Source organism: Echeneis naucrates, chromosome 23, assembly GCF_900963305.1.
Source record: "Echeneis naucrates chromosome 23, fEcheNa1.1, whole genome shotgun sequence".
NCBI lineage: Eukaryota > Metazoa > Chordata > Actinopteri > Carangiformes > Echeneidae > Echeneis > Echeneis naucrates.
The window spans coordinates 9,611,996-9,900,353 of NC_042533.1; the positions used below are offsets into that span (position 1 = coordinate 9,611,996).

A 288,358-nucleotide genomic window follows, 5' to 3' on the forward strand; every position below is an offset into this window, starting at 1 on the left:
AACAGATTCCCCCATGGCAAAAAAAAAAAAAAAAAAAAAAAAAGCAACAACTTCCTCTCTTTTGGATGCCATTCCCCTCCCCTCTAGTCTTCTTTTTCCCAAAAGAAACCCAGAACTCAGCACAAGCAAATTTTTTCCCCTCCTCTCTCCCCAAAGTAGCAGCCGCACAAAAGAGAGGGTAAAAGGGAAAAAACTGTCCAGAAAAACGACGGATCTCACATCACGGAGGATGGCTAGCTTTCTTTGATTTCAATTTGTCTTCATAGCTCATGCAGAATCTAAGGGGGCACACACTGAAACAAATAAAAGGCGGGGAAACGTCCTTAAGCACACCATTTTTTCATGCGTGCATATGTGTGTGTTTTTTTTTTTTTTTTTTAAGTAAACGTCGAGTAGAGCAAGTACGAGCGGCTGAACAGCAAACTAATATGGCCGCTTGGTTAGTTGCAGTGTCTCCTACCTCTCAGTCTTGGATGCTGAAAGAAGAAAGAAAAGGCGTTACACCATGCTGTGTGTGTGTGTGTGTGTGTGTGTGTACGCGTGCACGTCTACCTCAGAGGACGGACTCAGAAAGAGAGAGGGAGAGGGAAAGAGACAGAGTAAGTGCACTTGTCTTGCCCAACTCCTCAGCTTTCCAGTCTCAAATGAAACTCAGGTTCCCTGTGTTCTGTGTCCTGCTGCACCATCCGCATTTGAAAAACACAAAAACGCACAAACGGTTGTAAAAAACGGGTACAAGTTAGTCGGCTATCAGGTGACTACAGTGGTTCAACATGATGCCACTGATATTTTCTGCGCACATTTTTAAGATATAAATTCGCTTGTGTCCCTTGATGAGAGGAATGGATCGAGCACCAGTCATCAGGTTGAACCCTGTGACGTCACATCTGGCCACGTTTCTGAACCAATTGCAATCGCTGCAAGTTTAAAACGCCACAACAACTGCGGGCTGAATATAAATCAAACAATAGTGTAAACAAATGCTTGTTTCATCAGCAATTTGAAGAGTCCCTTAGCCTTCCTCATCTATCTGAGACACTGTTTCTGCTAGTCAGTTGTTTACCATCTAACATGTGGCAGGAATTCAAAAAACTTGGCAGAGCCTGTTGCACCGTACGTCGTGGAGAGTTCATTTGAGGATACGGCTCTGGTTTTGGCTCTGCTGCCAACTTCTGACACTGTAGCCCTCTGCACGGCCTCGCCCCTGCAGGAGCGGCCTGCGTAATGCTGCCATTGATGAAACTCCAATATTAACAACCTCGTTTATGACACCTCCAAGAGTCCACAACTGCAATTTTTTCATCAACACCCTTCAGCTCCTGATTAAAACCAAGCTGCACTCTGCTTCCATTAATTGCTAGTCTAAAAAGTCACATTGCATTGTTTCTATTTCATATGCATGACAGTAAATTTTACAGTCATGCAACTATCAGCTGAAACACAGCAGGTAAAGAAGAGACGCTGAAGCGAGACGATTAGATTCTTACATTTCAAATATGCATATATCAAAAAGATGCAATGAGGCTGACAAGCTGACAATTACATGCAAACAACTATCAAGTCAACCTGTAACAGTACACGTGTCATGGCTGCACGACTAATGGTACACGATGGTTGTGAGTCAAATTCGCACACTTGGTGAGTGAGGACTGGAACAAACAACATATATATATTGTACCGGGGAATCATATGAGCTACAAATCTTCTTGACATGAAGCTTAACTTACAAATATATACTATATACATACATGTATACAGAAAAATCCCCACATCAATTGGATTTCGATAACATGGAATAAAGGTAGGTTTTTATAGGAATCATAGCATATCGGCAAACCTTCCGTTTAAAAAAAAGTGTATAATCCATTCCTGCACCAAAAATTCATTCCTAATACATATTGCTTGTAGCTTTTAGTTAGTAGAGAACAATATGCAGTTAAATAAACAGAAACATTTGAAAATGCCTCTCTGAAGGCACCATTTCTTTGAATACATTACTGCATTTATAATGCCAAAGTTCAAGTCTAACTTGAAAGCTTCGACAGTGTCTTCAATGGTGATAAATCACATACATGAAACCTGTTGTGTTTGAAGCATATAAATTGCAGCTATCTATACATTCACACTCTAGCGGACACACACACCCACACTCCTCTCTTCGGTGACCGCAGCGGCAGGCCGGCTCGCTCCAAGAGGTGGTCTGCGGAGGGGCCCCTCGGCAGCACGCGCCTCAGCAACTTCTCTATTACAGCTGTGACCCCTAGGGTCAGTCTCTGAAGGGTTCTGAACAAAGGCCACGACCCTGGGGTCAGAAGTGTAACGCTGGGGGCAGGCTGGGGCCCCACAGCAAAGGGAGCGTGCTGTTTGCTTTGAAAGGTGAGGATCACTAACACGGAGGCCTAATAAGGATTAAGGGGCCATCCCCTTTAGGATGTCACTCTGGGGCCTCATACATCAGTCTCTATTAACCTCCATGACCCCCAACGGCCATTATGGGGCTACAGGTCACAGTCGCTCACACTGCAGAGCAGTAAAAACTAACATTGCATGCAGTTTCTGCCATGCATGCTGCTGATTACATGTACAAATTGTTTTAAGAAGTAAACTGCCAGTCAAATAAGACATAGTGCACCTTTTGAAGCTCTTTGCTTGTCAAGGCAGCTTTCAACTTGTTGCAATAGTTGGCAGATTTCATTCTCTAAGAAAGGTACTACGAGGTAAAAAGCAGCCATCAGGTTATCTGTTTCAGCAGTAAAAACAAAAAGCCGAACAGGTCTTTAAAAAAAAATTAAATGTATATGTGTAAATCATGTGAAGGCTTAATCTTTTTTTTTTTTCACTTTGATAAAAAGTCAGAGACGAATTGGTAAAACTTTGATAAAAGCAGGTGAGCAAGAAGCAAGAGACTGAATCACAAAATGGAGGACAGGAGGAGACAACATGGCAGCCTAAATGATGTAGTCACTCACACACACTGCTGAGAATTTTCCAAACTGCGACAAAAACGTTGCACAACATCTAACACATCTCTGTGTGTAGATTTTTGTTTTTTATTTTTTTAACAAACAGCAAACAGTCACCTTAGAATGAGTGAACTGTGGGAGATAAAGATATGAATTCCTTCAGTCACTTTGGGACCAGACAGATACAGCCATTAACCCTCTGCAGCCAGTCAGGAACAAGAGATGAAGTCCAGCAGATATACTGTACATTTTCAATTTGGTTTGATTTGTTTATATTACATTTCGTGATTTATTCTTTTTGCACAAAAGAAGTTTGGGGCGAATTTTTTGTTAGTTGTTTCAAAGTTTTGAACGAATGTAAAATCTAATTATTTTGGACCAGAATAACAAAAAAAATAGTCTGAAGTATTTACAACGTCGTTCTCTATTAATACAAACTGACAAATGTTGATTATAAGCAAACTCCTTATTGAAGAACAGATGAAGAGATTTTGAAGAGAAACCAAATGTATGCCTTACATACACACACACAGTCATATATATATATATATATATATATATATATAAATATATATATATATATATTTATATATATATGTATATATATATAAATATTAACCTTCTGTTATAGATAACAAAATTATTAACAAAGAGGAAAAATAAAAGCCACATTGTGACTATTTGGAAATGTTATATGAGCCTACATCATCAACATTCAGTGCAGTAAAAACAAAGGCAAATTCAGTCATGGCTTAAAAACATAATTTTTTTTATGATCAATACACTTTAAAAAAGCAGAATGCCCTCATGACTCGATTTAAAAAGTGACTTGCTTAAAAGAAAAGTTTGGAAAATTTTTATTCTAAATTATAATTATAAAATGAAACAAAATTCAGTCTCTGCCCACCTTTTTCCCTCAAGCATCCCCTGAAAAAGAAAGAACTTTTATTCTGAATATATTCTGTACATCTTAACAAACTGATGCTCTCTTTGTTTTTCCTGCATCTTGCCAGACTGACCTTTTTATTAAATTTTATTTTCACCTTTTTTCATCAGCTACATTCTGAAAAGCAATATGACAAAGTTGCAAATGCAGTGTTCTCCTTTTCTCAAAACTTTAGCGGGTTATTATGAAATACAAATACTAAAAAACACATTATTCATGTTTAAAATTTTGAAAATAGCAATTTTATAAACTACCCAAGCTTCAGATTCTGTTGCAAGCATACATTTCTTTCTGAACCAATGCAGGTGTATTTAGAAGGCTTGTATTGAGGCTTGCCACAAATGCTCTTACAAAACTTTAAATCTCATTGGCTACGAGATGCAATAAATATATATTGCAAATATCAAAAAAATAAGTGACCTATTTGTGCAAAATCATCTAAGTTTCAAACATTTCAGACAATTTAAATGTGTTATCAGAATATCAAATCAAACTGTAATTATTGTAAATTACTTGGAGCTCCTTCCATTTTATGTGAATATTTATTTCATCTTTAAGTGTAAAAAGTGTAAAATACGCACATACATTTTCTTTACTCTGCAAAAACCATTTTTCAAACTTTTATTTCAAAAATATACAGGAGGGTAAATGAGCTTACTGAGAGTCGAAATGAACAGAGTGGTAGAAGACTGCAAGGTCAAAAAATACTCTCAAAAGTTTTCGAACCACAGCTTGCACTGATCAAAGGCAATAACTGAGCACTTTGATTCAAATGTATTTTTTTCTTCTTCTTTTTTTGATAATCATTAAGCCACTCACCTCTGAAAACAGAGCTTCTCTGTGTTTAAGGGAATCTGTTCGACAGCAGAGCAGAGCAGAGCAGAGCAGAGCAGAGCAGAGCAGAGCAGAGCAAAGGTTGAAAATGTGGAAAGGCGAAAAGGACCTGTTCTCGCAACAGACAAGTGTCGAGTTTTTAAAACTGCCAAAAAGACAATAAATCCCAACAAGCAGCACGATGACAACATCACAACTTGTCCTTTTTTCGAGCTCTTCTCTCATTAAAGAAAGGGCAGTGCTTTGGGAGAATTACTGTCCTACTTTCAGCTGAGCACGAGACTCCCCTCTCTAGGTCATTTTGCAATTGCCAGGTTTATTAGAAAAGTTTGGTTTCTAATTTAGCTGGCAAAATATACAGCCCATCTTTGGGACATAAGGAAAATATAATTACAGGAATGTTTGTCCAGAAAGCAAAGGAGCATCATTTTGATCCTTCGTAAAACGGGCTTTTTTCTGTGATTTGTGATAATTTTGTGAAGCATGACAAAATTCAATTTATAGCTAAACTGATGCTGCTATCCTTGATGCCCTGGTCTTTTTCAAGCTTATATGAAATTGATTTTGATTGTGGTATCAAAATCTTCTGCAGTGCTAGATGACACATGCAAAAAAAAAAAACAAAAAACGCCTGAAATATTAAATCAAATGCTTTCAAGGATACACGATGCTTACTAAACTAAACTAAACCCTTACAGCAACAAAAACAAACCTAAAATGAAGGTAAATTACAAAGTAAATTAAACATTAAAAATATATTCTTTGATGCTTTTTTTTTTTTTTTACATTGTGAACTTACCCCTCCTCTCTTCTGCTCCTCACTCACAAACACAAACACACCTCTCCTGTGCTCAGCCTCTAACTGCTTACTTTTTGGGGGTCCATCCTGCATTAATAAATCATTGTCTCTCTGCTCTTATCAAACAGCAGCTTACATACGGGTCTGTGGTACTCTTAGGGCATGGCACCACCTCTTAAAGGGTTCGTACCCGCTGTTGGTTGGAGTCTAATGCCAGGTCACAGACGCTCTGCTGCCTGGATGGGTGTATGTGACCTAACTCAGCCCAGATAGGAACCCTTCGCACCACAGTATCCATTGGGACCGAACACCCACATTTCATACAAGAATGGAGGAAGGTGGTGAAAGGGAGGGGAGATGTGAAGACATGTTTTTATTCAAACTGCAGTTTCCCTGTCCTTCCTGTGATATGTCCTCTGTTCTCTTGTTATTTCCAAATATCAGGCACTTGTCTGACTGAGTGACAGCATGCTCGATTCAGTTGCCCGTATCCAGTTCAGCTGACTAAGGGTTCAGGAACGCTCCAAATAGACTGTTTGTTTGATTTCATATCAAGCACGAGTATGCAGACACATGCTTCCGGCTTCAGACACACACACACATGCACACATATGTCTGGAGATGTCTGGGTTACACCAATTAGCATGAGACACAAGAATATATCTTCGGGAAACCAGTAAGATCTATTTATTTGAGCAGCAAATTCTCAAGTTCAGCTTTTACAGTTAAGAGGATAATTTGTATAATTTCTTATTGCTTGTTCAGTGTGGTTTAATAAGAAAAACATACCCAGACAGAGAATGGGAGGGTCTGTGTCTGTGCGTGTGACTTAATAATCTACTCAAGGACATCCATGTAGCACGCCGAAATTGAAAAATGAAGAGTGCTAATAGGTCAGAGCATCTCCTAACTGCTGCAGCCGCCAAGTCCTGATGGTAGAGATTTATCTTTAATTGGATTTTACAGAGGGGTCTCCCAGTGGGAGGCAGCGGACTCATTTCTGAACTGTCCCTTCAACTTTATGCAAAATGTACAGACAAATAAATAAAGCTGGCCTGGCAGTAAACAGCAGCAAAGTAATTGCAATTAAAGTGGAAATGTGAAAGCCATCCTAAATCTGACCTGCATAATCATTGTTTTGTAAATCCATAAAGGAGCAGAAAATATTTATCTGCATAGATTTAAAAAATACTTCACCTGAATAGTTTTATTTATTTATTTATTTTTTTTTTTTGGGAGGGGGGGTTCTATTGTGTTTTCCTATTCATGTCTGACCTCAATATCAACTACACATCATTGTTAAAATGTCACCTCTCATCCATTTCTTCAAACAGAAAGTTTTGGACAAAGTTTTGATTGGACACTGACACAGAAGCGAATTTACTCTACTGCCCTGTCTACTCTCTAACATGAAACCACAACTACTCTGATATCTACATTATACTTTCTCACTATACTTTCTGGGGAGTTTTTGCTGAGTAAAATTTTCAAAAAATGCCAAACTCATAAATCACTATGAAACCTCTGGCTCTTTTCCTAAAAGTATTAGCTCACTGTGCTGTCTATTGCAGTGCGTAGTCTAGGGAAGAGGGGAAAGGAGACGCTGGCTCTCAGGGGTTAAGATGCTAGCAGTCATGTGCCTGTCGGCTGCAACAAAAGCCTGCCTATGTAGGGTGCATACAGATGGAGCAAGCTCCTTTGTGTGCAGCGTTTCACACGTCGCAGTCTCGAAGCTGCCAGGTCTGGCTCTCTGGGCCTGGCTACAGGCCTAGCTAGCAGCTTGTAGCACCTGACGCTGGGCTCTCACTTTTTTTTTTTTTTTTTCTCCTTCCTTTCTTGTTTTTTTTTTTTTTTTTACTTGAGCCCCCAAGTGCATCAAGTTTTGAAAGACAATGGACCATAAGTCCAAATAGCAGGTCACACAGTTCAACACAAGCAATTCAGCACAGCAGAGCACGGCACTGTGGCCAGTGTTCGGATCAGTACGAACGGGATAACTGTAAGCAGGTCTGCCACAAAATATCCGATTTTTCACCCCTGTCTGTCTGTCAAATACCCCCATTAAATACTTTGCAACATTAAGTACAATGTGCTGATATACATACCATCAGTGCATATTTTAATCATGTGTACAGCTGCACATGATGTGTACATAGTTCTGTAGCCTACTATATACACTGTGTCTGTATATGCTGCTATATTTATGCTATGTGTGCCAAGTCTCTAAGGCAAGTTCCTTATAGTGTACATGTTGGTGTTCACAGTGATGAACTAACTAATGCCCTGAACAAGCTTTAACATTGTATTAAAGACATTCACAATGGATCGCATGGGCTTGAAAATGTCTTCTGCACAGTAATCATTTGTCCGTGACTGTTCCTGTACACATTTATGACATTCATACAGTGTGAACTTCATACTTGTGGCTGAACATCAACTATATGATGTGATAGAAACTGAGAAAAACTTTTAAACTAAAACTTTTCTTTCTTAGGCTTCACATGTCCAATTTAATATTTTCAATCGCATTTTTTTTTTTCTTTTTTTCAGTTTGCATTGCTTGTTGTAAACAGCCCCAGTGGTGTGTTCCAAAAAGAAGAATTTATCTGTAGTGTAAACTATAAGGTAAACAAAATTATACAAAGGCTTGACCTTGAAAAGGACATAAAGTTTACGGACTGGATTGCGTGTGCACAAGAGGACTGTGGTAAGCAGCAGTTCTCTATCTATTGTATCTATCTTGTGTACTCTATTGATTATTGGTTGAAGGTTGTTATATTTTGATAAAATCCTGCTCGCTTAAAAAAATTTATAAAGGGAAAGATGCTGCCAAATATTATCGAAATAGATATACACAATGAGCAGCTGCCAATAATGAATTAACTGCTCTACAACATATTCACTCAGGTGGGTCCTTTCATCCGGTGTGAATGAGTGAGTGAATGGGCGAGTGGAGAGGTGGGGGGGTGGGCTATCTGTCCTACCTGAGGACCCCTCAGCCGCACATCTAACTTACGAGGAGGCAGCCTGTGACATTTTAAATGCAGGACAATCTCTGTGAGCATGACTGCACTTTGAAAAAGTGGATGGAAATACTGCGGTTTACCAGCATTATTCTATTATTTCAAGTGCGTAACCAACAGAGTTAACTTTTGAAGAATATCATTACATGCAGTATGTAGTCAATACAAAAATACTCGTTCTCTCTGCTGTTGGTTTTGGATTTTCAAAGTCTCAAGTGAGCTATGTGAGTGACAGAGGCTACACTCAAAAAAACAGAACCATAAAAAGTCAATTCGGCTACCCCTCCAAAAATCACAATAAATCTTTAATGAGACGATACTTTGTTCTCTCTCAATATTCTCCTCAAATAGGCTTATTGGCACAAAAATGACAATTGCACAACCTCAGGCCCAATACTGGGTGTAATGGAGTCACTAAAAGCACCTCTGTACAAATTAGCAATTTAGTATTTTACGTAGACATGTGAAAACGTTAATGTGACCCATGAAGAGCTTTTCTAGAGCTAATGACATGTATTAGAAACAGAATTACTATCTGCATACTTGCGTATTTAGTAGTTATTAGTAGCTCTGCATACTTAAGCTATTGGCTTCTTTTAGCTTTCCTGAGGAATGATAAAAAGGCACCGTTTTTGGTTGCTTGCAAAACATGAAAATGCGAAATGCCTTCACGTTCTCAGAGAAGTACGAGCCCCTTGAAAAGGTGGCGTTTGTATCTTTTCATAAATGGCACAACCATCATTTATCCAAGTATCATATTTGTGGTGGAGCTGATGAGGGAGAATTCACTCCCACATACCAACACATATTGTTGCACACCATGTTACACATTTAATCAAGAGCATAAATACTCCAGGGTCAGGAAATTCAACTCTGAAGGCTGTAGACTCAAACATGCTGGTGTATGTGTGCCTGTCAAGAGAAGCTGTCTATTTCTTTTACACACATACATACACACGCAACAAACCCCCTCTGTCACTCGCACAAGCTCCTGCTATAAGTTGTATGTTAATTAAACTTTTGTCAGTACAGCCTGGAGAGTATTGTCTCCTATTTTCTGACCCTGACACCCTGCTGTCACCAATCATGTCCTAAAACACACACAAACACACACACACACATGTTCTATATACACACCACATGCTTGAGTTACATACTACCAGGACAAGCCAGTCGGGTGCCTGACAACCACAGCCATGGAGGAGACGTGAGGACGGGAGGGGGAAAAAAGGTACCCTAGCGTGTTAGTTTTCTGCCAGGGAGTTCCTATTGACCTGTTAAACCTTTGTGACTGGAACAAATGCAAATGGCGCTGACTTGTTCACACAAAATACTAAAGGCCCATTCAAATGAGGCCCCGGTCCACAATGCAGCAGTGGCCGAGCACTCTGTGGAGGCAGGGCAGCCCCCAGTCTGAGCGAGCGAGTGAGTGAGAGACAGAGATTCTTTTAGCCATTGCACAGTTCATTCTGGTTGTCTGGTGGAGAGCAACCATCCACTCTCATTACTTCTCCTTCATGAGCGCAGACACACACGCACACAAACACACACATAAGATGAAGTCACCTTACACCTTTGCTGTAATTCAACCTTTTCGAAATCACAAACACTGTCACACTGCGATGAACTTTACCCCATTATTACCTTATATGCAAGAGTTTGTAATTGGATGCCAGGGGACCTGAACTGGACCTGTTATCAAGCATGGCACCAGTCGGGCTTGATAATCAGGCACACTTTAAACCACTTTGGATTTTGCGAGGATACTCAGTGAGTCTCCGTGGCTGATATCATATCCAACTTTTTAATTCTGCCCACAGGTTATTAAATAAAAGAATGAAGAGAGAGACCAAGTACGAAAGATGGGAGAGGAGTAGAAAGTGCCAAATACATAGACGGGAGAAAAGTCGCATAAATACCTACAGCAAAGACAAGCTTCCCTCTTGTTTAATTATTATGTTCACTCCAATACAATAATAGCAATGCTAATTAGGAATAGTTTACCCATAATAGATAAGTTTGGTTGCACAAAATTAGAATGCAAGTAAGGTGTTTACATGCTACAGTAATGGAAGAAAGCCAGACAGCCCAACTGAGGTTTTCCATATTTCAGAGAATGAGCAATTCAAACTAAGATCGGACATTTGAATGAGTCCACCCACAACTGGGTTAACTGGGTTACAAAACCAAAATTCTTCTGCGTGTAAGTGTTGTCTCTGATGCTAAAAATGAATGCAGTCAAGGCACTGTGGGAGGCTTTGGGATGAAATTATCTATTAAAATGCCAACAAACCACCTTTGAATGGAATATGGCATTGTATGTGCAGGACAGATGCTCAGTTCTGCTAGAGCACATTGGCCTATAAATGGGACACAGAAATGATGCATCTCATAAAAACAAATCTGATACTGAAAGAAAATGCTTTTTGACAGCATATAGCACAGTAGGTTGATGGCGGTCATTGAAGGCTGTCTTGTTCCACCTCTTCTCTCCAAATAAGAGATTAGTAGAAGCCTGAGGATGGCTCTCACCAGCACATCTGGACAGCACCTGATGTGGGGGATGCTGCCTACCAGACCTCCAATAAACAGCTTCTATCAAACGAGGGGTTGTTTCCGAAAGAACATATCTGGTGGGAGGTAAATTAACCTCCCTAAGTAACTTTAGTCATCCTCTCAATTCAACACACTGTGAATGAAAAAACGAATTATGGCTTTGCATATAATATCGCAACTTTTTTCAATGTATGCAAATATTTCTATGACAAATTTACCATTTTTTTTAAAAAATACCTGTTTTAATTGATCGCCATAAGAAACACCTGTCTAGTTTCATGTTATTGTACACACAGCATGACTCTAACATTAGTGAAGTGATCAAATCCAAAATATTATGTATTGTAGTCCATGTTAAAATTCAATATAAATGATATGAATGTAAGATAAATGTGAAATATTTGTATTATGTGTAAAAAGTGTAGTTTTTTGATACAACCATATGAAAAGATACCTTTTAAACTGAGTAAAGAGTCATTTGATACTAAATCCTCCTAAAGTACAGTCAGAAGAAAAAAGCTTTCAGTTCTTTGGAATTATCTGTGTCCATAAATTTAAAGTCCAGATGAAATTACAATAATGAACAAATACCTTTTACTTCAACTAGTACCAAACAAATTGTTATGTTTCTCTTGTCTAAACTGAAAACATGCAAATGTCCACCGTGATGGGTAGAAAAAGTATGGGAACCAGTCAACTAATAATATCAACAAAAAGTGGAGCTAAGGGTACCGGCAATCCTCTCAGTGAAACCAGATTTAAGCTAAGGCTCAGAGCAACCACACTCATTTTTTAAAAAGTATGTTTCGGTAAGATTTAGCTACCAAGTAATCTCAAAGGGTTCCTCTATTCGTCATCTTTTCCTAGAAGTGTGTGTCCAGCTAAAATGGGACAACAGAAAGTTCAGTAACGTAAGAGAAGGGCTTGGAGAAATAGCTGTGAGTTGAAAGAAATCATTGGAGCTGTTATCATTGTTAAACATGTGGTCTTGCTGTGGAAAACACAGAAGAAGCCACTGCTATATCAAAATCGCTACACACTTTATGTATTAAAAAAAACAAAACAAAACATGTAGCACTGCATATGACACATGCCAATGTCAAAACACCATCCCAAAGGTGAAGAGCGGCGGAGGGAGCATGATGGTGTGTGTCTGGACAGCTAATCCTATTGAGAAGGAAATTAATTCCCAAGTTTATCAAGGTCTGAAGAAGGTCAGTAGAAGTTTAGTGATGCAGCAGAGCAACTACCATACAAATCAAGATAAACCTATTAAAGAAGGACTTTGACAACAAAAAAAAAAGAAGAGGAAGAAGCAACTGCTGCCCAGACATTAACCTATTAGAGATGTTGTAAAATGACCTCAGGGAGTTGCTCACAGCGGACATCCGAGGAATATAGTCCTAAATTTCCCCTCAACATGATGCAGGTTTGATCTGCAACTTGAGAAAACCTGTGTTTGATATTATTGTTGCCAAAGGAGGATTGACCAATTATTAAATCCAAAGCTTCACTTACTTTTTCCACCAGCACAGTGAATTTTTAATGGGTGTGTTCAATAAAGTGTTATTAAATTAAGCACTTTGTGTTTGTCTATACTTCGTACTTAGGAACATCAGATTACATTTTATGAGTAAAAAAAAAAAAGAAAAAGAAAAAAGATTATACCAAAGAAAGGTAAGATGCTGCTTTTTATTTTATTTTTTCCATTTTCAGTGAGATGCTTTGCAAGAAAGGTAATTTCATCCTATAATGTTTCTGTCGGCCATGCTATATGTGGAGTGACACCTGCAGAGGTCACACATGAGCTATAAGTCTGCAGGGAGAAGCGCAGAGGATTTGAAGAAGCAAGACAACACCAGAGAGAGACAGAGGTGATAGTCAGAAGTGTTTTTTATCAGCATTTGTATTTTCTGCTTTATGTAATAGTTTAAGTTTTACTATTATTAGAGACATATAAAACTGATATTACTCTCAGTACTGCTGTATGACTACTAAAGCTATTTCTGCTTTGCAATAGTAATCTTTTACTCCACCACATTAAGTTTAACTTTTTTGACAGCGATTCAGGTTCACAGGCATGCAACTGATGTAATGCTAAAGAGTGTAAAGGTACATTTTAAACTACCCAAAAATACAAGGAAGTTTTTCCTTGCCACTGTCGCCAAGTGCTTGCTCATCGGGGGATCTGTTGGGTCTCTTTAAATAATTTTAGAAAGAGTTTGGTCTAGACCTGCTCTATATGTAAAGTGCCGTGAAGTAACTTTGTTATGATTTGGCGCTATACAAATAACTCTGATTTGATTTGATTTAGATTTGTATCAGTTGCAATATAAAACCATTGCTTTAGTTGATAATTGAAATGGAGGGAGGCATTTTTCAGAATATGTGCTTAAAATAGATCCATAATAACTTGATGCTTATTCACATTTGGCCCGAGGCAGAACACTGAGGGGTCCCGAATCAAATGTCGACACTGGAAAACAACACACAAAATTTTAAAGAAAGTATTCTATCCCACTCCATCAGTCCAAAGCATGTGCTGCAGCCAATCATTCGAAGCCACAGAATTTTAGTTCATAGTGAAGAACCTACTGGTTCCAAACATACTAAATGTGTCATGCTGAATTATGGGGGAATGGTATGAATTGATGCAAGAGACATGCACAGTTTTTCCATTTGATGTAATGGCGGTGCCATAAAAAGACAGTTTCTTGAGGTGGAATATTTCATTCAAAACAAGAATTAAATTCTGTGGCTTCAGTGAAGCCTCATGTACAAAATACTCTTGTATATGAATGTGTCACGTGTGTGGAAGAAGGGTTTTTTCTCACTTAGGAAACACTTATGATTAAGAGGAACATCAGGTTTCGAGCTGCTTGGATGAACTCGGTGAACTTTTCTGAGCCTGACATTGATCTTGTACTACTGGAATGAGACTGCACGAATAAACTCCACCCATCTGGTATCCCATGTAAGTGAAAACCAACATGATAAAATACTTACAACAAGGATTTCATCCTGTTACGTGCCTAGCTCGTTAAAGGAACCTAATAATAGTGGCATGTACTGTATAGCAGTTACAAGTGCTCTTGTCAAGAATGTTGTTTACATTCATCTTTAGAGATCATGCTCATTAACTCTTAGGAGTGCATGATCACCCTGGCGTGATCAGTTCCCAAGATGTCTACAAAGCGCTGCCAAGAAAAAACTAGGTCACCTAGAGTGCTGCCGTCAACATCACCCAAAAGTGCAGATTTCAAACTCTCTCCTAGTTTTTGTTTGACGTTGATGGACCATGTTAAACCGGATATAGGATGATTTTAATTTAATAGCACGAAATTATTCATCCGAGCATAACAGTGTGATGCGATGAGAGGGGCAAGCATTGCACTTCTTCTATATATTCGTTATTTTTTGTCACTTTTACAAAACGACAAAAAGTGGTTGAATCTGCTGATAATAAACAAACTGTTTGTAGGGGTTCAAATCGGAGTTGATGATTTCTGTGTATTTTGGGGCCCAGTGAGTTTAACAGTAGGTTAAATTGAAAAGTAATTATCAGATCATATAGATGAAGTTGTGCTTTAAAAAAAAAAAAAAAAAAAGACAACAAGCATGGGTATGTTAAGCACTTTTTAAATGGCATATAAAGGCAAATCAAAAGTGTTCAGAAACGGCCAAATAGGCTCAGACCTCTAATTTGACACTATTGTCACAAAACTTCCCTCTGAACACAAGTTCTGAAGTCTTTCTGATAACTTTTATGAAACTATTCTCAAACCAAAGCTATCCTTATTGAATAAATTCACAGCACAATTCAATCTAAATCCAGAGACAGTTTCACAAACTACTTCGCTTTCTCCAGATTAATCTTAAATTTCCATTTTCATCTTTAAAATTTATATATCCGGGAAAGATTAAATGTACATTTTAATAAGACACCTGCCTGAGAGATACAGTATAAACCCAAAATGGGTTATGCACTGTATGTACATACAATTTGCGTTAAAGCCATAGCTCTGACCTCAAGCATTCAGGGAATTTCATTGTAAGTAAGGGTGTGACTAAAACAACTGAAACTGAATTTGTTAGCCACCAAACTTTTTTCCCCGCTCGTGTCTTTTTGCACACAGCCTCACCAAACGTGTGTGTCGATCAGTACTCACCCGCTTCGCTGCATCTGAGGTCTTGTGGTTCCGCACCCTGTTGCCCTGCACGGAAAACACAAAAGGTAGGAAAAAGCTGAAATCACAAATCAAAAGAGTGGAAAGTCACAGCTTTGCTGTCCGATGTGCCATGTGAAATTTGATTGAGAGCTGTGACTGATTATGACATGTGATGTGCAGTTTGGTTACGTGTTGTTCTCCCACATTGCGCCTTTTCATTTCATTTATATGACCTACATAATAAATAACATAATAGATATGAATAAAAAAGTAGCATTAGAGCAGTTTTTTTTTACTTTCAGCCAATGAAAATGTAGATTATGCAAAAAGGAGCGGCCATTTACCATCAAAAAATGTAGAAAATAACAATAAAAATTATTAACTTTGCCAATTCACTTTTCAGGAAGGTTAAGCACAGAGTCATCGATCAGCTCAGACTCGGCTGAATGTCTATGTCAGGTTCAAGTAAACATGGGTAAGCCGGAGACTTAAAATGGACACGTTCTCCGACTCCTTCTTGTTCTTCTGCCACACTGATACAAATCTACGCAACAGCAAATAAAGCCAAAGACAACACCACTGCATTATTCCACCAAAAGTGCACTTGTCTATCTCCACAATTAATTGCTGCATATGTATTCATGAATATTTCTTTTACCGTGCCGCAGCAGCAGTGGTGCATTGTACTTTGTTCCAGTTCAGTCTCATAGATCCACAACTCAAACAGTTAAAGCGAAGAGGCTGAGTAGGTGGCTTCAGAATATCTGGTCTTATTTAATTACTCAATATCCCTGTTTACCGCAAAATGCACATGAAACCTTAAAGGTGAGATTATCTACAATTAGGGCTTAGGTCATGCCGTTTCAACATTTTCTAACATTTGCTTTGGCCTGTATTTGATTCTTGGAACAAGTGTCAACTAACATGAAATGTGACCGAGAACAAATTTAAACTCATTGACCTCAGTGTTAAGTTTATAACAGAAAACATCATTACAGCCTTGGCCTGCAAGGAAGATAAAGTATAAAATCAGCTTTCAATAACGCCTGTTATTTGGTATTTCAGCTGCAAAAGGAAATTCCTCTTAACCATTCATCGCTCACCCAGGAAGGTTTATTTTCTAATTTTAGCTTTTGTTCTTTGCATACTATCACAGCTTTAAAGAATACAAAGGGATTCAGACTCCCTAACAGCCCCCCAACACTGGCTTTAATAAAGCCAGTTTGTGTAGGTGTTTTATGCTCTTCTTTCTCCTCATAAGTATATCAAATCAAATCAAATTTATTTATATAGCGCCAAATCATAACAAAGTTACATAACACAAGCAGCCTCTTTTTGCTGTAGGTATGTTAAAACAGAACCGGAAGAACCTGCAGTGCTCCCTACAGAACCCTGTTTCATTTGCTTTTCATCCACCCCCCCACCCATGTTCTCACAGGACTCGTGAACTCTCCATAAACTCACTGATTCCCACCAGAATGCTGCTGTCTATCTGAGATCAGTAGAAGTGGAAATAAAACAAAAAAGTGAGAAAAAAAAAAAAAAGCTGAAACAGGGAATAAGGTATGGAGAATGAAGAGAGGAAAAGGGAGGGAAAAACAAAAAAGAGAGAGAAGCAGGCCAGATTGCAGAGGGTTGAATCAATGCAGTGGCCTGGTCCCTTTTTTTCTCCCTTTTTTTTTTTCATTTTTTTTCTCTCTCTCTCTCTCTCTCTCGCTCTCTCTCAAATGATTCACAGTGGAAAGAAAAGGCCTTTTCCCTGTCCTCAGATGAACTCCACATCAGCTTCCTGTTAGAAAGGCAAGGAGGAAACACCCAGAGCAGCACGCGCGTGCGCACATACACACACATACAAATACATACAGAGGAAGGCCTTCACTAGTGGATTCTTTGCTGCCAGGGAAATTAGGTCAAGCACTTAAATGCCCTGCACTGAGATACACGGAGATTTAAAACGTGAAGTGTTTGGTGGGGACAGCAAAGACATACCAGACCAACAAACATTCACACACAGACTGCACTGCACTTAGAGATACACACCAGCTACACAATATACTGTCAGCTCATGGCTTGCCACATTATTAAAATTGAAAAAAACAAAAAACAAAAACTGAAATAATCAGTGACAGACGCCCACTGCTTTTACTCTTAATAAACCATCCATCTGTGCAGATTAGAACAAGACAAGGTGGCTCAGGCGCACACAAAAGAATAAACGATTAGTATTTGAAAAAGGAAAACACCTTTTAAGACTCTTCACAGGGAGAAACTAAACCTCTGTGTGCAAATATTCTCAAAACGACCTGATCAGGGAGTGACAGGAGTCTCTTAAAACTCAGCTCAGGACAGGACAGCACAACACACCACACTGCAGTATCAGCCATGTACGCCAAACTACCCTCCTCACCCCCCACCGCCGCCCTGCTCCAACAACCCCGCTGCCTCCCACCCTCTGACCTGAAATGCCCTTAAAGAAACAACACACCACAGCGTCATCACATTCAATCAACTATTCATAGAAAGGCTGGATTGCACTGGGCCTGATCTTGCCGTTTAGGGTTTCAATCAATTGCGTGAGATATGAGAGACTGGGAGGGAGAGTGGGAGGGAGGTGAAGCTGTTCTGAACGCAAATGAGAGAAATTTTGGGTGAATCCAAGCCTGCTCTTCTCTCCATATTGGCCACTGCAGATATGCCCCTCAAAGGCGCACTGAGCTGCAGGGTGGCAGGGTAATTCAGGCAATAATCTCACTAATTTTCACTCTGCGGCCATGTGCTTTCTCCTGTCCCACTGACTCACAGTGGAGAAACGAGCTCCGGCCTATTGTTTGAGAACCACCTGTGTTTCTACTCTATTTTCTCGAAAGCACAATGGCATTTTCCTGTTTATAACGTTGACTTTGCTTTATAAACATCCAATACATGAGCATTAATACATCACATAAAAGTGCTAGTTAGTGACCAGGAACCGTGGCCAGTGACCGACCCGCTTCATTTTCTAGTGTTTGAGAGTTATGTTTCTCTCATCACCGAAAGGGAGAGAAAAAGAGACATGCAACAGGAGACAACGCAGTACTAGCATAACACCATGTTCTGTCAGCCAACACAAGTCTTTTCAAGGGAAAGGCTTCTGTGTGGTAATTTTGAATGCACAGAAACTCACTTAACTGGCCAACTAACCTGTACACGAAGCTTCGAGAGCACGCACAAAAACACACACGCAAAGAGCAAAACACATGACCAGATATATGCAAGATGCCAGAGATGATCTGAAGGGACAAACAACCTCTCAAGGTAAACTGATAACTGTGGCGTGTGTGTGTGTCACTTTCAGCCCTTTGTTGCTCTGGTGTGATATGGGGGAAAGTTATCTCAGTCGAGAACAACATCAATGGTATGAGCTAGGACAGCTAGAATAAAAAAACCAAACAAAACAATGCTGTGTGACTCTCACATGAGATGAAATGTTGAAATGTGCATCAAAACAGAAAATAAAAAACTCATTCTGTATTTTCACGCTGTGTAAATTAAAAATTATTTCTATTGCAAAGCAAAGAGCTCGCTACAATTTTCAGTGCACTACTTCATTTTACTTGAGTTGCGCACCGCAAGATCGTGGCCGAAATTATTATTTGTGACGAAAATGTGTAGTTTTGGTAATTAGTAGTCTATAGTCACAAGAGAAAATTATTTATGCTATTGAATTAACTCTACATAAACCTCTACAACACAGATTTTTCTGCTGTGTAAGGGGAGAATCCGTGTCATACCTGTATAACTCCCCAATGTCATACACACGCACACACACACACACACACACATATATATATATAAATATATATATATATATATATGTCTGAATGTTTGTGTATATATATAAATACCAAATAAATACTACCATACACATTCTCCTTTTATCTCATAAAGCGAATTAAGTTTCTGTCTCTTAAAAAATATAGTTCAAGTCTTTCAAAGAACCTGCGTGTACACATGTGAAATAGCCTGGGAGCCCCACACAGACACTTCAAACATTAAAAATACATTCAGCTACTGCTGAGCTGGCCCCTCTCGGATTTCAATGAATTAATTTCATCAAAAACTTCTCTGAGGGAAACCACAGTGACACATCAGGGGAAACCGCACAGCTCCACCATATGTCTCATGTCTTACATACACTGATCATCTCAGGGCGAACAGCTCTGGAAAAGCCGCTTTTCTAATTAAATGCACATTTTCCTGATATATTACAAATTGCTTACTTGGATAGCGGAGATGGTTTTTTTCCCCCCCGCTGGATAGACGCGATGTGGCCGGCTGCTTATCTCTGCATCGGGGTTAACAAAGGGAAAGATTATGCCTCTCTGCGAAGGGAAACTAGGGCACGTAAAGGCGACCTCTTTTCTTGTATTGCGATGAGAGGGGGGGGGGGGAGAATCTCCAGCCTGGCGACCATTTCATTTTCCCGTGAAGATGACACGATGCCCGGCGCCCATCCTTCAATTTGCCCAAGATTGTGTTCAACGTTAATCGGCGATCCCCCCCCCCCCCCCCCCCCCCCTCCCTTTTTATTTATTTTTTTTTTTTTAGCAGCCTGAAAACTTCCCCCCAAGGACTGCGGATCGTTTCAGTCATAACAGTGTCAACATCCCCTTTGCCCAGTCTGGGGGAAACACACAGCTGCACGATCACGCTCAAAAGAAGTCCGCGATCGTTGTTGTTTTTACGCTATTTACGCAAATGTAAACCATTAAGAAAATCGCCCAACAAAGAGGGAAGGGTAAATGAAACACCACGTACCGATAGGTGTCAAGTTCAAGTTGGACGGTCTCTTCCTCCTTGGGTGTCCAACTCCAAGTCCGCGGGCTTTATATTTCCTTGTCCTCTATTATGTGTCTGGACCCAATAAGAGCAGAGAATCAAAAATAAATAAATGAAATAAATAAAAAATAGAAATCTAAATGAAAAACTCAAAGCGACGGTATTTGTTGAGAGATGCACAAAAGGTCATCATTTTGAATATGTTGGGAGCCGAAAGCGGCTACCAGACCAATGAAAGATCCCCCCCTCCCCCCCTCCTCCCCCCCCCACCACCACCACCACCACCACCACCAACCCCCCCTCCACCTTCGGCTTTCTGTAGCCGGCCGTCCAGCTCGGTTCAATGGGGACACAGGCTGCGTCCTGCGCCGCCGATCAGCCACAAGCGTCAGGTTCAGCTGAGGTGAAGCCCCGTTATACAACCACAGGCTGGGTGTGCGGTGCTTCTTTACCGTCTCCTAAAGCGGAGAGAGAGAAAGAAAGAAAGAAAAGAAAGGACAAACCACATTGAAATATCTGCAAAAAAAAAAAAAAAAAAAAAAAAAGAAATATCTGAAAAAAAAAAAAAAAAACAACAACAACAACAACAACAAAAACCAAGCCTGTGTGGAGACGATTATTAAGGGCTCCTTCCCCCCCCCCCCCCCCCCCTCCTCCTCCTGTCGCCCCCTCCGCGGAGCTGCTCAGCACTGTTGCACTGTTTGCTCTTCGGTGAATTTACCTGATGTCAGCCTTGTGAAAAAGACATTTTCACCATCACGTCCACTTCACTGTGGAGCTAAAAGCTTCCCCTCAGAGCCACCACCAACAAGGACATCCCAATTTGGAGAAATTAAAGAGACTAATGCCACCGTGTTTTCAGGGATTGTTAAATGTAATAAAGTACAATTAGAGGGCACACACCTCAGCTTTAAATAGGATTATATTAAAAATAATACATGTTAGTCTTCAGTGCCCCCCTCCTCTTCTTCTGCGTTTATCTGCTTTGGCTTTGAAGTCTTATTAATATTAAAATATGTATTTCAAACAAGCAAGCACAGTCAGGGTGGACGTTTCTTTTTTTTTTTTCTTTTCAAAAATGGAACAAAAACAAGTAATCCTGAGTATCACATATCTGACTGTGTCTCCAGCCGGCGATGCTAAAGGAGCTTTAATAAATAAAACTCACCTTTACACCAAGCTAAGTTCATTTATCAGGCTAGCTGCAGTGTTAGCTCCACGGCTAATTATTCTAATTATTATTATTATTATTATCGTGTTGTTAATGCCAAATCAGGAAGTCAGGTGTGATTTAAAAGCTGAATTTCTCACAAGTGTTGTCCTCCGGTGATGAGGATAATGAAGGTGCAGGGAGCCGGGAGCAGAGCACAGGTGACTGGGGGAAGACATGCCCAGACATGCGGAGTTCACCGAGTTGTCTCCCGGATAGCTTATTGATCAATCAGCTGTGGAGGAGAGAAGAGGCGAGGCCGAGCTGTTAAAGGACCAGTCCGACATTTCAGAAGCCCGCGGGGGGCCCAAACACACAACACTTGGAAAGGTGAGCCTTCACCTAAAGGGTTGGAAATACTCTGAATACACAGCAAAGGTATTAATTCAAATAAACAAAATGCCATTTGCCTTTGAAGAGAAGAATATTATTAAGTTTGAGAACAGTGGACTGAATTTAAGGCTCAATCTGAGTGACAATTTTATTAAAGAAGACTCAAGTGTATTTTTCATCTGTTTGCTCTCTCTCCCTCTTTAGATAGATAGACAGACAAATAGACAGACAGACAGACAGACAGACAGACAGACAGATGATATCCTCTTTTGAGATTTTAGTAAATACATCAAACCACAGTTGACAACATATAGACAGAAACAGAAATGTCCCAGTCCATATGCTGAGGGTGGACACCTGCAGAGTCGCTGTTTAAAATGCACAAATTTTAATGTGGATGCTAAATAAGAGCATCACTTTTCAGAATATAGATAATATTTTTGAATTTTGAAAGGCTGGGATAATAATTAACTTTTTAACATGGACTCTCTGGAATCTTTATTAACGTTCCCCTTCAGCAGGAAATGTAATGATATGGAAATTGGTGAATGAGTAGTAAAAAGTTAATTATTAAGTTAACTAGTTAATAAAAATCCTTTCAGTGGGGAAATCAGTTCAGCTGATTTACCAACTTTATTATCCTATAAAATAAAATTTGGGGAAAGGTTTTAAATTAAAAACACATTTGTTAAAATAATCTCTTGCAGGATGCTTCACTTCAAACTAATAATATAGTAAAAAGGGAATGTTTTCATGTCCAGCAAGTTGTACAGAGGGCTCATTTATCCAGCTGTGTATGTTTAAATCATTGTTTGTGTATTTGATTTTGTTTAGTTTAGTTTAGTTTAGTTTTAGTTTTGTTTAGTTCTTTGGGAGGGGAGTGGGGCTCTGTGCACATGAGCTGAATATTCAGTCTCACTGCAAACTGGTACTAAGTGTTAGTAAAGCTGTGCTGACAGGTGATATTTCAGCCGCTCTCACTGACTATGCTGTGTGCACAGTGCACCAATATCCATCTGCAAAGATACAACTATAGGATAAAGGGTGTGTGTGTGTGTGTGTGTGTGTGTGCCTGTGCTCCTACAGCTCTATTGCCTATGGGCTGCACAAGTATACTACAGATAACAAGGATTAGAAGGTGACACAAGTTCATATTGATGGATATTCACCTGCCGTGACACAAGACAAGCACACAAGCACGCACGCACACGCACTTCCTAATTTCACAACAACACTTTCTAAGTAATGCTAAGAGTGTTATATTTAAACCTCTGTGGCCACTGCTTATAATGACTGCTTTGAAAATGACAGAAGTGTGTGCACTTTTATTTTAATTCAGAGTTGTCCTGCAAATTCACTTCAATTCACCATTTCTAAGAGGTGCTTAAAAAGAAGAGGAAAATTACAATCAGTATGCAGTTACTCACAGAGGCACAATTTGTAATGACTTTTATATTGGAGAAGCAAATATTTGAAACATTGTTTAACAATAATGGCATCACATAATGAAGCAGAGTTTTTTTTTTGTTTTGTTTTGTTTTGTTTTTGTTTTTTTGTCGGTATTACTTTCATATGTGATATGAAGCCTCTTTGAGCTCCGAATATGCAAGATCCCATTTTCACTAATATCACAAACACACACACACACACGTACACACAAAACATATTACGAATGAGGGTAAAAAAAAGTTTAGAATATGATAGTTGTAATTTAAGCAAGCCCAAAATTGTAGTGAATTTTTTAATCCTCAATTTGATATGAATTCCTTTTTTATTAGATAGATGTTTTTAGCTGCATTTATCACAAACCAATTTGTTATTTTGCCCGAATTTATTTTCTATGACAGAGCTCTTTGAGGTTATTCATATTATTTCTTATTCATTTTAATTAATTTAATTAAGATATAAAAAAATTACAATGAAAGGAAAAATGTTCTTTGTTGCTTTTCTTATTGTTACTTGATGTTGCCAGGCAGAAACCTTAGCAGGAAATCAGTAGAAAATCTAAATGTTGTGGTAAGGTGAAATATCCCTTTAAGTATGATATTAAGAGAGTTTAGTCAGCCTGATGGATATAATGTAGATATGGTATGAGGCACTTATCCAAAACCTTACACTTAAATGGACTTCACCACTCAGTACTCATGAATCTTTCATTTTTTATGATATGTGTGTATCCTCAATCACTTCGTTATATCAATTAAGAAAAAAAGGTATTGATGGGAGAAAAGTATCAGCCCCACTATTAGCCATCTTTGATGAGTTTTTGTTTGCAGAATTTGAACCAGCAACGTGTTTGAGGATATGAGGAGAGGAGAAGATTGTAGAGGTGGCCAAGGGACTCCATTTGGCACTGCTAATTTGCAATCAGACACTCTCTTTGAGCTCTCTCTCTACCGTGTCTCCAGACAGTGTGGATGGCAGCTGAGACAAAGCTAGCCTTTTCTGCCGTCTAAGACCCCTCTCAGTTTTATTTCAGGCCACTGCTCTCAGACACAAACCATTCTGCGTGGAGTACCTAAAGACAGCACCTAGAGCAAGGAGACGAGGAAGGAGCAAGGTCGGAGGAGGAGGAGGAGGAGGAGGAGGAGAGGCAGAGGGGACGTGTGGAAAAAAAATGTGGGAGGAGGCTTTGTAGAGGGCCAAACTGCTGTCTTTCCCCCCACCGCCTTCACCACCAACCCTACCCTGATGGTACCCTGGCCATGTTTCTCTCTAACATGCTGCAGTGCAGTGTGATGCCACGCCCCACCTAGTACCCTGAAAAGACTTCAGTCTTCCTCGCTGACATTGCTCTGTCCTTTTCCTCACTTAGAAAAAATCTGATTCCACAAAAGTTTTTTGTTTTGGTTATTTTAAAGAAAAATTTAAACGTGTCGAGTTTCACAAACTCCTGAGCATCTCATTTTGGCTACTGCACATGCACCAAATAGAGAAAATACTCTGAGGTATAACCTCCAAAAGTGCACCAATGTGATACACCAGATCGGGCCTGATCATTGAAGACGGTTCGTATTTCAGCGCCACCAATGTCACTCATGATAACTAACATAGCCATCTAACCGCGCAGTGTAACACCCAGAGGTACAGGGGTCACCTTGTGGGGGAGGTATGAGAGTCAGTACCGGGAGACAAAAATTTGGACCAGAGCATCCCACCCATCCTCATCCTCCACGCTCCCAAATAGCTTCTTTTTGTCCACCTCCTCCTTACTTTTCACTCAGTACTCTTTCATCAACACACCGTAGGTTGGCTAAGCATGCCTGTTTTTACAGCAACGCCCTGTTAAAGGAAATAATAAAAATGAATAAATGATGATAGCTTTTCCTGTGACTTCCTCAGATCAGAGCATCCTTAGTGTCCCTTGTATCTGGTTTCATCATTTTTCAAATCCGTATGAGCACAAATGCATGCACTACTTTCTGAATGTGTCTGTGCCCCCGCGTTATCGCTTTATTATCAGCAGTCCAGTGGAAGTACAGTATGTTGTGACTTGGTTGCCACAGGTAACAGGTCAATGATTACCCACAGGGCCAAGGGTATCCTCAAGCTCAGGTCAGAGCCACTTCCCCAGGAGAGAGAGGAACAAGAGGGAACAGCAGCTGCCGTCTGTAACTCTAGGCCTGCGTGGTTATCACTGTCTTATCTGCTTGAAAAGCTGCATTGTGTTCACATTGTGTATACGCACTGTGTCGGCGCAGGGGCACGCGTCAGGAGTGGATGTGCTTTTTTTCCTTCTGAGTGGTCATTTTAAACACAGAGATGCGATATTCGTCACATGATTATCTCATTTTGAGTTGTCTGCCACGTGTTCAGTCATGACTGAATCAATGAATCCCTGACTGGACCATTATCCTTCATTACACATCAATAGTGTTTAAAAGCAGACCCGAAAAGTACAGCTAACAAAAATAAAGAGGGGGAAATGACTTCTTTCATACCTCTACTGCTTTGGGCCGATTCCCACAGGTTGTCTCACTTATTAGCTGCTTTCCTGCACTGAAGCAAAGAGCACAATCCCTCTCAGTCTCACTCAAACACATAACAATACCAGAATCGGCTGCATTTGGGAACCCCACCATTATGCAACATCCGACAGACTAATTCGTTAAATTTTTCCTTCTGTCAGGCCAACAAAATTGGCCTGAAAGGTTGCAGGTGGAGGGCACAGGAGACTAGGAAGCTTGTTGCTGAAATGCAAGCAGGCTGAAGTCGGTCACACAGTTCTAACTGTTAGTGGTCTGGATGGGTTAGAGCACGGGACACTGGGCAGACTGTTGGGAAAATCCTTGAGGCGTCCTTGAGGCGATCCTGGCAGGGCTCAGTGGTCACCCTGACCCCTACTCTGAGCTTGACCCCGGCTATATCTTTAGCAGTGAATGGCACAAATTACTGGATCGCATGGCTCTACTCCCCTCTTCAATCCCTCTCTCATTTCTCACTTTCTTTTTCTCCGGATGACCACAAACAGCCATTGTCACTGCAGACCAAGAGAACAATTGGGTTCTTATGCTGTGGCTGGTCAGGGGATGGGAGGGTAAACTTCAGCAATGACTGCACTAAGTAAATTATAGCTCCAATGGCCTGCGTGGTTTGGAGAGGCTGCGCTTTGTGAGAGGTCCTGCAACTAGAACCACCAGTTCAGCACATTTGTTGCCCCTGCAGTGTAAAATAATGATGGCACAGCAAACACATACATCCCCCTCCACACACACACATACACACACACACAACGCAGTTAACTCACAGAATAAGGTTGTGAGAAGCTCGAGTAGCTCTTTTTGGAAAGCGCCCACTATTTAAACTATACTGAGTTACATCTTATGAAAACTGAGTAATTGCGTGACTGCAGGGCAATGAAGGATTGCCACAGTCCTGCTCCCTCTCTCCCTCCCTTCCTCTCTCCCTGTCCCCCCTCTCAGATCGAGGCTCCGCCTGTCAACTGTCCTCCCGCGCTCCACTTGCTCCACCCTCCCGCCCTATCCTCTTTCTACATGACATCATCTGCACATCTGTCATCCCAACAGGGTGCTGGTGACACAGACAGGCCACAAAATTAGTAGAGCTTTCTCCCTCCGCCTTTGTCACCATCTCTTTCTTCCCCACCGGCTCTTACTTTCTCGCTGATGATCTTTTTCTCTCTGTCCCTCTGAACTCCCTCACCCCACCTCCCCTTTCTCTATAGGTGCTTTTCTTTCTTCCCTTGCACACCTTTTTTTTTTCTCCCCCTTTTTCGTCTCTCTATTACATCCTGTAAATAATATGGTAGCACACTACATTACATCTCCCCGTTTCCTACGATGTGGCACATACATTTGAGCAGGCAGGAAGCAGCCATTAAACTAAATGATCCATGGGCCTCACCCCAGCCTTGACCCGTGTGATTGTAAGCAAACTCAATCAGCAAGGTCAGCAGTAACACGATGTGACTCTTAGGAAAGTTTTTCTCTTGACTTTTTCTGATTTGAGCTATTAGAGCCTGCTAAAACCGGTTAAGAGGTCGTGGTTTTATTAATTTGTGTGGTTAGTGTGTGTGTGTGTGTGTGTGTGTGTGTGTGAGAAGGAGGAAGAGAATGAGAGCAGGAGAAATTTTTAGTGTGTTTCGGAAATGCCCAGCCCATTAAAGGCTTAGTATTTTCAAGGGGGATAGAAACTTACAGAAGTGTAACACATGTTTGATTCCCAAAGCCCCAGTGCAATAATTCCTCATATATAACTTACTGACAGCCTAGATCAAGTCATATCGGATCACATCACCTGCAGTTATTATTATAATTTTAGTTGATGTAAATGAGCAAATATTCTAAATTCTATACTTAATTTAAAAAAATGGATACCTGTCATGTATACTTTCTTTATCTGCAAGCATGAAAAGGGCCAATAGAGTTCTTAAACTAGTCCTGAATTTTATTTATGTATTTTTTTTTTTTAAGAAATTCTAAACAAGAGTGTACAGACATTAAAAGCATTATAAAACAAAAGCCACTAACAGGACATTTTTCATTATTTGTTGCAAATGACTATCCACGTTGGGAAGACGAGATGCCTAACTTTTGATTTTCGGGCCTTGATCTGGGTCAGATAGTGTTGTATCTCTCACAAATACCAACACAGAGTACAACAGATGGGATGTGAACTCGGGATTATACAGGGAGATCAGGACCCCTGCGACTCAGACATACTCACACCCACACTCCCAGCTACCAAAATGATAGCTTTTTTTTGTATTTATGACTCTTGATTATCCATTAAGAAAATCTTACTGATTGATATTTCATGTTTTGGGAACAGCATGGTGCCAAAAAGCAAATGTGGTACTGCAGTGTAACTGGATTCGGCATTTAGAAAGCACTTGATGTGATTTAGATCTGTTTTTCTACTTACTATGGACACTTTAGCAGATCTAATGGTTTACAAATCATGTTTTCAATTATAACCGACTGGCTGCTGTTTCTATTAAGTAAAGATGGTTACAAGACTGCAAATTCTAATTTGTTTGTATGTAAGTTAACACAGGACCATATTACTAGCAGCTTTAATTGGATTTTGTATTGTCAAAATGTTCTATGTGTTAAAAAAAAAAACAAAAAACAACAGCTTGTAGAAAAGCAACAACGAACACAATTATAAATACATTTTACGTTCACGTCCAGCTTTGAGATTCTTAGAGAAAAGTGCCACATGTCCTGTGTTTATGGGAATAAACACGACGGTTAAATTTTGAAATTTCGATGGTAGGAACCAAGATGGTGGAACTCCTGAGGGGTGTTGGGAGTGACGGGGCTGTTGGACAGTTTTGCCTCCTGTACTTTGAAATATAGGAGTAAAGAGCCCCCTTGAGGATCCCAAAATTGCTAACCTTACCCATCATAAACAGCAGACATGGTAATATTAAACTCCTAAGTCTCCACACTAAATACATTAGCAAACATATAAATGGGTTCAAAATCAGGACTATTCCCTGGTCAACGTCACAAAATATGTTCTAAAAATGTAATACCTGACTGAATGCTAAAACAACATGATGATAAATTATCTTTATACTGTTGAAAGCACAAGGTTAGTGTCAGTATTAAAAAACAAACAAACAACAAAACATAACGGTTGCTTTTCTAGTGCACTCATGAAGAGATGTTTGACCCAAACCAGAGAGGGCTGCTCATTATTGAGCTTTTCTCTGGTGCTCTGTCTCCATCTGCAGTTATAACTGAATAAAGACAGAAAGAGGAAGGTCATTAAAATCAGTGAGGTACAATTGTTGAAAAGTAGAAAGAGAGAAAAAAGACTGGTACCACAAAGAGTTTCAAATGACTACCATGCTGATAATAAGCAGTTTCCACTGGTTTGTATGAATGTGCTATTTTCTATTAGCATCCCTGATCCCTGCCAGGTCTTATAATTTTTTTTTTTTTTTCTGTTTTGGCCCCATAAACTTTCTCATGGATTTGTTTTCACAACCTTTTTATTTTCTCAACATCTGCAACATGTTTACTACACATATCTGTCTTCCTACACCAAAAACATAAATCCTGTTTGCATAAAAGGAAACTTTTCTGAAGACATTTATGTACCTCGTGGCACTGTTGAAAATATGGCCTTCTCATCATCTGCTTTCAAAAAGATTCAAGATGCTTCAAAGAAAATAATTGCTCCAAAGTGGAATTGTTGTTCTGCAACATGGGAACAATTTCCCTCTGTCATCTTTTTGGGTTTCATGGATACTCAGAGCTGTGTAAATTAGATTTGATCACAAAGTAGTTTCATTTAGTTGTATCATAAATACTCTCTTGCTTGTTAACCCCCGGGGTAGTTTGGTTTTTTATCCACTACACTCTGTGTCCCCTTCACAGTGCGGGGGGGCAATATTCAGCTCACCAACCACACTTAAGATTTCTTGAGAATTCCAGCGTGCGTTTTCCCCCATTACACATACAAGGCCCATGTGTTTGTCTTTCCATATTAAAGTTTAAACAATTCATTTGACATTGCAAAGAAGCTTGTAAGCCATGTGAGGTGCTTATATCTGCAGTGCATCAAGAAAGTATTCAGTCCCCTTCACCTTACTCTGTACTTAGTTGAACCACCTTTGGCAGCACATTACAGTCTCGAGTCTTCTGGGTGTGACAGGATACGCTTTGAAGGCTTAATTTTATTTGTATTTTTGACCATCTGTCCAAGCAGTGCTTCTCCAGCTCTGTCAGGTTGGACGTGGACTGTCAGTGGACAGCCATTTTCAGATATCTCCTGAGAGGCTCTATTGGATTCAAGTCAGGGCTCTGACTCCTTCATTGTGCTGATGGAAGGTGATTTTTTTTGTCCCAGCTTGCGTTCCTAAGCGCTCCGAGCACTCCAACTTTGATTCATTAAGCTCTCCCTCAACCTTGACCACTCTCTCTGTCCTTGCCACTAAAAACACTCCCACAGCGTCATTGGGACAGTGAAGGTGATGAGTGGTACCTGGCTTCCTCCAGATATAATACTGATTCATAGGGCCCCGACAGTTCACTTCTTTTTTTCCCATCAGGCAGAGTTTGTTTCTCACTGTCCTTTAGGTATTTTTTTGTGTGTAGCTTTTTTTTTTTTTTTTTTTTTTAAACAAACTTTCACTGAGGAGAGGCTTCTGTATGGCCATCCAGCCATAAAGCACAGTGGTGTCAACAACTGTCCCCCTGGAAGTCCAGCCAACATGACCACTCCATCCTCGATCACCTTCCCCGTCTCTCCCCACTGCTCAGTTTGGCGGCCTTCCCTGAAAAGAGTCCTAGCTGTTCCAAACCTCTTCCATTTAGGAGTTATGGATAGCACGTTGCTCTTGGGAACTTTCAATGCAGCATCTGGCCTTTCACAGATCGCTGCCTCAGCACAATCAAGTCTATTTAGCTCAGATGCTTTGTCATCTGTTAGGAACATCTTATGGTTAATCAGCTAAATTTCAGGTATTAACAGCAAAGGGTCTGAATACTTCGGTCAATGTGAATTTTAAGTTTTTCCTTTTTCATCAATTTGCAATGTCTAAAGTTCTGTTACCTTTTTTATTATAGGCTATTGAGAGGAGACTGGCGTGGGGAATTCAAATTAAGTTACTAAAAGCATTTTTAATATTGGTACATTATTTTTGCATTTTCTCAGCATAAGTCAAAGTATTTGTGAAATAAAAACAACAACAAGCATTCATATTAATTAATTAGCGACAGTTATGGGATTTATCCTATAACTAATCAAGTTGCAGGACATATGGTCACAATCCCTCCTGTTGTTCCTGAGTAACATGTCTAAGCCACAATGAAGGCCTTTGACTTTTGATCACCCTATTTGAAGTTGAGTCAAGTCCAAGTGGACATTAGTACCAAACAAACTAACAAATATAATATCTCCACAGCTGTCACCAGCACAGGGGCATATAAATAACAAAAGCTCAACACGTAAGGGGCAGGTCTGGGTGGCTGAGGCAGCAACAGCTGCTTGCAATGTTGGCATGAGGTAATCGGCAGAGGACAGGTAAGGACACATAACATTCCTGTCCTCCCTCATGAAAAAAAAAAAAAGGACCTGATCTGTAACATATTTGCTGATAATAATCGGAGTAAATAAAGTAACTAAAATCTGTGCATAGTAGCAAGTGTGTGTGGGGCAGCAAGGCAATGTGACCGTACCTTAGTATCAGGTTATAATGGACATGCTGTACACACTCCTGAATAGATGAGACGTTACCAGTCAGCTTAGCCACAGCTGTGAGAAAGTTATTTTGAAGCATGAATAAGGAGCAGATGCGTATCAACTAACAGAAGCATGATTCCAATGCTCAGCCTGAGCGACAGCGTGCTTTTCTGAATTGTTACTAGTTTTATCATCTGTCTTTTGAAGCAGCAATGTAGCAGAAAATATCACACTACTCTGCTGAATTCGTGGCTGCTATGAAACTAGTTCTCTGTGGAAACAGGATTGGCAGAACTCATACTTATTCACCCATAACTTGTGCTATTTTAAAGAAAAATCCCACTACGGATTAATTATAGGACGTTTACTGTAATGATCAACAATACTTGTTTCCTCAGCAACCACTCAGGCACCCTGTTGAGCATTCAGGGCCCAAGGACAAGATAAGCAGACAAAATCTCATAGAGCCATAAAACGCCATTATTAATCTGGCCTTTTTAGGCTCCCATCCAGCTTGAGGCCCATCTGCGTCACTGCTCCAGTCTCGCCCTGTCTGTCTCCGTGACTGTCATTCATTATTGTTAAGTGGATGATGCTATCAAAACCATCCCTCTCACACTGACAGTCGTTTCAACAGATCAGAAAAAAACAAGTCATGTCAGTTTTACAGCCACTGTTACCAATGAGCTGATGTCATGTGCAGCAGCAAAACAAATTCCTGCGCAGCCCCACACTTCTCATGTCTCCCCGTTCACCTCGTCTTCTGCACAAAAGTATGAAAAGAAACAGATATCAGCGTGTGATTGCCAGGACAGTGAGTGCACACTGCTTAAGTGCTATCTTGGCTTTGGAAATTGTGGTTTAGGAAGATTATTTGGACAGAAAGAGAGAAGGAGAGGGGGTGAGAAATAGACAGAGGAACTGAGAGAAAGTCATGCGGAGCACACATACACAAAGGGTTCTGCCTCTCTTGCCCCTGAGCCAGAGGCATTATCGAAGAGTTGACTACTGGAATGGCTGCAGATTGAGCTCCTATATCAAGGTCTCAATAACCACCAGCAATTTCGTGGCAAAGCTGCTCTCATTCTTTACAAGGTACATCTGACTGCAGCTATAGTTACACAAAGTCTGAGTGGGCATAAGAATCGGGCCAATCTTACAACAGCCAAAAAATGAAAGCTATTTTAGTCTTTTATACTCCAAATCACTGCTATCTCTCAAAATGCTTTGTTGGCAGCTACTGAGAATTTAAATTAAAAGGTTCATGGCCACAATACTATTCTCAATATTTTTCTAAGAGAAGGTCCTACTTTTGTTCAGATGATTTATATCTCATTTTGGAACAAATTTTATTAATATTATCTCTTTGCGGTTATTTGCTCAACTCAAGTAAAACTCAGAATGTCTCAATTTTCAGTCTCCAAAATGTCGAAAATACGTACTTTGTCCTTGGTCCACTGTGAAGTAGACCTATAAAACGCCCCATCCTTTGAAGGTCCTTGGAACTGAACCGGACTGTCCCCTCCCATTGTACTTTTTTTGCTCACTTCAAAGTTCCACTGCAAACAGGGCACAGTTTGAAGGCAACATCTTTAAAAAGGAGGAAACTGCAAAAATCCCTTTCGTGTTGGCCTCGTTGGCCTTCCATCCAATTACGCTTGGGCACCTCAAAGACTTTACCGGTTTAACAAGATTCCCAACATAGCAGAGTGTGACACGTAGGGCAACCTTTCTCGCTTCTTTAAAAGAGAAAACAGGCTTAAAAGCATCTTTTGAAACTCTGCCAAAAATATGCTTTGTTTATTGAAAAAGTTGGCCAACTCCAACCTAAGAATTACTGTTCTTCATGCTATGCAGCGATGTTTAGCCAGATGTCATGACGTTTTCCTTCATGCCACCACATGAGGGCGTATTGTTGATGATCCATGAGCAGAACACAGTATGTGCTGCAGGAACACAGTCTGATCAATTGACTGAAGAACTTCAGCAAGCATCTTCCTTCCAGAGGAGCCAATGAGCAAGGAACTGAAACCCCAGCAGGCAATTCACACTTTTATTTTGGTCTCCTGTAGCCACCTTTAGGACAGAAACTACAAACTATTAATATTATCATCTTAAAATACCCAATTCATTATTTTACCTATAAATTGTAGGAAGGAATTTAAATTGGCCACAGGCTAGTATGACTTGTCAGTCTCCCATGACCAAAATATATTGTTTACTGCCAAATAAGGTAAATGTAAGCAGAGAATTCTCACATTTCAGAAGTTCGAAGCATTATTTTTGCTTAATACTAATTTAAATTATGAATCACTCCTTCAAAGAGTTTGTTCATTGACTTTCGGATGTTTGACTAATAGATAAATAAGCAGAATGTTCCAGATCCAGACGAACTCGCTTTTCATCCAGTACATCTCATAGCTTCACAAACAGCAGCCACACTAATTTTGCTATACAGGCCACTTTAGGGGACGGATTATTTGAATAAGTTGCAATGAAATCACTAAAGAAAACCATCTTTAATAGGTGACTTAATATGGGATATGTATGGAATAATAAATAACCCATGCGCAAATGTTACTCTCTTATTAAAAGGCAAAAAAAAGATGAATTAATTCGAGTTGACAACAGCAAAAGGGAAGTTTAAACGGTATATCAATGTAATTATACACATGAAATCCATAGAAGTTGACTTCTGAGGGGAACTGTGGCAGACCTGGCACAAATTCAATCCCACAGCAGACAGTAATTGATCTTAGTTGGAAGTAGACATCCAAAATGTAACTTTACCTGCTGAGGCCGAGGCTGAGAAAGAGAGAAAGGAGGGAAGGGGACAGAGAGATAGAGAGGGGGAGAGAGGGAGAAAGAAGGTGAATGAGAGGGGGAGGGGGGGGGCAGTCTCCCATTCTTCTAATACCACAACAGTCTGACTTTTTGAGTCGGGACATGCGGAAGCCCAGCTGACCCCCTCAGCCTCCCTCCCCTCGCCTCTCTCTCCCCACCCAGTCCTCTCTGTCCTCTCTGAGCTCAGGTGGCAGAGCGCGCTTCGGCCGAGGGATGCAGCTTCTCATCGCCAGCGCATGAGACACCGGCTCTCAGCAGACGAAAGCAGACAACGAGACTTGGATTCAACATCGCGGGATATATTCGTTCGCACCTCACCCGGTGTTTTTGGTTTTCTTTACCCCCTTTTTTTTTTTTTTTTTTTTTTTTTTTAAGCCGCAAGAGCGCAGCACAAGTGGTGTTCAATGCGCAACCATGCTCATCATCTCGTCTCGCAGTGCGCTGCTGTCCGTCTACTACCCGCAGATCTTCCTCATCCTCACCAGCGGTAGCTACCTGTAGGTTTCTTATCAGTGCACTTGCTCGGTTTAACCATCAGTCAGTGTGACCTGAAGCTGCCCGGACGTGTGCAGGTGGCTGTTCCTATACGCGCAAATCCAAATGGCCGTTACGCACCGGGAAGCTAATTCCAGCCAAGTTAGGTTGAGCGTAGAAAGCACAATGAAGGCTCTTACAAGGAGAAAAAGTACAACATGTTTCTAAGCTCTAAAAATCCAGCTCATTTTCTTACTGTTCTTGTGGTTCCATTTGGCTCTGGCGTGGCAGAGAGATGGATGGAAACGGAAAGAAATGTAACTTGGAATATCTGCTCTGCCAAAAATTAGAAAGCAATGGTAGGAAAAGCGTGACTTGTGTCTTTCAATCAACTTCATTTTATTCCACAATGGAATCATGGACTACAACGTAAGAAGGGCCGCAGGCTTTTTCCCCATAGTGGTAACGTTTCATTTTTATATTGTGCCATAAACTGGCCTGCTTTAAGTGTGACTGTAAAATTGGGTGAATGGAGCCAATATTGATTTTACATTCTCCATTTTTGCCTCGGCTTATGTGATAATCTGGTTTTATAGATTTAAATATTACACCAGAGCCACTTTGTAATGGGAGCACCTGGTCAGACAAGCACAATATCAAAGCAACATATGGAAGAGTAGTATTGGACTTCATGGACTCCCCACAAGAGCGGGCCGATGTAATGTGCTCTTTTTTTTTATGACACTAGAAGACCCAGGCCCTCACAAAGCAAATGATTGCTGCACCATACATGCCTCTCATTCATAACAAGGGCAGGTCCTGAAACCCAAAATAGCTGTGGTGGTTCATGTTTTCTGTAACAGAGAGAGGGAGACAGGGGCAGACAGAAATGAGCTGGATTTAGTCCCATTTCTATAATTAACTATTGTAGTCTTTCATGCCTTAATGTAAGTCCATTCAATTATCCATAATGTGATCTGGAGTGCGGATGAATGCTGCAGAGTATGCTCTTAATGTATTGTCTGAATTGCTCTTTTTATTGTCTTCTCAACTGCCAACTGAATTAAAATTTTAGCAAACCTTTTGTTTCTGGGAACCAATGGAAATACTTGCTCTTTTTTTATGTGCTGAAATCACAATCAACAATCAAATAAGGGTACGGTAAAAACATAATATTCAGTATGGTCGAAGGTAAATCTCTGGTTTTCCGTTTTTAACTGTTCTTCCCTTTAACAAACAGTTTTATCTGTACTTCCTTGTAAAAAACCGTAGCTGTCATTAAACTCCCTCTCTCTGTGGCTATAGGGCGCTGTCTTCTGTGGTAGCTCTGGGTGCGAACATCATCTGCAACAAGATACCGGGTCTGGCCCCCCGTCAGAGAGCCCTTTGTCAGACTCGCCCCGATGCCATCATCGTTATCGGTGAAGGGGCCCAGCTGGGAATCAATGAGTGTCAGTACCAGTTCCGCTATGGCCGGTGGAACTGCTCTGCCCTGGGCGAGAGGACCGTCTTCGGACAAGAGCTGAGAGTAGGTCAGTCTGTTTACAACTCAGGTTCTTACATTTCCTCTGAGGGAATGGATAAGGTCAGAAATGGATCAGGCAGTAGCAAATCATACGTTTAAAAAGTTGTTGTAAGGCAGAAAGTTAGTTTTTATTTTGCCACTTTGCCATTCCTAGTAAGAATTCAAACAGTAAATATATGGTTTCTTAAACTAGGAACGTCATAATGCCGTAAACCCTTTGGCTGCATGGATGTTGCAGGGACGACACTGGGTTTTATATTTCTAAACACAAGATAGAGTGAATCCAAGGAATGTGCACAAACATATCACAATGCCAGTCGAATCAAACTGAATGAGATTCAACAAAAAGACGAAAGAAATGTTATGTTTGAATGAGCAGTTCGGGTCCCGTTCAGATTACAGCTTTGACATTAGTCTTCTCATTTGTCTTGTCGTCAGACCTCCAGTAATTGTGGTCAACGATATGAAAAAAAGCTGCAGCATAGCTCAACCCAAGTGGTGTGAACCAGACTTCAAGACGAGCAGCAAAACTTTAACGAAGACATTTCTGTTTGCCACACAACCACAACAAAAACTGTCCAAAGCAAAACGCTTTGCTAGTGTTCCCAAAGGAGCTTCAATTTGATGTGTGGATCATCACTGTGCGCATTGCAACACAATGTCAGGGCAAAGGAGTTGTAAATGGATGAAGACTTCTTTGTGAATCTTGGTCTAAGGCCTATCTGGGTGTGCCATCCTCTCAAAGAATTTACAACCACAGAAAGGAACCCATCTCCCTGGTTTTAGACAACATTCTTCAGTTTCATTTCTCACAGAAGCCTGTTTGCTCCTAATGTGAACCTCTTATATAAATTGTATTTCAGTCCGAAATGTTTTGTTGCGGTTATGCTGTGGGTTTGGATCCATGTTTAATCTAGCAGCTCTGGGAGCAATCACTTTCTTCTACATGGGAGACAGGCAGACAGACGTCTGGATCCCTTTATTTCTTTTGTCAGAGGAAATGTCTCTTTTCTCGTGTGGCGTGTAAACGCACTCAGAGACACTCTGGGCCCAGCTTTGTTCCTCATGTCCTCTTCATGTAGACAGTAAAATATCTGAGACAAAAGAATAAGGCAAAATCTAATTAGGACTAGAAAAAACTAATCAGACGGCTGTAATTTATGGTGTGGCGCATGGCAGATTTCAAGGCATGTTCATGGATTCTTGGCAAAATTGGTAATTTTCCTTGTCCCATTCCTGTCTATTTCTCCTGTTTACAAAAACATTTATTGTGTTGCTAATGTACCATCCGCCACTTCATTTGATTGACCTGCCAGGCCTGTGAACTCATTAAGCATTGAGAAAGACCATGGAGATTCATGCTAACCACTAATTGAAGTCAGCTCCAGCAGCTGGATGGCAACAATGGAACCCTGCATGCACTGCTGTACAATCAAAACAAATCACAGCGCGAGGAGATGGCTGCTTGGCTATTGCATGCGCCTGATGCCTTGAGAAATGCTCACCATACAATATATCTGAATGGGTCGTGGATTTAGTCTGATGAGAGAAGACTTCAGAGTTTGTTATGAGTTATGAAGTAGGGGAACCGCAGGCGCAATGGTTTCAGCGAATGAGTTTGTCAGGTTGGAAGGGAGCCATTAGAATCGCCTCTACAGAGACGCCATGCATTAATACTTCTGACTGTTGAGGAAAGCGAAGGCCCAACATTATCCTGATTGGAGACGGAGAATATCCTGTTACCAATTGTTGGGCCAATAAATTCACTTCCCATTCCATGCCATAAATATAGATGTGTTTATTCGGAAGTTCAAGTGGTGACATACGAAAGCTTAGAAATGGGCACATCTCAGTCAAAAGAATAGCCACAGATTATTTCGACATCTAACGCAGCCGTATCATTTGGTGTAATAATGTGGAGCGTCTAAGACGGATGCAGACTGACACTTAAACCGCGTGAGAAATTCCATTGATGAAAAATAATAAAACTGCAACGCCAGAAGTGCTGATGAGGAAAAAAAGCTCCTCTAGTCAGCCAGTAGATGTCACTTGTGTTTTCTTCACGGCTAATAATTGTTCTGACAGTGACACTGATTAAATCAGTCATACTAATGATTTATACAGCTTTCTATCTGTTAGTAGGCAAAGTACAAACCAAGCTGCTATACAGGTGCTTAATTGAAGTTGCATACACAATATTTAATGATAACAATAAAACTCTCCCAACCACTTGTTCACCAATTCAGTGATGCACTTCAAACTTGAGGTTATTGTTCTTTGAAGTGAGAGTGAGTGATTTCTGTGGCGTTAAGTCAATGCCATGATCAAACCAGACATCTTCTTAAGACTAATTTCACTATTCATATCAGAAAATTAGCACTTTCAGAATTAAGCAAGGATGAGATTCACTTAGTAAAGTCTTGACACTTGGCAGCATGATGCAGCAACGCATCTCTCACACCTCTTCTATTGTTTGAGAGGGAAGGGCCTGTCGCTATTCTTAGTTGTTAATGCAGTTTAGTTTATAGTTTATACCTGAGCAGAAAAGTAAAGAACTAGACTTAGCTACGTGTGTGGGTGTCGAAGCGTCTTTAAAATAAGAATAGTCAAATGCAACGTCTCTACTGGGTCAAGTGCCAGAGAAGTTGGAGTCATTTCTGATTGTGCACCAAAGTGCCACAATTAGAAGTCAGTCACCCGATGTTACTTGTTCCATGACGTACAATTTATCTGCAAAGGAAGAAAAAGCTACTTTCCTCTCCAAATCAGATTTATTCAGATTTCTGTCTATTTTCTTCAGGCAGCAGGGAGGCAGCATTCACATATGCCATCACAGCAGCCGGAGTTGCCCACGCAGTGACAGCAGCTTGCAGCCAAGGCAACCTGAGCCAGTGCGGCTGTGACCGAGAGAAGCAGGGCTACCACGACCAAGAGGAAGGCTGGAAGTGGGGAGGCTGTTCAGCTGACGTCAAGTACGGCGTTGAGTTCTCGCGGCGCTTTGTAGATGCCCGAGAGATCAAGAAAAACGCTCGCCGGCTGATGAACCTGCACAACAATGAGGCAGGGAGGAAGGTAATGCAAGCAGAAATCACTGACCCATGCACGCAGAATGAAAATGGCTACATGCCACAGGCTGTCCAAGAGCCTAAAATGTTTTTTTTTGTTTGTTTTGGGTGTGTATGCATGAGCATCTAATGGGATGTAGCACCGTCCAACAGTCCATTCATTGAATTATTTAAACATTGAGGCAGGAGGGGGGCTATAATTGCAAGGCTTTCTATCTCCCTTTCTCAGTTAGAACAGGAAAAACCATGATACTGCACCAACACGCGCAGTAAACCAACCGGAGTCAAGAGCAAACTCCCCCCAGAATGTGGTAGACATTTAGAGTACAGGAATAGTGTGGAGATATATTTTGTCGCCCCAAAACGTAGTCTCTTGTAATCTAGTAAAGGGTTAGTTATCAATCTTGGTCTCATGGGAAAATATTCACCTGTCAATGTCATCATCTGTGTCTGCAAAAATACAGATATTTTCAGATGATGCATTATAATATGAATCTGAGTCAAACCACAATGTAACTCTATACGTGCACAGTTGCACAACAGCTCTGGTCAGTTTTGTTGGGCTGTCACGCTATTTTGTGGTCTGAAGAAAGGTAAAGTTAATTAGACACTACAGTTTTGGGGTATGAGTTATTTTCCCCCAGGTTTTTGACATAAAGTTGGCATACTGGTTGGTGTGCTGAAAGTTGAAATAGCCACAGAAAGCCCAACTTACCAGAAGAGAGAGATTTCAAGGCTCTGCAATTACTACTAACCGTTTCAAATTCAAGCCACAGACATGAATTCAAGATGACACACAGTTACAATTTATGAGTTTCTCCCACAAAATATATTTCTATATTGTATTTATACTGACCTAGCCGCTGCTCTTTCTGTGATCAGATCTTAGAAGAGCGGGTGAAGCTTGAGTGCAAGTGTCACGGTGTATCTGGTTCCTGCACCACAAAGACCTGCTGGATCACGCTGCCAAAGTTCAGAGAGATTGGTTACCTGTTAAAGGAACGCTACAGCGAAGCAGTTCAAGTAGAGCCTGTTCGGGCTTCTCGGCTCCGCCAGCCTTCCTTCCTACGTCTCAAAGAGGCTCGAGGCTACCAGAAGCCCACAGACACAGACCTGGTCTACCTGGAGCGCTCACCTAACTACTGTGAGGAGGACACAGCAACTGGAAGCACAGGGACAAGAGGCAGACTGTGCAATGGCACCTCGACCCAAGCAGACAGCTGTAATGTTATGTGCTGCGGCCGGGGTTACAACACACACCACTACACACGTGTCTGGCAGTGCAACTGCAAGTTCCACTGGTGCTGTTTTGTCAAGTGCAACACTTGCAGTGAGAAATCTGAAGTGTTCACTTGCAAGTAGGGAACAAGATTTTGGGGAGGTGAGGGCAGGAAAACAGAGAGGGGTCGAAGATGAGGGGATACGACAAAGTGGAATTTGAAGTGAAGGACCTGGAAGTATTTATTCAACATTTTGCACATTTTGACATCCTATTTGGAATTCCTTGAAGCAAGGAAAGACATGAGTGAAATGCAACATGAGGTTTGGAGAGTCTGGGGAAAAATAGACACGAACATTTCAGAAACATTTTCTTACGTACTGGTACAGAGCTGTGACCTGATACAAAACATATTACAAGTGAAAGGATTCCATCTTCTCTTTTTGCCTCCAGCAAAGCAATGTTTTGAGGACAGCATGTTGAAATGCAGCTTACAGATGTCGTGCAAAAGAGAGCAAAAAGGACTATTGAGACGACTTGGTAGACACTAACTGGGAGCAAAATGTTTTGGACTGCCAAGATTGGCAACTGGCTCCCAATGAAGGTTAAAAGATGGCAGTGGAATACTTTAAACTGTACGCTCACACTGTATTCTGTTTGAACACTGAAAATAATAAAAAAAAAAATATTTATGTAAAAATATAAAAACTTTCAAACTATAAGTCTTATAGGTTGGATAGCAAATACAATTGCTCTAACATTTTCCCTCTCTTATATTCTTCAATTGCTACTGATACATTACGAGCTGGGAGAAACAGATTTATAGTAACATGGAATCACATTTCAGCCACTAAACAGCTAAAACTCTTTTTATACTTTAATCAGTGGTCAGTGGGGTATTTAACCATTTATTCATTCTTTTTCTTTTGCACTCACATAGTCACATTTCTTTCTTTTTACTGTTGAACATCAGTAGTTTAGGGGTCTGGTGATTGAGTTGAGTGCTGCTCTCATGGACGTATGTCCCCCTCAGGGCACAGACCCTTTGTTACACCCAGAGCCAAAGAGGCATAAACCACTGGCATACTATTTTCGGTATCCAACTTGTCAGTTTCAGTAGTACTTCTAGTCCTGACTGTGTTCATTGTTTTTGGTTTTTTTTTTTTTTTTTTTCCAGAGGGCTCTTGATTTCTGAGAAAAGCATGTGAGCCTCAGTGGAACTCCATAGAGGTGCAATCAGGTTCAGATACATACAACATTCCCATGAACGGCAGAGACATGGAATTCCACATCGTGGCCTCTGCTTACACAAGGCCTTCCAGCGCGGTTTAGGTCTGCCTGGGTGGATGGCATGTGCCCTAACCACACAGAAGGGGGTATGAGGGGATCAAAGGCCTCAAAGCTATTTTTGGATAGCACCCTTAATGTATTCAGAAATGTTTATTTAGGCTTTATATGACTTACAAAACAATTTGAAGAGTATATTTTTATATGAGGAACGTGGCACTTTATGTCATTTATGGATAGAAAACAAAGTTACTATTTACCAGTGTTTTCTAATGTCATTGTATTCAGATTTGCAAGCTATAAATTATTTAGAATTTATGTCTTTGATCAAGGTTGCTAAATTGTATATAATCCATGTGTTTTATCGAAGAGTGTCCATCTTGATGTGTTCTTTCAGTATTGAGGTATTGAGTATTGAAGTAGCTCCTAAAAGTTCATCATGAGAATTGGAAAAATCCAGGAAACCTTGTGGAAACCACTGTCAAGTATTTGAGTAAACATATTAAAGCTGCTAAAACATTTCAGTAAACAACTAATTGTGCAGCTTACATTTGGGAAATTTCTGTTTCCAAATGTCTTGACAGCGCTTTCAGTGACGAGGAGCAACTCTTTGCTTCCTAACAGTAGAGTTCTAAGTTAAAATACAGATAATTTAAGTTTATTTGTTCTATGGCTAAGATAAAGTCTGCATCACTTACAAAAATGGAAAGTTGTATTTTTTCTTTTTTACCAATAAAATATGAGCATCCTTTTAATGTTTCTTGAGTTTTATATCATATTATAGTTTTTATTCTTACTAAAAACATTACAAAAAGCTGTTCATCACATAGTAGTTTATTAGGTATTATGTAAACATATGATTTGACCTAAACATGAAGCATGAACTTTGCACCCTGACAAAGTGTTTTTACTGCGGGTAAGTATCAAACCAGAAGGCACAAATATAATATAGTAAAGGTATGGGGAACAAACCGCTGATATGGGAAGCACAACAATTTCTAGCCTTGACTGGTGTGGTACTAATGTATTAGGAGGTGAACAGACATCCATGGCCATGCCACCTCATTCAGCCCGGCTGACTCGCACAGCCTTTTTCCTGTGTGGCTGAAAAGCATTGCAGCCAGCCAGTGAAGCGCAAGTAACAGCTGTTTTGTTAGCTGTCTGAAATCCTGGGGACCGGAACCACATAAGCTCCCTTCACTATGCCGACGGATTGAGGGGAGAGTCCAGCCGATTGTTTCAATACATTTTGTCATTAAAAATCAGAGGCAGGGCAAACAGGGTGGAGCAGGGTGTGGGCAGGCCCGTAAAGCGCTGTATTGTTGAGATGTCAGGACCGTTCAGCTTATCCAGCAACAGGAGGAGCAGAGAGGGATGTCATTCTGCAAACAAATGCTTCTGGTCTGATTCACTCACTCATTCATTCAATCATGCACTCATTCTTTGGATGTAAACTTTCCATATGCTCTCAACCATCAACTTCAGCAACTACCAGTATCAGTAACACTGATCAAAAAAAGCAGCATGCACATGCACTCACTCGCAAGCCCACAGATTTATTGAATCCCAAAGATCTATGCAGTCTATAGTGAAGAGCAAAGAGAAGCAGCTGTACAACTCAATGTTTTGAGTTGATTTGATGATTAATGATCTATGATGCGTAGCTACAGGACTGTGCAGTTGGATTGAAATATGTAAGGAGTAAGATGAAGAAGAAAGATTAACATCACCAGAATATATTGAGTGTAAAACTGAACAGCCGTAATACGAGAAGCACTGCATCGGCAAAAGCAAGCAAAGCCACAGTGACAAGTTCATGCTGTAAGTGGATGTTCTTGTTTCTTTTCTTTTAAACAACACATGCATAGCTTACTAGTTTTGGTATTGCATGTTGCATTTAAATATCCTTGAATTCTACCTGTAGGTGTTTGAAACAGGAAAGAGTCTTTGTCTCTCTCCGGCAAAGACACCACCACATAATTAGGTAAGGTGGTGGGGGGGGGGGGGGTTAATTATATCATGTTTTTGTCATTCTCTGTTTCACTGTTACTGCAGAAGTCACTATGGGACTGGAATTAAACCCCAACCCCTGCTGGTAACATTAGTGTCAGTGAAAAGTGAAAAGCCTGGACACTGTGGTTCTCTTTGTCTTTGGATTAAACCACAAAGCTATAGCTTTATCAAAAGGTACCAGCATGTGCCCGTCCCAACTCTTAATTTCCCAGACTCTGGACAAGACAGAACAAGAGCTTCCAACATTCTGACCTCCACCTTTGTAAAGGGGGTCCCCATGGGCCTTTTGTTTGTCAGAAATACTGTAAGGTCCATCTGAGCATGAGTACTAGCATTACAGAGGTAGAAAAGTACATTACACATACTTTTCTCTATGAAATATCTAATTCAAAAGCACGTCACTTACTATACTGGCAGCGTGGCTGTCAGTTTTCCAGAACTGACACAAAACACATGAGTTTGACAGAAGGTGAGTCATCAATCCTCAAATGAAGCTTACTAATACTAGATAACATTAAGGAGGCTTGCCGCACAACAAAAGTACATGTTCACACAAGCGCATGCACATGTACTTAATTCCCTTCTTAAGAATTACTTCCAATGAAAACCTGCTTGTGAGCTGAGGATCTCCTTTCTCCTGGCAGCGTCTCCGCAGTTTTTATGAGTCTTTCCTCACGGGTTTGAGCAGTAGGCTTCCATCACGCTCCTCCACCAGAAAACCCAGCTCCCTGAGAGCAGAATAGTCAGCAGGGCCACGGCGCTCCAGGTCAGCAACCAGCTCCTGGTTCTGCGTATTGTGTTCTAGCAGGTTCCTGATGGTGAAGATAGCCCACTGGCTGATGACTAGAGACAAGGAGTTAAGGAACTAAACATTAGAATTGCAGCTAAGGTAATGAAATATTCTTGAAAGATACATGTTGTCATGTTCTCAATCACTTGAGATGACAAAAATATCTGACACCACCATTTTGAATCTTTTACAAACTAAAAATAAAAGAAAGAAAAAAATCATTTATTAATGTAAATGAGAATATATGAAAAGTTGTAAAACAAGGTGCATTTATAAAATCTAGTTAATGAAAATCTGGGTATTGGAAAAAAAAAGAAAAAGAAAAAGATGGCTAAAATGTAGACTGGTATTGAAGCTAACAGTCAAACTAGCAAAATATGCCAAAGTTTCAGCATCCAGCTCAGGTCTGCCTCAGGTCTCTGAGTACACAGGCAGCCCTACTAACTAACTAATGAGTTTCACAGGTTATGTTTTGTGATAGGAAACATTCTCAAATAACACTTCTCAAGTTTGACTCAGAGACCCAATAAACATGTTCTACTTGATAGCATGTACGCATGGAAACAAATGCCGACACCTACATGAAAAAAAGATTATAAAGGGATGGGCTGTGTGTGTGTGTGTGTGTGTGCATTTATGCTTACAAGTCGGGGTGGGGGGGGGGCATGGGGGACAAAGGCTCAACTCAGACTACTGACCCGGTTAAAAGCCAGTCTGGCACAGTTCCCTGTCCCTAGAAAACTAATACCAGCTGGTAACAGGATGCCTAACAGAGGCTGGAGATGAGAACGTTTCAGTGGTTCACCCTCAGTAAATAAGAGCATACTGTTTAAGAACACTAAAAGCACGCAATATGTACACTCCCTTCAGTCCAGCAGCATGGCCGGCTGCCCCACATCATCTGATGTACGAAGCTGAAGATGGAGCAGTGTAAAAGCAGAAGAGTGCAATACAAACAATGCAAAAATTCATTCAATTAAATCATATCTTTGTGAAATGTACATATGTTTTTGTTAACATTGGGTCCACAAGATTCAAGTGGCCATAGTTACTGAAGTTGTTGAGTGATAAGTAATAATAATCCTCCTCAATGTACAATATCAGTCAAAAGTTAGGATATACTTTCCCAGTCACTTGAAAATGTTAGTGGGGGCTCATAAAACATTACAAAGACATATCAAATTGCAATCTAAGACAAAAGAACCACTGAGGTCCTAATAATTACCACAGTACTGAATTAATGTCTCTGACACAGTGTCAAGAAAAACAGTATTATACTCAAAGCAGTTCCAGTGGACTAGACAAACCCATCCTGAATGCTTCTCTAAACAGTACCAAAGTACCATTTACAGGCAGCCCAGATGACTAAAACTGAATCCATCCCATCAGTTGAGACTCTTGACCATTTTGCAAGCAAAGATAAATTCAAAAGTATTGAACAAGGCAATGTTTAAATTCCAGCACGATTGGTTGGCTAGATGGCACACACTGTAGCAATCAAGGTTTCATGTATCCGTTAATTTTGGTTACAAACTCACCAACCTTGCTGTGTTAACATGCCAAACCCAATCCTTAAAGCCCCAGAATAAGAGAAACAATCACTAAAATATATTCTTGTGCACATATGAAAAATTATTTATGTACATAAAGACGTAAGTGTCTGCACTTCCAGATTTGAGAGAGGATACAAGGGTTGTTGCTGTCGATGTTGCAGTTGTCCAAGATGAGGGGGATGCCTTCCAGTTCTCTCACCTGAGGAAAACAAAGATGTCAGACTGGGACTGGCAAACAGAACAGAACAGAACTAATACTAATTTTGATTTCTGACAGCGGCATATAGCATGGCTGACATTTTACCAACAGCTGAGAAACAGACCACTGACTACATTGATTTGCTCAACAACCCTTCCATGTCTAATCATTAGCTTTGTATATGCCGCTATTTCCTTTTTTGAAGCAAGTGTCAGGGCTTTCCATATTGATTGTTCAGGCAAAACAATAAAACCTGAATTTACTTCCACAGGGAAAGAAATTAAGCTTTGACAGGCAATAGGAAAGAGTAAGTATTGAAAGACCAAAAGGTTTTGCTTTGCAACACCCAATTCTGATGTCCATGCTTTCTGTGGTCTGTAAAAACAAATATACTACAAGCACAGATTGCCCAATCTCTGGGAAAACAGAGGGAAGTGTAGGATTTTGTCAACGAGAGCTGACCAGAAATCATTGTTTAAATAGAAAATAAAGTACAAATTCATTAAAGAAAGAAATTTATTCAACCTAAGCATCTCTGTCCTTAGCAGAACCTTGGGTCAATGCAAAAGCAGCAGTGTGGTTGTGGGTTATTCTGTGACCGTCACAACAGGGTGATCTGCTTTGTATCATCTGTCTGATTCTATAGGCTTAATTATTGTCTTTGCTTGCTGTTGCCCTCCTCTTGCCATTGTGGTTACTCTTCAAATATATTGGTGGGAGCACCAGAACACCACCAAGTGCTGAGTTTCAGAAAGTGGAAATGTCATTTCAACTGTCAAAAAACAAAGTCGCTGACTAGCACAAGCACCCAGGTCTGTGTTTTCCACTTTCAGGATAATTGTCTGAAGTTGTTTACATTATGTCCAGACCCATACAAAGATGAATAACAAGGGACTGTACCCTGACTTCAGCCCGGTGCATGCAGTTCAGCGCTTTGCATGCACATCTTAAATTACAATCTCTCCCAAAGGTGAACAGAATGACATTTGGTTTACTGGAAGAGATCATACTGAAAACAGATATGGGGTGATTTTTGACCACTGACAGACCACAGATCAGCATCCATAAATATTATAGTGAGGCCAGCTGAGGGTGGCCATCCCACAGGCATTCCACAAATCTGTCTCTATTAAGTAGGACTGAGTCTATAACGTCCCTAAGATAGGGGCCAACTCCTCCCCATCCACTTTATTATCTGTTTTTCATGTTAATAGAGAGATGATGACAGACGGTGATGGAGACAAACTGATAACAGATGGGGAAGAGAATGTTTCACATATCAGTGCAAAGGTAAGCTTTTGCATTGAAAAACCTCAAACTGGCAGTCAGAAGAACGCACAGTCTAATGCGCTATTAGAAATTGCATTAATTTGCTTAGCTTTTCTCAGTTCTAATGAGATCATGTGGTCCGATCTAAAAGCCCATTACTAGAACCTGCTCTCTAAAGATGCAAATTTACTACAGAGATAGATGTGTCCAAGCAAGACCATTGGGATATCCAAGACCCCCCACACTCTTCTTGACTTTTGACAGTGTTGAGACTGCTCAAGGTTATCACTAAATTCTAGCATGAAGCTAAGATCCCATCAGAGGGGGAAACCAATATATTATAACATGGGAAAATAAAGAAGAAAAAAGAGAAAGGAACCATTTAAGACAAAGTATCATCATTAGAAATGTCACAATTCAATCACAATTAAGGACCTCTGTACATTTCCTTTCTTTGAATTCTGTCCATTTAAACAAGAGAAAGAAGCAAAGTTATACTGCTTTTCAAAAAAAAAAAAAAAGAGAGAGAGAGACCAACACTTGATTGATTATAATTATGATCTGTACTTATTTTTATATTTATGAACTATCAATCTGAGACCAAAACTATAATTTTATAGCTCTAATTCATGACAATGGCAGTGGTTTTTCAGCCTCAGAAAAGAAGCTGAATTTCTTTAAAACATATTTCAGGACAAAAGAACAAGCAAATAAATCGAAAACATTAGGATTTCTTAGTCTGCTCTGAGAATCTGGATTGCAGATATATTCACGAATTTAGGCTATTTGGGTGATGTCCTACATTCTTAACTTTAAGCATATTCATTTACAAATACAACCATGATTTACACCATTATGGGTAATCATTTTTGCATCCATTGCAAACCTTGTTCTGGTTGTTTGTATGGCTGTGACAGAGGTTTCCTATCAGCCGGATGAGGTGAGCCTTGAAGCTAATGACGGGGGAATGAGAGGAAGGGTCTCCATCTCCACTGAAGCAGGAGAAGTTTTGAGCAGCACTGAAAATGTTCTTACTGGCCTTCCCTATGGCATGCACCTGTTCCAGGAGCTCTGCAGGGAAAGGTAGAAAAGACAATAATGAAACTTTTTCATTTACCCAAATCTTAAGTTTAAAACATTACTGCTATTACGATAATTATGATGGAATTTGCTTCCTAGATAAATCTAGATTTAGATGGATTGTTGAAGTACAAGGTGGAGTGATTTCTGTCACCCATCTTTGAACTCTACTGTATCTTTTCTAGCCTGTCAGCATGGAAGAGGATTGTGTGCAGGAATTGTGTTTCTGTGGTTAATTTGATGAGAGTCCAGATCTTCATAGCCCCGTTTAAAAGAGTGCATTCTTACCCTGAGACAGCCAAATCTAACCCACAGTCTCCAGATGTTGACCCAGCCAGTGGTGTTATCTGTGTGTTTTCATTTACCAACAGTGGTCACTAGAAGGTCAGGGTGATCCTGTAGGAACATGAACTGCCTGTGGTCTGAGGTCATCTCACACAGAACGTCCAACAGACTAATCACTGTCAGTGCCTCCTGCAGGACCTACAGGGGATTACAACCAAGAAGTCAGTCAGGTCAGGAAGGGATGTAAAGGATAATGCTATTCAGAAAACTTGCTGTTAGCTAGTGCTATACTCAGTCTATTTCCCATTTTAAGAATGCTATATGAACTAAGAAGTGGGGAAAAATGTTTGCCAAAATTGTCACATAGTTTAAGTCAATCTGTACCTCATCATTGGAAGCCGAACCAGTGGCAAGCGTAAGCACAGTGCCACAATCTTTCTGGAAAGAATTTGCAAGGAAACGAGCCACGCTGAATGGGACGCCACACTCCTCAGAGTCCTCTTCTCTTAGCTGGGCAAAGAGCAGCTCTAACAGAGTTACCCTGAAAAGCATAAATATGTTAGAACCATCTGGAATACCTTTTAGCATTAATCATTGGCTTTGTGCGTGTTTACTAAGCAATATTCTTCAACTACTCTGGGCAGATGAGTAGTTATTGTGCAGTATCAAAATAACAACCACTAAAAGAGCCAGTCTGTAATAAGGTGTGTTTTAATGAGACTGCCATTATTAAAATGTTAGTTTCTATAGGAAAATAAAGGTCTGTAAGATATTTTATTCATTAGTGAGTTACTGCCTGTCAATACAGTAAAAGTACCTTTCATGTTGAGACATTCCTGAGTACATGCTCTCCACAAGAGCTGAAGACTTGAGGAAATGCTGGGTTGCAATGAGAACCCTGTAAATTCATAAATACCAAATAAAAACTGTAGGAACATGTAGGAGAACATAAATAATGACAGTCAGACAATCTGCAAACTCTTTGCACACAAAACTCAGTTGTATTACTGTCACCATTACAGACAAACACTCACACACTTACGTCCAGTCCAAGTCAGGTTGAGTCCTACAGAGCTCCATCACCCTGAGTGCCAGTTTTATGTTCTGTGGCTCAGACAGCTCCTCCACCTTTGCTTCATCCAGGCATGTGTGGAGCACCATAGAGGCATAGCTCACCGTCTTCTCATCATCAGCACTGAGGAGCTGCCTGTTCACACATTTCTGAGTTCACGCATTGTGAGGGCATTCATTTATAATAAAAAAGTTGAGTTAAAATTGTAATCATTTTGCAGTCTATGTTTCAGTCTGCAGGTGCTCAAAGGTAGCCGTGTTGTTCATATTTGTTATACAAAGACTGTACCAGACACAACTTACAGGAGAAGATTTGGGAAGCTCTGCTGCCAAATATCATCTTTACATATTTGGTTTCCCACAGCTAAGTTACCGAGAAACTGGATCCCACAACGGAGAGCTGGACAACATGGTATGATGTAAATGTATAAGTTTATATCAAAATGTTCATTTTGGAGATCATTTGACTTTAAACAAACAAACAACCAATTTAGGACTTACGTTCAAATATGCTATCTCTGCTCTCTAAAGTTGTAGTCTGAAGGAAGCTTAGAAGTTTAAGGGTCACATCAACAAAACCAAGTTCCCTGGATAAAAAAAAATAGAATTGAGTTAATTGTGCTTACTGCATATTTAATTGACTTTTGTTTATTTCTTTTAACAAAAACGATCAAGGTTGGTGGACATTAACACATACATGATAGAACAGAATTGCAATAAAGCCTCCCAACTACAAGATGCAACACCGAATGCCTCCTGGGACTCTATCAGTCTTTGGTAATATTTAAGATCATACAATAATTGGTGAAATAAATCATACAACCTGTCAACGACAAAGTGTTTGCAGTTGACGGAAAGCTAATGCTTTCACACAATCTCAACAGCAGAGCGGCGTGTGTTGAGTTACCTGAGCAGGCTCTGGTTGCGGGTGCTTTGGACGCAGGAGTTCCTCTGGGCCCTGAAGCATTCGGCCACCAGCTGCAGCTGCAGGGCCACGGAGCCTTCGTCTCCGCCGGCCGTCTGCAGCTCATCACTGAGTCCGATCAGGACCCCCAGGAGACGGGAGAAGGCCTGCTCCTCCACAGCATCCCTGAGAAATGTGGGGAGAAATGCGGAGTGAAGTGATGCTGAAGAGGTCCTTGATCTGCGATTGCTGCCTGGACAACAGCATCATTAGTAAGATTAGCTTCAGCTGCGCGTTTGCTACTATGACAATTCAAAATGTCTGCTACGAAAAATGCAACTGTAAATATCTGTCGTCATTGTTCGTATTCAGCAGGAGGGCCTTGTTAAACTTCGTGTCTAAAAGCTGTGGAAGTCGTACGGCTGAATACAGTTCCAGACCTACATTTTAGTGACAAAGTACCAACACTAAATCCAACACAAAAGGAGACAACGCATCAGCTAGCTGATATCTGACACTACCTTGTGAACAGCTGAACCGCAGGCTAGCTTAGCCGCTGAGCTAACGCTCTCTGTTTCCGTTTAAAAGGGCAGTAAGTGACAAATCGTCCATCGTCCCCACCTGTACTCCCTGTCCCGCAACGCAGTCGTGAATGTTTTCAAAGTCCGCAAGTGCTCGGCGCAGTGCTTTTCATTCAAAATGCCGGCGATAGACGCTGAGAGGTCCATGTTGCTGTTGGTGACTGCTGCCATGTTTGCCTGCTTCATGCGTGTGGGCGGGACGTCCGGGGAGATATCTAACACACGATTGGCTCAACCCGGGAAAGGGGTGGAGTCAGAGCATGTGCTGCTGTTTTCATGGTTTCTGTGTCAGACATCAAGAGTGGGTCATGTCAAAGGAGGAGGAAATTAGATTATACTGTTTCTATTTGAGAAAGGGGGTTATACCACGCGACCACACACACACACACACACACACACACACACCAAACTCGTGTGCATTTTGTAATCCTACCTGACTCTGTATTATCTCTATAAATAACTCATACATTTAATGAAACCAAATCCATTTAGAAATCTGGAACTCAAAAGCACCAAGCTTAAGTTGTAAAACCTCTAAAAGGGGTTTTTGGCAAGGTAGGGCGTACAGATTACACATCAGAGAAGAAGCTGCCTATTGCTGTCTTCAGGCTGTAACAGTCATCAGGCATAAGTTAGGCTATTACTATTGCTATTCTTTTATTAAACTAGGGGAATGTATTCATTACTTTAGCCATACCATGTGTCTTCCCAGTGTGATGACAACTTCAGTTCTGTTGCAGCTAAATGCAACATAAAACCCACAGACACTTGAATATAAGAGGCATAAAACATAATATATTAAAGATGTATTAATATTATGTAACACACTCACACATCATAAAATATATAAAGTGTAAGTACATTACCATCATGACATAAACTTTGAATACATCCAACATCACCATCCAACACAATCACAATATTTTATGATGCAATCTATAGTCATGCCCAACAATATCAGGCCCAAAAATATCTTAGACCTAACTTTTCAAACCATGAGTTGCAGCTGCACGCACATCTTGAATCAATTCATCTACAGCAATTTTTAAATGGTCTGAAAAGCATTTCATTGAGCCTGGACAAGTTGTGGGACAATTGTTGCAGCTGCAACAACAAAGCCACAGGAAGAGCCTTTGGGATTTCCATGGTGAGTGGCGGATTTTAGATTACAGGATTTTCTTCGGTAAGGTTGTCCCCTCTGTTTTCACTGGCTGGGCACAGCACAGCAGTGGTGAGAGACAGATAGATGTGGAGGAGAGTAGATTATGGATGGTAAGAGGTATTCACCTCAAACAATTTGTCAGCTTTAAGATGAGGTACCCCAAGACCCAAACATTCCCAGTATAGGACTCACATTAGTCATGTTTTGAAGGGAGTAACAGGAAATATGCTCACAAACTGGAAGTGGCATGGTGTGATGGGAAATCTGAAGGTTTTTAGTTACAAGAAAAACAGGACATCCTATCAGATTTTAGTTATTCTGGAAACCACAGTTATTCTAACTAGACGATGGCTGGTTAAGTCTGCAGTGGAAGCTCTATTCAATAAAAGACATGAACACAAATAACTGCAGTCTGTATTATTCACAGATGGCCATGCAGTCTGCTGGTACAAAACACAGTCAGCATTGAAAGTTAGTCTGTAGACGAATCATTTTATTTCCAAATGAAGCATGTTACATCTGGTCTTTCAAAACAGATGAAATGGAGCAAACATCAAACAGCTCCACAGGTTCGCCAAGCAGTCTGTCATAGTGGCAATCGTGACAACAAAGACTGAATTCAAACTAAACACATGAAACAGTGGTTAAGGAGATGACAGCTGGCTATTACCCTGTTAGACTATGATTCTATTAAAGTCCACTCATGTAAAATACATGTAGCTTTCAGTACATCTGGGTTGGAGTTATCAAGTAATTAACTTGTGTGTGTGGCTCTATGGGTGGTAATGCTGTTTGGTCAGTTAGTCTATTTCTTTGGTCTGGACTGAAAAATCTCAGTAACTATTGCCTGTTCCTCAGAGGATGAGCCTTCTGCTTTGGCACCAAGAGAAGATTGACAGAGAGTATCTGTTCACAATGAATTGCTATTTGTATTTTCTTATGTGCAGTGCTGTGATTTATTATGTGTGCAGCACCACTGAACCCAAGATTAATTTCTCCTCAGGGACAATAAAGATAATCATATTGTAGTTTTTATTTTATCTGTGTTGAAATGACCATTATCTGTTGTAAACTAATGACCTCTATGTGTTCCAAACTGCGGCTGTAACAGAAGTCCTGCAAGCAACATCATTAACATTTGAAGCTTGTTTTGTTAAATGTACAGCTCAATGAATGTGGCATTTCCAAATATTCAAGCCTAAACTTGAATAATATTTGCCAAGTTATGTGATGTATCGCAAATTACGTGTTTCCATTGCCCTCTTAGCTCAGCTCAGAACCAGAACTCAGAGATAAAGATATGGATGATGACAACATTGCGATGGGATATATTCCCTGACTTGACATAATTCATAGCTACCTCCAACTTAATATCTTTGGGGCCAACAATAGGTTTCACCTGCTGAACGACACCTGAGGACGGAGAAAGATTGGGGTTAATCCAGTATATGCATAGATATAAAATAAGTACACAAAATATAAGTGCATGATATTGGATGTCATAGTGGATTGACTGATTGGTTTTACCCAAAATCATGCCATGGGAGGAGCGCTTCACCACGTTGAAGGAGTACTGCTCATCCGTAGACACAAGTTCAAAGAGAACATCAGTAGCACCAGAAAAAAGAACAGGGTTCGCAGCCACAACTGTCCGTAGGAAAACTATTTCTGTTGGACGAATTGGTTTGAAGTTTTTATTAGTCTGATAGAGACAAACCACATAGTGCAATCACCTCATCAAATCAGATATTTATGCTACTATTAGACAATTTTTCTGTGGGTTGAAATATGTAATTGAATCTCATGTGCTGTGGCAGGTTGGTGGGTGGAAAGCTGTGTCTGAGGCTGCAAATAACTTGGGAATTTGCTGTTACAAGCTACTGACTTAAATAATATGATACAGAACACCAGAACAAATTCATACTGGCATCACAGACGTAAAGGCACATGAAATACAATCACATGCAGCTGTAAATGTAACAGCAGTGTCATAAGACAGATGCTTGTAAGAAATGTATTTCATTCCAGTTCATTGTACCTTCTGGTCCACTGAAGTCTCTGAAGGTTGGCAGAGAGAGGACGGTGTGGGTGATGAGGTGGACAGGGTCCAGGGCACAGCCAACGTCGTTAGGCTGGCAGGACTTAAGGCATCGCATGCTGGCTGACGAATCATGTCTGGATCTGATGGACACACATCAAATGGAAAGGGAGTGAGAGATTTATAAGATGTTGCAAGGGGAGCAGAATGTAGACATAAAGCTCTATACACATACATGTACGTGGCAGAAATGTAAGAAAAGCCATGCAAAGTTGAGCTGAGCAAGAAGAAACCTGGCAGCACCTGAATAGCCCCATAGACATCTATGGTTAACCAGGCGATGAGTGCCTTAAAATGAAGCCAAACCCTGATTCCAAACCTTGGAACCATATTTGTGAGGTTCCCCAGTGTGAAGACAGTAGCGCTTTCAAACTCAACCTCAAAAACTGCTGCAAGAGCAGAGCCATGTAATTAGCTGCACGCAGGTGAGTCCAAGTCATTCACTGGAGGCTGGAGACTAAAGCCACAGAGATGATTGTGTGGTATTCCGCACCACCAAATGCCACCAAATGCCAAACCAGCAGAGGGTATACGAGAATGAACGTCATATGATTTAAATAAATGACATCAGATTCCCATTTTACATGGAAAAACAAAAGCATTTTTACATAATCAGCAACGGAATAAGCAGATATGCGTCACCAAGCAATTGCATAAATTGTCTTTTCAAGAAAAATGAATAAAAACTGGATATACTTTTATTATTATAAACAATTTCCGCATAACTTCATATAAATATTTTGCATTAGAATGTCATACAATCAAAAAATTCATGTATATATATATATATATATATATATATATATATATATCCTTTTTTAAATCAGCTCTGTATGCACCAAACCCAGAAAACCACCAGGAAAAAAGTGGAAAAGTGGAAAACCCAGCTATTAGACTTTTGGTATCATTTACAGCAAATTAATTGATAACCACCCAATACCAACACTAAAAGATCCATCCATCATATGTGCTGCAATGCTACTGCACCACTAATTGAGCCCCAATACTGGCTGGGCCCCAGGTGTCCATAAATAATCGCCACGCTTATTTTTCTTTCTTCTCCAGTAAAGGCGAGGCTTGTTTGATGCTATGGTTAGGCTGCTTGGAAGAGTGTGCAGGAGAGAAAAAAAAAAAAAAAAAGAAGTTTTTTTACGTTAAAAATTACCACAGCCGAGGAAGCACGAGAGCAGTGGCAGACAACTGTATGCAATGTGTGTGTATATGTGCCGTAAAGAGTGAAAAGCCATTTTTATCTGTCACTTTTTAATTCCAAACACATAGAAAGAACAAATACTGGGAAGCTGCCGTAGAGACATGAGGTAGACTTAATGCATATGAAAAATATTGACAGTGTTGTAGAGATTTTCAGTAGTTAATGAGCCCCATCTAGTGGTTAGAAAAATGTCCTATTAGCCCTAATAACTGCTCTTACAACACATTGTGGAATAAATAGCACAAAGGCATCGAGGGTAGTTGAAAAGCTGAGGCAAATTGACTGTTAAAGAATAATAATGCTTCTTAACTGCAATTATTGATAGATGGAAGGCTGCAGCTATGAAGAAAAGCAAGGTTATACATAATTTGTGAATACAGAACAGGTTGAATGCAAGTACTCCTTTAAATTTAAATTGTTAATATGGCAATGTTCTCGACGGTGGGATGGGCTGCTCGTGTGTGACGAACACAGCAATCTTGGCCATGTACAGATGTGCTGTTCCATAACGGATCAGCCTCATCTCGACGGTCAGAAAGAAGTCCCGGGGCTCAGACAAGGCGCGGCGCAGCGAGATGACTCCCCCGTGGGCCTGCTGCTGCACGATGAAGTATCCCTCCTCATCTCCTGACACTATGCTCAAGAGCATGTGGTCCCCTGGAACTGAACTGGAGGGTCCCATCCGGAAAACGTCGGCGGGGACAGGAGTGTTGGTGGGGAAACTGATGTTGTAGAAGGAGATTCTCAGCGGAAGAGAGAAACACGACGCAGGGTCCCGCATGAACTCGCAAGTTACGCGCTCGCAACGGCTGAAAGGGAAAAACGAAAGGGAGCGCTTATTGGATGGAGGGCAGAAATGGCCGTACATACATGGGTAGATAGAGGGAGCAGCAAATGAAAGCTCAAGAGTAGGATGGGACTTTGTGACCGGAAGCTGTGAGCCTAACAGTGGGGCAAAAACCGATAACAAAAATGAGAAAGGGGTTTTAACGCTGACCTACAGCGAGTGCATCATGCACAGCTTAAGAGGCAATCAACCCTTTCCTTTCAACAGTTCATTATAAGCCGGCAGCCATCAGCTCTCACCCCTGTGCTGCTTGTCGGAAGTTTGGAGGGCACTGAAAGGACAGGCAGCGATGTCCTCCTTGGGTGTTGAAGCAGCTCTCAGAGACAGAGCAGGTGTGGCTCCCTGCTGCACATTCATCAATGTCTGCAAACACAAGAGAGAAAAAGTGATTAGACATTTTAAGAAAATAAGACATCAGAAATCTACAATCAACAGGACCATATCTACAGTATTTTATATTCATCTTTATTGCTCGTCTTGTCTATTTCACGACACTATCAAAAAATATTACACATACACATACTTAAAGTAATATTCTTGTAATATTTTTACTCTTTGTTAAACTTTCTGTAACATTCTAACGGTTTGATTACAAGACGAATAAAATGCTGAGAACTGAAAATCTGTGGAAGTTGAGGTTTGTCTGCTGACCTTGGCATGTGCGCCCATTGGGGGAGAGCGTGTAGCCGGTGGGTGGGCAGGTGCAGTAGAAACTTCCCGGGACGTTGAAGCAGCGGTAGGAACACACATGGCCTCCAGCAGGCAGAGCACACTCATCGATATCTGTGTGAAGGAGCAGAGGAGAACGACGAGTTGTCACCTACCTGAGATATCTGAATATACAGTGGTGGGAGGATAAAGACCCAACAGCACCTTCACATGTTATCCCATCGATGTCACTCAGCTGGTAACCGCGGCGACAGTAGCACTGATAGGAGCCATAGACATTGGCACACTCCTGGCTACACGGGTTGGCCTCACATTCATTCACATCTGTCAACATATAGGCAAAGCCGCAATATGTTTCTTTACAGCTCTGAATTTTTACTTTACAGTTTCATCCCTGAATCAATGTTTGTCTGCTATAGATGGTTTCCCTCTTGTAGAACGGTGAGCACAGATTTGACATATTATCCATTTATTCATTCATCTTCTACCGATGCAGCCGTGCTGCCCTACATATTATCATATTCAATTCAATTCAATGCATATCAACATGTACAGCATGAACATTTTTGGTATTGAAATCAGATTAAAAAAAAAAAGACAACAGAACATCACTATTGGTGAATAAGGTACAAAGAGCAGAATTCAAAATTCAGCTTATTTCATATCACACGTTTAAATAAAATTCTTCATAAGATTCTGCAGCATCATATGATCAATCAAATGAGTTTAGTATTGAAACGAAATGAGATTTACCATCACAGTTTCTGCCATCATGGGACAGTTTGAAGCCAGTGGAGCAGCTGCAGTGGTAGGACCCCTCTGTGTTCTCACATTTGTGGCCGCAGAGTCGTCCCGGATAATACCTGCACTCATTGATATCTGAACATGCATAACACAAGAGTTATGAACAAAGTCAAGAATCAGAGTGTTACAATATATTGATGAACTGACTAAAATTTGACATTTCTGAAAATATCAAATTGCATAGTATTAAATGTAAGTCGTTCTTGTCTGTCTCTGCTCATTTTATTTTCTTGACTTCAAATCTTGAATGCTTTTCTCTGATTTAACAACAAAATATTAGAATAAAAGAAAAGAAGACAGTGATAAACATCATACCTTCACAATGTTTGGTGATGCTATTAAAGATGAAGCCGGCTCTGCACTCACAGCGGAATGATCCCAAAAGGTTCACACAGCCGTGGTCCCCACACACATTACCTGTACGACACTCATCTATATCTGTGTGAGAAGAGGGGGAATAACATATCATTGGATAAAAAAAATTGATGCAAACGTTTCCTACAGTAAAAAACACAATTTAGGAGACTTTCCGTGCAGGAAATACCTTCACAGCGTGTGCCGTCCTCAGTTAGATGGTAGCCGCGTCCACAGGTGACTGTGTTCCTGCGACAGCTGTAGGAGCCTATCGTGTTGATACAAACGTGCCCTGGCAGGCACGGATTGCTATGGGCCAAGCACTCATTTATATCTAATGAGACAAAAACATTCAGCAAGTCAGCTCCCCTCTTACCCGTGGAATGTATGTAGCCGAGGGTGACATCGAACTCACCAATACAGCTGCCAGCGGCATCTTGAATGAAACCATCAGTGCACCTCTCCTTTGGGTGGCAGCGGAATGAGCCCGCTGTGTTTGAGCACAAAAAGTCTGTTCCACAGTTATGTGTCCCCAAAGTGCACTCGTCAATGTCTGCAAGATAACCATATCATAAATACTGCAAATTGTGTTTTAACCACAGACTGAATATAAAAACGGACACAGAGTGAAGCCGATGCTGCACTCCCTTAGACTTGCGTTGTATATAATGACCATCATGGGGCAGCATCATTGAAAATAAAATAAAATAAAAATTACATTTTATAGACATCTGGAGGGAAATCTTTTTCTTCTTACTTGATTTATTACCTCAGTTAATAATTTCCTAAAGAGTTTATGGTCTCAATGGCTAGTTTTGAAACTAATGCCGGTTTGCAACAAAGTTTTAAGAAATATTCGACATTAACATATTTTACCACTTTATATTAAGAAAATATAATTGAAGGATTAGATGGGACTTTTCACACTGTCATGACATTGCAGCCACCTATATTGTCATTCGGGTTTTGTTTTTACAGTGCTCCTGATGTGTTACCTTGGCAACTGTTGTTGTCTCTGAGCTCGTACCCTGTGCCGCAGCTGATTTCCCTCTGACAGCGAAAGGAGCCCTCCGTGTTAATGCAAATTTGCCCAAAGATGCAGTTGTGGCTTCCTTTCAGACATTCATTAACATCTGTGGAGAGAGAAATTCAGTCAAATTTAGCAAAAACCGGTCCATCTATACATTTACACATTTTCAATAGAATGTGCTGTCATAGTTTAGACTAAAATTTCAATTAAAATCCCTGATTCCAGAAGTAGGAGATGACTTTTAAGATTATTGGTGAACCCTTATATCCGCTGATATACTTACCCTCACAATGTACGCCGTCCTTTTGCAGTTGATAACCATCAAAGCAGGTGCACGTGCCATTGCCAACACACAGCTGAGAGCAAATGGAGTCTGAAAACAAGACAATTGAAGGCAGACGTCACTGTGTGTGTCCTGGATCAAATGAATATGTCACTTTCTGATGGAAGACAAAACCACCCAGAGGCTGGCACTTAAGCCTCTTACAATAACGAAGGAAAGTTAGAAAGGTGCCAAACCTTTGCAGGAGTCCAGTCCCTCTGCCGGCTTGGTTGTGATGCTGGCATTCGGCTCTACTGTATGCGAAACTATTAAAAAAAACAACAACACAACTTCCCTTTACAAGTATACAAGACATTGTTTTCTTATTACAGTGAACACAAACAAACTCCCAGTATACCTGAAGAGGGGCAGTATCAAACACCTAAAACTCTCCAATTGCTGTTATCACTCTGGCCTTTGCTCTAAATGACCAAGACAGTGATTTGCTTTTCTTGACAAACAGTGTTTTTGCAGATTTGTGCTTCCCATGTGATTGTGCTTTTTCACCTGTAGCCAGCTAGGCGACAAAAGCTACAAGTAACGACAGCTCACCATTTGGTATGGTGCCTACAGCTTAGTGTACTGAATGCTCCAGTGACCTAGTGATCCATTGATCTGCTCCACTTCTGCCACACCAAGGCTATTTATTCAGCCCTTTACGTTAATAAGATTGCTCTGGGCTTCTAACTCTTTCACCATAAACAATGTGATCGTCAGGATTTTTCTCCGTGGGCTAATGAAATCATATTGTGCTAAAAAATCCAAAAAAAAAAAAAAAAAAAAAGCTTTTTGTCACCTCATGTGTGCAAATGTTTATTGATTGTTTTACAAAGGCCTCCATTGATTTGAGTCTTTCAAACATGATAAGACAATGAGAAGCTAATCAAGAAACAAAAGACTCAAAGTAGAAAGATATTCCTATTATTTTACCCTCCACATTAGGTGTGCCTTCCTCTGTGTTTTTTCCACAGCAGGCTTTAGCTGTGTGATCGCACTGCCTCCCCAGCGACAGCGAACCCTGCAGCTCGCAGCCCGAGCCCCGGCTCGCTGCCATCAGGCCGAGCATGCAGCAATCACAGCACATCTAAACAGGAGGACAGGAAACAGGAAGAAAACGTTGTCAGAAGAAACATACTTTGTGGGGATTTGTAAGGGCTCATATGCTGTTTACATGCGTCAGAGCAAAGAGGAGCGAAAATGCTGAAGACAGCGGGAAAAGAGAGCCACCTTTGAGATTTCCGTTTCCCAGGGTTCTCCTTCGAACAAGGGCCTCTCACAGGCCCCTTGACTGCGGCCCAGTTTGATGCCATTGTCACAGAGCTTGTCCAGTACTACTGCTGCACAGCACTGCTCTTGGGCGATCCTGGAAATAAACAGCAGACTATTAGCAAGAACGGAACAGAAACTCTTTAGTGTGTGCATCAGATAAGAAACATGTAATAAAATGCTAATTACAGCTGCCACTATTTAGGGCTGTTTTATGTTGCAATATTAACTGTAAACAACTATAAGTGTATGTATAAAAAAGGTGATAATACAAAGAAACTGAACTTTTTATATGAGAAAATGTCTCATTTAGCTATGAACTAAAGTCATTTTCCAGAATCTCTTTCACTGTCGTCCCTTAGCAAATGTTCCCTTCCTCTGACCTCCATGTGTTGACCAGGTGTTGCGCTATTACATCAATCACCACCTCCATGTTCTTCAAGTCAAATGGGGCCCTTCAGTGTTAAAAGTGCTCCAGGGGGCCACTTAACGCCTGTACTTACTATGTACCTATTATGTAGCAGTCCTCGCCTGTAGTGGGAAAGATGGTTGCAGGGGTGAGACTATCTGTGGGGGTATTTCCTGCTTTTAAAAGATACCATTACAAACGCTGAACTACGGGATGCGTAGTTCTCCTGTGCACAAGTTCCACACATCCACCATGACTTTTCTGCATCCAGTGTAAAATAGCAAATGCTTTTTGTGCTTTATGTGGCTGACAAATTTATTTTGTATGAATAAATAACAAGTGATTCTTATGAATTCCCTTATTTGACCTCCTGTACTGACTGTTCCTTGCCCCCTCGACTCATGGACGGATTTGAGTGGCCTTGCAGGCGAAGGTTCAGGGGCCCCTGGGACAGACCCTCTATCTGAACTGGCTGACGTTTACTGCTGGGAAGTCTATCAAATGATAAAGTGACACACAACAACCAAGGAAATCTCTTCAGATCTGTGACCAAGGGGCCCCGTAATCTCATAATCCGTCTATGGTGAGACCCTCCCGAGCAGCAGGGTTGTTGGAGAAACCAGGTGTTTCTTACCTGCAGGTGTGGGAGGAGGAGATGAGGGGGAGGATTGTACAGTCTTGTCCTCCCTGGCCCCTGGTCCTCCCATCCTGACAGCACTCTTGTAGAGTGGGAAGCTGACTCTCTACAGAGTTGAGATGATGGCATGGAAAGTAGGGGGGGAAAAAAACAACAGTAGCATGCATAAGAAACAGCGGGTAGAAAAAAAAAAAAAAAAAACAACTTCCCCTAAATAGGCTCACACACATGGAAAATTGGCCCCAGGTGAACTTGTACAGGACATTAAAGTTCGACTGTTATATTCCCGAAATCAAATAAGTACTCCTCCACAGTTTGGGTAAAAAAAACAAACAAACAAGGAGTTTCTAAATATGTCCAGCTCCTGCTGTGTAATAACAAACCTCAGGCATTTCTCTCACCTTGTCCGTGCAGAAGTCCGAAACAAGAAAACAGAATGATCGTCCACTGCGCCATCTCACTAGCAGCGTCGGCCGCTAGATGGTTAATAAGTTTTGCGTGTGTTTGATTTAGTTGCGATGATTATAAATGGCGGCTGACTGACGGCAGAGGACGGTGCGAGTGTGGACGCGGAGATCTGCTCAGTCAGGAAGGACAGCAGCAGATCCCGTCCCGTCCTGAAGGGGGCTGCAGGAGGGCGGAGTGGAGGGAGCCGCGTTTGAATGGCTGCACCGCGGCCCGCTGCGGCCTTTATTGGGGCCAACAGGTATTAATGCGCCGACAGGAAGTGAGCAGATGCTGAGAGCAAAGTCTGAGTAAAAGGCTAAAAAAATAAATTAAATAAATAAAAATAGTAATATGACCAAATTAAAGAAATAGGAAATCTCTGAACGTGTAGAAAACAAGAAATTCATGCACAGAAATTGCTCTTTGCTTTTATTTTTACAATATTCTTAGAGCCACTGCATAAAATAATTTAAAATCATATATATACGCTACCAGTCAAAAGTATGGACACACTTTCTTATTCAAATGAGGAGGAAAGTGTGCCCAAACTTTTTACTGGTAGTGTGTGAATATATATATATATATAATATATATACATTTATTTTTATTTTTTTAAAAGGGGATGTAGGGAAAAACCTACATGACCCCATGAAATGACTACAGTGGGAGCTAAGCAGCAGTTGGATCTAGACGAAACACTGTGCGTTGCAAATGCTGATGTTCTGAATGCTCGATGTCATTTTAGAGTTCACTGACAGGCCCTGTCTATCCTCAATTTGTGATAAAGTCACGGCATTGTACAACAAGTATGTCAGTCACTTTGGCCACACAAAAGCTTTTACTTAACTCAGGTCTCTGCCAAAAATGTGTGTTTTTTTTTTGTTTGTTTTTTTTTTAATTGTCCAACCCTTCTAAACCTCATGCATTTCTCAATATTTTAGCAGACCAAAACAACAAGGTTCTTGTCTGATATTACATAACAGTAATCATGATGCAGGAGGACAAGGACAGAGTTTGGAAAACAAGCTGTTGTCAGAAGATGATTATGAGAAAAAAAAAAAAAAAGATAAATAAGAATGTGATACTCATGTCTCTTAATTATCTCGGACTGATAAAGTTTAAATAAATAAAGTCTATGCAGAAATGTTCTCTGGATAAAAAGAACCAAGACGGCTGAATGATGACTCATCTTTGGAATTTGGGGAATAAGGGGCCTCAAATTCATGTTTGTTCTCAAACAACCTGGCAGCAGACATACCAGCTTTTTTGAGGAACAGTGAAAATCAAATTTCCACTGATACTTGTGTCACTATCTTCTGTTCACAAACTGCAATACATACATTGGCCCTCCTTGTTGCATACATAGCATTATTACAACACTAATAAAATAAAAAATACTATTGCAATAAAACATGACTTGTGTATGAGCCACATGGCTAGAGCAAGTGGACTAATCTCTATAAACACAAAATTGAGGCATTAGTATTTATATTAAGACATCTTGCATGCATTACTAATCCAAAGTCCTTTTTTCTTTGTATGATTGCAGCATTTTGTGCCAGTTCATGGTATTATGTACAAGCGATAGGCAATGTAACTGATGGTGACTTACACACGATCCTGTCAACAAAGAATATCTATCGTGTGCCTCTTAGTGTCGTCATCACAGACAACAACCTGCTATCTTACAGTAAAATTGTGACCTAATTTCAGCAAGAAAAAAAAAAAAAAAAACCCAACAAAAACCCCACAACTTATTTGATCCCTTCACTGTGCTTCTGCAGCATCACTGCCACTGTTGTGTAGTACAGCAGCATTTTTTCATCCTAATGCAAATATAACACAATACAAAACTGTCTGATTGCAGCAAATGTGGGTCCCCACTGGGGCCAATTCTGTGGAAGACAGAAATCATTCATCTTAACCACAGTTCCTCAACCCATGTAGCCATCCGCCTCTTTGGCTGTGTCTGCAGGAGCTGCTTCCTTCTCAGTTTTGAGTAGATCTACAGTTTTGTCTGTAGGGACTTCAAGCTTCTCTTCTTTTGGGGAGGTGGGAGCTACGTCTTTTGTTTCACTATCAGCAGCAGAAGAGCTTTTCACATCCTCCACAGGACTTTTCTCATCCTGCTTTACTTCCTCTGCAGACAGTGGGACTTTCTCACTGGCTGCTCCACTTCGTTTTGTTTCCATCTCGCTTGTGTCAGTTGACTTCTCCTCCATTTCTTTTTCCTCTGCCGGGGCTGGTGCTTCTCCCAGAGGAACTGAATCCTCCTCTACAGGTGGGATACCTTTTCCTGCTGGACTTTGTGGTTTGTCGTCTTCAACTGGTGCCACACCTTCCTCCATCATCTCTTCCTCCTCTTCATCGATTTCATCCTCTAAAGGAGGGATCATCTGTTCTTCCCTCCCACCAGGGAATACCTTATCTCGATAAATGAGCTTCAGCTGTTCCTCAAAGTAGTCCTCCAGGTACAAGCCAGCACTTCCAACTTCTGAGGTTGCCTACACAGAAATTTCAGAGACAATGAAAGACATGATGTATTTTTTACTTATCTTTGGTAGAGCTTAAGTTCAGGTCGATACACCTAAAACCAGCTGACAATAAAGAAAAAATATCTCACATTGCTTGCCTGACCCACAGATGATTTCATTGTTAATTTCCCAGACATTTTTATATATTAAAAAAACAAACAAACAAACAAAAGTGCAACTGATTTACCTTGTAGTACTTCGCACAGTTGAAAAATATGAGCCTGATGTCTGCGACAAATCCTTCAGGACTATTATAACATTCACCATCCTTCAATTCCAATTTCTTCTTTACTATAGACAAATCCATCGGTGTCTTGATCAGCTCTTTATACCTTCTTGTCTCCTACATAAAAAAAAAAAAAATATTACATTTATCATACACCTTACATGATCTAAAGTTTTCACTGATTAGCATCTATTAAAAATGAACAGCTCTTTTAAAAAACTAATTTGAAATTCAAATCCAATAACAGGTCAATGTTATCTTTTGAGAAACATAGTCTTTCCAAAATTATTTGAAAGACTAATTTCTCATATCTTTCAATATATATATTTTGAAACTTCAATAATTGCAATGTCTTACCGATGGAGAAGCAGGCTGCTGAAAGTCAGCGCTAAAGTCATTGCAGAACAGACGTAGTAGCAGCCGCTCACACTTCTGGAAAAAGGCATTTTTAAAAAGCAGCTAAATTAAATTCAATTAATTTAAGATCTCAAGGACACAAATTTGTCCAATGTATGAAAACATTGGGTTAGGGTTAGTCATATAAACAGGTGATCCAGACTACTCAAGCCTCTCATGCTCAAAAAAAAGTAAACTGTAATGCTTAGCAGACCCTTCTATCGATAGGTGAGAATTTGTCTGTGGTGGGGTCATCCGTGCTGTCACAATTGTACTCCATCTCGGGTGAGACGAGGTCTCGGCAGAATGAACAGAACCACTCGCCACTGAGGAGACAAAAGAGAGCACAAAAAGCTCTTAGGTTGCATCAAAGGATTGGCCAGTTACTGTTGAATTAAATAAAAAATGTAAAATCCCTCCTCAGGAAATCTGAGTCTAAGACAACACCTGGGGAAATCAGTGTTAGTATAAATTTTTGCTCTTCTGCTTGGTTCTTTTATAAATCAAATAACTGTGATGTACTGAAAAAAACAACATAAGAAAGCAAACATGATGTCCAACATGTCAGACATATTGAATTATCTGGTTATGTATTGTTTAGATTTAAACAGACCTGAACATTTTGAAATATTTACCTTCATTTATCTGATTAATTTCAAATATACCTCTAGTGATCAAACCTAATTAATTGAAATGTTTAAGAGAAGTTATGTAAAATCTATAATGATTTTCTGAGACAAAAATATTCAGCTAATTAAGCTGCAGAAACTTCTCCACAAAGTCTGCATATAGAACTGGAGTGTCCTCCCTAAGGTATCATGGCACCTAGTTATTTTTTTCCAATTTTATTCATGCATGGGGGCCTCTATGTATACAATCTGCCTCTAACCTGGGGGACTCATTCAGCGTGGGAATGTGGCAGGAAAGATGGAAGACTTTGGGGCACTTGTCACAACAAAGCAGCTCTCCTCCATTCTGACAGACGGCACACCAGTCTTCATTAGGATCTTCCTCCGGTTCCATTCTCTTCTCAGTCTCCGGCTGTGCTGCAGGCTGAGGACGCTGCTCTTTCCCAGTTGTGGCCTCTGATCCCGGGACTGGGACTGAGATAGATACCTTCTGTGGTGGCCGGGGCTTTGACTGAGCCCCAGTGCTGCTGTCAGGCAGGCTGGACCCCACAGTAGACTGCACCTGTAGGCAACAATTCAGAATAAACAGAGTTGGAGCTGCTGACTCTGAAACAAAACCAGACAGTAGGAAGAACTTGACATTGGGCTTGTGATTCAGGCAATAGAGCAGTCCTTTAATTTAGTGAAAGGGGAAAAAAAAGGCAAAGAAAATATTAAAATAAATTCCTCTCTTGAAGTGGCAACATTACACAAAACCAAGAAATTTCAACACCAACTTGAACTCATAACATAAGATAACAAGTCATATCTCTTACAAAACGAACTTCATCCTCATCCTCTGGTTCATCCTTGATGATGATAATGGGCCCTGGGGACGACCTTCTTCGACGCTTGGCTGATGGGCCAGGTGGAGGCTCAGAGGTCTGCTTCCAGGAAGATGTCCTTCAAAGCACAGATTTCCAGGGAGAGGAAAAAAGAAGATTGTGACCATGACATAGTTAAAGAAAGATTTCTTTCCTCAGCTGGTTTGGAAGATGAGATTGTCCTTCAAACATCTCATTCCATAATAAACCAAACATAAAAGATGAAATGAAGCGTCACAGGAATATTATGTGTGTGTTATTGGGGCTATGATAACAGAGGGAGTAAGAATGACAGCTTGTTTGAAATACAGATGAAGACACCTGCTATGAGAACATATAGCCAAAAACACAGAATCTCGATGCACAGGACTTTATCATATAAACTTGGTTTTAGCCCAGTTTTATTAGGGTTTTCCGATCTTTTCTTACCCAGTGCCCCTGTCTGTAGAAGATGGTTTGGCCATTGGGGAGTTCTGTCTTCCTTGAACTATAGAAAAGAGGGTAAGAAAAAAAATTGTGATTTGTGATCAAAAGCTTAATTTAAAATAAACAGTTACATATTATTTTAATACAAACCTGTTATGTGATTAAGTGTGCTTGTTTTTTCTGTAGTTGCTGAGGCTACACTTGAAGCATAGCTGGGCTTGGGGATAGAGATGGTGATCGAAGGAACTGATCCGCTGGCTTCACTCCTCTTGAGGAAGGAGGACTCTGGTAGACCCCTCTAGAGAAAGAAACCAATAAAAAAGGGCTAGAAACATCACACTTATGCAAACAAAATTCAGAAAGCACTTACTCTTAAGATCCAGCTATTAGGTTTCTCCTTCTCCTACAAACCTGGTGTAATGATGCCTGTGTAGCTGCCCCTGCAGACAGAGGCTGTGGATAGCGGGACGTGCCCTGCAACATGTCCATGGATTTAGGAGGGAAGGTGGAGCTGTGGATCAGATCTCTCAGAGACTAGATGTAGAAAGAAAAGTTTGTTCTATTGTTTTTGTTTTTTAAGAGAATCTGAAAAAAAAAACAGGCATTGATGCATTTAACACTTTCATTTTTTTCCTGGTGAAAACACACGCGACAGACATCATCCTGAGTAGTGTGTTTGGCTATTTAATGTCCTACATCCACAACCTACTCACTGTTCTTGTTGGGCCTATAGGAACACATACAAACATGGATGGACACACAGAGAGAGATTCAGGCTCTATCATGTACCCACTTACCTGAGCAGGTGGGAATCCTGTAGTGTGAAGCATGGAGGAATTGGGGCTTCTGGGGTGGGGGTGGGAGCTCCCGTACCTGCGTCCCGGTTGTGTCAAGCTCGGGGGTCCCTGGGAAGGGGAGGAGCCTCCATGGATGGGTCTGGTTGGTGGGGGGGGGCCAGGGGGTCCTGGGAGCCTGACATTCTGGTACCAGGACCAGTGGTTGGGTGGAGGCTGTCTGTGGGGCTGTTGGGAAAGCTTGTCAACCTTGGACAAAGGGGTAGTTGACAGTTTAATCAGTGCTGGTAGAGACTGTACTCTGCTGACATTTTAAATCTATGATATAAAAGAAGAGCACTGAGAATGCCTCAAAGTATTCCAGCTGGAAGCAAGAAGTACAGCGCAGAAATTAACAATTTCCTTGCCACTCATTTTCCTTTAATTCATTAACTTGGGAACTTATGAAAACTGCAGTTCTACCTGCATCTGGAGCTGAGCCAGGGTGCTCTGTCGCTGCTGAGCTGAGACTGACAGACCTCCGGTTGATGTGTCTGCTCTGGGAGCTGCTTGGTGGTTGGTGACTGTCGGCCGTCCGGGACCCCTTTCTACTACCAGAGAACCTGGACAAAACGAGAATTTAACTGTCAGCGATTAATATTTATGAATTGGCCCCACTACAATCAATGTACCTGAGCCATTCATAAATTTTTCATAGCGGCATTGTGTTTTCTGAAGTGTCTTTGTGTGTTAAGGTTCAGGGACACCATTATAAAATGTTTTATGCAGTGTTTTACTAAATCTTTGTCTCCAATAAAGTACACGCTTACAAGTAACACTGTCCATTACTCTGAAAATACCGGACACTTAGAAACCACTAGAGAAACTAAATGGCAGTATGTAACTTCAGTGACTAGTAGCATAGACAATACTGGCTATTGAAAATTTCATCTCGCTTTTTAAAGCTATTGTTTATACCACTAAATTGCCCGTTGACAGAGGTAGTAGAAAACACACACTAAAATTAAAATGAAGATAATGCAGAAGTGATTTTATTGCATTTTCAAATCAAGATTAAGAAAAAAAAAATTGCATTTAGGTCAGATGAGATAATAAATTGAAAGACGCAGATGCAACAACAATCTGTCTTATTCACTAGATTCAAGAGCACACTGACAAAGATAAATTGAAAGTTGAGGATGACATAGCCAATATTTTTTTACTTATTTTCAAAAAAAAAAAAAAAAAGATTAAACGGAGAGAATCCACCACTGCTTAATTCATACTCTAATTTTCAGATGATCTTACCGAGGTCTACATTTGTGGCCCAAAAACCAGAGCGACACTGGAAGCGAACAGAACTCTGTGGGACGATGGATGGATTACAGCTTGCTCTCATTAGGTAATGGATCTGGAAAAGGATCTAGGATATGAAAATAGGGAGAATTGTGTCACAACTAAGAGTATCAGCAGCAGTGTGAGCTTTGGACAAATATTTGCTGCAGAAACTCACCAGCCTCTTGCAGTATAGGAGTGCTGTGCCACTGTGATTGGCTGTAGCCCATTTGGTGAAGCTAATAACATGATCTAGGTGCCTACTAAGAGAGTTGACGTCGTCCTGCTGCTTTTTCAAACCCAACTCATGGTCCTTTGTCAGAGCCTGAGGGTACACACATTCATCTAATGTCAGAAAACAGAAAGCCACTATTGGCATTGTGAACAAACCCACTGTACCTCAAGCTGGTTAACCAGAATCTTCCCTTTCCTATTGATCTCCATAATCAAATTACAAATGGACTTCTTTATTTCATTGGTCACAGCCTTCCGGTTTTCTTCAACTTGTTGGAGCCTGGGAGACCAATGGCAGAAAACAAAGGGCTCTGTATTGACATTGATAATTAATTAAAAATAATTTAAAATGTTATTATATTTTAGAAAACCAAAGTCTCAAAAGTACATGACATATTTCAATATCCTTAGCGAGCTACTTTGTTGAAAACCAAAAAAAAAAAAAAAAAAAAAAATTGATCCGGCTCCATTTGTAATGGATAATTTTACCCAGTGCTGATACAGCTGGAAACATCTTCAATTGCTTTTCTTTTCTCTTGCAACTGCTGTGTCATGTTCTCCAGATATTGCCTGTGGTTCCTGTATGCGTCCTCCAAAAACTGGTAGCTATAAACAAATGAAATGAGGACAGAATGAATGCAACTATTTGCAATCATCAGTTTTTGTTTTTTTTTAAAAACAGACAATTGTACTGGAAAAAATTTTTTTTTTTCTGATAGTAAACCTTTGCAAAACATTCACACAACAGATGATATCACTGAAACTAATTTGCTAAAAATCATAAAGGAGACTGCTTAAATTATCCACGATGGTGCATCACAACAGGAAACACTACAATAGAAAAAAATGCTATGTTAAGGTAGGAATAAAATTCTTAATACTTGTGATCCTTGTGTTTGAGCAGCTGACAGTCCCGACAGGTGAGTCTGTCACACGTCTCACAAAACAACTTTAGCGGCTCCTGTTTGTGGATGTCACAAAATACCGGCCGCTGTGTGGAGATACCGACTGCTTCTGTGAAATGAAGCAGGAAATTTAAGAACAGCGTTTAATTTGCCACAGCTTGTGTCGAATTTAATACTCAGCTTTCTAAACTATCTACACCTTCAGTGCCTTAACTTGCATCCTGACAGAACATTTTTTTCAACAGTGTTCAAAACTACAGCATGTAAGAACTGCACCATTGCCAAGTAGCAGATAATACATCGGAATCAGATATACTTTAATACTTTATTTATGTCAGCAATTCTCTCTGACTTGTTGAATGTATTGACTTTGCCCAGTGGAATTTTTCAGTGTATGATTTACTGCTCCTTTCTGTGACTGGTAAATAGAGCATTCTTGACCCTTTGATGGCAATTGTTGCAAATTTGCATCATACTGCTTCCACTCAGAATGCAGCCAAGAAAGCATATGTACTCCCCAAATGCTCTTTTTTTTTTAATTGGATTGTAAATAAATTCAGGCATTAAATATTTTGCAACTTTTGTGTTATACGATCACAGAAAATTTGCTGCGGACACACAGTACCTGGAGACATCTCTTCCTTCTGCCGTATTGTGTGATCTCTGGTGAACTTAACCCTTTGATGAGCCTCGATGCATGTCACGCACAGAAACTCCACACACTCCACACAGTAACCTGTTGCTTCTGTGTTGTCATCGCAGCTCATACAAACCTTTTACAGACAAAAGTAAGGAACAAAGCAAAGCACAAGCAAAGTCTGGGAGATGTAAACAACCCAATTTGTCGGAGTTGGAGTTCAAGATATGCCCGTGATGACCAACCTGGCTGGTCTTCTCCACTGTGCTGCTTGGCACTTCAGCCAAGTCCTTGACAAAGAAATTATCCAGCACGTCCATTTCCCAGCATTCTTGTCTGCATACTGGACATCGAATAGCACCCACTAGGCCAAAAGACCAGAACCATTAGTCAAGATCTCAGCTCACAACTTTTTACTATTTTAAGTTTAAAAGTTTCAAGTTTCCGTTTCAAAACTGAAAAAAAAAAGCTTTCAAACTGGGAGATTGGTCATCAAAACTTTTTTGTTAGCCCAACGTGTTTCAATTCTAGCCCAGCTCAATCCACAATCATAACAGTGTCAAGGATCAACCAGACTTCATATCAACGGATGCTTTTCTCACATGGTTTGTTGTTGTCGATTTGTCCTTGCGAGTCACGCCTCGGGTCAGAGCTCCTGAAGGGGGCAGGCAGACATCTCTTACAGAAGGAGTGGAGACATGGCAGGAGTTTGGGCTCTCTGTTGTGGAAGCTCAACTTGCAGATGGGACATGTGTCCATGAGCCCGAAGGTGCCTTGCTGTTTCAGCCTTTCCTCCTCGGCCGGCAAACTTTCGGCTTCGTTTTCCACGATGATAACAATGTCATCGTTGTCGACATTTTCGGCACTTTCTTCCATTTTTTTTTTAGAAACGGCTGCGTACCGTTCGTTCCAAGCAACCAATCAATATAACGTTGCGACGGGAAACAAAGGACAACCTGTAATATTAATTTAACAAGCCAAATGGGGAATATCAACACAAATATTATGTGTTAAAGCATTAAAGACGCTTCCATTTCTCCTCGAAATGCGGTTTATTAAAATATATAGTAACAGCTTTGGTTTGCGTCTATTTCTCTGCGCTTTGGAAGCTAAATTAGCAACTTAGCCTTTTTTTATTGCACATTTGCTAGAGGAAATAAATAATGAATTCCCCGATCTTTGGCCGTCTCTGCCAAAACAGGAAAAAGATATCAGCGCCCAGTCATATTTGAATCAAAATTATCCGACATACATGGTATTTTGAAGCCCATATGTTCACAGGAAGGCGACCAGCTGTACCTCCGTAGCTCAAAACACATACCGTAAATTACCCAGACGGCATTGCGGTGGTTTAAAGCTACGGCTCCTGGTCTGGGACAAAACTATTTGGTACGGGAATTTATACAATGAAATTGATACATTTTCAACCACCTGTCCATAACTTATCATCATTCAACCACTGGGGTTAACCATCAGTGTGTGAGATAGTGTTTGAGAGCGTTTTAATCGCTCTGTGTGATTTTTGGCCTGGGAGGAGTCTTGTTATATCAAAGATTAGAAGAATAAACCACATGATGTTGGGTGGTACATTGGTCGCAAGGATACAAATAGGGGTACAATCGGCAGCGCAGGAAAAAGTTTGTGCTTGGACGATCAAACTTTGATGAGCATGAAGTTGACAGCTGAGAGCCACTCCATTCCTCTGAGGGATGGGAACAGCATACCTTTGATAGGACTAGGGACCTATGGGGACCCCTGCACGGTAAGATATTAATTAGATGTCTCATAGAATAAACTAATGCCTGATTTGCAAGTCATAAAATGATAACAATTCACACTGATCACTCTGAGACTTCTGATGTGTAATTCAGTCATAAAAGGTTCTTTGATTATTATTTGACAGACTCCCAAAGGAACTACCTATGAATCAGTTAAAATGGCTATTGGAACAGGGTACAGACACATTGATGGGGCTTTGATCTACTTCAACGAGCATGAGGTGGGACAAGCAATAAGGGAAAAAATAGCAGATGGAACTGTTAAAAGAGAGGACATTTTCTACTGTGGGAAGGTTTGTGAAGTGTGCCTGTTTGTGTAAATGACTTAATAATGAAGACCGGAGAACATTTTTCTTTGTGGCTACAAAGTGAATATCACACTTTTGCAGCCTTATTCTATAACATGTACCCTTATCTTTTTTTTTTTTTTGGTATGCTCTATTTCTTCAGCTGTGGAACACATTTCATCCCCCCGAACTGGTGCGTCCTGCTCTGGAGAAAACCTTGAAGATGTTACAGCTGGATTATGTCGACCTCTATATTGTCGAAATGCCAACTGCCTTCAAGGTATAATTGCACTTAATATTACAGTATCTGTGGAAATTGGGTTAAAAATATAGACATTTTTTGTCAACATTGGATTACTGGGAAAGTTATTTCACCACACAAAATATTACTGAAACATAATTATTTTCTGTAGCCAGGAGATACCTTCTACCCGAAAGATGAGGATGGAAAGTGCATTTATCATGAGACTGACCTCTGTGCTACATGGGAGGTGAGATTTGATGACCCGTACTCTGGCATCCAAGAATAAAAAAAAGGAGTATTAGCACCACCGCCCCTTTTCTTCTCCACTGAGTTCTACAAAACATTTCATTTACAGCCATATTGCCTCCAGACTTAGGACTGTCTAAAGCTTGATGTTAAACGCAGAAAATAAATAAATAAATAAAAATCACTAATCATCACAGGTCAAGATCAGGTCAACCAAAGCTGTGACAAAACCTCCTCTGTGTGCCTGTAAAACTTTAGCACATGGCATTGTCTATGTTTTTATTTGTTACTTTAAGGCTGTGCTTGCTTATACCTTGACCAGGCTTTGGAAGCTTGCAAGGACTCCGGGCTTGTGAAATCTTTGGGAGTATCTAACTTCAACAAGAGACAACTTGAGCTGATTCTTAACAAACCTGGGCTGAAACACAAGCCTGTCTCAAACCAGGTATATATAACTGCATAAATGATGATAAAATATAATAATTTAATGACTTTGTATTAAATTTTGTCCATCCAAAATAACTCTTTTTATATATAGGTTGAATGTCATCCCTATTTCACTCAGAAAAAGTTGCTTGAATACTGCCGGCAGAAGGATATCGTTGTTGTGGGATACAGCCCCTTGGGAACATCTCGCGATGCATCCTGGTATGAGCGACATGCATACTTACCAGATTCAGTTCATGTCTAACAAGCACAAGACTGAGTTTTTTTTTTTTTTGCATAGAACAGTGAATCACTTATAAGACTTTGCTCTCATAAAAATGTAAATTTCAATGTAAAAAATAAGTTTCACTGTTATAGTAATGCACCAGTCTTTTAAACAGGGTAAACCTAAAATGCCCTCCACTGTTGGAAGATGAGCTGCTAGTATCAATTGCTAAAAAGTATAACAAGACCACAGCCCAGGTGACCCTGAGGTTCAACATGCAGAGAGGAGTGGTGGTCATCCCAAAGTGCTTCACCCCCGATCACATAAAGGAAAACTTTGCGGTCGGTTTTTATGGACCCCCCTCCAAAAAAAGTCAATAATAAAGTCAAAAATATATAAATCAGATTGTGAGTGTTCTGTTATAAACACTGCAGATATTCGACTTCTCACTCTCTGAGGCTGAAATGGAGGCAATTGGGAATTTGAACAAGGATATTCGCTTTGTGGAGCTCCTCATGTGAGTATAAGGTATACTGTGTGGGTAATGCCCTGCTACTTTAATGATAAAACTATTACATTGAATATTTCTCTTTGCGAACTCAACAGGTGGGCTGATCATCCAGAGTATCCATTTCATGATGAATACTAGACACAACAGAAGTCAAGACTTTAATCAAAAGACTTGCTGGTTGTTCATTTTAGAGCTTTTCCAACATTGTGTGCCTTGTTTTTAGAATAAACATATTTTTATCAGTAATTTCAAGTTGCAAATTTCACCAATGTTGATTTTATGTAACACGAAACATTATTCATTTATGTCAATTTATTTCAAGATCAGTTTAACTTAGTCTCTGACACCATTTGATTTCAGAATGACTTGTACTTATTTTTTTTTTTATGAACAACATTCATCAGAGGCCTTTGTAAGTGTTTAAAATGCAAAAGAGTGATCAATGGGAAATGCCAGCTCCAGGGCTGAGCAGCATCCGTGTCTCTTACAGTAGGCTACAGCCATGGGGCAAACCCCGTCTAGGATGGGTCATTGCTGTAAATTCGTCTGGAAATATCAGGGAGAGTAAAATGCATCACCATGAATAAATAAAACATTTTAAAAATGATGATCACGGTCCCGTTTTTAGCGGAATGCATTTTTATTTTCCTCCTTCGCAACGAATCACTGTAGACAATGTTGCGTTAAGGTGCAGTTGAAAATATAGTACTTCAGAAAATTGAAAATGTCCGGAAATGTGCTAGAGTACAAAAACAAAACTAAAGAAACCCAGTAAATATTTTTGTGCGTAGTGGCTTAAATGTTGAATCTAGATAGTAGCCATAAAGGGAATGCAATCGCACATGTTTTGGTTACTAAATATGTCCTTAATTATTAATCGAACGACATTATGCCCCCTTCCTTGGGTTGCTACAAGATATAATGTCGCCATATCGGTTTTGAAAGAGAAAAATAATGACCATAAGTCGCTTAACACCTAATAAATTGTTGTATGCTCCAATTTAAAAGCAAAAATAATGCCGTTTTTCCAACCACCAAAGTCGGAAGTACCATAAAGATTTTCCGAGTGCCCTCGAAAGCGCCATAGAGGCTCTAGCTACCTTGCTAGTCGTAGCTAGCACATCGGCTAATGCGGCCATAGTATCTACGGACGACGTTATATTAAACGGAAAGTGACCCTCGGCGAAAAAAAGCAAAGTATTTTTTCTGTGCGAGTCCAAAGAGCCTACTCAACCCCGGAAAGACGACCCTGCTCAGTCGACATTCCTAGCTAACGTTAATGTTAGCTGCGCAACGGACAGCGGTAGCTAAGCTGGTTTTAGCCTGCTGAATTAGCCACATGCTAGTTTTCCGCTGCCTCGAATGGTTCAATGAATGAGGGTGGATGCACCGAGCGAAGACATCGGCCAACAATGTACACTTGTTACTGTTAGCCCCCTCCTTGCTTTGGTCCGGCTTGGCTGATACTGAAGTTATCAGATGCTCGCTAGAAGACGTGGAATTTATTCGGGGATGCCCGTCAAGCGAGCGTGATTACGTTAGCTAATGGACACCGCCAGTTAGCTCCAGGACTTAGCCAACCGTGGATAAGTTTGTTGGAAATCCATCATCACCAAGAAATCGCACACTGCTCAGGTACACAGACGCGGCGGCAGCATTGCTAGCTTGTGCACCATAACCACAGCCAACGTTGGAAAGTCGGAGTGTTTTTGTTTAGCAAACTTTCTTTAAAATTTCGCGATCACCTTGGCCCAAGCCTCCGCCGCAGAGTTGATGTTTTTTTTGTGAAGCTGTTGTCTGTAAGAAGGAATGATGGCGTTTCGGACTAACCCTGCCCTCCGTCCCAGGTAGGGGAGTGGTAGTGGAGAATCCCTGGCCTGGCCTGGCCCGCTGTTTACTGATGATGGGAAAACAATAACCAGTAGCTACTCGGTTGTTGTGTTTATGCATCCACTTTTACATCAGATTATTATTCGCCATTGCGAGTGGGATGCCTTGCCACTTCAGTGATTTACCACCTCGGAAATTTGAAGGATCATGACGGACACGGAGGAAGTTCTCCAAGAAGAAGATTGTTGGAAATAATCATGGACTGTTGAGCTCAACTCGACGCATTTTTGTCATATATTATCTTTTAAGACTGTTTCGCTGAAGCCAACCATGTCTGCATTTGCTGAGTTCGTACCACCTCCTGAATGCCCGGTTTTTGAGCCGAGTTGGGAGGATTTCTCGGATCCTTTAGGATTCATCAACAAGATCCGACCCATTGCAGAGAAGACGGGAATTTGCAAAATCCGACCCCCTGAGGTAAACCCAAGACATTTTTAAACACTGGGTTAAAAAAATTTTTTTTTTACTTCCTATCTTTATACGTTGGTATCGCAGTTTTTGGGCCTGCGTGAATTCAGTAATAGGCAACGATAATACCAGTTGCCATTACTCTAATAGAGGTCAAACAAGTCTTAATTCCTTTGTGCTCACGCCATTACATTTTGGACGTGGCTGACAATGGCTTTTCTCTGTTGTTCAGAAAAGTTTGAACAACGCAAAGTAAAATCAGCGGTTCCGTCAGTTGTTTGTTTTTGTTTTTCGTGGTGGCTAGCTAAGTTACAGCACAACGGTTGGACCACGTTAGCTGCCAAGATGCGACACTGAGTCACACGCAGGCCTGAAGCTCCTATCAGACTGTGGCCCATATGCTGCGTTTAGGATGTGTTTGTTTGTGTGTGTGTGTGCATGCAAACAAATACTTGGGTATATTTACATTCTAAGACTTTTGACATGTAATGTCCTGCCTACTCGATCAAAGCTTTGTATCGCGATTAAAATAATAAGGGCTTCAGTTTGAAGTATACACAGTTGTGGTGTACAAAAATAGACCCAACCGCACTTGTATGAATATAGCAGTTGTAACTCTCAACTTAAATGAATAAACACTGCTCGTGGACTTGTGATGTGCTCCAATGTCAGCTTTGTGGCTGTCATTTCCTCACTGCTGATGTGTCTTTCTTCTCGTCTATCAGGACTGGCAGCCTCCATTTGCGTGTGACGTGCGCAACTTTCGCTTCACTCCTCGAGTACAAAGACTGAATGAACTTGAGGTGAGTGAGAAAGTATGGGGGGGGGGGGGGGGCAAAAAGCTGTGCAGCAGGTTATAAAACATTTCTCTGAGAAACAGGTGCTTCATCACTCGCAGAGCTCCAAGGTGTGTTCATAACTGACTGGTCAATTCTTCTTGGACAGAAGCAGCTCATGTACAATCTGTTTCCATCCACGAGCTTTTGTTTTGCACCTGTCAACGTTTTGGTTTGAGGTTTTAAATTCTGTTGTTAAAGCCTCGTAAACCAAGGAACAGTTTCAGTGTTGTCATTATAAGGCTTTCACCTAACCAGTGCAATATGTTTGTGCATAAAAGTGAAGCCATTCAGACATTACTTTGCCTGAGGTTTCCACTGTGCATAAAAGCTCTCCCTTGCCTGTGTCCAGGCCCTTACACGAGTTAAACTGAACTTTCTGGATCAAATCGCAAAGTTCTGGGAGCTGCAGGGATCCAAGATCCGATTCCCTCATGTGGAGAGAAAGATTTTGGACCTGTATCAGCTAAGCAAGGTAAAACCAGATTGATTTTGTGTGCGGATGTGTGTTGTTGTTTTTTTTTTTTTTTTTTTTTTTTTGGAGGGGGGGTGTTTTTTGAAGAAAAAAGAAAACTCGAATGCTGATAATTGATAAACAGGGGTGAATGTTTTTGTCTTGCCATTACATGTTTTTACAAAATTTGCTATCCCCACAGTTTATACTTTTTTATACTTTTAGACGGAGATGGATGTTGTAATTTGCTGCTGCTTCACATGCTTGTATTGAGCCACTTTAATATACTGCTAGCAAAAAAGTTTCCTTACATTTTGTTTTCTATTTGACGGTGTACACACTTGTATGTTTGTGTGTTTAGATTGTTTCTTCTGAAGGCGGCTTTGAGACAGTGTGTAAGGAGAAGAGGTGGTCCAAGGTGGCTAGCCGAATGGGCTTCCCATCTGGGAAAGGTGCCGGCTCGCTGCTTCGCTCTCACTATGAGAGGATCCTTTACCCTTATGAGCTCTTCCAATCTGGGGCCACATTAACTGTGAGTCATGTCAAAAGAATTTGGTCTGTAATTATAAAATATCATCCAAATTCTTTGTTGTTTGGCAGACTTTAACATGCACAATGATGTTAACACAATGTTGTTGATGGTGCAAACATATTCAGGAATGCAGCCATATTGTAGCATTGTCTATGAGATATCCAAAATGACTGAGTAGATGTATACAACATGTGAGTGGGTTTTGACATTGAAATAATTATTGTTACTTTTTCGTCCTCATTGAGCTAAGTTAGTTTTGGCTTGTCAGTCTTTCTGGCATAATTCAGCCTTGGACTGTTTCATATTGTGCACCAGCCAATCTTGATTTAATCAAATCAAATCATCTCTAAATAGCTTGTTCCTAACACTAAGATTTCTCCTTTCTAAAACCTGAACTTCCTTTCACCTAAACCAGGGCATTCAGAGACTCTATGACGACGGTGATGATGGGGAGGAAGTTGATGAGGGAGTTGGTGAGGAAGCGGCTGAGGAAGAGGAGCAAGAAGAGGAGGAGGAAAAGGAGAAAGAAAAAGATGGGGAGGGCAATCCAACCCAAACCAAAGAACGACTTCTGCCTGAGAGACGGTCCAGGCGCCTCAAGTCTGAGGTAAACTTGTCAACATTATTGGTAACTGTATAATAAACTAAAACATTGGACCACTACAGACCAATTAATTCATTTTGCAAACAGGTCACAAATTCATCCTTTGTGTCAGGAAGCTGTTTCATTATATAATGCTTGGTCCCTTTTAAATTTGGCTAAATTGCCTTCAGCGTCCCTCTCCCTGCCCCTGTCCAGATTCCCAGCAGTGACAAACATGCCTCCCAGATGCTAAAATTTGGCCTTCTTGCAGGATCAGTCTGTTTCACAGTCTGCTGTTGTTGTCGTTCTTTCTCTCTAGAGAGAAAACAAGGAACCAAAAGGCCTCAAAATCTTCAGCACAAGTCCCAAGATGGTGGGCTTGGAGATTGTGTCAGCTGGTAAGGATAATTTTTGCTTGATCTTTGTTTTTACGTATGGGAGACACTAAATGACAAACCAGCAGACCTGTTGCATCATTTTTTTATGTTGGTATCTGTCATTTAGATGATGGATTCACCAAGAAGCAACGTCACCTTAAAGCTCAGGCCTTTGCCATCAAAATGAGACCACGCAAGGAGACCCTGGAAGTCAATTTTGTGAGTACCAGTTCAGTTTGTCTGACATTTGCCTGATGGTTGATGTTCATTGCCCTTCTGTAACTCATAAAATGACCACGCCTGTGTGTTTTGTGAAATTGATCTCCCAGATTGACCTCTACCTTTGCTTGGTGTGTGGTCGAGGGGATGAGGAGGACCGGCTCCTGCTCTGTGATGGCTGTGACGACAGTTACCACACCTTCTGTTTGATACCACCTTTGCAGGATGTTCCCAAGGGCGACTGGCGATGTCCAAAGTGTGTTGCCGAGGTAATTCTTGCACGATGTTTGGCCAAAAAGCATAAAGATTAAATTCATTTACTCGCCGTAACTATTTGTATTACTAAGCATCTCCGTGATGATTGCACTTTTTGTGAATTCCAGTTGTAATGAATATGTCGTCCATCTTCCTTCACAGGAGTGCAGTAAACCAAGAGAAGCTTTTGGCTTTGAGCAGGCTGTGAGAGAGTACACTCTCCAGAGCTTTGGGGAGATGGCTGACCACTTCAAATCCGACTACTTCAACATGCCTGTACATGTATGTCGAAGAAAAATATGGCCACCTTTTCATAGATATCCCAACCTTACATTTTGCTATAATACTTCAGCTAAAACAGCCTTCATTAATTCCACTTTGTGCTCCCAGATGGTTCCCACAGAGTTGGTGGAGAAAGAGTTCTGGCGTCTGGTCAGCAGCATCGAGGAGGATGTCATCGTAGAGTATGGAGCTGACATTAGCTCCAAAGAGGTGGGCAGTGGGTTTCCTGTCAGGGATGGCAAGAGAAGGTTACTTGGAGATGAGGAGGTGAGAAAATTATTTTTAGAGTTTTCATTTCCAGATATTGTTTTAAGAGTTGACTTGAGTGCATATTATATCAGGCTTTATGGAAAAGGGAAAATACTGATACAATTGATCATTTTATTTGTAAAGCAGTATACCCTCTATCTGCTTTTCAAATTGAATATTTTACTTGAAAAGCTTACCTGTTCTGTGTCTCTGTCTCGCTGGTTCTTGCTGACACACTAGTTGGTGACACATATGCACAAACCTTTTCTTGCAGCTCCCATCTTTCTGGCACATTTCACATTTCCTATGTCTTGGCATCATGATGCAATGCTCCCAAAAGTTCAGTCATTTGAGAGAAGAAAAAAAAGTAGCTCTTCATAGAGTTCAATTTCTGAAAGTATGAATGACACTAGTGGTGATATTGTGGCATGCTCGTTTTTTATTTCTATGGACTCAGTTCTCAGAAAGTCTTATGTTTCTATGTAGTTTACACTTAACAGCAAGATGTACAGTGTGTGTGCATTTGTCTTATGTTTCTATTTTAAACACTACTTACACATTTATTCAGAAGATAGATTTGCAATAAGCTTTTTGGTTTTGCAAATAAATCCTGACATGATTTTAGTGAAAATTGTCATCATATAGTGTTATACCATCTCTCTTATACCTCAAAAGATAGTTATTATAAGTCCTTTTTGTTAATATTTTAGATATTCTACAGGCATCTGAGAAGGGAAAACACTTTTAATGGGGATTTATTAATCAGGCTTCATTGAATAGAACTTTATTTATGAGTGCTACATTGCGTAAAAACATGAATTTTGATCTGATGTAAAATAAAGCGCTTTATATCCTCTTTGTCAGGAGTATGCCAACTCAGGCTGGAACCTGAACAACATGCCAGTGCTGGAGCAGTCAGTGCTCACCCACATCAATGTGGACATCTCAGGGATGAAGGTACCCTGGCTGTATGTGGGGATGTGTTTCTCCTCTTTCTGCTGGCACATCGAGGACCACTGGAGTTACTCCATCAACTTCCTGCACTGGTAACATTAGCCTGCACAAGACTTTTCACAACCTTAAAATAAAAAAAGATACATAGATAGAGTGGTGCTAATAAAAAGGATGCTTCCAAATAAAAAAAAAACATCGCTGACAATTACAAAGTAATATAATGGAATTGATCATGTTCATCAAAACTGTCCTTATTTTATTCCACTAGATAAGGCTATATCTTAGATGTTTGTTTGTTTGTTTTTTTTTTAATCTGTTTTCCAGGGGAGAACCGAAGACATGGTACGGAGTGCCAGCATCTGCAGCAGAGCAGCTGGAGGCAGTAATGAAGAAGTTGGCTCCAGAGCTGTTTGACTCCCAGCCAGACCTCCTGCATCAACTGGTGACCATTATGAATCCCAATGTCCTCATGGAACACGGAGTACCTGTATGTATCCTGAGTCTTGGTTTTAGATTTCATCTATTACATCTAATTGGACATTGTTTACTTTTTCTTGGTGTTTATTCTTCAAATGTGTATTTCCAACCATTTAGGTTTACAGGACAAATCAGTGTGCAGGGGAGTTTGTGGTGACATTCCCCAGAGCCTACCACAGCGGCTTCAACCAGGGCTACAACTTTGCAGAGGCAGTGAATTTCTGCACAGCTGACTGGGTTAGAGAAACCTGAAGCCTTCTTTGAGTAGTCATCTTTTTTATTGAGTGTGGGTGTTCATCTTTCATTTTTGCTGCTCCTTAGTTACCAATGGGTCGTCAGTGTGTGGCCCACTATCGACGGCTCCACCGCTACTGCGTCTTCTCCCACGAGGAGCTGCTGTGCAAGATGGCCGCTGATCCAGAGAGCCTTGACGTGGAACTAGCTGCTGCTGTATTCAAGGAAATGGGAGATATGATGGAGGAGGAGACTAAACTCAGACAGGCCATCCAAGAATTGGTGAGAAGCCTCTCTGAAAAGTAGATAAGTGATCATAAAACAAAAATCTCATCACTTAATGATTGTAACTAGTGCTTATAAAAAACAGCTAAATTTCACATTTTCATCAGATTTCTTTTGTGGTGGAAATTCTTATAATACTGTGAGAATATGTGTTAAACTTGGTCAAGCTGGAAGACAAACCATTGGTCAGACTATTAAGACCACATACCTCTGACAGGACAGGTTTTAACAACTGGAAATAATCAATTTGGGTCATTCAGCCCACATTTTCCTCACATCTTTCCTCCACATCTACAGGGTGTGCTGTCCTCAGAACAGGAGGTTTTTGAGCTGGTCCCTGACGACGAACGCCAGTGCCACAAGTGTAAGACAACCTGTTTCCTGTCTGCACTGACCTGTTCCTGCAGCCCAGATCGGCTGGTGTGTCTTCATCATGCAGCAGATCTCTGTGACTGTCCGCTCGGCAACAAGTGTCTGCGGTGAGATGAATTACTTTTTGGTACCTGTATTTACCACTTAAGTCTATTAAATGAACAAAGGAAACTATTATTTATTATGCAATTTGTTAGCGGTGCACCCCAACTCATTATGTACCTGACCGCATAAACTATAATAACTTCTTATCTGTTTGATGTATTTCAGATATCGTTATGATCTGGAAGAGTTTCCATCCATGCTTTATGGGGTCAAGACACGGGCTCAGTCCTATGACACTTGGGCAAAGAGGGTGACAGAGGCCTTGGCTGCAGACCAAAAGACAAAGAAAGGTTTTATATGCTTTATTGCTGCTGCAATAAATGTACATGTTGCACAGTAATGCTATGCAAGAGCCTTTGCCTAGTGGTATGACTTTGTTCATCAATGTGATTCCTTTGTCTCACAGACCTAATTGAACTTAAAGTTTTGCTAGAAGATGCAGAAGACAGAAAGTATCCTGAGAACACTTTGTTCCGACGCCTTAGGGAGATGGTCAAAGAGGCAGAGACATGCTCCTCTGTAGCCCAGTTGCTGCTCAGCCGAAAGCAGAGACACAGGTCAGCGGAGATGCCAACATAAAAACATACGCCTTGATTACAAAGTAGTCCACAGATAAACCAATATTTACACTTTTTCATTCATAAATTGATAATCAATCTGCTCAGGGTCAAACTCATGCATCCCTCTTCTCCCATGTGTGTCTGCAGCAGCCGCTTGCGTTCTGAGAGTAGTCGGAACCGTACCAAACTGACAGTGGATGAGCTCAAGGCCTTTGTGGATCAGCTCTTCAGGCTACCCTGCATCATCAGCCAAGCCCGACAAGTGAAGGTTAGTCCCATGTGTGCTTTAATGCCAACTGAAGCACACATGCTGTAATTGAGATACAGTTCACACTTTAATTTTCTGTTTTCTCTTGCGCCATTAACATTATGGAAATATAAATATTTTGTCTGAGTCCACACTCTCACTTTATCCTCTAATTTCTGTTTTTGACCTCCAATGTCTCCAGGAGTTATTGGAGAATGTGGAGGACTTCCATGAGCGAGCCCAGACCGCTCTCTCAGATGAAATGCCTGACTCCTCCAAGCTGCAGGCGCTGTTGGACTTGGGTAGCGGTCTAGATGTAGAGCTCCCTGAACTTCCAAGACTCAAGCAAGAGCTCCAGCAGGCCCGATGGCTGGATGAGGTAAGCACAACCCATTGTTAAGGTTTAAGTGAGTTGTTAGAGTTGAGGTCTGATGTAGCATGCTACATTCTACTAACCAGGTGCGTATCACCCTGGCCGAGCCCCACCGGGTCACCCTGGAGCTGATGAAGAGGTTGATAGACTCTGGGGTGGGTTTGGCTCCCCACCATGCTGTGGAGAAAGCCATGGCCGAACTGCAAGAGATCCTCACTGTCTCAGAGAGATGGGAGGATAAGGCACGAGCCTGCCTGCAGGCCAGGTAAAGCTGCACACATACAAAGATTTTATGAGGAATTTTACATTGTTCTAAGTTGTTCTTCATTCAGTAAGTTATTTTGAAGAGAGTCTCTGTAATGCTTGATCATCCCATGTCCTCCTGTAATGGCAGACCTCGACACAGCATGGCGACCTTAGAGAGCATCGTGCTGGAAGCAAGAAACATCCCAGCATATCTGCCTAATATTTTGGCCCTCCGAGAGGCCCTGCAGAAAGCTAAGGAGTGGACCTCCAAGGTGGAAGCCATCCAGAGTGGTAGTAGTTATGCTTACCTGGAGCAGCTGGAGAGCCTGCTGGCCAGGGGACGCTCCATCCCTGTCCGATTGGATCCGCTCGCCCAGGTGGAGTCTCAAGTGGCAGCAGCCCGAGCCTGGAGGGAGAGGACTGCTCGTACTTTCCTCAAGAAGAATTCTACTTACACACTGCTTCAGGTCGGCCATCACATTTCAAAGGCTTGAGTAAATAAATAAAATAAATTAATTGACATATAAAGTGGAATAACATACAATTAGCAGAATGAAATGCTATTGATATCCTCTTCTAGGTTCTCAGTCCTCGTGTGGACATTGGGGTCTATGGTAATAGCAAAAGCAAACGGAAGCGTGTCAAGGAGCTCATGGAGAAGGAGAGAGGCGGCTTTGACCCTGAAACCCTTAGTGACCTGGAAGAGAGCCTTGAGGAGGTGCGAGAACCTTCAACTGTTGTAGCAGCCTTCAAAGCCAAAGAACAGAAAGAAGTGGAGGCCATCCACTCACTCTGTGCAGCCAACTTAGCCAAGATGGCCATGGCCGATCGCATCGAAGAGGTCAAGTTCTGCCTGTGTCGAAAAACAGCCAGCGGCTTCATGTTACAGTGTGAGCTTTGTAAGGACTGGTTCCATGGAGCATGCGTTCCTCTGCCTAAGACGGGATCTCAGAAGAAACTGGGTGTTGGGTGGCAGAGTAACAGCAAAGACTCCAAATTCCTGTGTCCACTATGTCAACGGTCTAGGAGGCCAAGACTAGAGACCATTTTGTCACTGTTGGTGTCGCTGCAGAAGCTGCCAGTGCGTCTGCCAGAGGGGGAGGCTCTCCAGTGTTTGACAGAAAGGGCAATGAGCTGGCAGGTACAGACAGAAATGACAAAACAATAGCTTCTCACTTTCCGGCAGTAACCAGCTTTATTGTGAACACTTCTATGGTTTGCTTTTGAGGTCTACTAAATATCCATCCCTCAAATGATCTTATTATTCCACCAGGACCGAGCACGTCAAGCTCTGGCTACTGAGGAGTTGTCCTCAGCACTGGCAAAGCTGTCTGTGCTAAGCCAGCGTATGGTAGAGCAAGCTGCAAGGGAGAAAACTGAGAAGATCATTAATGCTGAGCTTCAGAAAGCTGCTGCCAATCCAGACTTGCAGGTACTACATTTGGATAATTGCATTTTAAATTCTGCTCTCACACAGGTTGTGTAGTATTGTATAGTGCTTCTACTGGAGCTTTGAGTGCAAGTAATGAAATGTACCAGAAGAGGGCACTAACATATACTGTATACATGAAAGTAGAAGACAAGACTGGCTTGTCAGGCAAAAATGGTATCCTTTACATATATCAGTTTATAAACTATTGATTTCATTTTGGCTTATTATTCTGTTAAATGCTTTTTAGTTTGTTTGTTTTTGGTATTGAGTGCTATTGAGAAACATTTCATTAGAGATGCTGAGTGTGCTCTGTGTGTATCCTTGCCCAGGGCCACATCCAGACTTTTCAGCAGTCAGGTTTCAGCAGAGCCACATCACCTCGTCAGTCCGTGGACTATGATGATGAGGAGACGGACTCAGACGAGGATATCAGAGAGACTTATGGTTATGATATGAAGGTTAGTGAAGCAGTAAAGGCCTGATTCAACTTGGAAATACTTTTTCAAAACCTTTAGTGACCGTTAGTGAACCATTAGTGAGCAGGATTTTTTTCCTCACCCACTATTTACCCTCTTTGCTTTAGGACCCTGGTGAGGTGAAGCCTTACCTATTCTGTGATGAGGAGATTCCTGTTAAGTCCGAAGAAGTAGTCAGTCACATGTGGCCGGCTGCCACACCTTCCTTCTGTGCTGAGCATGCCTATTCTTCAGCCTCCAAGTCTTGTGTGCAAAGTGAGGCCACTGTTACTTATTCAACATTTCAATTGATTGCTTTTTTTGATTCATCTCTCCTCTCTTGTTTTCTTTTTTGTTTATTTTATCTAGCCACTTGAGGTTTTTTTTTTTATACACATGATTATATTAATATATTTTAAATCTCTGTGTTGCTGGTTTCCTGAGAAATATAATGAATGTTTTTTTTAAATTTAATTCTCAAAATCATTTCATGTCAGACCTAGGCACACCCAGAAAACAGCCCAGGAAGACCCCCCTTGTTCCTCGAAGCCTGGAGCCGCCAGTTCTAGAGCTGTCCCTGCAGGCTAAAGCCCAGCTGCAGGAGCTGATGATGCTGGGTGACCTGCTGGAGGTGTCCCTGGATGAGACCCAGCACATCTGGAGGATCCTGCAGGCCACGCACCCCCCCTCTGAAGAGAGATTCCTGCAGGTCATGGAGGTAGGGTCATTCATTATGCAACCTGATCTCAGAGCCAGATCCTATGGTACATATTTGAGTTGGTTGTTCTGGTTGGTTCTGGGGAAGAGTCTTAGTTACAAAACACTAGTTTAATTAATGCCTTTAATTTTTTTGTTTTCCATAGCCTGATGATTCTCTGATGGAGAAGCCACTGAAGATCAAGCTTAAAGATTCAGAGAAAAAGAGGAAACGGAAGTTGGAAAGAGCTGAGCACCACCACATGCTGATGGCTGCGGCAGCCTCGGGTGGAGCCTCAACAATGGGAGAAATGCGCCCGGCCAAGTCCAAAGAACTGAAAAGAGTTGGCCTGGAGCTTGGCCTTGGTGGAAAACCGAAGAAGAAGAAACTCAAACTCAATTTAGACAAAAATCGTGAGATGAAGCAGCTAGCTAAACGGTTAGCGAAGGAAGAGAAGGAGAGAAAAAGGAAGGAAAAGGCAGCCGCCAAGGCAGAGGCCATCAGGGAGGGACTGGAAAAGAGGAAGGAGAAGAAGATTCTTGACATCCCCTCCAAATACGACTGGTCTGGAGCTGAGGACTCCAATGATGAGAATGCTGTGTGTGCAGCAAAAAATTGCCAGAGACCCTGTAAAGATAAGGTGAGGAGTCAGTCATTGGCCTTAGCTAAATTCAGGATATTGGCATATGATGATAAGATATATATTATCCAGCCAGTATAAGTTTGAGTTTCAGCTCCGTGTTAGGAGGCTGTGTAGCAGTAAAAGAGGCACAAGGAATATTTATAGATGATTGTTAGAGACAGCCATGGTTTATCATTTAACAGATGTCAAAGGTCACCATGTGACTGTGTACCTTGTTATAACTCATAGTTGTGTACATTTTAAGTATTAATATTATTATCATTATTATTATTTTTTATTATTATTATTATTATTGTTATTATATTAACTGTCCCCTTAATGTCTTTGCCAGGAATGAGGACAAAATTGATCTGATAATTATAACATTATTCTAGAATGTTTATATACACTTAATTAAGTCATCAAATTATAACTGCAATATTTGCTTACTATTTATTTCATCAGTTGTTTGGGGTAAAAAACTATTAATTGACTGTTAAAGTCATCCAGCTAACAAAGTAATTGGCTAATTACTTTAGCTCTAGTTCTCAAAAGCCATATAAAATATTTGTGCTGTTTTGTAGTCAATTTTGGGTCATGGGTTCGGTTCCGGGCCTCTGGCCTTTCTGTGCGGAGTTTGCATGTTCTCCCCGTGTCTGCATGGGTTCCCTCCCACCATCCAAAGGTTAATTGGTGACCCTAAATTGTCCAGCCCAGCCCAGGGTGAACCCCGCCCTCGTCCAGTGTGAGCTGGGAATATGAATGAATGGGTGAATGAATTTAGTCAATTTCACACAGCTTTCTGTCTTGAAGTTATGTAAAAGGCCTGTAGGAGGTTCAGAGTTTTTGCTGAATTAATCAGGGTCAGAGACTTTAGATATTTTTGATATCATCTGCTGGTGCAATTATAGGCTGTGAGGAGATTTAAAAAAAAACAAAAAAAAAAAAAACCTAAGGGCTTCTTCTGTTATCTCATTTTCATTTTCAAAGTAGGTTTTGAGCTCTGCTCTCTCTAGCAGCCCCATCATCTTTTGTCTGGGCTTTGATTCTGCATTGTGAAATGTCAAATGCAGACTGACTGGAAACAGGAACGATGCTGTGTTGAAATGTAGCTACTCTTGGATGTTGCTGGGCTGCCATGATGATGATCAGTTTGTCACTTAGCCAAACTCTTGACCCTGCTCAGTAACATCCGTGCCACACATAGAGAAGTGAACTGATTCTTTGATCAGAGCAGTTTGACAGGCCCTTCAAACTGTAATCACCGAGGTAAATGACAGGTTTTGTTTGCTGAGTTCAGAGTTAATAACAAACACTTCTCAAAATGAACATCATGGAACTTTATTGAATATCAACAGCTGATAACAGTACTGGAACACCTTAAAGAGAGTTACACATAACGTATTAACAGGACACACAGGTGGTGATTCGTTTTTGAGACAGCATGCAGACTCTCCACCAAGTTAACCAGTGGCCAGTCTCCCTAACCTCCAAGGCCACAGGGCAGCCAATAACATCCAAGAAACTGGTAGGCCTGCAGCTCTGTCAGGGGAGTAGAGATGATGCAATTACAAAATTGCTTCTCCAAACAGAAAATAAATTTAAATGGCCACCAAATTTGATGTGAGCTTAAAGATGCCCCAGTCAGCTGAATTTTCTTTTAAAATTGCTGGTTTTGCTATGTGACTATTTGACTTCATTTTAAAGATTTCTGTCCATGTCTGTCGTGTTAGCCCTTTAACAGGGGTAACCCACCTCTTGCAGGGGGAATTCCGGTATAAGGCTTAAGCACCTGCAAGAGCACGCTTGTTGGCATGTGGTTGGAAAAGCACAAATGTAACTGACAAACTTCCAAAATCAATTACATTTAGGTGAGCTAGTTTTAGGCTCTTGATATTTTGCATACTGACTCACTATCACGGTTTACATGAGGGAGACGTGTTCAGATTATTTTAAAATCAAATCGATCAGGGTCTTGTGTATGAAATGTTGTGTGACATCTCTGAACCTATTGACTTTATAGCATAATTATCAAACATACTGCCTAAATAAAGTGTGTGTGTGTGATACTTCATCTCTGCATGTTGCACTGTGCGTGAATTCGCTGACACTTAGAGATATGTAACACAAGTGTTAACATTTCTTTGGCTCTGAATGCCAGTAAATTAAATCAATCAAACAATGAGTGACATGATACTGCGACACATGTCGTTAAAAATTATACAAGTGATGTTTTTTTTTTTTGGACGGGGGGGGGGGTCTAGGCAAATTGCAGCCACGTGATTTAAGTGATACTATTTCCTTGTTCTTTGTCTCAAATCTCACTCACCTGTCTGTATTTGTATGCATGTTTCCAGGTGGACTGGGTGCAATGCGACGGCGGCTGTGACGAATGGTTCCACCAGGTGTGTGTGGGTGTGTCATGTGAAATGGCTGAGAACGAAGACTATATCTGCATGGACTGCTCCCGAAAGGCAGCCGGGGTAAGCGGGGAAGGCGGAGTGATGACTGTGGAGGACGTAGCAGAGGAGAGCGTGGTGGTGCTGACGTCGCCGATGTGCAGTGGCAGCGTGCAAAATCTGCCCTCATCCATCGTAGCCTCTTGGTCTCACACATCCTCTGCAACTCACCTCGCCCCAACAATTCCACATCAGCAGCAAGACCCTGAGCAGGGCAGTTAGCACTGAAGCAATGGCCTAGAACTGAGTTTGAGTACTGTACCTCACACTATAAGCGTTACACAAAACCAGTACCCAGGATAGCATTTCAACCCGTACAGAGACCCGAGACTGTACAGCATCTGACAGATGGAATAACCCTGTATGAAAAGGTGTGGCACAAGAGGGACGCAATTGGGGCATTTGTGGAACTGTCTGGATTACAGAGCACAAGAAAAAAGACAAAATACACCAGGAAGACAAAGTCAAATCCCACTTTTGCCATGAGGCTCCAGCAGTGACATGTCCTCTCCCAGCTCTACCATGTGCTGAAACGGGTGCACTGATGAGACTTGGTTCTCCTCCAGCAGTTTAAGGTCTAGAAAAATCCACCAGTTACTCTCCAGCCGTCATTCTCAACAGTAACAAGTCAGTCAAACACCCACTAATTCCAACTGTTGTATTCAGTGCAAACAGGCAAATAAACAAATATGTACCCAGTGGTGTTTTACTGGCTATCCTGAACCCATTCACTCTGCCCTCTGCCTGGCCCCTTCAGACAATAACATCTCAATATGTAGGACTTCAGACTAGGAAATAAAATGGTTGTAATGTAGTGGAATTATTTATAATGTACATAGCTTTTAAGCAATTAAACAAATGGATTGTGGCTTTTTTGTTTTGTTTTCTCACCTTTAATAAACTATTCCTAGTCAAACAATTGATAGTTGTGATGTTTTTTATGATTAATTTCCTATCTCAGCAAGTTTTGTCACACACGCAACATGGAAAGAGGACAGAGGAGTAAAAAACTTTGGAAGCAAGACATAGCAAAGAATTGCATTTAAGTGAAATATTAGAGAAACAAAACAAAGACTCATGAATCATGCTTATGTTAGTTACGGGTATGTTATTGAGAGGTTGAATTTTCAAGTTGTAGGTTACAATTCCTGTTACTTTTTACCTCCATTAGAGGAAAAATGTGATTGCATGTTGTGGCGTGCTGCATGTTACATGGGTTTTGTTCTCACCCCCCCCCTTCACCACCACCACCCCACAGTCATGCGTGTGAATGTTCTGAAAGCATTAATTTAAAAATTTCTGATTTAACATTTTGAGATCCTTCATTTGACTCTTTCAATATCCATTTGCTTTGGTGGATATAAGCAACAGAGTACATATATGCAAACATATTTTTAAAAGGAGGAGGGGAGGGGAGGGGAGGGGAGGGTTTTTTGGTGATGACTGGGTGGTGTAAGCTGATCTCCGCTCCAAACTCAGCCAAGTCAAATCCGGTGTAAACTGACCATAGCTGCTTCAGCCTCCATCCTAGTGATTCCCAAGCAATGGCCATCACTGACGCCATTACTGGAATTGTGCAGACTCACAGCACTTGGCCACATGCTGTCCTGTCCATTCTCCTCTCTGATACCCTATGATACCCTAGCAATTATCAACAAAGTGAAAATGCATGTCTTTACACGTTTACTTTTAATTATTCCAAAGGGTGTGTATCATTTTTCCTCACACATTTCAAGAGGAAAGTAACATAAATCATGAAACTGGGATGTGCAAATGGATGAATTCTAAAATGTCACCATTGCTACACTTGTACTTATGGATTTTTCAGTTTCCAGAAAGCACCAAATGAAAATGGACATTGTCAGTTTAAGTGTCATCCTATTGGAATCTCCAGTTGCACCTTATTTTAACCAGGGGGTGATGTGGTTGATGCACTTTGCTCCAAAGGGGGCAGATGTAGGGGAAAAAAGTGGAGGCTGGACTAGTTTTGCATTACAAATCCACGCCCCTCTTCTCTGTCAGGTTAAATACTAAAACTTGAGCGTTTTCACAGATAAATCTCCCAACACAGTTTCAACCTTGACAGGGGAGTTATATACAGCACCACAATGAAAGGTAAGTCCTGCATTGACAGTTTAGTCTTACTAAAGTAAAAAATTTTTGAAAATCTGATGAATTGTTTTTTAAAGGGTTCATTTGCAATTTATTCCAATTCATAATGCCAACCAAGATCAGAGTTGATCTCTCCCTGTGCTTCTGGCAAATCTTTAGAAAAAACAAAAAGATGTCTTTCTACATCATCATGCGGTTTTATATATCTGCATGCCTTTTCTAAAAGCACCTTTCCTGATTGAGAGCAGAGAACTGAATTTGAATTCAGATATCAGACAGCATCAACCAGGTTTTGTAACCTGCCACAATGTTTCCATTCCTTCCTGCCTGGTTTGTAGGAGACACTGCCAAAGCAAGCCAGGCTAATGGGACCAGCCGAGCCAAGGACCAGCTGCCACCATCAGAGGAGAAGATGGAGGAGCGGGGCCAGTGGAGCAACAAGTTAGAGTTTGTCCTGGCAGTCGCTGGGTCCATCATCGGCCTGGGCAACATGTGGCGCTTCCCTTACCTCTGCTACAAGAACGGGGGAGGTGAGTAGGTGATGACTGGGGTCGATTGAGGGAGTTAATGTGCGTTCCTGCATATGCACATGTCACCTATGACAGGAGGTATACCCTTGGCCTAAAACATCAACACTTACACATGCGGGAATGTCATACTCAGGTGTCAAGAAGTCACAGTCAACCACGCGACCGTGGTAGATGAGTGATAACAGGTGGCAAAAAACCCGAACCCTTGGTGCACTTAGAGCAGGCTCATCTGATCTCAGGTGAACAAAATAAGAACAAATTGTGTGTCCTCCCATATACTTTGGACACGCCTGTGTAGCAGCAAAATTGGATGGCCCTCTATCTCTCCCTCCATGGGGGTGGCAGGGTTAGGGGTCAGGGCTGAGTGGGGTCAGACAGCTGTTGTTGCTCCTTGCTCACAGCAGCTGTCCCTGCTGAGAGGCGGAAATATGAGCACAACAAACATCCTCGGCCACCCGACGGGACGTCAGGATGACCCTAGTTTGTTAAGATTTTGGTTCTGACTCAGTGTCCTCCATGGTTTCCTGATTTTCCTCAAAGCATTCAAGTCAGACAGTTTGGAAAACGCTAACTTGAATCACTCTCACTCTATGTCTGTTGCTCTTTCTCAACGCAGGTGCATTTCTCATTCCGTACCTGATCTTTCTTTTCACCTGTGGTGTTCCCGTCTTCTTCCTGGAGACGGCGTTGGGCCAGTACACCAGCGAAGGAGGCATCACCTGCTGGAGAAAAATCAGTCCTTTGTTTGAAGGTAAGGAGGACAGATGCGTCCCCTTAAGCCAAGGGTTTGATCCAAAATGTGCCTATTAGAAATAGGCATGGGAGCTCCAAGAGTTGAGGGGACCCCTACACTGGATTCTCTGTTTCAAATCACCATTAACAATCAACCCGCCCACAATAACAAGAAAAAGAAAAGAAAAAAACAAAACAAAACACAGAAGTCTTTTTGTCTTGCTTACATACTGGTTTTTGTTTGTTTGTTTTTTTCCACAATTCACACGCAGGTCTTGGTTATGGAACCCAGGTGATAATGGTTCTCTTGAATTTCTACTACATCATCGTCCTGGCCTGGGGCATTTTTTACCTCTATTTCTCCTTCTCCTGGGACCTGCCATGGTCATCCTGCAACAACACGTGGAACACAGGTAGCAATCGTACCTGTGATTATGCAATTGCATCACCCTAAATCAGAGGCTCCCATCAATGTCATACATGTTGTTTTTTGCTTTTTTTTGTGTGTGGCAGAGAGCTGTGTGGAGTTTCAGAGGAGAAATACGTCAATCAACCAAACAATCAACCTAAATGCCACCTCTCCTGTCATCGAGTTCTGGGAGTGAGTTGACAGACTGCCTAATTTCTTCCTAACATTGCTTTACTCCTGCAATACTGTGTGTGTGTGTGTGTGTGTGTGTGTATGTGTTTTTTATTTTTATATTTATTGTCACTCCAGGAGAAGAGCGCTGAGAATTTCCCCTGGCATCGACCATATGGGCTCTTTGAACTGGGACCTGGCCCTATGTTTGTTAATTGCCTGGGTCATGTGCTACTTCTGCATCTGGAAAGGGGTGAAATCCACAGGAAAGGTTGGTGAGAGCTGATTTGTCCTAAACTGCATCTCAGTTCAAGCACAAGAGAAAAATACCAGATGACCCATTTTTATGTACTGTAGCAGTTCTAGGCCACATTAGAATGACATCTGGTGTTTATTTTTTCTTTTTTGGCAAAAAAAAAAGTTGTTTGTATATTTAACATCACTCTGTGTGTGCGTGTCTATATAGGTGGTCTATTTCACTGCGACCTTCCCCTATGTTATGCTTATTGTGCTGCTGATCAGAGGGCTCACGCTGCCTGGTGCTGCGATCGGCATTCAGTTCTATCTTTACCCTGACTTGGGACGACTGGCAGACCCACAGGTGGGAAGACCCCGTATTCATAAGAAAATCTACTGAATAAAGTCTTTCATGTGTATCGCCCAAGTGACTAACAGGTAATTCTTACAATCCAACGGCAAAAAATCAGAATGACGTCCTTTCAATCGTCTGCTCCCTGAGGGTGAGGGCACATCAGGTGTTAGCATCCCATTGGCTCTCTGCTGGGGAGCATAGTTTCTGCTGGGTCCATCTGCTCTCCATGAAAGAGGCAAAGACCACAGGGATCAAGTGCAGGGCCAGGACTCCACTGAGACTGTAAACATGAAGTCCTCCAGGACTGAGCTGTAGACAGTCAGCTAACCAGGCCTCTCGCCAATGGGGTTAGGGTTAGGGCTAGCTTAGGATGTCTTTTCAGATGAGTTGGAAGTAAAAAAAAAAAAAAAAACCTGAGTCATCTGTCTGTCACTGATCTGGCACCTTCTATTTTTATTGGAGTTTGGTTTGTTAATCAATGTTAAGACAAACAAGACGAATAACAGTGTACTATTGTGCAACTGCATTAGTTAATGATTGTGCATGCATGCGAATTCCTTTGGATTGTCTAAACACAAAATAGCACGTTTGTGTATACATCAACCTAAGTGTGAGCGCGCACACTTACGCAGCATATGGATATGCATGTCATTTTGCACCCTTGTGAATTTCAGCAGCTTAAGAAAAAGAAATCGATCTCAATGTTTCTTCTGCGACAGGTGTGGATGGATGCTGGCACCCAGATCTTCTTCTCTTATGCCATCTGCTTAGGTTCGCTGACAGCTCTGGGCAGCTACAACAAATATAACAATAACTGCTACAAGTATGTACTGTGTTTGAGTACATTCTCCAAGACACTGGCGTTTATGTGAAGTCAGAGTCGGAAGCATAGCAGATGGCCAATTTGAAACATCAGTTTTTGCACATTTCTTTTCTCAACATCTTCTGCAGAATGATACTGAAAATGTTTTCCAATTTCCAATAGCATTTTTTATAGGCGACACTTTATTTGATCCAATGCTATAAGGAATCCCTGCTGTCTGTTGCAGGGATTGCCTCGCACTGTGCTTCTTGAACAGCGGCACCAGCTTTACGGCAGGCTTTGCAATCTTCTCCATTCTGGGCTTCATGTCTTATGAACAGAATGTTCCCATCTCAGAAGTAGCAGAATCAGGTGAGGCAAAAGACACAATGATCAGTTTTTTTATCAGTGAGGCCAGAATTGATTTTTAATCAGTTTCAGTTTTCAGTTTGAGTTCTCTCTCTCTGTAGGTCCTGGTCTTGCCTTCATAGCTTACCCTCGAGCTGTGTCCATGATGCCCTTCTCCCCTCTGTGGGCTGCCCTCTTCTTCATCATGATTGTTTTTCTGGGGCTGGACAGCCAGGTAGAAAAGCCTGTGCTACTTTTAGTTAATGCATGATACTGTCTGAGAATTTCATTTTGCAAGAGTACAAGGAATAATTAAAAAAAATGGTCACCTTCATATTATTCCTTCTCCCTCTGCTTTTCTTCCCATCAGTTTGTGTGTGTCGAGAGCCTTGTGACAGCGATAGTCGACATGTACCCCGCTGTGTTCCGGCGTAAAAACCGCAGGGAGCTCTTCCTGTTAGGTGTCGTCCTCCTCTCCTACCTCATAGGCCTCATCATGCTGATGGAGGTAGGGGGGTGGTCACACTCTGGGAACACACACACAGATGCATACACAAAAATCTGCAAGCAGGAAATAAATCTTTACTCTGAAGGTTTTGCATTCACTGTTTGATGTTTCATCTTAATACCTTAAGTGTTAATAAGTCATTATATTTTTCCTAACATGATGAAATTGCCTCCAAAACAGCATTGAAGTAATGCAAAATTACATATCTCCTCTGAAATGAATAAAATATGTTACACACGCACATATACGCTCCAAATCAGGGCTGTTGCTCGAGGAGGGGGATAAACCAGGTCAGGATGTTTTGTTATGTTGAAATAAATTCTTACGGAGTCCAACATGGTTGACATGGTTTCACCTCTGCACAGCTGGAAACATGAATGCTCTGCAGAGGTGTCAACAAGTCATCATTTTGTAAGTACAACCAAGTCAAAGGTTTTGTCCAACACATCTCAGGTAAGCCTCAAGCGTTGCTATGCAGCGCCTCCCATCATAAATCCAATCTGAGGTATATGTCGAGCTTCAGTGATTCTCTCTTTTAAAAACCCTGAATAATGAAACCCTGTATAAATGATACTTTTAAGTACAGTAAAAGAATCCACAAATTGTTCAAAATACTATGTTAACACACACAGACAGAGACATGCATACACACAAAATAGTAGTCATTGCATATCAGTTAATTTCTAAATCTAAATGTGTTGTTCAAGAGAGTGTGGTGCTTTTTTTCATCATTGCAACACTGCACTCTATCCACGCTTTGCTTTATCAGCTGCCCCGTGTTAGCCTGTGGAAACAGTGCAAGTGATTTTTTTTTTTTTTTTAATTTCCAAGTTAAACTTGTAATAGTGAAATTGAAGAATTTCAGATGTTTTATACCATCACATTCCGACATCTTCATTCCCCTTTTGTAGCACGTTCAGTTTAACAAAGGGTTTCATTTCATTTCCTTCATACAGTTTTTCCTTTTCCATTTCCCTGCTGGTTGCAGCTAGATTCTTAATTTAAGTTAAGAATTTAAGTAAATTCAAATTTGGTTCATTAGCTTATTTAACAATCTGTCGGTCTGTTGTGTGGTGCTGTGTGAAAAGGAATGGGTTAGGTAGAACCTGTTAACTATGGCTCATTACCCTCTCTCTCTCTTTTTTCCTCTCTCCATAGGGGGGAATGTATGTCTTCCAGCTCTTTGATTACTATGCAGCCAGCGGCATGTGTCTGCTCTTCATGTCCATCTTTGAGACTGTCTGCATTGCATGGGTTTATGGTAAGATGGTACCTCAACTGTTTTCTGTTTTGTTTTTTGTTTTTTTTTTAATAAATGTAGAGTATTTGACATTGAGCTGTGATGATAAGGTGAGTGCATATTAATAATGTCTTTACTCTGTTTTTTTCAGGTGCAGAGCGTTTTTATGACAACATTGAAGACATGATTGGCTACCGCCCAGGACCATACATCAAATACTGTTGGCTGTTCTTCACCCCGGCCACGTGCATTGTGAGTATCAATAAAATAATGCGGTCGCACGTCATGGATTTTCAAGGCGCATCTCCGTTTTGGGGTCGTGGGGGTTGCTGGAGCCAGTTCCAGCTCACTCTGTGCAACGGCGGGATACACCCTGCACAGGTCTTGTTCTTCAAACATAGTAAACTATGTCTGCTTGTTTGTCCAGGGTACCTTTGCCTTCTCCCTCATCAAATACACACCTCTGAAATACAACAATGAGTATGTGTACCCTTGGTGGGGCTATGTCATTGGCTGGCTGCTGGCTCTCTCCTCCATGGTTTGCATCCCTCTCTGGATGTTGTATAAGATCAGCACTACCCAGGGGACACTCAAAGAGGTACTTTGGTCTATAAAGAGCTTTAACATCTTTTTAGTGTTCAGCCCTGTAGTACCATAGTTTTGTTTCAGCCTTACACTGACTGATTTTATCTGCAACCCTTTTGGACTCAGTCTTTACTTGGATCTTTGTTTGTTTGTTTGTTTTTTACAGCGCATCCAGCTCCTCACCACACCATCTGACAGTTTACCTAAAACCAAGAGAGAGCAGGAAAAATTACTGGCCATTTTCGCCCCTGAGGGAGATGACACCGTGACTAGGAATGGCTACTCTCCTGTTTCAGAGAAAGACTCCAATGTATGAAGCCCCAGCGTTGATGTGTTTGAGAGCGACACATGGGTTCTGGTTATTTGCTGACTTGCTGCAAACCTTTCCTCCACCCCAAAGATCACTACAGGGAAAGTTATGAACTGTCACATCATCTACTTTAGCAGAAATCATTTTTGGAGGACTGAGGAGATATAAGCCTGCAGTGTTGGGTTTGGTAGCACCTGTACATTTGGCGGATTGCAGGAATGTGGCAAAGAAGGATAAAGAAAAACACATTTAAAAATAGTTGGGCATTTATTGGATTACTTAGACATTTTATAGAGAAAAAGAGCATTTTTTTCAGGGACAAAAGTAATTTGCTCCATTCAAACTGAAATCCATCATTATGTGCTATAGATTGTTCAGCTCTGCATTTAAGGTAATGTAAATACAGTAATCCAAGGTTGTCTGAAAAAATGAGTCAGCATAATTCTGAAAAAAATATAATTTAATTGAAGAAGAAAATGGATGTCTGTTTCATTTAAATATAGACACAGATTCCATCAGAAATATCAAAATATATACTTTTGTCTGGCTGTCAGGAGGAATTTTGTGCAGATATATATGATGGGAAATTCAGTAAGAGTACAGCTTAACCATTTGTTGCCACTGAGAAGTGGATATCTCCTTGTCTATCTGACATTTCTACATGGCTACTTAGTCATATTTGTATCATATATTGTATTATCATAACTGATAATATTGATTTCCCTCTTGTAATAAAATGTTATATTTTACCTGAATAGACTGTTAATATATAGGATTGCAATTAGGAATTATTAATATGACACTGTGGTAGTGTGGTAGTTTTAGGACTAACATAGTACACACAATATGGTTTCATATTTTGTACTGTAACATAAAATGACTACAAATAAATGTGAAAGTATGTTTTTAAATAAACATGCTAAATTTAATGTTGTCTTGAATAATTGTACCATTGTCTTTCTGTCATTTAATCTGTGGTGGAAGTCTGAGAAAGAAAATGCTGTTATTGACAACTGCAGGCAAAGTATGAAAGACAAAGACCTTTATTTGACAGGTTCTAGTGAAAAGACACAACAGTCACTTTACATGAACTGCAGCTCAGCATAAGTCTTATCTCTGTATTAGTCTGTATATGACTGCCATTCTGTAGCTCCCCTTTAACTTATTATTTTTGTTTATTCATATCAATAGTTTGATTCAATGCAAAATGAAAATGTGAAATGCAATGCAAAAGTTAACTTTGTATAATGTGATACCTACGGACCTCCCTCGCAACAAAAAGTAAAGTAATGAATAATTTGACTGTTGGAAGACCTGATTAAATAATGGTACATTTTGTCCTTACAAATTCGGTATGAAATGTGGTTAATATGCATTGAGCTAAAGCTAAAAATGTTAAATGCACCTGCTTGCTAAAGGCACCACCTCAGACATCTAAAATACTGTGCAGCCACAATGATGGGGCAAATTTTGGAGCATTTTTCTAGAATAAGTTTGCCACTAGGTGTCACGCTACGACTTTGCTGACAATGAGCCGCTGATTGGCTGTGACGGGAGCGTCACTCCGACGTGCCTTGGTGACGCCCCACGCTTTCCCACCATGCAGCGGGTGATGTCTGAAGAAAGATGGCGGAAGGAGGAGCGGCTGATCTGGATACCCAAAGAGGAGAGGTCGCGGCACTGTTGAAAACACAGCTAAGAAAGGGAGACACTTGGTAAGACTTCAGTTAGAACCTTTACAGAGACGCTGCGTGGCTGCTGACTGGCTCTTCCGGGGCTGTCAACGCCATGAGGGATGAGAAAGCCGCGGTGACGGGCCGTGTTGACAGTTAGCTTCGAGCTAGCTAACGGACTCCTGTCAGCTTCATGTGTGTCAGCTCGGCAGGCTAGCGGTGCTTGAGCTAACTAGATGTTAGACTGTCAGTGAAGAAAGACAAATCCCAAATTTCCTTTAAATGCCATATTCTGGTGGCTGTATTCTTTACTTACAAACCACCGCGTCCGCTTTTGTATGATGACAAGATATTTCTGAGGCTACACGTCGTTTGTGCGGGTCTAGTTAGCAGGCTAATACATAGCTACTTGGCTAGACCACCGAGGCTCTAAGTTCTTCGCCAGTCACCGGGTTCATCTGTCGACTTTGGAAGGGCGGAGTCGGAAAAAAGCACCTGTCAAAATCCCTGAGCCAGCTGGCCAGGCATGCAGCAACCTGAACTCATCTCAGCGTCAACAGAGCTAATGTTACAACTATCAATTTGTATGTTTGCCTCTCAAAGGCAGATCTCTTAAGATCACTGGCGAAAATTGCAGTCTTTACCTGTGCCGCTGTTGTCATCACTTAACGTCCTGTAAGAAATGCCATACCTCCAGTTAACTCTGTAACGTTTGTTGCAGAAGCCTCCAGGAATCTGCACTGATTAATAATGTCCTGCTTTGTCTTATCAAAGATTAAAGTGTTACTTCCCGTCTGCTCTGCAGGTACCTGGTGGACAGTCACTGGTTCAAACAGTGGAAGAAATATGTGGGATTTGACAGCTGGGACAAATATCAGATGGGTGACCAAAATGTCTACCCTGGAACAGTTGATAACTCTGGCCTTCTCAGAGGTAAGACAGGTGATACTTCATCTGAAACTGAACTGAAACTGAAAACAAAATTATGAATAAGTCTAATTACTCAAAGGTTTTTATGTCAACCTTGGGACCCCGGGGGAATGCAGCTTAATCATTCTAGAAGTAGCAACAAAGAGCTCAGAGGAATAGTGAATGAAAGCAACATTGTTGACAAACTCTATAGGGCAGGCTCTTTGGGGGGTTCATAGAAAGCTCTCCAGTACCTTTTTTTTTTTTTTGTTTGTATTGTGTTACATGAGACAGTCAGTGCAAGGTCAGTAATGCAAGTGACCAGTTATTGTAGTCTCACTAAATGTGCTAAATCTTCCTCTTTTCCTCTAGATGGAGATGTGCTGGCCATCAAGGAGCACCTCATTGATGAACTTGACTACATCCTGGTCCCCACAGAGGGCTGGAATAAGCTTGTCAGTTGGTATGGACTGAAAGAGGGTCAGGAGCCAATTGAACGCAAGGTAAGAATTCAGCCATTGGTGAAAGACTGTATGTATTCGAGGGATTGGGGGGTCCACTGGCAAGTGCATTTGTGATAGAACTGATGTAATCTAATGGTTGTGGTCAGTGTGTATGATGCTTGTGTTGGGTTGAAATAAAGAAATATCTGTGAGTAAATATGTGCTCTGGATCAGGGAAGCACTTCATGTAGTTCAGATATAAATATGGTTTTCTTGTTTTGAACTAAGAAATGCACTGATTAGTTGGCTTGATTATTATTATTATTTTTTTTAAAGGTAGTTGTTCAAGGATACACTGTGCGCAGGAACTAGAATGTGTATCCTCACAAAGCAAGAGTGATTGTACTTTTCATTCATTTCTCTCATTTTATCAATAAATTATGTCATGGACTGCAGCTATTTATTTTAATGTGAAGTTGTTTGGTGTGCGTTTGGCTGTATGTATAGTTACAGTTGATGCGTCAGTAGAATGTCATGATGGTGGCTAAACCTTAACTGAATCCACAATATGAAATCCCTGCCTCAATTCTCACTAGTCATGGCATCATGGCTGCTAGACGAGGGTCTTCTTCCCCTTCCATCTCTACTGTTCTCTCTCCTGTTCCTTCTCCCCCTCCCTCACATTGACCCTCCCCTTTTGCCATGTATGTCATGGGATGTATCGGGTGGCCACCGGGTTTCTATTTTCAGGCAACGTTCTGGATGACTGAAAAGCTACATGGAACAAACGAGACACAACATGCAGGAGGTTCATTATTAGTTTTCCTCAGTTTTTTTTTTTTTTTTTTTTACTTTTTGTTTCTTTTGTAGTGTTGTCATCCTGAGGTGCGGGGGGACACAAGTGTTAAAAAGGATTTAGAAGGATTTTAGTCACAGGTTTTGTGCAATGTTTCCTTCCGCTGTCCTCTTCTGGTCTGATTACCGGCACCAGCGGAGTGTTCCTGCGTGTCCTTGTTTTTTGAAGTGGAGGAATGCCGGCTGAGGTCACACTGAGAGAAGCAGCATGAAAGCGTTTGAGGAGTGCAAGAGGCATAAACCAGTGTGGGAGTAGTGGGGGTGGGTGGGGTAAATGGTTGTGCCTCAGCTCCGATTTGAGAAATTCTGTCACAGTTTGGCCATGAGTTGGGCTTTTTTTCTCGGAGCCTACAAACACATGGGCGTTGTGCTGAGGGGTAGGATAGGCTCACCGGGGATCTGGTCCTTGGAATGGGAGGGGTTGTGGGGAGAATCTGAGCTGTGTGTGTGTGTGCATGACTATTGCAGTTCTCATGGACATTTCTGAAGTTGGTACTGTGTGTATATGTGAGTGTGTGTTAAAGAGGCTCAACAGTGAAATAAATAGGCTGGGACCCCTCAGCTGTTTCTACGTGGTGGTGCTAATTTAGGCACTTCACTCCTGACTCTGTTCCTATCAGGACACCAGATGAGTGGCAACTGGGGCAGCAAACCCTGTTTTGTTATCCATTAGGAACAGTGGCTAATGCAATTCCATGTTTACATCAAGTGGATTATAAGAACAACGTAATGTAAATCTGCATTTTATATGCAGCTCTTATATTACTATTTGCAGATAGAAGTGTATTAGCTCTAAGTCAGACTGTCTGTTCGAATTAGCCAGCGCTCAAGCAGGATACTCCATATTGGCAATGTAATGTATTTGCATATAGTAAAACACAAATTTAACATTAAAAGTCATGAATAATACCCACATTTCTTTTTTCCAGGTGGTGGAACAGGGTATGTTTGTGAAGCACTGCAAAGTGGAGGTGTATCTGACAGAGCTGAAGCTCTGTGAGGACAGCAACATGGACAATGTGATCACTAGACGCTTCAGTAAAGCTGACACAATAGGTAGGCCTGAGTCACTCAGGAATAACCGTCTGTAAACATTGATGGTACAAAAGTGACCGCCTAACAGTACCAAGCTAAATTCTGTAAATGATTTGGTTGTTCACCAAGAAATACATATCTTCCATCCAAACTTTACTTTAAACGTCAATTGTAATGATTTTCTTTGTGAAGGATTTGTAGACCCAGACACAGTTAGACCTATCCGTTCACAAAGTGAAATAGTTATGTTATTATTAGTAATTATGTTGTTCCTCAGTGCTTGTGTAATGTCTAAACAAACAGTCTGACTATTCTGTTAAGAATAAAAGATCTTGCTTGATGTAACTTGCTATTTTGTAGGCATAACCGCTAACAACCCTAAAAATAAACACTTCAGTAGTTATGAATCAAGCACAAGGTTGCTCTTAAAGCCTGGCTTTTATTTTGTTGTGAAACTGTATATTATTATGTTCCTTTGTGAGAGCCATGTCTAATCGTACCCCAAAATTATGCAGTATTTCATTCAAAGCAAACATGACAACAGATGAATTCACTAACTAGTTCCTTTGTTGACCAGTTTTTATTGATATTTTTTTCTCTCTTTCAATTCTCTGAGTAAGTTCTGATGTAAACCAAGTCATGTAACCAAATTGATGCTTCATTTTTTTTCTTTTTGAAAAATAATATTCATACTTTGCTACAGATATGATAGAGAAGGAGATGAGGAAGCTGTTTAGCATCCCTGATGAGAAGGAGACCAGGCTGTGGAACAGATACATGAGCAACACCTTTGAGCCCCTCAACAAACCTGACAGCACCATCCAGGATGCTGGCCTCTACCAAGGACAGGTAGGGGCCTTCGTCTGAAATTGCCACAATGTTTGAAACAATTGAACAGCTCAGCATGGTTGTGCTCCTTGAGATATTTTTTACAAAGGGTTTTTTTTTTTTTTTTTTTGAGGTTATTGAAATATGCTCTAGTCTCAGATGTCTTTATCACATTAGTTTTCTATACGTTTTCTGCCATCTGCTTTTTGCAGTGTTTTAAAACTCTTTTTCTACTCTGTTGGAATTTGTGTCCAACAGGTTTTTATGACCAGCAGGGGGCGTAGTAGTAATAATAATAATAATGATAATCTTAATAATAACGATGAAAATCACACTACCACAGTCAAACATTGATTTGAAAAGCAAGTGAATTACTAGTGAATTTTCTTTTATAATTTTCCACTGAATAATTCAAATCCTGTAGGTTGTACAGAGACTAGATATTTCTTTGCTGTTCTGTTGGAATTAAAATTTCTGTAGTCCCTGACTACAATGACAATGACAAAATATAAACCTATTTATGAGCAATTCTTATTTGATGATGCTCAGAAAAAGAGCTGCAGTTGTGCTCTGATAATTCAGTAAATCATTCTCCAATGAAAAAGTTGCAATATCAAAACCCATAACGTCCATTGGTTAGCTGGCATTTGAGGAACTCAACATCTCTTTGTAAGCTGCTTAAACACGTATGTCTTGGCATCCACCAGGAAGTTCACTCTTAATACTGATTAGTTTAGCCACCTGAGCCAACAGGCCTCTGATCAAGGGGCTGTCCTGTTCACCAGCAGCAACTCCAGAGGACTGCTAAGCCTCAGTAAATCCTCACTGAGTGAAACAGCAAATAAGATCCATCCTGCTCTTTGTCTCTCCCCATTTCAAACAGCCATTGTTTGTAAAGGCAAAACTGTAGCAGCATCCGTAACAGCTTGTTACCCATCGATTGCATGTCTCAAAATATATCTCATCATTCAACCGGCTCTGCATTTTTAAAAAGTTAAGTGCATCTTATTTGCTCAGAGTGCAGATGAGCAGATACTCCAATGAGTTGGCATCTTTAAACCAGTGAAAGCAGATGGAGCCTTCTTTTCTCCCACAGGTTCTTGTAATAGAGCAGAAGAAAGAGGATGGCACATGGCCCCGAGGCTCCACAGCATCCAAGTGAGTAAATGCCTATATCACCTAGCTTATATTTCTTTGTTGACAGTAGGGAAGAATTTATAACAGAAATAGAAGGCAAATTCAATACAAATCCAAACATGATTGGTGATTTCTAAAAGATCCAATATATAGTAGGCAGTGCATTATTAAATTTGCCAAGGATTTTTAATGTGGTTAGTTCAAAGGAGAAATGGTTGTATGTTGTGACAGAATTCCTTGACTGGGAAGTTTTCTGAAATCAATGTTAGTTACCTCTTCTTTGGAAATTGCCATATTTAAGCGTTTCCCTGCTATGCCACTGCAGCACCTCATCATCTTCCAAATATTCTTCTCCCATTACGACTTTGCCTACTTCTTTTGCTTGACGTTTTGTTGCTGACATATCCGTATGTTGTTTTTTTTTTTTAAACTCATCTCAGTTTTATTTAATGGACACTTCAGACACCTTTCTTGGAACGGCTCCTTATTTTCTCTACTCTAACTCATGATCTATTCTTTATCTTTTGAAGGTCATCTGGTGCTTCCAATCTCTCTGCTTTGCCAAAGATCTCGCCTTCATCTCTCACAAACAATCATAACAGCACCTTCAACAGCAGGAAGTAAGGATTAGTAGTGGGTTGAACAGCTGAGGGGTGGGTTTGGATGTTGACGGCTAGAGATGGAACCTTGAAGTGTAGCTCAGTGCCGGACGTGACATTAACTTGGCTGGAAATTCAGATCAAATTGGCTTATGAAGTTGTTCTAAAGCCTGTTCTGCTCATTTCACACACATTCCACAATTTAGTCATAGTTTACACTATTCCAACATCAAGTGTCAAACTTCGTTATCTACAGGTCTATCTCTGGCTGTCGTTTGGGGCTTAAAGCTGTCTCCTTATTATGCAGTTTCAGCTGTAAGAGCTGAGAGCAGGGAGTGGGAATGGGCTTTTGAGGGATTGATCTCTTTGGTATTTTCTTCAGTGACAGCAGTGCTCTCTACAAATGGCCCACTGGTGCTTCTGGGTGCCTTGGTCAGCATTTAATTATGCTAATAGCTCACATTTCATTTTCTACCTGACTGATTGATAGATTCAGTCAGGGTTGCATAAATATGGTTAATGTAATAATTACTTCGCCAATTACTTTGTGCCACAGGGCTTTGATTTCATCATCATGGCCTTATCCAACTGTCAATCGCAACGCTGACAAACAACATGTCAGCAATGTATTTTGAGTTCAGCTACAAGCCTGAGACAGACAGACCCTCTGATTTAACACACAGATGTAGCCAAATAACATGTTCTACTACTGATCAACTGTTTGGCTTAGTGTTATGTTTTGCTGAGATGAACCCTGTGAGATTTCACAGATTAGTTTTTGTTGTGACAAAAACTAACAAAATAATAATAATAATAATAAATCCTGCATCAGAGTATTAAGTAGCATTGTGTGGAGTTCTGTAAGCAAACCACCCACACCAAAACAGCCCTTATGTTGCTTTAAAACAGTACTGTTGTATGTTAATGTGCATGTAATTACAACATTTAGATAATGTAAAAGCCATTGAAATATCACTATATGCTCAAACTTCACCATTCAGCCATAATCCTAACCTACAGAAGCTTTTGTACTCTCGTGTTCTTCTCATCTTTTGTTAATAGACAGAGCTGATGCTGATGAAATGTTGTGTTGTATACGTGGTCAAATAACACACAAAAAAATCTAATATCATTCAGCTTAGATTTCTTTGCCAATGAATGAAATGTGGCTCAGTTTCTTTTCATCTTTCACTTTCTGTTGTCTGGAAATGCAACTGTAACCTGATGATGGTTTTCCTCTAAAGCAACGGGACCCATCAGACTTGTTGGCCCTCTGCTAGAGAGCAGTGCTCGTCTTTGGGTGGAGCTTCCTGCCTCTGCTGTCCAGTGCACTTTCTAATCCCCTCCTTTTACCTCACATATGTGACTTACTGCATGCTAGAGTGTGTCTGTGTGTGTTTCAGATCTCTCAGATCTTTGCTTTGCATTTGTTAATACTGTTGGAATTCAGATGCAACAGCCAAAAGCTTGGCCCACTCAAAAAAATCAATATTGATAATGAAGGAAGGTGGTGAAGTGAACTGAGCCCCTCCTTCCTACACTCACCAGCTTTACAGTAAAAGACACATCGCCAATTGTGCTTAAATGCATTAAATATAGTGGCTTGTACGTGGGATCATGGTTTCATATAGACGTTTCTCTGCATTGTATTGTTTGATAGCCAGGGCTTTTTTCTCTGCACAGTGTTTTGTGAAATGTATGGTGTGGTTGACTTTGGGAAATTTGATCTTCAGTACCAACAGCTCTCCTGGTCCTGATTCTCTGGATTGCCAGTGCTGTCGTTTCTTCTCAATTATGCATGGGGCCTTTTTTTCCCCCATTTCCTCTTTATTTAAAGTGTTCTCGCATTACATAACACTTGTCTTTTTGATTTTGTGGTTTTGGTCTGGTCAGTTTAACCTCAACAGTGATGCTCTGTAAGGGCAATAAGTGTCAGTGTCGTACAAGGTGGAGTCCCCACGTTTAGACAGTCCCCCCCCCCCCTCTCTCTCTCTCTCTCTTCTCTCACTCGCTCGCTCTCTCTCTCTCTGCCTCATGGTCTCTTACCTCTCCTCTCTCCGGAGCTCATTGCAATGCACACATTCTGCAGTCTAAGTGACCTTCAGAATACATTTCATCTGCTCCTGCTCCCCTAATCGCTTGCCTCCACACCCTGTGATGAAACCACCCTTCTCTCTGGGTTTTATTTTATTTATTTAGACCCTCCCCTTTAAAAGCTCCCATACAGACACCCATGGCATATTAACGAGGATGAAAGGGGGACTGTCAAGCTGTGTTAAACTGAGCACTGAGGAGGGGAGCTAACAGTGTCATAAAGTGAATTTTAAGAGCCATAGAGGGAAAATATGAGCAAGAATTTGCTGTATTGTGTACAGATGACCAAGAAAGCAGTCTAATGTGTGGCTGAGTGCAGCAAAAGGGGATTATTGATGTGTGTTGACACGTGAGTGCGTGTGTTAATGTATGTGTATATATATGTTGGAGAGAGAGCTGTAGAGAGATACTCAAAGTGAGTTAGGCCTGTAAATACTGCAGCCTCAGCTGGATGCAGTAGATCAGCTGCTCCCTCCATCCCCATCTCATTTCTCTTCTGTCAGCTCCCCCCCTCTTGTACTGTCCGCCCCTCCCCCTCTATTCTCTCTGCCTATCCCACTCTCTCTTTCTGTGCACCTCTAGCTTCGGTAGCAGTAGTCTTGAGCATCCTTGCTGCTGCTGATGGTGCTATAAATATCTGCTGGTAGCCGTAGAGCAGCAGAGAGCAGCAGGCAGGCCAGAGGGAGGAACAGGAGACCAGAGGACAGTACAGGACAGTACAGGACATCTAAGGCAGAGAGCCTAACAGGATGAAAGGCGGTCGAGCCCGAAAAAGAAGAAGGGGGGAGAAGAGAGGAGGGGAGCTGCCGAGTTAGCTCTAAGAAAGAAGAAGAGTGTGTTTTTGTGTGATTATGCACTTGGACTGGTTGTTGGCCTCTGCTGGACTTGGAAGTCAAACATAGGCCTAAACTTTCTCTGCACTATATTGAAGCTGTTGCTGGAGCTACACTAGGTTGAGCCTAGTTAACATTTGGATTCAATGGTGGAATTCTGGAGCTGGACTGTCCTTCCTGTCCTGCCCTAAAACCCAGGATTTGCATGTGCCAGACCCAAACTGAACCTTGTTCAGGCTGCTGGCCGTGTCGTTTCCTGTGGACATGGTTGCCGGCATGGGCCGGGGCGGGGCTGAGATGTCATGCTCCTGTGTTGCTGGTGGTGCCTGAGGCCTGAGGCGGTGGAGCTGGACAGCAGAAGGGTGGACCACCGTGTGTTGAACTGCGAGGCCACTGCTTCCACCGCCATCACAGCTGTTTCCCTTGATCAGTGGGAGGCAGAGACTACCAACACTGGATTGCAGCCACCCCAGAGGTCTGCTGGTTGCTGCAGCTGAGGAGGCCTACATTCTGGCTCTTTGATTATCTAGAAAGCCTGAGAAAGGCCTTTGTTTGAGGGGTCATAGATTTGGTTTGACTGAAGCTATTTGTTTTTGTTTTTTTTTTTCAGTGTGTTTTGAGTGTATTGGCAACTTTAGCTTGATAAAATGTAACTTGTAATCTTAACATAGATATAGAAATATTAATGTTTATGAACTTTTTCTTGATCCGTGGCTACGCAGCCATATATAACAAACCTGTTTGTGCATTTGTATTTTTATTGCAGCGTGAAGAATTCAAGCTATAGCTTGCAGTCCTACCACCCCTACACGAACAGCTATGACTACTCAGACCAGAGTAGGCAGAGTGAGCGCTCAGGCCTCTGTGGTCTCTCCAACCTGGGCAACACCTGCTTCATGAACTCTGCCGTGCAGGTAACTCACCTTACTGGCCCCATCAGGACAGATTTTTCAGAAGTCTGATGGGACTTTGGATTGAAACAGCCAAATGTAGTGGCCCAGTATCATAATAAGACAATACATATTAGATTGTTTCGTCAAAGGTCTGCAGATTTAGGTTAGGGTTGCATAATTAATTGATATATAATATGAATTGCCATATGGCCAATTGGAATAGCCAAATTGGAGGAGTTGTGATTATTATTATTATTCTCTTTAATTATTCTATTGTATGTATTTATTTAGGCATTTATTTTACAACAGTAAAATCACAAAATTGTCGGGCATTGTTAGTACTTTGTTACTACAGAGATGTCACTTTGATTGTCATATTGCTGAAAATTTCAGTTTTTATGAAATGCAATTTCCTATATATGAGTGCAGTGCTGATGTTCATGTTGTACAAGGTATTTTCAAAAAGTGAAATGCAAATCTTGCAAAGTTTCTAAATCCATCCTCTACTTTTGCATCACCCTCAGTGTTTAAGCAATATCCCTCCTCTGACGGAGTACTTCCTCAAAGACAAGTACACAGATGAGTTGAATGAAGATAACCCTCTGGGCATGAAAGGGGAGATTGCCAGAGCCTACGCTGAGCTTATCAAGCAGCTGTGGTCGGGCAAATACAGCTACGTCACACCAAGGCCTTTCAAGGTGACTACCTGTAAAGACATCAGGCAGGAAACCATAAATTTCCTTTAGCATTTGTATAAACCACATTTATTTGTTTTCAACTTCCAGACCCAGGTGGGCCGTTTTGCCCCCCAGTTCTCAGGCTACCAGCAGCAGGACTCTCATGAGCTGTTGGCCTTTCTTCTGGACGGCCTTCATGAGGACTTGAACCGCATCAGGAAGAAGCCGTACATCCAGCTAAACGATGCTAATGGCCGGCCTGACAAGGTATGGCTCATAGGTTCATTTGAACTTTTACACAAGTTTTAGAAAATATAGTGATGCATGAAAATCATGATCAGGCCTGAAAGTGATGTGTGGTTTGCCAAACTTATAAAAATACCCTTAATCAGAAATTCTTAATAAAAAACAGAAAAAGAAAAGAATAATTTTCCCTGGAGACTAACTGTGAGTAATTTATTGTAGTTCGTCTGCATACCTTTTAAGAAAAGATCCAGTATTTAGAAATTCTGTACAACTATTGGTCTTTCTCAATAAGCACGGTCTTGTTGAAAAATGTTACAGTATATCTGCATGTTTATGTCTCTTTCATATTTTTCCAGTTTGGCTGAAATGGCAGCTTTTTATTTTCCTTTTTTTTTCCAGGTGGTAGCAGAGGAAGCATGGGAGAATCACATCAAGAGAAATGACTCCATCATTGTGGACATCTTTCATGGCCTTTTTAAGTCCACCCTGGTGTGTCCTGTGTGCTCCAAGGTCTCAGTGACTTTTGATCCTTTTTGCTATTTGACGCTGCCACTTCCTATGAAGAAGGAGCGGACGCTGGAAGTCTACCTAGTCAGACTGGATCCTCTGGCCAAACCCACACAGGTAACATGCAAATGTAGCATCATGCATTATGATTTCCTGTGAAGACAGTAGTAACCACTGTCTGTTTCTGTTTTAGTACAAGCTGACTGTGCCAAAGGTGGGATACATCTCTGATCTGTGTACCTCTCTCTCCAACCTGTCTGGGGTTCCTGCTGAGAAGGTATATCATTACTTAGCTCTGGCCCTACTCTCTTATGAGCCATCAAACTATATGTTGACTTGTCCTCAGACAGATCAGACCAAAATAAAACACCTCAGCCCACCCACTTGCAATTGTAGAAAATATATCTGTCTCTGGAACTTGACCAGTTAGTCAACCTAAGAAGATACTTTCCCTTTTAAATGAGACTACAATATGGCACTTTTGCAGTATTTAATCTGTAGCATTGAGATCCATAAGAGGATATATTTGTGATTTTAAGAGCCGAAAATCCTCTTAAATTTAGGCTTCACATTTTGATGCTTTCATGGTCTTTCTCTAGCACGTAAACAAAAAAGACAGACATCTCACTTTATGTCTTCAAATACTTTACTGGCCAGACTTAGGGCCCTTAGCAGTTCAACCGACCTCCATGTTTATGACACATTTCTCTCCATCTCTTGTTGTACAGATGATTGTGACTGACATATATAACCACCGTTTCCATCGGATCTTTGCCACCAACGAGAACCTCAACAGCATCATGGAAAGAGATGACATCTATGTGTGCGTGTTGAACTCGTTTGATGATGATGAGCATACCGTGTTACTAAAGCTCATAACAGCATTATTTGATGAAAATCAAAGTAGATTCATGGACTGGTTTATAATCAGTTACATGATCAATCATTTTATGACTTGCTTGATGTCATAAAATAAACAGATGTAAAGAGATGTAAAACATAAAATAGTTGGCTAACCACCAATTTAAATTGTGTTATTTTCCAAAGACATAAATCAGTTGAAATACATTTGACTTTTCATGAGTTGAGCTGACTTGTAGCGTATCCAGTGAGATTTCAAAACTGACCACACTCCTCCCTGCAGATTTGAGGTGGCTGTGAACAGGGTGGAAGATGCAGACCACGTTGTGATCCCAGTGCACCTGAGGGAGAAATACAAGCAGTCAGGCTACAACCACACCAGCACGCCACTGTTCGGACAGCCCTTCCTCATCGCTGTACCCAGAACGCTCAGTGAGGACAAACTTTACAACATGCTGCTCCTGCGCCTCTGGTAGATGTTTCACACTGTCTGATCTTCTGTCCACTTCTAAAATTTCTTCTGATAAAAGTTTCTGAGAGTAAAAATGACTTTATGCTTGCAGCCGTTTTGTCCGCCCTTCAGTTGAGGAGGATGAGGATGATTGTGAAGAGACACAGCCAACCAAACAACACACTGTCAATGGGAATGCCACAAATGGACTGCTGGAGGAAGGATCACCAAGTTAGTGCACACACCACAGACACACTCAATTAAGTTGAATACTTTGGAGTTTTCCACTTTGTATTTTTTTTGTTTATGTGACTTGCAGTTGTGGATTAAATTTCCTCTGTCGTAGCAGCAGAGATGACCAGAAATGAAATTTGCTGTCCTCCAGGTGAAATGGAGACAGATGAGCAGGACGATGAGTCGAGTCAGGATCAGGAGCTGCCCTCAGAGAATGACAACAGTCAATCAGAGGACTCTGTGGGCGGGGACAACGATCTGGAGAATGGTGTGGTCGGCCCACAGAACTCCACCAAAAGCCAGCACACAGCTGAGCACAACAGAAAGAGACTTTTTACATTCCAGTTCAATAACATGGGCAAAACAGACTTCTCGCTCATTAAGGAGGACACCAGGCAGATCCGCTTTGATGAGGGACACCTCCGACTCAGTGGTAGGAAGCAGGGAAAAAAAATGAAACTTTTTAGAAGGAAAATAAATCCTTGTATCCTCACTTAAAAATGAAGTGACTGTTCACTTATATATAGTCTCATCACTTTATAGCAAAGTAAATGGTTAATTTTATAAGCACCAGAATAAATGATCTTGAAAATAGATGCATGAAATGAAAGATAAAACATTGGTCATAAGCATGCAGAGCAAAATGAACAATTACTGATCTGGTTTGCTCATCTACACAAATTTTTCACAGACCGCTCTTATCTTTCCTTGGACTGGGAGCCAGAGATCAAGAAGAAGTACTTCGATGAGAGCGTTGTTGAGGTAAATCCAAAATCTGAACCTTTGTGCATTCTCTGATATAACTTTTACAGGATATAAGCGCATACCCTTAGTCTAGAAAAATAGCAGTCTGCCATCATGGCAGTGTGACCCAGACAAAATCCACAGGGAGTCCCGGTCGCAAGCTGTAACCAAAAGGTCAGTGATTCAAACTCTGCAGCAGCCACTGCATCTTTAAAGCATTAAATGTCCATCCATTCATCTCATTACAAGATAGAACAAATAATAACACCCATTTACTTATTAAAGCATAAGTGTGTTATACCTAATAGATTTTAATTTAAAGTAGGACCTTTAATTCCAAGGATATTTGTGAAAAGTTAATGTGTCTGTCCTATACCTTTCAACTCTGCAGTGCAATTTTACATTCAAATGCAAATTGTCGTTTGGCTTCAATATTTGCCCAAAACCTTTTTCTGGAAAATGGCATTTAAAGGCAACATTCTTGACACTCAGCTTATCTGTGTTTTGGCTTTGGCAGAAAAATATGCACTACTCATATATGATCCTATGAGTAAATTGTTATCAGCTTTTGATTTATATTTAGACAGCTAATCTGTGCAAGCCAGTGAAAGACAGCAGTGCTACAAGAAGTCATTTCAACAAGTGTGTGTGTGTGTGTGTGTGTGTGTGTGTGTGTGTGTGTGTGTGTGTGTGTGTGTGTGTGTGTGTCCGTTTGTGTCTGTGACTGAGAGCAGGACATTGACAAGCATGAGAGCATGGAGTACAAGCCACAGAAGAGGGCTTTTTTCAAACTGAAGGACTGCATTGAGCTGTTCACCACAAAGGAAAAACTGGGAGCAGAGGATCCATGGTGAGACACTCACTGCAAAGTCATACTAAACAAGTCACAAGCAGGTGGCCAAATCAGCTCTCCAAATGCCAAATACTGCGTCATGATGCATTTTTGCCCTGTGTCCGGCCTCAAAGGTACTGTCCAAACTGCAAGCAGCATCAACAGGCCACTAAGAAGCTGGACCTGTGGTCTCTGCCCCCGGTGCTGGTGGTCCATCTGAAACGTTTCTCGTACAGCCGCTACATGAGAGATAAATTGGACTCCTTTGTTGACTTCCCACTCAGGTACACACACCCTAACTGAGGAAAAGCCATTTATCACTGAAGCAGAACACTGTGTTTTCAGAGGCACATCCCATATTTTTCCAAACCTGCAATCTATCATCCACATGCAGCTCAGTATATTCACAATATACACTGTGGAGTCCAAAGTCTAGAACCTAAATCCCATCCTGTACATATACTCAAACTCTTATGATCATCAGTGTATAATTATTTACACATATTAAGTTCATATCAGTAAATAATGTTGTTTTGCAGATTTTCAAATGATGATTCCACATAATTGATGACTGAACATTCAATTTACTTGACAGCAGTATTTCAACAACAGTTTCTGTATAAAACAGGTTTATCGACAGTTATTGTCCTCGTTGCATCATTTACTTCTTTTGGTTATGGCTGAAATTAAACATGAACTGAAATTAGCCTTGAGAAATGCTCTTTTCAAAATCTCCTTAGGATAAATAGTGTTTAATATGAATTATTAATGGAATGATTTTAACCTTTTTATTTTTTTTTTAACTAAGACCTTTGCCCAGAAGATAACAAAAAGTGGATATTCTGTCCTTTTTGTTGTTACATTCTGTCAGCTTGGTGCTATGTGGTCTCACTCATTCGTATTCACGGAACATTACACGATTTTTTTTTTTTTTATTCTTCCCTTTAGGGATCTGGACATGTCTGAGTTCCTGATCAACCCCAATGCTGGGCCATGCCGATATGACCTTATTGCTGTGTCCAACCACTATGGTGGAATGGGAGGAGGCCACTGTAAGACTCATACACAAGTCATTCAGTTAAATATCCTCTGTGTCTCGTTCTGTGCTCATCTTCGATTTTCTTCATCAAGAGGAATAAACTATTTATCACATGAACTGACATGCAGTGATTCCAGCAGTTTGCAGTCAGTTTGTGGTGTTTGCAGTTTAGAGCTTTGACTCTGGAGTAGAGTCTCTGCATTTTTAAAAACACATCTGTCTGTTTTTAAGACTCTTTTGTGTTGAGCTTGTATTTTCCCTCTGTAGCCAACCCTGTGTTTGGGATATAGAACAGTGCTATAAATATACTTTGTGAGAGTGATATTTTGAAATGAGACAAAATTAAAAACCAGTCGGAGTAGTAGAAACATATAAAGAGGAAACCCTGTTTAATACCATGTTAATGTATGTAACTTTTCTGCTTTCTCTAGACACTGCTTATGCTAAAAACAAAGACGATGGAAAGTGGTACAACTTTGACGACAGCAGTGTGTCTCCTGCCAATGAAGATCAAATAGTGGTGAGTGTCCTTGTATGCAAAAGCCAGTCAGCAAACCTGCAGTCATCATAGGTGAACCTTCTGGCAAAATGAACCAATGCAGATTGAGTCCAAAGTAACGCAGTTCTAATAATTGTGACAAACAGCGACTCCTCACTACGTTTACAAGGCTTCAGAAGGTACTGAGGGCTTGGTTTTCTGGGGTTATGGGTATTTTTTGGACAGTGTAAATATACAGTAATTGGCACATATAAACAAGTCTGTGATCCAAGGCAGTAAGCCTAGAAACAACGTGAAGTCTCATTAAGACTCTGTAGTTGGGGGTACTGAGAAAGTCTGTAAGAGCTTTTATGCCTGAGAGCCCAGAAGAAATTTGCAATATTTTAGAGGCGTGTTTGAAGCAATTAAAAAAAAACACGCACACACACAAACAAAGAAAAAAAAAAAAAGCAGTGACTTTCAGCTTTCCCACAGCTCATAAATTTCAGTTTGTCCTGCTTGCAAATGGTTTTGTTTAAAAGAAACAAAAATTGGTAAATGGGACTAAGTTGATGACGTCAGTATGATGATAACAGGACCATCATTTTCATAAATGAACCAAATCAGCTGCTTAGCTACAGCATTCCTGTTTGACTGATTATTGATATATTGATTACTCTTTAATGCGGGAGTGATCAGTGATGATTCGTCAACAGAGACAGTTCTGTATATTAATTTGTCTAAATGTCTAAATCAGCCACAAAAATCCATCATTGGTCAGACTCACTTTTGGAACTTTAACTGGTACAAACGCAGTACTCGACTCTTTCAAAAATTAGATAACATCAATGTGCTTAGCATACTAATATATTTTCCTTGTGTTTTGCATTCACTTAATCATCACTAAGCAGCATGATTTTGGGACAGGACTGAGGCAGAATTTAAATAAGGCTGAATAGTTACAGAATACAGAATAGTTCTGTAGCTCAGCAAAAGAAGCAACCTGAAAGGCATTTACATGTTTGATACACTGATAGGTTTGATAAGAGGCTTATCTTTTTATTCTTTTTTAATTGGAATTTTTATACAATTTGAAAAATACATAACATGTGTATTATAATTATCTATAAGTTTAGCATAGCTGAGTAAAGTTATTTGTTTGTGTGTTTGTAGTCCAAAGCAGGCTACGTGTTGTTCTACCAGCGCCAGGACACGGTAAAAGGCACTGGCTACTTTGCTCTTGACCGTGAGGAGGAGGACGAAGAGGAGGGAGAGGAGGAGGAGGAGGAGGAGGAGAATGATAACGAGGCGAGGCAGGAGAGAAAGGCTGGCTCCTCCTGTCAGGGTAGCTCATCCTCTGCCGCCACCGCCGCCACTCAGAACGACGGGGAAGACCTTAACGAAAACCGGTGCAGGAAGAACGACAACGAGCAGGAAGATGAAGAGGAGGAAGAGGAAGATGAGGAGGAAGAGGAGGAAGAGGAACAGGTGCCTATTCAAGACGTCACCATGAAAACCAACTGAAGCTCATCTGGACGACGTGGATAAATGGGGAGAAAGACAGGGATCTTTCCATCCAAAGCCATATGGACACAGCATGGCAGCAGGCGCCACCAGTCCCACCCAGCGGCCTGGTCTCAGCCACTCAACGGGCAGAGCCACTGTAGGGATGACGGCTTTTAGGTCAGGAAGCTGCCATGGTACGCAACTCTAAGAAATCAGAGCCCTCCTGTGGTTTGCGTGTGTGTGTATGTCTGTTTGTGTATGTGTATGTGTATGTGCATAAAGTGTGTGTGAGTGTGTCGCCACGTCCATAATTAAGGATTTGATCACTGAATGATTTTTCAGGCTTCACAGTACGATAGCGTAGCGCATTGGATCTCCTTACGCTTTTTGTTTCCTGTTATTATTTTTATATATTTTTGAGAGCAATGCATTGTTGGCATATCGTTTTAGTACCATTTAGATATTTTGTAAATATTTTAAACACTGAATCACATTGCGTTGTCATTATGCGCTGAAACATTTTGAACTTGCACAATCACCAACTATCCATCGTTTTGTTTTTGTTTTTTTTAAATGTACTTTCTGCCAGGCACACTGCATGTGTTTAACAACAATGTTGACACGTCTACAGTCTAGACTGATTATGGAGAGGTGATGCCCGTGGTTGTGTGGTTTTATACAGTGCCAGTCAGCCAAACTGTCCTAGCTTTGTACTGCTGCTGCTGATCCTGCATTTTTCAACAGATTACTGATAGGTTAGCATGAACTTTAGTGGGTTAAGGTCCTACTCGCGCTGGCTCTCTCTGGACACGATCGTTTATATTTCCTACAATGTGCAACAGAAAGTAGGAATGAGATGTTATCAGCTAACTTTGCAGAACAGCCAGACAGATAGTATTTGGGCAAATGTTATCTGCAGAAATTAATGAAGAGATAATGTTTCAGCTCCTGTTGTGGAAATTTCTGTCTTAATAAACTCAGCTCAAATATCTGTTTAGCTGGCACACACACAAATCTTCCCTTCAGTTCTCCTCCTTAAATTCTACTCAGTAAGCGATGATTAAAGTTTTAGCACGGCACTACGCTCATCCTCTTTGTCATATCAGAGGTGCTGTCAGATTAGGATCATCGGTGATTTTGCTGACATTGGATGCATCATCTCTTGTTTGGATCACCTCAGCCTTAACTCTTAATCTCAGACCAGTCGCCTCTTCTTTGCACATCACTGTCACGCTGTCTTTCTTGCATGTCCCCCTCCATACACACTAATACTCTCATAAGAATGTCCATATTTACTTGTTATAGCCACATCATCTTAGAAGGAAAAAAAAAAACAAAACAAAACCCTAAAGAGGGCCAGAATGTATGCTGGACAGAATGGACACTAACCAGATGTATGTGGTTGATGCCTTTTGTTTCTTTATAGGGCCTGATTAGTGCCCCACCCCCTTCTTTTAAGTTTTTTCATGGCTCCCTTTCTTAGTTTGATTTAATGTGATGGTAGTGGATTTACTCACCTTTGATACGAGCTGTACGAGTTCTCTGGTACTGCTGAACGTGTCCTTTTCCGGGGAGGGGACCGGAGGGAGGGTGGGCTTCATGGTTGTGCTTCTTTGAGGATGGGTAAGAGGAATCTGTGGGGTGAGTCTGCCTAAAAGGCCTTTCAGCTTCTGGGATCATGATACAGTGAAAATATTTTGTGGCAGATTGTTGCAGGATATTCCTCCATCAGTGTAACTCATGATAAAACTATTCTCCATGGTGGAGTGTTAGGTTTTCTTTTTCTACCTGTTCTTTCCATTGTAAACAGCATTAGCCTACCTGTTGTTGCCTCAGAATATTAGATGTGTACCATGCCTTTATGAGCATCTCTGTGCTTTGACTTTAGTGGGCTTCATCGCCTTGCCGCTGCCTTGCTTTTTGGGCGGCTCACCCTGTCGCGACTGAGTGAGATGTGATTGCTACTATAGGCTTATACAATACTGTACATAAGAGTTCACTCTGTGAGTGCACATTTGATAAAGTTTATTTATTTATATGTAAGCATTTAATAATAAACAGACAATATATTTAAAACCTTGGCAAGAGCCAAAATATTGGGGGGGGCGGGGGGGGGTTACTCCAGTCCACGAATACACACTAGTTTGAAAAGTCTTGCCTGCGCTCTTGTCAGGGAGGGAATATTTTTAAAAAAGAGGATGCTTTTGTTGTTTTGGGAGTTTTTTTGTAAAAAATAATCCAGACATCCTTGCATGATAAGATAATGGGGGTTTCCAGGTTTGGCTGCACTTGAGTTCACTTGGGTTTACATTTGAAATGTGCATGTGTATTTATACACAATCTTCAATAAAGTTGTGTAAAGCTTCTTGTGAGTCCTGCTCTGGTTTTCTTCCCTTCTGTCTCTGGTGTTTGTGCATTGGTCATTTTCCCTGCTGGACTCCCACCACCATCCTGTCTGACGTGTTTTTACTGTACAGTTTCCATAAATAACGGAAGATATGCTTGGGAGTTGTTTCTTTGACTCACAGAAAGACAAAAAGCAGCTTCTGCTCAGTATCAAACTTGTATTCACCAATATATTTTAAAGAAAAAACAGTTCCTATCTTATTTTTCTAAACATTGATTCAATGGGGTCTCTAACCTGCAATATGCCCTTTAAAAATCATTTGTGAGTTTTTGACACCTTTTTAAATTTAAATGGACAAAGCTTGCACATTAAAACAGTGTTGTCTTAGCAAATTCACACACTGTTACAATGATAATCAGTCAAACTGACAGGAGATTGGTTGGTTGTGATCAACATTTTAGTGTAAAAAAGTGAATCTGTGGAAGCTTACCATGACGTCCAGCAGAGCTGAGTCACAGCAGTCATTCGCCGCACCAGCAGCCCTGGATCAGGTGTTTCAGGCAAGAATTAAATTGAGGCTCATAGCCTGCTTCCATTTTCTGCCAGTGAATGCAGCTGCGGCCGATGTGAGCAGAGGAACACGGTGTTCTCTCCGGGTTCTGGCGGCTTCTCTGCCCGCTCACAGCTGAGAGGTTCCCCCCGGGCGGCATCACTCCTGACAGAGAACAAGAGACATAAATCCTTTGGAAGTGAAGATTAAAAAAATATTCAAATTTGAATCTCTTGGAAGGAAAGCTCAATTTTTTTTTACTGTAAACAAAAACAGAATCTAAAGTGTTACTCTGGCAAACATGCAGCTGCATAACATCACAGTGTTTTTTGAAATACTCTTTCTGGCATTGCATAGACTAAATTGGCCTGTAAACTAAATTTACAACAATAACAGTGACCATAAAATAAAATAAAAAACTAAAAAAAACAACTGGACTAATAGATCATTAAATTGGGTTTCTGCATCCTGATGTTTGTCCCCAAAAAAAGGGTTTAGGGTTTAAAGGGCATATTGCAGGTACATTTTTTTTTCAAATGTACACATAATCATGTCTAAAGAATACCATTTGAAAAGTTGATGGAGGTTTTTTCAAGACATGAGAGCGCAAATTTAGTCCAAAAAGTGTGTTTTGAGCTAAGCCTCTAAAAACGCTTTTTTTCCCCCCAACACCGCGTCATATGACGTAGGCAGAGGGAGCTGTATGGGCTCTGCCATCACTCGTTATCATGCTAAATTATTGCGTTTGTGGAGGTTGCACAACCTCCAGCCTGTCAGGACATCGCGTCCACAGGTTTCCTAACAGGAAAAAATAAAACGCCGCTGAAGAGACTTCACGGCGGCATCAGCTGCAACAAACGACCCTTGAAACCGGAGCTGACTGCCACCGGCTGCGGTGCCTTCGGTGCACACCGCCGCACAATAAAGTACCAAAGAGAGTAAAATTACTAAATAGAGGAATGGATTACTTCTGCCCTAAACATAACATCCATCAAACCCCGGGTGCTGTGTGGAGCCTGGGGGGGTGACTTCCCCACTCGGGCCCAGCAGGCCTCCACCTCCCTGCAGCACATGCTCCCCTGGCTGAGGTCATGGCCGAGCATTTCCCACACAAACAAAACAAAACGTGCAGCAGCTACACCTGCTGTGCTGACGGATATTACGAGTCTGAGACACTTCATCGAGATCGATCATTTCAAAGGATCAATACTCCTGCCTGTAACAGATGACCATTAATAATGTTGCTATTTCCTGACATGTGATGATTGTGAGGTGAACACAATATCACATAAGCTAACACTACCTGCCCCGCTCTCCTCTGGCCACCTTCTCTCTGCTCTCTGGGGCGGATAACAGGCTCGACGTTATCCGGCTGAGGTCCGTCATGTGTGTAATTGTACACATTTAACGTTTCTTCTGCGTCCAAACTGAGATCGGGATCCATTGTTTTCCTGTTGCCCAGGTTCACGGAGCTCCCTCTGCCTACGTCACTTCCGCCGAAGCCTTTTCGGATGCGGAAGTAAAACTTTCTCAAAAAGAGACTCCCGAAGCCTAATTAATGTATTTACCGATATATTTTAAGAAAAAAACAGTTCCTATATTATTTTTCTAGACATTGATTCAATCGCGTCTCTAACCTGCAATATGCCCTTTAAAAAGTATTTGTGAGTTGTTGACACCTTTTTAAATTTAAATGGGAAAAGATTGCACATTAAAACAGTGTTGTCTTGGCAAATTCACACACTGTTAAGATGATAATCAATCTTTCATTCCTCTGATGAAAAGGCAAAAATAATTTTGTGTTTTGCCATTATCATTACTACACAGGGCACATACAACACACTGCAGTATATTAACTTTCTTCTTTATCACCTGTTCTTTTTCCTGTAATAATCAGATTTAGATTTTTCCTGTGATAATCAGTTTATATTTTTTCTGTAATGTTCAGATTTAGATTTTTTTTTTTCTATGATAATCAGTTTATATTTTTTGTAATATCCAGGGTGAGACTTTTTCCGGTAATAATCAAGTTTAAAGGATTTTCTCCTGACTACAGCCAGCTGATGTCGCTCTTCGTCGGTTGTGTTGATGTTAGTGTGTGTCTGTGTGTGTCTGTGGACGGGGGTGGGGGTGTTGGTGTCGGTCAGAGTGAGACCTCTGTTTTTTTTTTCTCCACCCGTCCTGACGTTCCCCGCGAATTTTATCCACGCAACTCCTCCGGACTCTCTCACTTCCCCCGCAGCTCTCAGACATGCGGGATCTGCGGGGAGACGACGAGGGGTCGAGGAAACGCGCTTGTGGATCCTGTTATTTTTATTTATTATTATTATTATTATTATTATTATTATTATTACATTTTTGTTGCGGAGTGAAGCGGTTGAAACCAAGCGGATTTGATACCGGGGCAACTTTTTCTTCCTGCCACCGCAGAGAAAGACAATAGATAAAACAGACTGCAGCTGATCTGCAGGCTGACGGACTGAGAGGAGCCGGTCCTGGATTTGGGCTTTTTCTCCTCTCATAAAAAAAAAAAAAAAAGACAAAAAACAATGCGGTAAAACGGAAACAGATCCAACAGATTTTAATATCTTGGTGTCCGATCGCCAACAAAAATCTTAAGTGGCCGCAGTTTTCCCTGTTTTTCTATTTGTATATTGGATAGAGTTGTCATCGTGACATTAACACGCGTGTAATCGGATGTTTTGAAGTGGAGGGCAGGATTGCTCTGCGCCCACAGAAACAACACTTTCACCTCTGCTGTTCAGTCCTGATCATCAGTCTGTTTTAATCTCACTTTTTTTCCCAGCAGCTCAGTAAATGTTTGTTGTGATCTGTGACTGTCGGCTGTGTCTCCTCAGATTTAACCCGGCCGGACGGCTCCAGCGGTCCTCACCTGCCGGGCGTCATTTCCACCGAGGTCATCTGAGGAGAGAAGGTGCAGGAGGTGACACCCCTCCGCCCCCCACTCGATGCTTTGGGTGGGGTTTTTGTCTTGCTTTAATGCGGCCCCGTTTCCCGCGCACGCCATTTTTTCCCCCGTGCGCTTTTACGCACAGCGACGCGGACCTGAACTGATGCGGAGACCGAAACTGGGCCGAGGAGATCCGGGACCCGAGCCGGGGCCGGGGCGGGGGGCCAGGCGCTGGCTGAGGTAGTAGTTTGTGCTGTTGGTCGGGTTGTCATATTACCCCTTTGTGGAGATGACTGCGCAATCTACTGCCTTGCTGGCGCTGGTGACTTGCGACGGAACCGAATCAGAAGAAACCTGATCGAGACCAGCATGCTTCAGTTTCACGTCAGAGTAGAAGGAAGTGAACGTGGGCTCGACGTGATCAGCTGCCGGTTTGTCTCGAGTTCTTTAAATAAAGCACATCTGTTTTTGTTAAGGTTTTCTTTAGGTTGACTGTTTGTCCTTTCTGCTCAAAGTATGCATTTCAAATTCTGCCTGTAATTATTACTGATAGTTATTTATATAAAGTGCAGTTAGGAACACGTGGCTGATCAAAATGTAACTGCAGTTGAATGAAAAGTAAAAATCTCGGCTCACCTTTGGGTCTATAAGCATATTCAATTATTAGTGGAACATATGAGAGATTCAGGGACTGTAGGAAAATTATATTACATTTGTGATTTTTGCTGGGGGGGGGGTGTTTAACTTTTTTCTGGGGGGCTGTTTTTGCAAGTATAGGGTGAATATTACCTCTACCGGGAATATATTTGTCCATATCCTACCATATTTACTTATTAATAATAATACACTTCATAAGTGCCTCTCAAGACTACTAGATCAGTCCACAAAGTGGGATAGATTATAATACACGGTGCACACTTAAACCACAAGGAAGGGCTGTTTTAGACAGCTGAAGCAACAGAAGTGCACAGGTGAGGTGTTACCTGATGTAGAGGAGGGACTCAGGAGCGAGGAGACTGACTGTGTGCTTAGGGATGAGAAGAGAGTGAGGAACTAAACCAAAATCACGGGAGCTGGAGCCATTGGGGACGGTGGAGATGATGTGTGGTCCCAGGAATTCTGGAAATATTATTCTCTGGGGAGAAGGACATCACAGTGAGTCAGAGTGTAATAAATGCTGGGAAGGGTTCCTCTGCAGCAGATATTTGACATCATAACAGAAAGCACCTGTACATTTTACCAAGGGGGTTTCAACATTTCTGCCGGCTTTGAGAAAATGATTCCACAAAATATATTGTTTAACATCTTTGCCTCAAATCTAGCACCCTCCAATTTAATAAATAAATGATTTAAATAACGTTGTACTATACAAAGCAATGGGTACACTGGTTGGGATAATGGTTTTTACCCGGGTTAACCTCATCATCAGTAGGAATTGTCCACCACAGAATAAGAATCGACCCTGTTGGTTAGTTTACCTACTTTCCCCACAAGGAGAGCCCAGGGAACACTAACAGCAATAATATTGATTGTCTCCCCCTGTAAGCCTTTTTTGTTTCTCCTTCCTTCACATTGATTTACTCTTGTAACTAACTCGGACCGTGAGCAGAAAGATTTTGAGTATTGATTTTGGGGTTCTTGAATATTGAGCTCCGCTTCTTCATATCTTTTTGTTTTTTTAAAGACACAGACTCATTTTTTTTACATTAATCTTTAACATTTATTGTATTTTATTTATTTATTTTTTTTTCATTTCTGGAAAAGAAACACTGTAGGTATATAACATTGCCCCCTCCCCCACACCCAAAATTCAAAGTTGCACAAAGAAACATTAAAAATATTCCTCTTTGACTTCATGTTTTTTTTTTGTTGTTGTTTTTTGAGGGTAGCACAATGGTCACTTAAAAATGGCTCCTCACTGGGATCAAACGTCCTTTCAGCTACACAAAAAAAACCTCCAAATACTTCTAATTTCCCCAAAATGAACCTTATAGTCTAAGGTAGAAAAACACAACAGCAGTGACTATTTTAACAATACAGCAACTTCAAACAGGGAAATCGTCAGTCAGGCTGGAGGGACAGAGCAAACTTTCAAGTCTAAGAGCTTCTCGTACACACCAATCCACTGCCATTTAATTTCCAAATGTAGTGGAACGACTAAACCACCATGAAGGACCCCCCTCCTGTCCTCAGACAACCGCTCTTTAACAGCGTGACCAGTTAAACTACACGATAGTTGAACCTGAGTTGATGTGCAGCAGTTGGGTGGCACAGAAGGATGAACAAAATAAATTAGATATTCATTCTTTGACATTCATCTAATAGAAAAGGCTTATTAACAGGTAGCAGGATGAACATTCAACATACATTATGGTGCCACTTCCGCTCTTTGTCTTAACATGGTCACAGCTCAATACATCAGGGCAATGTTGAAAAGTCTGCTCATTTCAATGTGCTGTGTTCAAGTGGGAACCACACATGTTAAGACAGATTACGCAGCAGCAGGGCAGTTTATATATATATATATATATTTAATAATTTACTATAATTATTATGTTTTATATATATATTATGTTATATATATATAAAACATAATAATTATAGTAAATTATTAAATAGAGAACACGTTTTTAAAAAAAATTGCCAACAGTAAAATAGCTTATATGGCAGAAGAACGGATGCAAATCTGCAGCTACAACATAAGAATGACCTGTATTACAATACATCATCTTCAAATGAAATATACATATAGAGGGTTTCTTTTTTCTTAATGGAATGTACAGGAGGAGAAATGTACCATATAAACTTCAGGTAAATAAAAATTAATGCTGCTTGTAAGAGGAATGTAGCTAATAAATGCCAACTGCAATAATAATAAATAATAAAAATTAATTAAATTGAAATAAATAAAATTTAAATAAATAAACAAGCTCAGATGATAAATGGCCCAATGTAGTACAATGGCACATATCAAGAGAATGGTTCAACATTTTGGGGGAAAAAAAAATGATTGCGTCTGCATACCCAATATTAAACTAATGCTAGTGGGGTTAGCTGAGCTTCGCACTGAGAGGGAAGTGAGGGAATTCCTAATTTGCCTCCATCCCAACGCTACAAGATCCACATAAGAACAGCTCAAAGGCTCAATGATCCAAATGTAAAAATAAATTATAGATGGTTATGTTCAGAAACAATTCCCAAAATGGCCTTCCCAAATTAATTAATTAATTTAACTTAAACAAAGAAAATCTGAAGAGTGAATTGATGAGACAGAGTTAGCTAAGTAATAGCTTCTAGCTATAGTTTCATATTTACTGTGCAGACCTGATATCACTTATACCTTATTATAAGTGAGTCTATTTCCCAAAATGTGGAACAAATTCCAAAACAATGGCTTCCTCGTCCTGGCACTGCACAGTTTCCAAATGGACTTCTTTGGATTCAGTCAATCACATGTACTGCCTGTTTAACAAATAAAGAGACATAAGCCTAATGTAAAGCAGCTCTACTCCAGAACTCCCCAAATCCATTATAGAGAAGAGAAAAAAAAATAAATAAATCATGAACACAAAGCAATCCAAAAAATATTTGACTTCCTTTAAAACATGCTGTTTCAATTTGATGCTAGAATTTTTTTTCTTTTCCTCTTAAATTGGAATCACACTTCTCAAGACACTGAGGATCTTATTGATCCTCTGAAGTGGAAGTTTTCCTTCCCCAAGACTGCTTCTCATCTCCTGCATCTCAACCCACTGCGTCTGGTTGAGCACCGCAGCCCGTGCGAATACAGAATGATAATGGAGAAAATCAGGTGAACTCTTGGATGTGCACTCTAGTTCTTGGAGCTGTGACAGTAAACAGACAAACTGAACTCTTGACACTTGCATTTCTGGAAAGAAATTGTAATGAAAAAAACAAAACAAAACAAAACAAAACATTTTGTTTCGTGTCTGGCCATCAGTGTGGTTCCCCCCCCACCCCCCCACCCCCCGATTTAATTTCCTTCCTTGACAATGAATCCCATCCTTTAGCTCTTATACAAAGGCGGGGAGGCTAATGATCGGAAAGGAATGACAACTTCATAAATAAATATGCACGGTTAATGCACATTTACTAACAAGTAACACTGTCACGCTCTCTTTAATACATTACAGAAATGTAAATGTAGTCCATATAAAACAAACAGTAGTGTAAATCATTGCACAGTCGTTTATACTCCCAGGCCTACAATGTCACTGCATGCACTGACACACAGTAAATCACTACATCCAAACACAGTACATCATTGCACTCAAAGCCCTCAACGTGATCTGTATCAAGCATCTAAAGCTTATGAAACATGCAAAACATGTCAAAGCAAAAGGAAGCTTTTTGCTTGTTTTTTTTTTCCCCTCCTTGGTGAACAGATCCACTTTGATTGTATTTTGTCATTTCCATTAATTTCATTTATTCCTCCCTGCTGCAGGGAATATGTGCCTCTTCATCATCACATGTATCAAGGCCCCACGGCGAGCGATGTGAATCAGCCTAAAGTGCGACTACACCAATGTACAAGTCATTTAATCTGAAGTTGACTTGTAACAAGCCATTTTTCACTTTCCAGGGGATTAAACTAACCTAACTTTTTTACCATGTTATTCCAAATATTCTTCCCCAAGTCATTCCTTTGCATATCTCTCATATTTTGGCATTTTTAGCCTTCTTTTTTGACAATTTTCTTCATTAATTTCCATAAAATTTCCTTAGAGCAGTTAGCTGTAGTTAGCATAGCCACAGAAGGAGGGGAAAGTAGTTTAAATGATCTGTTCAGCCAGCTTTCCCCCATAGTTTCAGTATGCTAAGCGACATGCTAACAGTTGAAAGTAACAACTATCAAAGAAAAAGGGAATAAGCGAATGAATCCTAAATGTTAGATTTATATTTTAACCCCATGATGCTGCAGCTAATCACCAACTAAGTGAAACCAAATTTAAGACAGAAATTTAAGATTAAATGACTTGTAAAAGTGAACATTTTCTTTCTGTGCACTAGTCAAACATTTTTCCAAACTCTAACCCTGCTTTGTCATTCACTGTTTTTTTTTTCCCCATCTCAACAGTGAAACTGTTTCTCTTCCGTCTTGCTACTATGAGGTGGCAACTTCATGTCATCTCTTTTTGTCCTGCATCTGCAATCTGTTCAGCAAACTGCCGTTATTTAGCAAAATAATCCTTCAAAGCCACACTGTGGCGAAACAGAAAATGCAGCTGACCTGTCAGCACCACCCATGGCCCGGAGATGAACAAGGATTTTTTTTCTTTTTTTAAACATATTTACAAATTCGATTGTACAGTACAAGGAAAGAAGAAGGGGACAGAGGACTGAAACAGAAGGCAGGGTAGAAAAAGGAGGCGCAAGATACTGTAAAGCATTAAAAGAGGAGTAAGGAAAGGGAAGAGAGAAAGAGGTCTATTCTTCACTTTGGATGAGAATTTGTCAATTTTAGCTTTCAGATCTCTGCTGACTTTCAGGAATTAGGAGTCATCCCCACCATCCCATGGAACACCTGTCACCTGTCTAACCCTAAGCCTAACCCTGTATCCCTTTAAATGAAATGAAATCTTTTTCATTTAAATTGAAAGATTGTATGAAATTACCGTCAAAGATTTTCCTGCCTACCCATAATATAAAGAAACAATACAGTGCTGTACAGGACTAGTTACCCCCATGCAGCCAGACTGGTGGCTGACCAACCCTGAACTCCTACAGAGAAATGAAACACCAACAAATCTGTATTTTTCATTTGACCTCGGCGAAACAGTGAAAATAACAGTGCAAACGGCACAGAGGAAACTGAAATTGGATTCTGAGCTCAGGACTAACCAGTCCTGGTGGTTGAAAGACCTGCAGGCCCTTCAGGGTCCTTGAATGACAGCACCTATGTCAGGCTTTTCATGGCTGACGGTTGCCATACATCAGCGGTATGATGAACACTGAGATGTCGTCTCCAGAGCCCAGACGCTCGTTGGTGATCCTCCAACCTCGGTCCCGCAGCACGCCACGAGCTCGCATAACCAGGTCCTGTGCCGCCATGGTGTATCTGGACCACAGAGGAAACAGCAGTGAAGCTTTTCCACCGTAACGCCGCAGTATTTTCATTTTACTTGATAATGAAATTGTGACTCATTTCACGCTGCCAGAGATATGATGACCCTTGAAGTTGATGTCTGTAGACTTTAAACGATGAGAGACACGTCACCTCCTGTGCACCAGGATGCCAAATTGTTTTGTAATAAAGGCTAAGTGGCCATGGTTGTAATTTTCTTTGGAACAGAAACTCTGCTTGTTGAATAAAATCTGCTATTCAATTGCTCGGTTACAGCACTGAGATTTAGGCATAATGCAGAAGGAACTGACACAAGAGAATCCTGTAATTAAAAAGAAAGCGAAAGACAGAGAAGCAGAAGGGAAAAATGATCCTACCTGTGAAGGTCATCAGGGTCACAGTTGGCTAGAAAAGTGGTGACCGCCTCAGCTACTTCTTGGTTGGACAGGACATCCCACAGGCCGTCCGTTCCCATCACCAGAACATCATCAGCTCCGTGCTCGTACTGCGTCAGGTTATACACTTTCACCTGCACGTCATTGCACAAAACATTCATGCTTCCATTGTAAAATTCTCCTGATCAATTCACATGTCGATGTTTCTGAGCTTCAAAATTGAAGTAGCAAGAAAATAATTTTGAATTATTAACCACTTTTTATTTTTCCAACATGGGCCTGATCAATGATGCGATAGACCAGAAACTCCCAAGTTCTGCAGAGTAAAATCGATATTTTTGTCAATGGAGTCTGGTGCTCTGAACTGAGCGATATAACAGGTGTTTCTAGTTAAATAAGGATCTTGCTCTTAAACAAAGGCATGTATCTCTGTAGGAATCATTACACTTTTATGGGACATACTTTCATGTGCCGGTGTTGTTTGATTTCAGTGGGGCAGCTGTTTAGCGACCGGAGGTTTACTTCAGTTGTAAAATAGGGCCTCAGTTGAAAAAATGGAAATGCTTTACAGGTTTTACAGTCCTGGCAATCAATCCAATAACTGTTGAGCTATTTCAGTTTTATATTAAAGAGTTAGACTGAATTAAAAAAATTATTTGAAATACATAGATATATATAAAGGACATGCAAGCATAAAATGGCAGTTATTCTGCTGATGTTAATTGTGCCATAAAGTGTAAATGATAGTCTATGACCGATATCAAATTACATACTTAAACCAAATGAAAAACTTTTTTGGTACGGTTGTACAACTCAAGTTTTTCCAACCATACTGAAATCTATACTGATCGAATATTTTCATAGCTTAATGAATTCAATGCAGTTTTCATTCACTGACAAAACTTTGGATAGAGTTGCTTTTGGAGGAGAAACCGAGGCCTATTGACAGAGATACAAAGAGCTGAGAGGAGTTAAGTCTTCCATGTGAACCTGGTATGAACTCAGGTATTAATGAATTAAAGATCAAGCAGAGCGCACTGGGAGGAAAAATGTAAAAGTCGGTAAGATGAGCTATGTCAGGAGATGAAAGCTCTTTGAAACCAGTGCCAGACAGTCAGACAGGTGAGCTCAAGTTCCCCTGCAGCACAGGACCTGGCTCAGACAGAGAGGCAGTAAAATGCCGCCTCTGGTGACTGTGATGAGGATAAGACACGGGTAGTAGTAGGGGAAGTCATGTGACCGAAGTCATGGCACAAAGGTAAGGCAAGGAAAAAAAAAAAACTGGACGAGGTAGAAGAAAGGACGAAAGAACGGAAACATCTGCAAAGTGGGATTATATAATAATTTTACCAGCTCTGGGAAACAACTGTAGACTGAAGGTTAATGGGTTTAAGGAGACAGATGTTAAGACGTCAGCCCACAATTCCTTGCGTTTGGAAAACCTTGCAATAAAGCACAGTCTGACCGCAGGCGTAACTTGATATCTGCTGGTCTCACGAGTGCAATGTCACTTTAGCTGAGGGCACAGGACCTTGAATAAACCCACATGCAAACAAAAGAAAGCCTTGGTCCCTCTGTAGCAAGCAGAGTGCAATGAAACATGACACTGAAACTCTTCAAGATAAAAATTAAAGCAACAGTTTGGCATTTTTAAATAAACACGACAGCTGTATTAATCTTCTCATCTATGTCTTAATAAGAGAGACATGAAGCAAACTTCCAAATATGCAGATTAGTTTAGAATTATTAGCTCACTCCACCGCAACTTAGGAGAACACACACAAACATGTGGTGACTATTTGAGGCACATTTGTCTATTTAGTGTTTTTGCAGCTCTGTGTTTCCTCGCATTTTGTTGCAGTCCGTTGAGCTCTCAGGGGCCGCCGTGGCTCTTACCTCAGGGCAACAGGAGAGGAACGGTTTGATGTAGATGTTGGAGTCGTGAACTTTAAGGTCATGGTCACCGAGCCCACGTGTCACGCCGATAGTGGCCAACACCCTGGCCTGTAACACAAAGTCCGGTTTCAGCGTTTTTGTAAGACGTACGAAAAACGTACTTGTTAGATAGTCATTTCTGAGCGAGTAGATTTAAACACGGTTTCTGTCGCCATGTCCAACATTAGTGGAACTACTGACAACTGCTTAATGTAGAGTAAAAATATAGATTTGTTAACATCTGCTAAAAACATCAGGAATGAACGCTTTTGGCGTGAGGACATCAAAATAGGATGGCAGAGAATTTCCGTGCTCCACATACTGCTGCATTTACTGGCAGCATCTCCATCAGGCCGATCTCTCATAAAAGTTTTCTGATGTTCCTGTAAATAGACAAATTCCTTCACAACACTACATACTAAAAGGAGGTTAGGTTGTATGTTGTAAGGCAACACAACACGAAATGATCTGCACAAGATATCGCACTTTGTGAGACAGTTTAATGTTTTCCTGTGGGCTAAGGATTTTTTTTTCTACTCCTTTAATTATGCGAACCTCTTTCAATATTCCTCCACTCTTTCATCCCTGTGTGAAAACTGAATTTAGAACAGTGGTTGACAGAGGGTTCTTTTTTTCGCCCTTCTCTGCTGAGGACTTGTTACGTCTCTCTTTGCATCAAAGGGAACTGATTGCAAATATGAAACAAGCTGACATGACTTCGAACTTGCAGCGTTTTGTGCAATTTATTTAATGGAGCGTTTTCAGTTCCTTTCTCTCCCTCGCTGTCCATCTGGGGATTAACTGCACTTTTCAGAGAGATGACTGTCATCTCCCGAGTGGTGTGTGTCCATCTCAATGCCAGGGTGTGTGCGAGTATTAGAAGCAGCTACTGGAGTGAAACTGGCGGACAGAGTTCTTTCTCTTTAAGAGTGTAAATTCACACACACACACACACACACACACATCAGAGGCCAAGTTGTCACCCACTGTTTGTGCAGCTGGGGTGTGTGTGTGCTTGAGCAATTTACGCTCTCTCTTCACTTCTGAATTTCAAATACACGTTCAGGTCTCAGACAGACATTTACCTTTTTCCCTTCACCGTATATTAGTGGAAACTTCAGATCTTCATCTTCAATGGTCTTGTAGGCCCTGTGTTTGAGGACAGTCAAGAAGATCAAAACCGTCTGATGCACACACACACATACACACTTTGAGAAAGAGCTGCTCAGTGGAGTGAAGAGCAAATGTAAACTTTACAGGTCTCCATAATTACACCTTCTTTTCTCTGGGTCACATAGACATTGAGAGACATTTTGGTTCTGGGCCACTGGGTGTTTTGTATTTAACATTAAATTTATTTTATTTGCCACCATTTTCATATCGACCATGATACAATGACCATGTAATGAAAGGTGCTGGATGTAGAGACAAATGTTATGATATTGCAGTTCTAACAGCTCTCCATCACCAGCATAAACACTATAATCACCAACTCATTCTTGGTGAGTTGGTGAGGAGCAGAGAGAAGTCCGACCAAACGAATGTAAATGCCAGCTAACATTTTAGCCGCCACCACTTTATACAGTGATTTGGTGTCTTTGCTGCGATTACAGCTTGTTCCATTTCTTTGTGATTAAAATTTTATATTGGACATTTTAGAGACCAGCTGGATAGATGGAGTATGAATGTCAATACTGGTGCAGCTGGAGCTGAGATAGTCTGACTTTCAGTCTCTAGTGTACGACGACAGCTCCTTAAGTGCACTTTCCTAGATGCAACTTGATAGCATCTCTTTGCCAGGCACATTTTAATAGGCAGGGCGGATCCCTGCCTAATAAAAATCGAAATCTTCCGAAGTCCACACTACTTCGACTTGAATAAAATATACTGGAGGATGTTTATTAATGTATTTGAAAGTGGGAAACAAAGCGACTGATGTTCTTCATCAAGGTTTTCATCACTTTTGATTTTGTCTGCCTTTCAATGCAAGTAATGGTTTCGTCTGGGGTGCAAAAGCAAGTGTTTTTCTGCTGAAAGATTTAGTGAGACAGAGCAACAGGGGGGTATATTCCAATACACAAGTCAACAACAAATTCTCAAGAACAAGTGAAAGTAGAAGATTTAAGAACACACTTAAAAATAGGGCTTTGATGTCAGACTGTAAGACTCCATGGCTGATGCTGATGTACTTAGACTGGCTAAATTAGACTTGGCATCACCAGTCAGTGAAGGATATCAACCACTTCAAACGGCTTCATATCTGACCAGAGTTTTCTCCGTCTGTCATTCTCCGTCTCTCGCTGCCCATTTGTCCATCTCAAACAGAGATGTGTGCTTTTCACAATCCAAACATGGCTTAATTATGTCTGGGCTTTTGGTTTTGAGCCTTTCGAGATAGGGCTTCTCCATCTCTGCTCATCAAACTTTGCACCTCTCACAGACAGAAAGGCAACACTGAGTCACGCTGCACTCATTTATCTACTCCGCTGTAGGCGAATGCTCATTTTTAGCATCATCTACTCTGCGTTTCAGAGTTACACAACTTAAAAACACTCATAGATGCCAAACATTCACTGTATCCTGCTTCCAGAATCGGATTTTCTCTGGTTTATATTTAAACATCTTTTATCTTCCAAGTGTTCACTGGACAAACCGAGCAATTAGCAAACATCACTTTGGGCTCTGAGAAATTCAGATGAGCACTTGGGCCCTTGAGGAGCTCTTAATGAATCCTGCCTTGCTCAAGGGCATCGACTGTAGCTGCTTCTTGTAAACAGACCACTGTTGCCAATAGCAGTCATTACAGATTCTTGGCTTTATCAAATCCCTTAAAATGATTCTCCTGCAGCCTGCCTGTTAGTGCCCAGGCCAACATTCGACATTTGAAAATAAGAGCTGAGATACAGAGTTGTGTTTTGAACCTCACTAAGCTATTGAATATTTTCAACAACTTAAAGCTGCCATTGAATGTCTGTCCAGACTGCAATTCACTTATTATTTATCATTAAATTGTTCCTGAATTTCATGACAAAATATGCAAGTGCTTATTTATGCATATGTATTTTACATACACTTCTGTCTGGATAATATTCAACAATTGAGACATCTTGCTTGTTTTAACTATCTATAATGGCTATAATCATATTTCTGCATCCATAATGGCTCAAATGCTTGTGTATGATGTGAAGCAAAATCACTACAAAAATAAGCTTTGTGGTCCTGGCAGTCCCCAATGTGTGGCATAAAAAAAAAAATAAATACAAAACCAGACTATTGTTTCATTTAAAGTGGAGGCAGCTGGGTGGGGGTTTGGGATTTGCAATCACAGAAAAATTTGCACGTTTCATTTCGCATCATAGCTTGGCAGGTGTAATTCACTTTAGAACAGGTTTCTTTTGTGGATATGGAGCCTGCAATCTTCAAGTGCTTTGTGTGCTCAGAGAAAATACTGCATTAGGGAGAAAAGGAGAAAGAAATAGCAGGAGAAAAGAGCATGAGACTTACCAGCCATTCATGGTGAAGTCTCGGTAGAGCATCCTCTTGCCCACTTCCTTCCTCTGAACTCTCCGGGGAAATTCCAGGTGTGTGAACTCATTTCCTAACAGGTGAGGCTGCATGAAACCCTGGGGAACAGACAGTGATGGCTCTTGAGTCAATCAAGCAGATGAGCCAGTCGCAGAGTTGCAGATATTCCATGACTTTGTTTTTTTTTTTTCCCTCATGTCACTGACTACTACTGAAGAATGGATATTGCCCAATTAAAACATTGCTGCTATTGGCTGTTTTTTTTTTCTCTTTCCCTTAAAACGCAACATAAATAAAAAGTTCACCGAGTTCACATTAATTGGGTTTTGAACTCAATAATTTTCTTCTTTCATGCAACAAGCCATTTCTGGCATCAATGGCTCTGACGAAGTGTTTGCTCAGTGGGGGAAGAAATGCTCAAAAAGGCTTGTATTCAACATGTGACCTTAGTAAAAGTTTGTAGGAATAATGAGGAAAATGTAGCTTAAGTATTAGTTTTACAAATATAGTTATGATGAAAATGTTTTCTTGTATGTTTATGTATTCAAACATGAGATTATTTTTACTCATACATCGATGGAGTGCTGTGCGATATTACGATATGTAACGTAGTGCGACATAAAAATGTCGATCATACAATATAATCCTCTATTGTTTATATTGTACTTTTAACTGCTCAGCCAATGTAACTGCAGCAACACAACTGCTTTGAGGTAGCATTTTGACACCACCCGCAAGGACTCGTCTACAGCACGTCTAATCTTTTCTATCTTTTCTGGGGTAAAATGCGACAAAACAGACTTAACAAAAAAAAAAAAAAAAAAAACACTAACGGAAATATGCATTACTTAAAAACTGATTGCTCCACCAGATATTTTAAATGGTATTTGTCCAGTGTAGTCCAAGTATGTGTTTTATAAATAAAAGAAAAGCTAAGAGAAATTGCCATTCTCTTCATGTGTGTATATGTATAATTTTAAGAAAAGATACTATATTGGGATATATATTTTGGTTCATATTACATCAATGTTTAAGCAGCATTTTAGGGTTGTATTTGTTTAATTGGTCTTAAATATTTTAAATCACTTTTTATGTTTTTCCATGACTTGGACAAATAACTGCCAGCCAACCTTCTGTCAATCACTATGGATATTTTGATTCATCATTAAAGCAATCAAATAGAAGTATAAAAGTAGATAAAAGTTGTGAAGTAAAAAGCACAATGTTTCTCTTTGAAATGTTGAAGAGTAAAGGTGACGAGTATCTCAAAGCACTGAAAATTTTCACCACATTTATTTAACACATTTACCCATGAATCCATGAGACACATGGAATTGCAGAAGTCTGACTCACTGACGATAAAAAGACACAGCTCTATAGGAAATTGATGGACTTGCGCTGTTGATTGTGTTGACACAGTAAGACTTCCTTTATTACATACATCTGTCACATGTCGGATTAAAGACCAGCTATCACAGCAGATCAGTATTAAACTCTCAACAGAATACAGATGAAAGTATGTTTGTCTTACCAGGAACTGGAGTCGCTGTCGCTCTGATTCTGGGGTAAACTCTGTTGACATGGGAATGATCTCATTGTTTCTAATAATGATAGCCCTGCAGAAAGAATAAAAGCCAGAAAAGTAACATCACCTTGTGCACATGTAACCTTTCATTAAAAAGGAACCAAAAGCTCTATTTGTCAGACTTCCTTTCTCTGTCCCAGCATGTTGATGCACCGCCATTATATGTTTTCAGGAGCCCTGGGGAGCATTGCAGTATTATTAAGCTCAGGTCCTTCACAAACCATATCATTTGGAAGTCTGAGCACACCCACCTACTGTCCCCCGCATTCCCGACGTATAGCTTTCCTAGCAGGTAAACCACGGTGAGGGCCGTGCATCCTCCTGAGATGTTATACACCTGCTTCTCCCTCTCAATCTGGGCGTCCTGGGAAAAAGAGACGTTTTCTTTAATGAAGCATCACTTAAGACGAACAAGAGGAAAAACAAAAGGTCATTAAAAAAAAACTCCACACTGTGAGTAGCCCACGCAAGCAGAAAGCATTGAAATCCACAGTGTCTCATTCAGTTCAATAATTCAGACGCAGAAAGCAAGACTAAGCCCAAGCTGGTAGAATTTGATCAACCTGTCAGCAAGGGGGAAGCTGTGTGGGCATTGTTGTAGACTATCGATCGGTTTGACCTGAACCTCTTGTTGACCATGTGTCAGTATACAAGTGCTTGTTGGTCATGAATAATGCAGAAAGTGAAATGTGAGAAGGTTTTTATCTTGACTTTGCATCATTGGGTTGAAGGAGCAATGCACTATCTGCACAAGTGCTTACAGCCAGTGTATGTATTTCCTTATTTTACAATATATATTTAGGTTTTTGGTATGAAAACATGGCCTATTATTTCTGGCCTTTCTTTAATACAACAAGGACATAACTACATGCGTTTCTCAGAGATTTTGCACGTCTGTGTAGAGACCCTGTAGCCACAGGTCTCTGATCAAGACTGTTGGATTTCATTCTGCAGAGGCCACAGCTTTGACTGACACACTGATCACCTTCAACAAAGGATGCCAAATCAAGTGTAAGACTGTTTCTGTCCACAAGTGTAAAGGGTGGGGTGGGGGGGTCGATCTGTAAAGAGCTTTTTTTATAGTCTGGGTTACAACTTGAACAGCGTGTACTGCATTCCATTGCCATCTAGTGGTAATACGGCATACACTGGTTTTTAACGACTGCTTGTTTCAACGTTTTTTAAAAGAGGCACACAACATGAGAGATGGAAATTTCAAGGCGAAGCATCAAATGAACGGTACAAAAGAATCTGTTCTGTTTTGGAGGGTTAATTCATTATTTTTGGCTGGATGTGTGAAGACACAAGAATAGATTTCCTGTGGCTGTTTTCCCCTCAAACGCCTTTGAATAAAAAGCAAATGATGTGAGATATATTTTGTGACATGCTGCTGTGGCAGACATTGACAGATGACATTTCCTTATCTGCTTTGTATCCATGTAAATGTTTACTGCGCACACATTGGGAGCATGTTGCTACAGCAGAAATGTCCAATTATACACGTAATGCATTCAAGTGTGGATTATTATATAAGCAGAGTCCATGGTGAGACGATTTCATATATTTTAATTAACGTTGTAAGGATTTTTACTCCAGTGACAGTGGAACCGTTTTGGAAAGGTCTGCTTCATTTAATTAAACTCTTTAAAAGGGAAAAGGACTCAAGGATTCATCACGTATCACAGCAGATTAAATACATTCAACTACAAAGGATCTCAAGTGCTATATGCCATACTTCATCACCTATCTTCCTGTGACCCTCACTCATGCTCAAATCCTCTGCTTTGCCAGGTTTTTATGTCCCTCTTTGAAAGCAAGGCTGATCAAAGTCATACAATCTACAGAGACAAAGCATAACGCTGCACCTACTGCTACTTTCCACTTCATCAAGTCAATTCATTTATTGTCACAAAGCTGCTTTCACTCTGACATTTCTTGCGAACAAATATTTGAATATCTATTTTCTATTTAAATGGCTTCAATATATTTTAATTGATCGGCAATACTCTTGTGGTTTCATTTGCTATCAGTTAATTGCAGTAATTATATTACTTCATTTTGAGTGATAGGTAACTGATCAAAAAGGTAAAATGTCACCAGAGCCATAAAAGCACTGACAAGACTCCTTTATTAATGTCAGATATTTAGACTTGGCACAGCTCTGACTAATAACATTAAGGAAGGGATTGCTCTCTTAAATGTCCCAGTTTCAATAGGAATGTGGCTGACATTAGTGTTACTATGTCCATGATATTTCAAAATGTCAGACCAACCTAAATAGACTAAATGTTAAGAAATGAAGCCTCGCAGAGTCGCTTCCAGGGAGAAATCTTTCAGAGGTAATCAGAATGAGCGGACACAGTTACTGTACGTAATGATTTTGCAGCTGGTTCTCACCATCTCCTTGAAAGCGTTCTCTATGGCTCCTATCACCAGGCTCTCATGCTGGATCTTCTTTTCTGTAAAGAAGCGAGGTGGCAATGGCGGCGGTGGAGTGCACGGAGAACCGGGCGCGCCTGCAGCCCCGCGCAGCGATATAGCCCGGGTCAGGGAGCGGTGGGGGCCTTGGATGTTTCCCTGGAGGTAGGGGTTGTTGTCAGGATCCTCTCCCATCACAGTGGGAGGTGGGGAGGCCATGTTGCGCAAGATTTCAATAACAACCTGGAGCTGGCAGGCGATGTGGTGATGCAACAGACGGGAGGCGACAACTGCTGCACCTGAACCAGCATGACCGTCGAATAAGGCCCAATAGTGGAATACCAGACCTTCAGTCTCCTGCAGACACAACAGAGGAAAATATAAATAATGAATCTTTATATTGGTAATGTGTAAAGCAAGGGCAGCACGGTGGCCTAGTTGTTAGTCCTGTTGCCTCACAACAAGAAGGTTACGGGTTCAGTTCCCGGGCCCCTTACGTGCAGAGTTCGCATATTCTCCTCTGTGCTTGCATGGGTTTTCTCTGGGTACTCCCTTTTCCTCCCACCGTCTAAAGACATGCATGTTTAGGTTAATTGGTGACTCTAAATTGCCCGTAGGTTTGAGTGTAAGCGTGGATGGTTGTTCGTCTCGGTGTGTTGGACCTGTGAGGAACAGATGACCTGTACAGGGTGACCCCGCCATCACCCAATGTGAGGTGGGATCGGCTCCAGCACTCTCTGCGACCCGGAAACGGATAAGCAGTGGAAGATGAATGAATGAATGAAAGTCTAAAGCAGAGATGTGGAATAGAATAAAGTTCTGAACTTGGTGAGTCATAAAGGAGAGAAAAGGGAGCATCCTGACTCATCCTGTCTCCTCCTGTGAGTGACAGAGGACCAGAGGTCAGACCTCCTCATCTCAACTACGGAAGGCTTTCTTTTGTCTGCGTCATGTCTGTGCCATCACACAAACTCTGTTAGGTACTTCCTGACCTTCTATACATAATTTTTGTTAAATAATTGAAGGTGAAGGTTGCAACAAACCACCTCATATTTATGGTAACTAACAGCCACTGAAGGAAACTATTGACACTGATTTTTGACTTTATCAAAAATATACAACAATTATACTATTGATTTTGGAGGCAATGAAACTTGCTAGTGTGAATGAGTTGAGTTTGCAAGAGACCTAAAGTTCAGTGAAAGGATCGCTTTCATTATGATGCGAAGTTGCAGGTAGCAGGCAGTTAGCTGGGATACAGACAACAGCAAATCTGCCAACCACCAACTCCAAAGCTCACAAATTAGTATATCTAATTATTATTATCAAATTCATTCTGTTCAATTCTAATGCAAAACCAAGAATGCTCCTTTTATACCTAGTTGTTTACATGCTTCTTGTATATATGATTCAGCAAGTTAACTATCTCCTTCATATTTGTCAATCTCAATTCTCATCGAAGCAGGATATCTAGTAGATGAACTTGCTAAAATGGCAAACTTTTCCTGTCCAATAAATGTTTTTGTATTCAACCACATATTTAGGGAATTTACCTGTTCATAGGTGCAACCTGTGTGTATACTAATGCATTCCATAGAATGCATGTTTGTGCTTTTTTATGCTCACCTCTCCCGGTTTGTCCGTGTGCAGCCCGAGGCCCTCTCCGTTGGGGAGGGAGTTGCGTCTCTTAGCGGTGGGGGTCTTGCTGGGCGTGGAGGGAGGGCAGTAGCTCATCGGCCTCCTTCTGGCCACTACAACGTCACAGCAGGCCTGGTCTTCATTCAGTGCACTCTTACCAGCATTAATCACCCTGTAAGGTGGGAGAAAGAGCAATGCGGGTCAAACAGGGAGCGCTTGTTTGCGATGCTGCTCTGCTGGGAGTGATCTGATACATCAGGACAGTGGATTCTGGGTGAATTAGTGGGCTTCACTCGAGTGTCTGCTTGTGCCCACAGATGTATGTATTTTTGTGTGTGGTCTCTTATTTAAGCAGACAGACCACAGAGAAAGATGATGCCATGACCCAGTAACAATTAAGGCCAACCACACAGTAACTATGTGGTTTATGATTTCATACTCTGACATTTCAATTTGTTTTTTATACTGTCTCCAAGTGACTGACTTTTCCTATTGGCAACAGCCTACATTTTTATGTTAACAGCATTTTGAATACTGAATTTTTCAACAAAAATGTCAAAGTTTATGTCATGCCTGGTGAGATGCCGCTGTCCATGGTACTGAAAGTGGGCTTTAAGTCTAGTAGATTAATAAAGATAAATTAGCCCCATGTGTCTGCATGAGGACAGGATAACACACACAGACAGACCCTGGACACACCAAATGGATCAGGTATATATTTGGGATATGCCTAGTCCTTTTTGAAGCTACATTTAAATTGATCATGGTCTTAATGCAAGGAATAATGTGTACGTAAGGAAATACTAATAAATATGGACAGTTTCTTATCCTTTGGTCCGATTCAAAGTTTTCAAAATCATAAAAACTAAGACTCACCACTGGAAACTATTAATGTTGGTTATTCTGCTCTAATTTTATGTTTAGCACAAACATGATGAGTGAATATAACACCTCCTAATCGTTAGCATTAGGAATATAATTGTATATATAAAAAATAAAGTCTTAATTGTCTACATGTCAACAAAATTAGATACAGAGCTTTTCTGTTATCATAACTAAACTTTCACTGGCCTAAAAACAACAGCTAATGGCAGTTCAAATGTCATAGGGCTTCCACGACATGGTGAAGAGTGTCAGATTGTGAAGACAGCTCTGGCAAGACTGACAAGTCCGACAGACATATCTGGAGGCTGCCATGCATGCCTGTGTATGGGAGTTCAGCAATCGGCATGTCTATTTATAGACTCAGACTGTGGGATGCTTTCTGCTGGGCAGCATCATTGTCTGGATCTTTGCTTCAAATGCTTGTTAACTCGCAACTGAGATAAATGGTTCAGGAGTAAATGCAGAAGGTAAAAAAATTTGAGCGCATGCAGGAATATGTGCGTATATAGATGCATATTATTCTTACATGAATGGGTGCTGTTCTTTTGCCTCAATTATAAATAAATGTATGAGGAAAATCAGACAAATTCATCAGAAAGCCTTGTAAAGCTCTTTGTTGCAGCTGTTGGGTTACTAGCAGGGTTTTAAGATTGAGAGGAGGAAAGTAGAGGGATGGTGCTGTGTCTTCTCTACAGGGCTCAGTGGTTAAATGGGAGGAGACAGCATCAATACAAGCTATAAAAAACCAACTTTCTTGCTTATTGATTTGTTATCACTAAGGATGATTTGTTAATTAGTTGATCACCCAGTTGACCAAACTTTTTTAAGCGACCATCATCTTGTTGCCCCTCCCTCCCCCACCCCATAATAGACATTTGGCTTTTACAGATCAAAACCATTAATCAAGAAAATGACAAAGACACTGAGTGATAATGAAATCGGACAATTGTTGCAGGATGTGTTAAATCCTTTAAACAGCATTTCTGCTTCTTTAGCGCATCCATGATCAACCAATGTGTGTTACAAAAAGTGTTTCAAAAGTGTCTTGTGGTATTGAGGGAGCTCCTGAACTATATTCAGCAGTACTTTGGCTATAATGTGTCATTCATCATGCACGCATAGTATAAAAGCCACTATCTCCAGGGGGCTGGGTTTCACTCTGATTACTTAGCTCAGTTTTCAAAGCTAATGCGTTACCAATGCAGCTATAACCACAGTGGAAAATACCCTGAGTTATTACAGCCATAAAACGCTATGACACATGGACTTCTTTCATGCTTGTTGATACACACAAGTCCAGGAAGCCTTTGGCTGCTTCATCTAATCTATTGTCAACAACCACCGTAATGAGTTGACCTGTGGGTGTGAGGACAAACATGTGCAGGTGATTATAGTGTGTTTGATAATAATATGTGGAACTTCTGGACCATGGAGATAAAAAACTATGAGCAAAAGAACATTCTCATCCTTCATAACTTCCATGCATTTAATTTAATAATCCTTCTGTGTTTCGTGAAAAGTACAGCTGGTCCTCTTGTGAGCATGTGATTGGGAATAATCCTGCAAACTCATTTGTCCCCATTTTACCATTTTGCAGGAAGAATGACAGTCAATATTATTTCCCTGCCAATCACATTTTTGTTTCATTCAGGACAATTACCGTTCCTCCCATTAGGAAAGAAACCTAATTTTCCCCTCCATTGTCAGACATGTAATGCCGTCTTTGTTTCTCTACCCTCAGCAAAAGATTCTGGGCCAGACATTGGCCCCAAGGATGTAATAATTCTTTGGTGAGGCACAATGCTCGAACGCTTTGCCAGTGTTTCAACTTGGAAGATGAAAGGAACTGTCACAACAAAGCTGTGTTACAAAAAGCCAAAATTTTTTACTTTTTCATGAGTGTTTTGGTCATGATTTTCCTACAGCCTGAATATGAGATAAGAAACAGCACAATGTGACCTTGACTTTATCATCAGAATGGGTGTGTTCAGGGTTATCTTTATGTAGTTCTAATAGGACTGAGAGGCCCATCACTAAAATAGCACCAATGCCTTTTATAGTGATTTTGGTGCAAGATTTATCCCCGATTTCTTTTTTATTTTCTTAGTCAGACCCCAGGAAGAAGAAACTAACTATTAAATTATTAGCAACAATGGGTGATTGACTTCACACAGAAGAAGACAAAACCTATTCAGCTCTAGATCTTAGTCCATTTGTCCACAGTGAGTGGAGTTGTATTATATCAGATATTGAGTTTGACTCATTCCAGTTTAATGTCCTCCGGGAACTTACATACAATGAGCGAATGTTAAACATTGGAAGTGCGGCATATAAGTGGGGCTTTCTTCAATGCCCGTTAGCCTTGCTAACTTCTGCAGTTTGTTAATTAGCTGGAAACGCTGGAAAATAAACTCAAAACAACTTCACACTTTCACTCCTATAATTTAGTTTTTTAAAACGAAAGTCCAATTTTCCATTATCTTCATACTCTAACCATCGCTCTTCCAGCAATCCAATGCGCTGTGCTTCTGCGACATTTGGAGAAATCTTTGTGTAAAAGGGTAATTATTAACACAAGGGTTGTCTGTTGGCTCGTGTCCTGGTTTGTCAGCAGGATCACAAAACTTTAAATTAATTTAAATTTGACAAATGGGGCATAAGGCTAAGGACAAAACAGATCTGGTTAAAGGGAGACACCAAAGACCATTAAACATTAAACCTGTACTTACAATTGTTCATAAAAAAGAAACGAACAAACAAACAAAAAAATGACTTATGTTTACTCTGCTACCACGTCTGAGGTACATCTGAGGTATGAGAAGTGAGAGCTAAAACGGCTGCTGTAATGAAACCATAGGAGGCTTTAATTACAGCTAAATGCTGATAGAAGCTGAACTCATTAACCACACTGGCCCCGCAGAGAGACTTCATACCACCTCTGAGTATCAGTCAAGTGTGTATGTAAAAAAAAAACTTTTTCTTCACAGGTGACAAGCAATAGAGCAACGTGCAAGCCAAACATACTGAAAAAGATCTCTAAGATCTTAACTTAACATGCAACATTAATTTCTATTGGATTCAGAGAAGAGACCACATATTTCTAACAATATAAAATGTGTTTCAAAGAACGCCAACAGAATGGGATATTTTTTTCGCCCAAAAAGAGCTCAACTTCACAGAGGAACTATTTAAAAAGATTTCCAAACGTAATATGAATTAAAGCTGCAGCATGTCTTTAATCAGAAACAGCAGAATAATCATGATGATATGCTACTTTTACTGGAAACTATATATATGTGTGTGTATATAGCACCACTGTTCTTGAGGTGGCTAAAATTTATAAGGGAGATTTGATGAAGTAGATTCATATCATATCTGACAGAGCATTCATTCATTCATTCATTTATCTTGTTTCGCTTATCCGTTTCCAGGCTGTGGGGGGTGCTGGAGCCAATCCCAGCTCACATCGGGTGAGAGCAGGGTACACCCTGGACAGATCACCAGTCCATCACAGGGCCAACACACAGAGACAGACAGAGACCAACAACCACTCACACTCAGACCTTCGGACAATTTGGAGTCACCAACCCAACCTGAACATTCACGGCTTTGGACGGAGGCACAGGGAGAACATGCAAAGTCTGCACAGAAAGGCCCCAGGCCGGGAACCGAACCCATGTTCCAACCACTATGGCGCCAAACTGTGTGGTAACTGCTGATTAATAGCAGTTCTTTCCTAACTCCTTAAGTTTTTATGTACCTTGTTGTGAAATGCCATCAACACAAATTAATGGTTTCAAGGCAGAGAGGGAGATTACCAACTATAAATTTCCTTTTGTGATATATTAATCAAGGTTGGGAGGGGATGGGGCTGCTAAAAGCTACTCTGAAATCTGTTTGCCTTTAAGATACACACCAAGCACCATGCTGACAGAAGAAAATGACTGCTGATATTTAATTAGGCCATTTACTGCCTGCTCTTTCTTGTACTGCAGTTAATGTCTTTCTTCTGACCCTCCATCAGTATAACAGTGGAACATCCTGTCCATGGATCACAGGTTTAGTAAACAGTTGGTAGTAACTGAGTGAATCCCTTCAGTGGTTTAGTTCAAACCAGGAGCTCCCTGTTGTTTGTGGCAGTCTAAGCTACATCCGGCAAAACACCACTCATTAAGTTAACAAAGCCTGAAGGACGTTCAGGTAGAGTTACATACAGATGCCTACAACTCCAATCATCTGTTCATCTTAAGTTACTAAAGCTGTCATATTCAGCACATTGGTCAAAAAAAAAAGAATTTATACACCATATCTCAGGAATCCATGCACAATACAAGCATGATGCTTAAAAAGGATCATGTGTATTAGGAATATCTCGTCAAAACTCAGTGATGGCGCTTTACTTCATGTAGGTTCTCTTTTTGAAGCATGATATCTCATTTTGCAACACCTTTGCAACACGCCAAGCACAAAGGTAAAAATGTTTTGGTGTAAAATATGACGAAGTACGAGAAGTACTATTGTAGATGCTAATGCATAGAAAGAAACCAACTCCTCTCTCAAGAACTCCAGCTGTCTGGAGTTTGAATATGAGGCTGCACCCTACTGAACTGGCCTGTTACAGTAAAATGGTGACATATGATCCCACTGACTGACTGAGTACAGTTATGGCTTAGTGCCCAGAGGCTGCTGGTGGAGGGTGTATCATCCTCCTGCACGTGAAAGCCAGCTCGGCTGCTGTCATCACTCCAAACTGCACGCAATTCAGCGTGCTGCTTAAAGCTTGCAGAGGATCCAGGTGACCAACAGGTGCAGCCTGGATCCAACTTCAGGGCTTTTTGTTTGGAGAAGAACTGCACATCCAGCCTGAGGATGAAGCCCCCCCCCCCCCCCCCCCACACACACACACACACCGCCCTGGGGCCTCCACAGCACTGAACCAAAGATGCTTTACATTGCATTTAAGCTCCCATTTGAGGTCAACATGGTCGGTGTTACTTACTCAGCGTATCCGGTGGCCCACGGTAATCTCCTGCTCTCCTTCAGGATGAGGATGGGCCGAGCTATGCGGTCCGCCGAGCACTCGTCCTCATCTGGGGAAAGGCCCAGGAACTCGGGTCTGCTATATGGGAATTTGAGCGGCAGCTCGGAGCCCGGGTTGCCCGCACCGCTGTAGCCGCCCCCGGGCATCATTCCGCCCATGAATCCGGCCACGGCGGACTTGATCCGGGTGAACATGTTGGCGGAGCGTCGCGGCGGGGTGTCCGTCGGCCGGTGCGCGGCGCTGCGGCTCCCTTTTCCCGAATTCCCCCCCAGCTCGCCCGGACTGGTCGACGACAGGCTCAACGGAGAATTAGAGGAGGAGGAGGAGGAAGAGGACGAGCAGGAGACCCTCAGATAGCTACCGATTCATGGGTGCAGAGCGGAGACATCAGCCGCAGCCTGGTGAAGCCCCCATGGAGAGTCATTGATACAGCTCGGCCGACGTGAACGCGGAAATACACCGAAGCTTAACGGGTCACGTGACTCATCCACGGACGCACACTGCAAAAAATATATAAATAAATAAAATAAACACAAGACAGTCCAATGCACGCTGGAATGATGAGAGCGTCAAGATGTTATTAAACACAAAAAACACGGTGATGTGAGACGAATCTGATAAATATAATTGCTTCATTTCTAATTGTTGTAATTGTTAACATTTATCAGGGAACAAAGGGAGTGAAGTGCTCTTCCTTTAAACCAGCTCCCTGTAAACCAAAGTAAAAGAGATGTAAATCTCTAATTTCAGTCTTTGTGCCAAACAGGACTGCAGGGACAGGGAGAATGACATTTTTTACAGTGCAGGATGAAGAAAGATTGATAATTCTTCTGGTGCGGGATGAGCAGCTTACAGCCGCTGACAGCAGGCTGAAGGTAAGTCAGGCCACCCTGAGCCTGGCTGCAGAGGAAAGGTGAGAGGAAGCTTACAGTGGGAGAAAAATCTGCACTGGATGAAGGGTGGTGGGGTGTAAAGGCGAACCTGCGAACTAAAACTCAAGATTCCACAAATTGTAGCTCACCTAAATGCTGCTGGACTTGTGCGTAATTACGTGCAGCACTTCCTTTTGTCCATACAGACTACTGTAGGAAAGGGCCTATGAGTTTAATTATGTTTCTAAAAAAACATCATTGTATTGATATATTATATATTAACTATTATAATTATGGTTGGTAGCCAAGACCAACAGTAACTACTGGGACACACCCCCATCAAACAGGTAACCTCTAAAGGTCACACCTAACCCTAACCCTTCCCTCACGGTTGCAAAACTGAACCCCTTAGAAAACTTTAAGGGCGCATTAGGCTTAATTTATAGAGGTACCCTGAGGTTCTCTGAAGTTTTTGGAAATGCAAATTGCCACATGGTTTCCAGGAAGGTTCTACAAACAACAGAACATATTTTAACATTAATGAGCATTTCTGGAATGCAAAGAAACAGTCCTGAAGCATTGGATGTAGGTCAAAAATAGTTTGCTGGGAAACCAATCAGCTTTATCATTTTGGTTTTTATTGAATGCTTTAATTCACCATTGTTGAGGACAACTTGTTTTTGTTTGATTTTTAGTTCCTCTATCCATTTTATGCAGCGTTTCGAAAAATTAACAACTAAAATGACATACTATTCCACTGGAGGAAACATCAATGGCTTCCGATAAAAAATGTTCAAACCTCTACTTTAGTGAAATACTTTTGAAATGCATATTCAGTGAGTGTTTATTATTGAGTTAGCAACAGTTTTGAGTGCAGACTTGATAGCTTACGATAGTTATAGATACACTCATGGCTGATTATCAAGCCTTGGAATAATATTTATAACAAACTACCACCAGTGAACATAAGAAGTGTCATGACTGTGTAAAAAGCTGCAGTTATTGTAATACACACATAGCCCCAGTAGATAGAGCCATTATACAAAAGTAGTGAGACAACTTTAACCCACAGACAAGGAACCAAATGATCACATTTTAGTGTTTGTTCAGGAAGTAGTTAAACCCTGTGAAAAAACTGGACTCATATATGGCAATTGAAACACCAATCTTATGCCAGTGTTACTGGAATGGACCTCATACAATGCCAATATTGTTTCACCTCACCTTGAGTGTTCATTGAGCAAGCAATGCAAGCTAGCCTTCATGCCATACATGACACATACAAACTTGACAATGACTTAATTACTTGAAACACGTGTGCGTGTGTTCCTGCTCTGTGCCTCCCCATTGGTTTTGGCAACATAAACGATCAATATCAACAATGATGGAATATTTCACGTATTTAATTAGGACGCAAGACATGACGTTCCTGTTACTTTTTTGTCTCAGGGTATAGCTGTGGAATGAAGCCACACACCGTAATGAAATACTTTGGCTGAATGTAAAACACGTTTTGAACCATCATTCCTGTTGTGCAGACTATTTTTATGCCTTTGTCTGCTGGGCTGTAACTGAGTGCAATGAATAACCAGTGATTATCTTGGAGGTGCTCTTTCCTATTCCGAGCAGCAGCTTTGCAAAGTTCAGGCGTTGCCTGAAGACATTTCTTTGAGTTGGCTGACACCCCCCTATTGAAAAGCACATTCTACACCAAGCATTAGTACAAGTTGCTGTCAACTTACAGGAACTGTATTATTGAGAAGAGGGATATCTAAAATGGGTCAAAGCTTTCACAGTTGTGATGAAATGGATCATATCCATGTTTCTATACAGCACACACTGTTTCTATGTTGCACAAGTTTTTGTGTTTACTCATAATTTGACTCCTAACTGAATAACCAGTTAAAGGAAATGGCTGAATTATTTCCTTCAACTCTGCTTTTCTTTTTGCTTATTGTTTTGACTTCTGGGTCACCTTTACAACCACAGGGTGCTTGCTGCCTCTCTGGCTTCTTTGACAGCCATGATTACTTTCAGTGGATTGGTTGCTTTGTCAACAAAGTTAGCAATTACTTTCTGCAGCTAAAGGAAACATGATCCTACAAAAATGCTAACATTACTTACATGTATGCTTACTTGTAACAACTGCTGGATTTGTCTGCTATTTGTCTGTCTACTGTGATAATGTGTCTGTGTTCTTAGACACATTATCACGGGGGGTGGGGGTGGGGGGGTTCTGTGTGTAACTCCTGAGAAAGTCATACTCAGTTCAATATTTCAGTGTGCTTCCTATGCAAGGGTTTGTCACAAATGGGAAACAAGAGGAAGTGTCCTTTCATAAATGGCTAAGGTCACTGCTATGAGAAACAACTGCCTTGGCTAAAATAACTTTTTGCCTATTATCCAATACAATTTCTTCCTGAATTTCAAAATCAAAACTGCAACTATGCTCTATAAAAAAAATAAAAAAAGCGTATTTTCTGTGAAGCATTCAGTTTGAACAGGGTGAACACAATTTAGTCTAAAGTGTAGTGTTTAGTCTAGTGTCACTGCCAGTGATGTTTGTGTGTGTGGGGGCAAAGGTTACAGGGATTTTATGTTATCTAAAAAAAACATCAACATGATGTGTTTTATAAGTTCTAAGTGATATTATAGTATAGTATTATGGTAAAACACAGCCACTGGTCAGCCCACAATTAAATAAACCCCGCCTCCCATAGGGATTATTCACATCCACTCTTTTCAGCTGCTTGTCTTTCACTCTGTGCTTGGCTCTTCCTCACTATACTACACTATACAATACCATCACATTCTGGTTTAAAAAAAAAAAGAAAAAGAAAAAGAAAAAAGAAAGCTTTTTCAGCACCCAACCATCTGACAATCTTCCAGCTAAACCTTATTAGATCCTGCCACCAAGCCAGAGTAGAAGAGAGGAGGAACCTGGGGAGCAAGGAGACAAGCGGATGGATTACAGAACCAGGAGAAGCAGAGGAACAGAACAACTCCAGTACTGGACCATGAGGCAGATCCTGTTAGTTGCCCTATTTATGCATCACCGTTGTTTGGATCTAAATGGAGCTGCAGCAGAAACCACAGAACTAGAGAGGATAGACTCATGTGGCACCAGGTGTTCTCAGGTAAACCTACATCCTTACAGCCATTGACATCACAAGATTTGCACTCAGATTGTCACTGTGCTATTATTTTCTAGTATTTCAGTTCAACTGTGATCAATTCTACTTGTACACCTCAAATTGCTGCTGGTTGAAAGAAATACATCCACACACAACCATTTCTGTTGTACTACTTCTTCTTTCTCCTGCTACAATTGAATGCACTATTAGAGCTGCTGCTAGCTTGTTTCACCACAAAAGAAATCAATCCCAACATCTGTGTTTTGTTTTTTGTTTTTGTTTTTGTTTTGATGTCCCAAACGGTCCCTAGGGGTGAGCTTTTTGGGAATACCCTTGATTTTACATTTTTTCAGGGGCCCTCCAAAAGTTTACCACTTAAATCAGGATCCAAGTACTCAAACTGTCAGCTCAATTCCTGGCAAGTGTTGTGTGTCTTGTGTTTTGACTGAAAATGATGGCTACAACTCAAAACAGCATTTCTCAAAAAAGAGCTCAAACATCAGTTCAGGAAAAAATAACAAAGCTGGTTTACCATAGAAAAATCCTGAAACATATACTGCAGATTTAAACAGCTGAAAACGTCGTGTAAACATCAGTCATCACTAGCTGCAGGAATAGCAGTCCATATAAGGAATAGTTCACACACGGGGAATATTTCCTGACTGGTGAATAAATAAGGATGTATTTTTGTAAGGTTATTGACAAGTTGTACTGAATGACCATGGTGATTCATGTCGTAACACATGCTTTCCACTGCTTTCCTCTTGTCAAACAAATTGGGAGGTTTTGTTTTCATTTCTATGAATGAAGCCTAGACTTGTTGGAGCTACCGAATTGCAAAAAAAAAAAAAAAAAGAAAAAAAGATTGATAATATCTTTGAAATGTCGATAGATTTTCTCTTAAACATACGTTGGACTTTTTTCTGAAGAAGCAATGAGAATGTGAACAGACATTCTGTCTCTCTTCTCTGTCTCTTTTGTGTATTGTTGCACAAGAGACTGTTTTCCATTAAGTGTGTTTTTATCTCTCCTTGCAGGGCCTTCAGTGCAAGACCAAGCCAAGTTGTAAGTGGAGCTGCACCTGACTCCTTTATTGCACCAGCACTCAGTTAATATTGTTAAGCAAAACCCATCTACAGTATGAGAATCCTTTCCTGGAACATACCAGGACAGCGTCAATAGAATTGCGTGTGTTTTACTACATGACTATTTGTCCCAGATTTGATTTACGCTGGGGTAAAACGTGTGTCCTATTATTGTGTTTTTCTGCATAGATTTTTTACCTACTCAGCGTCAGTGCAGCCCAGAAGCTCTCAACACGTCCGTGTCCCACAACATCAGCCTCTCCACAGTCATGAGCTGTGAGGGGAGGCAGAAGTGCTCGCTCCACCTCAGAGTCAAAACTGTCCTACAGCTAAATGGTATGTAAATACGAACATGCTATCCTGTTCATTATTACATTAGTAGTTGGTGCATTATTCATCTTATTATAATGAAGAGAACTTTGCTATCTGGCACTAAGCCCAGTGGTGGCTCATGGGAATGTTATTTCCTGGTCTTTGCTCATACACCAAATTGGAGCTGGACACATGATATTTTATTTTGGTAGCAGTCCTGTAGAGAACCTTAATGTCAGGCGGAACTTAATGGCCGACTGGAATGACTAATAAACCATGACAGATGTTGTCATCCATAGAGCCAGGTTGGCTGAAAACCTTCGAGTTATTGTTGAAAGTTTTACCTGTTAAAATAACCATTTGGATCATGGGCCAGGGTAAACAAACTACTCCTACGTCAGTGAGCTGTTTTTGGAATGACTAATGGAAATGAGAGATTCTAACCAATGATCAAATGCCAGTTATCAAACTGTAATTGAATATAGATTGTCACTAGTGACACAGCAAAACCTTCAACTAGAACAAAACTCTTCCAAATATACAACTGCTTCTCTGTTAAACTACCAAATAATATATGTGTCTAAATAGCGGCTATCCAAATACAGAGGAACATAGATTGTAGTTTTTGACTTCCATTTTAACTCCAGTGGGTCAGTTATTGCATCACTTTTATCTTTAGCTTCAGCTTTAAAATATTATATTGGTTATGATGATCCTGCTGTAGGAGTAAGGTAATGTTCAGCTAGACTCTGACCCACACAGATAAGTTCAGTACTTTAGCCATGAGTAATGTATCCAGTGAATGCCGATTGCTTTAAAAAAAACCCTCAAATAATGAAAAATTGGCATGATAACTGAATATTATATTATAATATAACGGCTCTCCACACCAACAGAAGTAAGGAACGTGTGAAATGCAACTCTTTGGACACAAACGAGCTACTAGTTGGAACTAGTTAGTGATGGTTTTAACTGGTAAACATAATGAAGAACATTTCTAGATTAACAGTGAAAGAAGTGTAGTGAATGAAATCAATCACTTCTCATGATCAAACTTCCTCTTCTGCAATACGAATTTGGTTCCATAAGTCCATGCACAACTTCATAGCCTTAAGTGTGGGAATGATACACAGTGACAGACTCACTGGACTGTAATATGATCCATGGATTTCCTGACTGGCTGGAGTGGGGAAATCCCTTTGAACTTAACAGTCCATTCAGTCAATAATGTGTAAATGATGCTGCTGTTCCTGAATGCACGTTTCAGTGCATTCATAGTTTTGCAATGGCTAACCTACTGTTACTGTTTGATAGCCTAGCTTTTGACCTTCAGGCATTTTTTTCCCTACAGAGTCAATCAATGGACTGTATATTTGTACCGTCACTGTGGGGATGATGCAGAACTGTCAAACTGTCAGCTTCACAAGATCATCGAGAGCAAGGGTATCTGGACAGCAGGTACTATGACCAGCCCTGAAAATGTGCAGCTGTTGTGTTGATATAATCCACTGGTATGATGGAAGTGGAACTTTTCTGTTTAAACTGTAATGCAAACAGGCGCAACATCTGCAATGATGTTTCCAAATTACAGAAACCATGTGACAGCTTATTTACTTGCTCTTTGATTGCCCTTTTGAAGGTGGAAGTTGTGAATGACTGCACTGAGGTTTCTCCAAGCCAACGAGTGCAAGTGACTGTGATAACAATGTTCAGCTCCTGCAGCAATTCCTGGACTAGCACCTACAAAGTTCCAGGTAAGAATATATATATATATATATATATATCTGTAACTATGCAAACACACTCATTGGTAGGAAACAGAAGAGCGGAAGCTTTTTTGTTTGACAGTGACTAGTTGAAGCCCATAAATGGTCTTGTTTGAGTATTTCCTTGTGAATGGTAGCAGCAGGCCACCTTACAAACACTTTGATCTGCTGTTATGTTAAGAACAAAGTAAATGATAAGCTAAACATGCTTTGGTCACCTTTCGTCTTTTCAGACATATTGCTTTTCTCCACAGAATGCACAAAAGAAGATTTGAGAAGACATGTTACAGAATGCATCAGTAAGTTGTTCTCTTAGGTAATTTATGCAATACTTTGAAATCTGTGGCTTTAGCTCAGTCATGACTCCTCATCCTAGGGAGTGAATTTCCTTCCTTTAATCATTGTTTTGTAATTTATGGGCTAACCCTAACCCTAACCCTGCTGACCCATAGATTCTTTATAGATTCATAAATTTAAACAAGTGACTTATTTTGGGTAAGGTCGGCCCTGTGGGAACAGACATCTGTAGAACTGGCTGGCACTATTCTGAGCCACTTGCGAGCTCTGCTTTTGATAAATACCTCTGCCGAGGACATCTGAACTCCTGGCCATCATTGTTTATTCCAACTCACAAGATATCCACTTAATGAAAATAATATGCAATGGTATTGGTTTTCACTGACATTGACCTCTGCTTCTCTCAGCTGGCAGGATATCATACAATATCAAGCCAGAGAGGAAGGAACTAAGCATCACTGTGTCAGACATGCTGGAAGACCATAACTACAACCTCCGTCTGTGTTACAAGGGTTTCATCTGTGTTGGCACAGGGGCAAGCACAGTGGTTAGTTCTTCTGTTTACTGGAAACTAACAGCATTTCTGTTTTAATGTTGTGAATATAAACGGAGACATGATATAATGTATGGTGGAGGAAGTAGAGAATTGAGAGACATATGGCTGTATTTTACTACTAATATTTAGAGACAGCTAACCGCCAACTCGTTGCTGTTATTAGGAGCATAATGGGACGTCGATCCCCTTCATGAAATAATGCACGGCAAACTATCAGACGGTCCAACGCTGATCTATACAAGCACATAATTGCATTGCAAAAGAAAGATAAATCAATGAAAACTGTTTATCTTTCAGATAAAGAAGGAGGAACCTGTCAAGACTTCCACCCTTGTTTACTCCCGGCCTTTGCCCTGCCTCTGTATCGAGGTAGGGTTTCTGTCAGCACTGTTCCTGTGTGCAATAAATTCTATGAAAAACACAATTGATACGCGTTATCCCTCACAGGGATGGTCAGCTGTGACGGATGCCCCCAGAGTCCGGGTTTGCCCATTCAAAGACCGTGAGTCATCAGTCACATTTAGTCCCCAAAGATTCAGTATTAAATGATCTAGTGATCTAGTACTTCAAAACCAGTATAATGCATTTGTGATATAAAATACTGGGACTTTCCTACCCTTCAGATCTTAAGGAATTGTGGTTTGGAATTACCTTTGACCCGGAGGAGGAAACTCTTTCATGGGAACCACGCTGTCCAGTAACAGCAGTTGTTGCACTGTGTCAGATAAGAGAGGGCGATATCTGTGAGGATCTGCCCCATGCTTCCCAGAACGTTAGCAGAAATAAGGTAGGAGTCTGCTGACTAATCATTTAAGCATGAAATTGAAAGGCACTCTGCAAGTGAATAAACAAAACCCAACATTTATAGTATGATAGTAGATAGTATCCATGGCATGACTGGCACTTTTAAAATACAGGGAACCACCTCTTACTCACCTTTGTGGCATTTTATTATGAGACGTCATGCCAGTAAGTTGAGAGGAATTTGATCATGTCATGGTTTTATGTAAAGAACATGTGACTGACTCTGAATGTGAAATCTGTGTCATGTGTTTACACAGAAATAAGCAGATCATTACACCCACATTCCCACTATGACTGAGCTATTTTTATGATTTACGTACTGTATTGGAAAAAAGCTATGATGACAGCATAAAGTTTTATAAATAATTTACTTGACATATAAATGCATTCATAACATTCTGTGAGGATTGAGTGCATGCGTTATTCTGATACGGGCCAAGGTAAACCCAATCATAACTTATACAGCTGCTGAACAAAGTTAAAGGCCGTGCGCAAAGAAATTCTTTGTCAAACTGAGACTGCATGTGATCTGATTGAGAGATGTGATAATTACCCTTGATGGTAGAAACACAGCCAGTGAGGCAGATTCCCCTCCGAAAGCTGAATCCTATCAACCTGTAAAAAAAAAAACAAAACAAAACACACACACACACAACTGTAACATAGTCTGATCCATACTGAAAATTGTGGACTAGCGTGGTTGTGACATTACACTTTTATTTGCTCAATCTTTGCCTTTCAGATAACATTCACTGAAGTGGATCCACACCCTCAGCTGTGTGTGAAGGTAATGGTCACATCTCTCCTGGCTCTTCTTTGGGAGTGTAGACAGCAAACAATAAAATCTACAAGGCTTAGACTTCAAAGTCAAACTTATTTGCAACTCAGAGATCACAGATTTTCATATAAATTATGAAATTACTGCAGCTGATTAGCTTTGATGTGTATTCACATCGTGTAATCAAAGTTACCCACCAGCACATTATAATCTCACTAATCAACACAAAAAGGATGTCTTGCTGGCAGGTACACCGTGTTTGTTTTGGACAGATCCAGGCTAGAAGTTCACCCTTATTGTGCTAAGCTAGCTGTAAGGTAAGTGAGCAAGCTGAGCTAGCACTATTCACCAAACTAAGCTAACTGTAGCTATATTACAAAGCGCGGAGAAACACTTTCTGTTTTCATAATCAAATGAGAAAGCGGTGTGAATTTTTTGATTTTTGATGCCGCACTGAATTATGAACCGACAAATATTGTAAAACAGACTTCCCAAAGTAAGGGCCGGGGTAGTTAAAATATTACCTGCAATGTAGCATCAATGGTGAAGTTCCTGCTATTTTCAGACGTCAGCATTAATTTGTCATCTACCCACAAAGCAGAACTAAGATTTAGCTGGAAGTGTGTAACATGTTAGTGAGATGTGGGAAGTAAACTCACAATTTAAGCTCTCTCTTACATTTCACTGTATGAAATGTGCTGCAATAATTTAGTCTTTTACCTTCTCCAGTTTACTGTGGGCTCTCAGTCCTGGACCAGATGCCCTTTTGCTCATGGAAAATTCAAAGGTATCTCACTACAACAGGACACTGAATCATTTAAGGATTACATGGTAAAGCATGGATATAATTACTGATATGTATGTTGATCACCAAAACTGATGACGGTGCAATCATTTCCAGCATGGGAGTTGGTTGTGTCAGGACAGCTGGGGCATGAAGAGGTGACGATTATGTCAGGCATTGCTGCAACATTTTCAGTGGCGCTGTGTGTGAAGTCCCCAGGAACTGATGCATACCAGATCACCAAAACACACACTGTGCACGTGGTAGGTGCCTGCACACTAAACCTAAATCTGATGGGAATTTAGTCAAAATAAAGTTTAAAAAAAAAAAAAAAAAAAAAAAAGATAGTGGTGCACTTTGTTGTGTTTACTTGAGGACTGAAGTTCAGGACTCCACTTTCCATATTTCTGTTTCATCAAAAGCTTTAGGTAATAGATGCATGGACAATATAACAAGCTTTTAAATTATAGCACATTATTTAAAATACCTATAGACTTATGACATCTTCCAAAAACCAGTGTGTATTCTGGTTTGCAAGTCATCCATAATTGGGTTTTCCCTCTATGCTTCTTAAATGGAATCATTTCTCTAAATATTGAAATGATCCAAACAGGGTACAAACTAAAAACAGACTTCTTCTTTTTTTTATCTCCCATTGAACATTTCACCACCAAACAGATTTTTGCAATGTCCCCACATAACAAATTAACGGTGATGTCACTTGTTTTAACATTTTAGTCAGAGAGTCCAAACCAGCACCATTACTCACTCTAGGTACATTTTGCTGTGTAGTTTTTCATTTAACATGCCATCAAATTCACACTTGTCAAACCTTTCAGTGACCGCTTTCAGCTTTCCAGGACGCATGAAGGATTTGTCACAACACGTTTGCAATTTTCTCAAAGCATCTTCCCATGTAATTACTGACTGTTTGTTGCGTATATTTCTGTTACTGGGACACTAGAACTTTTTTTCCAAGGTGTTGTAATAATCTGTAAGAACAAAAGTAATTAGAGGTTAAAAAAAAAAAAAGCTTTTATAGTAACCACAGGCTATTATGCAATATATATAAATGTATGATATGTTGACAGTATAATAAAAGAAAGGTAAGATTAGAATAGCATCTAACTCCTGTAGCGCCCACCCAGTGAAGTAAGCGCATTTTGTTTTGTGTGTCTCTTTCTCAGGAAAAAAATAAAGGCGTTGGCTTAAACTTGGCAGAGGACCTATGCAACTCTTGTGTTCAGGTATGTTTGTGTAGTTCATATTTCCTTTGAACTAAACCGCACGACTGTCAGTTAAGGGACAATATCTTTGAAATGATGTATTTGTGTTTTGGCAGGTGAGGAGACTTGGTGTGAAGTTTGCTGCCAAGGTCATTCATTGTGTTCAGCGATGCAGTAAGTTTGTTTTTTTGCTTCTAAAAATATTTTTTCTCTGGCTCATTATGTGTGGACTTATGTGTTTGTTTGCAACTCTTTATTTTCTGTCCTTTTACTGTGATTAATCCAATGTACAGCAATACCTCAGTTTGAAATATAAAACGGTTCAACTACCTTTGAAGTTGTGGTAATCTTCGCTGTTATACAATATGGAATGAGATAATTTGTCTCCCGCCGTTGTTTTCCATTATTAGTTTCATGGCACTCTTTGTAATAATTAAATGATTCTCTATAATTGTACAATTCACTTGAACGTTCAGTGCAGTAATAGATAACATAATGTGTAAACATAAGGAGTCTGATGAAAATTACGTGCTGTTCCCAGTATTTCCTTTTTAAGTCCATGTTCATTGTATGAAATCAGCTAAGTTTGTCTGTTTAATGACTTCCCCTCACAGATCAAACCCCCCTTCTGAATGATGTGATTGGGAGTCAAGCCTCTTGGGACTTGACCTGGGTTGTTGCACCAGCTGGTGTTTGTCTCGCCGCGGTCATAATCTTTGCACTGGTGCTTCACGTGATGTTAACTGGTAGGTAGAAAATTATGCTCTCAAAATCAGGCCTGCTGTACTGTCTCCCCTGACATAACGTAAATACACAGCGGCATAGTGGTTAGCGCTGTTGCCCCACAACAAGAAGGTTGGTGCCTTTGCGGGCTTGTGTGCGGGTTGTGTCCGGTTTCCTCCCACCATCCAGAGACATGCACGCGTAGGTTAACTGGTGACTCTAAATTGTCTGTAGGTCTGAGTGTGAGTGCGAGTGGTTGTTCATCTCTGTCTGCTTCTGTATGTTGACCCTGTGATCGACTGGTAACCTGTCCAAGGTGTACCCCACCCTCGGCCAATATGGACCTGGATAAGTGGTCGAAGATAAATGAATGTTTCCATCTAATTGATATCTCATTGAGAAGTTCAAAATATAAAACACACTGTTTTGGAGATAACTAAATAATGGCCTTGCTGTATGTCTAGATGTATGGCAACCAGATATTAGTTTGATTTATTACAATATCAGAATTAAAATGTACCTAAAATTCTCTGGACTTGTGGCACTGCAGGAAACACTTTGTATTGCAGATGTGTTTGCTAATCAGATTTTTTTTTTTTTTTTATTCAAGTGTATCGGAGGATGAAACAAAAAAGAAATGAAGATGAAAAGCAAAAAGGTAATTAGATTAATAACCAGCATGTCTGTTTAAAAGAAGGCTCACTTGCAAAACAAACCGTATCCTATTTTTGTTTCTGCAGACCCTGCTTGTGACTGTGTCGTCCCTGTATTACAAAGCCATCTCGATGGAGGGATCCTCACACCTCATCAACTACTGTGTGGGAACACAGAGAAAGCCAATCTGATCTCAGAATAACTGAGGAATCGTTATGGTCTAAAACAATGCTTGCAATGTGATACAGCAAAGCTGCCACACAAACCAAACTGTGGGTCTCTGTACAATGTAGAATATTGAGATAAACATTTCCAATATTATGAATGTTACATTGCATGTGTTGTATAGCGTACTGGATGCAATTATTGTTTGGATGAAAGTTACAGTATATAATGTTATTTTGGAATCTTCATCTTGCAGCTAAACCTTTCCATTCCATCCTAATTGAAAGTGTTATTTTCAATAAAAAAAATTATAATATATAAAACCATACTGCTTCACAATTTCTTGCAGATTTCTATGTGTACATGTGTTTATTTTAACTGGACTAACAATTCGCTTCCAAAATGATCTAAAATGCCAATTGGAAAAATGCTAATATATGATGCATTTGCAAACAATAAATAAACAAAATAACAACTGCCCAAAAACAGGATCACACAAGATGGTGAGCACGTTATTATCAACAGGTTTGGGTGTTGTTATTTTTCATTCATTCCCACTGGTCTCATCAGTGTTATCCCCAGGCACAGTGTTACTGAATCCCCGTTGAGCATAGTGGAAAATTAAATATCTCGAGGTCAGAGTGAATACTGATCTTCCACTCATCCACTCAGGGTGAACAGAAACATCAAGGTGAATGCTAATGCCGCTCCTTGTCTGCTGGATGTGAACTGTAACACGTTCATTACAGCGACTTAGAGGTCAGCGAGTCAGTTTTGAAAGCTGAATAACCGCAGGTTTGAAAGATCAAATGCACAAATCATTAAAGCAGCTAACTGTAGTTCCATTCGGTTTAAAATGTATCAAGCTATGAAACTGATTTTTCTGATCATATATCAGAATGTACTTAATTTTTTTCATGCATCATTAAAAATAAACTCAAAGAACCCATATTTTTGCAGAACATGGATTTAAACACTCCCATAAGTGATTGCTTTTGAAACCATATTAGGAACATTTCAACCATTGTCTGGTGTGATTCTTCCTATTTATTCCAGTTCATGACTGTAGCTTGAAAAAACGTTATGAGAGAAGTTACATTTAATTTGCCAAGGTAACGTGGAAGTTGAACATGAAACGACTAATGCACGTGTAATGACGAAATGCTTAAGAGAAAATGAGCTTCCTGTCACAGTTCTTTCACGTCACAGTTCTTTCACCTATCTGCATCGATCAGAGCATGAGAATGATTTCTGCTTGCTTTGCATACACAAATAACGTTGTTCAGCATGAGAACAGAGCTATCTATGTGCAGACGATTGTGTTACAGGTCTGTAAGATTACACAAGTCCACAATCCGCCATTCACCCAACAAGGAACTTATTACTGTAAAATTCCAAATGGCTCAGTGTGTTATTCTGGTAGTGATAAAGCACATTTCCTTGTCAGTATGGTTTTGAATATGCATTCTGAAATCCATGTAAAGCACCTGATTTGTTAGTTATGTGTTCTTCGAATTTCTATGATTTATCAGCTGTGAGGAAGAAGGAAATTGAAAATTCCCGCCTGTGTTTAACAAAGCTGACATGTCTGAGCAAGACAGATGGATAGAATACATGATGCAGGACATTAGCTCATTCCACTCCTTTCCCAAAACATGTATATATACAGGGAAGAATTTCTCATAAAGGTAATCTGAGTTTTATTTAATCATATCTTTGTCACATTGAGGAAACAATAAATTGAACGCCCTTCTAATTCCAGTAAACATTGTCATAATTCAAGGTGAGCTGAACGAAAAATGTAGTCCAAAGGTTGGAACATTTTCCTAACATAATTGTTGCTTACACACTTGTTGAAGGCACATGCCATGTCATGTTACTGATCCTTTTACAATTTTACAATCATAAGCAGCCATTTGAAGGTGTGGGATGTGTGCCAGGGATCATGATTAATGCAAATAGGCTGTTGTTTTCTCTTCATCACATCACATTGTAGCTGCTAAATGTCACCTAGCAATAGAACTCTGCACAGTAGTCAGGTCTGGTCTTTAAATAATGCTTGCTAGCTGTACTTTGCATTGCTGCCATTGAGTTCAGAGGGTGGAATTTCCCTGCAGATATGAATGGAAGTGTGAGTTCTTGTGTGCTGATGGACAGGTGACCTGTCCTGCATGTACCCATCTTACCAAATGTCAGCTGTGATTGACACCTGTGACATTTAGACAATTCTGTATGTCGAACTTGTACCAAAGCTACTTACAATTCTGAAAATATTTCTTTTGTTGTGTCTGGCTGGTTTATATTTTCAAGTTTGTTGTTTCCTGACATGTTGTACTGTACTGCTTGAGAGTTGAGCCACAACCCTGACTAACTTCGGTGTCACTCCTGACTCATCTTTTTAATAATCAATTTTACATACAATTGAATTAAAAACCGCGCCTCTGAGTTTTACCTTTGGGCCTTAAATTGTATCATTGGGCTTGACCAAATTAGCCTTAACTGTATTTTTATTGGGAAATTGTTTTAGCAAATCTAATGTGCTAAATACCAAGTTTTTACTTTAAAGGGCAAGCCTCTTTTTTAAAAACAAATTCCAGGGTACAAGAGAACAATAATCTTTTCTCATCAAAAATGCAAACACACTTTCATGGGAAATGCGCTGTTGCTGTCTAATAAAGCAGGGATGCAGGTATCTTGTTATGATTTGCCATTTTGTCATATCCTTGGAATTCTTGAAGTTACTGTCACTGAAGTCACGGCAACAGGAACTGGGATATTGTCTATGCTACAAAAGCTAAATCCTTAATTATCTGGCTTGGATTCACTGGCTGATGAGGGAAAGGGCAGACAATATAACTTACAAAAGGTGCAAAAAGCAAAACAAAACAAACGCACATTCAAGGAAATTCAAAGGCATATGATTGGAAACTCTTGGCTGACTGAGGCGCTAGCAGACCATGATGTTTCATGAGAAACCAATTTGGCATGAATGTTATTTCTGGATCAGTTCTTCCTTCTGCTTTCTTTGCAATTTTCACCTTTGTGGTGGTGCCCTGGTTAAAGCGATCTGATTAGATTTTATTATAAAAGCATCATGAGCCGCGCCACACTTATCTGATGCAATCAAAAGGAAGGTTAATGGAGGTACCTGCTGGCCAAGGAAGGGGCAACTCTGGGAAAAAATTACATTGTTGGCTGGCAGCCATAGACTACTACATATACAAGATAATATCTGCTTTCTGTTGCAATGTTGTTGTCAACATAACTAACGTAACATTATAATTGTTTATTTATGGTCATGAATAGAACTCATGTATGAATTCATTCTTAGATAAGTGGAGAACAGTGCCATCCTCAGGATTTTGTTTTTTTATTTTTTGTCATAAGAATTTTCAGCTGCAATGATAGTTTTGCCATTTGGTTAATTACTGAGGAGGTCAGGAAAAGTCAGGACCTGCGTGGAGAATAAGGAAAACACAGTTTTACCTACAATGAGGTAAAAGATATGTCTTGAAAACAGAAAGTGAGATGAGCATTTCCCCACGAAAAAGAACTGTTGCAGTGTGTCACACACGTGTGTGTGGTATTATTAAGCAGTTACCACCAGATGGCAGCGCTAGACTGAGGGTGGACAGGGTGACCTTACAAATGCCTTTTGCTCATGGTGCAAGTGGGAAAATATTACAGTATTAAAGTTACACTACAGCAACAAAAATGACGAGAACATTAGAAAACGTTAGGTGGAGTAGCTGAAGTTGACATCAGGCTGCTACTGGATGTACAGTATACATGGATGCGCTCTTGAGCAAGGCATTAAAGCCAATGAAAAATGATGTGAGGCTGAAGTTTGTGTTGTAAAGGAAGCTAAACATTGATGTTGAAGGTAGAATGAAATGTTTGTTATATCATCAGTACAAAGTGTATTTATTTTTTTTTACACTTAAATGACATTTTGTAATTTACCTTTACTTGATGTACATTTAAATAATACCTCCATCAGCCTCATTATAATACATGCAATACTGTTAGTTTGGTTTATATATCAGGCCGACGTCTTGATATACAAATACCAACATTCTTGTGATGAGCCAAGGATGCTCAATGTCTACTTCATGATGATGTCAATTACCCAACACTGAATTTCATGCCAACCGAAAAATTCAACATTTGTCTCATAAGAAATGACACCAACATCCAGCATCAGATGATTACTAGCTAATACATTTCACAGAATGCCTTTGGATAATCTTGCCCAAATATAATCCATCATGCAATGGGCTTTACATTTATGTGGTTAGAAAAAAACACTTATTTCAAGAGTGTGCACAAAGAAGACCTCTCTCAGTGTTTATCTTAAATCTATCAGACTGTTGAAACATTTCCTACAATATCTATTGTGGCTCTACGGGAATGTTTTGAACATGATGTCATGCTGTCTAAGCTTGGCCAGCGAGCCATGGGGATGAAAATGCCAGGTACAGTGCCAGCAGCTGCCTAAATTTTCCTTTAAAACACTGAAAACAAAGGAAGAACAAAAAAAAAAAGAAAAAAAGAAGAAGAGGCATTTTTTCAGAGAAGTACTGTCACCATGCATCATGCTTCGGGTCTGCAGGTAAAACACAACTATCGTTCTTTCTTTGCCTCCGTCTCTGTCAGTCCATCCCCGTGTCTGAGCCCACGCTGTAAAAGAATGACAAACATGGAGGCCAGAGACAACAGACAGGGATGAGCTAATCCTTGTTGTGTAGAATTCCAGACATTCCTATGGGGTGTTGTACGCTTGCACCGGGGTTTTGCGTTAAACAAACACGGGCCTTTTAGAGCTGCACAGAGTGGAAATTTGATGTCAAACAGGCAGGTTTACACGCATAGAGGCTCTCACACCCAAAGGTCTGTGTGGAAAGACATTTGTGTGGAAACACACACATAAGTATGTGAGGAGAGGCGGTAAGTGGGACAAAGGTGAAAGGTTCAAGTGTGAAAAAAAAATAAAAAAATCAGAAGGTGAGTGGATGAGAAATTTTCAGTGTGGGTGCTTCATGAGGAAAAGTTGACATTTAAAATAGAAGGAAATTTTATTTTAAAAACCGCTCATGCTGTACTATAAGAAACATTTGCTTCTTATTCACCAAAGAAAAGTCCAATAAGTCTTCCATCTGCAAGATTTCAGGTCTCACAGTGCCCTGACCTGCAAGTCTGTGTTTATAGGCCAAGAGGTGAAGCATCCAGGAGGATGAGAAAACATGTGAGTGAAAAATGAAGAGGCAAAGTGATAAACAGAGGAGGAGGGGAAGAGGCACCGACGGTTGACGTGGTGACAGATGACAAGGTAAAGAACCTCCTGGAGATGAAAGGATAAAAGGTGGGGACTGTCAGACTGAGAGGGCAATCTGACAGCATGTCTGGAGAGAAGACACGAAGAGAGGCGGGAGGTCTTTCGAAGAAAAGTACAGTGAGCTTTGGTGGGTCTTGTTGACGAGAAAAGGAAAAGCTCTCTCACACACAGAGGCCTCTTTGTTCCTTTGTGAGTCATTCTAGAAAGGGCACAGCTGTAAACAGTCGAGATCAGTCCATTAGGCCCTGAGGTGCCGGAGCTCCAGTGTTGACTGTGTATCCGGAAAGAAACGGCAAGCTTGAGTCATCAATAAACAGAAGAGTTAGATGAGTGCGAGTGTATGTGTGTGTGTGTGTGTGTGTGATGGGGGATAATAGGAGGCAGAGAGAGGAGGAGCGCAGGGTTTAGGGGGATAATGGCGCAGAGTAGCACGGGGCAATGATCTCATGCCTCTCCCGGCAAACAAGGCCTTTTCCATGTGCTGCTATCTCTCTGTCACCCCTCTGCTCCAAATCCCTCCCTTCCTTTCTGTCCCACACTGGTAACTCCTTATCCTCTCGCTCGTTTCCCTCCTCTTTCTGTCTCTCTCACATTCTTTCTTTTTGCTCAGTGTTTGTACTGGAGAGAAATATTTTGTGGTGGTAGAGATGATTCAGTCCCTCAAATCTCTGCGAATGTTTGAATTTAAAGCAAATAAATATCTACCCCTCCCGTTGGCACACTTGTATACCACGCGCAAAATCAAACCTAACTTTTAGGCATTCCTTGCGCCTTTTTATTAAGAGCCATCTTGCACATTTTCAAACGGAGTCGGGTCAAACCATCAGGGATCACACCATGAATGCCAGGTCATTGGTAGCGCAGCAATAAAAGGCTGCAAAGAGCCAGGAGAGGCCTGAGGTTAGTGACCTCAGAGGAGCTGCTGGCCATTGTCAGCTTTGTTGACCTCTTCGCTGCTGTGACCCCAGCACACGCCGGGCCTGCTCCCAGCTCCCACCCCTCCTCAACGTTCTGTTTGTTGCCATGCTAAAACCATGTGAGTGCACGCGGACAAGCTCACACACACACACACACACACACACACTCCAACCCATCTGCTGGAAGGCAACCTGTGACCCTTGACATTTCAATGGTTGAGGTCAGGTCATGTGCTGTCCGGCCAGCTGTGAAGGTTTCACACTCCTGTGTGTGTGTGTGACTGTGAAATATGAGCAGGTGGGAAGGCGTATTAGTACAGTACCATAAAGACAGCAGAACAATGATAAAAGCAGCAATAGAACACAATGAACTCACTCATCACAGCCCTTGTTGGAGGAAGAAAGAAAAACCAGGGTCACAATATGACTGAGCAGGAACTGAAAATCTTACTTTTGTTAACTTTTTCCTTGTTTCACAATCACAGCAAAGACTCAAGTTCAAAACCACAATTAGCCTTAGTTTTTGTATAGATAAGTATGCTAAGGTGAGCTAATTGCCTGCTGGCTATGACTACATGTTCAGTGATATCAGTCCTCTCATCTTGGCAAGAAATAAAACAAACTTTTTCAACAATTTATAGAAATGTCAAATTATTCCTTTAAGATGGAATATTGCTTCAAGGCTTATTATTGACTCTACTGAAACTATTCCTGTGGAAGCACGTGATGAAATTTCAACATAAATATTCAATGCTGAGCGATATCAAATTCTATCATTCACCCCCAGCACATTTCAGCGGTCGCAAAAATTTTGAACACAAAGCACATCAATAAATGAAACTTCATTAGCATGGATACACAGAGGTAAGTGATAATGTGAGGGTTTTTTTGTGGTGTGGTTGATCTGATCCTTTCTTCCTCATTCTTAGCAGCACCTTGTTGTGTATTGATTATGAAATTCGACAAAGAAGACAAGCTTGTGAGTCAGCACGGCCGGAACGTGTAGCGTGTGAACGTGCGTGCGTTGAAACTCTTTGATCCTGTCTGAGATGTCTTTGTCAGAGAGAAAGCTCAGCAGAATCACAGCGACCGTGTCTTCACTGCGAGAGCTGGGACTGGCTGAAAAAGAAGAATAACACGGAAACACAATACAGAAGCTGTTTGTTCTGCAGGGAGTGTATGTAGAGAGTGTGTGTGTGTGTGTGCTGACCCCCCACTGTGTGCTAAACATTGAGGATGGGGGTAGGGATACATGAGGCATGTGGGTGGATGAGTGCCAGGCCTTTCCTGCCGTTCTATAAGCTTCCCACTTGTCGGGCTTTGCTTGATAATCACTGATGTGTGTGTGTGTGTGTGTGTGTGTGTGAGTGTGTTCGCGTGTGTACATTTGGTACAGGAACTGGCATGGCATCAAACAGATCTGCTAACCCCCCCCCCCCCCCCCCCCATGCACAATGTGATTTTCTGGTACAGACCTGCACCAGACCACAGTCATATTCTATGCAAGATACCAGAATCCCATCAAAGGAAGATGAGAGTGTGTGTGTGTTTGTGTATGTTTGTGTGTGTGTTTGTGTGTGACGAGGGTGGGGCACTGGCTAATACAAAGTAATTGAGAAACAGGGATAAGGGGAATGGGAAAGATACCCGTTAATCACAAGGGGAAGAAAAGGTGAGACAAGGAAGAGAAGAAAAAAGTTCCAGCAGGAGAAGAAAATCATGCAGGATAAAAACAGATTGGTGAGATAAAGAACCAAACCAGGATAACACACACACACACACACACACACACACACACACACTTTGTCAGCCAATCTCGCCCTCACACTGAGCACCTACTATACATCACAGCACGTGGGGGAATTGAGCGGCAGTATTCACATATGGCTCAGATCCTGGTGAGCAGCGCTTTGCTGACTCCTCATCATCACACTGATATACTGATACACTTCAGAGACACAGCAATGGCAAACCTGAGCTGAGGCCTCCACATGGAACATTTTTAAATATCTGTGTATCACATAATATTGATAATTATAGGAATTTATGACTACAGATGCTTCAAGTCATGAAGACATTTTAAATGTCATCAAATCGTAGTGTGCCAATTGAGAAAACACAAGATATTTATTTTTGAACTTCGTTACACAACATATCTTGGTCACAATCCTATATGCTAAACTAATTTACCGACTTTTCGACTTTTCAGATAAGCATCACCGTGCCAGTATTTTTTTTTTTTAATCTATTTTCAGCTCTATTACACAATTTGAATTTCCAGCTTATATATATGTACAAAACTAGAAACAACAGAATGACAAAAAGAATAGTTTTTAAACACCTTGATGTTGCTGGATGATATGCGCCATTATCAGAAAACACTACCCACATCACCCTTTTTTTTTTTTTTTTTTTTTTAATTACTTAAGTCGTTCCTCCTGTTCATTGTGTATTTGTCTCTTTTGGTAAGAATTTCTTATTTGTAAATGGCTATAAGAATATATTGCACCAATTCCTGCCTCCTGAAACTCCTTCATTCAGGCATTTGAGTTGTTTTTTTTTTTTTTTTTTTTTTTTTTTTACTTCACTGTGGAAGGTTCCCCCAACCTTTGCTTTCCTGCAGACGATGTCTTGTTGGAAAATCGAGCCTGTGACTCAGCTTGGGCCATGTGAAACATTGCTGTCTGAACAGTATATGAGGATATGCAATACCGCGCTGGCAGAGCGAGCTGGCAGCCTCCACGCACTACAGTCACACTGCAGCAGTGTTAGAGCGGCACATCAACCCATTGGCCTTTAAGTAGTGAAAAAAAAAAAAAAAAAAAAAGCCGCTGCATTGTTTAGCTTGAGGGATGTACATTGTACACCTCCAGCAGCAATGACGTTCATCATCACAGCATCCATATGGTTGGCCTATATTTCGGCCGGTGCCCTCTAATATATACGGCCCCTTTGGGAATTCAATTCCACCATAATCGTGATGTTTGGATTCCCCCCTACATACCACACTACCTCCCCTCATCCTTTTTTTTATTATTATTATTGTCACCTCAGGGGCCAGATTTGGCCCCACTGGCTCTCAGACCTTTCTGAGTCAGACATCCCTGGGGACCACACAGCTACATCTCATACTATTCACTGTAATGTACAGTGTGTGACATTTTCTGTGACGTTTCAGTCTGTTCGCCTTCGTGTTTGAGTCAGACCTCATACGCACATGGCTTAAACAAACCCAATTTCCAATGTATGAAGTCCTCTTAGTGCATTTTGTCATGACCCTCTCGGGGGAAAGCTCTCGGCGTGGACATCAGAGTGGCCCAGAGGGCGAATGCCCTGTAATTATACTACAATACCCAGAGGGACATGGGGCCAGCTCATTAATGCCACAGCACTGATGGACCGTTGGTGATTGCCATTGTGGGGAGGTGGAGGTTTGGGAGGAGGGGGAGCTGAGGCTACACCTAGTAGATGCTGAGATGGCATTTTCACTGGAGCTTAATGTGTTATATATCAGCAGCGCCACACATGTTCGCTTTCACACTAATTCTTCAGTTTGCTGCTCCCATATGATGAGTGCATTAGGCCCTAGAGGATGTGATGGACGCTCTTCTCTATAATTTACATCCTTTTTAAGAAACAAGGGGTGAGATTAGATGTATATTAAAATATAGTGGTAAGGCTACTGGAAAACACCATTAATGGAAGCGGTGCATGGAATTTTAATGACAAGTTTTAAAATATCAGGTCAAATTTATCAAAGATCAAGTGTCCAGGCCCTCCAATGATATAGCGTTGCTTTCCTACAATATTGGACTACTGATGGACGGTTCAAAAAAGTTTAAAAATTCAAGCAGCAGAGCCAGAAATAATATCAGTTTTATTCTACTTGACCCGCTTCTTTCTCTCTCGCTCAACACCATTTTCTAAAGTCAAAGCCAACGCTGAGAAAAAGCAAAAGAAAACTACTGACGTGCCAAATTATTGTCCATCTCCGCAGTGAATGACCCAGGTTTACCGTGTGCCTCGGAAAGGAGTGCTGTTTTCTTTTGGGTTTACCCCAAGGTGCATTCAGTATCAACGAGTGACAAATCCTAAAAAATCTTATTCTGTTTTATTCTATACATGGACAAAATTCGGCATTTTCAGAGCGACATAGCCGCAGTAACAGCAACATGTCAGTGAAGGATGAATAGCTGCTCTGTGATGGAACATACATGTGCGTGCACACATGGCACAAACCCCCCACACAAAAACGCACACAAGCACACAGACACACACACACACACACGCTCACTCATGCAGCAGGGCAGCCTATTTTAAGACTGATCCACAATTCATGCGGTTGTCAATCACCAGCCAGGCTGCCTCCTTCTACTGCTGTAACAATACATCAGGACACAAAGAGCCAAACACTTGTTACCACTCTCGCTGAGGATCCTGTAGCTTTCTGCCTTACCATCCCTCGGTCCTCTCATCCTTTTCATCGCTCCTTTGCAACTCCTCTTCCACTTCCTCTCCTCCTCCTCTGTTCGCAGTGTATTCTGTGGCTACTGAGATTTTTCCATCCTCAAAGTAACTGAATGCCCTAATTCAAGTGATGAGCATGAGTTTGTGAATGTGCTTTGAGTCAACCGCCCACCTAAAACACATACACACGCGCACAAACACAGAGACAAGCTGTGTAAGACACACGTGAGTGGTATTACTTATTGTGTGACTGATTGCCTGTTTTTTTTTTTTTTGCACCACTGAGTGCACATTGTGCAGTGTGTTTTTCTAATAACTCCACAAAGGCACTTGTGCGTCAGTTGTGGTTTCAAAAAGTGTGAATGTAATTGGGGTGGGTCTCTTGTTCACTGATGGTGGCAGTGGTACATGCACACATACAAGGCTTTCAGCGTGGAATAAAGAGAAACAATCCCTGGAGGACTCTGGAAAAGGTGGAAGATGAGGATGCACAGCGGTGAGACGAGGGTGGAGCAGTGTGCGGGGTTGGGGGTGGGTTGGGGGTGGGTTAAGGTGGGTGGGTGGGGTCAGGAGTCAGAGCAGATGGCAGACCGCACCACCCCTCCCCCTTCTCCTTCCCTCTAATCTTTCTCTCCTCAACCCCCTTACTCGTCCTCCCCAAAGGCAGCTCAGCAGGTTATAGAGAAGGGGCAATTAACAACAGAGCAGGGAGGAGGTCCCTCGTGCACCCACCCATCTCCACCCAAGTGTGTCCGTATATGCATGTGTCATGGAGGACCACTCCATCAAGCTGCCGCCCCTCCCATCCCCAGGGAGTTAAAGTGTGCGCACACTCTTACTCCACCTCCTGTGTTCACTGCTCCATCAGTGATGCCAGAGACAGGTGCAAAGAGGCTCCACAACTGTCAATCAAAAAAGCCCCCACTTTTAAATACAGACACAGTCACAAATTTGGAAAAATGTATGTGTGGCTGGAACATAATACTGATGCAAATGTGCATGCACTCACGTTAGGGCATGATCCAAACCAAAAAGGTCTCTCACAGCAGACACACAGACACAGAGCACCAACCAAAAGGCAATCAACTTATCAAATTTGAGATTCACAAGGTTAATGCTGACGTAGAATTTCCAGGCTTCAAAACGACCAACAATAACCCCGCGATCTTAGCAATCATGTTCAAAAGCAGTCTCTTCCACCTTGCTTCCCTCCCTCCCTTTTTTCCTCCTAATTTCTTCCCCTCTTTGCCTCCCTCCCTTCTTCTTCCCCTATCCCACCTCCTCCCCTCCCAGTGGCACGGCCTGTCATGTACAGCCTATGATTAGAATAATAAGACTAATTAAATCCATATCGCCGAGGCTCTCAGGCACAGCAGTATGTGTGTGTATGTGTGTATGCCTGCCCAGTCCTCTGCTACTGTTGCCTCCCGCTCAAACCAGGCTCCACACATGACAGTGGGTTACTGTGGAAAGCCCTTTCAAACATAAACAAACCATTTGAAATGCTCAGCTGTTGAACAGAGTTCTTTGGCCTTCACAAACAGGCAGCATGTATAGACTTTCCATTTAAGGCTGCGTCCAAGAGTGAGAGACTCTTAAAAGAGCCAAGAGAGGGAACAGTAACACTGTGTATAAATAGGGAGAAAGAGAGAGAGAGAGCGGTTAAAGCCAGGAGAGAGAATAGTAATATTATGTATCTACAGAAAGTGAGGCAGACTGAAAGCTAAGAGAATAATGACACAGTGTATAAACACAGTGAAGACAGTGAGAGAGACAGAGAGAGAGACAGAGAGAGAGACAGGCACCAGGGATGGAAAGTACATAAAAGTGGTAAGCCTGGTTGTAGTCCACCTGATTTTTATCATAAGGCAGGGCCGGAAACTACCTCTGTTTTCAATGCCTGCTGTGAGCAGACGTCACGACACGTCACCTTTTGGGGGTACCTCTGTGCGCTTACACACACACAAGTCCAAAAACATGACCATCTTTAACAATTCAAAAACACAACAAAACAAACTATTTATTATTTGCACATCCTCTTCAAATAGTTGCATGTGGACTCGTAATGTCCTGGTGACTACCTGAAGTCTCTCCAGGCCTGACTCACTGTACCTTCTTTTCCTTTGTGGAGCGGTTTAATTAAAACTGAATGCTAAGGCCCAGGTGATATGGCAGCTTCATTCTCTGTTCTTGTAAACCCTTTAAATATGCTTACAAAAACAAAAAGAAAAACCATACAGGTCAAAGTTCACGTCAGAAATACTATGGTGATCCAATGAGTGAACTCAAGTGGACTGATCTCAGACTTTGCCTCATTAAAAGTTTTTACACGAAATACTGATCAGTTTATAAACACAATGCTTTGGCTTCAATGGAAGCTTCAGAGTTGCTTAAATGCTAATCAATGAGAAGAAACCGTTCAGTTTTGTAAATATATTACATTGACAGGTGCTCTATCGCATATTTTTCTCACATAAATCATGTGAATACTTCTTTCAGCGCTGACGGCGATGCAGACGCACAGCAACAGACGGGGAGACGCACTTGAAGCCCGGGTTACAGAGAGCTCTTTCTGCTGAAACAGAAAAGCTCCCCTTTCCCTCTATCTGCCCCTTGTTCCCTGTTCACGAGCGTTTACCTTTTCTATTAGCCATGTGGTACTGACGGGGGCAACTCAGGGGATCCCCTACCTGATATAAGGCACACACACATGCACACATACACACACACACACACATACAGTGGAGTTCTGTCAGTGTTGCAGACTGTCTGTCTCCTTGTCAATCCAGTGGTGACTCTAACTAGGTGTAATGGCCAGCCTGTGGTTAGCAACTCTATGGGCCTATTCAGAAGCACCCCCCCCCCACTCCACACACACACACACACACACACACACACACACACACAAACACACACAGACACCACACACGTACACACACTGTTTACAGTGGTGTATTTGGACTGAGCTGCTAATTGAAACATATTTCTTTTTCCATCCAAAAGAGTAAAGGGCATCCCTATTTTCCCAGTGTGAAGGTGTGGCGTATGAGTCCCTGTGTGTGTGTGTGTTCTTGTGTGTGTGTGTGTGTTTTCTTGTGGAATAATTCAACTGCAGGGCCCGCCATGGCTCAGAGCCAAGAGTATTACCATACAAATCCAAGCGGCACTGCCCCGACATTCTCAGCCAAGTTATTTGGGGTATACTGCACTCAGTGACACACAATCACACACACATGCACAACACAGGTAGAAATTCAACTAATATTTCTACCAACTAATTTTTTTTTTTTTAACTATAGATGGCCAGAAACTTAAAATGCATTATGAAATTTTTCCTAGCGAGTAAACATTTATGCATTGGCTCATAGTTATTCCCAGAGCTGTATGCATAACAGGCCCCGACCTGTGAAGCTTACTGTATACACTTGGCAGAAACTTGGAAAACATTGCATAACTTGAAGGAGAAAATATAACATGAATATATACATATATGATCACCTGTGAATATCTTTAAGAACAGACTCTGCTTCATTGGGGAGTTAGTGTGTCAAGCTTTTTTTCTAAAATCAAATTTGGATTTTTTTTGGGAGGAGCAATGGCTTTCACGCAACTATCTCACACAACAAGAGAAATCTTTTGAACAATACAATTTATGAAAAGTAGGTGCATTAAATGCAACTGCAAAAGCTACCACTGATAGGAAACATGCAAACCTAGCTTAGCATGTTTATGTTCCCGTCAGTTTAAATAGCTCCCAGGTGGTCTTCTTCCCATTTGTGTTGGATTTTCTCTGGTATTATCATTATTATCAGGCTACTGACAATGGACACCAGTGCGATGCACAGAGTGCTCTCAATTATTTGAACCATACTGAGCATGCAGACAAACGGCAGCGAAGTAGACAGCACTACATGGGGGGCATCTTTTGATAATTTGAAACCTCTTTTTGGCATGAAAACTTGTGTCACCGGGCGGACGCCACCATAAACAAATATGAATCAAAGCAAACAGCAGCTGCTGTTTTTTGTGACTGGTTAACAGCCGTTTAACAACCCCTTTGATACTCTGATGCGCCACACTTTTGAAGACAATGGGCATTTGACAGCTGTTGGTTCCTTTGACATGGTATGGCAGCTTTACTACCTCCAGTGGATTGGGATTGTGGGCATCTGCTCGCCGCTATGTGTTGCCATTGCTTGAGTTACTTGAATTGTTAGGCATCTCCTACTGAGTGCCTTCTCTATGATCAAAGATGGTTTGTTATTTTGACACAGTAGCCCCAGGACTTAGCACTATGTAGGGCCATTCTGCACCTCCAGATTTATGTCCGGTGCCAATGCAGAAAGTAAAGCGCCCTTTATTTAGGGAATCTGATAGCAAAGAAGGGAAGGTTGTTTGACAGCTTTCTTTTGTTTTTCTGTTTTGTAGAATTGTCCAGTGATGACTCTGGCTTATATAGTTACCTTTCAGGATTCATAATACTTTCAAATGATTGAACTCTAAGCTTTCAAAAGATAGCAGTAGTATTATTTTTGATTTGTTTGACGTTTGCTTTTGATCACACACTGTACGAAAACTCATTTCTCTCTGAGTAGAATAGTCTGCAAATGCCTTCAGAAAAGCCTCCGGTCTTTATGTGGGTACCATTACTGATACTCTTGAGGAGGGAGTGCTGTACTGTCGGTGCTTGCACTAGGTAAGACAAATGCGGTGAAGATAATGGGACCAGAGCCTGAATGCTTTAACGAAGAACAGCAAGCGATGTCTCATTAAAAAGACGGTAACATTAACTGAATTGATCTTCAATTTGGGGAAAAAAAAGAAACAAAACTGCAAGCCCATGACATTTGAAACGGGGCCTTTTTTTTTCTGGAAATTAAATTGAAACTTCATCTACTGAAGGAGCATGATAGCCCACTTAATCCAATGGGCAATTTAGAGAGGAAAATAAAAGTGTTATCTGGCAGTGGCCAAGAACAACCATCAGTTATTTTTAACCAAGCAGAGCCTATTTTTTTTTTCCCCTTTGTAAATGAAGATTCTCCATTAAAAGTAATTGCACAGTGTACATGTCCTGATCTGTCTCAATGTGCTATTACAACATGTGTATCCGTCTTTCCTCATGCCTCAACCATCTTTTAGCTTTTTAGTGTTGACTAATAACCATTGGGGTCACTTGAGGAGAAATGTGAATGATTCCTTCTTCTACTCTTTCACCCTCAAACAGCTCCAATCACCCTCCTCTGGCTACGAAAGCTCCTCTTTTCTATCTCACGCAGAGACCTGGTCATTTACAATAGCCTCCAGTTCCATTCTAAGTGGATTTAAATGGATAAAAGGGAAAGTCAAGCAATGCAAAGCTATTAAAAGGCTTCTGTGGGTCACTCCGGCTACATGTGTTTTCCAACTCACTTTCATCATGTCAGATGGATTTGAAGAGATCCGCCTGAGAAGGTGTGTGTATTCTCTGCAGTGCCCAGGGGGTGAGATAAGAGGAATATGGACAGTGATTTTTTTTACTAAGGAGAGTGAAATTAAATATTTTCCCCCCTCCCGTGAGGCTAAAGGGAGTCTTGATTTGTATGGAAATCAGCTGCGAGGGGAGGCTGTCCTCAGATGGGAGGTCAGCACATGTGAATATTTGAAACGAGTTATGTATACGTTCAAGCTCTGCAGAGGGAAGGTCATTTCTCACAACTGCAGCTATTAAAAGCGCCAGTTTCACTTCTTACAATTTCTCGATTTAGCTTTCAACAGAATCAAGGTTGTGCTCTTTGTGAATCAAATGCAGCCTTGGCAGAGGAATGTTTGATGCAAATAATCAATGAAAGGCAACATTAAAAGACTCAGCTGTGTCCTTCACAGCCACCATAGAAGAACTGGTGATCTCGTGAATTCTGCCCGCCCACAGAGACCACAGGGACATAAAAGCTACAGCAGTGAGAGACATTTTTGTACCTAGTATCAATAAACAGTACGTTAATATTCTAGTGACACACAGCTTTAAGAATTTAGAAAAATCTTATTCATTGTTCGAAAGAAAGTTATGGATTAGAGAGAGCCATACAACAACTTGGAAATTTGCTCTCTTGTTATTCTTATAGGCACACACTAAACTATTTTGGTCCACCAAACCTGCACAGATATCATCATAGATTTCTCTGAGTGTTCCTCCTCTCTCAGCTGAAACAATCATCTGGATGGGATCATCAAAACAATGTGACCAAATGTAATTTCCATTTCATGTAATAAATAAATGTTATGGACCAGTTCCTCAAAATAAGTTGCCTAGTTTCCATTTGTCTGTGTAAATGATCATACACAATGTGGTGTCTCCACATACACAAGGAGAAGCTGCGAAGAATGAATGAGAGGTTGTCAGACATCATCGGAAATAGTCACAGTCACATTTTCCTTTTTCTGTTACACAGATAATCGGTGCTACGGCCACTAATGAGACCAGGTGATATGTGATATGTGATGTGTGACTTGTCATTGCGTGTGGATTCATGAAGTCCACCTACCCTCACCAGGATATGAACACAGTGTGAGAGCATATACATTCAGCATTTGTCTCTCAACCTTTCTCTTACGCAACAAAAGGAGCCATCTGTAGCCTTTGTCTTAGTTTGGGGATAAGCTGAAGACAATCCTGCTCTCTCAGGACTGATCTACAGTTGGGCCGGCATCCTAGTAATCCTATTAGAAGTGGATGAGTTCTTCAGACCTAACCAGGGGTATGGAAGGCAGATAAACTAACAACGAGCCACACAAGAGTTCCACTCTATTAGGAGACACCAAGCTTTTGTGAGAGCTACTGGTTATGAATACCTCTTTGAAACCCTGGGAGAAACATTCATTGTTTCAAAGCTGCACCAATAAACCTTTTTTATGTTAACACTGGGTCATTTTACTGTGTGTAATGTGGAAAACGGAGAAAATTATCACCTTGAGTTCTTCTAGGCTGTGTACACCGTTTCGATGTCTTCTGGATCACTGCTTTGGTTTTACTGCAGCCAACCTCGATGTTTTGGTTCTCATCAAACTCATTCAGAAGTCAGAATTCAGTGCCACCAAAGGGCGACCAGGCCATGCGAGCAATTTTTTGTTATTACACTGCAGGCAATAAATATCTGACAGGTCTTTGAAAATAACTGCAAATAAATGCACGTGCAAATTAAAAGCAGGAAGCAGACATTCAAGATATGAACCCCCAAATTTAAAGCAGCATGTGTTTTGAAAAGAAAAGACAGATTTTTACAATCCCCACTTGAACCATTCATGAAATATGTTTAGAAACATACTGAAGTATATGTCTTATTAATGTTCCATCTTTAGGATAATACCTGAGCTTCATACTTCACACTTTGAAAATTGTGGTTTTAAATCACTTTCCTTAAAAATTCATTCATTAATTAAAGTTTGTTTTGTTTTTGTTTTTTTAAATGATGGGGTTTTTAGTATTTCTAAACTGAAGAAAAAGAAGCTATTTTCCTATTACTAATGATGGGTTATTAAAACCAACAAACTTTCCCAAAGCTTGTCAAATATTTGTGGATATATGGGCACATTTGGGTAAAACTGCATAATTTCTGGAAAGGCCTTTTCAAATGTTCGGGCACATGATCAGGGTGAAAGAGGTTGTTCCGTCTGAAAACAAAGGCAGCAAACCCCGCAAAAGGCTCACTTTTGACAGCTGTGTGTGAGGGAGTGTGTTTATGGGAAAAGAGCACTATGGGCGCGTGTATGTGTGTGGGTGAGCACGTGCCCGTGCGTGCACGTCTGTTATTGTTTTGACCTGACCTTGGCGTCACCTGATTCTTGTTGTCTATGCACAGAGTTTCTGTCACATGCTGCTCCTCATGCACGGTCTCTCTTGACCTTACCTCCCTCCCTCTCTCTTTCTCAAACACACACACCCTGGGGCTTCACCTGCTGACTGTAAGCAGGGAGGCTGAGCGAAGAAGATGAGAAAATCATAATAGTGGAATTAATAACAAATAGCTGGGGCTGAAGGCAGGGTGGTTGTTCTGGGAACAGACTGGACTGGTATGATCCTCCTGAAGAAATATTTACCACACAGTAGGACCAAAGCCATCTCACACACGCTCTTAGAAGCTTTCATGTTCATCGTGGCATATTTTCACTTTTAAGCGGAAAATAACATTTAAGGGACTAGCGCATGTGCGTGGTCTTACACTGTGCACCCTGTGTTCCCTTTTTCTTTCTCTCTCTCTGCTGTACTGCTGCAGCTGCAGCTGTGTTGTTCCAAGTTTTACATCTCTTTTAGTTTTTAAATTTGTAGTTTGACACTGATTTACTTTCTTCCAAAGAATAAAGTGAGAGAGTATTTGGCGTATTAAACATAAATGTAAGTTTAGATAGTTAACTTCAGCATAAAGACAGCTCACTCTTCAAAGAGAATGTATGTTGAAATATTCCTGAAGATATAAATTCCTGTTTCTGGAAGTGGAAGTGTACTGTTTACCATTCACCAAACAAAGTCTTAAAGTTTGTTATTTCAATGTCAAATGTGTCTGTGCTCAAACCTCTGTATCTGCATTAACATTAATATGAATGCATAAGATAGACTTTCATACTATGCAAGACTAAAATGACATGTGGCAGTTATGAATAATCACAAATATAAATAAATAAATAATAACAGAAGAGCATGGTTGGAGCTGCAGCTCGTCTCTCATGCCAGTGGTTGTGCTTCTTAGAGCCCTTTCACGTGTCAGAGGTTTGGGGTTTCCCAATTTTTCCATATGCATTTCAGTCTTTCCACAACCTGCCACTACTACTCCCAAAGTTTTCCTTGCAATTGTGTTGGAAGAATAGCACCCTCATTTTTATTTATTTATTTATTTTTTACTTTTGCATCCCTGCCGAGTGTTAAAGAGAACTGACATTTTCTCGTCAATCTGTTAACTTGCAGCTAAAGCTAGCTGCCAATTAGCTTATCTTAAATTATAATAAACACCGTTAAGGGAAACGAATTAAAGCTAATATGTCTAATTAAACAGTACAAAAAAAGAAAAAAAAAAGGAAGTGTCAAAATGGCAGTGGAGGGATATGCGACAGATTACTTCCAGGCAAGGAGCATTGTCGAGTTTCGTCATCAGCCTGACAGTGAGAAGAAAATATAAGAAAGCAAAAACAATTTTCTTCTTACCATTAAGAAGAGCAAACATTGCATAATAAAAATCAGTGCCTCATCTAAAGTTTGTCACAAAAGTAAATCAGCATGAATCACTGATGTTAAAATGTCTCCCTACTTGAACCTCATGGACACAAACCAGACAGAACGATGCAAATATTAATACAATGTGTTTCATCGCCAAAACAAGATTAGAGCTGCATCTTCAAAAGGTATGATGAGGAAAACCATTCGCTGCTATGTGTGTATCTTTAAAAGTGCACAGCGTGAGCTTATTTCAGAGGCCCTGTGGATCTCACTCAGCACACAAAGTGCCAAGAACAATTTATGAAAATACTTTTTAAATAACCAAAACTGGAGGTGGTAGAACTACTGGGAGCCATGTGAGGTGAGAGTTGTGGAGTGTGGAACTTGGCACCTATACCGGCTCGGTCCCGGCACACCGAGCTGCCAGGCAAACTTCCACGTGAGGTGCCACACACACTGTAAACTCACACAAACACACTGACTCACAATCTACGCAGTTACCCTGTTCACACTATTACAATTCCTGCTTCAGTACATTCACAGGAACAACTTTACATTCAACAACAACAAAATTCACCTTACCTCAGACATGCTGTTCTAAATTGTTTCTGTCGGGCAGTACCCAAAATAAAACACAAAAAAGGCTTTGACAGCATATTATCAGTTCAGGAAAATGCTTCTTGCTGGTGATTTAGGCTGTTTTTTCTTTTCATTTGTTGAATCCAAACCTGAGTGTGGCAGCTTTCTTTAGCTCAGAGCAATGTGGGCAGCTTTCGCACTTCTTTATTGTGGTGATCTGCGGTATTACTGCAATACCTTCTTGTGTATTCTTTGGTTATCAAAGCACAGGTGTTGATATTTTGTCAGCACCAAAAGGGGGATAATGTACAACTGAACGGAACCACATGTGCATGACTTTGCGCTATTCCTCTAGCGTCATACTATTCCCCTACTGATAAATCTGTGACGTCTGTGTTGTCTCTTTTTTTTTTTTTTTTTTTTTCGATTTGAAGCCAGCAGAACACAAAACAATTTTTTTTATCATCACATTTTTAGTTGAACTACTTCCAGATAAACCTGCAATGACTTTTTTGGAAACTATTGTAAACAAAACACAAACATTTAATCATTATTATATTTCAGCAGTTTACTGGCTGGTTGCTAATTAACCTCCCCCAACCCCCCCAAAAAAACCAAACAAACAGACTCACACAAACAAACAAACCCATTAAACCAAAACCATGAGCTGAACGATGCCGGACTGATTTGTGAGGAAAAATTTTTGTGGGTTCATGACAACAAGTGATAGCTTTCCCAATCAATACAAAGATATGATCTGTTAATATAAAAAAAAAAAAAATGAGTAGAGTATCTTTAAAATCATAGAGCAAGAATTTTAATTTAATGTTTAAAATGTATGCAATTGCTCAATAAGTTCTATAATCCGTCATTTAGACGGCCATTACTTTAACAGGATAACCGGAAACAAGCAATTTTATGGGTTCCACGTGTGAAAGGAACTAGTGTCACATTATTTGCATCCCAATGAATTCTGAGAACTTCATTAGCTCACTTTGTCAGCATGTGTCACAACTATTCAGGCCGATGTATGGACGGGTGGACAGATGGGTGGGCCATCATTACAGCTGATTGACAGAAGCAAAAATAAACCAACACACACATTCTACCCCTGAGAGCTTTTGATTGACAGATTGATGTCTAGAGGGGGTCTTTTTTACAGACGCGCGCACACACACACTCACTCAGGCCGAGTCTCAGTGTGTACACATTAAATGCACACAGAACATGAGACACATACATGTATTTGCTCACTGACACATTTACAGTCAAACATCAAAGCAAATGCGCACACGACTGTCCGCTCGGCTCATGAATAATGCAGGAGCGCGTCTGTGTTTACACTTGCCACTCATGTAATCAATACATTTATGAAACACTTCCACCTTACTAGTTGCCACACACACGCACATGCACTCAAATATGTCACAGTGCATTAACCACACGGGATGGACCTCATCTGTGCACAGCGAGTAACCAATATACCTTTACAGACGATTGATCAGATGCATAACCGTCAGGTGAGGTCACTATGTGTGTGCGCGGTTCTATACGAAGCCCATCCCCCCCCCCCCACACACACACACACACACACACATTAAAAACAAAAACTCACAGACTGACCTCTGACCTAGGTGTAATAAGGCCTTCTGAGTGCAGTGGGAATGGGCCGTAAAAGCCACTGAACACTGCCATTCTTATCCTATGTGAGGTTACTGTGAGGTCAAAGAAAGAGATGGGGGGGCAGGAAGAGACAGAAAGTGACGAATAGATAAATGGATTGATAAATGGAGGGAAGGATGGATGGAGGGATAGCAGGATGGTTTGGTTGACCTTTAGCCTGGCAGAAAAGTGACTGAATGCTACCGTCCCCCAACGATAAACTCACTGTATCGTCTCAGCCTCTGTAAAATCAAAACACCATGGAGCTAATGATGGTTTGTCTCACAAAATACGGTCACGGAGGAACTTTTGTAGCTTATTGTCCACTGTGAAGATGACTGTGTCCTGTTTCTCTCCTTTCTATTGAGGCGACAGGAGGCAAATGAAATTTTTTTAGGTAAAATTTCAAATACCATGTCCAAATGTCTGCGTGTGTATAAGTGCAAATGCGTATGTCTGCATGTGCCTGAGCAGGGTTGGTAACCATGGAAACCTTTCAACATCAAGTTGACCCATGATTGTCTCCACAGTTGACACTGTTTCATGCTTGCTGACTTAGTGTGTGTACATGTGTGTCCTTTTTGTGGATGTGTGTGGTAACAGGTCATTGAGTTTGTCCAGAGCAGTTAAATCATTGACACGTCTAGTAAAATCAAAGGTGGAGCAAGAATTCCCTGAGTTAAAAGAAACAAACGAATCATATCAATTTCATACTGACAAATCTAAGTAACAAACATTTTTAACCCCAATTTCAAATAATCTCACATGTTGTTGTCACACGTTAGTAATCTTATGATCCCTCAAAGGGATAATTTTCCATTTTGGGATAAAGATAAATAAATGCTTGTATGCTGAAAGATGAATGATAAAACTCATACCTTAGCTTAGCTCTGAATAAACTGAATAAAAGGGGAAATGGTCCGACTCTGTCAAACAAATTGTGTTTTTATAGTATGTATTGAACAAGCACAGGATATAACGTGTTACCTTTAAACAGAACCAGACTAGTTGTTTGCCCTGATTTCCAGTCATGCTCTTTGTGTCCAAACAGCAAGATAAAATTTTTATTATTGAGTACTGGCCATTTCTGCCAACAATATAAACATAACCTAATTTAAAATTTGAGTCAGAAATGGCATATTGTGGTAACCGTCTTCGTGTCAGACAATGTACAGCCATCTCCTCGGTGACAGCGCAGTAGTTGGGAGTCCTGTCCTGGCACTAAGTGACAGACTCAGGCTGGCCTGCTCGGCAGGAGGAAGAACAGAGATGGACACTCATAGCTCACTGCCTGCCAGCTGCACTGCAGGAGTTGTCTGCTGTAATAGGCTTGAGCCACACACATGTTGGAGCAGCCTGTCCACGTGCACCCAGTTCACACAGACGGACGTGCGGCGGCGTGTGCATGCAAACACGCGACATTTACATCGCAGACAATGAACATGTGAGCAGGCCCAACGCATGCAAGGCTGTAGTTTGATACATGTAATTACAGATAGAGGTTGCATGCTACATGGACATCTACAAACGCATTAATCTGTGACACACACACACATGTAAATATACACACTCCACAGGGGCTGTCTAGTGTAATACGACTCCGTCACGCTATGCTGTCACTACTGCAGTGTTCGGATTAGCGGTGGCTCATATGGATGGATGATAGTCTTAAATGAAATGACTTAGATTTAGACACGGAATATTAAGATGGCCTTATATGGGCATTAAACCTGGCTCATGCCACTGAGCTAATGGATCCAGCCAAAGTTAAAGCCATTGGCTGAGTCAGTTGAGCTATATAGAGCCATTTGATCTTTGCACACACAGCTCAACAAGTCTGCGATGATCTTTAAAAGGGCATCCTCATTTTGAACTTTGCTTGACTTCTCATCTCACTGTTTTTTTTTTTTTTTTTAATTTCTTTTAAAGGATAATGAAAAAGCGGAAGTAACGTTCTCAAATAGGAACCGATTATTTATGGTAATCTATATTCTATATCTGGCCTTAAAGCCACCAGCTTTTATACTGTACATCAAAGGCAGATGGAGCGATGTGTGTCCCTTACCCTCGTGGCATTTACAGAATTAGTTGATAACGTTATTACAGCGGGCATCACGGACCCATGCACACAAGCAAAACAGACAATCCATGCCATGCTTTTCAATCCACAGTTTAGAGTGTTAATCTTTTTTCTTTTTTTAAAATCCACCTTCTTTCTAACGAGCCAGCCCCACTCACTTACAGATTCCTATTAGAAATGACAGTCTGTGAAGGAAAACAAGCAGCATGGAAGGAGTGAGGGTTTAGGTGGAACTGTGACCACGTCACCACTGAAGTGTCACCAGTGAAAAGAGAGCGCTTTGACCCCCATCTTTTCTGTTTTCTATACTTTACTTCATAAACAAGTACATTTCACTTTCTCTGTCTCTGTTGTTGCCTTCTTCAAGGTCTCATCAGCAACTTGTCAGCACTCAAGGTATATTCATTACTGAAAGACGCATTAGTGCCCAAAGAAGCCTGCAGGTCAATACACAAACACGGACTCCTCTAAGTAGCAGATGTTTCTGATCAGCTTTCAACAGCATAAGAGTATGATTGTTTAAATGAACAGTTTTCTACATATACCTGTTGATACGATGGAAGAATTTAAGATCACGTCTCTGCATCAACATGCAGGATCAAATCCCAAATGAGGGTCCGCTCATAAACTCTGCTATGTCTCTACTTGTGGGCCTCTGTTTCATGATAAAGCTGAGTCCAACTGAGAGGACAGGGGGCTAACTGGAGAATCAGACTAAAGAGTGGGATACTTCTTTGGTCTGGTGCAACGGTGCATCAGAAAAAGAGGGATGGAGATATGATTAAAGGTATGCTTCATCAGGCCTGCTCGTCAGAGATTTGAACAACTTTGGAAACCCCCTAAAGCTGTTTGATCCAGAAGACGCCGTGTCTTCTGCCAGCTGCCACACCTCCTATTGGGGACGGAGATACACGCTTTAGACGTTAAGACAAAAGAGAGACAAAAAAAACAAGTGGCTCATTTTATCTTTAAATGAGCCACTTACTTCATCAGGTTCTTTTGCTGACAGTATAGATGTTTAACTCAAGCACTTCTTTGTTGAACATGCACTGAAAAGAACGTGAGCGCAGCACATTAAGGAAAATTCAGTTTCCCTCTCTGCTCGCTGCTGCCCTCAGATAACCCCACCCAAACAGAGTATGATACTCGTTGTAATGTAGCCTACGTCTGCATGTGTGTGTCTGTGCGTGTGCCGCTCCTGTTCTTTGTGTCTGCACATATGCACAGGGGGCATATTTCTGACGCAGCGCAGGCTCCACTTTATTTGGGGCTATGTGGTAGTTAAAGACTGCAGTTAGTGGCAATGCGTGTGCAGTTCAGCATGTAAATCGGGGGACTGCTCAGGCAGACAAAGACACATGTAGTGGCGTCCAACGCACAAATGCTGGACTGCAGTAGATTGTTTGAAAGACGTTTTGACATGTGTGAAGCTGCAGAGGTGTGTCTATCTGGAATGTCTGGAGTTTGCTGCCTGGCTCCGTGCTTGGCATCGATATGACATTCCTTCTGCATGCTATATCTATTTTGGTGTGTCTCTATGCGTGCGTGTGTGTGTGTGTGTGTGAGAGAGAGAGAGAGAGAGAGAGGCAGCGGTGGGGAGAGAGTGAGGGAGAGAGAGAGAGAGAGAGATGCGTCAGGGACAAAGAGTTCACACTGCAGCAATGCTGTCTGTCTCCTCACACACCCTTCCTCTGTATCCATCTCCATCTCTCTCTGGTCTCTTTCTTTCTTCCCTGGGAGTCTGTTTCTTTCTCCTCCAATGATCTCTTGGTGTTTGTCTTTATGTCTATCTGGATGCAGCGTGCGACTCCATCTTTCTCTTTAACACACAATTTGGGGCTGATACTGTCTGTACATTTTGTCCCACATGTGCCCCCTGCATATATACAGTATGTATATATGATATCGCTGCCTGTCGCTGTATTTTTCAAATGACTTTAATATGAGATGTTTCCCTGCTGTAGTAAAATATCTGTTAATATCTGGTTGATATAGCTTCATCCTCCTTTAAGTAATTGTCGTGTCTTAGGATTTGCTCGCATGTTTGTGTGTGTCATTTTCTTCTATGCTCTTTTACAATGTATCATTACTTTATGATGTGTGTGTGTGTCCCTTTTGTTCCTCCTGTTCTCACTCCGTCTCCCCATTTGACCCCTGCCTTTCATCCTCTCTGTCTCTCCACCAACGTCTCTCTCCCTCTCTCTGTCAGAGCCTCCTGTATAGTTTCTGTCTCAATCTAAGTATGTATGTGTGTGTGTGTGAGATAGAGGGGGGGGAGTGAGTTAGACGTTTGATGCATCCTTCTTCTTTTTTTTTTTCTCCCGAAGCTGTCGGGTCTGCCTCCAACGGAGGTGCTTGATGTGTGCGAAGCTGTTTGGTGCTGATGTCTGCTTGTGATGTACAGCGTAGGACTCTACGCAGTGCGTGTTTGTGTGCGTCTGTGTGTGTGGGGTGAACATCCTCTCTAACCTCATACAGATGTAGACAACGTCAGAAAGTAGTGTTTTATTTTTTGTATTGAATGCGTGAGGTGTATCCATACACTTCATTATTTACTATGTTCTTGCTTCCAGGTGTGTCAACACGCTACAAGATGTGTGTGTGCAAGTCTCTGATGGGCAGTGTGTAGCTGGGCTTGTGTACATCACAGTTTAGCATGTGTGATGTTTGCGTATTAATAGTGCCAGTGTGTATTTGTGTGTGTGTGTGTGTGTGTGTGGCTGGGGAGGAAAGCAGACAGTACAAACGTGACTCGAGCGTCGGGAACACAGAGTTCAGACTACTGCGCCATCCCTCCCTCTCTCCTCCTGCATCCTTCCTTCCTATTTCTTCTTCTTCTTTTCATTGCTCCCTTGCCCTTTTTCCTCCCTCTTATCTCCCCTCTTCTCCCTTCCCTTCCCCTGCTCTCCTCGTCCATCTCTCTCCACTTCCTCCTCTTCTATTTCATCTTTTCCTTCATCATCCCTTTCTTCGCCCCTTCTTTCTGTCCTGTCACTCCACCTCTCTCTTTGTCTTACCCTCTGTCTCTCCGTCGGAGGAGACCCACTCAGACATTGATGAATAATTCAGACTGTGTTGCACTGCAGGTTTTCCCCTTCTCCGCCCAGACGCCTCCCCACTTCTCCTCTCTTCCTTCTCTCCCTTCCTCCTCTGCATCATCCCTCCTTCCTCCCTGCCTTCTTTCCCATACAATCAGTGAGAGTTTTCTGAAAACTCCTTTTCTCTTGAGTCTTTGCTTTTGATTTTGGATAATTAATAGAACAAGTGCACATATTTGAGAGTTTGTTGGTGTGTAAAAAAAGGAGAAGGGGGGTGGGGGGGTGGGGATCCCTTCAGTGTTTAGTATTCTGCAGCACTTTCTGCAGGGGGATTCTGGGTGTTTCTCCTCAGTCTCTCTCTTTCATACACACACATACTTCCAGTGGAGGTGCCATACACACACTCCACAGCAGGGCTCTTCCACTCCCCCTCCCAACCTCACACACCTCCATCAGCGTCACCCCCTCTCACTCCCTCTTCCTCTTCTCCTCCCGCTATCCATTTTCCATCACTGCTGATTTGCCATGAGGCGAGTCACTGAAAACTCCGGAGCGATGTGAGGAGGAGGGCTGGAAGGAGGGTGAGCCATTGTCGGAAGGAGTGAGACACGGAGCGGACGTTCAGTCAGGAGCCCTGTGATGACCGCTTGGCAGCCAGGAAACAGGCGCTCTGCAGGCTGAGCTTTCCAAGAATCTGCCCGTGGCATTTCACTGATAATCCTCAGCAGCACACCCATCACCTGCCTTACAGGAAAACGAGGCATTGCTTGTGCGTCTGATGTGTGAGAGTGATTGGTCACACCGGCTCTCGGGAGTTTTAATCTATCGATAACGTCATACGGTTTCAAGCATTGTCCCTTATGAGATAATCACTTACAACACATGATTTATCAGGTGAGACGTGATCATAATCCTTAGAGGGCAGTCCTTTGTGTCATCACCTAAGGTGGATTCAATAGATGAAAAATAATAAATAAAGATAAAATTACTGAGGCTGACCACAACTGAGCATGAAAAGCATGGGCGGTCTTCCACTTATTGTGTGTATGTCTCAGGAGTTATAGCTGCTCTTCATGTGTGGGTATACCCAAAAATGGGCAGCTGAATTCAAATAGGGACATGTAAATTTGGAAACAGGCTCCAGGCAGACGTCCTCCTGACTGAGACGATTTTTATTTGGTGTTAAAGACAGCAAATGGGCTTCATGTGGTAATCATAAGGCAAGAACTTGCCAGTAAAAACAAATGACAGTGCATTTTCCATTTAAAACACATCAGGTTAATGCCACTTATCTTTTTTATCCATAAAATGTGTATCGGGCCTAAAAAGGAAGATCTATCTCCTTACAGAGGAGACGGAGACCAAAATAGCAAGTGTGACAGGTCAAAGGAGAAAAAGGAGCGATAGACAAACAATCTAAGAAGTGGATGGAAAAAAGAGTCCAAAGCAGGGGGCAGAAGATGAGAGGGGGTAAAGAGGAAAGCGTGGATATTTACATGAGGGTAAACCTCCTGAAGTGGCAGTTACCATGACAACCCTGCCCTGGCGTCTGAGAACTCCTGGTTTGGAGGCAATGGGAGGGGTCGAGCATCGGGGGGAGTGTGCCCTGTGAACCAATCTCTGCCTGCCTCTGACACATTTCCCACATGCAGAGACCTGGTGTTAACTAGGTTACACAATGGTCTCCACAAAAAACACTCAATCACATTGCTCAGAAAACAAGGCCAGTTCCTCCGGCTGCAGGCGGATGAGACGAGCTCAGAGGTTTGTGTGCGTGGAAGAAAGCCACCATACTTGAGACCAATAAAATGAAACACGCAGCAAGAGGAAAGGACTTGCAGGTACACGTGTGATGGATGAGGACATGCACAGAGTATAGAGACACAAAGCGACAAGACACCCCAGCACACAGCAGTCCTCTAAAAAAGTAAATTGCTTGTGTTACATAATTACTCAGCTGACAGAGTGAACATAGAGCTATGTGAAACACTTAGTCCTGGAATGTTCCGTCTCACCCAGACACCTCAAACGAAGAACTGAAGAAAAAAAAATAAAAAAAATCACCACCTATCGTAGAATGCAAAAAGATAAAATCAGATTGAAAATAACACTAATAATAACAGTGTATGCTTGAAAAAAAGTCAAATTCCCTGTTTTTCTTTTACGGTGACTTCTTAATGCTGTATTTATGCGGTCATGTCCCCTTTGATGGGAAATGTCACAAATCTGTGTGGGCGGTAGAAAGCGGCATCATTTTTCATTTTCGATGCCGGAAGCAAGGAGAGAAAATTCCAAGTTGGTCATGCTTTAACATGGAAATAATAATTTCACATGTTTAGTTTATTTCTTTCTCTGGAAGTAATTGACCACAAAAAATGCAAGTTTGATGTTAGTATGCCTGAGAAGAGCTAGTTCGTTCTAGACAAAAGCAAAAATACAAAAATGAATAAAGCCATTTTCCAGGCTTTGTAAAGCTTTAAGTTTTATAGGAGGTTATATATTGAACTGTCCCTTTGCAAAGAACCAGTTTTGCAGTAACTTGTGGCAATAATTCATTGCCCAAAATGTCAAATTATAATTTTTTCTTTTTTTAAAAATTCACAGTCCTGTTGTGATACTCCACTGGAAGAAAACAACAGCAGATGTGCTTGATGGTTGTTATCCCAGTGCAGTCAAACTGGGCGGGTTGTGGTTTGACAGAAGCTCTACAAAACAAAAATGACATTTTCTTCCATACTTGTATTTCACATTTCCATCAGATTTGGATTCCATCTTGAAATAGATGCGAACAGGGAGTCAGAAAAGTTGGAACTAGTCATGAAGGCTTGCAGTCAGTGATGAATTGTGTATTTGTTTCTCAGTGTGCCGGTGCCCTCAGAGACTGGCAGCCCACAGGTCTGATCCTGAAGCAGTCATGCGCCTCTTTCTGTCAAAATGTGTTTCAGTGGCCTTCTCTGTCTGCCAGCTCCATGTGATCCCGGGCTGGTTTCGGGTTTGTCATGGAGGTCTCAGAGAGATGTGCAACATAGCGTCCTATATTTTCAATCCCAAATGTGATCTCAATGATTGCAACTCATTGTGGTTCAACTGCTGTTGAGAGGCCACAAACAATACAAGAAACATTCAAGATAACCATGTGACTGATCAACATTAAATTTGGTGCAGTCATTCATGATACTTATCCTGGAGACCTTCACTTTACTATCCCTAATGCGAAATCTGAGTAACTTTTGTGATTTAATTTGTTCAATATTTGTGGTTTGTAATAGCGCCATTGGCATGTTGGTGTTTTGAAACAAGAATAAACCATATTTGGAGCAGAGGTGGCCCCAAAAACAGAAAGCTCACTGGCTCCAGTACATTCCATCAATTTCATTGGAGCCACGCCCTAAAGCATAACTTTCTAACCTGGTAACTTTAGCCATTAGCACCATAAACTTGTTTAGAAATAAACTGAGTTAGCGTTCCCTACTTGTGTGACAATCAGCTGCTAGACATTAGCATGTTATCAGGAAGGAAACCCCCAAAAGGGTCCCATTTAGGGGCTGCCTATTTTCTTTGCATGCTCATCAGCGTTTAGTTCAAAGCACAGGTCCAGTATGTAAGTACAGTATTTCTTAAATATACAACACATCTTTTGATAGCCCCCCCAAAAATGAAGGCGTTTATAAAACCGGGGCAGTATGGATACAATTAAACACGGGACACTAAGGAAAATTTCAAACAAGGACAAAGGTCAGCAGGGGGAGGTATCTAGCACAAAGTTTGCAGACTTTCTGACAACATCCACCAATATGCAAATCTTCTGAATCACCGAGGCAAACACACTAGTGAACAGAGACTTGAAAGACATGTTTGTAGACATTGACTAATATTCACCTCATGCTTAAAAGAGTACGCTCAACAGCTTGCATATGTCTGCAAACAATCACCTGCCACAAGGGAAAGGCGAACAACGACCGGAATGTAAAAACTGTACATTATGTTCAGCTGGTTGGCTGCATGGTAAAAAGCTCCGCTGTTCCTCCTCCGCCCTCGATGTTACCTTCAGAGCAAAGGTTAAACTCATATGCAAATGTGTCGTTTAGTGAAAAGACGTGTAACCTAATGTGACTGGGCAGAGGACACGGTTTAAGTCCATCACCGGGCAGCCTTCTCAGTTTATTTATCATTTAAGTGCCGCTCTTGCAAAATAAATGCAAATATCCTATTTGCTGCACTATTAGTGTCCTCCTCTGAGCATATTCATCAGATGAGACACTATGACTTGAATTCCCCACAATTCCTTGCAAATAAATATTGCACATTTCTGACACAGCTGCATCAGAAGCAAGTTCAGTTAAATATAACCATTATTGAAGCATTTTCTGCATCACACACACACACACACACACACACACACACACACACACACACACACAGTGAAAAACATGCAGTGTTTTAGAGAGAATCAGCTTCTTCTTCTTTTTTTTTTTTGGAAACTGCTCTTTATCCCAGTGAAAATCAGGCAAAAGGCAGAGGTTAAAGATGACCCTTTGTGCTGAGAGATGAGAGGGAATATTGCTTTCACCCTCCACAGACAGAGTCAAGGTGCCCTTGACCGATGTGATTGCCCCTGGCTGATCCGGAGCAACTGCTCCTCGGCCAATGATGTGGGCTCCATAGTGTGGATTTGTATCAGTGAATAGAGTTGAAAGTGGATGCTTCAGAAAAGAAAGCGCCAAAATGAAGTAAATAAAGGAACATGTATCATTATAGACTTAATGCATGTGACTGTATTGATTCACTTTGGACTTTGGAGTATCTTGATCCTTAATTTAAATGTTTATAGCAGCAGTAGTATACTAGTGATGCTGCCTGATGAATTAGGTAAATTTCATGGGTTTTTTTGTGTTTTTTTTTTTTATATAAAATTTCTTATACACAAAATAAATAAGGATAAAACAATCTCGAGTCCATCCGAGCAATTTGAGGATGGACTAATTATTCTCAAATGTGTTTCACAACGTGTTTTAATTATTCACCAGAGAATTTTCCCACCAAGAACAACCACTCACATGTACCTGTGAAAGCCGCAATGTCTGACACCCATGTGCATCCATCCGTCTGTTGATGGGCACAACCGCCACATGAATCAGATGCTGGTGAATGAAAATGAAGGCAGCATGACTATAACAGGAGTGTGAAAGCTGGAATTTCAAAGATGGCCCCTGTGAAGAATATGATTAGGAAGCTTTCTGTCACCAGCCGACAGCCTCGGCGTAGCCGCGTTGTGGAGTGACGACAAACTGTGAGACGGAAATAGACGTTCCAGCTGTCATTCAAAAGGCTTTTTGCTCCTGTTTTACTTTTCTATATATTCCCTGAAAAAGATGGTTTGTCTGATCTCTTGGCTTTTTATAGTTTATAAGACGCATTCTGTCGAAGGAGATCTTCAAGAGAGACAGAAGCCGACACACATGCACATACACGTATATAAATCAGGATCTGTGACCTCTAGACATGCTTGTGCTCAGTACTCCGTGCAGACACACACACTGCACACATGCACAGTTCGATCCTCCGTTTTCCTGGTGGGGCACTGCAATATGGCAGGAAAAAGTAATCCTCATTGTCTGTCCACCAGTTAGCCAGTGAAAGGCTAATCCAGTAAACACTGGAGTTCATCCAACAGTTGACAGATTAACCCAGAGCATCCTGAGACTGTCACACAGACACACACACATACACATACGCACAGACACATCTATCTTCTCGGTGCTCGCCATTTTTCCAATGATGGGGCAGGACTGGAATAATCTAGCTTTCCAGAGAGAATCTGTTATTGTAAATGTGAAAGAGTCGTGTAACTGTTAACCTATGGCAAATGATTTCACTGCTCCGGAAACTTTTCATATCATTCAACGTCGTATTTTTGCTTCACTAAGGATCAATAAGTTACAGAGCAAATGAGAATTCTCAAAGGAAAAGCACACTTCAGTATGTGATCCATTAAAACTGTGCTGTGTTGGGTCATCAGATGATGAACACTTCATATAAATTATTGTTATTTTACTATATTAATAAATATTACCATATAATATCAAATCCAAGAAGCAAATCAATGCCATTTTTTGTATGAATCATCTCAGGAGTTATGTTGTGACTTCTGTATAGGAAGTAGATGAACTTGCTTCATCTCAACCAGCCACAGCAGTAAAATGCCACTTAAGGATACTTCCGTATTCAGAATCCAAAAACCGAAAATCGGTCAGTGAAACACTTTCTCTCCACAATTTCCCTGCACTTTAAAAAGAGCGTTGCGATTCCTAATTGAGAGGTCAGAGTGTGGGTGAGTCAGTCTGCTGTCTGATTTTGTGGCTCTGGCGCTGCAGTTGTCCCTTTCAGCCACCAGAGGCTTCCTGGAGTCTCTGCAGCAGCCCTGAGGAGGGGCGCGGCTCTGCACCGATTCAGGTCAATGAGTTCCTTGTGGTGAGGAGAGCAGTCAGGGTCTGTGCCAGAGATGTGCACATGCACACACACATACATTCACAAATGCAATCAAAAAGCGGTGTGACAGCACATTCCCTCATCTTGGTATTAACCCCCCTGGTGATATTTATATAACCCCATGCTTGTCCTGATATAACATGTAGTACAGTTTTAGAGTGGGATGGGGTGAGACACACATTACCCTGAGTACAGGGTGTACAGTACCTGGGTTATGACCTACTGTATGTGTCAGTGTGTTTGACTTGGTGAGTGCTGAAGATGCCAAATAAACCTGAAGCTGTTTTACTTCACTAGAGGATAGAAGTGTCTGTGTATGTGCATCTTTGTGTGTTTGGGGAAAATAATGATATAAAGTGCATGCATCATTGTGTTCATGCACGTGTGCAAGTGAGTGTCGGGGTGCGTTGTGCGGTGGGTGGGTTAGTTTTGATGTTGTTGCATAGCGTTGTGCGGCAGCAAGGATTAAGTTACATGTATAAAGTGCAGGGCGGAGATCTGGGAGCTACAGCACTGCTGCGACTGCAACACACACACACACACAATGACACACGCATATACAGAGAGAGAGAGAGAGAGAGAGAGAGAGAGAGAGTGTGTGGGGGAAATGAGGTCGGCCTGGCACTCTGTCAGATTTCTCTCTCCTGCTCGCTCTGGCCAAGTGCTGCGTAGGATACTACACTACACACACAGGGGCTCTGCTTTACTGCACCATTTTAGAAGGCTGGGGGGCGTACAGTGCACAACCAGGCTGACACAAACTGGCATTTTTAAAAAGAAATGAATACATGTACTGAATGTAGGATGACTTCTGAGGTGAAATCACTTCATAAAAAGAAGCCTTTTGTATTTTTTTCTGGCCCAGTTTTAGAGGTTATTGTTATGAAGTCTAATTATTTAATAGCCAGAATCTATTTTTTCCCAGAAGTCACAGCTAATTTGCCGACAATTTGTTCGTTGTAAAATTCAATAGGACAAAATGCTCTAAAGGGATGGAAAATCTATTTCTTTCATCATAGTGCAGAAGCCTCTCATTCCCCGAGCAGCTCAATTACTCCTCTGATGTGGTTTTCATTTTTCATGGTAACTCCTCCATCATGACAGCTCTAGCACAGAAAAAAAGTGGCTTTTGCATTGGAGGTTAAAAAAAAAAAAAAAAAAAAAGAAAACACATCCATTGTTTGTTGAAATGCACACAGGGGCTACAATAATAAATACTCCCTGCATGAAAATGTAGATATAGAAAACCACAAAACTCAATGTGAGTGACATTTAGGTATACTGTGTGTGCTTCACAGCTGCCCTCCTGGAGTCCCACTCCCACGTTCACCTTGAAGCAGTCTCTACATCCTTTACTCCCTTCCTTTTCCATCCCTCTCGCGCCTCTTTGCGTGAGTCAAAAAAAAAGAAAAAAAAAAAAAAAAAAAAGGGAATGAGAGCGAGAGAGAGAATTCAGTTTGGCCAATATAATCCCTTCTGAGTCCTCCGTGGTATTTTAAAAAGACATTGGCCTTTACACCGGCTAAGCTGCTTAATATTAATACCGCAGTTGTTCCTTGTGGTTTCCCATGTTTGCAGTGGACGCGTGTGTTGGTGCTATATATAGGCTAACTGGGCTAATAAATAAGGATTAGACAACACAGTGGCCCTGATTGAAAAATGGTGTACGTCAGAAGGAAAGTGACAGATTAGACCCCCGGCAGCTATGTGTGGATTACAGTGGAGCGGTCACCTGACGTGAGAGGTGGGAAGGAGATAGAAAAGAGAGGTCATTCATGAGTTCAGGCAACAAAACAGGCCGAGACATTATACAGAGAGAGGGAGAAAGTTAAGGAAGGTCTATAACTATATAAAAAAAAAAGCTCTGTAGTAACCGGATTATTAATATTTAAAAGCTGAATAAAGTCTTAAGATCATGATAACATATTGCAATCGTCAGTTTTGGTGAGGACAGAACAGAAGTGTTTCGACATTCATGTACTATGCCAATGAGCATATTGCAGCAGAGAAATCAAGATAGCTTTCATGCGTTCTCTGTAATAAAACATCTTAGAGTCTCGTTGGCATCCTGTTGGGCATCCTCAACGTGAAAAAGTTTGAGAACCACTGTTATAACAAGCCCTGTGTAAGTTTTAAAAGGGTGTGCAAAGTTTCCCAAAGGTGACCATAAAATATGGGAAGAGTTTATCTTAACGACGTGTTATATTCTTGTGTTGTCCGTAATGCATCATATTTAATTTTTTATGTAATCATCTGAATCTGCAAAGTAACTCCAGCTGTCAATGAAATGAGCATTAAAGAAATAGTAGAGTAGCATAAAATGGAAATATGTGAGTTCTTCTAAATTGCTGATGTAGGGAATGAAAACAGAAATATTTAGAAGGAGGCAAAGGGGGGAAAAAAAACAAATCAATATGTGTGCTTGATTGAAAAAGAAGCTGCTTCGGAGAAAAAGGAGAAAAACAAGGGAGGAGAAGAAAGGGAGAACAGGCGGGCCTATTGTCAGGAAGGACAGAGATAACGTTACCATTTGTGAACTGTACACTAAGCACGCATTTTGTGATGACTTTGCTGGAAGCGGCTGCGAAAAAACTCGTCTTTCTCAGCTCTGCTGCTGCTGAGCTCAACTTACAGCATTTGACTGTATGACTGTGTAAGTGACGGCTCTGAGGTCTGCAGCGTGGACGCCCCGGTTAGACTGTCTCCTTTGATCACGGAGGAAAAATATGGCACTGCAAAGAGGAGGAGACATGTGGAAGCTCATCTGTTGTCCCTTTACGACCTTTTCATTGCTGACATTTTATTGTTTCTCTACTGGCTGGCGTTGGCCTGCTGAAAAAAATAAAAAAATAAAAATATGTCCGTGTGTGTGTGCGCAGTTGCCTTGTGTGCATTGAGTGGTGCACTTGAGCCCTGCTCCCTGACATGCTAATAGTAGGTTTTCATCTTCTACAGATGTGAGTAGGACTCTGCCTCTCGCTGTCTTGCACACCACATACCCACACCCACATACACTGTGTGTTTTGGAAAATTCGGTTGAAGCTGCCGATAGTCGATATTCAGCTATATTTAAATCAGACAGTTTTCACAACTGAAAATTACATGGATTTAAACATTCCTGCTTTATTCTGCAGCAGCCTGAGGTGACTGTGTCTCTAAAACAACGTTTGGAGAGACACTAAACTGCCTGTAACGCATAAAAACGAAGGTATTTGGCTGGTGAACAGCTGCTTCTTATATGCAATGAAACATATATTAATGTCGCTAAATGGCAACAATGGCAACTTTGTACTGGGGACTTAAAGCGGACAGCATGCTCATGCTTGTTGGGCAGCACAGTGATGGTTATCAGATTTCATGTTAGTATGATTTTATTTGCATTTTTATATTTGCTGATTAGCTCTCAACACAAAAGGCAACTGTTTCATGACGGACAAAAACACTGACTATACAAGCTGACAGATTTTAACCATGAATACTGTATGAAATAGTTTTTTTTACAAGCTCTATATGTTTAAAAATAGCCACCATGTTCTTGCAGTATTTGACGGTGTGCATCCTTCCCCTTAACCGATAATTTGTACCGGGTTGTGTTAACCATGCAGTATATGCGCTTGTTAGTTTTTGTGTAGTCGTACCATCAAGCCAATAAACAAACCAGACACGGGGGAAAGCTTCTCCTCGTTGACAGAGGTGATAATCAAACAAATAAATAAACTGTGCAAAGCAAACGTCTTCTTTCAGCAGTAGCTAAGGCACGCGCAAACCGTAACACACATGCACACACAAAACACGGACAAAGACACACAAACTCTCACACCACATCTGTAGATCTGAAGAAGCGGGAAAGGAAATTGCAAAAACAAGAGGATTCAACGCAGACGACGGCCTCAAACTCCAAGACGGCCGCTGTGTTTTCTCCTGAGTTATGGCGCGATGCGGCTCCCTGTAATTTACCTTCTGCTGGAGCACGTAGGGCTGTTCGCCCGGCATTCCTCTGCCTGCCCACCGCCGCACATGAAAGCTTCGGCCACAGCTGTTCTAGATGGGGGGAAATGAGTCCCAGATGGCAAAGTGTTTCGTGTGTTCGTGTGTGTCTGTGTTTCTTGCCACATGAGAGAGTGCTTTTACTGTACAAGTGGCCTGAGTCACATCCCCGGGGTAATGTGGGGAAGACGATTGCAGGATGGCGGGGAACGCGTAGGTGTAGCCTACTGTATGTGACTGCTTTTGCCTTGCATGGAGCAGCTGGTATGCACCCAACGTGTGCGCTCTTGCTCGTTCATGCACAAGAGTTCTGACTATTCCTTAGCTGGACTCACACTGGACCATAAAAGCAGCAGCAATGAACAGTTTTACTACCGAGCAAATGACAAATTGCCAACGCTGCTCAGCATATGTGCTTCGTCATGCAAGCTCAATACAGCTCGAAGACAATTGATTACACAGCTGCAATCAGTGTCCATCCTGCTGTTAAATAATTCATGCCAGAGGATGGAAGAGATGCTTTAGAAATATGGGACAATCCTGACAGTTGATCAACTCACAAGTTACCGTGCATGTATATTCTCCGACGCTTTTAATCCATCCATGCATGCAACTATTCATTTGTCAAGTCAATGTGAACAGAGTAACCTTGTGCAATGTAAAATCTTTTGAAATCGACTGCATTTATAAGGTGAATGAGCCATGTCAACCAAGCGCTAAAAATAAATCACAATGAACTCCAGTCCGGCGGGACCATAGTTCTGTTTGTAAACTGCTCTTTTGCAAGAGGCAGAATAAGCTGTGAGAGGCGTAACACTGAAAAGACGCCAGTCATGATGAATGCAGGGCTTTGAGAGCTGAATGCGGTGCTAAGGGTCAACAATGTTTTCCCGTCTTAGCCAGACAGTTTTCACGCGTGGGTGAATATGCCTGTGTACGTGCATGTGCAGCACAGGCATGTGTGCATGCCTGAATATCCTGTACGTGCATGCCTGTCCAGGCGTTGCATGTTTGTCTGCAGGCCATTATGGTCACCATTGTGTTGTGATGGGCTTTTAGTCTATGTATATAGATTTATGTTAATCACCAAAACACGTCGGTGCATTTAAAATGTCCTGAAATAAAAGCAGAAAGCAATTTGTTTCCTTATGAGCCATGCATCTCATTTTGCTGTGCGTTCCAAACAACACAATTTTATGTTCATGGAGGATTGTTTCTGTGTCAACAACTGCTGATTTGAATGCATAACCCTCCTACCTCACTTTGTCCCATATGCTAATATGGTATGCTAACAAGATAGGTGCCTTCACATTCGGAGAGCAAGGTGTCATCAACATAGGCTAGTGGAGGTGCATTCCCACCCTTTACATCCCACCTTCCACTTTACACATCCAGAGTTGGTACTTATATTTTGGGGCAAAATTGGGATGAACACACACACACACACACACATACAAAACAAAGACGCATAGGTATTGACTATTTGCTAATACCGTATATTTCACCCAGATCGTATTGATGACAATCACTTGACTCTCACTTTAGGTCAGAATTCACTCCACAGAAGCCCTTCCCTGAGCACCTACAGATCCTGTGAGGCAGCGGGACTCATAACGCGTTTTGGAGGTCAAAGGTCACTTGTGTGCTGGCATAATATCTTGCAGTTAACAGATGTCGGAAATGACAGAGATTACAACGTGTTATCGGTTGGTCAGAGTCCGTTGAATTAAGTAAGAAGGTGAAAGTTCAAGATCTCAAAAACCAGACAGCCAGGTCCGTTGTTCAATTCTCAATGACGGTGATGACAGCGAATGCCCTTTGCCAAGCCTCCATCTCTGTCAGAGATCAGGCAGAGAGACAGAGGGAGGGTTGGGACACAAATTTGGTTTTTACAGATTTTGTAAAGCTTCAAAGTACTTCTTATATTTTTTTGCTTTGCACTGAAGTACATTTTAAATAACATTTAAGTTTGAAATTCATCCCGTTTTTTTGGGTTTGCAAAAAGCTTTTTAATATACATAGGTCTGAGCCACTTGAAACTCTGCCTCTGATTTACCAGGTTATTTGTTATTAAATGCAATAAATCTATTGGTATCAATACGTTCTTTTATTCTGTCACTGAGAGAGGCTCTCAGCTGTACCACTAGTGTAAAAAGTCAAGTGCCATTAATATTCTTAATTGAAAGGACTGAACTCAATTTGCTCTCAGGGGCTTTGTGAAGGTCAACACACACTTTGACCTTCATTTCTACAAATTAGATCCCGCCGCAGTGAAGTTACGGCACATTAAGTGAAAAGGAAGAGTTATTAGACTCCAGAAATTCTCCGTTTGTCAGGCCTCTCTCACCTCAGAAGTACCGTGACGTAACTGTCTGCCTCTTTCCTCCCGTGAGACCTGTCAGCAAGCAAGGCCCCGCTTGTTCTGCCCCGCAGTAGTGAGACAGCCGGGCGCCACGTTAGCGGCTAGACACAGCCAACATGCCTCCTTTTCTCCAGTCAGTAAAACACTGTGTGAAAAGTAAAGTGCAACTTTATATTGCGCTCACACACAGTGATGTCACCCCGTCTCTGCCAAGAAAACACTGGCCCTTATTTGCATTTTGTTTTAGGCTGACAGCATCTTTTAAAATCCCTTCCAAATAACGTCTGACGAAGATCCTGGTTGGCTTTTCTTTTTTTTTTTTTTTCCCGTCTCCCATCTTTTTCCGTCTTTCTTCCATCCCTCCCTTTTCTCCATTCTCAATTACTCTTAACTTTCATCTGCACTTGTTACCCCACAACACACACTCTTTCTCTCGCTTTCTCTCACATACACACACACAGTACACAGCTAAGAGAAAGAGGCCTCTGTGTTCTGGAGACAAAAGCTCCTCTTTCTCCAGAATGGGAGCTAAGCTTCCGGTTGAAGCTCACTCTGTCAGAGGGGAGAGGAAGGGCAGACGACGGGCCAAGAATACGATATGCAGCGAAGTGTGCGTGTATGTGTGTGTGTGTGTGTAAATTTACATCTCCTCATTTATCTGTGTTTTGATCCTGCGTGCTACGTGTGTGAGCTTGAATATGGGTGTTTTACTTTGAATCCATTAATGCAATTGTGTCTGCCCATCTCTTTCTCTGGAGCTTTGCCTTCCAGAGTGTGCGTGCGCATGAATGTGTGTGTTGTCAGGGTGGTCCGCTGGCTGGGTGAGGGCACAGAGTTTGTGTCAGCCTGGTGTGAACCAGTTAACCGCCCCCCTGCAGACAAAGTAAGACTGATTGGTCGCCAGGGAGCGATGGGAGCGAGCTCAGTTCTCACCATTTAATGCAGAGATACAAACACCAGGGACTTTCTTTTTCTCTTTGTCTTCCTCACCCCTTCATTGACTGCTTTCACTTCCTGCCTGCGTCTGTCTTTCTGTTCTGTCAGTTTTCATTGATTCTACTTTTTTTTCTCCTTCAGTCCTTCCTTTCCTCGCTTTCCTTTTTGCTTTCATGTCTAAATTAAGTATGTAATAAATGGCAGGGAGATTGGATACGAAGTTTAGACTCCTTTTTTTTTCTTTATTTGAAACCAACCCCCCCCCAAAAAAATGGTGTCAACTGGCTTAAGACCAGTAATGACGGCACATTCGCTTAAACTTGGCTCCATGTGTTTGCATGTGTGAACAGTGTGCTCAGTCAGTGACTCTTAATGAGATTTGAGGGGGTGTGATTCAATGTTTAGCACTCATTGCTTGAAATTAACAACTCTCAATTACAGCATCAGGGGTAAAGGAAAGGTTGCAAACACAGTGATCCATTTGATGCGAGGGGGTCGTCAAGGAAAGTGGAGGGTTTTGTTGGATAATTTCCTCTTACATGACAAAGTAGAAGGTCTTTAAATTGTTTCTATTTCATACTTTCTTCTTTATATCTGGCCTTTTTAGTTTTTAGTGAGATACACTATTTATGTGTAAATCCTTGATATAAGTGCATAATTTCTGCTGTTTCAAATTTTCTCTCATTCCTCACGCAGCACAACACAAAGGGATTGCTTTTTTTTTGAGAAGTTGACAATGAATCTGTTTCTGATATTTTGACTCAAACATCAGTGATGATCGCAAAAAAAATATGTTTTATATGTTTGCTAGGTTGCCGACCACTAAAACTGATTCACGAATGCTTTTTACTGCACCTTTTCTTTTTTTACTGCAAAAAAACTGTCTTTGTGAAAATGCCATAGACAAATTATTTTCCACTGCTTAGACAAACTTCAGACTGATCTATACTAGGGCTGCAAAGAACCAGAGATTTTAAGTTTCTCACGTAAAGGGCCAAATTGAAGTAAGTCTGATGCTAACTTTTTGCAAAATGTAACAGGATATATCTATTTCTTACCTCGGTTGCTCAAGTGAAAGTATTTTTTGTGACTCTTGTGTTTACTCTGCAAATGCATTCAACCCCTCTTCACGGTTAATTACATGAACATAGCTTTCCTATAATTTGTTAATCAGATCACACAAAATTACTGAACCCAACATGAATACTAAACACTAAATCAATCCAAGCTTACAGTTAGTTCAATATGAAAATAATATCTAATCAACTTTGATCATAAGAGTGGAAATTAGTATGTACCCCTTTTTCATCACATCCTACACAGCTATCAATGTCATGCAGAGGTATGCACAGATATTTTGTGGGTGTGTCCTCATACAGCTGGTATGTGATATAATAAGGTAGAAAATTTTATATATCCATAACCATGTATATCTAGTACAGGCATCTAGTGTGGTTATAAAAACATTAAAAATAATACTCCACATTTCCAACAGGCAAATAGTGTTAGGAATAGTGACAAAAAGTGCTCCTGCTTTTGCTCCTGCACTCTCCGTCTATTGATCGTTGTCTGCGGTTCACCATAAATCAGCCGACTGCAGCTGCAGCCGAGGAGAGAGAAGATTGCGGGTGGTCACCTCTGCACAAACACTACCCAGTTAGCCTAAATCAATGGGTCCAATATCATGCCCATCCACACACGTGGTGAAATGCTCAGGAAACTATTGCGTGGTCTTCACAGTAGGGCGTAAAAAGGGTGAAAAACTGGCTGTCTGCTTGTGTCAACATATGATGAGAACATTATGATTGTCTGTGCGCGTTGCGTTTGTTATGGCTCTGCTTGTCATGTTGCTATGTTTGTATATGACGATAGTTTGTTGTCTGAGCGTATTTCTTCATGTGTGTGTGTGTTTGGGCCTGTATCTGTATGCATACATGTGTGCATGTGGGTACATGAAGACTAGAATGTGTGCAGGAGTGTGTCACTGTCTGCACATTGATGTGTTTGTGTGCGTGTGGCTGAGGACTGTTTCTGATGCAGCAGCCCCGCCCTTATTGCTCACACGAGTTGTTGGCACATGGTGTTGAGGTGTGTTTGCCGGTTTATTGGTTCACACACACAGCCACACGCCCAGATAAAGAAAGAGAAACAGAAAGTGACATAGAATGCGTACTATTCTTCTTCTTGCAGTGTTTGTCCTCCCACTCGTAGACACACAGCCACAATATAGCACACTGACACCTCCATGCAATTAGCCTCTTATATGGTGTTAGTATAAGCTTTTGTAAACTAGTGTAATCCCTGTTCTTAACTGTTTAAACACCTCCAGCACGGATCCTCCCTTACAAAACGCTGTTAGCTCTGCATTTGAATTCTTCCATTAACCTAAAACTCGCCCAGTCGACGTACGGATGGGGTTGTATGATGTATAATTTAGAATTCATGCTGCGGCTTCTTTTTTTCAAAGTATAATAGGCTACCATGCAAATTCAGCAAATTGTTTGAGGAGAGACGGGCATTAAATCCTGTCACTTTAATTTTAGCTGTGAACAACCACTTCTCTTTTTGGATGACTTGATAGCTGGCTCATGCATTTGAGAGACTTTTCAGAAAATAGCGACCTTTCATGGATATTTTAAGGGAACATGGAAATATTCCTATTGCTATTTTATGTTTCTGTCCATGGCGCATGAATGTGTTGCTGTTTTTAGTTGCTCTCTATGCTCTCCGTGCCTGGCAGGTTCACAAACATACCTTACTTGTGCAGCTTCGCCGTTAACGCACACATACTGTACATCCTCTGAAAGGTTTCCACGTGGGATGTCTCTGATGTGCTTGGCTGTGGGAAGAGAACTTGCGCAGTCAGCGAAGGATGGGAGATGCGGTGCGTTAAAGTGAGGCTAATTTGTTTGTGATTTGCATTGATTAAAGCCAGTCCTGGGAGAGCTGTAAACGCAAACATGAACTCACTCAGATATAACTCCAGTTTGTGTCCTACTGTCTTCATCTGCTGTTTTCTCCTTTGAAAACCTTAATGATTTCCGTTGATGTTACCGACTTTGAAACTCCCTTTCAGTGTGGCATGAGACCCGCCAGCCTGTAAGAATTTTGCGTAGTCGCGCAGTAGGTGCATTCTACATCAAAGTACGTCAAGCAGGGATGGCTGAGAAATGTCAATCATTCCAGAGATGGACAGTAACATAAAGGTTTCTCAGTTCTTTGCTCCCTATAGCTGTTTCTTCAGGTGAGGGTGATCTTTTAACTACACAAAGGTAACAAAATTGGTAACACAATACACCACTTCACACGTGTAAAGATAAATTAAACCCACTTTTGTTAAAGCCAGCCATTGTAGAGTTTTAGTTGTGAGAATGCAGCTGTACTGAAATGTTTGACTTTCACTAAATATACTATAGTCCAGCGCAGTGTAATGGAGTTTTTTTAAGAAAAAAACATGGTTGAACTTCTAAAATATATGTGAACATAAAAAAAAATAAAAATTGCTTTTGCTCCTCTGGACTGATGTCACACTATTTGAATGCACCCACAAACACCTGGCTGTTCCATAATATAAAGATAGCTCTTCAGTGTCAATGAGCTGTAGAATATGCAATGATATTGTTTTCTTAATTTGCAATAATAATAATTTGATATATTTTTCATGAAGATGCTGATGAACTCCAGGAAAACCTCTGCCACGGAGAAAATTTCATTAATTATTTGGACTTTCCATTACGCAAAACCCACAAAGTGTTTGTTGCGTTCACGAAATTGCATGAAATTACGCATTCATCCTGCACCTCCTTTGATGGATGCAGTCTTGTGTGACAACCCCTTTGACTGTTGATGGTGCTTTCCTGCCACAACCGACTGCTAAGTACTGGACTTAATTTCTCACACATTTTCAGACAGTCTGGCTTTGATACTCAACAACCTGTATGAGGTGACAAAAAAAATCTGTGCTCAACAAAGTGTCACTTGTCTCTTTGGAGCTAACATGATCCCACACTATAAGCCAAGAGTGTAACCCGGAACCTAAACCTCTCCACTGATAGTATTTTCATAAGGTCGGCAGGTCTTAACGCCAGGGTGAACAGATAATCTATTCATCTCTAGGCAGAAACTCGATCTTTAAATGGAGAATTAACAACAGAACAATTGAATCAATGGGAGAGGTGGCCTTATTATGTGCTCTACTGTGACTACACACATTTGTGATGGTAACGAAAGAGCTGAAGAGGGGGTTAGTGCAGGGACTTGCTGAAGTGAGTTCAACCTAAATATGGTTTAGTCACAGCAGTGAGAATCTAAATAAATCACCCAATCAAAAAAAAAAAAAAAAAAATTTGGATTGAGAGGCACATTGTTTGTAGAAAAATGTTTCTGAAAGGCTATTAATATATATCGTTTCTTACTTTGATGACGCACACCCTGCAATCTGCAGACTGGGGTTAATATTTATTGCCTGTCACTATAACCTCATCAGCGTATCTGCACAGAGAGGTCAGAACAATCATGTGGTTCAAGTCATATAAATACTTGATTGACGGATGATTGATAGATGTGCAGAGTTGTCAAGTGGTAAATCGTAACTTCCATTTTGGTTCTTCTCCTGGTTAATAGTTGAAAGCTGTTTTAAAACCTGCCATCAAGTACTGTTTATCCTATTTTCTCTGAACAAAGACTGTAGCTGCTCATTTCCAAAATTTTGGCAAAGGCTTTTTGATGACCAGCTCTCCCAACCAATAAATGTTTCAGGTTCATTGATAGCCTATGTGAGTACATTTTTTTTTTTTTCAGGGGGAGATCTTTTTGAAACATGACAGAGCTACGAGTCCATGTGCTAACAGCCTTTAGGTAACAGAAGCCTGTTGCAAAGCATTGCTCTGGTTCTACAGCCCTCTTCTTTTTCTGTAATGAGCATGTGCAGATGTAAATGGCTGCTTTTCACACCCATTCCAGCACATCTACACTTACATTAAATCAATGTGTCACGTAAACTACAGATTTCATCACTCCCTCAAATTAGTCCCATCTTCTTTCTCTGTGTGTGGGATTGCTGTCGAGGAGCATTATTTTTTCTTTCGACACCGACTCGCATGTGTTTTTGTTTATACTGTATTGCGCAGAGCTTGCGTTGCTCCATCTATACGGCATGCTGAGGCAAGACAAGTAAATGCTGATGCAAAAGCAATCCTCCTATAGCCTGAGCTGTGGAAACTCCTGGAACAAATGAATGAAGTAACACTGAGGCAACTTCCAATGTTGACTTGGTGCTTACGATGGCATCGTGGTGCTTCATTTACACGCACACACGCCCATCCATCCATACCTCCAAAGATCCTTGACGGAGCGATTCAAGCGGAGGTCCTCTAATGTTATGGTGCCGATCGCTCTTGTTAATCTCTCCGACGTGACAGCCACAATAATGCCCTCTCCCTGGAGCACATTGTGTGTGCGTGTGCGTGTGTGTTAAAAATATTGCAGTTAGAGAAGTGCAAAGAGGGACAAAATAATGTACACAAGGCCCCAGAGACAAGTTGGGGCCCCGCCGGCATGTCCCACACACACACACACACACACACACACACACGAGCACACATCCGTCCTGGCAATGCATTCATCACAGACATCACATTAACCCTGTTTCCCTCCGGACTGCTACCATTAGCAGGCCTACAAACCTCTCACCCCTCCTCCCCCCTTTTTCCTTGATCTGCTTTTTGCCACTCCAGGTTGCAAGGGGCCTTTTTGTCTCCTCTCGTTCACAAGCGGAGGACTTTGGGGGATCGTGCAACAAGGAGGCGCAGGGGAAAAAGCGTCTCATTACACTCTGCATGCTTTGTACATGAGCTGATAAGTCCCAGCTGGGCCACAAACATGTTAGTTTAACAAAGCAGCACATAATGTTGGATGCGCTGGGAAAAATAATGGGTGGAGGGATCAGGGGAAGGTGGGTTAAAGAGCGAGAGATGAAGCCACGGAGGAGGAAGTGTAGAGGTTAAAGATGATAATATGAAGCAGTCATGACCCCCATGGGTAGATTGGGATATATCTCAGCTACTAATCTAATAGGATTCAGCGGGGAGACTTAGATTACAATAAAGCAATAAAAACATTACAAGCAGCAAGAATCACGCGGGAAATGTTGGCGATAGAGGAAAGCTTAGGAACGAGCACAGATTACTGTTCAAAAAAAGAGAGTATAAATGTGAACTATGGATCCGTCTGTGACCAATGAACCCGTTCTGCTTTCTTTTTGCTCCACTGATACAGCCAGTAAAGCTCAAATGAGGAGGAACACCAAACCAGAGGGGAAAAAAAAAAAAAAAAAAAAAATCACACAATTAATTATACCAATTTGATGCTACTAACAGGAGCCTCTTGCGAGAAGTATAACCGACCTTGTGCTAATTGGCGCTACCGGTTCATTAAATGGTTTTACACAGCACTATGTGACAGCACAGAGCTTCTTTGGAGATGCTAATAAACAGAATCCATTACGGAAACAATAGGAAAGCAGTAATTAGCCAGATCCACTCGTGGCGTACTATGTTAATTTAGTTAGCTGATGAATTACAAACAGAGAGGGCCTGAGCCCAAAAAAATCGCTGTGAAGATTTATACACTGAAGACATGCTAACAATATGTGCTGTTCTACATAGGTTTAATAGGATAATAAAATCTTTGATAATATAAAATATTCAAACTTTGAATTTATTTTGGCTGCTAATTTAACATACCTTTTTTCTTACAGCAACCTAAGGTTTGATTGATTAGTTTTGTTTGCACAGTGTGTATGTGTTACATTTTCTCTCTCTCTTTTTTTTTGCATTATTCTTCCTCTATAATGTAAAACATTTTTTTTCTTTTCACATAATGCCAGAGACCTTTGCTTCCTTTCCAGGATGCCATTTCTCTGCTTGTGTAAGTAATTAAATATTTCTTATTTTTCCTGCCGTTACCTTGATGTATATTGAGATAACATCCGCTGTTTCCAGTTGGTTTTTAGGTGATCAGCGTTGTTTCCCTCCCGCCTGCTGCTCTATGTGCATAAATTGCAGCTTTACCTGAAGGAATTTCATGATTTATGTCTGGTGAACACTGTGAACTGTCATTTTATAACCAATTGTGCGGATCATTATTACAACTGTTTGAGATGTGACAGTGACATGTTTTGTCTTAACCAGTGATTTAGAACGGTATTCTCCTCCTGTGCTCGTCTTCTCTTGAAGTTAATTAATAGACAATGCTCTCGAAATAGGACTCAGTATTTGGCTAATATAGGATTTTATTCAAAGCATGCACTCATATAACGTGTTTACTGTGTATGCCGTTGCCACTTCAGCACATGATGTGTTATTTACGTTTCAATAAAAGTCATCAATGCCCATGCATTCGGCGGTACAAGCCAGCATGGAGCTAAGTTTATAGCCCAATGTGGACCAATATGAGCCCTCTATACGATTTAATATTACACCAATAAACATGTACTGTACAATAACCTGAGATCGGTGTAATCACAAACATTAGGATGGCTTCTCCCGTTTCAAATTGCACCACATCAGAGGATATTAGCATCCACATAACATAATGATCTGCGAGCCGTGCCCCAGGTCCTATAAATCTATTAGCGGGGTGTCATGCTGATGATCCCCCCCAACCCACCCCACCAGGGGTGACAACATCTGCTGGTGTGTGCAGGCAAGAAGAGGACAGAAAGAGAGCAACAATGGGGCAAATATGCACATTAAACGCACAGAGAAGCTGATGCTGCCCATGCCAGAGGGGGTGTCAACATCTGCGTGTGTGACAGATACAAACTCGCACACACACACACACACACACGCGCACGCACAAGGAGGAGACGTATAGAGGAAGCCACATGGTTCCAGGGCCATTAAGCTTCTCATTAGAGAGCCAGTCACAGATGGTGCTGCTCTTTACACCACACTGGAAATGGCCTGAGAAAGCTTCCCATCCTCCCCTACAGCTATACTGTCCCTGTCCCAGCCTCCCACACACATACCCTCTCCACTGCTGAGGCCTACTGTTTTGTGTACAGTAGAAAAACGCACCTATGTGTGGGTGTGCATACATGCATAGATACTGTACCTCTGGACAAATGCACTTTTAATGATACACTGGCATTTCAGTGCAAATAAGCCCTCTCTGACTCCGAGATTACTTCCGAGTTAAAGTCTAAATAAAATATTTCAGCTCCATTTCTGATTACTCATGTCCAGAATCTCATTCTCGGAAACGCTAAAGTCATTGAGATCACATCTGTTGTTTCCCGGCGCTGGAATCTATGAATTATGAAGGGATCTGCTGATGCTCAGGGGTCTTATTATTGGTAACCAATAGGAAGAGTGCAACTTAAAACACGTGCGACCAACTTCCTTGCAGACAAAGAGGCTGTTCATGTCAGCCTCAGACGCATCATTTGCCATTTCTCAGACATCAGAAATTGTTGCTAAAGCTGAAAATATCCACAAAGCCTCTGTGACAGGAGTTACATTATTGTTAATATTGGATAAAATATTATGCTAACACTCATGCAGCCATTTTAGTTCTATTTACTTCTACTTACTTCTACTCTACTCTACTTCAGTTACTTACTCTACCGTTTTTTTCAGAAATGCAACATGAACCAATATTATGCACAAAACCAGGAGCCTGAAACTGAGGAGGCTAAACAATCAAAGGTGTCCCGTTTGACCAACTTCTGATAATCTTTAACCAAACACCAGCAGCTGAATCATGCCAGTAAGAAGCCGTTATTTTTCCAGTCTCACGTCCTTCATCAGAATCTCAAAACATCTCCTTATATGGTGGCTGAAGCTTCAGGGTGGAAACATGATGCTACAGTATCTGTGACAGACGGGAAGAAAGAAAAGAGCCATTATGGGTCTTCTCTGAGCGGGGCTCAGAGGGGAAAGTGGGGCTAAACATCTTAACCCAGATAATTCCTGAGCCAAACAGCTGGCCCCTGCACCGCTGGCAGACTCTGCTAGATAGGACATATGCTCCCATTTCTGTCACTGTCCGCTCCGTAAAGCTCATCTGTGGGGAGCGTGGAGCTCACACATCTCAGTGCATCTGTATGTGTGCGACTGGAGGTTGTGGTGATATGCAGTAGGTGTGTGTCTGGAGGGTGGGGGTACGCAGGCAGATGTTCCACGCCCGCTCTATAGATCTTTCATTTTGTCAGCCTGAAACATCTCTATTAAATGCAGCGATGAGACAATGGAGAGCTGATGCATGGTCACCCGCTCCATCAGAAATGAAATTCTTCATCTGTGCCAATTCTCCGCTTGACAGCACAGCAGCCTTCTCTCCCTCGTTTCACTGCCCCATATCTCTTCTTTAAACCCCTCCTCCTACAACCTGTCCTGTTCTGCTCCCCTTCAACTGATTGACTTCTTCTTCTTATCGCCACTTTTTGTCCATCGTTCTCTTCTTTGCATGAATTTTTCTCCCTCGCCCCCTTTCGTCATTCCTGTTGAAGTTGCTAGAGCTCCCCTTCCTCTGGGATTTATCTCTCCCTCTCTGTAGTCCTCTTTGATCGATATATCCTTCACTCCCTCTTTCCTTCCCTGTCTTTCTCCCTGACAGCTTCTTTCCTTCTGTCTCCTCCTTGTATCTCTGCCTTTTGTAGGAGACAGGCCTATAGCCGAGCATTATCAGCCCTCTGTCTCCTGATGCCTCTCTGTCTCCAGGCCAAGCGACTTTGATGGGACCTAATGTACTATTGATCCCCATCCCCTCTCAGGATGTACCTGCTGACACGCACCCGGGCATGCTCACATGCACATATCCCTTCACACAACTCACGCTAGCATGTGCTGTGGGCACACACACGAACAGTAAACACTCACAACATGTGACAGGAGGAGAACGACCTCTACTTGTGATTTTTGACCCCAGTGGTTCTCTGTCGCAACACCAGTCTAGAACAAGAATTTACAGTGTTAACAGGACAAGCCTTAACCATGTGAGGAAGACTGCTTTTACTTGAACCCTCCAATCTGCTTCCCCATTCATTACTGTCTTTCTTCTCAGCCTTTCAGTCTTTGTTTTCAGTCAGCGTGGTCGGGAGAGAACAGCCACACAAAAGCATCAGCATAACAACAGCACAAGTGGGGTACCAGTAAGTTTAAACACACACAAGATGTCTGACAAAGACATTTTTTTCTGTTGTCAGTAAGTCAATCTGTTGCGCTTTTTTCTTTTTTGATGTATCTGCAATCACCAAATAAAACTGAAGAACATACATTTTTTAGTTAGAAGACTTTTTAAGAATACTTTGGCTTTATGCAGCACATAGATTTAAATGAGCAGCTTAAAACGACTCTCATGTCTGTGCATTAAGTATGAAGCACAAGCTTTTTTTAAAAAGGGAGTTTATTGTTTTCCTCTATTTTCCTCTATGTTGGATGGTTCCATGTCAGTCCATGGAACATTTTTAACCCACCACCCATCTCAAAGGAAACAGGAAAATGTTAAAGAGTAAATCACGATGGAGTGTTTGGCCCATTAAGTTGCCAGAATGTGCCATCGTTAGTTAGCAGCTAACTAGCCACACTGTCTGCTGAGGTTTCTCTTTGAATCATGCTTGAATGGTGGGAAGTTGTGGGGATGTCTCATATCGGTTTTACACTATAGATAAAACATTATCTTTACTTTTTAGATGGAAAAACAAACAACAAACCAAATGAATGATGAAAAATGAAATATAGCCCTGAGTTGTCGGAAAAACACATAATAACACCCTTCAAACTCATCATAGGGTTCTCTAATGTGCCATACTATCAGTGAATGTAATATGGCTCATAATAGCTTCCTGCTTACACTGAAGTGTAACCAATTTGCATTAATGATTTGTTCTAAGTACTTTTTTTGTTACCAGAGCCATCACAGCCTGTGAAATGATTTCTGGAAACCCGTGAGAGATCACCAATCTAGGGAAAAGACCTATTTATCCCACACAGTGCGTTATAGTAATCCAGCTGTCTCCCACAATATGTACCACAAAGACGCATAGTTTACAGAAAATAGGAGAGCTAATGAAATATGATGTGTATGTTCATGAGTTTTCCGAGATTTACTCCCTTAAGTCGTCTCTGAGTGGGAGGTGGGAGGAATAATCTACGGTCTTTCCATTGTATGTCATACAAGAGCGAGCACCATGGAGGGAATCTTTGACAGAGGATGAATACATAATGCCAATGAATGGGGAATAGGTGGTGTGTTCATCTCTAAACACGCTCCCACGCTGGATGGATGTGAGGTAATCCCTGAAGATTTAAGAGATATGCAGGCATGGAGCCCAACTGATTGATAATCTAGCACGACGACAGGGATGTAATATATGCAAAATATATGTACACACTGTTCCATTTCTTTGTCATGAATATCTATTGTATGTGCAACCATTATCTAATGGTTATTTATTTATTTTTTTATGTTTTCAATTTAAGGGCGACTAAGTGGCTTTTGAGGAGCTTTGTGACGCCACCTGGTCTTCATCATCAACAAGAATTTAAACTAATATTTTGATATTGCCTTAAGGAAGGTATCAGTCTTGGATCAGATGTTTTCATGTCTAACTCTTCTCAGTCTCTCAGCAGATATTTAAATAATTTATTAGCTAAAAGTTGCACCATCACCCTTTGTTGTTGTTGTTTTTTTTTTCCTCTTTTTTATTCACCAACTTTTCCACCTCAGCCAAGCATAAAAGTGTTTAATTTATTCCTTTCTAATTTTAGTTTATTTTTTTTTTATATTAAATTTCACCCTGGCTTTTCATTTGTTATCTGAAAACTTGTATAATAAAGTGAGATGGATGGTGGATAAATGAGATAATCTGTGTTGTAATGCATTCCACTGGATGTTGTAGAATTTATCTCTGCTGTGTGTCGCCAGTCGCTCTGTCTAAGCATCACTGTGGAAAAAAACAATGCAGCTTTTCTTAGCTTCTCTAAGAGCAGCAGAACAGGAAACATTTTTAAGAGCAGAAATGTTGACTTGTCCTGGCAGAAGAAGCAGGAAGAAGGACCTGCTCCATTAGGTCCCTGTAGTCCATATCAGGGACATGGTCACTTTCCGTGTGCTTATCTTAAACGTTGAACCAATTTATATGTTGGTTGAAGTCACGGTTCAGACTTTGAGCCACATCAGTTGTTGGTATATCCATGGTGGAACTGGCCTTTTAAATTGGCTGACGGAGAATTACAGCGGTGACTTTATTGGATGCGGCTCTCTGGCTGCCGTACTGTGTGAAGTCTCTGTTTTGAAAAAGCTTTCACCCTCGCGCAACTTCATCACATTTAGCATCAGCCTTCGAAATCCATTTACGAATGCGCATGTATATGTATAATGTCTGCCCGTGTGATTTGGGTCCAAATGGGTTGTTTATCTTTGGCTCTTTCTGCCTCTCTCGGTCTGTCGTTCTCTGTCTTGGTTGTTCAGCTCTCTCTGATGGATGACTCTTAGTCATCGTCTGCAGAGATCAGTATACAGTCTGGGCCTCCGTCAGCCCCAGTGAATTAATGGCCACTGGGAGTGCAGTGATAGAGCCTTGGGATCAATACATCAGACGGAGAGAAGATGCTGAGAAAAACACTCCCCGTGTGTTTGGACTTCAAATTGAATGTTTGTTTGTGCCTCCCACTGTATTTTTGTGTCCATAAGCACATCTGTGGCCTTGTGTGCTTGGATATCAGTATCATGCAGTGTTGTGTAAATCTGTGTTTTTTTTGGAGCGCATTACAGGTCGCGACTCTTGACACAGCCAAATCAAAAGTGTTGACTTCTCCTAATGCCCACTTTCCCTCGTCAGCGTCTTCCGGCCGGAGACGGCAAATCATTACCTCCCTGTTTTTCTGCCTTGTCTCCTTCCATTCCTCCTATTCTGTAGAGCCAAAGTGCTGTTGTGGCCGTTTGTGGGATTAATTAGTAAACACAGAGTGCTAAGTGGAAAATCTTTGCAGCGACAGACACAGTTTGGTTACAATGATTGATGCTGAAGCGGAAACCTGCGAGAAAGCATTAGACTTCAAGTTCATTAAAGAACTTCTTTTTAATGAACCCGCCTACCAATTCCTCGAGGAGCAAATGATTTTACTCTTTTATGACTACTGAGAGACCCGAGGATTAAAAGCAAATACATCACAGTCTTCACATGATGGGAGTCAATGCAAAAAGAGGATTAGTCCACACACTCACACACTGACTCACCCTAAATGAGTTACACTATAGCAGGCAGGGAGGCCAATAGTTTGGAGACGTTTTGGGCTGTAAGCTAGTCGAGATAAAGGTCAATTATATTCAAGCCTTCCAGACTTACGCCCTGTTGCGTAAAGGTGGTGTTAGTCTTATACATTAGTCATATTGGTGCTGTTATTGGTAATGTAGAGGGGAAAGAAAGATACTATTTTTCCTACAAAATGTGATGAAGTTCACATTCATGAATAAAAATTAACTTACCAATCAATGAGCCAAAAAAGACCCCCCCCACACACACAAAAAAAAAAATTAAGAAATAAAATCACTTCTCCCTTCATGACCTTTCTTCCAGCTGTTTTCCAGCTGTGCCACTGCTCCATGTCCTAAACTGGCTGACACAAAAAATGAAAATTGTGTGTCTTGTATGGAATGTTTACAGAATTGGCAGCTGCCGTGTGCCCAAAACACAAAGCTCCAAGTTTCAAGAAAACAGATGACTCAAACAACATCTCTTTAATTTGATGCAATATCATAAACGGCAACATTCAGGGTGCAGACAGAGTGTAGACATTTAGAGAGACTACACACTCCCACAGTGTTTGTGTTGTGGTAACATTAACTGATACTGCAGATACGACTCATAGGATTAAGAAGGGGCTCCTTAAGTGTTGGTTTTCCCAATGCTTGGAGAGGGGATATCCTTACACACACACACACACACACACACACACACACACAAGTATTTGAACGTGAGGTGCAAGTTTGTTTGCATTTCCACTTTCTGAGTGTTTGTGCCCTGTGCTGCTTCCTGGTGATCACGGAGCATCGGAAATCTCCAGTGAGCACGTGCAGTAGATGTTGACTTTCCTTCTATGTTTACTACCTGGCTCCTATGGGATGAACAAACACAGGGGACCTGGGGTGCAAAGATAGACGTGGGTTTCTTGAGCATGCACAAAAGCTTCACATTCGCGCGCGCACACACACACACACACACACACACGTACATATATGAACAGACACACTCTTCTCTGCTGGCTGTCTGGCAGTGCGTTCAGGTTCCAGCAACTAGGAGCTTGTTTGTTTGGTTTCCACTGCAGAGCAAATCAAGCTCAAATGCTGTGAGGGTATGACCGTTTAGCTAAACACACACAAATGCACAAGTGATGGGGTGTGTGTAATTACCCATAGACACAAACAAACACACACACAAACACAGCAATTGTACATTCAGTGAGCACAGATTGCGGCCGCACCCATCTGATATTAAGGGGATGCTTTTTTGATAAATTGTTCAATTACATTAATAGCTGCAGTCCTCAAGTAACACAATTTGTTCCCTCAAATTGATTGTGTATCAGTATCAGCTAAAATTAGAGTCTTTTATGGACAGTTAATCATCTCAGAGTTTTATCGCTAGGCAAATGCCCATAACATCATATAAATAATAAAGTGAATGTGGTGAGCAGGTATGAAGAGACGTTTATTCTTTTGTGGAAAGAGAATTCAGATACCAAAAGCTTCTCTTCACCTTGATTCAAGCTCTTTATGAGCTCTTCAGTGACTCAGGTTATAAATTGAAATTGAAAAATGTCATTCTTGGAGATGAAACAGCAGCAAGGCTGTTCTTTAGTTCACCACATTTCAAAGGACAACAAATTGTTTCACTATTAAAATTGCATTATTAGCTCAGTAAAGCTTTTTCAGTTCAATGCAAACTCCAAATTTCGCTCGTTTGCAAGTTTGCTTGTTTGTGCATCTTGTGTGTGTGTGTGTTGAGGCGACTGTGTGAACCTTTTGTTAACATGTGTGTGTTACTGACCTGCAGGTGATTGAAAGCACCCCAGTCAGGAGCTCCTGCCCTTCCCCGTGTCACCTACAGCTAGTGTTAGCGTGACCGTCACATGACCTCCTCTCTCTTTTATCCACCCACATCTTTTGGCCGCCCTCTTTTTCCTGCTATCTCACTTTTTCTGTCCTCTTTTTCCTTCTTCCTTCACATCTGTATTTTTCTTCTCCCACTCTGCCTGTCTTTTGTTTTCCAATTCTTTGTGACTTCAAGCCCCCCCACACACACACACACACACTTCTCATCACTGAGGGTGAATGCAGTACATTTCTATGATAAACTCTACCCTGCCTCTCTTTCATCTCCAACCATCACCAAACAAAGAAGGAATAAAAGACAAACAGAACTGGATTGACATCGAGCCAGATCGAATTTGCAGGCAGACACAAATATTTTGTGCTGTAAATGTTTATTCAGGCACTGGCGGGCTTCGACGGGGTGACCTCATCAGGCTCACACTCACACACGTACACACACAGACAGATCAACATATCTTTTGCTGCAATCAGTTCACCCAGTTTACACTCCAAAAGTGGGATTACACTGATTTTGCAGCATCTGCTCTTTCTATATGTGTTCATACACTCCCGTTGTACGTAATGTGTTACATGACTATGCTTAAGTAACACTCACACACACACACACACACACACAACAACCTTTTACAATAACACACAGGTCCACAGCAGTCATTGGTCATTGTTTTGAAGACACAGGCTGTGAACTCAGTGAACCAGAAAAACAATTGGCTCAGACTTCCTGCTGGCTTCCTCTGTAGTGGGGCAGGTCCCTAACACTACTACTCTCTCACTCACACACACTCAAATACACACATACACAAGGGGAATGCAGGGTGATAGGCCCAAGTGTCTTCCCGCCATCCTGTTTTCTAGCCAGACTTTATTTTGGTCATGTGTGCGGATACAGGAAGGGGTAGCCTCATTGTGTGTGTGTGTGTGTGTGGACAAGGAACTTAAGGAGAAAATTCCTCTGTCTGTCATAATATAAACAAATCCATATTTGGGGCCCGTGACCAGGGGCTCCATGTAAACAGACACACGTGTCAACGGCTCACTTTTCCCAACTGAATTTTCTTCTACTTATGTTGTCGTAGAAAGTGACAAACGACTGAGATAAGTAAAAGAAATGACTGAGACGATTTCCAGCTGTGGCTCCTGCTAGTTTCTCTACAACAGAAGACACAAACAGAAAAATAATTAATTAGGCCTCATTCATTGATCCAGTCTCACATGACTGGTACCTTTCCTGTTACGACTGAAATCCTATAGCTTGCATAATAACACCGTGACTCCAATTACTCAGGTAGCTACTTGTACCAACAGTATGAGCAGCAACAAGCCATTTGTCTGCATCAACAGACATTTCTAAAATCATACTGGATCCTTTGCCAGAGGGCTGGTACAGTGTTTGCGCAGAGTGATTTAACATGACTAACACTCGCACAAAAACCCTTCTGTCTTCTAACATGACTCAGTACTCAGTAAATATTGAGAATTATTCATTCACAAAGCACCATGGTTTGTGTTTGTTTGATGCCCTTTCTGCTGAGCCTCACTGACTCACTGTGTGTAATTAGCCACTAAAGAGACACTGAAGATTTTATATATAAGAAACACACGATCTTGTTAGCACACTGTCTATCACAAACAGTCCCATCAGCCATCGTTGACACTATGTGTATTGTTCCAAAATATTTTCTGGGTATCAGTAAAAATCTGTAGAGTCTAAGTACCTGTGATTGAACAGTATGTCAGAAAAAAAGTAGTGAATTCTTAGAGGGTTAGATCTTGCTGATAAACAGCATCTCCAAGTTTGTAGGAAACTCAAAAGAAGAGTTCAGCATTTTGGGGGATTTCATATTTGCTTTCTTAGCAGGAATTAAATGAGAAAATAGATTTCACTCTCATGTCTGCCACTATCACTGGAGCAAAAGTTTAAAAAGGAAAAAGAAACTTTTAAAATTTCCTACTTAATACTTATTATTAGGAAAGAGAATCTAAGAGGTAGATTTAAGCATTAGGATGGGAAAAAAACTCATTAGCAATTTGTCATTTTTACATCATAGTTTTGAGTAAATCAAAAGAACTCCTTGTGCTAAGCTGAATCACGATTGGCAGCCGGCAGTATGTTTGCTGTGCAGACATGACCATGGTGTTGATCTTCTCATTGAACACTTGGAAAGAAAGCAAAAACTGTTGTTTTGATGTCCGTTCCATTTATTCTGTTGTTTATTCACATGCAGGAACCACGTCGTTTATAGAAATTAAGCAACTTTTAATGACGGAGCATCTAGAATAAACAGTCATCACAGAGTCCCCACAGCAGCTGCAGGACAAAAGCATTCAGGGGGAAACACTGGTGTGATGTACACTTGGGCTTAGTTGCTCCGTGGTTGGGCAGTCAATGGTGTGCTGACCTCACACCATGCTCCATTTCCTGTTTTCCCCAGCGACTGTGTCAGCACAGAGGCTAATAGTACCCAGGATACTGCTCATACTACTCAGGCATGCATCATATGTATTCATTATAGAGCCCCAATAGCAGAACTGAAAGTGCAAAAATATCGAGTTCACTTATACGTGAATTAAAGCTGCTATTCTCCATTGACATGCTCGTCCGTGCTGCCCTAGATAAAAGAATTCTTATTATAAATAGCACCGCTTTCACCCACATGGATACATTTTGTGGTGAAATTGCTACACAGAGGCAGAATCACACAAGCACACAGTATGTCCAGACGAGCTTATGAAATGAAATGAAATTGGTGAGTTGTTGCGATGAGAACAATGTCCTGTTTCGTCGTCTCTATGCTAACTACGAAGCTACCGTCAAGCTAACGGAGCTTAACTTAAACAATCGAAAGAGGATAAAACAGCCAGTACTCTGGCCAAAAGTATCAAAATCTAACCTCTTGGAGCCTCTAAACTTGCCGACTCGTTATTACAAAATTTCTTGTTTGTTTAAGAACAAGTTGGTGAGCAGATTAATGCTTGTTGTTCATGATTAGGCTCCATATTAAGCAGGCATTAATGCCAGTGGTATCAGTTCTCCCATCTAACTATTGGGAAAAAAACGAAATGAATCTAGTTTAAGAAATGTTTAACAGTTCCTCAAAGGTTTTAGAATTAAGGTCTTGTTTGTACACGCATGTTTTTTCCAGCCAGGCCCAAACACATGACAATTCAAGGACACATAAAGGCCCCTGTGGTCGCATAAAATGCATTCTTTAAGATCACGTGGTTTTTGTTTTATGAGTATTTTCCAACACACAAAACGGTTTCCAGTTCACAACCAGGGAGTGTCATCCATCACCCTGTGACAATGATGTGGACCATAAATAGATGTAGTGGAGTTCAGCTCTCCAGAGAGAATATGACATGGAGGGAGGCTATAGAAAGCCAGAGGAAGCCATTGAAAAGCAGAGACTGGCCAATATAAAAACAATATTCTTCATGGACACAAAGAAAATATCCCACATACCATTGCTAATTTAATTTTACACACCAGCTAGGAAAACAATAAACACGCCTATACATTCATGCAGTCTACACATGCTACATCCTGACTGTGGGTGTGATTATAATTGCTTGCAATTGTGTATTCAACTGTCATCGTACTGTAAGAAGCTGTTGTTAGGGTGCAGATTCCACGGGACTTTCTAGAGTACTCGCCATTGTTTTCATGAAGAGAGAGGGTCAGAAGGCCACTGGGGTCAGCAGAGAGTTCAACACATACACGTGTACCCGTCCACCCACTCCCACACACACACACTCACTCTAACTCATTCCCTTTGTGTGCAACATTCACCTTGTGATGCTTTTGACATCCTGTTTTTCCCCATCTCGATGACTTTCAACACCGTGGTTAACAAATAAACACAGCACACGAACACAGGCAAACTCACACAGAGGAACGTGGCGGCCAGGAAGCATACGTTACTAATGAAGAAAACATTTCCTGGCGTGGTCACACCCAGAAGTTCCATGTTAACACAACAGAAAAGATGCTATACCTCAACATTTCAGCATCCAAATCTTTTCTGGGAGAGGCGACCAATCAGTCAAGGACAGCTTTTGAATGAACAGTGATTCTCGTCTGTGCTGTCAGCATCATTCACGACAACTTATTGAAGGGAAAAAGAAAGGGCTCATGCCTGCTAAACTGGCCTTGAAGTTTAGGTTTAGAACCAGTATGAATGAAAAGCTCAGCTGAATTCACTGAAATTATCACAAAAGACTTTTTCTGTTTTTTTACAGTTATATATTCATTAATGTATCTTTTATAAAGCAAGTCAGCACTCGGATTGAGTTCCTGCCATAAGAGTGTTAAATGGAGGAACAAAAATCAAATAGATATTTCTCAAAACTGGTTCCAACCTGTCTGCGGCGAGGTATTTAAAATTACTATCAATATTACCAGACAGCAAGATTAGGATTTAGAAAGCAATGCAAAGGATTCACCAAGAAAGTTGAAAAAGGTTAACCAGAGTAACAAAAGTCAAAAGCAGTAATCTTCAGGCTACCATGAATGTCGGTAAGAAATATCATGACACTCCAGTGAATGGTGAAAATATTACTAATAATAGGTGCAGGGCAATCGCCTGGCTGACGTCACTATGAGACGACATGCATCGCCTCCGTGTTAGAATGCAGTTTCTGTCTGTCCTGTGTGATACAGCCATATGGCCCTCGCACAATCACCTGCATTTGCATTTTTCTTGAAGTGTCCTTCAGATACTTTGTAAACAGGGGGGTAAAAAAATAAATAAATAAAAACAGTAAGTTGTATTCAGACGGTGTTTGCCCAATGGCAGAGTTGTATTCTATTGATTTGTCCAAAGTCAGTTTTAACCCAGAGTGATGCTTGGCAGAGAGGTGGCAGCTTTACTGGAATACACTCCTTGTGTAACTGTTGGCCTTTCCACTATTGACATGTTCTAGGATAAGGCCACATTTTCCTCACTTTGCAAACATGTGGGCTAAAGGTGGGAGGTCAGTAGTGTGAGTTGATAAGAGTCTTACAAGAACCCTGAACTCGTGCAAAATTTTGTAATTTTGCAACTTTGTCCAGATGATACAACCGTGTTGCCAACAACAACCTCTTCAGGTGAGTCGGAAATACATTCAGAATATTCATGCAAATTGATTTTCTACTAAAGAGATACAATACTATACTACCCACACACACACATCTGTGCTGCTGGTGTTTGTTAGCATTGATCGGATCACTGCTTCAGACACACTGAAAGTCCCACAGGGTCGCTATAGCAACTAGAGCCAAAATAAAGCAGCCGTCGAGACAGCAGCGGCAGCTTCAGCTGGCACACACACACACACGCAAACATACAAACCCCTCTGGCCTTGGCACCTAGAAACAGACACAAAATGAGCTCTATATTAGACCGCAGTGGGAGAAAGAAGAAACATCGAGGCGAAGCGACAGAGGAGGAGAAGAGCATGTCCTGGAATAACCCCTGTTAGCTCTGTTCAGGACATATTTAGCAGCCTCTCTGGCTGGCAAGAACCCAGGCCTTCTCCTAGTCTTTCCTTCACACACACAGACACACACACACATTCATAGATACACTGCCCAGGTCCGGCTGGCACTCATAAGGCTGCCCAGCTCTCCTTACTGTAGTTCCTCACTCACTACATTACCTTTTGTGTGTGTTTTGTATGTGTGAGCGTTGCCCATGCCAAGAGGCAGACAGGCTGGCTGTTCATAACGGCACACTGTGAACACTGAGGCCTCCTCCTCCTCCTCTTCCTCTTCTGGGCCATCACTAGAATGTTCCAAGAGCCCAGAGAGAGACTCAGCAGGGCCAAGCTGGCACCTCCACGCCTGCACAGATGACCAAACCTCCGTGGTGAGTTTGAGGCCAAATAGTGATGGTAACAGTAGGTCGGTGTGACGACAATTCTGGGTCTGCACAGGGGAAGCTAAATAATGAAATAAAATGTAAAACAGACATGCAGATATGTATTGTTGTCCTGGATTCATTGTGCCAATCCATGTTAAACAATCTTACTCTTCCTCACTTTACATATTTTCATATTTTGCATAGAGATGCTATGAGATAGATGAAATTGTATAAATTCTCCAACTCAATATAACCTCTTAAGTAAGAAAATAAGTATTTCAGGGAAAAGCTAATTTTTTTTCTCTGTGGGAAAGCACCGTGTAAAAATAAATATTGCACTCAAGGATAGTGTGCGTTCAACTCTGAATAAAAGTGGCTACGCATACAGAGCCAATCTAGAGATGTGTAACTCAAAATCTTTATTTGTGGATCAAAAGCAGCAGTCCTATGCTTTTCTTAAGCGTGGTTCAAAGATGGCCGACATCAGGGTCTTGTACCCAAATTGTCCCCGGTGCTACAGCTAATATCCACTGACCAACCAAAGGGGCAAGAAATGCTAAAGCAGTAAATGACCTGCACTTACTCTGCATTCTTCCAGAAGCAACCACTCAAAGAGCTTCACAATACATGTTGCATTTACCACTTCACACATCACACACTGATGGGTCAGCCATTGGGCAAGTTTAAGGTTCAGTAACCATCCAGGCCTCCTCCTCATCCCTTTCTACACATTAATGCACCTATCGCATTACAGATTTATTGTTTACCTGCGAAGAGGCACAGATAAATGATATTCTATTTTTGTGTATCAACTTGTGTTGCAGCCACGTTATCAACGCACCACATCCATACATCAAATCTGATGTCGTACCCATGTTTATTAAATCCACGGTGCACTATGTGTCCAACAATGAATGTATAAGAAATCATGCTGTGCTTTATGTAAAATGAAAGCAAGAGTTGAACAACCCGGTGTCACGGTCAGTGCAGTATATCCTGCCAGACATTATACAGGAAGTACACTAAACATATCATCCCACATGCATACAGTATATCTGTCACCGTCTATTCATTCATCATAATGTAAATATTAAGGTGTCCTCACTTTGGGAATTGATGGAGAGTCCAGCAGTGCTTTGCAAGGCAGCCACAGTGAGTCATTTTACATTTACATTTCAAGCAGACGTTGTGAATCAGAGCAGCCTGGCTGAGGGAGGCGAATGTCCCTGCTGTGTCAGATACATCCGCTTGTGCCCATACCAGCATCTGATGTTTAACAGGAAGGGTTTTCCTTGATTTTCTAAAGGCTACAGGCTGTCGGGTTGGAGGGCTGACCATGATGCTTTTTAAAGAAAGCTGGCAGCGCATTTTCTTACAATCAGAAGTCTACTAAGTAGTGGTAAGAAGTGAAAGATTCACCTTCATATTGAAGAATTCGTTGGCATCTTCATCAGAAAAGATGTTATATGTGTGCATTTATTCAAAGATTCAAAGCACATCAGATATAAACGTTGGCCCTTCTTTAAGAAACGTCAAATAACCAGCTTAACTTAGTTTAGCTCAATTTAATTTAATATCTATGGGATTTAGTTAGAGTGGATAGTGCCAAGTTCACAGCTTGATATCTGTTGATTGGCATGTTTTTCCTGCTGCCAGCTTCCCTTTGCATTTCAGATCAGACCAGCTCTCCATTATTTTAGAAATCTTCATTTTCACATTCACACAGATTTTTTTTGCCACACTGGCTTTTCACTGAAATTGGGTTTAAAGGCAATCTACACTGCATCTACTTTGACGCAGCACATAACCTTTCTGAGGCAGGGAAAACCCTGATAGGGCACAAGAATCACATGGAAACTATAAATAAACTCCGCAGTCCCCACATGCCAAGCCGTGGCAGCTGCCGCTGGGTTTTTATAAATTGAGGCGTGTGACTTGGGTTTCTAATCTTACATGGATTAGCAGAAATGCAGCGTGTTGTATGTTTTCAAGTCTAATCATTTTAAGATGTCGCGTGGCACCAAGAAAGCAGTAGTATGTCCGTTTCCTGCTATATAAGGTTTGGATAATATCAATAATGTCTGAGAGTGGGATACTTCTTTTGTTGGGCTTTAACTGGACATTGGTACCAATAACTGTATCAATAATATGAATTCATGAGGGTTCTCGTGACTGCTAGGTCATGATGGGCTCGTGACCTCAGCCTGCTAGGCTCATTTTTAACAAACGGTCAAGTTGGTGATGACAGTAATCAGATTTTTACGCTTTTGGGAGTGTTCAGTTTCAGTCAACTCAAGCTACAATTGGATACGAATATTATTGTATTTAGGTCAATAGCAGTGAGGAGTGAAAAAAAAGTTCACAAGCTCACACAGATTCAAATAAACCAGCTCATAGTCCCAGTTTACAATTTTGAATTTGTCTGATAGAGATTACTTTTAAAAGTTAAAATATCTTTTTGTCTTTTGCCTGTTGGCATCTGCTATGACTCGTACATAAAAGTTAAATGTTCATGCAAACCAGACACACTGCACACCATCTCTGCTTCTTTTGGTCTTTTATGGCAGTAAGAACACAGCTCTTTGATGCATTACTACTGTTCATTCGTGTTCATTAGTTGCAAATGAATATGTTTGGTTCACTGTTCACCAAAGAATGAATGTGTTCAATTAACTGATTTTTCATTTTGCGCGTTCATGTGGAAACAGCTGATAGAAAGACATTTAGACATCCTAGATTCAGGAATCTATAAGATCCTGATTAAGCAACTCTGCTAATGTCCTACTTAACAGGAGTAAATGAGAATCATATTCTAATTGTAATGTGTTTTTTTGTGTTGGCACTAAGTGCATCATTTCATGTTAAATGTAACCAAACTGGGGATAATATATATTTGCATAATGCATAATCTGGAGAGGAGGTGTGAGTTCTTGGAAATCCCACCCCGTAAAGTCAGTGAAATTATGTATCACACTCCACTTAGAAAGGTTTCAGAAGCAGGAGACAAGACGGTTCGAATGAGATGCTTTTTAAAACAGATGAAGTGCGCGCACACAGGCGAGAAAAACAACTGGCAATCCTGTCAAGGAAAGGACCCCAGAGAGCTCTCGCTCTCAGCTTGGCAGACCTGATCTCTGCACCCTGACAACCACAGACACAAATACACACACATGCATGCTCACTCGTTGTGCTTTCTAGGTAGAAAAGCACTAGCTAAGGAGTATTATGAATATTCAGGACTATATTCAAGGGATAGGAGTGTAGCCATGACACACGCATGCACGAGAGAGAGGGTGTGTAAACACATCTATCTCTTTTGGCCCAGTGTCTTCTCGCATCACTGCCCTTTCCTTGCTATCAAAGCAACCTTGAAATTATCTTTCAAGCACACATTCACGTGTCTGCAGGGCCTATAAAAAGTTCCCTCCCTTCCTCTTTCACACCCATAAACACACGCGCACACACACGCAAACATACACAGCCATAAAGATGCGCGCGCACACACACACACACACACACACAAAAAACAAAACAAAACACAGTGGCTGTCCCTTAAGGGATTGGGTACGTTGATGACTCAGTAAACAATCAAGCTCCTTAAGTCCACCCAAGACAGGAAATGCACATACCAAGAACACAGCAAAGTTCAGCCCTGTGTGCACATGCACATATCCACACAGTACGCGTCCACGGTTTTAGTGTTTTTTATATCTCATGTTATGTAAACTGCACACATGCACACACACAAACCGTGTGCTTAAAACTGTCATTTTATTGATTTTATTGACAGCACTAATTACACCAGCTCATGCCACTGAGTGATGAAGGCTGCGGTTTACATATAAATGAATCCTCACTGATGGACTTCAGGAAGGATTGATTCTGCCTCTACCCTACACTTAAAGGAGCACTTAAAACTGATCCTCGCTCTCGCCACGTATATTTGATCAACTCTTGGGATGGATAGTGACTGACAAATGGTAGCTTTTCTTATCTTAATGGGTTTCATACAGCTTTCAATGATTCTGCTCTCCTTTTAGTCGTTAAATGATAACTGGGTGCCAAGTGAAGCTCTCTATTCTCACACAGTAAAAACAGTAGTACAATAATTTCACAGACTGGCGCTTGATTTTCAGACGGAGAAAGACAAGAGCAGACTTCACCTCAGTCTGAAATGGCATCTGCGACTGGACAAATTTTTTGGATGTAGACTCCTTAACGTTATATTTTTTTAAATCAGATTCTTGTCATATGAGTCTTTGACACGCAAACATGGAAATAAACAGGCATCACCAAAAGCAGTAATGCAATGAATAACGACTAATTCTCCATTAGTATTTAAAAAATCTAAACAAAGGTTATGCTAATATAAGCAAGGTTGACAGCTGTCTTACATTCTTATTAGAATTTTGAAACTATGTTTTCCTGTTTAATTTTATAAAAGAGACTAATGTTTAGGACCATAGCTATGATAACTAACTAGCATTTGGCATGAAATCACATGATAAGTAATGACGGCTGTTGTTTATTGGGTGTTCCTCAAACTGAAGAAAGAATGGAGCAGAACTGGTTTGCCTTAGTGCTAGTTGCTAGTTAATGCTAGTGTAAGGAAAAAAGCTTTTCTTTTTTCTTTTTCTTTCGTATGTTTGCTTTTAGAAAGTTTAAAACAATGAGGACCACCCTCCAGGTTTCCAGCACCTTTCAACAGAGGGCCCAGTAGACATCACATTGACAAGTTTGAAAGGCCACATATGCTATGCAATGGTTTCTTATTATAAAGCTACATTTGCAAAATTGCTATTATCTAAAAATTTTGTTTTAATTATAGAGGGAGGAGCTGTGATCTTGATCAGTGTAATCGTCTTGTGTTTTTTAGTTGCCAGCAAGTAAATACATTTAACTGTGCATGAACATGCGAACAATACCCGAGGGCCAAATGGAGCATTGATAAATATTTTACAGCACACCAATCCACTTCCAATCGTAAAGGCCGGCCATCGCCATCACAGCAGGGATGCGGCTGGCTTGATGAGGCTGCAGCCTGCTGAGACTGGCAGGGAGCTAGGTCAATTTCTCTCTAATGGCCTCTCATACAGTCGCTCTAATGATAAAAGATGATGCACAGGCACGGTGAAGATAAACTACAGGAAGGAAATGGGTGATAAACAAGAGTGGGGCATATAAAATGAAAGCTGTTCATTAGATTTCTTCTTTTTGGTCAAATCAAAGAAATCCAGATGATTTATGTCAAGTTCTGATCAAAAAGCAGCAAATAACACTAGAATCGCATTAAAGAAAACCTTGACATGACCTTTCCCCCCCAGCCGAGCTTTGAACACCCCATTGGGTACGCTTTGCTTCCATTTCAGTCTTAGAGTGACATCTTTCTCCATTTCTGGTCTTCTGTCATGACGAGTCAGCTACGGGGCAGTTCTATTAAGGCGAAAGTGCCACAAAGTGAACGACACATGTTATTGGACTATCACGTCAAGCCAGGCGGAAACACTTGACTGATTTCAGGGCAGGTATGTGCAGAAAGTGAACCATTCCGGGAAGTCACATGGAAAGTAATCCATTCCTCTGATTGCAGTATAAATAGCCTTGTGGAAGGATTAGATTGTGTGTGTGTGTGTGTGTGTGTGTTACTGTAGCTTGATCTGTATGACAAATATGAGTTTATAGACTTGACCTATGTGTGTTTGACATGCACAAGTGTATCATAGCGTTTAATGCACGTGTATCTCATCCTTGTGTGTGTGTTTATGTCTCTTTGACCTGCACGAGTGTGTTTTTTGTTTTGTTTTGGAGTTTTTTTCAGGGTGGGTGTGTGTATGTCAGGACAACCTGCAGTCAGTTCAAAGTGATAACCAATACTCTTAGGAATGCAGTTAAATGATGCAGATAGGCTCTTAGCTGTGCTTCCTTGACCTGTCAGCGGTTACGTGTCATTTACAGCTGAGCCTTTTCTTGGCACAGAAAATGTTGTGGAGAGAATGAGGTGGGGGGGGGAGATTTCAAACGCATATGAGGTCACTTGAAGTGTTTTTGTCGTTCCCCATCTGCCTACTTACACACACACAGGCACGGTTGGACTGACAGTGTGTGTGTGGGGTGAGCTAAGAATAGATTTTTATGATGTCGCCAATGTAAACATGCCATTCTAAAAACCTTACAAGGGAGGCTGCAGCAGACTGAAGGTTAAAGATGGAAGCTTACAACTAAAAAGTTTCCAGTTTAAACACACAAACCTGCAAGAAAAGTAAGAAGGAAAAAGGGTAGTCTTCCTATTTTTATTAAAGTGCCCTTGAGCAAAGCCATTAATCATTTCCTAACATGTCTGGAGCGCTTTCTTCCTCTGCTGGATCAAACATCCCGGCATCCAGCTGTAAATATGAATTTACCCTTCGTCATTTCGCCTTGTAAAATAAGCTTTTTTTGGCCTTAGCCATAACACAGTAAATTACCATTATCATGTTGCAAAGCAGACACTATCATTACTTCCACTGCTATAGTTTGCATGCACTTTGGTAATTATGCCATCAATAAAATGCTCCAATGTCCCACTAGATACACAATTAAAAAGGTATGAGTCAGCCTGCTAACAGAATATGAAAGAGAGAAACCACAGGATTGATTGCTACTTCATACTTCCACTTTTTTTTTTCTTTTGTAAACTTGGTGAGCTGCCAGTGGCTCTTAGCTCCTCATAAATTTACCAGGAAAGAAAAGCAATCACAGTGAGAAGAAAGAAAGGAAGGAAAGCATGACTGTCTGAATTCTTAATTTTGTTGCTAGTGTCAATACTCACTGTTTTACATGTACAGCTCAATAATGGATGCTAATAGATTCACATAGTTTCATGCGGCCATTGAGCAGAGAATTTGAGATAAGAATAGTCTCAGCCTTCACAGTTAAAAACAGGTTTGGCACACTTGGAGCTTCCGTGGTAACAGCTGGGCTCAGAGGAGTTATCTGTAAGATGGAATGAGGAAATGCAAAAACATTCAAATTGCCGTATTTACTAAGATAGAAGGAAAAAGTAAAGAGCATTCAAATCGTAATATTCTGCTGCCTGCTTTCTTGCTAAGAGGCAGAGTAAGGGGAGTTGCTCATGCCATTCCTGACTCTTTGCAGATTTGACAGCACCGGAGTAAATGCTTTAGAAATCAACATCAGAGAGACAAAGGGGCTGTCTAACAACAACCTAATGCTGCCACGGAAGCTCGCTCAAATTCTGTCTGTCAAGATCAGGGCCTTAATTGACAATGTTAGGAACGAGCAGCCTGCGTAACTGTTACTATGTACAATTCAGAAAAAAGTATGCAGTAGGCGTGGTGGCAGTAACCTTCTTATCAAACGTCTTCCTTGTTAACCACCACATACGTTTTCTGTCGAGCACATTGCACAGTTGTCACTTCATATAGTTTTGCTGTAGGGGTGTGGTGCGTTACTTAAAGGAGACTTGGATGATTAATCGAATGAGGTTTTATTTCAGGAGAGTAGGACAATTTGGTTTGATAACGTGATTAAAAAAGAAGAAGAAGAAGAAGGAGTTGGGATTTCACACATATTTATGACAATTCAAGTTGATGGATTAATTATTGTAATTCATTTTCCTTCTTAATGAGATCAGCGTGAAATCGCAAGCTCCTAATTCTAACGCAGTGCAAAAGATGTCAATCAAACAACAGCAAAGAGCTAATTTCAAACCTAGAAACTTAAAAATATAAAAGGCAAAGCTAAATGTTTTTTTTTTCCCATGTATTTATTGAATTATTTTGCTTCCTACGATTTCCCTCGATCCATCTTACTGCAGTTCTAATTTGTTGCAGCTGTGAACGGCTTCTCTTGGGTGCATTGCATTTTAGCACAGCAGTGGCCATCAATAGTATACTCCAAAGGGCACTTCAGCGTGTTTGAGCACATTTAACTTTGTCACACTTTCAGTGTTAATGCATGTCACTCCAATAATATGGTTTCCAGGAGTTGACCTTAAAAGGTCAAACAGATAATCACGAATAACCAAGACTGGTGGACGCAAAGTGCATTACGTTCAAATATTTAAATGCTCGGTGAAATATAATCGTCACCTGCATTGAAGCGGGTGTCAAGTCGTTTGAAGTGTCTCCAGTGAAGCATGGATATCAGTGGAGTCTGATTGTCTTTTCAAAGACATGCCACTCATTTCAAGGGTAGTCCTTCTCCTTGACATGCAGACTGATAGGAGCTGCTTGTCCTCCTGTAGCTGTCCCATGACACAGCATAAATATGCACACACATGGATGCGGATTCTGGCGAACATATTTTGGGGTTACATACAGCCAAATGAAAACATTTGAGTAGGTCAGCCAGCAGGTCTGTGTGTCTGTGTTTGGACAACTGGACAGTGAGACCTTTAGAAAGGTCAGCTGTTGGAGCGAGGTGGCTAAAGATAACACACATGCGCACGCTCGTGCATACACACACACACAGGTAAAGAGCTTATGGGAGAAATAGAAACACTGAGTCAGGGTGAGCGCAGAGGTAAGAAAAGCGTGGCCGGTGTTGCAATCGCATATTTCTAAAGGCTGCACTGTGTCGTCCCTCCTCTCTCTTACTGTTTTACCTCCAGACACACATACCTACACACACCAGGTGTAAGTGGTAACAGTTTACCACAGCAGGGTTCACTGTTCTGACTGATGTGGCTTTGGCTGCGATGTTATGACAGCTCCAAACCTGAAGGGACCCTTAGCTCAGTACGATCCGCCATATCACTTAGATAGTACAACCTGCACTCCTCCAAATACTATTAGACACACTCCACTAATCACTTCTCAGCGGCTTTCAAGTCGCAGATGCAAGTTTGTGTCGGCAAGGCTGATGTCGCAGCTGTTTTGAGTACAGTGATGGTAATGATGATGATGATGAATCATCTTCAGATTGTGCTCGCTCTTGCTTCCTAGATAAGTAAAGATTTACCAGTAAGACATCGGCATCAGTGTGGCGTGGAGTTGTTTCAGATGTCATCACATGATCAAAATGTGGAAATGTGGACAGACTGATCACAGGTGGTTGTAAATGGGGGCGATTAAACCTTGTTTCTGCTGAGGCGACGCTCTGTTATGGATATATGGACACCATTCTTTTGCTCTTCTAAAAAATCCCAGCGACAGAGCCGGCCTCTTGATCCATTAAATTTTTTTCAAGAAAAAAAAAAAAATACAATAAAAGATCAATCAAAATCCATTATGTCGCGAATCACACTTGACGCAAAGAGCGATTCGCATGTAATTGAAGTTAATCACAAAGGTTGGCTGTGGGGTATCCTCAAGGGGACAAGCATAACTCTAACAGGCTCTCTGCTTCTCTGTGTGCACAGAGAGATGAATTACATACTTCAGGAGGAGGCATCGGCAGTTTACTCAGCATTAGAGGCTGTTTATTTCCTATAATCGTCTTTAGAAATGAGACCAAAATCAAACTTCAACAGAAAACTGTTTTTTTTTTTTGTTGTTGTTGTTTTTTTTTTTTATAGCAAAATCAATGAATTGCTTTGTGCGCCCTATGTGGAAGATATATGCCACAGAAAATTACATAAAATTCTTCCTCAAATAAATTATCTAGTCACATTTAGTGATTAATAGTTTCCTCACCGTATGGAACGTTTCCTCCGTCAGCAGACTATTTCTGTTTAGAAGCCACACAAACTGCCTCTAAAGTACATGAATACTTATTGTTATTATTATTATTTCAATTATTATAGGCAGACTTGATGCTTCTGATATTTTAAGGCATCAAATGAAACTAAAGCTAAGTCAGCACTTAAATGATGTTTGCAGTGTAGCAGATATTAGTGTATGGTAACGATACGGCTAAGTAGTCTGACAGATTTCCCCTAAAGAGTTTTTTTCTGTCTATGCCATGGGACAAAGTTTGCTATGCACACAGTGTTACTCACCCGTGTCTACTACAAATTGCTGTGATATTTACATTCTTTAGACGCTTTGGTGTTTACCATCTTAACTGGTTGCTGCCAGCTTGGTTTAACAATGGCTAATCCCATTCTTTATATTATCGATGTGCACGTGCATGTGTGTTTGTGTGTGTGATTCTGCGTGCTTGAGTGTATGTGTTGTAAGCCCAATCATATGATAAGGCTGGCCCCACACATCCACGCATTCCTCTCATGGTTAGCATTTAAACAGATCATTATCAAAGAATGCTGTTGTTTTTGTTGTCACAAGAAGCATGTGACCTGGAAGTAAGCGAGCGTGTTTGCTAAGAGTGTGTTTCAAGGGTAACTGAGCTCAGCAGTGACAGAATGACACAGTCCTTTCATGAGGTGATCTTTCCCTTTTATTTCCCTGGAACAGGAGGCCATCTGTAAATCAAGCAGAGCTATTGAGCCTCTGTGTCTATGAAAAGATGCTGAAGTCAAGCATCGGCATTTCATGATGAGCACGCCAGTCAGCTTTGATTGCACAAGATCAATGGGTCTGATGCAAAATCTATTTTAAAGTGACACTTAACGTGATTTTTAGAAAGTGTGGAGTTTTCCTGTACTTTGAATTGAAAATGAAAATTCAGACGTGCTGCCGGCCTGTTGCACGGGTCATGTTCTGATTCGGTACCTCTCTCCGCAGGTGGGAAATCACACTGACAATCTCAGCCATCATTTCTTATGTCTTTGCATCTCCTCATTTCCCTGCTGACTAAATTGAAGCTGGTGGCACAAGCTCAAGCAGGAAGACAATCACATTGAGGCTCCACCTATCTATTATTGTCACCCAGTGATTTTACTAAGATTTCTTCATGGACATTTTCTGTCATCCACTGATCCTCTTAGCTGAAGAATATTTAAACTATCTCATCTATTTATCCCTCTACCACCACCAATCCCATTAAGGCCCCACCAACCCCTCCGCTGCTATTTATGGGATTGTCGCTAAAATTACATAATATAATGTACATAGTTAATTCTAAGATCATTTAATGCATGTTCTCTTTCCTAATTCAAATAAATGTGTTGGGCTGACAGCAACTCAAATCTGTGCAACGCCAACTTCCTTTTACTCTTGGATGATATCTTGGGCAAAAAACTGGTCATCAAAATGTTGGGGTGTTGATCGTGTGATTTATCCCATCACATGTCCTGATTCCCATCTTCATCAAATAATAGAGTTTTTCCAATCTGATTGAGGGCAACTAAATTAACAAGCCTGACAACTTAGCACGTTGACTGAGAAAACATAAAAGCCCTGGTAGCATGCTTTGCTAAAACCAACAGTTAGAAACATTCTCCAAAAATGTTTTAATCAAACGTTTCATTTTGACAGCTGACGGGCTCTAAAGCCAGGTTGTTGGGGTTTTTTTTTTTTCTATTGCCTATCATGCACGACTGTATGACAACTTATGAGGATGCCTTGCTGCTGGGCAACTGTTATATCATGAATATCATCTTTTATTTACCTTTATCAGCCAGATGTTTCCTGACTGTTGGTCTTCTCGTGACAAGGTTCATTCTTAAATTGGAAACAACATCTTTGCCCTCACACTCGCAGCGTATTTACCATCAGGCGGGTTACACACTCAGTCATGTCTTCAGCTGGAATCACCCAAGTATGTGCTCGCCACTCACAAACACTTACTGTATGTGTCAGCAGTATATATCCCCAACACTAAGTCACTCTCTGAGTCGTAAAGATACATAAATGGCTCTGCTGCAAAACTTAGTCATCACTATAAATAGATGCTTTAGTAGCCAGATACAGTGGCACTTCCATGAATGGTGTGGAAAGCCAGAGAGTGTATGTGTGTAAATGTGCTTCTGTGGAAGAGTGCATTTGTCTCTGTCCAATGCTTTGATACTCACGTGCCAGGCCGAAGCATGACCTGCGTTTATTATATGAGTGTGTGTGTGTGTGTGTGTGTGTTTGTGCAAATGTGTCTGTGTGGTTTCAGGCTTGGGGGGGCGGGGGCGGGGGCTGGTGGCGCAAAGCCTCATGACGCACAGCGTGGTCATAAGACACAACTGCAATGGCAGGAATGGTGAAGCAACGGAGGGGAGGGTGTGTGTGTGTGTGTGTGTGTGTGTGTGTGTGTGTTCAAAAGGGAATTTGACAGGAGGGGAAGCGGGGCCACAGGTGGTCAAGTGGGGAGGAGGCAAAGAGAGGGTGGGGGATGGGGAGGGGCAGCACAAACTCGGGGGGGGCGGGGGGGGGACACTTGCCAATTTGAATTTTAACAGACCAGCCTAGTCAGGCTGATATATTAGTACTGCCTTTTGCATAAAATGTATCTTGTGAAACTAGGGCACACATGAGTATGGGAGGAAACGCATGAGGTAATGTGGGGGGGGGGCAGGGAGGGGAAAAAAACATACAGGGAATGAGAAAAAGTGTTTTTCCCCCCTTTTCACTCTCTTTGAGGTCGAAATACTTAGTATGACATCACATTATAAGAATTTGGCATTAAGATAAGATAAGCCTTTACTGATCCCCCTCAGAGGGCAAATAGTTTGTTTTAAATACCAGCGGCCACGATGAAATATTTGAGGCAGCATGTGGGGGGGATCTCGCTGTGAACTGGCTGGACTGCTTTCAGAGGGCTTATGCTTTATGTGTTGCTTGCACGGTGATTCACTGACTTTGCGAGACTTCCCAAAACATATGATGTCTTGTGCAGCTTACATCTCCGTCCTTGCATCGTTTTTAAGATGCTGGTACGCCAACAATTCAATGCTTAGCTGGATTAAAGGGCCATCTTGCAAGTTTAGCTATTATTAGAGCCAAGGAGAAAGTGCGTTTAGCTTCAAACTTCATTCACTCACTCATCAAAGAATGTCTCCAGCATTGGAAAGTAATTCCGGTATTGAACATGTCTTGGCTAGAACTAATAAAGGCAGCATGCTAACCGGGTAGCCCTCGTCAATCTTGTCATTTTCTAATTGCGTCTCACTGCTGTGTCCAATCTGCCCTGGAGACAGAGTGCTGCTCAGAGGACTTTACCTTTTTTAAAGACAGTGATGCCTTAAAAATGTTGTCTTTAAAATCACCAGCACCCATTGATGGCAATACTCCACACTTGACAGCAGAGATGACTTAGGTACAGCACCTTTAAAGTAACGGATAAACACCATAGGCACTGAAAACAAGGGAGAAAAATCAGCTAAAAGAGAATAAATGTTGGATGTGCATTCACCAGGTGGAAAGAATACAACAGTGAGGTATGTGGCTGAGTAACTGTGGAATGTGTAAATACCGAGTGAGCAAGCAACACCCTGTTTACGAGTTCACCATATTAACTTAAAGGGTCGTGTGTGTGTGAGGTTCACATGTTGCAACCAAATGATGAAGAGTAGCTGGGATCATGTAACAGGGCCATGGGGTTATATCAGATAATAAAAGGTACCTGTTCACCATCTGTCTGGAAAGTGGGGCTTTCTGTCTAGACAGGGGTACAAAGGTAAAACCGAGGGGGGCAGAATGTGAGAGGAGAGCGTTGAAGGCAGAAACAGAAATAGTGTATATATTTTTCCTTTTTCCCGCTGATCGCCTCCCATGGAATGTGGGTGACCATGTGAAGCAGTTTGTGCTTTGTCCATTAAAATTCACTGCGCAAAATGTTGAACATTGTGTTCCATGGTGTTCGCTGTACTACTGAGTCCCAGCCTCACAGGGCGGGGGGGGGGGGGGCGAGAGAGAAGCGCAGAGGAGAGGATGTAAAGTAAAAGAAAAAAAAAAAAAAGGACATGATAAGAGAGGGGAGGGAAGAAACTCTCCATGTCTCTGACGGGAAGTGAGAGACAAGGGTGGAAAGAGAGATGTAGAGAGAGAGGGAGACAGTGGGGGTGGGTGGGGGGGGGGGTTTGGAGTCAGAGCTGACAGGGTAGCGTGACATTTTCCTGCGAGCACAAATTGTTCCGAAAAATCAACAAAGAGGCAAAAAGGAGAGGCAGGGTGACACTGCAGCACCGACGGGAGAAATCTCTGAGCACCAAAACGAACCTAATCAAGGATTTCCTCATTGGCTGGTGAGCTGGGTCATATGTTGGAAATCAGCACACTTCATGTATGTCTGTTCCACGCTGTGCCACCACGCGCGCTGGATTTGCACAGACATACACATTCATGTTAAATCACCGCCATCTGTCCTCGCCCCATATCTCGGTTAATCTCCTATTTTCATTCACTGAGCTCTCGTAATGTGAAACCGCGGCGACGTAGGGAGACTGTTATCCAATTTCAACTGGTTTACTAACCTCTTTCCCAGCCTCGCCGCACTGCTCATCCTCTCCTCTCATCCCTGCCTCTCCCCTCCACTTCCTCTGAGGCTTTTTAAGGACACGGCGTACCCAGTGCCCTCCTGTCTGCTGCTTGCCACTCATCCTCCCTCCTCCTCCTCCTCCGCTCTCCTCACTTTCTCCTCTCCTGTCCTGCTCCTCTCCTCACCTGTCTCACGCCTTTAAGTCCTTGTTTGTTCCCCCAGTTTGGCATTCTCCCCTCTTTTGTGTGCCGCTCCGCATAGCTGGCATACGCGGAGCTCACATCTGGGCTCCAGAAAAAGAAGAGGAGAGGGCTGCTTCCCTTCCTCATGAATATTTCACAGACAGAGAGGGGTGAGATGGTAAGTGGCAGAAAATAGGTCCTTGCACAGAGGTGTGAGAAGAGTCAACCATCGGCAAAGTGGGCGTGTGCACGCACATCGAAGTGCACACAGATTCACAACTCGTATGAGTGAACGACCACCCAGAGAATTCTTTCACATGCACTTACATGCTTAAGTGAGGGGCTAAATCTAGTCCTGCTCTCATGCGGTTGTATATTTAGCCGTGAGTGAGCCTGTTGGCGGTGACTGGTATTTGGTGTCTTCTTGACAGAAGAACCTGTGAAAGGGGTCAGCTGACATCCTCGGTGGCGATCGGGGTAACGGGGATAAACAAACAGACACAAACAGAGGAAGGGCAACCCAACGCAAATTACAAAGAATAGCCTCGTTTTTTTTTTAAAGATTATAATTTATTGACCGTAAAATAATGAAAGATATTCTTTATTAAGCCACTGCAACATGTATTTTTTATTATTATTATTTTTTATTTTGGGTTGTGGCTCATGTGTTCACGGATTTCTTTGGAACGAGCCTGAATAAGCTTGATACAGAGTGTCCATCAGCTTCCAAAGTGAGATACACAACATATGATGAACAGTCACTCAGACTTAAAGATCTAAACCATGTAAGTCTGAGCTGGGAGTTGTTTTATCGATGGAATGGGTGCAATACGTTTACAGACCTGTTATTGTGAAACATTGTAAAATGACGTCCACATCTGCCTCACCAGGCTCTGAGATGAGTGGCCATTTGCTAAGACGTTGGCTTGTCTGCACAGTTCTGACGTAGTGACACGTGTGTCTTTGGTTTTCTCCCGTCTTGGCAGAAAATATTTGAAGAAAAATTAGAACTACTTTCTTCTGCACATTTTCTCAATCGAAAAAAAAAAGCTTTTATAATGAAAAATGAAATGAAAGAATGCTACAAGTTTATTTTATTGCCAGTTTTTTTTTTTGTTGTTTTTTTTTTCTATGAGCGTGATGTGAAAAATGGTGGTTCCTGTGCTATCTGAAAACTCTTGACCAAAATCTTTTGCACTTTGGAATTGAAGGGGCTGTATCCAAAACGTTTTAACCTTTCTTAAACAGGAGTCTTTAGGTATCTCTCAGCTGATTATAAATCTTACAATCTAAGCTTTTCAGGTGCGGCTCTCTGTGAGGACACAAGGACTTCGTAACACACCAGTAGAGAAGTTTTTTAGCTTTGGACATTTGTGTGTGCAGCAAATAGATACATTTACACCTTAATTCTTGAAAACAATACCTTTTAAAACAAACCTTTTTCCCCATCGCAGCTACAAGGAGAAAATGAGGAAGAAATGACTTAGAGGCAAACAGAAGGAGGGCTGAGAGATTTATCTGTTTTTCTTTTAGAATGTGGGGTAACCAGGGATGCAGCATCGTATACAAAATTGGGTGTTGTAGATCAGACGCGGCTGGTTTCTTTCACATTATGAGGCCCTTTGGCAATTTGTTGTGGTGCGTGATTTGGACTGGAGTGACAGATCAAGGGAGAACGTCTGGAGAAAGAGCAAGAGGATGAAGAGAAGGCATGGGAGAGGGAGAAGATCCACCGACAGGTGACAGGACAAATGGAAGAGGTGGGAGGAAACGCATTACGCTGAACAACCTGCGAGGTGTAGAGTATCCCCCGGAGAACCGTTTATACGACACACACACACAGCCATTGCTACATGGCGGCATGTTATCAATAAAATTTTTTTTGCAGTGGTAGCTATCAGGGTGGTGTACACCAATTACTCAGCCTCAAGCAGCAAATGTGTGGTCGCCACAGTAGTGGAAAAGCTATATGGCTCACAACACTATTGATCAAAACCTGTCGGCCTGCCTCTGCATGTGTGTGTATTCTGAGTGCACGGGCAAGCTTCTCCCATTTCTGCTCATGTGTATGTTTGGTGAATGGGAAGGGAATGCAGGCAAAGATGCTGTTTACAAAATTGGTATCATTTATCTTGGATGTGATGGAGGGTGGTAGAGGCTCCTGGGGGCTTCCACAGCTGGAAACATCTGAACGCAGGGGGAGGGAAAAAAAAAAAAAAAAAAAGCCTTTGGTCGATAGTAGGATGTAGTCAATGTTGATGTGTGTGTGTGTGTGACATTTTTAAAAGTGTGTGACCAACTTTTAAAAAGTGGGCTGTCGCTATCAATTGAGAACTTTTGACTTTGAAATACTGCTGAAGCGCATGAATGGAAATGTTAAAGATGCTATCACATGCATGCATCTAATTGGTTACAATTAGTTTAATCTAATATATTAAACAGTTTTTTTCCCCCCCCTCTAATTGTTTTGTTTCCCCTTATGAACAATTCATCATTTTTTTATATTTAAAAATTGCCTGCAAGTACACTATTTTAAAAGGTGGAACGAGGCAAAAGAGGTTGGGAACTGGGACAGGAAGGATTCAATGAAAATCTCCTCAACAGGGTGACAAGCAGACCGGGCTTTATTACAGCCAGACTGACACTGACACGGTTCAAACTGCCATCTATCAGATAGGTCAACATGCATCGTTCGACCTGGCCCGGAGGCCATTTTGCCTGGCAGCGCTGTACACAGGCTTGCAGCCATTTCTTTAGTAAATAAGTAGAAGATTGAAATCACATTCGTGAGTGTGCATTATTGATGTGGCTAGCTTATCTGAGTGTAAACACAAGTAGGGTAATAGTAAAAAAGAGAGGCCCTGGCTTCACTCTGTCAGCACTTCAACATTTGCCAAGAGCCGTAGCATGGCAGTTCAAGGGTTTACAAACTGTCGTTCCAAAGCACTGTGCCATTCGATGGCAAAACAAAGCAGTAAAAATATTAAAATTGAACCGAACACTTGAGCTGATATTGGATTCTTATTGTGGGTATTTTTTAAACGGGCTAAGCCAACATATTGCAGAGGTCCACACCCCCCCTTCCCCCTCCCCACATTGTTTTGAAGCTAAGTTAGGCTTAACGTACTCCAGCATCGTAATTAACAAACATGAGCTTGGTATATTTTCATCCAACTTTCAATGCAATTAGTGTCATGTCAAACTAATCCTGTAAATGACATTAGCAGAAACAAATTAGTATGCAAAAGAGTCACAAAAAACAGTCTCTGTGCAATTTTATAGGTCAGCAAGGATGTGAATGGAACATCAGTTACAGATTTAAGTGTCGAAAGGTGATGACCTCTGATGATGGTCTCACACAAACGGGGTCAAACACGGACTGAAGGAGCGTTTATTCTAACATCTATATGGGCCTCCAGTATTAAACAGAATACAACTGCTTTCCAAGGGAACAATCTGTTCACCTGATTGACCCCAGAGCATCATCGAGCAGAAGTGCTGCCTTTCTACCCGCTAAGCTCACTGAAGCCTATTCAGGATGCCGACACACACTCACATGTAAAGTCGATACACTTTGGTTCGGTGGATTTAATTTTTATTCCAGGAAAGGGTGACTTGAATTCTAACAAAGAGAACGAAATTAATACTTTTTTTTTTTTGTTTTGTTTTCAGTGAAAGACGAGAGCTGGAGGGTAACTTTGAGCAACGGTGACAACTTCAACATTACAACATCATTGAATAAACCCAACACGCGTTTAGCTTTAACACATCGCTTAGTTTCTGAACACAAACGTCACGGAGGGGAAAAATAGATGAGTCAAACAACTTTACTGAATGTAAAGAGGAGCATATGTTTCAATGCACCATTGAGTTTGCAGCAAGAAACTTCTTCCCTATACAAGCCTTTCATTCATGCTGCTGTACGCAATCGCTCATTTCTGCTGCGGACTGCATGAAATTTGATAGGTAGTGATCTCTGATTAACGCCTCTTCTGCCTCTAACGATGATTAAAATGGAGCCTGCTGTAGTACGATCAGATGATTGACAGAACAATGTCATTCGGCTTGTGGTGTGTGAATGCAAATGAACGCATACACGCATATTTGCATGGGTGTATCCACTGCAATGGCTGTCCACGAGTCTATGAGCGCGTTCACTGTCAGTAAGATATACTCCACATGCTGCAGTTATTGGATTGCATAAAGCTTTGTGCATGTGTATGCGCTTTTGCTTGGGTGTTGTGAAATGTGTGACGCAGGCATTAATGACTTCAGATGGATCTGATCTTGCCTACTTCTCGTTCTCTCTCGCTCCTTTGGCCAGCATCAAGCCCCGTTTGACAGCTTTGGCAGCTCGTCAAGTTTACTCCGCACTCACGCCAATCAAACCTCATCCGAGCAAATAAGCAATTAATCATTAGCATCCACAAGCAGCCGATGCAGAGGGAGCAAGGAAGGGGGAGGGCAAGGAGAAGAAAGAGGTATCTGGGTTCATGTGGGTTCAAACATGACCCCATCCCCCCCCGTCAGACACACACAGCTCCCTGGTGATTTCTGTGGTGGCGACTGTATAACAAGGGGATTATCTTCTTAATAAGTCAGGGGATGAATTATGGAAATGAGTACAGGATGGTTAAAAAAAAAAAACAAAACAGAAACAACTGGGTAGCATCTGTTGACTAACAAAACAAACTATTGTCCCTATTAGGTTTTTCCTCTCCACTCACAGTAATGGCGATTAGATGATTAGTCCGTGATTGAAATGATTAAATGCGTCATACGGGACTGTGCATGCACTGGATGTATAATTTTGTGTATGCACACAGGACCAACCGACTGACTAGTTTATACTCTCTGAATTGGAGCATTTTATGGGTTAGCAGAGTTCAAATTACTCAGAGAAAGAATTTTTATTAGCAGCGTGTTACGCATTAAAGGCATTGACTGAAGGTGGATATATAAAGTTTTCCTCCTTCTTCCTACTTCTATATACTATAGAGCGCACAACTTACAGTACTTGATTGTACCTTAGCGTGTCCTATGGGTGTCAGCTGCTGCGATACATGCTTATCTTTCAAATGGATGGATCAGCATGTGTTAGCACAAATCTTATCTAAAAAGGGCAAACTTGACAAATGCGTTTGGCTGGAGGCAAAAAAAAAGAAAAAAAGAAATAGTATCGTGTGAATTTGAGAAAAAAAAGGCAATAATCATTATGCATTGCTTAATGATTCTGAAAACCATCCCCACAATAGCACCATAGATATTCAACAAATAACTATTGGAGGGGAAAAGCATCATCGTGCGTGGGTGTGTTTTACTTCCCTCACTTGTTCTCACTTTATATCCTTTATCATTTCCTCTGTGTTTGCTCAGCCTCAAATAAAGATAGCAATTTTGCTGATACTAACCGCCCTTCCTGTCTTGACTTTTAATTGGTTAAGAAGTTGACGGTCCTCTATTGCCATCATCTAATCTTCTGTCATTGGCCAAGGTCCCTGGGTCAACCTCTGACCCCCGGTGATAATGCCACGTATCCAATTACATGCCGGATGTGACTGTATAATCCTGCCACTGATTTGATTATGGCAGAAGGGGGAAATGATTTTGTTCTTGTAGCTACTCATGGCAAATGGTGTAGATCTGGAGATGAAAGTTTCCTCGGGTTGAATCCTGAAAAGGTTTTGATGAGATGCACTCGAGCAGGGCTTTGCTAGAGATCAAGTAAATTAGTTAATCCAAAAGGTTTAAATGAAATGATGCCAGTCAAGCATGCATTCATCGTCAGATATGACCCAATAAAGGGCAAGATGCACTTCGGTACGACAACAAAAACGCATTCATAATCTAACCTATAGGATGCTTTTCGCCCCTCCCCCAACTCAGTGACTGCACCAACACACTCTTCGATGTGATGACTTGTGATTGCTGGATACGCCACCCGCCCACCATAAAGCTTAAAGCCACATCCATCAGGTACTAAGGCCTTCAGGTACCAGATTTGTGTGTTTGTGTTAGTGAGGGTGATAAAGAAAGAAAGAGAAATACACGCACACAAAAAAAAGATATAAAGCTAAAAGAAAATTGCTGAGAAAAGTGAACTGGCAGATAGTAAATGGAGACACACAAAGAGGAGAGACTGGGCTGACAGACTTTCTCTCCTCTCGGGGGTCCAGAGGCTTTCGCAGCTGGAGGGTAGTTGTGGGGGAGGACTGTGACAACTGCTTCTCTTCACCCCCTTCACTCTTCCACACACACGCACAGATCAGTACCATCGTTATATGTGTGTCCCTGGTGCTGGCACACACCCCTCTGTGTTTGCAGCCCGGCAGCAACAGGAATGAAATACTGCATGTGTTTCATTTGTGTTACTGTCCCTCAAACCGCACGACACATGTCACCTCAGCCAAATGGCAGGGTGCCTCCCTGAAGATGGAAACACGCGATAACAGGCTCCGTCGGCGGTGAAAAGCAGCAGGGCTCCCAGCGTTTAATATAGGGATATCTACCATGTTGCCACTGGCTGTCGCAGACACACACATACTCGTGATGGAATGCAAAGAATGAAGCTTTGACAGTCAGACAGTCTCTTGTTGATATCAAACGCGTGGATGATGAAGGCAGCAGATAAGATGTGGCATTTCTGATCTGACATGCAGTATACCCTGATGAATTCCAATCAGACCCACGGGGGCATACTGTAGACGTTACACAGCAGAGTTAGACGCTTCCTCTCCTGGGTTACATTGCAACCTTTGGCAGCACTTTTTTTTTCCCCCACTTCTAAATGCGTGATATGTAATGTAAGGACAGGTGTCCGTTCCTGGCTGCACCATCAGAATCAAATTATCCAAGATGTTGTACTTTTTCCATTATGTAAGACTTTAAAAATGCAGATGCAGTGAATTCAAACACAACAACGGTCAACCGTCCGTTGCATGTGATCATTTGCTCAATCATGTGCTCAGATAAGTGAACTCCTGTGTTGCTGTCACGTGAAATATCACCTTTCACTCTACAGCAGTGGCTGATACTTTGACCCGAAAGCTCCAAGTGCCACAACACTGCTGACTGAAGGTTCGCTCGCCGTATCCGAGTCTTGTTTTCACTGAACACTTGAGCTATGACGCATCTGCGGTAGCTTTAGCCTTCACCTCACTACGGCACTATGGAGACACTCCCTGATGTTTTCACTCGGATATCTGCAATCTCAGGAATTCAGAATACACAGTGTTAATGTGGAGACACTCGTTTGTACAATCTATGCAACAGTCTAAAAAATGTGTGTGCAGTGGGTAATAAGATAAGACAAGACTTAAAGATTGATGACAAAACTGTGTATGATCTTGAGCCCAAAATTTTGATGACGGTTCCCTTTAAGATTTAAAATTCAATGGCCAAGTGGAATACAAATTTTGGCTGCCATGTCTGTCTGCATCTCTCCATTCTCTCCTTCTCTTCGCCACAATCCTTCCTTCACTTCTCTTCTGCCTCCGCTCTGTCTGTTTCTTTTTCTACTCCCCCGAGCAAAGGGGACAGCTGCTTATTCCTGATAAACGCCTGGCATTTGGTGTGGCGAGAGAAAGAAGAGGGAGATGGGAGAGAGGGAGCGGGGAGGAGGGAGGACTAAGTGGCGGGGGGGGGTCAGATGGGCGCGGCACATCGATCGAGATGGCGAGGAGTGAAAAAGGCAGTGGGGATTAAAGAGCAAGGTTTCTTGGCAGCGGTCACTGTAGGAGTGGAGACAAGGAGGAGTTGGTAGAGTTGGGAGGGGTGATGGGGAGAAGATGAGGTTGAATCGTGACCTAGATTCCAAGACGCCCAGACATAATAGGCAGGGCCTTACCCCACACGAACCCCCTAGCCCCAAACCCTCCACCTCAGTCAAAACAATAACAGAGAGGAGAGGGGCCCTGTTTGGGGATGGTTCCAACCCACCACCCTCCTCTGCACTGCGTTTGGCCTCTCTGTTGTTAACTCCCAGCAGCTGTATGAATCGTTGCTCCTCAAACCTTTGGAAATTCCTGGAAAGGGAACGTGGGGAATGCTGTGCTGTTTGGATAAACTTCGGCTGGGGTCTTCTGAACAGACTCCAACTTTATTAGGTCCTGGATTTTTTTTCCTTTGCTCACAGAGGGGCCAAAGACTTTTTTTTTTTTTTATACAATGTATGCATCAAGTGCGTATGTGCTCTTGCAATCAATACCAGAGTATGTCTCCACTTATTGAGGAAGACCCTAAAATATGGTCAAAATATTTGGTCAAAAATATGGAAAGTTAGAGAGTAATTGTTGAGTTTGAAATGTTTTATCCCCCTCAGATATAGCCGAGGGTATAAAAGAAATATATATTTCAATCCTATAAAACATTTGGAATTTCCAAAGCTGAGGAGCTTTTATCTCCAAATTAAGATTGTCACAAAATGAACAGTAGTTTTGTCTGTCTGTTTTTCTCTCTCTCGTCTTCCTTCTGTCTCTTCATCCCTGGCACAGTAAACCCGAGTTTATCTCATACCCGTTGCCCCGGTTGTGAAGTCGGGCCCAGACAGTCATCACGATGACATATCGCTGGGACATGTATCATGTGATCCAAAACTGCTCCTGAGAGTTGTCTCTCTGTTGCCTGTTATGAAGTCAGAAAGTTGTTTGGGGCATCAGAATACACAGTAAAGGGGCGGTTCTCTGGCGATTGTTTGTTGGTTTGACACATTTTTTTCCCCAGTTTGCAAAAATTGTCTGACTTTTCTCTTCTTAACAAAAATAAAACCACTATCTGAGTGCGTGCGTTCCGCTTTTGCGTGTTCTACCTTGTTTAGTGTGACATTCGCAGGTGTGGGAAAAAATACAATTGCGTTATGCAATTGGAGCTATTTTCTGACAGGATACTATTTACTCAGCTCCTAACAGACTGTCTGCAGGTGTTGCCAGGTGTAGCACCAATAGGCATGATGAAGATGAAGCCATGTTGTCTTTACTTTTTCAACTGCAAATATATAAATATAACAGCTTGGGTGTTGCTAAAGAGCACATTTATTTTATTTTAACACATAAGTCGAAAGCTAATTCCCTTATTTGGCCAGATGGAGTTGATGGTAGCCTGACCTAAAACACTGGTTATTGGCTGGATTACCACGGGGTGGATCACAGGAATATTTGAAAAGCCGAGGTCAGTGGGTTGGTTGGGGTTAAACAGAATTTGGTTGTGAGTCAGGGATGGGGAGTTAGTGAGTGCAGGCGTGGGAGGATTGTGGGTTTGGTGGAGTGCAAGGGAGTGAGAGAGAAGGAAAGAAAGAGACTCATCCAACAGTCACCAGCGACAGTGACCAGCTGTTGGATTTGCACTCTGCAATCATTCCAAATAGATGCTGTGCATCCATAATAAGCGTTTTGCACTCATCCAAAGTGACAATTTGCACGTAAATACAACCATTGGACGATATGCTGGTCTATTTTTGACTCGTGGCTGCACAAGGAAGCGTCTGGATGGTAAAATGAAAAATGCATGAGTGGAGAAAGGAGCTTTATTTCATTGATATTTGACAGAATTATCTGTGCAAGGGTGATTTAGAAAAAGATGGATAAAGATGACATGAAATGAAACTTGGCCTGCAGCTTCTTAAAGATTCCCAATTCAACAGAACAATACCGCCATTACACAACTGGGAAAGAGACTCTATTAAAAAGTATAGAAGAGTAAAAATAAAAAAGGTCCCATAAGGAGAGCAGAGGGAATCTGCCAAACTGACTGGTACAGTGAAAACATACAATTACCGGAGCTACTTATGTGTTCACCCAAGGCCAAGTGATTGTAGGTGTGCTCTCAAACAGCAGCATCCTCAACAATCATCCTCTATAGCAGCCTGCGGTTTCAGCTCAAAATCTGGCAAATCTGAACTGCGACTAATATAACCAAAGTGCTAAAAATAAAACAACACTGCCGTGATATAAATAATCCCAGAAACTAATGTCAGGGGCACTTCCTCCCTTTGTTCAGCAGTGAGAAGGGCTGGTGGGTAAAAATAAAAAGGAGAGCGTGGAGGAGGGAAAGTTAAAAAAAAAAAAAAAAAAAAAAAAAAAAATAAGGCGGGAACACATTAAATAAAGAGGAAAGAGACAATGTGGGCAGTGGAAAAGAAAGTGTGAGACAGAGTTCCTGCACACAAAGTGGATAATGATGTGGCCCTGCTGTGGAGAGGAGGAATGTGACAACTTTCACTTTTCTTCCCTTAAGATAAAGACACAAGTGGCTTGGGGCCAGCGTGGCCAAACAGACACTTTAATTTCGAGAGACAAAGGACGAGTGGGGAGGTGCGGGTGGTTTTGTGTGTTGATGTGGGCCCCCCACATCAACACACAATTTACCTTGAACACACAAGGTATTGAGCGTGTGTATGTTTGCGTAGGGGGAGGAAATATGAAAAAAAAAGAAGAAAAAGCCTATTTTTAAAAACTGTTGGTTCAAACTAATCAAGTTTGAAATATATATTAATGTTTTCAAACACACACACACACACACAAGCAAGTATGAGCACAAAAAACACACACTGGAGCATATAGAGCTCATACAGCCAAGTCCATTTCCCTACATGAAAGGCTAATAAAACTGACAAAGATCTCAAGGAAATCAGCTGACAGTATAATTTGACCTGATTTGAGGCTGCGCAGCTCGGCGACAAATATAGAAACACAAAACAACAAAAGTGTCTAAAAATACAACTCCACTGAGTGTTTCAAATCAAAACTGCCACGTTTGGAATGACACATAATAGCTATTCATCCATTTTCTTTTCTTTTAACTAAATCAAGGCCAATGATCAAAACTAATTCAAGCTCATTCAGTGTCGACATAAATGAAAGTTTCATTTCTGTAAATGAAAGAAAGAAAAAAAAAAAACAAACCTCAATTGACTTTGATGTATTTGGGACACTTGGAAGAGACTCAGGTCCATGAAAATGGCTTGACATAGGGTTAGAGTTAACTCTCTTATTACAGGCTCGGGGTTTTCAGAAGCTAAACAGAGGTTGGTGGTGCTACGTTGAATAATGGATGATCGGCCCTGTTCTCCTTTTTTCAAGGTAAAATGGGAGCCTAGCAAATGAGTGGTCTGGTCAATGCTTGTGGCCTTGGTGACATATGATACAGCAGGACTGCAAGCGTCACTAAAACACATACAAACAGCGAGAGTCATTGGTCAACAATTAGCAACAGGTGCAGCTGTTTGAAAGAGAAAACGTGTGTCTGTCTCTGTGTGTGTATGTGTGTGAAATGAAAAACCAGACCTGGCTTTAACCACCGTATGAATGAGACATGGTAATGCGTCCTCCCCCCACCCAGACATCAGCTTTCAAACAGGGACATGAAGGGACCTCCACCAATCCCTCTTCCACATGAAGAGAGGAGACAATAACTCTTTTCATCCAGCCTCCTGTCTCCAAAAAACATTTTCTTCAAAACACTGACACCAAATATTAAAAAAAAAAAAAAAAAGACAAAAACCAAAACGACTGGCTTGATATAAAAGCAAGTGACGCCAGACACAAAACGTGTGGATGCTGCATGTACATGTGACAGTGGAATTATCTTTTTGTGAAAGGAGCTGAGAGGCAGTCCAACGCATTTTCACATCCTCAAGGACGGATTTTCTAATCCTCAGATCAAACCTCAGGTCACATCCGTAACCCCTCTCTAACCTCATTATTTAATCTGCCCGGTCAAGCGTTCACGAGAAGCTGGATTTTGTGGAAGCTGAGATGGCAGGCTATGACCTGACACTTGTGCTGGTGCACTCTCAGCCAGCATAACCTGAACCTATGAGTATGTAAAAACTTTCCGACTGCCCTCCTGGCCAGGGCCACAAATAAACAGGAGATGGGAAGTTAATTTGGGTTTGACAATTCAGGAAAAAAAAAAAAAAAATCAATTGAGGATGCCCTTCTTGTCTTCATTCAGTCCCGACCTTTCAGCCAACCAACTGTAAGCTGTCGGACTTTCAAACTGTCCCTCCCTCTGATTCTGCCATTCAGCACTGACCGACCTCCACACCTTTACCATCTCAACTATGAATGCACCACCTTCTCTAATCAAAGCGTCACATCACAAGTGAGAGGGGGCGTTTTTTCGAACAGACAAACAGGTTTTTAAGTCATTGAAGATAAATAAATAAATACTATGAAAAATCCGTGGGTGTGGAGTCAGACAAAACCAGATGTCTGTGGTTCACTCATAACATAGAATAAGTGGCAAACACAAGGTCAGCTGGTACCAGGATAACCCCCTAAAATCCCACACAAACTGTAGATGGTCACCCCTAAAAGACAGCGTCTGTGGATCTGCTGTATCAATTTTGATATTTCTTTAGTATGCAAAAGTAAATCTACAAAAAGATATGACATGTCCTTCTGTCCTTAACATTATGTCCTTGGTTTATAAATTTGTTACTGTTGAAATTGTCCAATAATGTTGGTTTGCATTGTTGTGCTGCTGTGAAGAAAATGGTCTCCTCTCCATAAAAAAATAAGGGAGGTGTGGGGGTGGGGGTGGGGAGGGAGGGAGGGAGGGGCATCAAAATACAGCTGCTCCTGGAATATTAAGAAACGATTTGTTAAAATGACATCAGTTCTGTTTTCAAGCCAGTCATCAGTCACGAGTTTATATTGAGGGTTTTAAAAGGTTTGGAGTTACAAGGTTATCACATGACAACAGTATACCCGAGCGCCTGCCAAGTCACTGACATGCTCCTCATGTCAGACCAACCTGTCCTGTGTGTTCACGAAGCAGTGGCACCCTGCCTGTTTCCACCGAAACAAGAAGTCAGCCTTTTTACAGACCCCGAGGTTTAATCTCTGGCTCACTTTTTACATATGTGACAGGCATGATTTAGAGAGAAGGAAGCAAATGATACAATGAAAGAACAGTCACAAAAAGCAGCAATACATCTGGCCACTGCTTATGCTTCAGTGGTATACCATTGACCTTGAAATGCATATGCTATTAACAATTCCCACGGTAAATGTGCCATTATTACCCCCAGCCACAGTCACAAAAACTCTGTGAACGGCATAATCAGGACATTATGTTAATCTAATGGAGGCTCAGCAGCGGGGAGAGCTACAGCCACTCGCCCCTACCTGTGCTGCGGCGAAGCAGCCATGCATCCTCCAAGTGAGTGATGGATGTTGATTGAAGGTCATTACTTGGCACCTTGCTCAACTCCTGACCCCCAACGCTAAGGGGTGTAAAAGCCCAGCAATGCAAGGTCAAACGGCGGCTGGCAGAGCGTCACCCATACGTACGCATATAAACACACATGGGCGGGCAGGTTTACACACAACAACACTGTACATGCTCGCACAATGGCTCCTGCCCAAAGAGGATTCAATATCATATGGCATAATCGGCCTCTAAGCCTGAACAGAGGGGGTCTCAGCGATAGATAGAGCTTAGAGCGCTTCAATCCTATTTGATCTGCTTATATTTCCTGCAGTCATAACTTTTGGGACTTAAAACAAGCCCGGGTCAAGGTAAGGTCAACCCGTATGTGACCCTGTGGAGGTCTGTAATGTCTTGCTGGGGTGTATTCACATCAGCTTTGAGGAGAACTGGGACAGAATTTCTTTTTTATCCATCAGTGTGGAATAGAGCTCCGCGCAATATTGCTTGTGACCACACACATGCACAAATGCGTGCACTAGAGACAAAACCCGGGCAACACCACCTCCAGGGAGCCCTGTTTTAAACAGGCATCCAACAAAACAGCGGCGAGGAGAAAAAGCTGAAAATTGGATCACAACATTTCACTCGTTTCTTCATTTCTTTTCCTTACCCCCCCTCTTCTAAGTCTCTCAGCCTCACGTGAGACTGAGGGACAGGCTAATCCGCCGGTGGACAACCCCCGCCCCCAGAGAGAGAGGCAGGGGGTGGGCGAGTCGGGGGAAACAGAGGAACAGAGAGACACAATGGTGGGGAGAGAGATGAGAAAGGTAGACAGACAAGGGAAGCCTGGCATAGTTCTTTTATTAAGGCCTCTTAGTTTCTTTTAGGAATGCCTACCGTGCATTTACAAAGACTTTATTCTGCTACTACTCTTCCCAAAGGAAGCATCAGGTAATTACTCTCCCTAAACAGACAAGCTGGCTCGTCCCACATACACAAATATATGTTTGCTTCAACATACATGTGCCGTGCCACTAACAGACTCAGTAGCTGCATGCTCAGGTACTATAACAAAGGATTACTTCTTTCCCCCGAGACCCTTCTGCTACCTTATGGTTGCCTTCCATTATGCACCAGCCTAAACTCTGCATGTTTCATTGCTACACAAGGAGATAAACAAAGCCTGGATTCTGTATGAATAAATAAATGGTACAACAGTATGAATACCTAAGGACAAGCATGTTAGAGACTAATATGAAAGATGCATCCCTCAGCAGCAGGTCTCTGAAAAATCTGTTCATATGTGGCTTGAGTGCTTCATGGTGGAAAATCACAAATGTTCAATGCTTAGACAAAAACAGTACAACCATATATGCAGGTTTAGTTATCACCTTTTGACTGGAAAAGACTAAAATGAAAAATTACAGGAGCTCTGTGTTGCTGTCTACCTCCGTTTGCGTTTTGCAGACATGCTGCTATAATCCTGTAGGCTGGGGTTTGCCCAGCACAGCGCTGCTCAGGATGTGTCACACTGATTGTCACAATTACTATGTGCTCGATAGAGCCACTTGGGTCAGACGGCAGCAGTTCACAAGAGAGTGCAAAATGATACACTTCTGAAAATGAAACTGGTGGGTGGCCATAACCCCAAGGGGACTGTCTGAGGGTGGTGGTGGGTGGGTGGGGGGGGTTATATAGCCTTCGATGGGGCACCCCGCATGGGAGACGATCTCCACCACAGTTTTCACTTAAGGCTCAAAAAGCTCCCTAATATATATATATATATATATATATATATATATATATATATATATATATATATATATATATATATATAATTTTAAATGAAAAGATTACAAAATAAAAAACACATTTTTAATGAAAACACCTACAACACATGTTCATGCAGCGGCTCCCACAAAAAAAAAAAAAGAAAAAGAAAAAAGAAAGCTATATTAAGTATGCCTTTATTTTAATTGGGCCATGATTTGGCAATGATTTCTTCTTTGTAATTTCTCCTAATTGCTTGGGAAATAGAGACAACATTTCCTTTGACAGTTGTTCTAATTAGTTGTTTGTTAATTGCTTAAACAAACTGCTCAATTTAGACAGAAGAACGCGTTCATTCATTATTCATTTATTTATGAAACCTTTTCATGCGTGTTGTGCTGCGTACTTGTTTATTGACAAATTTGACATGTTCGTTTGCTGAGCCAAGCTATGCTGGTAATTAATTGGAATTAATGAATTTGAATTGCACCCTGTCTCTATTTAATCAATTCCAAAAGTAAATAAGAAATTAAAGGAAAACTTAGGAACTAAAGGAAATAATTAAGTTACAGAGACATAAAATAAAGAATTCTTACATCATTATTCATGATTTTATCTGTTATGTGCCTTTGTTGTTTAGTGCACATGGTTTTAAAATCCATCTGCAGCCTTAAACATTCACACTGTTGCATCTCTCCAGCTCATTTATTGAAAAACAACAGAGCAATTGGCTGAATAAATCTTAATGCTGTGAACTGTTGAAGACATACACGACACATGCAACAAATTTCCCCCCTCTTCCTCTCTCACTTTTCACCTCTACCTCTCTAATTGACTAACAAGAGAGGCCCTAATCCTGACCCACAAGAACATATGCTGGGAAGTGGGGGTGGGGTGGCGGAGGAAGAGGAGACTGAAAAAAAAGAAATGATGCTGTCGGTGAGATGTATTGAAGGAGGAGAGATAAAGAGGGGGAATTGTGAAAAAACAAGATAAGCGGCAGGGGGGAAAAAAATGACCAGTAAGCAGAAGCAGAGAAACCCAGGATGAATGAAAACACCATGAGAGAGGGAGAGAGGAGAGAAAAGAGAGTGAAGGAAGCAGTGAACTCATTAAGGGGCTTATGCTGCGGGGATAAGGCCGAGAAGCACCCTGGGTGAGACAGGGTTAACTAATCCGAGCCACAGTTCCTCCCCCGGGATCTGGACCGCACTCTCTGCAGACTAAATCTATTGAACCTAACAAGATTCCAGGTGCTTTCCCTCCACTTCACTTTCCCCACCAATACGTTCTGACTGAAGCGATAAAGACAGCGTCAGCGGCTGATTGTCACGGTCAGGACGAAGGTTCAAGCCTCTGGGCTGATTCAGATTCATTTGAATGACATGAAGATTCAGTTCAGTTCACCGCGACAGAGTGGCGTTGCGGTGGATTGTCTTTACTCAAAGACAGGTTTTCATGATCATTTCAGGTCTTCCAAACAGAAGCGGGTCATGTGACTGCCCTTTCACAGTTTCGGTCCAGTGATATTTTTTTTTTCTTCATAATTACGCCTCTGTGCATGCTTGTGAATAAAAACTCTGTGTTCATGCACTTTTGAGGAAACCCTTTAGGCGAAAGTGTTTTTCCTTCTGTTTAATCATGTGTCGCACCAGTTCATTGTGTTTAATCCCTTTCTCTTTGTCTACTGTTTTTTTTTTTTTTTCTCCTTTGGGCCTCATTCCAATGTTTTTATATCTTCTTTTTTTCTTCTTTTTATATCCTCATTTTTCCCTCTCTTCTCTCTCTTTGTCAGCGAATTGTGTGCTCTTTACTGGACGCTAACACTCCTGCTCCACCTTGTTCTGGCAATAATTGGCTGCCTGGCTTCATCCTTACAAGAGAGACAAGGAGAGAGAGAGAGAGAAAGAAAGAAAAGGCTAGATGGTGAGAGAGAGAAAAAAAAGGAAGCGAGACAAGGAGAAAGGAAGGGGAGTGGTGGCTGCAGGCGGACAGGCCTGGTCAGTCTCTTCTGTTGATCTTGGTTGTAGTACTATTTAGTTGAAACAGTAATCGCTCGCCGCATGTAAATGTCAGGCAGCCTTGGATGAGTGCCCTGCAGCATGAAAACTGACAAATCAGAAAACAGCAGACAGATAGAGACGCAGAGCCAAAACACACAGGTGCGCTCCCACCGTCCACACTGGAGGAGGCCGAAAGGCTTGCCATACTTACTATATTTGCTTTTCATAAAGATAGCAGCGGGCAAATAACATTACAGACAAGCTTGCAATTGCAGAGGAAATGCAACATGACAGATGGTTGCTCATGCTCAATAAATTCAATTGTGTCATAAATGGCTTTTATTGGCTCTGAGCAGCCATGTAAAGGTACACAGTGAGCTTTATCTTCACTGCGATGTACAATTGTTAAATCCTTGCTTCCAAATAAATGTAACCTGAATCCGTTCAACCGCAGTTCCTAAACTTCCTATTCCACTTGTTTTGCATCGTAATGCTTTGTTACGCTCCCAAAGTGGATCCATGTCCGAAAGCATTTTTTCCTCCTGAATTGTTCGCATCCTCTGCGGAGTAGGAGGGTTGCTTGGCCTAGATTTGTCTGCCCTGGATACACTGGGGGGGCTTTAATGGGAACATAATGATATCAGCGCAGATTTACCTGGGCAGAGTCCTGCAGATAAATGGGTCAGAGGGATGAAAGGATGATGGAGCTACTCAGCAGATGGAATCCACACCACCAGATCCAGGAGGATGGGCTTGATCTAACTAAATGGATTTAAATTGTAGTTGTAGTTTGTGCCGAATGAGTGGTATAGCAGTTTTAGTGCATGACAGCCCCGTAGAATTGGTTTTCTACGCTGCCAAAAACGGTTTCTTGCCAGCAGTGAGTGGCGGAGATCACTGTCACTTCGGCCAGCATGCCTTTAGAAGGCAAGGGACCATAACAGACCCTTTCAGCAGCCCTTTGCCTCTGGTGCAATTTTAAAGCTACAGCGGGTCACTGATAAAATTTGGGGTAGCTGGAGGACATGGTTCTTCACCAGCAGTGACGTAAAAAGTTGACTGTGGAACATACAAATCCTCCTTGAAGATATCAGTGACACTCACGGATGATGTTGCAACAGCGACTGCATTGCAAAACCTTTTTGAGCTGCTATTTTAGGGACAAATGTATCTGTTTATACTGCAGCCAAACAAACTCGTTTTGTTTTAATAGTCAGTCAGCATCAATATGCAACCACAATATTGGCGGTTTTATTTGTGTTATCACTCTCTGTAATATTCTACATCAACACGCAGAGAGCAAGCATTGTGAAGTGGGTTCGCGATCATCACCAATGAAAACTACTGTAGCCTATAGAGAGATCAAAGAAAAAAAACAAAAAAAAGTCTCACATCTCGTATTACTTAATATCTTCGCTTCACTTCAGCGTTTTGCTCTTGAAAAGCCCAGTCCATTTTGAATTGATTCGATTCAAGTCAGTTCAGCTCAAATTCGATTCCGCCTTTGATGCCAGCCAAAGATAGCACTGTTAATGTTGTGAATTCAAGCTGTGGCACACAGGGGGTCCTTTATGCAACACAAGCAGACCCTCTGACATGTCCGACACGCCTGTAAAGCAGTCGGTCCATCTGTGCTTGCTCTAGTTTTGATTCACGTTGGTGGCCTTCCAGGCCCTCAAAGGGGACGGACAGAGACACTCAGTGTGTCTCACTCTGGATAAATGTACATGAGAAAAAACACACTCACCATACAATGCACGTTACTCATACAGACACACACGCAGACACACGCAGACAAACACTCACACACAGGTATAGGCCTGTCTCCGAGTCAAGGGAAAATGCGCCAATTGTCGTTCTCACCATAAAAGACTGATGTTTCGAAACCACAAAGCAGGTTTCACCCATAGCTCTGAGGTCTCAGATTATGGAAGAACTTGTATAAACTGTGTTTGTGTGTGTGGGCTGCTTTGGCACAACATGACAGGGAACCTTTACACCTGAATTTATGGGAATGGGAGCAGGTACTAATGAGTTTACATGCGCACGAGTGTTTATACCAGTAAAAAGATATAATGAAGAGGAGCAGGGCGAGCACGGAAACACACATTAATGCGTGCACAGGCTGATTTTGCACAAGATGTTACTGGCGAATCCTTGTTTCCAGTGCATTTTTTCTTACTATCCTATAAAAATATTTTTCAACTGGTCGTGGTTTGGGAGGAAATCTCTCCACTCTGCAAAACACGTTTTGTTAATAAAGGGTTATAAAAAGTTCTTCATGCTGAGTTCTACGACCAGTTTTACCGTCTTGTGATGTAAACTCAGTTGAATCGGCTTGGCAACGGTTCAGCCTCCCTTCACTCATTCAGTTATTTGCTGCACCTTAGGGATTCATAAAAAAAAGCACATAAATCCTAATACTGATCCCACATGTCAGCTACCACATAAATCTTTGTGAAAAATTTTCCTCTCGCTGTTGCAGCTTAATACATTCAATAAAATTGTCACACGGTACTGACACAAAAAAAAAAAAAAAAAAAAAGAAAAGATAAAAGATCAGGTTGGTGTGGTTTGATATTCACCTATATTCACCTGAAGGGAGGACACCCACCCTGATGCCTTACAGCGTGTGTGAGTAAGCGCTGTTGAGAAAAGGCAGGAAAGGTGAGCGCTTTGTGCCGGACTGCAGCAGCTGAGTAGGGCATGAATAATGGAGGCAGGAGCAGATGAACCGCAGTTGTAAACGTTACCGGTGGCCTGGCATTTCCGACTCCTTCAAGGCCTCTAAACGGGTACTTTTGCTGAGTTTTTATCGTCTCCCAGCTCAAACGCTTGCAAAATAGGATTTCATACCTCTAAATGGCATCCTGATTCTACTGACATTTTCACAACACAGTCTTTCTACATGGTTTGTGGTGATTTGCATTAACTTCTCAAAGTTTACAGAGGCTTGTCATTGTTGGTAAAGCAGCCATACTCGCAGAAAATGAGTCATAACTCGGCTACTCCATGTTTACCAAGCTTAGTAAACACTAAACTGGGATATCCCTAGGAATCAGGACACTCCTTGGGCCAACTTCTCTCCACCTTACGGCTCTAGTATCTTCGTCTTTATTTATCTTGGGATACTTAACAGAACACACCCTGAAAAGTCACTGTCAAAATACGACTACAGGCTTCAGGTAGGAAAAGACAACTTTACTTGTAAGAGTTTGCACAATATGAGAAGCATCTTTAACAACCAGATTCCTCTGGTTAATCATTTTTCAGGGATGTAGTAATGGCACGATTATACCCAAGTTAATCATGGGTGGTGGTAAAGACGTCAGCCTTCATCTAAAATCCTGAATGGATCTGACCTGGAGCTGATGGTTTTGTGAATTGAACGTGCTCTGTGGTTGGTCCTGATGAAAACTGGAAAAAGGGAAGATCTATTTAGCAGCTGTTGCTCTGATGCTCTTAATCCTATGACGTGAGCTTCGGCAGGAGATGGAATTTGATTCCCATTCAAGTTAAATAATGAGTTAGTGCTAACCATAAAAGAACACACTCATTTTGTTTATACTGACATCCTTGTGCGTTTGAAACAAATAAAATTTGCAATGACATGTACTGCCTCCAGGAAACACCCATATGCTTGCACTTTAAAGTCCAAACGAAAAAAGTGCTCACCTTTCGTACACTATTCAACCAAACTAACAGCCAACTGTAAACAAACTTAAGTAACATTCGAGACTTCCTGTTAGACGCCCAGGTGGTTACTGACTGAATCAAGCTCTCCCCGCTTTGTCATTTCATTATGTTACAAGACTACAAGAATGCCTTTTATTGTTAACAAAAGCTTTTTTTTTTTTTTTTGGGGGGGGGGGGGGGGGGTTCTTTTTTTATTTCTATCTTTTAATTTCCTTTGTCATGACAATCTGGTAAACTACATCAACTGTTACAGATAATGCGATACGATTAATTGTGTCTACGGTGGAGATCGTTTCATTTCAGCACACAAATGTTGTATGAATATAAAACTGACATATCACATCAGTCAGTCGACATTGTGCTTGATAAGTGATAATTGCAGTTTCTTGCCACCAATCCCAAAAAAAAAAAAAAAATCAAGCTAACATGATGCTGGAATTTTCCTTTTCGCATCTGTGCGTAATGTTGTCAACAGTCACTATTATGGGTCCACTCAGGAGGCGACACACAATGCCTGTGTCTACATCAGTTATCCTAACCTACTCGTTCTCCCCACTGTTTGTTGCCATATCAGAGCCTGGACTGTGTTGTATTGACATTCAACAGAGCTTGTCGTGGACACTTGTCAACAGTGGAGGATTCTTGGGAGGGCAAAGAGAAGAACCGACCCAGGATCACATGAAGGTGTGACATGGATCTCATGAAAGCAAAGGATCTTATCAAAGGATAAATGATTTTCCACCGGCGCGCACACATCCTGTCCTTGAGGAAGACTATAGATCTGCGTCTGATCTCGCTCGCTATTTTGCCTGTTCTCTATAAATTATGGGGGGGATCCGCCTCATTTCTCACTGCTCTCTATCTCCTTGTGTCTCACTTCTGGTACATTTTGTGCTTTTAGCATGTGAGTACCATTCCCTTGAGAGTGCAGGAGATAGCAGGGGCATGCCATTGTAGTACACTGTCTTCCCCATAACACCATTTTAGATGCCTGGCGCCGTTCCATGTAAGTTCACACCTCAGCTGCAGTGGCTAATGATAGCAGTGAGAGGAGTGTATAGGTTAATATTGAGGGACAGTTTGTGTTTAGCAACCTATTATGGAGGTTCACAGGGTCTCTATAGATAGAGCAATCAAGATATAGGTGGTAGATAGGTCACAGCTGCTTCCTCTCATGTGTCATTATGATTTAAGTGTTTTGATCTCTCAATGTTGATGTTTTCCCCGGAGAGGCTAAACTGAAATAGATTATAAAGCTCGTTTTACAGTAGTCGGGGTTTAACTTGAAGCTGCTGTAATGGATTTTTGGTGTGACCGCTAGATGTACTGACAGTGTAATGTCAAACGTTTGACTATTGCCTCCTCTTAGCTCTCCATAGTGTTTCAGGATCTTTCAGCTCATTGTTTGGATTTCATGGCTCATGGCAACCTTGATGCTTTGTCCATCAGAAACACGAACCAAATGGCTGCTTAGGGCATGCTGTGTCTGCTGAATGTGTACATATCGTTATCGTTTGCTAACACATTAGCCATAGCAGCTTTTCAAGCTGATAAGATCACCTCAAATAGTTTGAAGTAGGTTTTGGGAGCGGAATGAGTCAATCAATCGACCTGGGCATGGCCATAGCACTGTCACCGAGGAGTTTTAGCAGTCCGCATCCTTTACTTAAAATAAAAACAAAAATTAAAAATAAAACAGTGACAGACAACTTTGTATTCACTCTGGTTGCTAAATTAATACCACGCAGATGATCAGTTCTATAACCATCGCTAACCACATTTTCCTTTTTAAGTGCTGACCTTTGAAAGGAACTGGTGACTGTAACCCATGAGTGGTGATGCTCAAATGATATTTGGTGACTAGCTCTCATTGTGTGTCTCAGCCACACAGCATCACATGGGGATGGGGGAGTACAGGATGGGAAAGGCCCCTGGCAGGAGCGCTGGTGCACATGTTTATAATGCACATGTATAGCAGGGGTCACACATGCTCACTCCCGCTGATATGTATTAAGAGGTGAGAGAATTGGCACATATTATTTACAGAGAAGGTCCACTCAGAGATAAACAGAAGCACTTTCACACCTTCCAAAATGAACTCTAACCCAGAGCACTGTGGAGAGAGGCACTGTGAGAAATATACAAAGATGTATGGTGTGTGTGTGTCATAAGGACTGGGAAAGGGTGCTACATCTCTCATACACACACACGCTGCATCCTCTATGCTACTTCACTTTAAGTTTGCTTCATTTTCACAAACAACGTTAAAGAGGAAAAATGTCATTTATCAAAATGAAACGCTTTGCTTCTGCACCTTATCTGTGTCAATAAAATGCCGCAAAATAAAATCTGCTGCTGTTCGCAGTTTTTTCTTCTTTTTTTTTCCCCCTGAATTTTTAATACAGCACGTTTTTTTCCTGGCATCTGGTGCATCTAATTTCATTCAATATAGTTAAAACAATTACCTCACTGCTCATTTTTTCTGAAGCCTAATAGGCCTCATATAATATTTCATCAAAACGCAATAACGTCTCATGAGGTTAGCGAAGGGGCCCTGTATTTAAGGTGAGCCACAGCGTCTCCACTAGGAAACATTACAGAGATCTTGTATTGATGTGTTATGTTTCTCCAGAGGACAGTCTGTGTGTAAACCTAATTATCAGATTACACCATATTATCCTCATTATGAAAGTGCCATAGTTGATTCATCAGTTATTTTATTAACGAAGACTGCAGAAACTTTTCACATGACTAATTACATTTTGAATATGTATACACAAGCTGCCTGTTAGGACCAGGGAACGGACAGATTAAAATACAATAAAATAATAATAAATAAAAAAAGATTGGTTAGTTGATTTTTGATGATCTCTTTGTTTCTTTTTAAATCAGGACATCATTATCAGGCCAAAGAAGTGTAATTCATACAATAAGAAAAATAAATGGGTCTTTTCATCATTAGACATTTCTGCTCATTTTTATGTAAATTTCTCTGATGTATTCAGTTAGTGATTTCATTAATTGCATCGCGGTGAGAAATGAAGGTGCACTGTAACAGAACGACGAATATGAATTATATTTCTGGTTAATTGTGCTTTAAGGCTGTTATCCAACTGGACTTTTCAGTTGCCATTCAACCAAGTCAAATTAATTCTCCGTGCCACTTCGCCTCATTTTCAGTGAGAGACGAAAAATAATCATCATAAATGAGCAATTCAGCTATGGTTGGCACTTCCATTTCTGCCTGTTGTATTTTTTTTTTTTTTTTTTAGGAGGACACAGTGGATTCTCCCCAGATTGAGGTTTTGTGGGTGATTGAATCATCTGTTTTGTCATTTCACGCTGAATTAAAAGCAGAGTCTCAAGATCCTCCCTCTAGTAAGAGAACAGCATGTTTTCCTGCGTGAGAACATGAAGCCAGCAGCTTTGGAAACACAGTAATGAAGACAAATATGAAATGAGTGACATTTTGTTTTATGTGTCCCATTTTAAACCAATATGTCGGTAACACTGTCAGAAAGACAGCACTTCAGTCAGATTAAGAGCGTCTCACCTGCCAAGAGGGGTGTGTTGGCACTTACTAACGGCTGAGGTGGAACTTTTTTTTTTACTAGTCAAAAGCTTTTCACTGACTAAGATGACTCATTAACCAGAATGAGTCATTTCTGACTGGTTTTTGAACAATTTAAACACACAATCCCTGATTTTTGATTTTGACATGTCATTTAGTCAGCTGCCTGCAGGCAGATTTGTTTACCTTTATACAGCTGTTACAGCCTTCTGCTTCCATTATTTGTGCCATGCCAAACTAAAACTAGTTCCAAGCTTCAAATTCAGCACGCGGTCTTCTATCAGCCTATAAAATGAAACTAGTTGTGTATAAACAATACTGGTAAGCTTAAGCTCGGGAAGTACTTGATGAGCTAATCATGTGGTCACACACTGATTTCATCTGTTGCTGATAAGACACTGAAAATGAAATACAAATCTATTCAGGACCTAATGAGGACCTGTCTTCCTCTATTTATGGAGTTTCTTTATTTCTCCATATCATCTCCTTGGCGTTTGTCGGTGTAGGCGTAGCCCTGGATGTCCAGCAAACTAACCCAACAGGCCTGAAGGCCTAAAAGGGACTCCCAGGGTCCTGCCAGGGTCCCTCGCTTACACTACACACTAGCTGATGAGGGGAGGGGGGGCCCAGCCTTTATGGAGCTGAATGGTTGAAGAAATCAAAACCTCAACAGGCCCTATTGTGCCAAAGCATCAAAAGGAGCGGTGGCACAGCAGGGTCTTTGATCATGAGGCGAACACAGGAGAGAGGGGCTGCTTTGGGGATGGGGGTGGGGGGGGCGGCAGCTCATGAACTCATACAAAGACACTGACACACAGGTGCAAGGACATACTGTGTAAGCGTGTGGACATGGACACACTATGCATGCGCAATCACCCACTCATACACATGCATGCACCGTCACACTAAGAGCACGCAGCGCTGTTCACTTTGATGCTCACCTGTGTTTGTACCCCGAGGCGAACTCACATGATCACTCTAGGTAATGTTTCACCACAAATACCCATGAAGTTTGGACTACATTTACCACTGCTGGACTTTGATAGCATTAGCCATTGTATTTGCCAAATTGAGCACCACGCCCAACCACACCTGAAAGAGCACCTGAGCAGCCATTTGGATAAAACCTAGAGTTTGTTGAGCTTCTCCCCTGCGGACAATCTGGAATAGGGTTAAAACCCAACCCACCAAAATAATTGTTAGAAAAGATCATAGGCAGCTTTGAAACATATCGGACAATTGATTTGATGTTGACGCTGGCTGAAAAATGTTAGTGAAGCATTTGACCGTGAAACCACACCTGACGGTCAATTAAATATGCGGTCTATAAAATCCTTGGTTTCCTATGTTTATTTTAATTCAAAACAAATGATTTGGATTTTTATCATGCAGTGAGAATTTACCCGAAGCAATAAAAGGCATAGTTTTTTGTTGGAAGTCTTTTTAGATTCTCAGCTCTCGGTTAATGCTTCAGTGTTCACAGCTGCAGCATACGTCAAATCACTTTGGGTCAGTAATGATTTTGATTGCTTTCTGCAGTCTGACAGATTGTCATAGTATTTTCATCAGTCAGCTTCCAGCTTCCCCTGCCCTACTTTACACTGCCTTGCTAATCTGTGCCTACAAATACATTGTTTATGTCATTGCAGTGGAGTCTTGGACAAGCGCAGCAGTATTTCCTTCTATGAGGTTTGATTTCAGGGGGGTTTTCCAAGGCTCAAAATTAATTAACATAAAAGACCAAAAATTCCAAATCTGTTTTTCTACAGTGTTCTTCCAAACACCTTTAGCACATCAACCTCTTAAAAGATGGAGGAGTGCACACAGTGGAAGGACTTCCTGAAACTGACCATCCGACACCAGATCAAAGAAAGTTTGGTTAATGATTTCACCTGAGAAAGAATGGACATGGACCTTGAGACAAACAAGACATTTTGTACTAAAATGAGTGTGTGACATAGTTCAGCTTTGGGTTAGGAGGCCTGTTCAGCAGTGTCCATAGAGCGATCTGCTCTGCTGCTCAGCTCGCATGTGGCAGAGTTCCCAGCGGAAAAAAGATTAGAGGGAGAGGTGGACATCCATCGACAAAGCCAGCGGTCACCTTGGAGAATTCACTTCAGAGTGGTCAAACAGTGGAAAGTCACAGCCTATCTTAATCAGGGGTTAATTTTATGTTCAGATAAGAGATTAAAGGCATAGACCTACAGTACATTACAATGTTATTTGTACTTCACACTGCACTACTGCCACTTTGCTGTTAGGACTGGATTTGATCAGACAAAACCTGCGTGTGAATCGCTGAGTTGAAAGATGAAACAAAAGGCAAAACCATTCCAGGTTGTTCAAAGCTTAACAAACTAATTGTAACAACTTATACCCAATATTTTAACACAACAAAGCAAAGAAAAAAAAAGAGACATGAATGTTCACATTCTTGTTACATTGGTCATCTAAATTATAGCAACATGAAAAAATGTGTCCTATTGAACACAGGCTTCAGCAAATACTACTTTTAGCCTTTTTTTGCCACATTAACAGGAACTAATGCAACCAAATGGGTTGCAGCACCAGTTCAAACTTTTGTGCAAAAGTTTAGTATTACCTGAACTTTAAGAAAAACACAGTTTAGGCAATGAGATGTGATTGTTCAATCTTGGTGCAGAGCAAGCGTCTAACCATTTCTTTAGTAATTTCCATAACAGCTTTGACTACCTGCAGTGATAACAAGTATCACTGCTTATTCAGTTTAACTTCCCCAATTAAAGTTCAACCCCTGATAAAATCATATAAAGAAAGATTACTCCGCTGTGTAGATATTATTTTTTGATGCATGAAAGGTAAGGAGGGAGAAGCTTCACTGTTCGCATTGGAATTTGTGGCAGTAGGTGGGCTGTTTGGCTGCTTCTTGTGCGAAATGGAAAAGTAGATGGAGAAATGTGAGTTGGGGACTATTTACACACCAACAGAGTGCCGATGAAGGACAAACAGAGCTCGTGAAAGTCAAGGTGTTCTCCCTGTTATGGAAAGTTCACGATAACCTTAATCATAGTTTCCTAATCAGCTGAAAGGGGACAGGGGCCTCTGGAAATACTTTTCCCCAGTCTGTGTGGTCACACCACCCTACTGGTTTTGGTGTGTTTGTGTGAGCTGGGTCTGTGAGTGTATATCTTCATGTTTGCATGCAAATGTAGAAATGTATGTGTGTGTGTGTGTGTGTGTGTGTGTGTGTTCTGGAGTCTTGGACAAACAAAGGCAGGGGTCCTGTTGACGAACCAATTAAATAGCAGGAAGTATGGGGGAGGACAAAAGGGCCCAGCATGCTTTGCCCATCAGTTAAATTAGAGATGGCAAGTGGAGCAAAAACAATTAGGTTGTTATGAAGCTGTTTGGTGTCGGTACGTACAGCTAACAAGTGTTCCAAGACAAATTACTAGCTGTGCATCCCTGCATGGGAATAACTTCATATTTTTTACCTGGTATTAATTCAAATCTATTCATTTATGCCTCAATTCCAGAGAAATTACATTTAATGTGGTGCATCGCTTGCTTTTTTTAGCGCCGGACGATGTGGAGAGCTCCAAGAACTCGAGATTGTTCTCTGTGCTTTCAACTTTAATTCTCACAATCGAACACTTAAAAAAAACTGTACTTTTTTGTGTTGTTTGACCATCGCCAATGAAAAGCCTTTGTTGACAATAAGCCAGTTCCTGTGTGCTATAATAAGAAGTTCTTAGCATTTTAACGGCATCAGGTACTAACAGTATATTTAATTTCTTATTTTTTCTAAGGTCTTTTCAGAATATTGTATTGCATTACCCACAAAGCTTCACAGTTGTATAAACAACAGCGGTGGTAAATAAACCACTAACAATTTCCACATGGCTAGTTTTCAGTCCTGGGTGGAATAACTACAGATAGCTAAAGACTCTTTATATGGTCCTTAAAACTTTAATTTCTTCCAGTTCTGAGATAGACTTTTACAAGTAACAACCCAGAGCCCTTCCAAATCTCTCTATTAGAGCTCTGGCACAAATATTTTTGTCTTCTGACCTTTCCTTTAACCTTTGCATTTTCCTACAAGGTCAAGTGTGTAGTAGAATCCATTATGAAGTAGTCATGATTATACCTGGGAAATGGCAGATCTGTGTAATTGGCTTGGCTTCGTTCAAACACTGAATCTGTTGGTGTGGGATTCTCTGAAATGTCTGGCTAATAACAGGAATATCAATTTCACTTTCTTGGGAGCTGCAAAAAAAAAAGGCACATTGCTTCAAATACAGATTTTTATCATGACACTATCACCCCTCCGGGAAATTTTTATTAACCTATAGGGCATTGGTGCCTAACTTCTGGTACAATTTATCGGACCCCAGGTTTCCCAAATTAGCAGTTCGAAAGACACTAATTCAGCGCTGAAGGTGAGAAATGTGGCGAAATTTATTTTTTGGGCTGCAGTAAGTAAACTGTTAAGGTCTCTAACCTTAGAGAATACAATATTAAAGATGGTGTCTCTGTCGTTAAAGCTGAAGTTATGTCAATCCATCCATCAAGCCTGACCTCATCCCTTCACTCCAATCACAATTGCTATCAGCCTTTGGGAGGTTTTTTTTTTTTTTTTTGGAGGTGCATTTACTTAGGTAATGTATGTTGTCTCACACGATTGCCTTCCGTTTAGCAATAAAACATAACTATGGGCTGTAATGAGCTGCAAACTAGAATGCAGCCACATATTCTATATGCAGGGAGCTGTAGGAGAAGAAGGAACAGTGTGGCCATAAAAAGAGCAGTGGGGGCAGGGGGTCTGCTACTCACAGGTGTTTCTGTCCTTTGAAGGGGGGATTCCTCCTTTGCCTTTAAGGAAGAAAATAATTAACACCTTTGCGGTTGCCATGCCAACGCGCGGTCTCTCACTCTGCTCTCAGCTGTGAACATTCCTGGCCATAATTACCCACAGTTCAAGGGCCCTTCATAATTACCCACAATCCATCTGCACTTCCAGAGACCAGAGGTATGAGGAACAGAGAGGCTCTGGTGGTTATTTTCATATTATGCCTTGTAAGACGGCGCATAGCTTTGAAAGGTCACATGTATTCAACAGACGGCGTGGCAAAGTCACTGCGAGCCTTTACATGACATTTGCGTTGACGAGTCATATTTGCACCTTTTACTCTGTCTCTTTATTCCTCCCTCTACCCATTTCTGGTTTTCCATTCAAAGCTACATTCAGTTTTTAAATGTGGCCTTTATTTCCAGGAATGGGCATGAGTTTCTTTGTTAGGGGAAACATCCTGGCAGCTAACATGTCGCGTTGTGTTCTGGATAATTTAAACCCCAATCAGCCGTAAAATGGTATTTATTTATATATGTCTATACTTACTCCCAGTGGTTGGTAATTGTTGCAGCAAAAGGCCAAGAAAAAATCCCAGTCGTTATTTTCCCATTAATTATTTCTGAAGTTATGTACAAAGATTTGCTAATTATCTTTCTCACATATATTTGCAAGTATAATTGCCGTTCAACAAAAACCCATTTAGTAAGTCCCCTTTGATCATGAAACAAAGCTGCCATATTGTCCATATTCATCGTCCTCAGTAAATATTTGCAGACTTTCCAGCCTCATCTGCAGGCTGACGTGATGATTAAATTACACATGCCAATATTCATGCACAAGGAGAAAGCTTATTATATTCACTGGAAATAACTGAACATGCTGCATAGAATTATTCAATAAGCAGTCTGTGTTACCTTCGACAGGCAGTCTTCCATTGCTGTAGTCGTGATTACTACGCAAAAGCTAGCCAATTACAACCGAGGACTGGATTCTGGTATTTCAAACTGCTGAGCGTGCAAAGCCTATTGACATGCAATTAGTCGGGCCATCGTTAGGAGGCATTTCATCGCTGATGCCCCTCGATTAATTCTCATTACCTCCCTCCTTGTATGTGTGTGCGTGTATGTGTGTGTGTGTTTGTGGTCTGGCAAGGACAGGACAGAATGTAGTGTGACTTTTTAATGCAGAGGGTCATTATGTTAATCAGTATCATTACCGCAACCCAAATTGAGTATTGTTATAAACAATGACCGCCTTCTGTTCCCTTTTACTCTCAAGATTTCTCTGATGCAGTTGCTTCCTTTAGAGGGGCACTTTGCAAATTTTAGTACTACAAAACCTGAAAGGACTCGGGTCCAGCTCTTAGGTGAGCATTACAAAACTCTGGGAAAAAAAGGCCCCGTTATGGATCTAAATCTGTCTATCTGTCTTGGGCAAGAGACTTGGAACGTTTTAGAGGAAGTGTACTACACACTGGGGTGTGGAATACAGTAGTGAGCTAAAAACTCCAGAAAGTTTACATTCTGATCTGTTTGTTGTGAGTCCCTGAACACCATGGAGATGGAATGATAAAATGCTGGAGCAGCCCTTTACATGAATGAAAATTGAATGTTATTTTTCCATTTAAAGAACTTTATGTGGCAAAAAAAATTCCATCTCCTGCTATTGCTCATTTCTTCTTGTTTTCCTGGCTCAGATGACAAATGGACCTAAATAAAGACTGATCCAGATTGTACACACTTGTGTCATCGAACAGGAATTGGCTCAGTTCGCTATAAGAGGCTAAACCTCCTCCCTTGGATTAGAAGCCAATGCTAATGAGCTGCCAATCACATTGCCGCCTTTCATCTTTTAATTACCCAGATCATGTAAACCTGAGCAGAGCCAATTTGAGTATTTGAGTTTGAAGACCTGATAATGCAGACTCCAATCTCCATTCTCCAGTCACATTTCAGTGTGGGCACTCAGGTGTGAAGGATTTAAGCGTTGGGGCTGGGGCAGGGAGGATCTTTTTATTGTGTGGGTGTCATAGGTGTTGTAGTGAGGGGGTCTGCAGCTGCTTCGTCACTATTGTTGGCGTGTCATAACATCAGGACTTATGGATTAGGGCCTCCTCTGGGTTCAATTTCTGTACTGTGTGTCTGCACAGTGACATGTGGCTATTAGAACACTAATGAATAAATGATGATGTGACCACAGTGAGGATAGAAGATAAAACAAAAACGCATGATGAGCTGTATAGCTCCACATACCTTTTATGTATTGATGAGCAGTTTAAGGAGCGTGTGTGTCTGTGCGTTTGAGGCTTTAGGTACATGTGTCTTTGCACACTGACTCACTTCCTTCTGAATTGCTGTGTGTGATTCTGTAATGTGTGCTCGTGTGTGCGTGGGCACAGACTGCTGACCAGGCAGCCTGCACCACAGCTTGGGCCCTCACAGACACGCAGTCAGCACAATGCCTGTCACAGCAGCGAGCCAATCAGATCATTGGAAGCAAGGGCCAAAGGGCAATTGTGGTGGCAGGATCCTCTGTGCAGTCGCATAACTGGTGGCTCAACAGTTGTTGAAAACACCTGCAGATGGGTCTGACTCATACTGGCAGTTGCTGATATTGTTCCTTTGTTGTTTAATAAAATACAGACTAAAGTAAAGACAAACACATTGCTATCAGTCTGTCATCACCTGGCTTTCTGCTCAAGACAGGTAGGTCTACCATCAAAACATTAATGTCTCTTTACACAGCATGCATTGTGGCACCTTTTAGTGGGTGGGATTTATTAGGCAGTATGTGAGCATATTCTCCTCAAAGATGTGTCAGAGCTATGAAAAGTGGGCCAAGGCTCGTTGATGCATGTGGAGCCCAAAAAGGCTGGCCCATGTGCTCCGATCCTAATTAGATTGGGAAATTAATTTGTGTTCTGATAGAAAGGTGATGATACACAGTGCATGTTGCGAAACATTTAAGTACAGATGACTCAAATTAGATTCAAAAACCGTATTTGTGTCCAAAAAAAACATAAAAATCCCTCAGGTAGAAAACTGAGAGCTCAACATTGGTGTCTTCAGTGGTGGCCATAGAATAGTAAAAAAAAAGAAAAAAGAAAAAGAAATGATTAACTCTGGTCACACTCAGTGGGCAGATCTCTCAGCAGGAATTTTCTTTAAGGTTTATTGTGAAACATTTTAATCAAATATTCCCAGAAAAGACTAATTGACAGTACAAATTGATCACTGCTCATTTGCTGTGGTGAATGATAGCAAAATGTCCTCCTTTTGCATATTTCTTCTACCTTGTCCTTGAGTATTTCTATTAGCATCTGACATCGGATGTAGCTCATCTTTGGTCTATATCAAGACACCGTGACCTGATATTGAAGCAAAGCCTTTTGCACAAATCACAACTTACTGGACTGAAATCCTAACTAAAATTTTCATCTGTTCCTTTTTCTCCCTGTGAGGTACATATTAAAAAGTAGGACACGAGTTAAAGGATAATGCTTTTTACCTGAATTCAGCTCATTAGAGTGAAAATGTAACTGAAGCAGCATTTATATTCTGAAGATGGAGGGTACAATCTGAACTCCCTGGACCATCTCTAGCCCTGCTGCCCTCCCTCCTTGGGGTCGTGGGCCTGGGGGATTTAAGGCTTTGGTCTCAGTATCCTCTTAAGACAGGGATGGGCAGTTAAATGGATCAAGTCACTGGAGGAAGTGGAGCACTTAGCTGAAACTTTCATGTATACGCTATGAGGATGGTATATACGCCAGCTCCGCTGCTGAAGATTAGCTACCAACGCAGCTGCTTGGGGGGAGGATTTCTAAAACAGTTTGAGAGTTGAGCAATAGACTTCGAAAGTGATTACTGACTGGTAAATAACAACCTTAATAAGGATAAGAGGTGAAAACTCAATTTGAAATGTAAACCATTTATGCCAACTGTTAAGTAAAGTTTCAAATGTCGTTAAGATAGCTAGAATTGCATCCGTATGGCTGCCTAAGGAGACCCCCATTAGAGGAGAAGCAGTGAAAACATAGCACCTGTTTTAAATTTCGCCATCAAAACTGGGCTAACTGCAAAATGTTTTACTGCCTTCATTCTGAGTTGGGGAACATGCCAGCATTTTTACATGTTATTCTTCAGGGCCAACCCAAACCCAAAACCTGAACTAATGCAATAAAAGCTTGTTCCTAACCAACTGATCAAATGGGATTTGTTTTTATGAAATCTCCTACACTAGCCCTGCAGCCTGTTCTGTCCCATCCTGCAGTAGCTATTTATGTAAACACGCCCAATACACACAGACCATGTGCGCACACATAAAATGGAGAACTGAGTTACAAATAGACGAGTCTAATGTGGATGATTTCATGATAAAAAAACAGCTTTTACAAAATACGTTTGGTAAAAGAAAAAGAGCGTGTTCGCACGTGTGTGTGTGTATGTGGATGGTTCAGTGACAGCATGGTGTGTGTTATTTACCAGTCATAGCAGTTTCACTGAAGTGAGGCATGTAGTGGTATATTAGCTCATAGAGTGGATTCCTTTTTCCCAAAATTACCTGTAGCACAAAAAGTGCTGGACAATTAGAAGAGTGTCCCGCATAACCAGAAACTGGGAAGAAATACCATGACAACCTGAAAGCAGTGTCATAATACAAACGCTCTCACATACGCTCAATTGTGACCCTGATCTATCTCTCATTGTTAAAACTAGGGCAGGTAGTGATCTAAACATTAACAGAAGCATCTTATTGTTTCTATAGGATCGAGAAAAGCATGAGAGGTGTGACGGAATGTGGGGAAATTGCTACTGAACAGTTATGCAATGTGGCTGCCAGATTACCAGGCGGACCAAGGACCTGCCATTGTTACATAATGCTGAGTCCAGACAGTAATCCATATATCAACCTGTCTGGCATGCAGCGCACAACTAGTAGTCTTAACTTGTCCTGGACGGGTTTGGCTCAGGTGAGAGAAATCGCTCTCTCAATGGAATATTGGAAATATGTTTGGATTTTGATCAATTTTACATTTAGATATTCACTGGTCACATGTACGTGGCATATTAATATTACATTTTTTTGTTTACGTTTGTATGTAAATGTGTGTGTGACTGCTTGGTTGTGAATAGGATGGCCTACTTGTAGTGTTAATGTTGGGGCATCCTCTTGTAGTGTTCCCATTACCTGCCCTGGGACTGCAGATGGATATTAGCCAATGGCTGCAGCTGGTGCAAGCATCTTTTCCCATTTTTTGTGCTTAATGCATTTTGTGCACAGCACCTGATATGGTATGATATGCAGCTCATCAGTAGAGCTCATGCCTTGCATGCAATGGCCCCGGGTTCACACCCCAGCCACAAGCAGTGCTTGTGCTGCTCCCAAGCCTGAATAAACGGGGAGGATTGCAACAGGAAGGGCATCCGGTGTAAAAACTGTAGCCAAATCAACCATGTGAGTCACAGATTCAATTTGCTGCAGCAACCTCCAAACAGGGAGCGAGGGGAAGAAAAAAATAAATACAAAAAACACATGACATAAATAAACAACTGTATTCGAACCACTTGTGTTTTATAACTGTCTGCAAACCAGTGCACATTTGTTTCTGCCCAGTTTATATCCTGACAGAACAGTGTTAAATGAAAGTGGATGATGCCACACAGTTAAGTTGTGATTAGTTGTGAAACATCCCCACATGTTTTTCTCTGAAAAAAATCAGCACTGTTATAGCAAGACTTGCTACTGGTCAGTGGCGTCACTTATTTTGTCCCGAACAAATATTTGAATAAAATTCTTTAAAATATGAAATGAGGTCTTTTGGACGGTAGTTTTCAAAGCATGTGCATGCTTGCCTAAGGGACGCTGCTGTAGTAAACATGCCCGCAGAGAACATAATACATGTATAACCTCTGCACATGTTGAGGAATCAATCCTGAGCATGAGGCTTGACAAATTCATACCCTGGCAGAGACTACCAGCTCAGCCAAGCTGGATCAATTTCAATCGGCGGCTTACCAAAATGATGTGGCTGCCACCGGACTGCCATGTTCAGGCTAAAAATATCCTCGGCCGACCCCGAGGCTCTGATGTGGCTACGTACCCTCTGGTGAGTCTGGTTTAAAGTGTCCCCAATGAAATCCATTAAATTACAGATGCAAATGCAACCGTACCCCTTATCAAAACTATTTCAGCGCGCTGACACAGTTTACTAAGGCAGCAATTAGAGCAAAGGAAAATGGGAAGCATCCCAGGCACGCAGAGGAAGAGAGACAGGGCAAAAATGAAGAAACGGGAGAGAGAGAGAGAGAGGGAGAGGAGGGTGAACAGTGACAGCTCATCACTCGGCCACAAGCCATTTTTCTTTTGCTCCCTCCCTCCATCATTTTCTCTACATCTACCGAGCAAAGGATTGGTGAACATGAATAAAAGCACTGATGATAATTTCCCAAGAGAGTGGCGAACAACTGCATAGCACGCGTTTATATGAAGCCATAGTAAAACAGCTGTCTGTGCTTCTGCTGTCAGCAAGCCTGCTTGGCCAATGGCCCAGCTGCCTCACTTACTCCTGAACTGGTTCACACCGCCAAGAGAGAAGAAAACGATATTACGATCATGAATAGCTCATAACATCACAGGTCCTAGTTGAGGGGAAAAACCTGGTAAAACCTGGATTTATCTACACATGATATACTCAAATATTTGCGACTGTGAAATCTATACTGTTTGTAGTGTGTAATGAGGTGTACAATGAGGAGGAGTTGCCCAAGGTGCCATGTCGGGGGCCTGTAGGGCAAAAAGAGAGGACCCAAGTATGATTTTTCTCAGCCATTTCTGTAGCTATGAGTTTTACTTCACCTCAAGAAACAAAGTTGTCACGTTCCAGTTAGTCATAGTAAGAGTAGTTTTTGATAGCGACACCTCATGAAGCACATACACAGAGAAGAAGGAGTAATGATGAGTAATCATTTTATTAACCCAAAGTATTTTTTTAGAACCCGTATCATCCAACTGCTGCAACCTGACCTCGCACCCACTGGATGAAAGGCAATGAGCACTATAAGCAGGCACCTATCTATCTTTTCCCTGGATACTCCACCTGAACCTGCACCTACACTGAGGACATACCATACTGAATGCTATCCCCCAAATTATTTTGGTCCACCTGTGGCATCTGTTTATGGGGCAGTGCATGCCATTTTTCATAGCTTTCTCTGTGATAGGAGTCCTCCTAACACTGCAAATGTGACTATGTGGTGATACTTTACATAGAAACGCAAATTAGGAGAGACCAGTTTTTCAATAAGAGCTGTGGGCTTTAAAATTCATTCAAGCCCACAACTGCATTCAATTTAGTGTATCTAATTCACTTGGGTTTGATCTCTCTGGTCTGTGGGCGGAAACACATGAGAAATATTAGAAAGTTTATGAGTAAAACAACATCTTAAAAAGAAAGGCTTTGCTCTCAAGAGCTACAGTATTTACTAAAACTAATTACTAATAAGAACAGTATGTGTCAGAGCTACAGTGCCTCTAAAAACAAACCTGTGACCACAGAATGATCATGCAGCAGAGGTGCAAGGTGTTTTCCTGCAGGGAATAGGCTGTTGCTGAAAGTGGTGCAGGGCTGAATGCGTTTTCTTTGAAGCAAAATCCATTAATGCACTGAATGCTTTGTTATTTATGGATATTTTTTTAAGATGAAAGCAAATTGCCCCTCATAGTTTGCACTTAGATAGCAGTATGTTTCCAATATGCAAATACACTGTTCACGTCTGTTCTCTTGACACAGCCTCTAGAGCACAGTACAAATATAATACAATACAAATATATACAATATATTTAAAACACGAAGCAGGGTAGAGTGTCATATCATCACTGCAGGTCAGCTAAACATGCGGTTATAGGCTGCGTGTGTGTGTGTGTGCGTGCACGCCCACATTTACATAACTTTGCAGTCGGCAGGGCTATAGCAAGATAAGATTCCCTGGAACTCTCTGATGCTTCTGTTTGGTTAATGGTCACACGGACACACACACATATACACATACATGGACACAAGGGTTATCAGAAGCACCAGATGATAAAAAGTGGAAAGTTCATCGAGACCCAAGGTCACGATGGATGTGTGACAGTAAAACTGGAAAGTTTACCTCCTGAAATGGGACAGCTGGCTCCACAAACCTTGGCCATCTGATTGTGTTTTCATGCGCTATTGCTGTTATCGTAATACTACACTGCTTTGTTTTCATGCTCGTGTCAGCGCATGACATAGCGTTCTCACATATTATACTGCATCATCCTTCAAATAGTGATAGCGTGTAATACAGTTTTTGATATGCCATGTCATCATTCAACTCTGGTTCTAAGATGCAAATGTAACAGGCGTGCAGTGTGTTTTCTGTTTTGACTGCTCAGGTTTTAAGGCCGTTTAGAGTCTACATGTGCCTTGTTATTGTTTTGGATCAGACCTAGAGCTATTTTTATGATTTCTGGATATCTTCGGGGTTATCTAGGATGGAGTACAGAATATTTTCTACAATGTATTAAACCTATTTTCTATTATATATCACCTCACCTTTTATAATATATTTTATATCTATTTTATAAGCAACTCTTTAAACTGTCTTTTTAAATGAAAGCCCTTGATTCTTATGAAACTCAAACTATTTTGTTTTTCAGTGGGGTTAAATAAAGGGTTAAACAAAACATAAACCTGAATGCCATCTGGGTTTTAAGTCTATCCCATTTTTCCTTTCTTTTTATTAAAAAAAAAAAAAAAAACATATTTAAAGGTCTCAGGTAGAGCCTATATACTGTTTTTTGTTTGTTTTTTTACAGTTAGGGATGCACCCTTCACAATGCAACAAACGCAAGCCGAGTCTGCACACATAAACTGAGGACAACATGACAGAGGTGGTAGACAGATTGTGGTGAAATGTGCTATAGTGAACTTTCCCCTGCAGCCATGCAGCGTGCGGTTGTGTGATCGTGTATTATTGTGTGATTGTGTCAGTGTGCATGTGTGTGTGTGTGTGTGTGTGTGTCTGACTGCAGAGCTGCGGAGGAAGAGGGAGGGGAGAGGACGGCTCAGAAATTGCCGCCACGTGCGCTCAAACGCCTGCTTCCCTAAAAAAACTTTCCGCTGATTGGTCCAGATCCGAAACGCTGTATTTATATCTGACATCCTATTGGTCGCTGCCTCCCGGTCCGTAGTGAACACAGCGCGGAGCTCCCAGACAAGGGATTCTTGGGCGTCTCGTACTATGACAAAGTAGTGCGCGGCAAAAAATTGAACGAATTCGGTTATATTCTCGAGTAGATATTTTATAGGACTATCACACGCGCCTGGTTGTTTTATTTAAACGTCGACGTCGTTGGAAAAAAAATTAATATCTAGTCGGAATTGAACAAAAGTGTCGACTTGTATTGGTCGGCGGAGGGATACCACCACCCTGCCTCGCGTCAAAATATTGGCTTGGGAAGACCGCGCCAAAGCTCAGACAGCGGCCACTCTTCAAGATAAGTGCACGCTGCGGACGGCCTGTAAACACACTCTCCGGTCCACACGCGTCGGACTCTTCGCCTTTTTCTCTTTATTTAGAACATAAAGAGGACTGCGTTTCGTCGGAAGGGGGCTTGAGTTGAGAGAGAGAGACAGAGAGAGAGATCATCAAGATTTCATGCCGGTTTCTCGGGGATCGGTGTACGACTTCAGGGTCGTGACACGACTTTGACGGGCGCGGTGCGGTGCGGTGCGGTGCGGTGCGGTGCGGTGCGGCGGAGTTGGCGCACTGCTGGACTGGATATATTATTATTCGCTCGCACCATTTAAACTGCGCCTGAACTCGCTTCTCCTCCTACTCTATCTGTCGCCCTTTTGTTTTTTATTTGTTTTTTTCGGCTTTTTTACAATCACTCTCAGCGGGGGAATCGGGATCGTCTACGCCGGCTTTTCACCTCGAATATGTTGCTGTCAAAGTTTGGTTCATTTTCGCACATTTGCAACCCTTCGAGCATGGACCATCTCCCAGTGAAGATACAGCTGCAGCCGGGTAGGTGACCGTTACCGACCGTTGCCTCTCCGCCGCACCTCGGGTGGATTTGGAAATTTGACGGCTGTGACGTAGTTTGTGTTATAAAAAATAAATAAATAAATAAATAAATAAATGTATTTATATCTTAATGTAAAATGCAAAACGGCGAAGAAATGACAGCTTACATTTGAACACTATTCACTTTTTAGTTATTTAATTATTTCTTTAATAACTTGCAGTCAAAGTGGAGAAGGAGCCCTTCGAGAAGGTGTACCAGGTGGGATCCGTGCTAGGCAGCGGCGGTTTCGGAACGGTCTACGCCGGCAGCAGGATCTCTGATGGCGCACCGGTAAGGACGCGTACTGGCTGGGGGGGGGGGGGGTCTTGTGTTTTGATTCCGCATGTAGCACCACCGGGGAGATATGCTTTGATTTTCGCCAAAATGTCTTAAGAATATTTACTCATGTTTTTGTTGTGCTATTGCAGGTCGCTGTGAAACATGTCGCAAAGGAGAGGGTGACCGAGTGGGGCACAATTGTGAGTAGTCTTCCCCGATCTGTGTGTATGGTTTGTTTTGGTCCCCCCCCCCCTCCTCCTCCGGCTGCTGCTGGATGGGGGGTGTTGTTTAAGGGAGAATGGCCGTGTATTACCCCTACGTACTTATTAAATCCCCCTTTTTCCTGTTGCAGAATGGAGCTATGGTGCCTTTGGAAATCCTGCTGCTCAAGAAGGTCAGCTCGTCTTTTCGCGGAGTTATCAAATTGCTGGACTATTACGAGCGGGCGGACGGCTGGCTGATCGTTATGGAGAGGCCGGAGCTCGTCAAGGACCTTTTCGACTTCATCACCGAGAAGGGCGCCCTGGACGAGGACACCGCTCGGGGCTTTTTCCGCCAGGTTTTGGAGGCGGTCAGACACTGCTACAGCTGCGGTGTAGTGCACAGAGACATCAAAGATGAAAACCTGCTTGTGGATCTACGCACCGGGGAGCTCAAGCTTATTGACTTTGGCTCAGGGGCGATTCTCAAGGACACAGTGTACACCGATTTCGACGGTAAGCAGCCCCCCCCCCCCCCACACACACACATCGTGTTATACCGATAGCCGTTTTGCAGTCGTTAGGGTGCTGGATGTGTTTTGTTTTTATGAATTCACATCCGTGTAGGCTGGGTTGTGTTTGCCCTTGATGCTCCGCTGTGCTATATTCAGACACGGAGGCGTTCACGAGGCTGTGACGCAGTGGTCTGTTTTTGGTCCAGGGTTTTCCTCGCCCGGGGTCTGGCGGCTTATCATCACCATCATCACAGATGATGAATCGATGCAGCCAAATGAAAACCTTCCAGCATTTTAGCGGGCTGTGTGACGCCTATGTTATGGATTCACAGATACGACTCACACTTTATTAATCCTGCTGGTGGCCGGTTTTGTTTTTTTTTTTTTTTTTCTTATGACGCATCCAGGTCTTGTGAGATGGAGTGAGAGCACTTTTATGTTTCCGGCTGTAATGTTGTTTAGTGGAGCTTGAGTCACAGTCGCAGTTTGTGGGTATTAGGTCAGTGCCACGTAACATCTGTTTGTTGTGAAACCCGAGTCGGCTGTTCACGTGACGGTCTCACATTGCCTTTTTTTTTTTTTTTTTGGGTATCTAAGTTCCTCCTTCCAGGAGGGAGGGGGTAGGAAAAGAAAGGAGGGAGGGAGGAGAGGCAGGCAGGACACCCAGTTTGTGTTTTGTGGCTGAAGGAAGATGGAAAGCATTTCTACTATGACTCAGCCATTTTAGACTCGCACATTAATTTCAATGCTGTCTCCTATTTTGAACTATGATGTTTCTACAATGCACACCGACACATACAAATAGCCTTATCTCACACATGCTCACCATCACCCCCCTGTCTCTGTCCTTCATTTTTAGGTACAAGAGTGTATAGCCCACCAGAGTGGATCCGCTTCCATAGATACCACGGTCGCTCGGCGACAGTGTGGTCGCTAGGTGTGCTGCTGTATGACATGGTGTGTGGAGACATCCCCTTTGAGCAGGATGAGGAGATCCTCAGGGGGAGACTGTACTTCAGGAGGAGGATTTCAGCTGGTAAGTCCACCATAACAACACATCACTGTTGCCCTCTAGCCACAGTGACTGGTACAGCCCCAAAACCACTTCCCAGTTAGACTGGTATGACTCAAGTGTACATCAGAGTAAAACCTCGCAATCATTATGGATCACTGGCTGAAAGAGCTGGTAAACAGATTGATCAAACTTAAGTAAAACTGGTGTTTTGGTTCTTCAGATTCCCTTCAGTGCAGGCATACTAAGCCCACAGAGGTAACTTAATAAAAGGATGTATGCTCTCTTTTCATTGGCTTACTATGCCATAGTTTAGCAAGATAAATCGTAGTAAGTTCATTACCTCTTATCCTCAGTACTGTTTCTGTCTCCCTAATCAGAGTGCCAGCAGCTGATCAAATGGTGTCTGGCTCTGCGGCCCTCAGACCGACCCACCCTGGAGCAGATTTGTGACCACCCTTGGATGAGGGCGTCAACCGAGTCGCCCAAGTCTCCAGAGGAGCCTGTTGCCAGTGACATCCGCCTTAGGACCATTGACACAGACTCTTCATCAAGCACAAGCTCAAGCAAGGAGAGCCTCTGAGGATGGCTCTGATGGACTGAAAAGACTTTCTGGGGAAAGAAGGGGTGGGGGTGGAGGGAGTGATATGGACTCGAGGCCAGCAGCCTGTTGCCCTAATGACCCATCAGCGGCTGGGCACATGACTCCACTGGTCTGGCAAGAAAAATGTACTTTAATGTTCCTCTTTTTGTAGGGAATTTCTAATTTATTACTATTTGTTCCTCCTTATCTTATTTCCCCCTCCCCTCTTTATTTTCTTTCAGTTGACTATACTTGTTTCCTTCATGGGAAACATTTTGCTGTTTGGGCGGTCTTACCAGCACTATTTATTCCCCCCTTTTCAACTTTACTTTACCCGTTTTGTTACTAGGCTGGTATATGCAGCTGGCAAGGCCCTCCTATTCAGACATGGCTGCTCTCATAGAGCTTGGAGAAAAAACTTTTTATTTAAATGTTTTAATTTTGATTTTGGAGTGCCTTTTTTTGGAAAGCTGCTTTTCTGGGGGCTTTCGTCAACAACTCTGTTTTATGGACCCTGGCTTGGCGGCTGAATTGCTTGTGCTGTGATGGCTGGAGGGGTTTAGGCTGTTATTTTATGAATTAATTTCATAGTTTTTAAGTTGTTGGGGTTTTTTTTCCCTCTCACCATCACTGTAAGCCAACCAGCCCTAGCCAAGAGGCTAAGATAGCATTAGATAGGAGAGAAGGAGGTGGGGGCTCTTCCTGACAATGGAATACTTGAAACACGCTTGACTCAACTCTGTGTCGCTCTCTTTAACGCTGCTCACTCACTCTATAGCCTGAACAGGTGTTTGGAAACTGGATCCTGTCTTTTCTGAATGTCTACAAAATGTCAAACACACACACACCTCGCCTTGCCACCTTCCTCTCCCTCTCACCTCCATGCCTGTTGTGGGCTATATGATCCCACTCCCTTAACTTTTCTTTTTGCCTCCCGCCATCTCACTGCTTGACACTACATGGCCCCCACCCCTGGCCTCCCTCAGGGTTTGGGGTGTGAAATGCACAATCAATGCAATATTCATGGACTCAATTATGTTTTGTTTTTTTCCTTTTTGTGTGTGTTTTTTTTTTTTTTTTTTTTTTTTTTTTAAATTCAACAAATATTGTACAGTGTGTATTTTTCTTTCTCTTTTTTGTGTGTACATTTTCTCCCCCCCCCCCTTTGCATTAATTTATTTGTAAACATGTAGACATTCCACACTCTGTGGCTATTTATTTATTTATTGTCTATGCTTAAAATCCCCTCTAAAAATTTGCATATCCTACTTGGCCTTTGGTTTGCATTCCTATAACTTATTTCTACATTTCAACTTTTTTTTTTTTTTTTTTTATTTTAGATGTGGAGGATGCACTGAAGCAGTTGTCGATGTAAAGCAGAATAAAAACAAGTTTACTTAAATTTGAAAAGAGCATTGAATGTTATTTAAGTACTTTTAAAAGTCTGTTAGTTGTGTCGAATGGCTAAATATCAAAAATTTGATTTCTATACTGTCAAGATAAAATTAGATTATTTGGAAAGCTAAACGGGTGAAACGGCTTTCATAGTTGTCACATAGCCTCATAGTGGAGACCTTTCAGTTTAGCTGTTTGACTTGTGGCTATGAAGGATGGATATTGCTATTTTTTGATACAGAAGTTTCAATTAAACTCCCATTTTTATGTACAGAAATAAGTCTTGATGTCTGAATCATTTTGTTCAAAGTGGATTAGAATTGAGTGAAAAATAACACTAATATCTTCCAGAGCATGACATAGTACACAAAGCAGGAAACATAGTAGATTGTAAATCAAAGTGTGATACCTCACACACATTAATGAAATACCCAGACAATATTCCTCATATACCTGACAGCCCTCCCTGGGGAGGCCTGGTCAGACTCATATACATATCCAATATAGCACACAGTTCATTTATATTACCTATAGTAATGTTAACAACATCGTTACATGTGACACAACTGTCGGTCAGGCTAAGGAGAAACATCACAGGAGCCATTAACTGGATGACAACCTGCTGTAAAGACAGAGCTGATAAGGGACAGATGTGTCTTGAGAGTTGAGGGGAGGAGAAGGAGTGATGGAGAAAAGAGAGAGAGAGGGGGGATGTTATGCATCATCGCACACTTACAACACATCCAGCCTCTGAAATATAATTGCTTTTCCATTTTATGCCCACCGCGTTCCTACCTACCGAACAACAACATAAGTCATTCCATTATTGGACACAGGAAGGCGAAGATTAACAAGAGGCTGATGACATGATGTGTCTGTGCATGTGTGCGTGCAGTGTTTGTGTGTGTGTTGGAGGGGTTTCCAGGAAGCTAGGAGTGAGTGTATGGGAGTGGTGTGCGGCTTTTCTAAGGAGGGGCTGCCCCCTCTGGTGAGTCAATGCCATGAGCCCTCACCTGACGAAAGCAGAAATACAAAATAAGAAACCAGACAACTAAATGCACCATCTGTAAAGCTTTAACACAATAATGAACCACCTTTAATGTTGACAGTGTATGTTATACTGTATATATTTATATACTGGGTCGACCTTGAGACATACATAGATAGCCACTTAGAGAAATGCACTTTTCAGGCTTTACGACTAAAATTTTCATCCCGGTAGCTCATCCGCCTACACATGTCCAATTATACTTGAATGGCTGCTTCCAATTCCACTGGAGTAGAGACATATGGGTACTTGCAGACTTCATAAGACAGCTGGTCCCTAAATCTTCTCGAGGATCTCCTTCACGATGAAGGGATTGATTTATATGCTTGGGAAAAGGAGTAGACTTTCTTTTTTTAATTACCCCTCGGAATATGCATCTCGGTGTGCATAACAAAGAAAAGGTCAGGCCGTGTTATTCTCACTATTTCCACTGAATAAACTTCGATTTGTTTTGTTTTCACTGGCTCTAATCTTATCTAAGTTGAACAAGGAAGAAACAACCTCAAATCATAAATCATATCATCATAACATATCATATCATAAATAAATCCCTACAAGGAATGGCACTGTAATAAAACAGCTATAAATGGTCACCAGTGTCAGACTTAATATGTTGACATCTGTGTTTCTATATGCGTCCCTGGTAATCCTCTATTGTCTTTGTGGTCTCAAGGCTTTTTGACATGCAAATCTTCAGCAACTTGTTTTCCTCAGAATCCCTTCTGCTCAGACTGAGGAGTATAACGAAGCCTCATCCACTCTCACCATGAAATCTTCATTAAATGTAGAGCGGCATATGTCACACACAGTTGTTTCTTTCAGTTGAAGTCTGATTCCACAGACTGGTTAATATCATCCATCACTGCCTCGTAGTTTGACTCCATAAAGATTCCTCTGCTCTGTAGAGATTGATTAACACATCAGGTGTGATGCCAGCTAGGAAAAGATTTGGATAGAAAAAATTCAAGGCTTTGAAAATATACCTGAAATATTAATGGGGTAATGGTTCTTAAAAAAGATGCTGTAAATCACTTGACAATCAAAGTTTGACCACTGTGGTTGCTTCCTTCTTAAGTTTGAAAGTGTATTTGAACACTAAATACAGGGAGGCTGTAATTCACACGTAAAGCTTCTGAATGGACAAGTTATTTTTCATTTGATTCATAACAAAAATAAATAAATACATAAAGTTTTAAATTTGGTTGCATCTTCACAGGGAGCTTTATTTTAGCCATAACTTTGGACAGAGCCAGGTGTTGATGCCAAGCTATGCAAATCCCGTTTACACTACCTTCACATTTAGCATATGACGTGAGTGACACTGATTTTATCATCTAACATCGTGGCAAAAAAGAAATTTCTCATATTTCCTCAGACACATCTGGTCAGTTTATTTATATTCGTTTGAATCTTTTTCTTTTTTTTTTACTTAAATTTTGCCTCCATTTTCAAGCTTTTTGCTAACATGAAGCCTGCTTTGATTTACAGAAATGTGTACTTTTTTCCTGCTTACTTAGTTACTTAAATAATTATGTGTTTGTGAAATGTGTGTTGAGTAAATGCTGTAAGTTGAAGGTGATGTCACAGACTTTCGGTGCCTGGTGTCTGGACTCTATACTCTCTCAAAAGTTCTGGCATGTTAAGGCCGTTGTAGGCGACAACTTGACAGACACAGAAGAAGATGCCAGATGGACTCTGGTCCCAAGGGGCCCCGATGGGCCCAGATGGGTGGGTGGGTGGCACCCACACAGGCAGCACAGGCTGCGGAGCACCAGCACCAAGACAGGGAAAAGAAGAGAGCACTCTCCTCACCCCCCATGCTACAGTTAACACAGTTTTTCTGTGGCCTGGATGTCTCCACGCTTGAGTCTGAGCATGCCCTCACACACGTATCCCACTAAGTAAGCTGACGGTGGCAATTATAACCTGTGTTTCATCCTCTTTTGATATTTTAGGTCTTTTCTGCCTATCTGCTCCTCTACAGCTTGCATCTCTCCTGGGGGGGAAAAAAAGGAAAAACTGACTACATCTACAAAAATCAGTAAGCCATTACAACTTTGACCTGGATCCACCTAGTCAGACCAGTGCTGGTTTGAAAGGGAATCTGGAACTGGAGCACAGAGCTCATGGGAATATCCACAGCACAAAATACATCAGTGGTGTAATTTTGATGACACCAGTGACCAGGCTGTATGGAGCAAAATGTCATTGGTCCACAATCAAAGCCCTTCATTTGGACATTCATGACCTGCAGCGGTTGAATCCCGGTGATCCTCAGATTTTTACTCCAATGCTTTTTATTGTTACTTCTACACTCTCAAGGTTCAATATTTCAATATACCACCCAACATCAGCGAAATGCCATCAGCTTTGTGTACTTTTGTGCTAATTAGCAAATGTTACCACAACTACAAAGGAAAAAAGTATTAGACAATGCTGCATGCATATTAGCATTTGGTTCAAAACAAAGTTGTGGCTAAGCACTGCCTCAAACGAAATTCCCCTCACCTCCAAGATTAGATATGTTCCACAATTAGAGGGGAAAATATTATTATAAATGGAGGAAACTGACCCATGAAGACATTTCAATGTAGTATTTAAAGCAGTGCTTCTCAAAGCATTTAAAAACATAAATGCATTATTACAAAAAGTGGGAAGGGGACCTTTGTAACCACTGAGGGTAGAGGAGTAACTCTGGTTTATGTAACTTGGATCGTGTTTAATAGTGTTTATCTGTTAAAATGACTCATCAAATTCTGAGATCTAAGAACACTGTGACTTTGCCACGACTTCCTTTGGGGCAAGAAATATAAGATGATTAAACAAGTTGGGTTACAAAAAAAAAGATTACTCTCCATGGAACAGACAGAAAAGTAAGACAAGAACATATTCTTGGAATATAGTCTGTAGCAAAATTCAGTCGTTAAGTGAAAGTGAGTCTTTGAACTACATTTGCATCCTTTCCATCCTCCTCTTAGACTATTACTATTTCTCTTTCCAAACGGGAGCACTGTGCTAGTCTTAGCATAATTGGTAGTTGCACATTCAGCAGCGATCTTTCATTCATTTTGATAGATCTGAAAAGGTGAGACAAGAATGGAGTTCACTAATTTGTTTCTTGTGAAGCATTACAATTAGGGATTTGGACAAATCTTGTCTGCCTTGTTTATGTGCTCATATGCCATGCATAGTCCTTTGTTGTTAGCCCTCAGGGCTGCTGGATGCCTGACAGCCTACTCTGGAGGCCTCTTGCTCTGAGCCTCCACAGGGACTTTCCACTGGTCTGGCTCAATGTTCATTAAAAGCTATGCCACTGCCAAGGAGGAGTACCTGGCTCCCCAGCTGGTGGGAACCTGCTGGCGTCACTGCACACTGTGAAGGAACCCATTGTTCTGGGTCGACAGGACACATTGTAAACATGAGGGTAGAGAGCATAGGAGAAGGAGGCACAAGCAGAGACATCGCTTATAACACGCAGACAGGCACGCACACAAGCAGATCCCTGAGATTAAGTAGAAAAAGGCCCAAAGCCTTGATCAGTCTGGTGCTCTCGGCTGCTGCTGACAGCGTCATATGCTCAAGTCAGAACAGTTTGTCCATCGTGTCTAATTGTGAGCTTGTGTGAAAGGGAGGGATTTGGTCAGACAGGTGGAGGAGAAACGGGAGGGAAAGCAAAAAGTGGAAGAGATGCGGAATTAAAGGAGGTGAACAGAGAAGGTGCGTGTGCAGAGTGAAGAGATAGGGATCTTAATCGTTAGCAGTCTTTTTACAAGCTAGTAACATGATCAAAGGAAACACTGACCCGGTGCTCATTTTGCCCTGTGGCTGTTATCTGTTTCTCTGCAGAAGATCAGAGGAGCCTTTTCAGCCGATGAAACACAACACTATCTTGGGAAATTTTACTCCAAAGACAACAAGTGTTGTTGTACAAGAGCGATTTGTGCAGTGTCAAAAAATCTCTGGTTTGCAGTCATAAAAACACACAAAAATAAATAAATAAATAAATAAAAATATGACAAAGTTTCAGGCAAGATTGTTAAAATAAAAAAGGTCATTGTATTATTTAGTTTTTCTTTGTCGGTAAAAACGAAGAAAGCCAACCAGCAAAAGAAGCAGAATAATAAAATCCATGACAGCATGACTGAATTAACCTTTTTGTGGCCACTGCGGCAGAAACTGGGCATGTATTAACCTTCCTCTTCTATCTGTCTTTATGCAGTGTGTGTAGTTTTTATAACCTCTCCTCCCTCACCCCAGATCCGCTGTGTGGACACTGTGGGATTTGAAGCATAAAACACAAACCTTTTAAAATTTTGACACAGGGACCCTGTGGGTCAGGGTCTGATTTAAAATAAATAAATAAATAAAGAAACTATAGATATATACAGGTTCCCTTATACAAATTCCTAAACCCAATTTTAGTTAAGATGAACACAATACAAGTGAGAAACAGTAAATTTGACCTTTCAGGTGGTCCTTGGGTTTTGGGTTTATTTACAGTGTTTATTACAGTGGATATGCTTCTTCCAAAGATTATTCTATGTAATCTCACACATGGATGAAACACCAAACAGAGCAGTGTTTGTTGGTTTCTTGATTCAATGCTTTTATCCAGATTGAAATAATATGAATAAACAGCTTTTGGAAAGATGCCATGAAATTTTTGATATTGTATTATCCTTTATGACTTGTGTTTCTGAGTTGTTTTTTTTTCATAATCTTAATTACGCTGACTTCCAGGAACTATCCATCTGTGAAGGATTTGGCATTTGGTCCTCACAGAGTGTAATAACCTTGGCAATTTTTTGATTTTCCACATAAATTGGGAAGTTTTTTCATTTGATTTACAAAATACTATATTTAATATTTACCAAATATTTGAAAAGAGAATAATCCATCAGCCTCAGAAGCAGATTTATAGTTTCTCTTATCCTTATTTTGGTCTGAGAGGGTTTTAGAAGTTTAGGGTTGAGTATGTTTGATTAACTAATGGAAAACTCTTAGAGCATGAAAATCATTCAAACTTGGGTAACTCAGTTTTCACACTGATATATTTTCCTTGTAACAAGACACGGTGACTCAGTGGTTAACATTGTAGACACTCAGCAAGATGTCTCCCATTTCTTGGCTCTGTCTGTTATCTGAAAAAGTTTTAAACCTCTTACTCACTGCTCAGGTTTCTCTCCCACAATCTGAAAACCTCCAGGTTGGGTAGAGCAGAAGGATGACCAGGCCTTGCATCGGGGGGCGCCGTGTCTGAAGTGTTTCCTTTTGGCACAATGCATGGTGGGATAGGCTCCGGGCTCCTGTGACATTACAATAAACAGGTAATGAGAATGAGTGACTGAATGTTCTCATGGCTGAGGGCACAGCAGGTCTGCCTGTCAGTCAGGTTTATAAGTTTTTTTTTTTTTTACAGGACTTCAGATTAAGCATCGCCCCTGTGGATATCAAAAATTCATTGTCAGACAGAGTATAAATCTTCCCTGCAAAAGTGTAAAGATGAATGAGTGCCAGGCTTTTGTCTTTTTGCAGCAGTGGAGTCTCAGTTTGCTCCTTTGTGTCTCTGTGGATCTGGCCACTCTCTTTCTCTTGGCTTGGTTTCGTGGCCTGGGGCACAGAGGAGTAGTGCTGTGTCAGAGTCCACAAAGGATAGAGAGCGCGCTGGAAAACTAATTTATTTTGAAGGTGCTCTGATCAATATTTCCACTGTAACAGTGATTCTGCTCACTCACAGCAGTCTCCTCAGCATTGTTCTCAGGAGCTGCAGGCTGCTGTACACAACCTGCATTACTCTCTTCAACTCAGATGTCTATTTCTTTTTACAGTCCCCCAAAACAACCTGGTTCAATGTTGGTTAATTTTAAAAACACTGCATGGAGCAGGCTGAATCTTAATTCAAATTCTATACACTTAACCTGTTGCCCATGTCACGTGTGTTGGTATGATTATTTTTTCAAATGTTTTTTGGACAATTTGTAATTTGAAATGACATTTGTAAGACGACACAAGAAATTAAACAACAACGATAATAAAAATAATGGTATGAAGTGTTTGGTGGTGCAATGAGTGCTATATTCATTTACAGTGTAATTGGGTTTGGAGATAAATGTATGACACCTATTTGAGTGAAGTCTCATTTATGGTTTCATAAGGGAAAGTGAACGGTTTACTCTTGACAGTGCGTGGACGACTACACAGCGGCTGGCCCGGCTGAAAACTGCAGGTTCATCGTGTGGCATCATTCGATCCCACTTTCATATCAAAATATTGACTCATGCAGCTTTAATAGAAAAGGCCTGCGTGGAAAGTACAGACACATGTTTGGAAACACAATAGTTTGAATGAAAACTGAGTGGTGTGAGAAATGAGACTTATGGGCCAATCTGACACCTGCTGCAAAGCACAACACCGGTGTCTTCAGATTCATGCTGACACAGTCCTGATTTCCCCGCAGTGAAATAAACAGACCTCTGTCCTCCTGAGGGTCTTAACATTTACAAAAAGGTATCTTGATGGATTAATCAGCAAAAATCTGGTCTGAGGTCAGTGTTCAGTCAGTACTTCAATGCCGTCAAAACAACGATATGCACATACATAGATGGGTGCACAGGCAAGTTGCTTCACATTTATCTTTTAAAGAAAGCGTCCCCACACTTTTTGTTGCGCCACGGATCGGCGTGTAAACACGTGAGAACAACGTGCATCACAATCCGACTCACCTTGACGCTGGACCTGCTTGTTCGCCTTCACAATGCGGATAGCCAATAAGTGTCTGGCCTCAGTCCACTCGTGGCCATCAGTCACTGCTTCTATCCTTCGTGGTAACAGCTTTGTCTTCTTTGCAGAAGCTCCACAGGCCTTTCTTTGAATGCAGGGTGCTTGGTCTCCACGTACCGAAGCGGTTTTGAAGGCCCAATTTGCTCACTTGCTAGCCTGTTGCTTCATGTGACGCAGAGCGGCCTCGGTGTGTGAGAACCACCTGTAGCGATAAACACATATTTTAACTAGGACTCCTGATATTTTCTTTTTCTTTTGTTTCTTTGTTTGTTTGTTTGTTTAATAACGTTTGCTAGCTTCTGGGCTTAATTGCTC

The 288,358-nt window shown here is 41.4% G+C and overlaps 11 protein-coding genes and 1 long non-coding RNA gene across 20 annotated transcripts; 7 read left to right on the forward strand and 5 right to left on the reverse strand.

Annotated features, from left to right (window-relative positions):
* Nucleotides 1–34,566: 34,566 nt before the first annotated feature.
* On the forward strand, nt 34,567–40,578 carry wnt7ba (wingless-type MMTV integration site family, member 7Ba). Its single transcript, XM_029495246.1, has 4 exons — nt 34,567–34,649; nt 35,932–36,158; nt 38,952–39,223; nt 40,099–40,578. Exons 1-4 carry the CDS (start codon nt 34,567–34,569, stop codon nt 40,576–40,578), a joined length of 1,062 nt encoding a protein of 353 aa, XP_029351106.1.
* Nucleotides 40,579–42,406: 1,828 nt separating this feature from the next.
* On the reverse strand, nt 42,407–51,638 carry atxn10 (ataxin 10). Its single transcript, XM_029495245.1, has 11 exons — nt 51,508–51,638; nt 50,890–51,072; nt 50,484–50,569; nt 50,286–50,382; nt 49,954–50,118; nt 49,729–49,809; nt 49,296–49,452; nt 48,992–49,109; nt 48,433–48,617; nt 46,214–46,277; nt 42,407–44,578 (listed from the first exon to the last, which is right to left on the reverse strand). Exons 1-11 carry the CDS (start codon nt 51,636–51,638, stop codon nt 44,394–44,396), a joined length of 1,452 nt encoding a protein of 483 aa, XP_029351105.1. The 3' UTR covers nt 42,407–44,393.
* A 1,479-nt stretch (nt 51,639–53,117) lies between these two features.
* LOC115036846 (fibulin-1) lies at nt 53,118–62,847 on the reverse strand. The gene is made up of 17 exons (XM_029495223.1): nt 62,680–62,847; nt 62,276–62,384; nt 61,194–61,329; nt 60,897–61,050; nt 60,164–60,232; nt 59,928–60,017; nt 59,610–59,747; nt 59,030–59,167; nt 58,805–58,948; nt 58,576–58,698; nt 58,210–58,335; nt 57,661–57,780; nt 57,439–57,570; nt 57,027–57,150; nt 54,668–54,810; nt 54,157–54,297; nt 53,118–54,042 (listed from the first exon to the last, which is right to left on the reverse strand). The coding sequence occupies exons 1-17, from the start codon at nt 62,732–62,734 to the stop codon at nt 53,903–53,905; spliced, it is 2,082 nt and encodes a 693-aa protein (XP_029351083.1). The 5' UTR covers nt 62,735–62,847; the 3' UTR covers nt 53,118–53,902.
* A 702-nt stretch (nt 62,848–63,549) lies between these two features.
* On the reverse strand, nt 63,550–72,995 carry trim24 (tripartite motif containing 24). 2 transcript variants are annotated; one of them, XM_029494943.1, is made up of 19 exons: nt 72,286–72,995; nt 71,929–72,047; nt 71,672–71,819; nt 71,023–71,155; nt 70,631–70,747; nt 70,307–70,421; nt 70,086–70,232; nt 69,881–69,995; nt 69,056–69,195; nt 68,597–68,821; nt 68,211–68,333; nt 67,950–68,097; nt 67,803–67,860; nt 67,326–67,452; nt 66,771–67,072; nt 66,096–66,207; nt 65,843–65,917; nt 65,447–65,602; nt 63,550–65,229 (listed from the first exon to the last, which is right to left on the reverse strand). In XM_029494943.1, exons 1-19 carry the CDS (start codon nt 72,557–72,559, stop codon nt 64,660–64,662), a joined length of 3,204 nt encoding a protein of 1,067 aa, XP_029350803.1. In that variant the 5' UTR covers nt 72,560–72,995; the 3' UTR covers nt 63,550–64,659. The 2 variants fall into 2 exon arrangements, with proteins under 2 accessions (XP_029350803.1, XP_029350802.1); XM_029494942.1 differs by having other exon boundaries at nt 68,597–68,842.
* A 351-nt stretch (nt 72,996–73,346) lies between these two features.
* Nucleotides 73,347–75,539, forward strand: LOC115036671 (3-oxo-5-beta-steroid 4-dehydrogenase). 2 transcript variants are annotated; one of them, XM_029494945.1, is made up of 9 exons: nt 73,347–73,445; nt 73,587–73,754; nt 73,912–74,028; nt 74,162–74,239; nt 74,561–74,683; nt 74,777–74,886; nt 75,066–75,231; nt 75,325–75,407; nt 75,497–75,539. In XM_029494945.1, exons 1-9 carry the CDS (start codon nt 73,347–73,349, stop codon nt 75,537–75,539), a joined length of 987 nt encoding a protein of 328 aa, XP_029350805.1. The 2 variants fall into 2 exon arrangements, with proteins under 2 accessions (XP_029350805.1, XP_029350806.1); XM_029494946.1 differs by lacking the exon at nt 74,561–74,683 and having other exon boundaries at nt 73,353–73,445.
* A 963-nt stretch (nt 75,540–76,502) lies between these two features.
* kdm5a (lysine demethylase 5A) lies at nt 76,503–91,917 on the forward strand. Its single transcript, XM_029494941.1, has 28 exons — nt 76,503–77,708; nt 78,425–78,502; nt 78,888–79,010; nt 79,351–79,521; nt 79,937–80,128; nt 80,424–80,502; nt 80,609–80,700; nt 80,811–80,969; nt 81,118–81,237; nt 81,346–81,504; nt 82,351–82,532; nt 82,765–82,927; nt 83,035–83,154; nt 83,239–83,433; nt 83,734–83,915; nt 84,079–84,203; nt 84,320–84,470; nt 84,621–84,741; nt 84,923–85,099; nt 85,180–85,358; nt 85,488–85,806; nt 85,920–86,480; nt 86,613–86,771; nt 87,101–87,229; nt 87,355–87,502; nt 87,724–87,944; nt 88,090–88,563; nt 90,903–91,917. The coding sequence occupies exons 1-28, from the start codon at nt 77,562–77,564 to the stop codon at nt 91,224–91,226; spliced, it is 5,250 nt and encodes a 1,749-aa protein (XP_029350801.1). The 5' UTR covers nt 76,503–77,561; the 3' UTR covers nt 91,227–91,917.
* A 1,195-nt stretch (nt 91,918–93,112) lies between these two features.
* Nucleotides 93,113–99,349, forward strand: LOC115036670 (sodium- and chloride-dependent GABA transporter 2-like). The gene is made up of 15 exons (XM_029494944.1): nt 93,113–93,137; nt 93,458–93,646; nt 94,263–94,397; nt 94,651–94,791; nt 94,892–94,979; nt 95,097–95,229; nt 95,425–95,559; nt 96,270–96,373; nt 96,600–96,724; nt 96,823–96,935; nt 97,071–97,208; nt 98,367–98,469; nt 98,600–98,700; nt 98,876–99,046; nt 99,200–99,349. The coding sequence occupies exons 1-15, from the start codon at nt 93,113–93,115 to the stop codon at nt 99,347–99,349; spliced, it is 1,851 nt and encodes a 616-aa protein (XP_029350804.1).
* Nucleotides 99,350–100,952: 1,603 nt separating this feature from the next.
* On the forward strand, nt 100,953–119,532 carry usp15 (ubiquitin specific peptidase 15). 5 transcript variants are annotated; one of them, XM_029494796.1, is made up of 22 exons: nt 100,953–101,058; nt 101,822–101,949; nt 102,298–102,428; nt 104,153–104,279; nt 104,962–105,107; nt 106,183–106,244; nt 106,754–106,843; nt 110,516–110,663; nt 111,167–111,340; nt 111,428–111,586; nt 111,965–112,189; nt 112,266–112,349; nt 112,801–112,895; nt 113,217–113,405; nt 113,497–113,615; nt 113,734–114,051; nt 114,310–114,380; nt 115,097–115,212; nt 115,329–115,478; nt 116,143–116,246; nt 116,665–116,753; nt 117,885–119,532. In XM_029494796.1, the coding sequence occupies exons 1-22, from the start codon at nt 100,970–100,972 to the stop codon at nt 118,233–118,235; spliced, it is 3,165 nt and encodes a 1,054-aa protein (XP_029350656.1). In that variant the 5' UTR covers nt 100,953–100,969; the 3' UTR covers nt 118,236–119,532. The 5 variants fall into 5 exon arrangements, with proteins under 5 accessions (XP_029350656.1, XP_029350657.1, XP_029350658.1 ...); XM_029494797.1 differs by having other exon boundaries at nt 113,770–114,051; XM_029494798.1 differs by lacking the exon at nt 106,754–106,843 and having other exon boundaries at nt 113,770–114,051.
* Nucleotides 119,533–119,590: 58 nt separating this feature from the next.
* LOC115036584 (uncharacterized) lies at nt 119,591–122,569 on the reverse strand. Its single transcript, XR_003840418.1, has 3 exons — nt 122,418–122,569; nt 121,055–121,279; nt 119,591–119,887 (listed from the first exon to the last, which is right to left on the reverse strand). It is a non-coding gene; the product is annotated as an uncharacterized LOC115036584 (long non-coding RNA).
* A 5,457-nt stretch (nt 122,570–128,026) lies between these two features.
* Nucleotides 128,027–147,965, reverse strand: LOC115036811 (protein phosphatase 1H-like). Of its 2 annotated transcripts, XM_029495169.1 has the most exons (11): nt 147,491–147,965; nt 141,595–141,778; nt 140,212–140,325; nt 139,948–140,127; nt 137,802–137,914; nt 137,497–137,581; nt 135,945–136,063; nt 133,526–133,589; nt 132,402–132,509; nt 130,488–130,639; nt 128,027–130,104 (listed from the first exon to the last, which is right to left on the reverse strand). In XM_029495169.1, the coding sequence occupies exons 1-11, from the start codon at nt 147,724–147,726 to the stop codon at nt 129,957–129,959; spliced, it is 1,503 nt and encodes a 500-aa protein (XP_029351029.1). In that variant the 5' UTR covers nt 147,727–147,965; the 3' UTR covers nt 128,027–129,956. The 2 variants fall into 2 exon arrangements, with proteins under 2 accessions (XP_029351029.1, XP_029351028.1); XM_029495168.1 differs by having other exon boundaries at nt 139,948–140,325.
* A 3,194-nt stretch (nt 147,966–151,159) lies between these two features.
* il17rel (interleukin 17 receptor E-like) lies at nt 151,160–161,014 on the forward strand. The gene is made up of 18 exons (XM_029495152.1): nt 151,160–151,541; nt 152,576–152,603; nt 152,813–152,959; nt 154,287–154,393; nt 154,575–154,689; nt 154,956–155,000; nt 155,406–155,545; nt 155,852–155,923; nt 156,002–156,056; nt 156,178–156,341; nt 157,101–157,145; nt 157,866–157,923; nt 158,038–158,183; nt 159,108–159,167; nt 159,263–159,320; nt 159,761–159,892; nt 160,480–160,527; nt 160,610–161,014. Exons 1-18 carry the CDS (start codon nt 151,368–151,370, stop codon nt 160,723–160,725), a joined length of 1,710 nt encoding a protein of 569 aa, XP_029351012.1. The 5' UTR covers nt 151,160–151,367; the 3' UTR covers nt 160,726–161,014.
* Nucleotides 161,015–275,626: 114,612 nt separating this feature from the next.
* pim3 (Pim-3 proto-oncogene, serine/threonine kinase) lies at nt 275,627–279,908 on the forward strand. Of its 2 annotated transcripts, none has more exons than XM_029494954.1 (6): nt 275,627–276,191; nt 276,413–276,522; nt 276,660–276,710; nt 276,863–277,226; nt 278,085–278,261; nt 278,618–279,908. In XM_029494954.1, exons 1-6 carry the CDS (start codon nt 276,104–276,106, stop codon nt 278,818–278,820), a joined length of 993 nt encoding a protein of 330 aa, XP_029350814.1. In that variant the 5' UTR covers nt 275,627–276,103; the 3' UTR covers nt 278,821–279,908. The 2 variants fall into 2 exon arrangements, with proteins under 2 accessions (XP_029350814.1, XP_029350815.1); XM_029494955.1 differs by having other exon boundaries at nt 276,419–276,522.
* Nucleotides 279,909–288,358: the final 8,450 nt, after the last annotated feature.

What these genes read in the sequence shown, in the direction of transcription:
- wnt7ba (XM_029495246.1), top strand. Translation starts at nt 34,567, where the DNA reads ATGCTCATCATCTCGTCTCGCAGTGCGCTGCTGTCCGTCTACTACCCG. An exon ending in CGGACAAGAGCTGAGAGTAG is followed by an intron (nt 36,159 to 38,951) that starts GTCAGTCTGTTT and finishes TATTTTCTTCAG; the next exon opens with GCAGCAGGGAGGCAGCATTC. An exon ending in ACAATGAGGCAGGGAGGAAG is followed by an intron (nt 39,224 to 40,098) that starts GTAATGCAAGCA and finishes TTCTGTGATCAG; the next exon opens with ATCTTAGAAGAGCGGGTGAA.
- atxn10 (XM_029495245.1), bottom strand. Translation starts at nt 51,638, where the DNA reads ATGGCAGCAGTCACCAACAGCAACATGGACCTCTCAGCGTCTATCGCC. An exon ending in GGAATGTCTCAACATGAAAG is followed by an intron (nt 49,453 to 49,728) that starts GTACTTTTACTG and finishes TATGCTTTTCAG; the next exon opens with GGTAACTCTGTTAGAGCTGC. An exon ending in CCTTCTAGTGACCACTGTTG is followed by an intron (nt 48,618 to 48,991) that starts GTAAATGAAAAC and finishes CTTTCCCTGCAG; the next exon opens with AGCTCCTGGAACAGGTGCAT.
- LOC115036846 (XM_029495223.1), bottom strand. Translation starts at nt 62,734, where the DNA reads ATGGCGCAGTGGACGATCATTCTGTTTTCTTGTTTCGGACTTCTGCAC. An exon ending in TGCCGCTGGCAGCTGTATTG is followed by an intron (nt 58,949 to 59,029) that starts GTGAGTTCGATG and finishes TTGTCTCATTAG; the next exon opens with ATATAAATGAGTGCTTGGCC. An exon ending in TTCCGACAAGCAGCACAGGG is followed by an intron (nt 54,811 to 57,026) that starts GTGAGAGCTGAT and finishes TGTGTCCATCAG; the next exon opens with ATCCAGACATGATTCGTCAG.
- trim24 (XM_029494942.1), bottom strand. Translation starts at nt 72,559, where the DNA reads ATGGAAGAAAGTGCCGAAAATGTCGACAACGATGACATTGTTATCATC. An exon ending in TCCTATACTGCAAGAGGCTG is followed by an intron (nt 69,996 to 70,085) that starts GTGAGTTTCTGC and finishes TTCATATCCTAG; the next exon opens with ATCCTTTTCCAGATCCATTA. An exon ending in GGCCACAAATGTAGACCTCG is followed by an intron (nt 69,196 to 69,880) that starts GTAAGATCATCT and finishes CGTTTTGTCCAG; the next exon opens with GTTCTCTGGTAGTAGAAAGG.
- LOC115036671 (XM_029494945.1), top strand. Translation starts at nt 73,347, where the DNA reads ATGAGCATGAAGTTGACAGCTGAGAGCCACTCCATTCCTCTGAGGGAT. An exon ending in ACATTTTCTACTGTGGGAAG is followed by an intron (nt 73,755 to 73,911) that starts GTTTGTGAAGTG and finishes CTATTTCTTCAG; the next exon opens with CTGTGGAACACATTTCATCC. An exon ending in ACATAAAGGAAAACTTTGCG is followed by an intron (nt 75,232 to 75,324) that starts GTCGGTTTTTAT and finishes TAAACACTGCAG; the next exon opens with ATATTCGACTTCTCACTCTC.
- kdm5a (XM_029494941.1), top strand. Translation starts at nt 77,562, where the DNA reads ATGTCTGCATTTGCTGAGTTCGTACCACCTCCTGAATGCCCGGTTTTT. An exon ending in CCAGGCGCCTCAAGTCTGAG is followed by an intron (nt 80,129 to 80,423) that starts GTAAACTTGTCA and finishes CTTTCTCTCTAG; the next exon opens with AGAGAAAACAAGGAACCAAA. An exon ending in CTCGGCAACAAGTGTCTGCG is followed by an intron (nt 83,916 to 84,078) that starts GTGAGATGAATT and finishes GATGTATTTCAG; the next exon opens with ATATCGTTATGATCTGGAAG.
- LOC115036670 (XM_029494944.1), top strand. Translation starts at nt 93,113, where the DNA reads ATGAAAGGTAAGTCCTGCATTGACA. An exon ending in TTCTGGGGCTGGACAGCCAG is followed by an intron (nt 96,936 to 97,070) that starts GTAGAAAAGCCT and finishes TCTTCCCATCAG; the next exon opens with TTTGTGTGTGTCGAGAGCCT. An exon ending in GCCTCATCATGCTGATGGAG is followed by an intron (nt 97,209 to 98,366) that starts GTAGGGGGGTGG and finishes CTCTCTCCATAG; the next exon opens with GGGGGAATGTATGTCTTCCA.
- usp15 (XM_029494796.1), top strand. Translation starts at nt 100,970, where the DNA reads ATGGCGGAAGGAGGAGCGGCTGATCTGGATACCCAAAGAGGAGAGGTC. An exon ending in TAACTCTGGCCTTCTCAGAG is followed by an intron (nt 101,950 to 102,297) that starts GTAAGACAGGTG and finishes CTTTTCCTCTAG; the next exon opens with ATGGAGATGTGCTGGCCATC. An exon ending in TCACACCAAGGCCTTTCAAG is followed by an intron (nt 111,341 to 111,427) that starts GTGACTACCTGT and finishes TTCAACTTCCAG; the next exon opens with ACCCAGGTGGGCCGTTTTGC.
- LOC115036811 (XM_029495168.1), bottom strand. Translation starts at nt 147,726, where the DNA reads ATGTTCACCCGGATCAAGTCCGCCGTGGCCGGATTCATGGGCGGAATG. An exon ending in GGGAATGCGGGGGACAGTAG is followed by an intron (nt 137,582 to 137,801) that starts GTGGGTGTGCTC and finishes TTCTTTCTGCAG; the next exon opens with GGCTATCATTATTAGAAACA. An exon ending in GACTTCACCATGAATGGCTG is followed by an intron (nt 133,590 to 135,944) that starts GTAAGTCTCATG and finishes CCTCAAACACAG; the next exon opens with GGCCTACAAGACCATTGAAG.
- il17rel (XM_029495152.1), top strand. Translation starts at nt 151,368, where the DNA reads ATGGATTACAGAACCAGGAGAAGCAGAGGAACAGAACAACTCCAGTAC. An exon ending in TAGCACCTACAAAGTTCCAG is followed by an intron (nt 154,690 to 154,955) that starts GTAAGAATATAT and finishes TTTTCTCCACAG; the next exon opens with AATGCACAAAAGAAGATTTG. An exon ending in GCTTCACGTGATGTTAACTG is followed by an intron (nt 159,893 to 160,479) that starts GTAGGTAGAAAA and finishes TTTTTATTCAAG; the next exon opens with TGTATCGGAGGATGAAACAA.
- pim3 (XM_029494954.1), top strand. Translation starts at nt 276,104, where the DNA reads ATGTTGCTGTCAAAGTTTGGTTCATTTTCGCACATTTGCAACCCTTCG. An exon ending in GAAGATACAGCTGCAGCCGG is followed by an intron (nt 276,192 to 276,412) that starts GTAGGTGACCGT and finishes AATAACTTGCAG; the next exon opens with TCAAAGTGGAGAAGGAGCCC. An exon ending in CAGGAGGAGGATTTCAGCTG is followed by an intron (nt 278,262 to 278,617) that starts GTAAGTCCACCA and finishes CTCCCTAATCAG; the next exon opens with AGTGCCAGCAGCTGATCAAA.